The 287281-nt window shown below is 48.9% G+C and overlaps 2 protein-coding genes, 1 long non-coding RNA gene and 6 pseudogenes across 11 annotated transcripts; 4 read left to right on the top strand and 5 right to left on the bottom strand.

Moving 5' to 3' along the window:
- Positions 1-2407: 2407 nt before the first annotated feature.
- LOC129026397 (olfactory receptor 7E24-like) lies at positions 2408-3274 on the bottom strand (annotated as a pseudogene).
- Positions 3275-12343: 9069 nt separating this feature from the next.
- LOC134738542 (olfactory receptor 7E24-like) lies at positions 12344-16201 on the bottom strand (annotated as a pseudogene).
- Positions 16202-33864: 17663 nt separating this feature from the next.
- LOC134738561 (putative uncharacterized protein FLJ45355) lies at positions 33865-34338 on the top strand (annotated as a pseudogene).
- A 10140-nt stretch (positions 34339-44478) lies between these two features.
- On the bottom strand, positions 44479-75224 carry LOC129026294 (olfactory receptor 7E24-like; annotated as a pseudogene).
- A 21406-nt stretch (positions 75225-96630) lies between these two features.
- Positions 96631-103423, top strand: LOC129026288 (chitobiosyldiphosphodolichol beta-mannosyltransferase-like). The gene is made up of 8 exons (XM_063655128.1): positions 96631-96647; positions 96775-96874; positions 97083-97119; positions 97738-97797; positions 98974-99084; positions 100597-100711; positions 101713-101788; positions 102782-103423. Exons 1-8 carry the CDS (start codon positions 96631-96633, stop codon positions 102911-102913), a joined length of 648 nt encoding a protein of 215 aa, XP_063511198.1. The 3' UTR covers positions 102914-103423.
- On the bottom strand, positions 102331-115650 carry LOC129026290 (protein-lysine N-methyltransferase EEF2KMT-like). 8 transcript variants are annotated; one of them, XM_054473674.2, is made up of 8 exons: positions 115480-115637; positions 113362-113424; positions 111385-111465; positions 109694-109795; positions 108462-108595; positions 108114-108379; positions 107137-107286; positions 102331-103760 (listed from the first exon to the last, which is right to left on the bottom strand). In XM_054473674.2, the coding sequence occupies exons 1-8, from the start codon at positions 115573-115575 to the stop codon at positions 103660-103662; spliced, it is 993 nt and encodes a 330-aa protein (XP_054329649.1). In that variant the 5' UTR covers positions 115576-115637; the 3' UTR covers positions 102331-103659. The 8 variants fall into 8 exon arrangements, with proteins under 8 accessions (XP_054329649.1, XP_054329648.1, XP_063510884.1 ...); XM_054473673.2 differs by having other exon boundaries at positions 115441-115631; XM_063654814.1 differs by lacking the exon at positions 109694-109795 and having other exon boundaries at positions 115441-115650.
- Positions 115651-115783: 133 nt separating this feature from the next.
- Positions 115784-222063, top strand: LOC134738573 (uncharacterized). Of its 2 annotated transcripts, XR_010124381.1 has the most exons (4): positions 115784-115872; positions 126960-127098; positions 134346-134696; positions 136279-137409. It is a non-coding gene; the product is annotated as an uncharacterized LOC134738573 (long non-coding RNA). The 2 variants fall into 2 exon arrangements; XR_010124380.1 differs by lacking the exons at positions 134346-134696; positions 136279-137409 and adding an exon at positions 221612-222063.
- LOC129026295 (small ribosomal subunit protein eS24-like) lies at positions 216221-216738 on the top strand (annotated as a pseudogene).
- Positions 222064-256559: 34496 nt separating the features above from the next.
- LOC129026296 (olfactory receptor 7E24-like) lies at positions 256560-260417 on the bottom strand (annotated as a pseudogene).
- Between the last annotated feature and the right edge of the window lie 26864 nt (positions 260418-287281).

Below are 287281 nucleotides of genomic sequence, written 5' to 3' on the forward strand. Positions count from 1 at the left end.
GTACATTCTCTGATATTGTTCGTTATATCCTTGGGGGATGTTACTTCTAATATCACACGGCGTGTACTCCCTGTGTTCTATTTCCTAATATCCTAGGGCAATTTTACTCTTAATGACACAAGGGGTGTACACATTGTGATATTATTCATGATATTCTAGAAGGATGTTACTCCTAATGTCACAGGGGTGTACGCCCTTTGATAGTAGTCATAATTTCCCGGGGGTCTATACCCCTCATGTCACAGAAGATAACACCTTGTGGCATTATTCGTAATATTCTGGTGAGATGATTCTCCTAATATCACAGGAGGTGTACACCGTGTGACAGTATTCTTACTATTCTAGGGGGATGTCACTCTTAATGTCACAGGTGTGTTCCTTCTGTGATAGTATGGAAAATATGCTACCTGAATATTACTCCTAATGTCACAATGCGTGTACACCTTGTGATATTATTAGTAATATTCTGAGGGAATGTTACCCCTAAAGTTACAGGGGTGTACCTCGTGCAATATTGCTCCCAATATTGTAAGGGGATGTTACTCCTGATGTCACAGGGGGTGTATAGCCTCCGATATTATTTGTAATCTTATAGAGAGATACTACTTTAATGATGACAGTGGGTGTACACACATGGGGTACACCCACTGGGATATTCTTTGCAATATCTTAGGGAGATATAACTCCTAATGTCACAGTGGGTGTACCCCATGTGTGTACACCCTGTGATATTATTTGTAACATCCATGGTAAACATTACTTCTAGTATCCCACAGAGGGTACACCCTGTGATATTTTTCCTAATATCATAGGGAGATATTGCTTCTAATAACACAGTGGGTGTACACCATGTGTGTACACTCTGTGATGTGATAGCTTATGTCCTAGGGAGGTATTCCTTCTAATATCACAGTGAGTGTACACCCTGTGATATCATTCGTAATCTCCTAGAAAGATGTTGCTGCTAATATCACAGAGGGTGTGCCCCCAGTGACATCATTTGAAATATCCTAGGGAGGTGTTACTCCTAAAGTCACAGGGGGTGTACACCCTGTTATATTATTGTAATATTCTAGGGGGGTGTTACTTTTAAAGTCACAGGGGTGTACACCCTGTGATGTTATTCATAATATCCCTAGGAGGGGTTGTTACTTTTAATGTCACAGGGGTGTAAACCCTGTGATGTTATTCGTAATATCCTAGGAAGGGGTTACTCCTAATATCACATGGGTTATCCTAGGAAGAGGTGATAGCATTCGGAATATCTAAAAGGGATGTCACTTTTAATGTCACATGGGGTGTACACCCTTTGATAATATTCGTAAGATCCTAGGGACGTATGACTTCAAATATCACATTGGGTGTACACACATGGTGTACACGTTGTGTGTGAACACCTCCTGTGATATTATCCATAATATCCTAGGAAAATGGGACTCCTAATATCATGGTCAGTGTACACCCTGTGATATTATTTGTAATATCCTAAAGAGATGTTACCGCTAGGGTCACAATGCATGTACGCCCCCTGATATTATTCGTTATATCCTCGGGGGATGTTACTCCCAATGTCACACGGGGTGTACTCCCTGTGATATTATTCATACTATCTTAGGGGGATGTTACTTTTCATGTCATCGGGGGTGTATATCATGCGTATTCAACGCCTGTGATACTATTCCTAATATCCTAGGGGCATGTTCCTCCTAATATCACATGGGGTGAACACCATATGTGTACACCTGCTGTGATAGTATTCGTAATATCCTAGGGGAATATTACTCCTGATGGCACAGGAGATGTACACCATGGGTGTCAACCGCCTGTGTTATTATTCGTAATATCCTAGGGGGATGTTTCCTTGAATGGCACAAACTGTGTGCAAAAGGCCACAGAAGGTGTACACCTTGTGATGTTATCTGTAATACCCTAGAAGGATGTTACTCCTAATATGTCACATGGGTGCACACACTTTCATATTATTTGTAATCTCGTAGAGAGATATGATATCAAACATCACAGTGGATGTTCACACATAGTGTATACCCTGTGATATTATTTGTAATATCCTAGGGAGATGCAACTCCCGATATCACAGTGCGTGTAGCCTGTGTGTGTACACCCGTGATATGAGTCATAATATTCAGGGTAAATATGACTCCTCGTATCACACAGTGTGCACACCCTGTGCTATTTTTCATCATATTTCAGGGAGATACTGCTTCTAATATCACCACGGGTGTACCCCATGTGTGTGTACTCTGTGACAGTATTTTTTCTATCCTAGGGAGGTATTACTCGTAATGTGACAGTGGGTGTGCACCCTGTGATATCATTCTTATTTGACCTTGCTGTCTTTTTTAACCCACCCTACAAAAGGAATGGAACAGATAAGAAGATATTGAGATTAGACTGTGCTGCCGTGCGGCCGCCGCAGGACACCTTTCATATCCCTGTTTCTCAGGCTGTAGATGAAGGGGTTCAGCATGGGGGTGACCACCGTGTACATCACTGAGGCCACTGCACCCTTTCTCGGGGAGGATGACACATCTGAACCCAGCTACCCTCCAACGCCTGTTCCGTAAAATCAGCAAACAACTGACAGGTGAGACCCACAGGTGGAGAAGGTTGATACTTCCCACCTGATGACGAAACCCTCAGAATGGAGGAAACAATTTTACCGTAAGAGAAAAGGGCCCCCGAGATGGGAAGAAAACCAAATACGGCAGCAGGGAAATACATGTGGATGTTACTGGTGAAGGTGTCACAAAATGTAAGATGGGGGAGTTGAGAAGGTTCCCAGAAGAAATTAGGAATTTCCACATCCTTGAAGCAGGTCATGCGTAAGGCAATCAAGTTGTGCAGCTGGGAGTCTAAAAGACTGAGGAAAAAGAAAACAAAGACCACAAATCTAGGAAGCCACAGAAACACGGGTTCAAGATGGCTGAACAATATAGAGGGTGACAGAGGGCTACAAACCGCTCATAGGCCATCACACTCAGGAGCATGTCTCTCTTCCATGCCTCCAAAAATGGCCAGGAGACACATCTGAGTCAGGCAGCCTGCATAGGAGATGACTCTGCTGTGAGATTGGATGTCCACAATCATCTTGGGGACCGTGGTGGAGGTGAAACCGATGTCAGGCAAGGACAGGTTGGAGAGGAAGAAGTACATGGGGGTGTGGAGGTGGGAGTCAGGGCTGACGGCCAGGATGATGAGCCGGTTCCCCAGCACCATGACCAGGCACATGGACAGGAACAGCCCAGCGACGACCGGCTGCAGTTCTGGATCGTCTGAGAGTTCGAGGAGGAGGAATATAGAGACATCTGTTAGATTCTGTGGGTCTGTATCGTTTGGACATCTTTTGCCTAGAAAAGAGGGTTGAAAAATCGGAAACAAGTAAACCAACAGCCGGCATTGCGTCTGCATTTTGGATACAAGGAATTCAGAAGTAATGTTTGCAGATTTCAGAGCAATCCACACTCAGCAACATTTGGTAGTTCTGACAAACTCAATTGCCATATAATGCTTTCAACATCGATTGCTGTGTTATTCACGTCTTGCTGTACACACCTGCCTTAGAGACACTAGCTTCAAGAACATTCCAGGAACCAGATCATCGTATATAACAAATTCGTTATTGCTAGAAAATACAGCCTATGTTTTCCGAAGAAAGAGATGTAATAAAACCATTGTCTTCACTTTAAGGAAAAGGTTATCCTAATTAAAGGAAATTAGGAACTCAAATATTTTGTTTATTCTTCTAGATTGATATAAATTCCCTTGATGTAGACCATTCGTAAACACTGTATAACAGCTGAGACCATGCCATCTGGAAATGAAATGATAGTTGAGAGTTCATAAGCAGGAAATAGTTCCACAGGCCAGTTAGGTCCTAGTGATTTCATCATTGTGTTTTCTGACTTTTCTCCTTCAAGAGAGTAATTGCTTCCTCAAATCGGTGCGTCTTGTTTTAAAATTCATGGAAGCTCTAACTCCTGTCCTTAGCTTAGGTGGACTTAGAGTATTCATCAGAAAGTTTGGCTGGATGCGGTGGCTCACGCCTGTAATCCCAGCACTTTGGGAGGCCGAGGAGGGCGGATCACGGGGTCAGGAGATCAAGACCATCCTGGCCAACATGGTGAAACCCCGCCTCTGCTAAAAGTACAAAAACTTCTCCCGGTATGGCGGCACGCGCCTGTAGTCCCAGCTACTCGGGAGGCTGAGGCAGGAGAATGGCTTGAACCTGGGAGGCAGAGACTACAGTGAGCCGAGATCACACCCCTGCCCGCCAGCCTGGGCAACGAGAGCAAAACTCCGTCTCAAAAAACAAAAAACAAAAAGAAGTAAGTCAAAGTCACGCTGATGACAGCCAATTTTGGTGAAGCAAGGAAGTGTCAGTTCAATCATCAACATAGATGTTTGCTTTTGCTGCCTCCTATGTGCCAAGCAAGATATCGGCTCTGGGGAATCAGAAACCAAAGAGACTCACTTGTTCCTCTCACAGTACTCAGTACTTACTGAGAGAAGGACGAAACAAAATGTCCTGTCTGGAATGCAGGGAAACCAGAACTTCAGGTCAGGGGATATTTACGTTGAATTGTGTGGAGTTGAAGCTGAAAATCTTAAGGAATGTATCTAAAATCCACTTTGCCTTTACTTTATGCATCCGTCAGCTAGAGATCACGCAGCGGGCACCCACGATCGGCTTAATCATCGCTCACTTCCATTGGATCAACTGGAAATCAAGTCAGATGAGAGTGCTGAGTCTCAGAGGACGGACATCTCACCCCTTGCCACACAGAGAAGTAGAAAGGGCGGTATTCAAAATTCATGGCCAGACTCTAAGTCCCGGGTACTATACTTCCTGGTCTTCTAACTCCCAAAAATTGTGGGTTTTTTGGGTTTTGGTTTTGTTTTCGTTGTTTTGAGACAGAGTCTCATTCTGTTGCCCAGGCTGGAGTGCGGTGGAGTGATCTCGGCTCACTGCAACCTCTGCATCCCGGGTTCAAGCTATTCTCCTGTCTCAACCTGCCGAGTAGCTGAGATGACAGGCGCCCGCCACTACACCCGGCTAATTTTTTTCTATTTTGAATAGAGACGGGGTTTCACCATGTTGGCCAGGCTGGTCTTGAACCCCTGACCTTGTGATTCACCTGCCTCAGCCTCCCAAAGGGCTGGGATTACAGGCGTGAGCCACCGCACCCCGCTTCCAAAAGTTTTCAGCAGAGCTCAGAGTTCTTAACCACAGGCACATCGGAGGAGCATTTTTGAAACGCTTTCCAGCTTCCTCAATAGGAATGGAAGCCAAACTCCGAATTGATGACTCCTTTGAGGAAGTCGAGAGCTGTAAGGAAAGCCAGGAACAGGGGAAAGGGAGAGATGCATCCCGAATGATCCTGTGCCCATTCTTTCTGGAATCCTTGATGTGATCTCAGCTGCCCTTTCTATACTTGACACAGTGATTGTGGCACCCACTGGTCTAGCTGTGGTCTTACAAGGAGCCCCCAAAGGGAAGGGCACAGTGAGCAGGGGCACCCACCTGAGTGACAAGGATTTGAGAGGGCAGGTTGGTTGCAGGGAGAGGACTGGCCAAATGCCATGTGTCTGGACTTAGACTGCCCGGTTCAAATTGGACCTCGCCCTTTTTGACTTCATGATCTAGTACGAGTTCTATGAAAAGGCGTTGATCCTTTTCTAGTCTGTAAAATCATCATGAAATGTGCACTAATAAAGTGGAGACTACGCAGATGAGATGAAACAAACTGCATAGAGCATAGAGCTCAGAGCCTGGCCTTCAGGAAGCCCTCAATAACGGTTCATGATGCCATGGTGTCTGTCGTCATCCTCTTTGTCCTCATCATCACCTTCATAATCTTTTTGTCGTTCTTAGGGAATAGTTTAGAGGGACTGATTCCCTGCTATCATGGGTGAGATGTCTATGAAAAGGACAACCAGTGGGGGAGGAAAGCAAAATTTTGAATAAGATGTCTGAGACCCCCATCACAACCAAGAACAGAAACTCCACAGTCTGCTGAGCGCACAGTTTGCATATTGGTCTCCTCCCATCTGCCCACCGCACTCTCCTGTTTGTGCTGAGGAGGAGGAAGGAAACCAAGGCTCCGGACCGTCCCTCAGCACTCACTTGAAGGGGTTGCCTGCCCCTCCACACCTGTGGGTATTTCTAGTCGGGTGGGATGAGAGACTGAGGAAAGAAATAAGACACAGGGACAAAGTAGAGAGAAACAACAGTGAGCCCAGGGGAGCGGCGCTCAGCATACCAAGGATCTGCAGAGGCACCGGCCTCTGAGTTCCCTCAGTTTTTATTGATTATTAGTTTTATTATTTTAGCAAAAAAAAAATGTAGTAGGAGGGCAGGGTGATAAGAAGGAGAAGGTCAGCAACGAACAGGTGAGCAACAGAATCTATGTCATAAGGAAGTTCCAGGGAAGCTACCGTGACTGGAGATGCACGTAAGCCAGATTTATGTTTCTCTCCACCCAAACATCTCAGTGGAGTAAAGAATAACAAGGCAGCATTGCTGCAAACGTGTCTCGCCTCCCACCATAGGGCGGTTTTTCCCCCATCTCAGAATTGAACAAATGTACGATCGGGTTTTATACCGAGACATTCAGTTCCCAGGGGCAGGCAGGAGACAGTGGCCTTCCTCTCTCTCAACTGCAAGAGGCTTTCCTCTTTGACTAATCCACCTCAGCACAGACCCTTTACTGGTGTAGGGCTCGGGGACGGTCAGGTCTTTCTCATCCCACGAGGCCACATTTCAGACTATCACATGGGGAGAATCCTTGGACAACACGCCGCTTTCAAGGGCAGAGGTCCCTGCGGCTTTCCACAGTGTATTGTGCCCCTGGTTTATTGAGACTAGAGAATGGCGATGATTTCTACCAAGTATACTTCATGGAAACATCTTGTTAACAAGGCACGTCCTGCACAGCCCTAGATCCCTTAAACCTTGATTTCATACAACACATGTTTTTGTGAGCTTCAGGTTGGGTCAAAGTGGCTGGGGCAAAGCTACACATTAAAAACATCTCAGGAAAGCAATTGTTGAAAATACAGGTCTTTTTCAAAATGAAGTCTCTTATGTCTTTCCTTTCTACATAGACACAGGAACAGTCTGATCTCTCTTTCTTTTGCCTACACTCACTGAACTGCCCTTCCCCTCTGCTGGGCCATGACCGCGGAGAACAGGTCCAGTGTCCTCCCTGTGTGTAGCACGGTGGAGGCTCAGACTCCGTCCTCGAGGCTGGCAAGAAGACAGGGTGAGACATGAGCCTCCTGATACAGGTGACAGGTGTGGAACCCACAGGACTGGAACCTCACACTGCAGGGCTGGAGGCACAGACTATTTACTATTCTGTGGTCTGGGGAGCTCAAGGCACAGAGCTCCTCATTAGCCAGAGTCGCCCAAGTTCCCCAGCCTCTAAGGATTTCCTCACAATAATTCAAGAAGGATAGGAGAACAGTGAGTGTCCATAGACGCTTTGGGGCTCTTCCTCTCATCAGGAGAAAGCTGGTGTGTATTCTTCGCTTCTTTCTTTTCTTTTGAAAGATCCAACTGCTTTAATTTTCATCTTTAATTATGGGCAAATATACCACGTATAAATATTAAAAATTGTGAATATATATTAGTTCATATAGAATGGCCAGTATAAACATTTACAATTTCCACTCTTTTTCAGTTTACAGTTTAATGACATTAATGACGTTCACATTGTTCAGCAGCCATCACCGCCACCGTCTCCGGAACAGTTTTATCTTTCAAAATGGAAATTGCACCCATTTAGCAAGCTCTCCACTCCTCTCTCTCGCCCACCCCTGGGGGCCACCTTTCTAGTTTGCAACTCTATGAGTTTAACGACTCCAGACACTTGATAGAAAAGTGGAATCATACCGTGTTTAATTTTTTTGGGTTGGAGACAGAGACTTTCTCTGTCGTTCAGGCTGGAGTGCGGTGGTGTGACCTCGGCTCACTGCAACCTCCACATCGTGGGTTCAAGCGATTCTTGTGTCTCAGTCTCACGAGTAGCTGGGATTACAGGCGTCCGCCACCACGCCCAGCTAATTTTTGTATTTTTAATAGAGACGAGCTTTCACCATATTGACCAGGCTGGTCTCGAACTCCTGACCTTAAGTGATCCACCTGGCTCAGCCTCCCAAAGTGCTGGGGTCACAGGTGCGAGCCACTGAGCCTGGGCGTGTTTATCCTTTTGGGATTTATTTATTTCACTGACGATAATGTCTTCGAGGTTCATCCATGCTGCGGTCTGAGTCAGAAGTGCCTGTCCTTTTTTTTGTTTGTTTGTTTGACTTTGTTTTGTTTTGCGTTTCCATGCAGTCTCACTCTGTCGCCCAGGCTGGAGTGCTGCGGCACAATCTGGGCTCAGTGCAACCTCCGCCTCCCGGGTTCCAGCGATTCTTGTGCCTCAGCCTCCCGAGTAGCTGGGACTATAGGCACACGCCACCACGCTCGTCTCATTTTTTGCATTTTCACTAGAGACAGGGTTTCACCAAGATGGCCAGGCTTGTCTTGAATTCCTGACCTCAGGTGATCCGCCCACCTCGTTCTTCCAAGATGTTGCGATTACAGGCGTGAGCCGCCGCACCGGCCAAAAGTGCCTGCCTTTTTAAGGCTGGAGAGTCTTCCATTGTATGAAGGAACTGCAGTGCGCTTTTTCATTCATCTGTCCACGAACCCTTGGGTTGCTTCCACATTTTGGCTGTTGCGAATAATGCTGCTATGAGCGTGTGTGTACAAATCTGTCTTCCACTCCTGGCTTCTAGTTCTTTTTGGTAGGTACCCACAAATGCAACTGCGGGAACATCTGAGCATACTGTTTCTAATTTTTCCAGTGCACGCCATACTACTTTCCCCGTTCCTTCACGGTTTTACATTCCCTCCGATCGTATTGGAGCATTCCTATTTCCTTCTAGTCTCACCAATGCTTGTTTGTTGATCGTATCCATCCTAATGTGTGGTATCTCATTCTTTGTTTGATTTGCGCTTCCCTATGGTTAGTGATTTTGAACATCATTTTAGATGCTTATTGGCCATTGCTATATCTTCTTTAGGGACACGTCTACTCGAGTCTTCTGACCATTGTTGATGGAATGCTTTGGGTTTCTTGTTGTTTAGTTCTAGCTGTTCTTTATATATGATGGATATCAGCCTCTTTTGAGATATATGATTTGCAAATATTTTTCCTAATCCACGGGTTATCTTTTCACTCAGTTCACAGTGTTTTTCGCTGCACAAAAGTGTCTGTCATTTAGATGTAATCCAAGGAATCTAATTTTCTTTTGTTGCCTATGCTTTTGGTGTCATATCCCAGAGAGCATTGCCCAATCTGATGTCATGAAAGTGTGGCCAATGATTTCTTTTAGGCATATGATACTTTTAGCCCTTGGGGTTAGGTCTTTGATCCAGTTTGTGTTAATTTTTGCACCTGGTGTGACACGGGGTCCACCTTCATTCTTCTGCATGTGGAAATCAAGTTTCTCCGACACCATTTCTTGAAAAGGCTGCTTTTCCAGCAATGAGCTTTCTTAGCACTCATGTTAAAAATCATTTGAACCTATAGGTGAGAAGTTATTTCTGGGCTCAAAAACAAACGAACAACAACCGACAACAGATAAGGATACAGCATGGGCTGGGCGCGGTCGCTCACGCCTGTAATCCCAGCAGTTTGGGAGGCCGAGGCGGGCGGATCACCGGAGGTCAGGAGTTGAAGACCAGCCTGAGCGACAGCGAGAAACCCCCATCTCTACCAGAAATACAACATTAGCTGGGCAGCTGGCGCATGCCTGTAATCCCAGCTACTCGGGAGTTGGAGGCAGGAGAATCGCTTGAACGCAGGAGGCAGAGGTTGCGGTGAGCCAAGATTGCACCATGACACTCCAGCCTGGGCAACAAGAGCGAAATTCCATCTCAAAACAAAAAACAAAAAACAAAAAACCAGCATGATATCAAGAGCAGAAAGAGAAGAGCTTAAAAACCAGCATAATGAGAAAGTTAGGAAGCTTCTTACCAAAGCATCTGGAAATATGCAAGCAATTCTTGTGAACTAAAATGTTCATACTGTACTATCAAACACTAGAACTCACTCATTCCATCTTTCTGTATTTTGGGACCCAATTATCCACTTGTCTTCATTCCCCATCCCACCGCTTTTCTTCCTAGCATCTGCTAACCACCTTTATACTTTCCACCTTCCTGAGATTCCTTTTGTGTGTAGGTGTGTGTGGGATGGAGTCTCTTTCTGTTGCCCAGGTTGGAGTACACAGGCACAGTCCGGGCTCACTGCAACCTCCGCCTCCCGAGTTCAAGCGCTTCTTGGGCCTCAGCCCTCCGAGTAGCTGAGACTACAGACACCCATCACCACGCCTGGCAAATTGTTTCTGTTTTCTATAGAGACGGGGTTTCACCATGTTGGCCAGGCTGGTCTCAAATTCCTGGACTGAAGTGATCCGTGCGACTCGGCCTCCCACAGCGCTGGGATTACAGGCTTGAGCCACCACATCTGGCCAAGGTTTCCTTTTTTCTTCCTACATAGAAGTGAGGACACGAAATATTTGTCATCCTCTGCCTGGCTTATTTCATTTAATATACAGACCTGCAATCTCACCCATTTTGTCCGCAGCGGAGAGGATTTTCTTCCTTTTTAGGCGGAATAATACTTCATTGGGTGTGTATGCCACAGTTTCTTAATTGAAACAAATTTCTAAGAGCAAATATTTTTAAAATAGCAGGAATGTGAAACTTCAGGGATACTGTGCCCATTTTATTCTTTTCTATTTCCCATCTTATGTATACGCAAGTGTATAACAAAGCAGCAATCAATGTGTGTATACATCTATAACTTCAACAAATGTGAAATGTAAATGCTAAGCGGTGGCTGGGCGCAGTCGCTCATGCCTGTAATCCCAGCACTTTGGGAGGCGGAAGCGGGTGGATCACCTGTGGTGGGGAGTTCAAGACCAGCCTGACCAAAATGGAGAAACACTGTCTCTACTAACAATACAAAAAAAAAAAAAAAAAAAATTAGCCAGGCATGGTAGCGCATGCCTGTAATCCCAGCTACTTGGAAGGCTGAGGCAGGAGAATTGCTTGAATACGGGAGGCAGAGGTTGCAGTGAGCCAGACCGTGCCATTGAACTCCAGCCTGGGCAACAAGGGTGAAACTCTGACTCAAAAAAAAAAAAAAAAAAAAACGAAAAGAAAGAAATAGAAAATGCGAAAATGCGAAATGGTAAGAAAAAACAGCATAATAAACATTTGTGTGGTGTTGATGGACAATGCATTTGAAGATAATATTTGAAGAAATTATAATTAATTTCTGTTCTTACTCATTGGAGCTTGATGCCTCTAAAAACTTCGTCATTGGAACCACCTCTGGTGCTTTAAAAGAAAAAAAAACAAAAATCCGCGTACTCACACAGGTGCAAGGAAATCCGAATCTTAGGTGTTGAGACCCAGGCCTCATCATGTGTTAGCTCCCCAGGTGATTTGACTCAAAGCCAAGATTGAGGAACGGCGACATTTATCTCTACACATAACCTGCCTAAATAGATTCTCTAGAAGCAGTTTATGAAGAAATTCCACATAAACTGTGGAAGAGGATATGAATTTGATGTACAGTATGTCCTCACTTAACATCTTTGAAAGTCTCTTGGAAACTTCACCTCGAAGCAAAATTATGTATAGTGAAACCACTTATTTTTCATCAACAGTATAACTACACAACTTTGAATAACCAATGGTGTTGGAGGACCTCCTGTACATTGTTTCCATAAAGTCAGTTTTCAGGGAATTCCAAAATGAAGTGAGGACTTCGTGTATATAAAAAGATGGTGGTGATTCCACCTGGATGACCGGGTTATTGCTCAGAAACTAAAAGGGGCCGCCTAGGTATAGAGGATTCTGTCATGAGGTTTCTGCTAAACAAAGGATCCCAGAATACTCACCCATTCCAGTTAAAGGCATAACGAAGAAAGCAATATTCACAAAGGAAATGCGGAAAGGAATAAAAGCCATCAAGCCACAAAAATAATGTGACTAAGGGGCAGGATTTGCAGATGTAGAGATTGAATGTGGTTGCCCTTTCTCACCCACACAAGAAAAAGGATGGAACAGATCATGAGATTCGACTGTTCTGCTGCGCAGCCTCCGCAGGGCACTTTGTATGTCCCTGTTTCTCAGGCTGTAGATGAAAAGGTTCAGCATGGGGGTGAGCACAGCGTACATCACTGATGCCACCACACCATTCCTGGGGGGTGGTGACACAGCTGAAGTCAGGTACATGCCAATGCCTGTTCCGTCAAATCAGCAAACAACTGCTAGGTGAGAGCCGCAGGTGGAGAAGGCTTCCTACTTCCCATCTGACGATGAAATCCTTAGAATGGAGGGGACAATTTTATAGTAAGACAAAAGGATCCCTGAAACGACAAGAAAACCCAACATAGTACTACCGAAATCTATGAATATGCTATCGATGACGCTGTCAGAACAGGCAAGTTTGAGAAGTTGAGAGGGGTCACAGACAAAATGAGAGATTTCCACATTCTTGATGATGGTGAATTGTAACACAATCCAACTGGGCAGCTGGCAATCCAACAGGCTAAGGAAAAAGGACACCAAAACGAAGAAGACACAGAGGTGAGGATTCACGATGACTGGGTAGTGCAGAGGGCGACAGATGGCTACAAAGCAGTCATAGGCCATCACAGGCAGAAGCATGTCTTCTATACATGCAAAAAGGACCAAGAAAGACATCTGTGTCAGGCAGCCCGCATGAGAGATGACTCTGCTATGTGACTGCATGTCCACAATCATCTTGGGAACCGTGGCCGAGGTGAAACCCATGTCAGCCCAGCACAGGTTGGAGAGGAAGAAGTACATGGGGGTGTGGAGGGGGGAGTCAGAGCTGACAGCCAGGATGCTGAGCAGGTTCCTCAGCACCGTGACCAGATACGTGGACAGGGACAGGGAGAGCAAAGCGAGGACGGGCTGCAGTTCTGGATCCTCTGAGAGTCCCAGGAGGAGGAATTCTCAGACACCTGTGAGATTCCGTGGCTCTGTGTGTCTTGGACACCTTGAGAAGGAAAGAGGATTGGAAAAATAAAAGAGAAAAACCAGCCCTTAATGCTGGATGCAAGCAATTCACAAGGAACACTTTCACACTTGGGGACCATACACCGCCAGCAATGTTTCTCAGCTGTGACAATTCCAAAAATCTCAGAATTATTACGTGGTTTACTTTTTTGCTATACAAGTCTTTCTGTACATACCACTTTAGAGAAAATCCACTGAAGAATATTAGAAGACCAAAACGTCATATATAACAAATCCGTGATCTCAGTAAAATACGGCCTACTCTTTTCAGAAAAAATACAATGCAATGAAAATGTCCTTCTCTCTTTAAGAAAAAGATCTCATCTAATTGAAAGAAATTAAGAAGCCGTGAAATACACTCTATTTTATTCTGACACCGTGCTGCAAGTTCCTGTGATGTAGAATATGTAAAAGGACGACACAAGAGCTAGGACCCCATTATCTAAAACCGAAATCGAAGCTTATAGTTCTCAATCGGAGGACCTTTTCACGTGCCTGTTACTTTTCATAGTTATTATCATCCTTAGGTTTTCTGACATCATTTCTTCATAAAAGTACACGCACACTCAAATATGGGAGCTGTGTTTCCAAATGAATTGAATATATAACTCTTGGCTCAGCACCATGCCTCACACCTGTAATCCCAGCACTTTGGGCGGCCGAGGCTGATGGATCACCTGAGGTCAGGACTTCCAGAACAGCCTGGCCCACGTGGTGAAACCCCGTCTCCAGTGAAAATAAAAAAAAATTAGCCGGGTGTGGTGGCGCGTAAACCTAGCTACTCGGGAGGCTGAAGCAGGAGAATCCCTTCGAACCTGGAAGGCAGAGATTGGACACCCCGTGATAGGATTTTTGATATCCTAGGGAGATATTGCTCCTGACAGCAGAGTGGGCGTACACCCTGTGATATTATCTGTAATATCCTAGAAAGATATTGCTCCTAATATCAGGGTGGCTGTACACCGTGTGATATTAATTGTAATGTCCTACAGAGATATGACTCCTAATAATACAGTGGGTGTACAACCTGTGATATTATTCATAATATATTACAGAGATACGACTCCTGGTATCACAGTGAGTGTACACCATGTTTCTACACCCTGTGATCTTATTTGTAACAACTTAGAGGAATATTACAGCTAATATCAAAGTGGGGGTACACCCTGCGATGTTATTTGTTATCTACTAGGTAGATGTTACTCCTAATATCACAGTGAGTGTACATTATGTGTGTAGAGACTGTGAAATTATTCATAATACCCTAGGAAGATATTACTCCTAATATCACAGTGGGTGTACACCCTGTGATATTACTTGTAATCACCTAGGGAGATACGATTCCTAATATTACAGTGGGTGTACACTCTGTGATGTTATTTGTAATGTCCTAGGAAGAGATTACTCCTAATATCAAAGTGGATGTACACCATGTGTGTACACTCTGTGATCTAATTCGTAATATCACAGAGAGATATTTCTCCTATGATCACAGTGGGTGTACATTCTGATATGATTCGTAGTATCCTAGAGAGATATTGCTCCCAGTATCACAGTGGGGGTACACCCTGTGATATTATTCATAATATCCTAGAGAGATATTACCTCTAATATCAGAGTTTCTGTACACCCTGCGGTATTATTCATAATATCCTAGGGAGTTATTATCCCTAACATCACAGAGCATGTACACCATGGGTGGACACCCGGTGATGTTATTGGTAATATCCTAGGGGGATATTACCCTTAATGTCACAGTGGGTGTTCACCATGTGTGTATGCACTGAGATGTTACTCGTAATATCGTAGGGAGAAATTACACCTAAGGTTACAGTGGGTGTACACCATGTGTTTCTGTTGTGTGATGCTACTGGTAATATCTCAGAAAGTTATTAGTCCTAGTGCCACGGTGGGTGTATACCATGTGTGTCCACTCTGTGATGTTATTCGTATTATCCTAGGGAGGTAGTTCTCATAACATCGCCGTGGGTGTACATCAGGTATGTACTCCCTGTGGTCTTATTGACTATGTCCTGCGTTGATAGTACTCCTAATATCACCGTGCGTGCGCACCATGTGTGTACATTCTGTGATGGTGTTCGTAGTATCCTAGGGAGATATCACTCCCGATGTCATAGTGGGTGTACAGCCTTGTGATATTCTTGGTAGTATCCTTGGGATGTATTATTACTCGTGTTATCACAGTGGGTGTACACCCTGTGATAGTATTTGTAATATCCTAGGGAAATATCATTGTATACCCTGTGATATTGTTTGGGACATTTGAGGGAGCTATTTCTCTTAAAGTCAGAGTGGGTGTACACCCTGTAATATTCTTCCTAATATCACAGCGGGTGTACACCGTGAGTGATATTTTTTTCTAATATCCAGCGGGGGAGAGGATGATATTGCTTCCAGTATCACAGAAGGTGTACACCCCCCTGTGATATTGTTCCTAATATCCAGGGAAGGAGAGGATGACATTATTCGCAATATCACTGGGGGTGTACCACCTCCCGCCGGGATATTGTTCTTAATATCCGGAGGTGGGGAGAATGATGTTACTCCCAATATCACAGGGGTGTACACCACCCCTGTTTGTAAACACCCCCTGTTGTATTGTTCCAAATGGCCTGTGAAAGAGTAAATATGACTCCCATTATCGCGGGGGGTGTTGAGCCCTGATGATACTGTTTTCTAACATCCAGAGAAGGAGAGTATGCTATTACTCCCAAGATCGCAGGGGTTGTACACCCTTTTGTGTTTTTGTGCCCAATATCCAGGAAAATAGAGGATGATATTACTCCCAATATCGAAGTAATTGTACAGCTCCCCTGTGATATGCTTCCTCATATCCAGACAGGAAAAGAATGAGATTACTGCCAACAGCGTAGGGAACGTATACCCGCGCTGTGATATCTTTCTTTCCCAGTATCCAGGTGGGGAGACGATCATATTCCTTCCAATGTCGCAGGGTGTGTACACCCCCTCTGTGATCTCGTTGCTAACATCCAGGTTTGGGGAGGATGACATTACTCCCAATATCGCAGGGGGTGTACACACCCCTGTGAAAATCTTCCTCTATTCAGAGGGAGAGAGGATGATATTACTCCCAGTACCGCAGGGGGTTTACACAGCCCTGTGATACTCTTCCTAATATCCACAGGGAGAGAGGATGATAGTACTCCCAATATCGCAGGGGGTGTACACAACCCTGTGATATTGTTCCTAAGATCCAGAGCGAAAGAGGATGATACGACTCTCAATATCGCAGTTGGCGTACACCCCTCCTGTCCTATTGTTCTGAATACCCTGGGAGGGAGAGGATGAAGTTACGTTGAATATGGCAGGGAATGCACACCCTCCCCCTCTGATACCCTTCCTGATGTCCAGGGGAAGAGAGGAAAATTTTACCCCCAATATCGCAGAGGCAGTACACCCCACCTGTGATGTTGTTCCCAATATGCAAGGGGGGAGAGGATGATACTATTCTCAATATCGCAGGGCTGTTCACATCCCCAGTGACATTTTTCCTAATATCTAGGGGAGAGACAATTGTATGACAGCAAAGGTCGCAGGGTCTCTACGTCCCTTCCTGATATTGTTCCTAATATCCAGGGGGGAAGAGGATGGTATCAAATATGAAAGGGGGTGTACACCCCCCACCCCTACGATATTGTTCTTAATCATCGTGAGGGGAGACGATGATATCACTCCAAGTATCGCAGGGGTTGTTCGCCACCCCCTGTGATATCGTTTCTGATATCCACGGGGGGAGAAAATCATATTACTTCCAATATTGCAGGTGGCGTATACCCCACCTGAAATACGGCACCGAATATCCAAAGAGGGAGAGGATGGTATTAATACCAATATCGAAGTGTCTGTACACGCCCCTTGTGATATGGTTTTTAATATCCAGTGGGCGGGAGGATGATATTAGTGCCAACATGCCAGAGGGTGTACACTACCCCTGTGATATTGTCCCTAACTTCCAGAGGGGAGAGGATGATATCACTCCCAATATCTCAGAAGCTGTACATCCCCTGTGATATTGTTCATCATATCCAGGGAGGCGAAGGATGACATTCCATTGAATTTCACGACAGTACTACACGCACAGTGTGATATTGTTCCTAATATCCGAGAAGGGAGAGGATGATATTATTCCCAATCAAGTAGTGGGTGTACGTTACCCCTGTGTTATTGTCTCTAATATCCGGGGCCGCGGGAGTGGGGGAGAGGATAATATTCCCTCAAATTTAGCAGGTGGTTTGACGCCCCTTGTGGTGTTGTTTTAAATATCTCGCGGGGAAGACAAGAGTATTATTTTTGATAGTCCGATTCATCTGCTCCACCTTTCTGGGGCTCTGAGGCCGGGAGGCGCCATGCAGTTTCCGTGGGATCCCCAATACCTTTGCCGTCTTCTGTACCAAGGGAGCCTAAAACGCAGGCCCGTTTATCTGAGCCGATCCGTAAGGGCAGTCGAAATCTAGGTATCAGATCTCGAAGAAGCACACGGGTTACTTCACGAGCTTTCTCAGTTGGTGTTGGATAGGCCGCCACCCACCCAGAGTAGGTACGCACGCCCAAGAACTAGTAAATACTTGTTACCTCCACACTTTGGCATCTCTGTGAAGTCTACCTGGAGATCTTCAAAGGGGGCTGCTCCATAAGCTCGTATGCCGGGCGGAACGGCTGGACCTTGCCTCGCATCATGCTGTCGGCAGGTAACACACCGCTGCCTCACCGTTTTGGCAAGGGCTGACAAAGGCGAGATGTAGAAATACCGGCCTAACAACTCTTCCAGTGACTCCTGACCTCGATGGGTGGTTTCTTGCACAGCCAGTACAACTGCAACTCCTAGCAGCTGTGGCACAGCTACGCTCCCATCTGGTAACCGAATCCATCCTTCCTCCATCACTTGTCCTTCCCTCTACCTGGAGAATGTCCTTTTCTTTTTTAGAAGAAGTAGGTCCAAGATCAGGTACTTGAGGGAGCACTGATGCCCAGAAGGGGGCAGATGCTGCTTTTCGAGCCTCTGAGTCAGCGCGGGAATTCCCCAAACCCACCGAGGTGGAAGCTCGCTGGTGTCCTCTGCAATGCCTAACTGCCACCTTGTGGGGTTTCCATACTGCTTCTAATCATTGCAAGGTTTCTTGTTGATATTTTCTGTCTTTTCCCTCAGAGTTCAATAGGCCCTTTTCTTTCTATCACGCTCCATGCACTCGAAGGGTTAAAAAGACACCGAGAATCAGTGTAAATGTTTACAGTCTCACCCTCACTGAGTCCTAAGGCCCGAATTAAAGCAATGAGTTCAGCTTTCTGGGCTGAAGTGGCCTGGGGCAACGATCTGGCTTCAACAAGAGTGTCCAGGGTTACCACTGCATACCCTGCACCTCTGTCTCCTTGGGGGTTGAAGAAGCTGCTCCCATCCACGTATAGTTCCCAGTCTACTGATGCCCAAGTCCGGTCCCGGAGGTCAGGTCTGCCAGAGTCGACTGAGTCCAAGACTTCCACACAATCAGGCTCGACAGGGCTCTCTGATACCGGGAGCAAGGTGGCGGGTGTAGGGTGTTACAAACTTCAATGGTTATACGAGGATTTTCACAGAGCCAAGTTTGGTACTTGGTGAGTCTGGCATTCGGTAGCCGACGATGTCCTTTAGCGTTCATGAAAGTCACCACAGCATGGGGGCCCTTTATGTTCAGGTTTTGCCCAAGAGTCAGCTTATTTGCTTCTTGTTCTAGCAGGGCAGTTGCTGCCAAGGCCCTCAAACAGGGGGCCATCCTTTAGTAGACCCGTCTAGTTGTTTAGAGAGGTAGGCCGCCGGCCTTGGCCGGAGCCCAACCGTTTGGGTTCAAAGTCCAGCTGCCATCTTTTCTCTCTCTGATGCATAGAATGGAAAAGGCTTTGTCAGATCGAGTAGCCCCAGGGCTAGGGCTGCCAGAAGTTTTTCCTTTAACTCATGAAAGACTTGCTGTTGTTGGGATCTGCATTCCAAAGGTTCCCGGTCCCCGCCCCCTTTGGGACCTCATACAAAGGCTTGGCTAATACTGCAAAGTTTGGGATCCACAGTCTACAAAACCCCACAGCTCCTAAGAATTGTCTCACCTGCTTTCTGCTCTTGGGCTCCACTAGATTGCAAATGACCTGCTTTCTTTCTGATCCCGGGCTGCGTTCCGAGCCCTGTCAGATAGTAAATCCCAAGTCACGTACCTGCTGTCGGCAGATCTGAGCTTTCTTCTTGGACATCTTATACCCACAGTCCTCCAGGTGCCGGTGTAGGGCATCTGTTCCCTTGGCACACCCGACTGCCGTGGGGTGTCCCAGCAGAAGGTCATCAACCTACTGGAGCAACACACAGCCTAGGTCTCTGGTGGGAAACTTCTGGAGGTCTCGAGCCAACGCCTCCCCGAAGGTGGTGGGGGAGTTCTTGAACCCTTGGGGAAGCCCGGTCCAAGTGTACTGAGTAGTGACACCTGACTCCGGATCTTCCCACTGAAAGGCAAACAGCCTCTGCCTCTCAGGGGCTAATCTGATAGGAAAGAAAGCATCTTTCAGGTCCAAGCAGGTGAAGCAGCTGTCCTCAGCTGGCAGCAACCCCAACAATGTGGACGGGTTAGGTACTGTTGGATGTCAAGTCAGTGTAGCTTGATGAAGCAAGCGCAAATCCTGTACCGGCCGGTAGTCCTTGGTCCGTGGCTTGGGAACAGGCAGGAGGGGAGTGTTCCATGGAGACTGACAAGGAACAAGAATTGCAACAGTTCTTAGGTGCTTGAGACGGACCTGGATACCTTGAAGAGCTTCTCTGGAGACCGGGTCCTGTTTTTGCCTAACCCGCTGGGCCCCAGTCTTAACTGGCCAATCCCGGAGGGTTGTCTTCTGCCCGTACTCTTGGCCACCGCTTAGCCAGAGCTGGCCTTCTCTCTTGGCCCGGCTCAGTTCAGAAAAGTCTCCATTCCTCCTCTCGGGGGACCATAAGGGTCACAATGACTCCCGTTCCGGGTAACTTTAGCAGCAAAGAGCCGTGCTCTGTCAGAGAGATCGTGGCTCTCAGCTTGCTGAGCAAGTCCCTTCCCCAAAAGGTCAAGGGACAGTCAGGCATGTACCATAACTGATGAATGACTTTATGTCCTCCTACAGTACAAGTCCGAGGCAAGCCTACAGCTTGCTTTGCTGAAACCCCCGTGGCTCCGATGACGTCAATAGTCTTTTTGGATAAGGGGGCGACCGGGGCGGTTACTAGCGAATGTTCAGCACCGCTATCTCCAAGAAAGTCAATGTCTCCACCCCCGACTGTCATTCTGACCAGTGGCTCTTTGGGGACACTTGAGCCCGGTCTCCCTCAGTCCAAGAACCCTCCTGCCGGGTTGAGCAGGGCCCCTTCCTCCTTGTCCGGGGCCTCCTGCTCTGAGTCATCTTGTTTTCTTTTGAGTTGAGGGCATTTGTTCTTCCACCGTCCTATTTCTTTACCATCAGCACACTGGTTACGCTGCAAACTCTGACAGCCAAGCTGAGTTCCTTTCCCAGGGCCCCCCTTCCCTTGCCTCTTTGTGGGGGCCCCTGTGATTGCTGCAGCTAGCAAACAGGTCGGTGTTTCGCCGGGCCTGACCTCCATTGTCTTCGCCGTTTTCCTGACGGCTTACTGCATCCCTGATTACAAACACCTGGCTAGCTATTTCTAGTAATTGTGATGTGTTCATCCCTGCAAGTCCAGCGTGTTTCTGCAGTTTTCTTCTCATGTCTTCTGCGCTTTGACGGACTAAAGCCATGTGAATCATGCGCTGATTTTCAGGGCTATCGGGATGAAAGGGAGTATACATAGCATAGGCCTCACACAGTCTCTGGTAGAATTGTGCCGGACTTTCTTCTTTTCCCTGAATGACCTCAGAGACCTTGTTAACGTTTGTGGCCTTCTGAGCTCCCCTCATTAATCCTTCCAAGAGAGCTTCCCCGTCTCGGTTTAGCCTTTGCATATTCTCTCTTTCATGTGGGTCCAACTGGGGGTCGGTTCCTGGCAACTGGGTCCTTCCATACTCTTTGGGGTTTTGATAATCAGCAGGTGCATGCTCCTCTAGCCACTTAGTTGCTGCTTGGAGGACTCTCCGCCTTTCTTCGCTGTTAAAGAGGAACATGAGCAACTGGTGCCAATCAGCCCAGGTGTGGTTGTGGGTCTGGATAACAGTTTGGAGCAAATCAATTAGGGCTGGCGGCTTTTCGCTATAGGGCGGTGTATTGTTTTTCCAGTTGAGAAGGTCGACGGAGGTGAAGGGCTGGTATCCAAAAACACGCCTCCCCGCCACGTGACCATCCTCATCTATCCCAGTATACCGCTGCTCTCTCAGGGGCATTTGCACCCCCGTTTTGGGTCGTACACGAGCTGCCGAGGAAGGGGTGGAAGGGCGCAATGTGACTTACCGCAATTAATCATCTCAATTATTAATTGACACTAATAATTATCAATATTAATGATTGATAATATAATTTTTAAATCAATACCGATAACAAGGATAATGAATATTCAATAGTTATACTAACGATAACAATAAATGATTAATATTAATGGTTAATGACGCCTGATATTAATAGCTGATATTGATCTTATTCGTTAGAAAACAGTAATACTAGCTCCTAATAATTAATATTAATATTAATAATCTGAAAATTATTAGCCATTATTTTTTAATATTAATATCAATATCGGTTATTCATATTTATGTTAATAATCAATGAGGAATAATTCCTACTACTATTACGCCTAATACCTCAGTGGGTGTACACCCACCGCTGATATTGCTCCTAATGTCCAGGGAGGGAGAAAGCATGATGTTACGTTCAATATCGCACTAGGTGTACACCCAGACGGTGATATTGACCCGAATATAATCTCCAGGGGGTGGAGTATGACGTTACTCCCAATATAGCACTGGCTGTGCATCCACCTGGTGATTTTGCTCCTAATATTCACGGAAGAAGGGAATGCCATTACTCCCAGAATCGCAGGAAGTGTACACGCCCGTGTGAGATGGTCCGTAACAATACTCCAAGGCGGAGGAGGTGATATGACTACACATATGGCAGAAAGTGGACACCCCGCAGGGACATTGTTCCCATGATCCTGGAGGGAAGAGGATGATATTACTTTAAATGTCACAGAAGGTGGACACGCCCCCACTGATATTGTTTCCAATGGCAACGTGGGGGAGGAGGATATGACACGCGATATCTCAGGGAGTAGAAACACTCGTGTGATACCGTTCTTAACATTCAAGGAGGAAGAGGATGATATTACTCCCAATAGAGACGGATGCACACCCTCTGTACATCGTGGGAGTGCACACGTCTGTGAAACAGCTCATAATCTCTCGAGGGGGAGATGATATTACTGACAATATGGTAAACAGGCTGTGAGGCCACCGCGGATCCTAAGAGCCCAGGGGGGCAAGAGGGGCTGGCTCTCAGCCCCCGCCTCGCGGGGGGTGCCTCACCCCCCTGCGAGGGGGGTCCTAAAAGAGCCCAGGGGGGCAAGAGGGGCTGGCTCTCAGCCCCCGCCTCGCGGGGGGTGCCTCACCCCCCTGCGAGGGGGGTCCTAAAAGAGCCCAGGGGGGCAAGAGGGGCTGGCTCTCAGCCCCCGCCTCGCGGGGGGTGCCTCACCCCCCTGCGAGGGGGGTCCTAAAAGAGCCCAGGGGGGCAAGAGGGGCTGGCTCTCAGCCCCCGCCTCGCGGGGGGTGCCTCACCCCCCTGCGAGGGGGGTCCTAAAAGAGCCCAGGGGGGCAAGAGGGGCTGGCTCTCAGCCCCCGCCTCGCGGGGGGTGCCTCACCCCCCTGCGAGGGGGGTCCTAAAAGAGCCCAGGGGGGCAAGAGGGGCTGGCTCTCAGCCCCCGCCTCGCGGGGGGTGCCTCACCCCCCTGCGAGGGGGGTCCTAAAAGAGCCCAGGGGGGCAAGAGGGGCTGGCTCTCAGCCCCCGCCTCGCGGGGGGTGCCTCACCCCCCTGCGAGGGGGGTCCTAAAAGAGCCCAGGGGGGCAAGAGGGGCTGGCTCTCAGCCCCCGCCTCGCGGGGGGTGCCTCACCCCCCTGCGAGGGGGGTCCTAAAAGAGCCCAGGGGGGCAAGAGGGGCTGGCTCTCAGCCCCCGCCTCGCGGGGGGTGCCTCACCCCCCTGCGAGGGGGGTCCTAAAAGAGCCCAGGGGGGCAAGAGGGGCTGGCTCTCAGCCCCCGCCTCGCGGGGGGTGCCTCACCCCCCTGCGAGGGGGGTCCTAAAAGAGCCCAGGGGGGCAAGAGGGGCTGGCTCTCAGCCCCCGCCTCGCGGGGGGTGCCTCACCCCCCTGCGAGGGGGGTCCTAAAAGAGCCCAGGGGGGCAAGAGGGGCTGGCTCTCAGCCCCCGCCTCGCGGGGGGTGCCTCACCCCCCTGCGAGGGGGTCCTAAAAGAGCCCAGGGGGGCAAGAGGGGCTGGCTCTCAGCCCCCGCCTCGCGGGGGGTGCCTCACCCCCCTGCGAGGGGGGTCCTAAAAGAGCCCAGGGGGGCAAGAGGGGCTGGCTCTCAGCCCCCGCCTCGCGGGGGGTGCCTCACCCCCCTGCGAGGGGGGTCCTAAAAGAGCCCAGGGGGGCAAGAGGGGCTGGCTCTCAGCCCCCGCCTCGCGGGGGGTGCCTCACCCCCCTGCGAGGGGGGTCCTAAAAGAGCCCAGGGGGGCAAGAGGGGCTGGCTCTCAGCCCCCGCCTCGCGGGGGGTGCCTCACCCCCCTGCGAGGGGGGTCCTAAAAGAGCCCAGGGGGGCAAGAGGGGCTGGCTCTCAGCCCCCGCCTCGCGGGGGGTGCCTCACCCCCCTGCGAGGGGGGTCCTAAAAGAGCCCAGGGGGGCAAGAGGGGCTGGCTCTCAGCCCCCGCCTCGCGGGGGGTGCCTCACCCCCCTGCGAGGGGGGTCCTAAAAGAGCCCAGGGGGGCAAGAGGGGCTGGCTCTCAGCCCCCGCCTCGCGGGGGGTGCCTCACCCCCCTGCGAGGGGGGTCCTAAAAGAGCCCAGGGGGGCAAGAGGGGCTGGCTCTCAGCCCCCGCCTCGCGGGGGGTGCCTCACCCCCCTGCGAGGGGGGTCCTAAAAGAGCCCAGGGGGGCAAGAGGGGCTGGCTCTCAGCCCCCGCCTCGCGGGGGGTGCCTCACCCCCCTGCGAGGGGGGTCCTAAAAGAGCCCAGGGGGGCAAGAGGGGCTGGCTCTCAGCCCCCGCCTCGCGGGGGGTGCCTCACCCCCCTGCGAGGGGGGTCCTAAAAGAGCCCAGGGGGGCAAGAGGGGCTGGCTCTCAGCCCCCGCCTCGCGGGGGGTGCCTCACCCCCCTGCGAGGGGGGTCCTAAAAGAGCCCAGGGGGGCAAGAGGGGCTGGCTCTCAGCCCCCGCCTCGCGGGGGGTGCCTCACCCCCCTGCGAGGGGGGTCCTAAAAGAGCCCAGGGGGGCAAGAGGGGCTGGCTCTCAGCCCCCGCCTCGCGGGGGGTGCCTCACCCCCCTGCGAGGGGGGTCCTAAAAGAGCCCAGGGGGGCAAGAGGGGCTGGCTCTCAGCCCCCGCCTCGCGGGGGGTGCCTCACCCCCCTGCGAGGGGGGTCCTAAAAGAGCCCAGGGGGGCAAGAGGGGCTGGCTCTCAGCCCCCGCCTCGCGGGGGGTGCCTCACCCCCCTGCGAGGGGGGTCCTAAAAGAGCCCAGGGGGGCAAGAGGGGCTGGCTCTCAGCCCCCGCCTCGCGGGGGGTGCCTCACCCCCCTGCGAGGGGGGTCCTAAAAGAGCCCAGGGGGGCAAGAGGGGCTGGCTCTCAGCCCCCGCCTCGCGGGGGGTGCCTCACCCCCCTGCGAGGGGGGTCCTAAAAGAGCCCAGGGGGGCAAGAGGGGCTGGCTCTCAGCCCCCGCCTCGCGGGGGGTGCCTCACCCCCCTGCGAGGGGGGTCCTAAAAGAGCCCAGGGGGGCAAGAGGGGCTGGCTCTCAGCCCCCGCCTCGCGGGGGGTGCCTCACCCCCCTGCGAGGGGGGTCCTAAAAGAGCCCAGGGGGGCAAGAGGGGCTGGCTCTCAGCCCCCGCCTCGCGGGGGGTGCCTCACCCCCCTGCGAGGGGGGTCCTAAAAGAGCCCAGGGGGGCAAGAGGGGCTGGCTCTCAGCCCCCGCCTCGCGGGGGGTGCCTCACCCCCCTGCGAGGGGGGTCCTAAAAGAGCCCAGGGGGGCAAGAGGGGCTGGCTCTCAGCCCCCGCCTCGCGGGGGGTGCCTCACCCCCCTGCGAGGGGGGTCCTAAAAGAGCCCAGGGGGGCAAGAGGGGCTGGCTCTCAGCCCCCGCCTCGCGGGGGGTGCCTCACCCCCCTGCGAGGGGGGTCCTAAAAGAGCCCAGGGGGGCAAGAGGGGCTGGCTCTCAGCCCCCGCCTCGCGGGGGGTGCCTCACCCCCCTGCGAGGGGGGTCCTAAAAGAGCCCAGGGGGGCAAGAGGGGCTGGCTCTCAGCCCCCGCCTCGCGGGGGGTGCCTCACCCCCCTGCGAGGGGGGTCCTAAAAGAGCCCAGGGGGGCAAGAGGGGCTGGCTCTCAGCCCCCGCCTCGCGGGGGGTGCCTCACCCCCCTGCGAGGGGGGTCCTAAAAGAGCCCAGGGGGGCAAGAGGGGCTGGCTCTCAGCCCCCGCCTCGCGGGGGGTGCCTCACCCCCCTGCGAGGGGGGTCCTAAAAGAGCCCAGGGGGGCAAGAGGGGCTGGCTCTCAGCCCCCGCCTCGCGGGGGGTGCCTCACCCCCCTGCGAGGGGGGTCCTAAAAGAGCCCAGGGGGGCAAGAGGGGCTGGCTCTCAGCCCCCGCCTCGCGGGGGGTGCCTCACCCCCCTGCGAGGGGGGTCCTAAAAGAGCCCAGGGGGGCAAGAGGGGCTGGCTCTCAGCCCCCGCCTCGCGGGGGGTGCCTCACCCCCCTGCGAGGGGGGTCCTAAAAGAGCCCAGGGGGGCAAGAGGGGCTGGCTCTCAGCCCCCGCCTCGCGGGGGGTGCCTCACCCCCCTGCGAGGGGGGTCCTAAAAGAGCCCAGGGGGGCAAGAGGGGCTGGCTCTCAGCCCCCGCCTCGCGGGGGGTGCCTCACCCCCCTGCGAGGGGGGTCCTAAAAGAGCCCAGGGGGGCAAGAGGGGCTGGCTCTCAGCCCCCGCCTCGCGGGGGGTGCCTCACCCCCCTGCGAGGGGGGTCCTAAAAGAGCCCAGGGGGGCAAGAGGGGCTGGCTCTCAGCCCCCGCCTCGCGGGGGGTGCCTCACCCCCCTGCGAGGGGGGTCCTAAAAGAGCCCAGGGGGGCAAGAGGGGCTGGCTCTCAGCCCCCGCCTCGCGGGGGGTGCCTCACCCCCCTGCGAGGGGGGTCCTAAAAGAGCCCAGGGGGGCAAGAGGGGCTGGCTCTCAGCCCCCGCCTCGCGGGGGGTGCCTCACCCCCCTGCGAGGGGGGTCCTAAAAGAGCCCAGGGGGGCAAGAGGGGCTGGCTCTCAGCCCCCGCCTCGCGGGGGGTGCCTCACCCCCCTGCGAGGGGGGTCCTAAAAGAGCCCAGGGGGGCAAGAGGGGCTGGCTCTCAGCCCCCGCCTCGCGGGGGGTGCCTCACCCCCCTGCGAGGGGGGTCCTAAAAGAGCCCAGGGGGGCAAGAGGGGCTGGCTCTCAGCCCCCGCCTCGCGGGGGGTGCCTCACCCCCCTGCGAGGGGGGTCCTAAAAGAGCCCAGGGGGGCAAGAGGGGCTGGCTCTCAGCCCCCGCCTCGCGGGGGGTGCCTCACCCCCCTGCGAGGGGGGTCCTAAAAGAGCCCAGGGGGGCAAGAGGGGCTGGCTCTCAGCCCCCGCCTCGCGGGGGGTGCCTCACCCCCCTGCGAGGGGGGTCCTAAAAGAGCCCAGGGGGGCAAGAGGGGCTGGCTCTCAGCCCCCGCCTCGCGGGGGGTGCCTCACCCCCCTGCGAGGGGGGTCCTAAAAGAGCCCAGGGGGGCAAGAGGGGCTGGCTCTCAGCCCCCGCCTCGCGGGGGGTGCCTCACCCCCCTGCGAGGGGGGTCCTAAAAGAGCCCAGGGGGGCAAGAGGGGCTGGCTCTCAGCCCCCGCCTCGCGGGGGGTGCCTCACCCCCCTGCGAGGGGGGTCCTAAAAGAGCCCAGGGGGGCAAGAGGGGCTGGCTCTCAGCCCCCGCCTCGCGGGGGGTGCCTCACCCCCCTGCGAGGGGGGTCCTAAAAGAGCCCAGGGGGGCAAGAGGGGCTGGCTCTCAGCCCCCGCCTCGCGGGGGGTGCCTCACCCCCCTGCGAGGGGGGTCCTAAAAGAGCCCAGGGGGGCAAGAGGGGCTGGCTCTCAGCCCCCGCCTCGCGGGGGGTGCCTCACCCCCCTGCGAGGGGGGTCCTAAAAGAGCCCAGGGGGGCAAGAGGGGCTGGCTCTCAGCCCCCGCCTCGCGGGGGGTGCCTCACCCCCCTGCGAGGGGGGTCCTAAAAGAGCCCAGGGGGGCAAGAGGGGCTGGCTCTCAGCCCCCGCCTCGCGGGGGGTGCCTCACCCCCCTGCGAGGGGGGTCCTAAAAGAGCCCAGGGGGGCAAGAGGGGCTGGCTCTCAGCCCCCGCCTCGCGGGGGGTGCCTCACCCCCCTGCGAGGGGGGTCCTAAAAGAGCCCAGGGGGGCAAGAGGGGCTGGCTCTCAGCCCCCGCCTCGCGGGGGGTGCCTCACCCCCCTGCGAGGGGGGTCCTAAAAGAGCCCAGGGGGGCAAGAGGGGCTGGCTCTCAGCCCCCGCCTCGCGGGGGTGCCTCACCCCCCTGCGAGGGGGGTCCTAAAAGAGCCCAGGGGGGCAAGAGGGGCTGGCTCTCAGCCCCCGCCTCGCGGGGGGTGCCTCACCCCCCTGCGAGGGGGGTCCTAAAAGAGCCCAGGGGGGCAAGAGGGGCTGGCTCTCAGCCCCCGCCTCGCGGGGGGTGCCTCACCCCCCTGCGAGGGGGGTCCTAAAAGAGCCCAGGGGGGCAAGAGGGGCTGGCTCTCAGCCCCCGCCTCGCGGGGGGTGCCTCACCCCCCTGCGAGGGGGGTCCTAAAAGAGCCCAGGGGGGCAAGAGGGGCTGGCTCTCAGCCCCCGCCTCGCGGGGGGTGCCTCACCCCCCTGCGAGGGGGTCCTAAAAGAGCCCAGGGGGGCAAGAGGGGCTGGCTCTCAGCCCCCGCCTCGCGGGGGGTGCCTCACCCCCCTGCGAGGGGGGTCCTAAAAGAGCCCAGGGGGGCAAGAGGGGCTGGCTCTCAGCCCCCGCCTCGCGGGGGGTGCCTCACCCCCTGCGAGGGGGGTCCTAAAAGAGCCCAGGGGGGCAAGAGGGGCTGGCTCTCAGCCCCCGCCTCGCGGGGGGTGCCTCACCCCCCTGCGAGGGGGGTCCTAAAAGAGCCCAGGGGGGCAAGAGGGGCTGGCTCTCAGCCCCCGCCTCGCGGGGGGTGCCTCACCCCCCTGCGAGGGGGGTCCTAAAAGAGCCCAGGGGGGCAAGAGGGGCTGGCTCTCAGCCCCCGCCTCGCGGGGGGTGCCTCACCCCCCTGCGAGGGGGTCCTAAAAGAGCCCAGGGGGGCAAGAGGGGCTGGCTCTCAGCCCCCGCCTCGCGGGGGGTGCCTCACCCCCCTGCGAGGGGGGTCCTAAAAGAGCCCAGGGGGGCAAGAGGGGCTGGCTCTCAGCCCCCGCCTCGCGGGGGGTGCCTCACCCCCCTGCGAGGGGGGTCCTAAAAGAGCCCAGGGGGGCAAGAGGGGCTGGCTCTCAGCCCCCGCCTCGCGGGGGGTGCCTCACCCCCCTGCGAGGGGGGTCCTAAAAGAGCCCAGGGGGGCAAGAGGGGCTGGCTCTCAGCCCCCGCCTCGCGGGGGGTGCCTCACCCCCCTGCGAGGGGGGTCCTAAAAGAGCCCAGGGGGGCAAGAGGGGCTGGCTCTCAGCCCCCGCCTCGCGGGGGGTGCCTCACCCCCCTGCGAGGGGGGTCCTAAAAGAGCCCAGGGGGCAAGAGGGGCTGGCTCTCAGCCCCCGCCTCGCGGGGGGTGCCTCACCCCCCTGCGAGGGGGGTCCTAAAAGAGCCCAGGGGGGCAAGAGGGGCTGGCTCTCAGCCCCCGCCTCGCGGGGGGTGCCTCACCCCCCTGCGAGGGGGGTCCTAAAAGAGCCCAGGGGGGCAAGAGGGGCTGGCTCTCAGCCCCCGCCTCGCGGGGGGTGCCTCACCCCCCTGCGAGGGGGGTCCTAAAAGAGCCCAGGGGGGCAAGAGGGGCTGGCTCTCAGCCCCCGCCTCGCGGGGGGTGCCTCACCCCCCTGCGAGGGGGGTCCTAAAAGAGCCCAGGGGGGCAAGAGGGGCTGGCTCTCAGCCCCCGCCTCGCGGGGGTGCCTCACCCCCCTGCGAGGGGGGTCCTAAAAGAGCCCAGGGGGGCAAGAGGGGCTGGCTCTCAGCCCCCGCCTCGCGGGGGGTGCCTCACCCCCCTGCGAGGGGGGTCCTAAAAGAGCCCAGGGGGGCAAGAGGGGCTGGCTCTCAGCCCCCGCCTCGCGGGGGGTGCCTCACCCCCCTGCGAGGGGGGTCCTAAAAGAGCCCAGGGGGGCAAGAGGGGCTGGCTCTCAGCCCCCGCCTCGCGGGGGGTGCCTCACCCCCCTGCGAGGGGGGTCCTAAAAGAGCCCAGGGGGGCAAGAGGGGCTGGCTCTCAGCCCCCGCCTCGCGGGGGGTGCCTCACCCCCCTGCGAGGGGGGTCCTAAAAGAGCCCAGGGGGGCAAGAGGGGCTGGCTCTCAGCCCCCGCCTCGCGGGGGGTGCCTCACCCCCCTGCGAGGGGGGTCCTAAAAGAGCCCAGGGGGGCAAGAGGGGCTGGCTCTCAGCCCCCGCCTCGCGGGGGGTGCCTCACCCCCCTGCGAGGGGGGTCCTAAAAGAGCCCAGGGGGGCAAGAGGGGCTGGCTCTCAGCCCCCGCCTCGCGGGGGGTGCCTCACCCCCCTGCGAGGGGGGTCCTAAAAGAGCCCAGGGGGGCAAGAGGGGCTGGCTCTCAGCCCCCGCCTCGCGGGGGGTGCCTCACCCCCCTGCGAGGGGGGTCCTAAAAGAGCCCAGGGGGGCAAGAGGGGCTGGCTCTCAGCCCCCGCCTCGCGGGGGGTGCCTCACCCCCCTGCGAGGGGGGTCCTAAAAGAGCCCAGGGGGGCAAGAGGGGCTGGCTCTCAGCCCCCGCCTCGCGGGGGGTGCCTCACCCCCTGCGAGGGGGGTCCTAAAAGAGCCCAGGGGGGCAAGAGGGGCTGGCTCTCAGCCCCCGCCTCGCGGGGGGTGCCTCACCCCCCTGCGAGGGGGGTCCTAAAAGAGCCCAGGGGGGCAAGAGGGGCTGGCTCTCAGCCCCCGCCTCGCGGGGGGTGCCTCACCCCCCTGCGAGGGGGGTCCTAAAAGAGCCCAGGGGGGCAAGAGGGGCTGGCTCTCAGCCCCCGCCTCGCGGGGGGTGCCTCACCCCCCTGCGAGGGGGGTCCTAAAAGAGCCCAGGGGGGCAAGAGGGCTGGCTCTCAGCCCCCGCCTCGCGGGGGGTGCCTCACCCCCCTGCGAGGGGGGTCCTAAAAGAGCCCAGGGGGGCAAGAGGGGCTGGCTCTCAGCCCCCGCCTCGCGGGGGGTGCCTCACCCCCCTGCGAGGGGGGTCCTAAAAGAGCCCAGGGGGGCAAGAGGGGCTGGCTCTCAGCCCCCGCCTCGCGGGGGGTGCCTCACCCCCCTGCGAGGGGGGTCCTAAAAGAGCCCAGGGGGGCAAGAGGGGCTGGCTCTCAGCCCCCGCCTCGCGGGGGGTGCCTCACCCCCCTGCGAGGGGGGTCCTAAAAGAGCCCAGGGGGGCAAGAGGGGCTGGCTCTCAGCCCCCGCCTCGCGGGGGGTGCCTCACCCCCCTGCGAGGGGGGTCCTAAAAGAGCCCAGGGGGGCAAGAGGGGCTGGCTCTCAGCCCCCGCCTCGCGGGGGGTGCCTCACCCCCCTGCGAGGGGGGTCCTAAAAGAGCCCAGGGGGGCAAGAGGGGCTGGCTCTCAGCCCCCGCCTCGCGGGGGGTGCCTCACCCCCCTGCGAGGGGGGTCCTAAAAGAGCCCAGGGGGGCAAGAGGGGCTGGCTCTCAGCCCCCGCCTCGCGGGGGGTGCCTCACCCCCCTGCGAGGGGGGTCCTAAAAGAGCCCAGGGGGGCAAGAGGGGCTGGCTCTCAGCCCCCGCCTCGCGGGGGGTGCCTCACCCCCCTGCGAGGGGGGTCCTAAAAGAGCCCAGGGGGGCAAGAGGGGCTGGCTCTCAGCCCCCGCCTCGCGGGGGGTGCCTCACCCCCCTGCGAGGGGGGTCCTAAAAGAGCCCAGGGGGGCAAGAGGGGCTGGCTCTCAGCCCCCGCCTCGCGGGGGGTGCCTCACCCCCCTGCGAGGGGGGTCCTAAAAGAGCCCAGGGGGGCAAGAGGGGCTGGCTCTCAGCCCCCGCCTCGCGGGGGGTGCCTCACCCCCCTGCGAGGGGGGTCCTAAAAGAGCCCAGGGGGGCAAGAGGGGCTGGCTCTCAGCCCCCGCCTCGCGGGGGGTGCCTCACCCCCCTGCGAGGGGGGTCCTAAAAGAGCCCAGGGGGGCAAGAGGGGCTGGCTCTCAGCCCCCGCCTCGCGGGGGGTGCCTCACCCCCCTGCGAGGGGGGTCCTAAAAGAGCCCAGGGGGGCAAGAGGGGCTGGCTCTCAGCCCCCGCCTCGCGGGGGGTGCCTCACCCCCCTGCGAGGGGGGTCCTAAAAGAGCCCAGGGGGGCAAGAGGGGCTGGCTCTCAGCCCCCGCCTCGCGGGGGGTGCCTCACCCCCTGCGAGGGGGGTCCTAAAAGAGCCCAGGGGGGCAAGAGGGGCTGGCTCTCAGCCCCCGCCTCGCGGGGGGTGCCTCACCCCCCTGCGAGGGGGGTCCTAAAAGAGCCCAGGGGGGCAAGAGGGGCTGGCTCTCAGCCCCCGCCTCGCGGGGGGTGCCTCACCCCCCTGCGAGGGGGGTCCTAAAAGAGCCCAGGGGGGCAAGAGGGGCTGGCTCTCAGCCCCCGCCTCGCGGGGGGTGCCTCACCCCCCTGCGAGGGGGGTCCTAAAAGAGCCCAGGGGGGCAAGAGGGGCTGGCTCTCAGCCCCCGCCTCGCGGGGGGTGCCTCACCCCCCTGCGAGGGGGGTCCTAAAAGAGCCCAGGGGGGCAAGAGGGGCTGGCTCTCAGCCCCCGCCTCGCGGGGGGTGCCTCACCCCCCTGCGAGGGGGGTCCTAAAAGAGCCCAGGGGGGCAAGAGGGGCTGGCTCTCAGCCCCCGCCTCGCGGGGGGTGCCTCACCCCCCTGCGAGGGGGGTCCTAAAAGAGCCCAGGGGGGCAAGAGGGGCTGGCTCTCAGCCCCCGCCTCGCGGGGGGTGCCTCACCCCCCTGCGAGGGGGGTCCTAAAAGAGCCCAGGGGGGCAAGAGGGGCTGGCTCTCAGCCCCCGCCTCGCGGGGGGTGCCTCACCCCCCTGCGAGGGGGGTCCTAAAAGAGCCCAGGGGGGCAAGAGGGGCTGGCTCTCAGCCCCCGCCTCGCGGGGGGTGCCTCACCCCCCTGCGAGGGGGGTCCTAAAAGAGCCCAGGGGGGCAAGAGGGGCTGGCTCTCAGCCCCCGCCTCGCGGGGGGTGCCTCACCCCCCTGCGAGGGGGGTCCTAAAAGAGCCCAGGGGGGCAAGAGGGGCTGGCTCTCAGCCCCCGCCTCGCGGGGGGTGCCTCACCCCCCTGCGAGGGGGGTCCTAAAAGAGCCCAGGGGGGCAAGAGGGGCTGGCTCTCAGCCCCCGCCTCGCGGGGGGTGCCTCACCCCCCTGCGAGGGGGGTCCTAAAAGAGCCCAGGGGGGCAAGAGGGGCTGGCTCTCAGCCCCCGCCTCGCGGGGGGTGCCTCACCCCCCTGCGAGGGGGGTCCTAAAAGAGCCCAGGGGGGCAAGAGGGGCTGGCTCTCAGCCCCCGCCTCGCGGGGGGTGCCTCACCCCCCTGCGAGGGGGGTCCTAAAAGAGCCCAGGGGGGCAAGAGGGGCTGGCTCTCAGCCCCCGCCTCGCGGGGGGTGCCTCACCCCCCTGCGAGGGGGGTCCTAAAAGAGCCCAGGGGGGCAAGAGGGGCTGGCTCTCAGCCCCCGCCTCGCGGGGGGTGCCTCACCCCCCTGCGAGGGGGGTCCTAAAAGAGCCCAGGGGGGCAAGAGGGGCTGGCTCTCAGCCCCCGCCTCGCGGGGGGTGCCTCACCCCCCTGCGAGGGGGGTCCTAAAAGAGCCCAGGGGGGCAAGAGGGGCTGGCTCTCAGCCCCCGCCTCGCGGGGGGGTGCCTCACCCCCCTGCGAGGGGGGTCCTAAAAGAGCCCAGGGGGGCAAGAGGGGCTGGCTCTCAGCCCCCGCCTCGCGGGGGGTGCCTCACCCCCCTGCGAGGGGGGTCCTAAAAGAGCCCAGGGGGGCAAGAGGGGCTGGCTCTCAGCCCCCGCCTCGCGGGGGGTGCCTCACCCCCCTGCGAGGGGGGTCCTAAAAGAGCCCAGGGGGGCAAGAGGGGCTGGCTCTCAGCCCCCGCCTCGCGGGGGGTGCCTCACCCCCCTGCGAGGGGGGTCCTAAAAGAGCCCAGGGGGGCAAGAGGGGCTGGCTCTCAGCCCCCGCCTCGCGGGGGGTGCCTCACCCCCCTGCGAGGGGGGTCCTAAAAGAGCCCAGGGGGGCAAGAGGGGCTGGCTCTCAGCCCCCGCCTCGCGGGGGGTGCCTCACCCCCCTGCGAGGGGGGTCCTAAAAGAGCCCAGGGGGGCAAGAGGGGCTGGCTCTCAGCCCCCGCCTCGCGGGGGGTGCCTCACCCCCCTGCGAGGGGGGTCCTAAAAGAGCCCAGGGGGGCAAGAGGGGCTGGCTCTCAGCCCCCGCCTCGCGGGGGGTGCCTCACCCCCCTGCGAGGGGGGTCCTAAAAGAGCCCAGGGGGGCAAGAGGGGCTGGCTCTCAGCCCCCGCCTCGCGGGGGTGCCTCACCCCCCTGCGAGGGGGGTCCTAAAAGAGCCCAGGGGGGCAAGAGGGGCTGGCTCTCAGCCCCCGCCTCGCGGGGGGTGCCTCACCCCCCTGCGAGGGGGGTCCTAAAAGAGCCCAGGGGGGCAAGAGGGGCTGGCTCTCAGCCCCCGCCTCGCGGGGGGTGCCTCACCCCCCTGCGAGGGGGGTCCTAAAAGAGCCCAGGGGGGCAAGAGGGGCTGGCTCTCAGCCCCCGCCTCGCGGGGGGTGCCTCACCCCCCTGCGAGGGGGGTCCTAAAAGAGCCCAGGGGGGCAAGAGGGGCTGGCTCTCAGCCCCCGCCTCGCGGGGGGTGCCTCACCCCCCTGCGAGGGGGGTCCTAAAAGAGCCCAGGGGGGCAAGAGGGGCTGGCTCTCAGCCCCCGCCTCGCGGGGGGTGCCTCACCCCCTGCGAGGGGGGTCCTAAAAGAGCCCAGGGGGGCAAGAGGGGCTGGCTCTCAGCCCCCGCCTCGCGGGGGGTGCCTCACCCCCCTGCGAGGGGGGTCCTAAAAGAGCCCAGGGGGGCAAGAGGGGCTGGCTCTCAGCCCCCGCCTCGCGGGGGGTGCCTCACCCCCCTGCGGGGGTCCTAAAAGAGCCCAGGGGGGCAAGAGGGGCTGGCTCTCAGCCCCCGCCTCGCGGGGGGTGCCTCACCCCCTGCGAGGGGGGTCCTAAAAGAGCCCAGGGGGGCAAGAGGGGCTGGCTCTCAGCCCCCGCCTCGCGGGGGGTGCCTCACCCCCCTGCGAGGGGGGTCCTAAAAGAGCCCAGGGGGGCAAGAGGGGCTGGCTCTCAGCCCCCGCCTCGCGGGGGGTGCCTCACCCCCCTGCGAGGGGGTCCTAAAAGAGCCCAGGGGGGCAAGAGGGGCTGGCTCTCAGCCCCCGCCTCGCGGGGGGTGCCTCACCCCCTGCGAGGGGGTCCTAAAAGAGCCCAGGGGGGCAAGAGGGGCTGGCTCTCAGCCCCCGCCTCGCGGGGGGTGCCTCACCCCCCTGCGAGGGGGTCCTAAAAGAGCCCAGGGGGGCAAGAGGGGCTGGCTCTCAGCCCCCGCCTCGCGGGGGGTGCCTCACCCCCCTGCGAGGGGGTCCTAAAAGAGCCCAGGGGGCAAGAGGGGCTGGCTCTCAGCCCCCGCCTCGCGGGGGGTGCCTCACCCCCTGCGGGGGGTCCTAAAAGAGCCCAGGGGGCAAGAGGGGCTGGCTCTCAGCCCCCGCCTCGCGGGGGTGCCTCACCCCCCTGCGAGGGGGTCCTAAAAGAGCCCAGGGGGGCAAGAGGGGCTGGCTCTCAGCCCCCGCCTCGCGGGGGTGCCTCACCCCCCTGCGAGGGGGGTCCTAAAAGAGCCCAGGGGGGCAAGAGGGGCTGGCTCTCAGCCCCCGCCTCGCGGGGGGTGCCTCACCCCCCTGCGAGGGGGTCCTAAAAGAGCCCAGGGGGCAAGAGGGGCTGGCTCTCAGCCCCCGCCTCGCGGGGGGTGCCTCACCCCCTGCGAGGGGGGTCCTAAAAGAGCCCAGGGGGCAAGAGGGGCTGGCTCTCAGCCCCCGCCTCGCGGGGGTGCCTCACCCCCTGCGAGGGGGTCCTAAAAGAGCCCAGGGGGGCAAGAGGGGCTGGCTCTCAGCCCCGCCTCCGCGGGGGGTGCCTCACCCCCCTGCGAGGGGGTCCTAAAAGGCCCAGGGGGGCAAGAGGGGCTGGCTCTCAGCCCCCGCCTCGCGGGGGTGCCTCACCCCCCTGCGAGGGGGTCCTAAAAGAGCCCAGGGGGCAAGAGGGGCTGGCTCTCAGCCCCCGCCTCCGAGGGGGTGCCTCACCCCCCTGCGAGGGGGGTCCTAAAAGGCCCAGGGGGCAAGAGGGGCTGGCTCTCAGCCCCCGCCTCGCGGGGGTGCCTCACCCCCCTGCGAGGGGGGTCCTAAAAGAGAGCCAGGGGGCAAGAGGGGCTGGCTCTCAGCCCCCGCCTCGCGGGGGTGCCTCACCCCCTGCGAGGGGGGTCCTAAAAGAGCCCAGGGGGCAAGAGGGGCTGGCTTCAGCCCCCGCCTCGCGGGGGTGCCTCACCCCCCTGCGAGGGGGTCCTAAAAGAGCCCAGGGGGGCAAGAGGGGCTGGCTCTCAGCCCCCGCCTCGCGGGGGTGCCTCACCCCCTGCGAGGGGGTCCTAAAAGAGCCCAGGGGGGCAAGAGGGGCTGGCTCTCAGCCCCCGCCTCGCGGGGGGTGCCTCACCCCTGCGAGGGGGGTCCTAAAAGAGCAGGGGGCAAGAGGGGCTGGCTCTCAGCCCCCGCCTCGCGGGGGGTGCCTCACCCCCTGCGGGGGGTCCTAAAAGAGCCCAGGGGGCAAGAGGGGCTGGCTCTGGCCCCCGCCTCGCGGGGGTGCCTCACCCCCCTGCGAGGGGGGTCCTAAAAGAGCCCAGGGGGCAAGAGGGGCTGGCTCTCAGCCCCCGCCTCGCGGGGTGCCTCACCCCCTGCGAGGGGGGTCCTAAAAGAGCCCAGGGGGGCAAGAGGGGCTGGCTCTCAGCCCCCGCCTCGCGGGGGTGCCTCACCCCCTGCGAGGGGGTCCTAAAAGAGCCCAGGGGGCAAGAGGGGCTGGCTCTCAGCCCCCGCCTCGCGGGGGTGCCTCACCCCCTGCGAGGGGGGGGTCCTAAAGAGCCCAGGGGGGCAAGAGGGGCTGGCTCTCAGCCCCCGCCTCGCGGGGGTGCCTCACCCCCCTGCGAGGGGGTCCTAAAAGAGCCCAGGGGGGCAAGAGGGGCTGGCTCTCAGCCCCCGCCTCGCGGGGGGTGCCTCACCCCCCTGCGAGGGGGTCCTAAAAGAGCCCAGGGGGGCAAGAGGGGCTGGCTCTCAGCCCCCGCCTCGCGGGGGGTGCCTCACCCCCCTGCGAGGGGGTCCTAAAAGAGCCCAGGGGGGCAAGAGGGGCTGGCTCTCAGCCCCCGCCTCGCGGGGGTGCCTCACCCCCTGCGAGGGGGTCCTAAAAGAGCCCAGGGGGCAAGAGGGGCTGGCTCTCAGCCCCCGCCTCGCGGGGGGTGCCTCACCCCCCTGCGAGGGGGGGTCCTAAAAGAGCCCAGGGGGGCAAGAGGGGCTGGCTCTCAGCCCCCGCCTCGCGGGGGGTGCCTCACCCCCTGCGAGGGGGGTCCTAAAAGAGCCCAGGGGGCAAGAGGGGCTGGCTCTCAGCCCCCGCCTCGCGGGGGTGCCTCACCCCCCTGCGAGGGGGTCCTAAAAGAGCCCAGGGGGGCAAGAGGGGCTGGCTCTCAGCCCCCGCCTCGCGGGGGGTGCCTCACCCCCTGCGAGGGGGGTCCTAAAAGAGCCCAGGGGGCAAGAGGGGCTGGCTCTCAGCCCCCGCCTCGCGGGGTGCCTCACCCCCCTGCGAGGGGGTCCTAAAAGAGCCCAGGGGGCAAGAGGGGCTGGCTCTCAGCCCCCGCCTCGCGGGGGGTGCCTCACCCCCCTGCGAGGGGGTCTAAAAGAGCCCAGGGGGGCAAGAGGGGGCTGGCTCTCAGCCCCCGCCTCGCGGGGGTGCCTCACCCCCCTGCGAGGGGGTCCTAAAGAGCCCAGGGGGGCAAGAGGGGCTGGCTCTCAGCCCCCGCCTCGCGGGGGGTGCCTCACCCCCCTGCGAGGGGGGTCCTAAAAGAGCCCAGGGGGGCAAGAGGGGCTGGCTCTCAGCCCCCGCCTCGCGGGGGGTGCCTCACCCCCCTGCGAGGGGGGTCCTAAAAGAGCCCAGGGGGCAAGAGGGGCTGGCTCTCAGCCCCCGCCTCGCGGGGGGTGCCTCACCCCCTGCGAGGGGGGTCCTAAAAGAGCCCAGGGGGCAAGAGGGGCTGGCTCTCAGCCCCCGCCTCGCGGGGGTGCCTCACCCCTGCGAGGGGGGTCCTAAAAGAGCCCAGGGGGGCAAGAGGGGCTGGCTCTCAGCCCCCGCCTCGCGGGGGGTGCCTCACCCCCCTGCGAGGGGGTCCTAAAAGAGCCCAGGGGGCAAGAGGGGCTGGCTCTCAGCCCCCGCCTCGCGGGGGTGCCTCACCCCCCTGCGAGGGGGGTCCTAAAAGAGCCCAGGGGGGCAAGAGGGGCTGGCTCTCAGCCCCCGCCTCGCGGGGGTGCCTCACCCCCCTGCGAGGGGGGTCCTAAAAGAGCCCAGGGGGCAAGAGGGGCTGGCTCTCAGCCCCCGCCTCGCGGGGGTGCCTCACCCCCTGCGAGGGGGGTCCTAAAAGAGCCCGGGGGGCAAGAGGGGCTGGCTCTCAGCCCCGCCTCGCGGGGGGTGCCTCACCCCCTGCGAGGGGGTCCTAAAAGAGCCCAGGGGGGCAAGAGGGGCTGGCTCTCAGCCCCCGCGGGGGGTGCCTCACCCCCCTGCGAGGGGGTCCTAAAAGAGCCCAGGGGGGCAAGAGGGGCTGGCTCTCAGCCCCCGCCTCGCGGGGGGTGCCTCACCCCCCTGCGGGGGGGTCCTAAAGAGCCCAGGGGGGCAAGAGGGGCTGGCTCTCAGCCCCCCGCCTCGCGGGGGTGCCTCACCCCCCTGCGAGGGGGGTCCTAAAAGAGCCCAGGGGGGCAAGAGGGGCTGGCTCTCAGCCCCCGCCTCGCGGGGGGTGCCTCACCCCCCTGCGAGGGGGGGTCCTAAAAGAGCCCAGGGGGCAAGAGGGGCTGGCTCTCAGCCCCCGCCTCGCGGGGGTGCCTCACCCCCCTGCGAGGGGGGTCCTAAAGAGCCCAGGGGGGCAAGAGGGGCTGGCTCTCAGCCCCCGCCTCGCGGGGGGTGCCTCACCCCCCTGCGAGGGGGGTCCTAAAAGAGCCCAGGGGGGCAAGAGGGGCTGGCTCTCAGCCCCCGCCTCGCGGGGGGTGCCTCACCCCCCTGCGAGGGGGTCCTAAAAGAGCCCAGGGGGGGCAAGAGGGGCTGGCTCTCAGCCCCCGCCTCGCGGGGGTGCCTCACCCCCCTGCGAGGGGGGTCCTAAAAGAGCCCAGGGGGGCAAGAGGGGCTGGCTCTCAGCCCCCGCCTCGCGGGGGGTGCCTCACCCCCCTGCGAGGGGGGTCCTAAAAGAGCCCAGGGGGGCAAGAGGGGCTGGCTCTCAGCCCCCGCCTCGCGGGGGGTGCCTCACCCCCCTGCGAGGGGGGTCCTAAAAGAGCCCAGGGGGGCAAGAGGGGCTGGCTCTCAGCCCCCGCCTCGCGGGGGGTGCCTCACCCCCCTGCGAGGGGGGTCCTAAAAGAGCCCGGGGGGCAAGAGGGGCTGGCTCTCAGCCCCCGCCTCGCGGGGGGTGCCTCACCCCCCTGCGAGGGGGGTCCTAAAAGAGCCCAGGGGGGCAAGAGGGGCTGGCTCTCAGCCCCCGCCTCGCGGGGGGTGCCTCACCCCCCTGCGAGGGGGTCCTAAAAGAGCCCAGGGGGGCAAGAGGGGCTGGCTCTCAGCCCCCGCCTCGCGGGGGGTGCCTCACCCCCCTGCGAGGGGGTCCTAAAAGAGCCCAGGGGGCAAGAGGGGCTGGCTCTCAGCCCCGCCTCGCGGGGGTGCCTCACCCCCTGCGAGGGGGTCCTAAAAGAGCCCAGGGGGCAAGAGGGGCTGGCTCTCAGCCCCCGCCTCGCGGGGGGTGCCTCACCCCCTGCGAGGGGGGTCCTAAAAGAGCCCAGGGGGGCAAGAGGGGCTGGCTCTCAGCCCCCGCCTCGCGGGGGGTGCCTCACCCCCCTGCGAGGGGGGTCCTAAAAGAGCCCAGGGGGGCAAGAGGGGCTGGCTCTCAGCCCCCGCCTCGCGGGGGTGCCTCACCCCCCTGCGAGGGGGGTCCTAAAAGAGCCCAGGGGGGCAAGAGGGGCTGGCTCTCAGCCCCCGCCTCGCGGGGGGGGTGCCTCACCCCCCTGCGAGGGGGGTCCTAAAAGAGCCCAGGGGGGCAAGAGGGGCTGGCTCTCAGCCCCCGCCTCGCGGGGGGTGCCTCACCCCCCTGCGAGGGGGGTCCTAAAAGAGCCCAGGGGGCAAGAGGGGCTGGCTCTCAGCCCCCGCCTCGCGGGGGGTGCCTCACCCCCCTGCGAGGGGGGTCCTAAAGAGCCCAGGGGGGCAAGAGGGGCGCTCTCAGCCCCCGCCTCGCGCGGGGGTGCCTCACCCCCTGCGAGGGGGGTCCTAAAAGAGCCCAGGGGGGCAAGAGGGGCTGGCTCTCAGCCCCCGCCTCGCGGGGGGTGCCTCACCCCCCTGCGAGGGGGGTCCTAAAAGAGCCCAGGGGGGCAAGAGGGGCTGGCTCTCAGCCCCCGCCTCGCGGGGGTGCCTCACCCCCCTGCGAGGGGGTCCTAAAAGAGCCCAGGGGGGCAAGAGGGGCTGGCTCTCAGCCCCCGCCTCGCGGGGGTGCCTCACCCCCCTGCGAGGGGGGTCCTAAAAGAGCCCAGGGGGGCAAGAGGGGCTGGCTCTCAGCCCCCGCCTCGCGGGGGTGCCTCACCCCCCTGCGAGGGGGGTCCTAAAAGAGCCCAGGGGGGCAAGAGGGGCTGGCTCTCAGCCCCCGCCTCGCGGGGGTGCCTCACCCCCCTGCGAGGGGGGTCCTAAAAGAGCCCAGGGGGGCAAGAGGGGCTGGCTCTCAGCCCCCGCCTCGCGGGGGGTGCCTCACCCCCTGCGAGGGGGGTCCTAAAAGAGCCCAGGGGGGCAAGAGGGGCTGGCTCTCAGCCCCCGCCTCGCGGGGGTGCCTCACCCCCCTGCGAGGGGGTCCTAAAAGAGCCCAGGGGGCAAGAGGGGCTGGCTCTCAGCCCCCGCCTCGCGGGGGTGCCTCACCCCCCTGCGAGGGGGGTCCTAAAAGAGCCCAGGGGGGCAAGAGGGGCTGGCTCTCAGCCCCCGCCTCGCGGGGGGTGCCTCACCCCCCTGCGAGGGGGGTCCTAAAAGAGCCCAGGGGGGCAAGAGGGGCTGGCTCTCAGCCCCCGCCTCGCGGGGGGTGCCTCACCCCCCTGCGAGGGGGGTCCTAAAAGAGCCCAGGGGGGCAAGAGGGGCTGGCTCTCAGCCCCCGCCTCGCGGGGGTGCCTCACCCCCCTGCGAGGGGGGTCCTAAGAGCCCAGGGGGGCAAGAGGGGCTGGCTCTCATTCCCCCCCTCGCGGCGTGTGCCTGCTTCTCCCCCCTGCGATCTGGATCGTCATATGCAGCTGGGGAGTGAGGGGTGGTATTACTCCCCGCCTGCGTGGGTCCCCCGCCCCCCTGCCCTGTGGGTCGTCGTATCCAGGGTGGGAATAGCGGGTGACATTAGTCTTCTCTTCGAGGGGGTTCGTCCGTGCCCTTGCGATGTGGCTCGTAATAGCCCGTGGGGGAGTCTGTGGTGATATTACTCCCCGCATCGCTGGGGGCGCCCTCACCTCCCTGCGATGTGGCTCGCAATATCCAGGCGGGAAGACGGCATGATATTTCTCCCTTTCTCCTCGGGTGTTTTCTCTGCTGCCGCACTTTGTTAACACCCTGGGACATTATTTTCCATATTGTAGGAGGATGCCACTGCTTAAGTCCCAGGGGGTATACACCCTGTGATATTATTCGTGATATTGTAGCGAAATGTGAATCCTGATGTCACAAGTCTCTACACACTCTGATATTATTCGCAATACCATAGCGAGACGTTAATAATAATGTCACAATGTGTGTACAGCTGGTGCTATTATTCTTAATCTCCTAAGGGGACGTTGATTTTATTGTCACACGGGGTATTTTCCCTTTTCTATGATTCGGAATATCCTGGAGGGATGTCACTCCTTATGTCACAGGGTTTGTACACCTTGTCAAATTACTCGTATTACCCTTATAAGACGTCACTCCTCATATCACCGAGGGTGTGCACTGTGTGATATTATCGTCATATTCTAGGGAAATGTTACTTTCAATGTCACAGATGTTGCAAACCTTGTGAAATTATTCATTATAGTTTTGTTGGATGGGACTCCTATCCTCACACGGGGTGTACACACTGTGATATTACGTGTAATCTTCTCTAGAAATGTTACTCGTAAATCACAGGTCCTGTACACACTTTAATATTCTTCGTCATATTTTAGGACAACGTGACTACTATTGTCACAGGGCGTGTAGACCCTGTCATAAAATTCGTAATATCCCAGCGGGAGTTCACTCCTAATTTCACATTGCATGTACACCCTTTGATATTGTTCGTATTATCCTAAAGAGATGGTACTAGTCATGTCCCAGGGCATGTACATTCTCTGATATTGTTCGTTATATCCTTGGGGGATGTTACTTCTAATATCACACGGCGTGTACTCCCTGTGTTCTATTTCCTAATATCCTAGGGCAATTTTACTCTTAATGACACAGGGGGTGTACACATTGTGATATTATTCATGATATTCTAGAAGGATGTTACTCCTAATGTCACAGGGGTGTACGCCCTTTGATAGTAGTCATAATTTCCCGGGGGTCTATACCCCTCATGTCACAGAAGATAACACCTTGTGGCATTATTCGTAATATTCTGGTGAGATGATTCTCCTAATATCACAGGAGGTGTACACCGTGTGATAGTATTCTTACTATTCTAGGGGGATGTCACTCTTAATGTCACAGGTGTGTTCCTTCTGTGATAGTATGGAAAATATGCTACCTGAATATTACTCCTAATGTCACAATGCGTGTACACCTTGTGATATTATTAGTAATATTCTGAGGGAATGTTACCCCTAAAGTTACAGGGGTGTACCTCGTGCAATATTGCTCCCAATATTGTAAGGGGATGTTACTCCTGATGTCACAGGGGGTGTATAGCCTCCGATATTATTTGTAATCTTATAGAGAGATACTACTTTAATGATGACAGTGGGTGTACACACATGGGGTACACCCACTGGGATATTCTTTGCAATATCTTAGGGAGATATAACTCCTAATGTCACAGTGGGTGTACCCCATGTGTGTACACCCTGTGATATTATTTGTAACATCCATGGTAAACATTACTTCTAGTATCCCACAGAGGGTACACCCTGTGATATTTTTCCTAATATCATAGGGAGATATTGCTTCTAATAACACAGTGGGTGTACACCATGTGTGTACACTCTGTGATGTGATAGCTTATGTCCTAGGGAGGTATTCCTTCTAATATCACAGTGAGTGTACACCCTGTGATATCATTCGTAATCTCCTAGAAAGATGTTGCTGCTAATATCACAGAGGGTGTGCCCACAGTGACATCATTTGAAATATCCTAGGGAGGTGTTTCTCCTAAAGTCACAGGGGGTGTACACCCTGTTATATTATTGTAATATTCTAGGGGGGTGTTACTTTTAAAGTCACAGGGGTGTACACCCTGTGATGTTATTCATAACATCCCTAGGAGGGGTTGTTACTTTTAATGTCACAGGGGTGTAAACCCTGTGATGTTATTCGTAATATCCTAGGAAGGGGTTACTCCTAATATCACATGGGTTATCCTAGGAAGAGGTGATAGCATTCGGAATATCTAAAAGGGATGTCACTTTTAATGTCACATGGGGTGTACACCCTTTGATAACAGTCGTAAGATCCTAGGGACGTATGACTTCAAATATCACATTGGGTGTACACACATGGTGTACACGTTGTGTGTGAACACCTCCTGTGATATTATCCATAATATCCTAGGAAAATGGGACTCCTAATATCATGGTCAGTGTACACCCTGTGATATTATTTGTAATATCCTAAAGAGATGTTACCGCTAGGGTCACAATGCATGTACGCCCCCTGATATTATTCGTTATATCCTCGGGGGATGTTACTCCCAATGTCACACGGGGTGTACTCCCTGTGATATTATTCATACTATCTTAGGGGGATGTTACTTTTCATGTCATCGGGGGTGTATATCGTGCGTATTCAACGCCTGTGATACTATTCCTAATATCCTAGGGGCATGTTCCTCCTAATATCACATGGGGTGAACACCATATGTGTACACCTGCTGTGATAGTATTCGTAATATCCTAGGGGAATATTACTCCTGATGGCACAGGAGATGTACACCATGGGTGTCAACCGCCTGTGTTATTATTCGTAATATCCTAGGGGGATGTTTCCTTGAATGGCACAAAGTGTGTGCAAAAGGCCACAGAAGGTGTACACCTTGTGATGTTATCTGTAATACCCTAGAAGGATGTTACTCCTAATATGTCACATGGGTGCACACACTTTCATATTATTTGTAATCTCGTAGAGAGATATGATATCAAACATCACAGTGGATGTTCACACATAGTGTATACCCTGTGATATTATTTGTAATATCCTAGGGAGATGCAACTCCCGATATCACAGTGCGTGTAGCCTGTGTGTGTACACCCGTGATATGAGTCATAATATTCAGGGTAAATATGACTCCTCGTATCACACAGTGTGCACACCCTGTGCTATTTTTCATCATATTTCAGGGAGATACTGCTTCTAATATCACCACGGGTGTACCCCATGTGTGTGTACTCTGTGACAGTATTTTTTCTATCCTAGGGAGGTATTACTCGTAATGTGACAGTGGGTGTGCACCCTGTGATATCATTCTTATTTGACCTTGCTGTCTTTTTTAACCCACCCTACAAAAGGAATGGAACAGATAAGAAGATATTGAGATTAGACTGTGCTGCCGTGCGGCCGCCGCAGGACACCTTTCATATCCCTGTTTCTCAGGCTGTAGATGAAGGGGTTCAGCATGGGGGTGACCACCGTGTACATCACTGAGGCCACTGCACCCTTTCTCGGGGAGGATGACACATCTGAACCCAGCTACCCTCCAACGCCTGTTCCGTAAAATCAGCAAACAACTGACAGTTGAGACCCACAGGTGGAGAAGGTTGATAATTCCCACCTGATGATGAAACCCTCAGAATGGAGGAAACAATTTTACCGTAAGAGAAAAGGGCCCCCGAGATGGGAAGAAAACCAAATACGGCAGCAGGGAAATACATGTGGATGTTACTGGTGAAGGTGTCACAAAATGTAAGATGGGGGAGTTGAGAAGGTTCCCAGAAGAAATTAGGAATTTCCACATCCTTGAAGCAGGTCATGCGTAAGGCAATCAAGTTGTGCAGCTGGGAGTCTAAAAGACTGAGGAAAAAGAAAACAAAGACCACAAATCTAGGAAGCCACAGAAACACGGGTTCAAGATGGCTGAACGATATAGAGGGTGACAGAGGGCTACAAACCGCTCATAGGCCATGACACTCAGGAGCATGTCTCTCTTCCATGCCTCCAAAAATGGCCAGGAGACACATCTGAGTCAGGCAGCCTGCATAGGAGATGACTCTGCTGTGAGATTGGATGTCCACAATCATCTTGGGGACCGTGGTGGAGGTGAAACCGATGTCAGGCAAGGACAGGTTGGAGAGGAAGAAGTACATGGGGGTGTGGAGGTGGGAGTCAGGGCTGACGGCCAGGATGATGAGCCGGTTCCCCAGCACCATGACCAGGCACATGGACAGGAACAGCCCAGCGACGACCGGCTGCAGTTCTGGATCCTCTGAGAGTTCGAGGAGGAGGAATATAGAGACATCTGTTAGATTCTGTGGGTCTGTATCGTTTGGACATCTTTTGCCTAGAAAAGAGGGTTGAAAAATCGGAAACAAGTAAACCAACAGCCGGCATTGCGTCTGCATTTTGGATACAAGGAATTCAGAAGTAATGTTTGCAGATTTCAGAGCAATCCACACTCAGCAACATTTGGTAGTTCTGACAAACTCAATTGCCATATAATGCTTTCAACATCGATTGCTGTGTTATTCACGTCTTGCTGTACACACCTGCCTTAGAGACACTAGCTTCAAGAACATTCCAGGAACCAGATCATCGTATATAACAAATTCGTTATTGCTAGAAAATACAGCCTATGTTTTCCGAAGAAAGAGATGTAATAAAACCATTGTCTTCACTTTAAGGAAAAGGTTATCCTAATTAAAGGAAATTAGGAACTCAAATATTTTGTTTATTCTTCTAGATTGATATAAATTCCCTTGATGTAGACCGTTCGTAAACACTGTATAACAGCTGAGACCATGCCATCTGGAAATGAAATGATAGTTGAGAGTTCATAAGCAGGAAATAGTTCCACAGGCCAGTTAGGTCCTAGTGATTTCATCATTGTGTTTTCTGACTTTTCTCCTTCAAGAGAGTAATTGCTTCCTCAAATCGGTGGGTCTTGTTTTAAAATTCATGGAAGCTCTAACTCCTGTCCTTAGCTTAGGTGGACTTAGAGTATTCATCAGAAAGTTTGGCTGGATGCGGTGGCTCACGCCTGTAATCCCAGCACTTTGGGAGGCCGAGGAGGGCGGATCACGGGGTCAGGAGATCAAGACCATCCTGGCCAACATGGTGAAACCCCGCCGCTGCTAAAAGTACAAAAACTTCTCCCGGTATGGCGGCACGCGCCTGTAGTCCCAGCTACTCGGGAGGCTGAGGCAGGAGAATGGCTTGAACCTGGGAGGCAGAGACTACAGTGAGCCGAGATCACACCCCTGCCCGCCAGCCTGGGCAACGAGAGCAAAACTCCGTCTCAAAAAACAAAAAACAAAAAGAAGTAAGTCAAAGTCACGCTGATGACAGCCAATTTTGGTGAAGCAAGGAAGTGTCAGTTCAATCATCAACATAGATGTTTGCTTTTGCTGCCTCCTATGTGCCAAGCAAGATATCGGCTCTGGGGAATCAGAAACCAAAGAGACTCACTTGTTCCTCTCACAGTACTCAGTACTTACTGAGAGAAGGACGAAACAAAATGTCCTGTCTGGAATGCAGGGAGACCAGAACTTCAGGTCAGGGGATATTTACGTTGAATTGTGTGGAGTTGAAGCTGAAAATCTTAAGGCATGTATCTAAAATCCACTTTGCCTTTACTTTATGCATCCGTCAGCTAGAGATCACGCAGCGGGCACCCACGATCGGCTTAATCATCGCTCACTTCCATTGGATCAACTGGAAATCAAGTCAGATGAGAGTGCTGAGTCTCAGAGGACGGACATCTCACCCCTTGCCACACAGAGAAGTAGAAAGGGCGGTATTCAAAATTCATGGCCAGACTCTAAGTCCCGGGTACTATACTTCCTGGTCTTCTAACTCCCAAAAGTTGTGGGTTTTTTGGGTTTTGGTTTTGTTTTCGTTGTTTTGAGACAGAGTCTCATTCTGTTGCCCAGGCTGGGGTGCGGTGGAGGGATCTCGGCTCACTGCAACCTCTGCATCCCGGGTTCAAGCTATTCTCCTGTCTCAACCTGCCGAGTAGCTGAGATGACAGGCGCCCGCCACTACACCCGGCTAATTTTTTTCTATTTTGAATAGAGACGGGGTTTCACCATGTTGGCCAGGCTGGTCTTGAACTCCTGACCTTGTGATTCACCTGCCTCAGCCTCCCAAAGGTCTGGGATTACAGGCGTGAGCCACCGCACCCAGCTTCCAAAAGTTTTCAGCAGAGCTCAGAGTTCTTAACCACAGGCACATCGGAGGAGCATTTTTGAAACGCTTTCCAGCTTCCTCAATAGGAATGGAAGCCAAACTCCGAATTGATGACTCCTTTGAGGAAGTCGAGAGCTGTAAGGAAAGCCAGGAACAGGGGAAAGGGAGAGATGCGTCCCGAATGATCCTGTGCCCATTCTTTCTGGAATCCTTGATGTGATCTCAGCTGCCCTTTCTATACCTGACACAGTGATTGTGGCACCCACTGGTCTAGCTGTGGTCTTACAAGGAGCCCCCAAAGGGAAGGGCACAGTGAGCAGGGGCACCCACCTGAGTGACAAGGATTTGAGAGGGCAGGTTGGTTGCAGGGAGAGGACTGGCCAAATGCCATGTGTCTGGACTTAGACTGCCCGGTTCAGATTGGACTCCGCCCTTTTTGACTTCATGATCTAGTACGAGTTCTATGAAAATGCGTTGCTCCTTTTCTAGTCCGTAAAATCATCATGAAATGTGCACTAATAAAGTGGAGACTACGCAGATGAGATGAAACAAACTGCATAGAGCATAGAGCTCAGAGCCTGGCCTTCAGGAAGCCCTCAATAACGGTTCATGATGCCATGGTGTCTGTCGTCATCCTCTTTATCCTCATCATCACCTTCATAATCTTTTTGTTGTTCTTAGGGAATAGCTTAGAGGGACTGATTCCCTGCTATCATGGGTGAGATGTCTATGAAAAGGACAACCAGTGGGGGAGGAAAGCAAAATTTTGAATAAGATGTCTGAGACCCCCATCACAACCAAGAACAGAAACTCCACAGTCTGCTGAGCGGACAGTTTGCATATTGGTCTCCTCCCATCTGCCCACCGCACTCTCCTGTTTGTGCTGAGGAGGAGGAAGGAAACCAAGGCTCCGGACCGTCCCTCAGCACTCACTTGAAGGGGTGGCCTGCCCCTCCACACCTGTGGGTATTTCTAGTCGGGTGGGATGAGAGACTGAGGAAAGAAATAAGACACAGGGACAAAGTAGAGAGAAACAACAGTGAGCCCAGGGGAGCGGCGCTCAGCATACCAAGGATCTGCAGAGGCACCGGCCTCTGAGTTCCCTCAGTTTTTATTGATTATTAGTTTTATTATTTTAGCAAAAAAAAAATGTAGTAGGAGGGCAGGGTGATAAGAAGGAGAAGGTCAGCAACGAACATGTGAGCAACAGAATCTATGTCATAAGGAAGTTCCAGGGAAGCTACCGTGACTGGAGATGCACGTAAGCCAGATTTATGTTTCTCTCCACCCAAACATCTCAGTGGAGTAAAGAATAACAAGGCAGCATTGCTGCAAACGTGTCTCGCCTCCCACCATAGGGCGGTTTTTCCCCCTTCTCAGAATTGAACAAATGTACGATCGGGTTTTATACCGAGACATTCAGTTCCCAGGGGCAGGCAGGAGACAGTGGCCTTCCTCTCTCTCAACTGCAAGAGGCTTTCCTCTTTGACTAATCCACCTCAGCACAGACCCTTTATGGGTGTAGGGCTCGGGGACGGTCAGGTCTTTCTCATCCCACGAGGCCACATTTCAGACTATCACATGGGGAGAATCCTTGGACAACACGCCGCTTTCAAGGGCAGAGGTCCCTGCGGCTTTCCACAGTGTATTGTGCCCCTGGTTTATTGAGACTAGAGAATGGCGATGATTTCTACCAAGTATACTTCATGGAAACATCTTGTTAACAAGGCACGTCCTGCACAGCCCTAGATCCCTTAAACCTTGATTTCATACAACACATGTTTTTGTGAGCTTCAGGTTGGGTCAAAGTGGCTGGGGCAAAGCTACACATTAAAAACATCTCAGGAAAGCAATTGTTGAAAATACAGGTCTTTTTCAAAATGAAGTCTCTTATGTCTTTCCTTTCTACATAGACACAGGAACAGTCTGATCTCTCTTTCTTTTGCCTACACTCACTGAACTGCCGTTCCCCTCTGCTGGGCCATGACCGCGGAGAACAGGTCCAGTGTCCTCCCTGTGTGTAGCACGGTGGAGGCTCAGACTCCGTCCTCGAGGCTGGCAAGAAGACAGGGTGAGACATAAGCCTCCTGATACAGGTGACAGGTGTGGAACCCACAGGACTGGAACCTCACACTGCAGGGCTGGAGGCACAGACTATTTACTATTCTGTGGTCTGGGGAGCTCAAGGCACAGAGCTCCACATTAGCCAGAGTCGCCCAAGTTCCCCAGCCTCTAAGGATTTCCTCATAATAATTCAAGAAGGATAGGAGAACAGTGAGTGTCCATAGACGCTTTGGGGCTCTTCCTCTCATCAGGAGAAAGCTGGTGTGTATTCTTCGCTTCTTTCTTTTCTTTTGAAAGATCCAACTGCTTTAATTTTCATCTTTAATTATGGGCAAATATACCACGTATAAATATTAAAAATTGTGAATATATATTAGTTCATATAGAATGGCCAGTATGAACATTTACAATTTCCACTCTTTTTCAGTTTACAGTTTAATGACATTAAGTACGTTCACATTGTTCAGCAGCCATCACCGCCACCGTCTCCGGAACAGTTTTATCTTTCAAAATGGAAATTGCACCCATTTAGCAAGCTCTCCACTCCTCTCTCTCGCCCACCCCTGGGGGCCACCTTTCTAGTTTGCAACTCTATGAGTTTAACGACTCCAGACACTTGATAGATAAGTGGAATCATACCGTGTTTAATTTTTTTGGTTTGGAGACAGAGTCTTTCTCTGTCGTTCAGGCTGGAGTGCAGCGGTGTGATCTCGGCTCACTGCAACCTGTACATCGTGGGTTCGAGCGATTCTTGTGTCTCAGTCTCCCAAGTAGCTGGGATTACAGGCGTGCGCCACTACGCCCAGCTAATTTTTTTATTTTTAATAGAGATGAGCTTTCACTATATTGGCCAGGCTGGTCTCGAACTCCTGAGCTTAAGCGATCCACCTGCCTCAGCCTCCCAAATTGCTGGGGTAGAGGTTCGAGCCTCTGCTCCTGGGCGTGTTTATGTTTTTGGATTTATTTATTTCACTGATGATAATGTCCTCAGGGTTCATCCATGTTGCAGCCTGCGCCAGAAGTGCCTGTTTGTTTTTGGTTTTTTTTTTTTGGTTTGATTTTATTTTGTTTTGTTTTGCGTTTCCATGGAGTCTCACTCTGTCTCACAGGCTGGAGTGCAGTGGCACAATCTGGGCTCACTGCAAACTCCGCCTCCCGGGTTCGAGCGATTCTTGTGCCTCAGCCTCCTGAGCAGCTGAGATTACAGGTGCATGCCACCATACCTGCTAATTTTGTTGTTTTTAGTAGAGATGGGGTTTGCCATGTTGGCCAAGCTGGTCTTGAACTCCTGACCTCAGGTGATCCACCCGCCTCAACTTCCCAAAGTGGTAGGATTACAGGCGTGAGCCACTGTGCCCAGCCCAAGGACGTGTATATTTTCTATAGACTTTTGATGAGAATCCTTTGACAGCAAATATTTTGTGAATATATATATATACGAATATATATATATACGTGTATATATATATATAGAGAGAGAGAGAGAGCGTGTGAGAGAGAGAGAGAGAGAAAGAGAGAGAGTCTCCCTTTGTCACCGAGGCTGGAGTGCAGTGGCACAATCATAGCGTGCTGTGGCCTTGAATTTCTGGGCTCAAACAATCCTCTCACCTCAGCCTCCTGAGTATCTGGGACTACAGGCATGTACTACCATGTCCGGCTAACTTTTTATTATATTTTTTTGTAGAGATCAGGTCTGACTTTGTTGCCCGGGCTGGTCTTAAACTCCTGGCTGAAAGTCTTCCTACTGCCTTGGCCTCCCGAAGTGCTGGGATTACAGGTGTGAGCCATTGCATCTGGTGTGAAGCTGGGATTGCAGGTGTGAGACATGGCGTCTGGTGTGAATATCTCCTGGTAAGTACCTTGTACTTTCACTTTCATTAGGATGTCTTTCGACCTCGTGAAATTATCTGAAAAACAGGGATGAAGCACTGTTCTGCTGCATCTTCCCTGCAGGCACTTGGTCCCCATCCTCCTCTCTTGCCCCCCTTTTCTAGTGAATGGCCAGACAGGAACTATTGCAGGTTTTATGGGCCATATGGTCTCTGTTGTCAAAATAACAACTCTGCTTTTGTAGTGCAAAAGGAACCACAGACCATATGTAAACCATCTTTCCTGCATGGCCTCTATAACCTTTTAGAAATACACGTTGGGTCACATCACTGCCTGACTTAAAACGTATAGATGACCTCTTCCGTCTCCGAAGCTATTAGGTTGGCGTAAAAGTAATTGCTGTTTCCACCATTAAAAGTAATGGCGGAAATTGGCTGGGCATGTTGGCTCACACCTGTAATTCCAGAAGTTTGGGAGACCGAGGCGGGTGGATCACTTCAGGTCAGCAGTTTGAGATCAGCCTGGGCAACATGGTGAAACCCCATCTCTTCTGAAAATACAAAAATTAAAATTAGCTGGGGGTGGTGGCGTGCGCCTGTAGTCCCAGCTACTTGGGAGGATGAGATAGGAAAATGGCTTGAACCTGGGAGGTGGAGGTTGCAGTGATCCAAGATCACACCACTGCACTCCAACCTGGGTGACCGAGGCAGACTCTGACAAAAAAAAAAAAAAAGTAATGGCGTAAATCACAATTACTTTTGCACCAACCTAATAAAAGTCAAGTCCTGACCACAGCCTAGAAGGCTGGCTATGACTTGGCCCTTTTCACCCTCCCCAAGTTCAACTCCCGAGACCTTCCGTTTCTTCTCTGCTCCCCGCTCCGGCCTCCCATTCCTCACTCGTGTTGCATCAGATGCCTGCGCACCCTGGTGTTTCTGCATGTGCTCTTCTGTTAGCCTGGAAAATTCTTTCCTCCTTCTTTATCCAGCACTACTACATACGTCCCCCTGCCTTAGCCTAGCCAGGTCCCCTGTCATTTAGTCTCAGAGTATCTTGATTGTCTTCTTCACAGCCCAAGTTACAATCCTAACTCACTCGCTGAGTGGGTGCCATCCTTTCTCTCCACCTAGAATGCAAGCTCCCTGAGGGCAGGAGCTGGAACCGTCTTGTTCTTTGACAAATCCCCAGTGCCGTCTCTGGCACAGAGTGGGCATTATGAAAATATTTGCTGAGTGCATAAAGGGAGGGAATCGTGGATTTAAGCACTCGGCTTGGCGCCCTGGGGATGGGGCTCCATAAAATCAGTTCCCATTTTTTCTCTCTCCTCTTCTCCTGGGAGGTGGGTGTCTGAGTTCTCCTGCCAGGAGAGCCTCTCTCATAAGACTCCAGGTGCTTCTTGGCCTAGGCCTGCCTCCTGCTAAGTGAGCACTCTTTAGGGCAAGTCTGCATCAACTCTGCTGAGATGCAGCCACCAGAGATGGATAACATGGGCAATGCTTGGCAAGTCCCTGGGAACGAGGCTTCCTAGTCATCTGAATCAACTAGTTTGAAGTTGCAAACTCACCAGATGTTGGTCAGCTGGAATCTTAGTGATGAGCTGGTCCAACCCCTCTTGTTGTAGTCAAGTCACTTGTGCAAAGCCGCCACTTGGCTGGGACACCAAGCTCAGGCCAGGGCTCTCTCCGTGGTCCCAGGCTTTACACTAAGGGAATGTCAACTGTTCTCTAGAATCTCTTGGACTACTTTATACTTTTGGGTCTCCTTTTCCTATTCTGTATTCTGGAAAAACAAAGTTTTCCTTGTGATTGAACAGAATCTTCACACTGTGTTAATGCCGGCATTGTTCTAAATTTAGCCTTGGTTCATTCCCAGCTGGAGTGAATGACTTTAATTTGATCAGCTGTTGTCTGCCCTTGGGAGCCTCCGAAGGGGGTCCTATGGGCTTTAAGGCTCCTTTCCACTCTTAGATCCTGACTTGGGGCAAACACATACTCCAGCTCGTTCATGTCCAGATAAGACACCCAGAGGCCATGGAGAGGGTTCCCCCTGTCGGGGCCCTATTGCTGTTGAGAGGATCAAGGCAGCAGTCAGGGCCCGAGGGTTGTCCAGAAGAAAGCACAAAGCGTACCGAGCGCTGGTCTGACAGCACTTAGGGGTGTGACAGAAACCTTCTGTCATGGAACTGGAGATTGGAGACCGTGGGAACACATCTGAATCCACATCTCGGTGACAAGGCGGTGCTGATTTCCAGGGGTCCTCCCTGGTGGGGGAATCTCGTAGCTCTGACTCTGGAGCGTGTTGTTGTGTTTCTCTTTCCGTATGAGCTTGTCTGTGGCCCTGGAGTTCCTCCCTGATGAAACAATGATGCCTCCCAACACAGGACATCCCAGGCTGCAAGCCTGTCCCTTCTGCCCAGCTTCCTTACCCCTGTGCCCCAAAAGCCCACAGCAGGGCCTGCCAGAGGCTGATGACATATCTGTCACTGTCCCAAGGGGGCAGGGGCAGGGACGGAAACATTAGGCCACAAAAGGCATGCCTGCAGGCACATATGAGGTAAACACCCAAAGCCAGATGTCAATGAAACAGTAATTCGGTGGAATAGGAGAGGTCATATTCTCATGCAAGACTATCTAAATACGTAAGTCTCCTTGGGCACAATCTGCCAGGGGACAATGGTTCGTGCCGAGCTAGCTATTACACTGCCTTGCTAAGAACTTCCAACACACACTTACACACACAGATACACACGCACATATGAATGCACACACATGCATGCACACATGCACCCCCACACACATGCAAGCACACATACAGATACACGCACACACACAAACACACATACAGATATACATACAGGCACACACATGCACACACACATACACACACATGCACACACAGATACACACATGCACACAAACACACGAAGGCACACACACATGCACATAGACACATGCACACACATGCACACAAATACATGCACACACAGATACACATGCCCAGGGATACACATGCATGCACACACATGCAAACACACGCACATGCAGACACACATGAACACACACATGCACACACACATGCACACACACACATGCACACACACATACACACATGCACACAGGTACCCATGCATGCACATACAGACACACACATGCAAACATGCACACGCAGATATGCATGTACACACATGTACTCACACATGCACACACATACAGATGCAAAAAACACGTGAACGCACATGCACACATACACACACACAGTTGCACACACATGCACAGACACATGCACACAGATACAAACATGCACACACAGAGGCACACACATGCACACATCCACATGCACACACGCTCACACATATGCACACACATGTACATGCACACGTGCACACGCATACACATGCACACACGCGCACACACATGCACACGTGCACACGTGCACACACACGCACACACACGCACACACCACTCCTTTTCCATTTCTCTAATTTCCAATTTTTTTCTATGAGCTTCCTCAGACTCGTGATCTTGATTCTAGAATGAATTCCGGGAGTAGTCTGTATTATTGAAATGACAGTAAATTCAAACATGCCTGAGAAGCTTTTTGAATGTTGGGGAAACCATCTCACAGATTATTCATATGACCCCAGGAGACACTTCACCAGGGACCCTTGTTCATCTCCCTCTCCCTTCTGCCAACCTCTGTGCTTTAATATCAGGTGACAAACCTCTCGATTTTGGTTTCTCATCTCTTTGTCCCCGTGTACACTGGACTGCACTACGGTGTCAAAGCTACTTGCAGCCTGACCTGGGAAATGCACTTTTGGATTCACTCGATTTGCCACCTATTTGGGTGGCTTGGGCTGGAAACTGCGCTGCTCACACTCTTGGCTCCCAGCTGCTCCTGCTTTTGGGGTGCCTAGAGACCCCAACTCATCCCGTGGGTCACATCCCCACAGTGGGGCCGGGGATGCGACTGAGAGTTGTCTGGGCACCTCTCTCCAGCAGCATTGAGGATGGAGCTCAGCACTGTGTGACGCTGGCTGGTGGCCACTGCCTGTTTAGGTCCAAATGGCCCAGCCTGATGTCCACATGTACCTCCGTGGCACACTGGCCTGCAGACACCCGAGCGTGCGCTGCATGCTTCTCACCTCTAGAGTGGCCACCCAGACAGCGATACAGACACACCAAGAAAACCCACAGGCAAGCCCAGAGTCGCCCGTTCTACTAGGGCTTTGTGAGCCTCTGTGATTTGAGTCACGAACTTCTTGTGGTGATTTCATTTAGCTAACATCCAACACAGTGCATTTAGAGACTTTCTCTTGGACATGATATGGAGGCGTGGCAATGGTTTGCTGAGATAAATGTCCCAAAACACCCCTCAATAAAACCAAATAACAGCTCATCGACTCCTCACATTTAAACAAAAAAACCTGACATCTTATAAATAGCAAATATTGGTTGACAATAAGGCACAGGAAAAAACTCATAAGTCCAGATCAGCAGTCATCATTCAGTTGTTCCTTAACTACTGACTGCACCTGTACTGTACCAGCACCGCATCCTAGATGCAGGGACACCACATGAAATAAGATGACAAAGCACCTGCCCCTGTGGAGCTGAGCCACTGGCAGCAGAGACAGTCACTAAACGAATATCTCCATCCTGTGGTTTCTGGGAATGACAATCACATAAAAGGATAGAAAGGGATGGAGGAAAGCTAATTTAGACAACTCAGGATCAGAGTGGGGAGGTGGTTGCATCCCTCAAAATTCAGAGTAGCTGGAGTGCAAGCCTTATATTAGCTGAGCCTGAATCCTGGCCCTGCCGTTGTCCATGGTGTCCTCAGGCAAATGACTCAACTCCTCTGACCACTGGCTTCAAGTGCAGAACAGGGGACCAGAGTCCCATCTCTCAGGGTTGTTGCTATGGACTGAATTGTGTTCCCCCCAATTCACTCATTAGGAGCTAATTAAGGTTAAAGGAAGTCATAAGGGTGGAATCCTAATGTGATAGGATTGGTGGTTTTATAAAAAGAAGAGATGTCTCTGTCTCTGTCTCTTCCCCCTCTCTGTCATGTGAGGACAAGCAAGAAGGCTGCTGTCTGCAAGCCAGGAAGACAGCCCTTACCAGAAAGTCATCGGTGGATACTTTGATCCTGAACTTCTGACCTCCAGAACACTGAGAAAATCAATGTCTGTTATTTAGGCCATCCAGTCACGGGAACTTTGTTATGGCAGCTGGGCTGGCTGAGGCAGTTGTTGAGAGGAACCGACAAGGTAGTTGGGGTAAAGCACACAGCACGGCCACAGCTCACTGAGCACAATGTCGGTCTCATTCCCCTTCAATTGTTGTTCTCTGTCTGGAGGATTTTCATGACGGCTTTTCTCCAAGAAGCTCCCTGGGGTCTTTGTAAATATGGGGATATTTCTGCCAAGAAAAATCCTTACGGTTCTTAACATTGGCAATGATCAGGAACAGCAAGACATGAAAATGAGAAGGTGGCTAGAAAAGAGAGGACTCGCAGAAGAAACCAACAACCACACAACACACACACACAGGAGGAATCCTAATGCAGGAGGAGAATAGAACAGCAGCGGACCCCGAGACTGAACTCTGCATCTCACGTATTGAGATCATTCCCTGATATGGTTTGGCTGTGTCCCCACCCAAATCTCATCTTGAATTGTAGCTCCCCTAATCCGCATGTGTCATGGAGGGACGTGGTAGGAGGTAATTGAATCATTGGGTGGGTCTTTCCCATGCTGTTCTCATGATAGTGAATAAGTCTCACGAGATCTGATGGTTTTATAAAGGGGAGTTCCCCTGCACAAGCTCTCTTTCCTGCTACTAAGACGTGACTTTGCTCCTCATTCACCTTCCACCGAGACTGTGAGGCCTCCTTAACCATGTGGAGCTGTGAGTCCATTCAACCTCTTTCCTTTATAAATTACCCAGCCTCAGGTATGTCTTTATTAGCAGCATGAGAACAGACAAATACATTCCCTAAGCCTCTATTTTCCTGAGACAGGCTTACCCCGAATAGCCCCATCTTTGCAGGCCTTGAATAGTAATACTGTTATGTGTTATATTAACATGTATTTTACTGAAGGTCTCTGGTTTTGGTCTCTCTGAACATAGGCAGGCATTGCTGAAACTTGCAGATGACATTCCAAAATGCATTCTATCTTAAGATAAGCAGAGCGGGTGGTGAGGAAAAATTGTACATACCTTCCCCTCAGTGATGAGGTCCCCGCTGTGTGGCAGGCCTTGGTATAAGCCTTTTGGCTCTGCTAATTCATGAGGGCTGAGTCTGATTGATCCTCGTGGGGAAGACTAACAAGGGAAATCTTGGCAACCATGAGGAATAACTCCCATGACCCAGAAAGTGGTTCTGTCTCCTGGGGTATCATCTGTCTTGTTTACTAAGTGACCTTCTGGCTCATTTTTCTTCCAGCCAGTGTTGGAATTCAATAATCCCAGTTCCTTCCCAAATTTTAGAGCTGGGAAATGCATTCCTCGGGTTTCTACTTTTCAAAAGCGAACAATATCTGTGGAGCTCAACTCCTAAATAGTGTGACTTTGTCTGTTTATATGGTTCTCTTGCTGACTGCCTGGTTGCGACTGTGCCTGAACTCAGGCCTCTGTGTTTCTGAATCTGAGAAGCGGTGGTTGGCATGTCAAACTTGAAGTCATTGTCCTTTAGTTATCTGAGTGTTATAATTGCACAGCACATTTATTAACAAGATTTTAGTAAATCCATCAGCATTCTAGGAAACTTTGATTCATTGACCTAACTCTAATGTAAGCAAAGGTGGCCAGAGAGTTGCTAACAAGAATTCCATCTTTCCTCAGAACCTTCGATTCAATTGGGTCGAAGTTTATACCTGTTTCATGAAAAATGCAAAACCAATTAACCACAGCTGTTCATAGTATGCCTATTCTAAGAGACCTCTGCTGTTCCTACCCCAGGGACCGCCAGAATAATTAAACATCACAGAAATCAAACAAATGGGCCTCTGGCTAAATTATAGAAGATTAACCCAGGAAGAGCACTTATTAAATAGTAAGCAGTCCCCAAAAATATTAAAGTACAAAAAGGATTAGAGATTGTTTTAAGTGTTGGTTCCAACTTCAGGTGCTTGTCTTCCACTCCACTGCGGAAGGGAACAAATGGATTTTCCCATCCTAAAGACAGTGACATTCATCACGCCCCTTGGGGGCTTAATAACATCTCACTTTATTTTATTTTAATTATTTATTTATTTATTTTTGAGATGGAGTTTCACTCTTGTTGCCCAGGCTGGAGTGCAATGGTGCGATCTCGGCTCACTGCAACCTCTATCTCCTGGGTTCAAGCGATTCTCCTGCCTCAGCTTCCTGAGTAGCTGGGATTACAGGCACGTGCTACAATGACCAGCAAATTTTTGTATTTTTATTAGAGATGGGGCTTCACCACTTTGGCCAGGTTGGTCTCGAACTCCTGACCTCAGGTGATCTGCCTGCCTCGGCCTCCCAAAGTGCTGGGATAACAGGCATGAGCCACCGCCCCTGGCCAATAATATCTCATGTTAAGCATGGAGTTGCTGTCCGCTGTGTGGCCAGAGATAAAACAATCCTCCGTTACAGAGGGAGGTGGTATTGGGCTACTTTTTTTTGGAAACAACAGCAAAATGTGAGGCAAATCCGCTTTTAGATCCTGGTTACACTGCTGGATGGAGCTTAGCAAGCCTGTGACAGGGTAGCCTGGTGATGGATTGGGGGACTCCTAGCCATGTCAGACAGGACAGATGCCTTTGAGGAGAGATGGCACAGCTCTGGCTCTCAGGTCCCCACTGCAGTGGGACCAGGCTGTTTATGGATCGGGTGGGAACCCTGTTAGAAAAATAAGAGGAGGCTGGGTGTGGTGGCTTATGCCTGTAATCCCAGCACCTTTAGAGGATGAAGTGGGTGGATCGCTTGAGCCTGGGAGTTCAAGACCAGCCAGGGCAACTTGGCAAAGCCCTATCTTTAGAAAAATAATAATAATAGTTAATTACTAAGTTAATTTTTTTTTTTTAAAGAAAGAGAAGTGGAGCTAAGGAACACAGAGCCTGCCAGAAAGCCAAGGCGGCCAGCTAGAAGGACTCAGAAGAACATTACCATAGTTCTCTCTGAGCTTTTGGACTAGGGGTGCTTTCATATGTTTTCGTATCAAACATACTTTACTTTTATACTCAGGGGGGAAAGACCTAATACATACAATAAAGGTAACACAAGACAAAACTCTCACCAAAGCCTAACATCTTAGATGCTCTACTGGATCTCTGCAATTTCTATTAGGGACCCCATGGGTTTGAATTCCATTCTGGATTTGATAAGAAAATCCAAATGCTCAATCCCGTCAACCCCCCCAGCAAAACCCATCCACCTCATTTACAAAAGCCAAGTGAAAACTAAGGAGGGGCCGGGTGCAGTGGTTCACACCTGTAATCCCAGCACTTTGGGAGGCTGAGGTGAGGGCAACTCCTGAGATCAGGAGTTCGAGACCAGCCTGACTAACATGGTAAAACCCCGTCTCTTCTAAAAACACAAAAATTAGCAAGGTGTGGTGGTGGACACCTATAATCCCAGCTACTCGGGAGGCTGAGGCAGGAGAATCACTTGAACCTGGAAGCAGAAGTTGCATTGAGTGGAGATTGCACCACTGCACTCCAGCCTGGGTGAGAAAAAGCAAAACTCTAAAGAAAAAGAAGAAAGGAAGGAAGAAAGAAAGAAAGAAAGAGAGAGAGAAAGAAAGAGAGAGACAGAGAGGGAGGGAGGGAAAGAAAGAGACAGAAAGAGAAAAAGAAAAAAGAGAGAGAGAAAGAAAGAAGAGGAAGAAGGAGAAGAAGGAAGGAAGGAAGAAAAGAGGGAGAGAGAGAGAGAGGGAGGGAGGGAGGGAGGTAGGGAGGTAGGGAGAAAGGGAGGAAGGAAGGGACGAAGGAAACTCAGGAGGAAGGTGGAGTGTACAGAGGTACTGAGGCCCTCAGGTCCTAGCTGGCCCTGGGCAACAAGAGTGAAACTCGAAGCAAAGGAAAGGAAGGAAGGAAGAAAGAAAGGAAAGAAGGAAGGAAGGAAACTAAGGAGGAAGGTGGTGTGTACAGAGGTACAGAGGCCCTCAGGTCCTAGCCGGCACTGCCACCTACGTCGGTTCCAACGGGCTGAGCTTTGCAAAAGCTCATTGTGTAACCCAGGAAGCCCAAATTTATTTCTGAGCAGGTGTCTTTTCAAAGTGATTTTCCTTTTAGGAAGTGAGAGGAGAATGAAGGGGAGGTTTATCCTACTTCTGATGTTAAAAAAGTCAAAACAAAATAAAATGGTGTTCACTGCAACTATTGGCCAAAGCACTATCATCACCAGGACTGGTACTCAAACACACCTCCTGACAACCCCTTCCATTCTAATCAACGTGTGCCCAACTGTGGTCACCCAGGGGCTGTTTACCTTTACTTAAAGAGAAATTCTGGTAGTAAGCCATAAAAATTACCATATTCACCATCTTTCTGCTTCAAAGAAGGTTTAGATTAGCAATGGCTGGGTCAATCACTGTCAGTATGTTCTTGGGAACTAAAAGCCAAAAAGAAATATTTTAAATATGTGGTATATTTTTAAAATGTGGACTCTTAATGTATGTTTAAATGCAATGTAGATAAGATTTTAAAATCACTTTCCAAATCAGTGCAAGAGTCACTCACTCTCCCTGTTAGATACACATACATACACACAACCCAATGGTATCCACGTGATCATCAAATGCTCCAGAGAGGTGGTTTTGGGCCCATCTTGCAATATTTAAAAAATGGAGAATAAAAACAAGATATGATATATCCATCCAGCAGAATATACCTCAGTAATAAAAAGGAATGAAGGCTCGGCATGGTGGCTTACACCTGTAATCCCAGCACTTTTGGAGGTCGAGGAGGACAGATTACTTGAGGTCAGGAGTTTGGAGTTTGAGACCAACCTGGCCAAGATATTTGAAAGCCCATCTGTAGTAAAAATACAAAGTTAGCTGGGCTTGGTGGCACAAGGCTGTAATCCCAGCTACTTGGGAGGCTGAGGCAGGGAGAATTGCTTGAACCTGGGAGGCAGAGGTTGCAGTGAGCGAAGATCGCACCACTGCATTCCAGCCTGGGTGACAGCGTGAGATTTCAACTCCAAAAAAATAAAAAGTGAAGTACTGATATGATACATGCTACAACATGGATGAACCTCTGAAACATTACATTCAGTTAAAGAAGTCAGCCGTGCACACACACACAAAACCATCCATTGCATAATTCCATTTGTATGAAATATTCAGAAAAGGCAAATCTAGAGAGAAAGTAGATGTGTGGTTATCTGGGACCGGGGGGTTGGGAATGGGGCAGTGATGGCAAATGGGCACAAGGGAGCTTGGGGGATTGTGAAAATGTTTTAAAACTGGAGGGTAGTGATGGTTGCACAACTCTAAATTTACTAAAAATCATTGAATTTTATTCCCTTGTAATAGACTTTTAAGAAAAATAAACAATACCTCAATAGAGTGGTTAACTCTGGGCCAGGCACGGTGGCTCATGCCTGTAATCCTAGCAATTTGGGAGGCTGAGGCAGGTGGATCACTTGAGTCAGGAGTTCAAGACCAGCCTGGCCAACATGGTGAAACCCCATCTCTACTAAAAAATACAAAAATCAGCCAGACGTGCTCACTTGAACCCAGGAAGTGGAGGTTGCAGTGAGCTGAGAGTGTGCCACTGCACTCCAGCCTGGGTGACAGAGCAAGACTCCATCTCAAAAAAAATATATATATATGTATATATATATATAGCGGTTAACTCTGAAGATGAGCTTCCCTGGACTTAGTAAAGCAAAATGATTGACCAACTCAAAATCCACCACCAAACTCTCCCAGCACCTGCTCTTCTGCTTTCTACCCCAAGCTCTTTGCCTCTGTGTTTCCATCGTAAATCTGGAAAGAATTCGAAGACTCTGTGCTAAAGTGATTTGCTAAATATCATCAGAAATGACTACAGAAAGATGCAGAGAGGATGGCAGCGTGACCGACTCCTTTGAAGGTGGTTTAAGACTCTGCTGAACTGATGCTAAGAATAAGCCCTGGATGTCAGAATCCCCAGGCAAAGCAGCTGGCACATGACAGCACCCGCTGAAACAGAGGGCAGAGCAAGAATTCTGCAGGCCAAGCACACTGCCACAGGCTGGGAGAAGGGAGTGGAAACCGAATATCCCTGCTGCACAAAATTGCTTATTTTTCTTTGTTCCTCAGCTCAGCTGAGATCTTGGAGAAGTAGCAACAGGAAATGGAAAGAAAGCGAAAACAAACTGCAAATTCAATTGCACTGCTTTTTAAAAAAAAACGAGTGAGACATCTTCAGCAGCAAGAAAACCTTGTTTCCTTTCTCGGAGGGCTTAACTAAATTCTTCTGGGGATGTCCCAGGATCAACAACCACAGGGCATTCCTAGATTGTGAGTTTTCCATGTACAGGAGGCCCTGGTGCCTTCGTGCCCATCAGCAGCAAGGGAGACTTCCCAGGGAGGCCCCGTGAAGTTGCTGGAGGTGGCTGATGATTTCTAGGGCCTCAAGGGATTGTCCCTTGGCTGTCCTCAGGGCACACCACTGATCCTGGGACCATGGCAGCTTTGGAGACCTGAGCTGAGCTGCTGCAAAATGCTTTCTGCTTTAATTACCTCTCATTCATTTCTGGGCCCCGAGAAGGATGCAGTAGCCTGGGAAGTGTCAGCTCTCCCTGCCAGGAGTGGTACTTCTTTCTCATGTCTGCCTCTTGGCTTGTTCTCAAACTGTGGCTTCAGGAGGGCCTTGGCTCTTGGCAAATGCCAGAGGCTTTACAGTTTGAGGAGGAATCAGAATTTTGAAGAGGAGCTCAGAGATGAAGGGCATTCTCGGATGCACTTTGCAGAATAACCAGGCAGTGAAAAGGTTAAATTGGCTGTGTATGACACAGGCCACGGCAGGGAATGTGCCCCTCTACTATGTGAAATTGGCTCTGATATCCAGAGAATCTTTTAGGACCTTTAAAATCACCTTTGTCAACACAGTTGTCAGATTTTTGCATCTCCTTGTTTCAAATTGGTTCAGAATGAGGTCGGGGACTGGGGTGTGATTGATCACCGTCCTGCTCCACTTCAGATATGTTGGTGAAAACACTAGGGACCACTCTTCATGGAGCTCCTACTGTGTGCAGGACCCTGTTCTCAGCAGTTGAAACCAGGGAAATCTTCCTCCTTATCAACACCTTTCCTCTCCCACTCAGCAACCTCAGCGTCTCAGCCCCCAGCGTGCAGCTAGTGTGCACACCCCAGTGTTCACCCTACAGGATGGTTCTCTTTGGAAGACTTAAACCACCACCCCAAAGCTAAATTAGGCCCCCTCCACTGCTATAGTCTTCCCTTTTCTAAAATAGCATTTGTCACAATAGGGCATGATGATGTGTCTGGCTATTTGGTTAATGCTTGCCTTTCTCCCTCAACTGTTCATCCCATGAAAACAGGACCGTGTCTTTTTTTTTTTTTTTGAGACAGAGTTTCACCCTTCTCACCCAAGCTGAGTGCAGTGGTGAGATCTCAGCTCACTGCCAACTCCGTCTACCAGGTTCAAGTGATCATCCTTGTCACAGCCTCCCAAGTAGCTGGGATTACAGCAATGCGCCACCATGCCCAGATAATTTTGTATTTTCAGTAGAGGTGGGGTTTCACCATGTTGGTCAGGCTGGTCTTGAACTCCTGACCGCGTGATCCACCCACCTCGGCTTCCTAAAGTGACAGGATAATAGGCGTGAACCACTGTGCCCGGCCAGTTCTTGTTCTTTTACTTATTTATTTTTGGCTGATTACTCTTTACAAGCATTTATACACACACACACACACACACACACACACACACACACTCACACACATATGGGAGTTTATTAAGTATTAACTTACATGATCATAAGATTGTGATTGTGTTATTAAGTATTGACTTCCACAATCATATAGCCTATTAGTTCTGTCCCTCTAGACAACCCTGGGTAATATACACACAAAAGGACGTACCGAAAAGGGGGGAGCCGCTCTGCCTCAGAGGAGCAGATGTCCCTTTCCTGGGTACTCTTGCCATAGGTCGCAGAGTAGATGTTGAGGAACTTGGATTCATGGCAGTGCAGTTTCAGCTCCTGGTCTTCACACACGGTTTTTTTTTTTTTTAATTCATCTGAAGCAGAAACAAAAATTGAAGGCACCATCAGCTTCCCCCAGAAGGAATTGATGAGCTCTGTCCAAGTCCACTGCTCATTTCCCTGGGGCTGCACCCTGAGAAGGCGGCAGTGGGGATGGCCCTGTGAGCTCATGCTCTCTCTGACTCCAGAAAACAAAGCCCTCTGCAGGAAGCGGGTGGGAAGTAACCTGTTGACAAGTACAAAGACCCTGGGAATTATACTAAGGGGCAAATGGACGAGACGTACTGGCGTTAAGGAGGCAGACGCATGGAGTTAGGTCCCAGGAAGGGCCTGGCTAGAAAGGAAGTTTCTCTCGCTCACCACTTAAGGTCACACATTCCTTCACTGAAGGGAGCCTTTTCTCAAATGTTGGCTTGGGATCCACATAGGTAAAGACAGACCAGAAATTACTTGAAAGAAGCATTAAGCTTCTTTCTCTCTCTGGAGAGAGCCCAGTTAAACCTCACCTCCAGCCCCACAACTGGCATCCCCTTGTGTGTATGAATTATTTATACGTTAGTTTAGCTTAGTTTTGTTTTTGTTTATTTTTTGTTTTTTTTGAGATGGAGTTTCACTCTTGTTGCCCAGGCTGGAGTGCAATGGCACGATCTCGGCTCACCGCAACCTCCGCCTCCCATGTTCAAGCAATTCTCCTGCCTCAGCCTCCCAAGTAGCTGGGATTACAGGCATGTGCCAAAACACCCGGTTAATTTTTTTGCATTTTTAGTAGAGACGGGGTTTCACCATGTCAGCCAGGATGGTCTCGATCTCCTGACCTCGTGATCCACCTGCCTCAGCCTCCGAAAGTGCTGAGATTACAGGCGTGAGCCACCGTGCCCGGCATTAGTTTGGTTTTTTAGACACAGGGTTTCACTCTGTTACACAGGCTAGAGTGCAGTGGTGCAATCATAGCTCACTGCATCCTTGAACTCTTGGGCTCAAACCTAGTCTCAAGGGATCCTCTCACCTCAGCTGCTCAAGTACCTGGGAATATATGAATGCACACCATGCCCAGCTTACATTTATTTGTTTAAAAGACAAGAAAGAGGCCAGGCACAGTGGCTCATACCCGTAATCCCAGCATTTTGGGAGGGAGGCTGAGGCAGGAGGATTGCTTGAGCCTGGAAGTTGGAGACCAGTCTGGGAAATATAGCAAGGCCTCGTCTCTAATTAAAAAAAGAAAAAAGCAAGAAAGACGATATGATACCAAATCAAATCATTTCCTTTACTAGGAAAAGGACAAAAACAAGGCACGGTGTCAGTTAAGAATCCCTCTTTAGAGAAGCATGAAACGTCTGCCCCAAATCTGGTAAATCCAGGAACAACTGACTGTCAAGCTGATGGTGCATTCTAGGTTAGGATGATTTGGACCAGGTTGTACTTTGTTCCCAAAGAATTCAAGGAAAAGTTTGTTTGTTTGTTTAATCTGCTTATCATGGTAAAATCTTTCTTTGCAATGTCATACAGGGTTGGCATTTTGTGTGCACTGTTGAAGAAAACATAATTGTTTTTTTTTAAAGAATGTACTCCAAAACCACTTAATTAGTAAAAATGTTTAATAATGATTTCATTTTTTTTTTTTTTTTTTTTTGAGATGGAGTCTCACTCTGTAGCCCAGGCTGGAGTGCAGTGGCATGATCTCGGCTCACTGCAAGCTCCACCTCCCGTGTTCATGCCATTCTCCTGCCTCAGCCTCTGGAGTAGCTGGGACTACAGGCGCCCACCAACTCACCTGGCTAATTTTTTGTATTTTTAGTAGAGACAGGGTTTCACCGTGTTAGCCAGGATGGTCTCGATCTCCTGACCTCGTGATCCACCAGCCTTGGCCTCCCAAAGTGCTGGGATTACAGGCATGAGCCATCGCACCTGGACCTTTGAGTACATTTTCTAAGAAGTTGGTCATGAGTTCAGATGTGTGCCTCAAAGAGATACTTGTGGTTTCCTTTAAGGAACCCACCTTCCCTTTCTACAGGAGTATTTATGGGAGATATGGGCCTGGAGGTTGGAAACTATCCTGGTTGTACTTTGCTATACTGAAGTAAAGTTTAACCTACAAATAAATTCATATTGAAGTGTACAAAGGGGTCTCTACAATAGGTAGGAATTCTATTTAGTTTTGTTGGGTAACAAATCCTTTCAGAAGCAAATAATAGCTCACCTGCAAAACTGGTGATCTGTATAAGATGGGATTTTTCATGGATCAGTTTTGCTTGGATTGAACTATATAATCACAAATATATTTATACCCAGAGAGAGAGAAAGAGTGTCTGTTGAAACTGTATCATCTTAAGGTGTCTATAAAAGGCAATACCTGGAAGGTGGTGGGTGCCACACAGGTTAAGCTGTCTTCCCTCTGGGAGGCAGGCTTCTGGGAACTACACACTTGGTAATCTTGCCCATAAAATGCCGATTAAACACTTATCGTAGAATGCCGAGGGCACTGTAGATTCAAATAGTCCCCATCACAGGCAGAGGTGGTGTGGTTTTGCAGGAGTTTGGTTAGGTAACCTGGAAAATATTCAGTCGGGTTACAAGAGGCTCAGGCACCCACCACTCCTCCTTGGGTTTGGGGACAGGAGGATGTTGGTTCCCCTGGGGAAGGGCTGTTAACAACATGTGGGATGGGGCCTCCCTAGCAGCTCTGGTGCAGAGGTCACCAAACCAGGCCCAGAGGTGGGGCACAGGAGCCAATGTCAGCTTTCATGTTGATATGGAAGCGGGGCAGGGGAGTGCTGGGTAGAGAAGGGTGGGGTCCCTGGCGAGGGCTCTGCCCTCGGGCTTGTGCCCTTGGACCTTAGTGAGAACAGGCACTCCTGTTTTCATGTCCAAATGTTGCATTTTCCAAGACTACTCTAGCCTGCTATGACCCCCATTCTGTGCCCATAAAAAACTCAGACCCTAGTGGGCACAGACACAAGTGGCTGGACGTCGAGAGGAGCAGAGAAGCAGAAGAGCACACCGACAGACATCAGCAGATGTTGGCAGGCTTTTGAGAGCAGGGTGATGTGGAATTCAGTCAGGGGCGGTCGGAGGAGAGTCTGGCTGCTGGGCAGCCTGACTCTAGGGGAAGACCACCTTCCCACTCCACCCCCCTTCTGGCTCCCCATCCATCTGAGAGCCACCTCCTCCACTCAATACAATCTTGCGTTCATTCTCCAAGTCCACTTGCGATCTGATTTTTCAAGTACACTAGGGCAAGAACCCGGGATACAGAAAGCCCTCCTGTCTTTGTGATAAGGCAGAGAGCCTCATTGAGCTAATTAACACGAGCCACCTGCAGATGGCAAAACTGAAGAAGACCACTGTAACACCTGCCCACTGGGGCTTCGGGAGCTGTAAACACCCAATTCCACACGCTGCTGTGGGGTTGGAGCCCAGAAACGCTCCCAACGACCTGCTTGTCTGCACGCTCCCTCTAGGGGTTTGAGCAGCAGGGTACTGAGAATCGAGCCATGCCCCTGTCACATGCCCTGCAAGGGGGATAACGGAACTCCTCTTGTTTCAATGTCTGGGTCAGAAACCTCGGTCTGGGATGGCCCAGTGAATGGTTTGGAGGCCTCTTTCCCCTTCAGGAAGCACTAAGGTGTTGGCCAGGAGCCAAGAAGTCCTGAAGCACCTTTATGAACCAGGAAAAAAAAATCGGGGTGAGAGTCCCCTGGATGGGTGGATGCCCATCCTGAGGGAGGCTTTCATTTGCTCATCTCCCACTAGTGAGGCCATGCCTTATTGGGATGAGACGATGCAGTTTCATTTCAAGAAATCACTCTTGGCTCTGTCTTGGTGCTAGAGAGGAAAGACAGGCAGGGTGCCCTGTGCAGAGAGGTGATGGTGGGGCTCTGCTGTGGGTTGAATGGCGTCCCTTCAAATTCACATTTATCAGTGTGGGGAAAAGAAAGAGAAATCAGATTGTTACTGCATCTGTGTAGAAAGTAGACATAAGAGACTCCATTTTGTCCTGTACTAAGAAAAATTCTTCTGCCTTGAGATGCTGTTAATCTGTAACCCTACCCCCAACCCTGTGCTCCCTGAGACACCTGCTGTGTCAACTCAGGGTTAAATGGATAAAGGGCTGTGCAGGGTGTGCTTTGTTAAACAAATGCTTGAAGGCAGCATGCTTGTTAAGAGTCATCACCACTCCCTAATCTCAAGTACTCAGAGACGCAAAACACTGCGGAAGGCCACAGGGACCTCTGCCTGGGAAAGCCAGGTATTGTCCAAGGTTTCTCCCCATGGGATAGCCTGAGATATGGCCTCGTGGGCAGGTAAAGACCTGACCATCCCCCAGCCCGACAAGCGTAAAGGGTCTGTGCTGAGGAGGATTAGTGAAAGAGGAAAGCCTCTTTGCAGTTGAGATAAGAGGAAGGCATCTGTCTCCTGCTTGTCCCTGGGCAATGGAATGTCTCGGTGTCAAGCCCGATTGTATATTCCATCTACTGAGATAAGGGAAAACCACCTTGGGGCTGGAGGTGGGACATGCTGGCAGCAATACTGCTCTTTAATGGATTAAGATGTTTATGTGTATGCACATCAAAAGCACAGCACTTAATTCTTTACCTTGTTTAAGATGTAGAGACCTTTGTTCACGTGTTTTCTTACTGACCTTCTCTCTGCTATTACCCTATTGTCCTGCCAAATCCACCTCTCTGGGAAATGCCTGATAATGATCAATAAATACTAAGGGAACTCAGAGGCCGGTGCCAGCAGGGGTCCTCCATATGCTGAACGCCCGTCCCCTGGGCCCTATTTTCTTTCTCTATACTGTCTCTGTGTCTCTTTCTTTTCCAAGTCTCCCCTTCCACCTGACTAGAAACGCCCACAGGTGTGGAGGGGCAACCCAGCCCTTCAATCAGGAACCTCAGAATGTGACATTTGGAAATAGGGTGGTTGCAGATGTAACGAATTAACTTGGCGACCTACTGGAGTAAGGTGGGCCCTTCACACCATGTGACTGGTGTCCTTATAAGAAGAAAAGAAGAGACACAGAGGGAAGACAGCCGTGTGCAGCTGGAATGATGCATCTGAAGCCAAGGAATGCTGAGCGTTGCCGGCCACCACCCAAAACTGGAAAAGGCCAGGAAGGATTCTGCCCTAGAACCTTCAAAGGCAGCACAGCCCTGCCAACACTTGCATTCAGTCTCTGGCCTCCAGAACTGTGAGAGGATGAATTTCTGTTGTTTTCAGCCACCCAAGCTTAGGAAAGGGGTTGCAGCAGACTGGGAATAAGACAGGCAGCCCGTCAGCCTCCGTGGAATTCCCAGGCAGCTTGCAGGAGCCACAGTGGGCCCTGGGCTCTGAGAAGGTCTGAGGCCCAGCAGACACAGGGGCCTAAACTATTACTCGGCAAGGAGGAAGGAAGGTTCATCCAGAACGTAGATCCCCTTCCTCCTTCTCACACCTCACAAAGTCACAGCGAGGTGGCTGGGAGGAGAGCCAGGGACTTTTCACTGAGGTGTGTGGGAGACAGCTTGGCAGCCCTTGGCCTCTGAAGGGAGGAGGTGGCATGAAGGAGGGCAGCTTCGGAACTTCCCAGTTCCTGCTTGATGACCTGTGTGTAAAGTATTCCTGTTTAGGTTTCAAAATCTTCTCGGAAACATAATTCTCAGAAAATTCAGGCACCCAATCCAGCTCCCTGGCCTTCCCTGAAATCTGAAGTCAAAGGGGCTGAGCCAGCCTGCCCTGGGTGTCAGGCCTCTGAGCCCAAGCTAAGCCACCATATCCCCTGTGACCTGCACATACACATCCAGATGGCCGGTTCCTGCCTTAACTGATGACATTCCACCACAAAAGAAGTGAAAATGGCCTGTTCCTGCCTTAACTGATGACATTGTCTTGTGAAATTCCTTCTCCTTGTTCATCCTGGCTCGAAACCTCCCCCACTGAGTAACTGTGACCCCCACTGTGCCCACCAGAGAACAACCCCCCTTTGACTGTAATTTTCCTTTGCCTACCCAAATCCTATAAAACGGCCCCACCCCATCTCCCTTCACTGACTCTCTTTCAGACTCAGTCCGCCTGCACCCAGGTGAAATAAACAGCCATGTTGCTCACACAAAGCCTGTTTGGTGGTCTCTTCACATGGACGTGTATGAAATTTGGTGCTGTGACTTGGATCGGGGGACCTCCCTTGGGAGATCAATCCCATGTCCTCCTGTTCTTTGCTGCATGAAAAGATCCACCTACAACCTCAGGTCCTCAGACCCACCAGCCCAAGGAACATCTCACCAGTTTTAAATCGGGCAAGTGGCCTCTTCTTACTCTCTTCTGCAACCTCTCTGTCTGTCAACCACTTTCTCCTTTCCAGTCTTCAATCTCTCCCTTCTCTTAATTTCAGTTCCTTTCATTTTCTGGTAGAGACAAAGGAGACACGTTTTATCCATGGACCCAAAACTTTGGTGGTGGTCATGGACAGGGAAGGCAGCCTTCCCTTGGTGTTTAATCATTGCAGGGACGCCTCTCTCTCTCATTATTCACCCACGTTTCAAAGGTGTCAGACCACCCAGGGACGCCTGCCTTGGTCCTTCACCCTTAGTGACAAGTCCCGCTTTTCTGCGGGAGGGACAAGTACCCCAACCCCTTCTCTCCGTGTCTGTACCCCTTCTCTGCTTTTCTGTGGGAGGGGCAAGTACCCCAACCACTTCTCTCCATGTCTCTACCCCTTCTCTGCTTTTCTGGGGGAGGGGCAAGTATCCCTCAACCCCTTCTCCTTCACCCTTAGTGGCAAGTCCCGCTTTTCTGTGGGAGGCGCAAGTACCCCAACCCCTTCTCTCCATGTCTCTACCCCTTCTCTGCTTCTCTGTGGGAGGGGCAAGTACCCCTCAACCCCTTCTCCTTCACCCTTAGCGGCAAGTCCCACTTTTCTGGGAGAGGGGCAAGTACCCCAACCCCATCTCTCCATGTCTCTACCCCTTCTCCACCATTCTAGGGGGCAAGAAACCCCCAACCCCTTCTCCTTCACCCTTAGTGGCAAGTCCCACTTTTCTGAGGAAGGGACTAGCACCCCAACCTCATATCCCTGCACCCCAATCCCTTATTTCCACACCACGACCCCTTTTCTCTGTGCCCCCATCCCTTATTTCCATGCCCAGACCTTGTATCTCTGCATCCCAACCCCTTTCCCACTTTTCTGGAGGGTAAGAACCCCTGAACCCCTTCCCTCCCTGTCTCTTTTCTCTGGGCTTGCTTCCTTCACTATGGGCAACCTTCCACCCTCCATTCCTCCTTCTTCTCCCTTAGCCTATATTTTTAAGAACTTAAAACCTCTTCAATTCTCACCTGACCTAAAATCTCAGCATCTTATTTTCTTCTGCAATGCTGCTTGACCCCAATACAAACTCAACAGTAGTTCCAAATAGCCAGAAAATGGCACTTTCAATTTTTCCATCCTGCAAGATCTAAACAATTCTTGTCGTAAAATAGGCAAACGGTCTGAGGTGCCTGACTTCCAGGCATTCTTTTACACATTGGTCCCTTCCTAGTCTCTGTGCCCAAAGCAACTCATCCCAAATCTTCCTCCTTTCCCTCCCGCCTGTCCCCTCAGTCCCAAACCCAAGCATCACTGAGTCTTTCCAATCTTCCTTTTCTACAGACCAATCTGACCTCTCCCTTCCTCCCCAGGCTGCTCCTCGCCAGGCCCAGCTAGGTCCCAATTCTTCCTCAGCCTCTGCTCCTCCACCCTGTAATCCTTTTATCACCTCCCCTCCTCACACCCGGTCCGGCTTACAGTTTCATTCCATGACTAGCCCTCCCCAACCTGCTCAGAAATTTACTCTTAAAAAGGTGCCTGGAACTAAACATATAGTCAATGTTAATTCTTTTTCTTTATCCCAAATCAGATAGCATTTAGCCTCTTTTTCATCAAATATAAAAATCCAGCCCAGTTCATGGCTTGTTTGGCAGCAACCCTGAGACACTTTGCAGCCCTAGACCCTAAAAAGTCAAAAGGCTGTCTTATTCTCAGTATACATTTTATTTCCCAATCTGCTCCCTACATTAAATAAAACTCCAAAAATTAAACTCTGGCCCTCAAACCCCACCACAGGGTTTAATTAACCTCACCTTCAAGGTGTACAATAATAGAAAAAGGTTGTAATTCCTTGCCTCCACCGTGAGACAAACTCCAGCCACATCTCCAGCAAACAAGAACTTCCAAACGCCTGAACCAGAGCAGCCAGGCGTTCCTCCAGAACCTCCTCCCCCAGGAGCTTGCTACAAGTGCCAGAAATCTGGCCACCAGGCCAGGGAATGTCTGCAGCCTAGGATTCCTCCTAAGCCACGTCCCATCTGTGCGTGACCCCACTGGAAATCGGACTGTTCAACTCACCTGGCAGCCACTCCCAGAGCCCCTGGAACTCTGGCCCAAACCTCTCTGACTGACTCCTTCTCAGCTTAGCAGCTGAAGCCTGATGTTGCCTGATTATCTCAGAAGCCCCGTAGAACATCATGGACGCCGAGCTTTAGGTAAATCTCACAGTGGAGGGTAAGTCCGTCCCCTTCTTAATCAATACGGAGGCTACCCACTCCACATTACCTTCTTTTCAAGCGCCTGTTTCCCTTGCCTCCATAACTGTTGTAGGTATTGACAGCCAGGCTTCTAAACCTCTTAAAACTCCCCAGCTCTGATGCCAAATTAGGCAATACTCTTTTAAGCACTCCTTTTTAGTTATCCCCACCTGCCCAGTTCCCTTATTAGGCCAAGACACTTTAACGAAATTATCTGCTTCCCTGACTATTCCTGGGCTACAGCCACACCTCATTGCCACCTTTTCTGCCAGTTCAAAGCCTCCTTCACATCCTCCTCTTGTATCTCCCCACCTTAACCCACAAGTATAGGATACCTCTACACCCTCCTTGGCGACCAATCATGCACCCCTTACCATCTCATTAAAACCTAATCACCCTTACCCCACTCAACCCCAATATCCCACCAAACAGCATGCTTTAAAAAGATTAAAGCCTGTTATCACTCGCCTGCTACAGCATGGCCTTTTAAAGCCTATAAACTCTCCTTACAATTCCCCCATTTTACCTGTCCTAAAACCAGACAAGACTTACAAGTTAGTTCAGGATCTGCGCCTTATCAATCAAATTGTTTTGCCTATCCACCCCATGGTGGCAAACACATATACTCTCCTATCCTCAGTACCTCCCTCCACAACCCATTATTCTGTTCTGGATCACAAACATGCTTTCTTTACTATTCCTTTGCACCCGTCATCCCAGCCTCTCTTCGCTTTCACTTGGACTGACCCTGACACCCATCAGGCTCAGCAAATTACCTGGGCTGTACTGCCACAAGCCTTCACAGACAGCTCCCATTACTTCAGTCAAGCCCAAATTTCATCCTCATCTGTTTCCTATCTCAGCATAATTCTCATAAAAACACACGTGCTCTCCCTGCTGATCATGTCTGATTAATCTCCCAAACCTCAATCCCTTACAAAACAACAACTCCTTTCCTTCCTAGGCATGGTTAGTGCGGTCAGAATTCTTACACAAGAGCCAGGACTGCACCCTGTAGCCTTTCTGTCCAAAGAACTTGACCTTACTGTTTTAGCCTAGCCATCATGTCTCCATGCAGCGGCTGCTGCCGCCCTAATACTTTTAGAGGCCCTCAAAATCACAAACTATGCTCAACTCACTCTCTGCATTTCTCATAACTTCCAAAATCTATTTTCTTCCTCACACCTGATGCATATACTGTCTGCTCCCCGGGTCCTTCAGCTGTATTCACTCTTTGTTAAGTCCCACAGTCACCATTGTTCCGGGCCCGGACTTCAGTCCGGCCTCCCACATTATTCCTGATGCCACACCTGACTCCCATGACTGTATCTCTCTGATCCACCTGACATTCTCCCCATTTCCCCATATTTCCTTCTTTCCTTTTCCTCACCCGGATCACGCTTGATTTATTGATGGCAGTTCCACCAGGCCTAATCGCCACACACCAGCAAAGGCAGGCTATGCTATATTACAAGCCACTAGCCCGCCTCTTAGAACCTCTCATTTCCTTTCCATCGTGGAAATCTATCCTCAAGGAATTAACTTCTCAGTGTTCCATCTGCTATTCTGCTACTTTTCAGGGATTATTCAGGCCCCCTCCCTTCCTTACACATCAAGCTCGAGGATTTGCCCCCACCCAGGACTGGCAAATTAGCTTTACTCAGCATGCCCCGAGTCAGATAACTAAAATACCTCTTAGTCTAGGTAGACACTTTCACTGGATAGGTACAGGCCTTTCCTACAGGGTCTGAGAAGGCCTCCACAGTCATTTCTTCCCTTCTGTCAGACATAATTCCTCAGTTTAGCCTTTCCAGCGCTATACAGTCTGATAACAGACCAGCCTTTATTAGTGAAATCAGCCAAGCAGTTTTTCAGGCTCTTAGTATTCAGTGAAAACTTTATATCCCTTACAGTCTTCCATCTTCAGGAAAAGTAGAATGGACTGAAGGTCTTTTAAAAACACACCTCACCAAGCTCAGCCACTAACTTAAAAAGGACTGGACAATACTTTTACCACTTTCCCTTCTCAGAAGTCAGACCTGTCCTCAGAATGCTGCAAAATACAGCCCATTGGAGCTCCTGTATAGACGCTCCTTTTTATTAGGCCCCAGTCTCATTCCAGACACCAGGCCAACATAGACTGTGCCCCCAAAAAAACTTGTCATCCCTACTATCGTCTATCTAGTCATACTCCTATTCACCGTTCCCAACTACTCATACATGCCCTGCTCTTGTTTGCACTGTCGGTTTACAATGTTTCTCCAAGCCATCATAGCTGATATCTCCTGGTGCTATTCCCAAGCTGCCACTCTAAACTCTTGAAGTAAATAAATAATCTTTGCTGATAGGACTATGCTGAATTTCCTTAGGCACTCTAATTAGATGTCCTAAGTCCTCCCAATTCTTAGACCTTTAATACCTGTTTTTCTCCTCTCTGTTTAGTTTTTTAGTTCATATAAAACTGTGTCCAGGCCATCACCAATAATTCTAAATAACAAATGTTCCTTCTAACAACCCCACAATATCACCCCTTACCGCAAAATCTTCCTTCAGCTTAATCTCTCCCACTCTAAGTTCCCACGCCGCCCCAATCCCGCTCGAAGCAGCGCTGAGAAACATCGCCCATTATCTCTCCATACCATCCCCCAAAATTTTTGCTGTCCCAACACTTTACCACTATTTCATTTTATTTTTCTTATTAATATAAGAAGACAGGAATGTCGGGCCTCTGAGCCCAAGCTAAGCCATCATATCCCCTGTGACGTGCACGTACACATCCAGATGGCCAGTTCCTGCCTTAACTGATGACATTGTCTTGTGAAATTCCTTCTCCTGGCTCATCCTGGCTCAAAACCTCCCCCACTGAGCACCCTGTGACTCCCACTCTGCCAGCCAAAGAACAACCCCCCTTTGTAATTTACCTTTACCTACCCAAATCCTATAAAACGGCCCCACCCCATCTCCCTTCGCTGACTCTCTTTTCAGACTCAGCCCGCCTGCACTCAGGTGAAATAAACAGCCATGTTGCTCACACAAAGCCTGTTTGGTGGTCTCTTCACACGGACTCACATGAAACTGGGGTCCTTACGCCCACCAGCCCAGAGTGCTCACTAGAGGAAGGCTACAGAGACTTCCTGGCTCGCTCATCCAGACGTTAGCTGTCTTGCTGAAACTCCTTTTTTCACCCTTGAAAACCACTGGAAGAATGGCCAAGAACCCAGCTGTCCTGAATAAGTTCACTTAGAGAAACAAAATCTAATATGAGTGGCAAAATGGACATTGGCATGAGGAGTGTGTGTCAGAATCCTGCCCCTTGGAACTATATCATCGCTTGTACAGTGTACCCCCCAGGCACCAAGAGACCAGGCCGAGACCCTTCAGTGGCCCTGGGCCTCTGGTCAGTGTCTTCCCGACTGGCACACAGGCAGGCCCTCATAAAACAATGAATACTGAAAGTTCCAGCCTTCTTGGTGGGTTCTCAGCACCCCGTCGTGAGCCACACCCTGCCCAAGGGAAATCAGGATCACCCTGATGCTACCCCTAGGCCAGTGCCCCTGCTGAAGTGCCCCAGGCTGGCACCCCTATACTTAGATCTCTTCAGCCTCCTCATGAAAACCTTCTTGTCCATCACCCCAGCATTCCCCAGACTGTGCTAAATGAGCAGCTGACCACACATCAAATCAATTTCCAGAGTTTGCCTTTGGTTTAATATTCACAGCTCGTCCAAAAGATCTTGTCACTATAGTTAGATGGAAAAAATAACAAGGCTCCGGAGAAGCAGAGCCACCAGATGGAAGATACCTGGGTCCCAGGTTCATGAGGAGAGGAGCTGCCTGCTCCACAGACTGTCACATGAGTGGGAATGAAGCTTTTGCTGCGTTTAGACCATTACCTTTCTTCACTCTGTCACATAGTCTATCCCCGCTAAACAGAACTTGACCTCCACCAGACCGTTTACATCAAGACCTGTATGTGCAGTGCAGTGGCCTGAGCCTCCAATCCATGCCCCACCTATCCAACCGGCCTTGCCATATTCTTACTCTGAGAGTGGTATTCTGGGGACAGAAGCTCAGTGCATACAATTGACTAATGCCAGATCCTTCAGGCGCTTTGCACTTTGAAGTCTATCCGTCCTAGCACATTCCAAGTACAAAGAAGACGCTTCAGCAGTAGAACCTGCCCTGCACTCAGTTCAATTCCTTCTTCAAAAACCTAGGCCCGGCCAGGTGTGGCGGCTCACATCTGTAATCCCAGCACTTTGGGAGGCTGAAGCGGATGGATCACATGAGCTCAGGAGTTCGAGACCAGCCTGGCCAACATGGTGAAATTCCATCTCTACTAAAAATGCAAAAAATTAGCCGGGTGTGGTGGCACGCCCCTGTAATTCCAGCTACGCTGGAGGCTGAGGTGGGGGAACTGCTTGAACCCTGGAGGTGGAGGCTGCAGTGAGCTGAGATTGTGCCACTGCACTCCAGCCGGGGAAACAGAGCAAAACCCCATCTCAAACAACAACAACAACAACAAAAACAAAGAAACCTAGGCCCACATCCAGACGATGGAATGTTATTTAGCACTAAAATGAAATGAGCTATCAAACCACAAAAAGACATGGAGAAACCTTAAATGCATATTCCTAAGTGAACGAAGCCCATCCTAAAAGGCTGCGCACAGTATGATTCCAACTACATGACATTCTGGATAAAGCAAAACTATGGAGACAGCGAAAATATCCACGGTTGCCAGAGGTCAGGAGAAAGGAGGAAAGAATTGGTGAAAGACAGAGGATTTTTAGGGCAGTGAAACTACTCTGTGTGATACTACAACGGTGGATCCATGTCATTGTCCGTATGTCCAAACCCATGCAATGTACAACACCAAGAGTGAGCCCTCATGTAAACTTTGGACTCTCGGTGACAGTGATGTGTCAATGTAGGTTTATTGATTATAACAAATATCCCACTCAGGTTTGATATTGCTAGTGGGGGAAGCTGCGTGTGTGTGTGTGTGGCAGATGGGGGTAGAGGTTGATGAAAACTCTGCACTTTCTGCTCCATTTTTCTTTCTTTCTTTTCTTTTCTGTTTCTTTCCTTTTCCTTCCCTTCCTTCTTTCCTTACTTCCTTCCTTCCCTCCCTCCCTCCTTTCTTTCTCTCTCTCTCTCTCCTTTCTTTTTTTCTTTCTTTGTCACCCAGGCTGGAATACAGTGGTAAGATCTCTGCCCACTGCAACCTCCACCTCCCATGTTCAAGCAATTCTCCTGCCTCAGCCCCCTAAGTAGCTAGGATTACAGGCATGCACCACCAGGCCCGGCTAATTTTTTGTATTTTCAGTAGAGACAGGGTTTCATCATGTTGGTCAGGCTGGTTTCAAACTCCTGACCTCGTGATCTGCCCACCTCGGCCTCTCAAAGTGCTGGGATTACAGGTGTGAGCCACAGTGCCTGGCCTCTGCTCCATTTTTCTATGAACCTAGAACTTCTCTAACACATTAAGTCTATTTAAAAGGAAAAAAATAATCCGTATCCCCAGGATAGCATTACCTTTGGGAGGAGAGGAGCTAGCATTAGGGAGGGGAGAATGAGACGCTCAGGTGAGCTAGCCATGCCCTGTTCCTTGATCTGCATGGCGTGCATGTGCTTTACTTTGTGAAAGCTCACCCAGTTATCCACTTTGGATATATAAACAAAATTGTTTAAGAAAACTTCACCTGCAGTTATCTGACCTGCACTTTTAAACAATAAAGAAAGCCTAGGCACCATGGAGCCTTGGGTAACACACGGAGCAAGGGGGTGCAGAATGCCTTCCGTAGCCAGCCTCAGTCCCACGAGGATGGGCTGCTGGGTGGCAGCAGGACAGGCTCATGAGGACCAGCCATTGCCCAAATGCTCTGGTCCTCCAGGCTGCCTGCCCATGCCGCAAGCTGTTTGGTCTACAGTGCCAAAAGCTCAGAAAGAAGGAGAGTTAGACAACCCCATGGTTTCAGCAACACGGAGGCCGTGAAGAACCATTTTGAAACCATATGGAATCGGGGTTGGGGACAGAAGCTTGTTTGGAAAAGGTTGAAAAGTGAGGGGAGGGGCCAGGCACGGTGGCTCATGCTTGTAATCCCAGCATTTTGGGAGGCTGAGGCAGGTGGATCACTTGAGATCGAGAGTTCAAGACCAGCCTGACTCACATGGAAAAACCCCATCTCTGCTAAAAATACAAAATTAGCCAGGTGTGGTAGCAGGCGCTTGTAATCCCAGTTACTTGGGAAGCTGAGGCAGGTGTATCACTTGAATCTGGGAGGCAGAGGTTGCAGTGAGCCGAGATCGCACCATTGCACTCCAGCCTGGGCAACAAGAGCAAGACTCCATCTCAGAAAAAAAAAAAAAAAAAGGGAGAAAGAAACATAATAAAATGGAAATGGTTTATACTGGATCATTCTACCTGAGGAATGCAGGGAGGAGATATTCCCAAGCAGGGAGCCTCTTTTCTCCTACGACTGACTCTAGAACAGTGAGGAGCTGCTGGATTCTATCAACAGTTTGATAGTGCCCTATATAACCAACTCTCAACTCACTCACCCCCAGCTGTTTGGTCTGTGAATGACAATTTCGCGGTGAACAAACAACATCCTGTTTGGAGGACTGCTACTCTGGCTAAAGACGGTAGAAATCAGTCAGCTCAGTGAGCTGAATTGCATGCTGTTTTCCTAGCTGCTGATTTTTACCAGAATGATGCCAATAACTGATTTTCAAAGAATCATGGTGTCTAAGTGTTCCTCAGGAGTGTGATATTGTGAAATAGATATTTCATCAGTTGAACAGTGGTAGAAGCCCCCTGTTTGGGTTTTTACTGACTCCTGGGCAGTGACCAGTGTCTTGGCTGTATACTCAGGCAAGAGGGTAATAGCCACCTGGCTTATTAACGGGATGTCCATATGGGGCACAGCCCTGTGGAGAGGTGAAAGATGCCTTGAAGTAGAACAGGTTCACACCCATCAGGAAAACTCCCTTCCAGGCTCAGGAGGTGGTTGGAGTCACCAAGTGGATTTTTTTTGTGTGCTCCTGTGAGGCGGGCCCCTGGGTCCATAAAATGAGTGAACAACGTGGTTCTGCAGCAGTGCAGAGATGGGCTGAATCTAGCCATGCCCCTCGGGCTCAAAATGCCAATAAGAACTGTTCTGTCGCTGGGTGCGGTGGCTCAAGCCTGTAGTTCCAGCATTTTGGGTGGCCAAGGCGGATGGATCACCTGAGGTTGGGAGTTCAAGACCAGCCTGACCAACATGGAGAAACCCCATCTCTACTAAAAATACAAAATTTCCAGGGCGTGGTGGTGCATGACTATAATCCCAGCTGAGGCAGGAGAATTGCTTGTACCCAGGAGGCGGAGGTTGCCGTGAGCCGAGATGACGCCACTGGACTCCGACCTGGGCAGCAAGAGTGGAACAACATCTCAAAAAAAAAAAAAAGAACTGTTCTGTCTGCCAGCAAGAGAAACAGCGACTGCGCATGGCTGCGAGGCACATTCCCTGCTGGGAAAGCTCTTAACATAACTGGCAAGTGAGATGGATGCTGGCAGCCCTGGGGGGCTGCATCTAGGTCTTGACAGGAATAGACACTGTCTCTGGACTGGGCTTTGTTTGTGTGGTAGAAGATGCAAACACTCAGAGTGCCCTTAAAAAAAAAGAAAAAAGGCCAGGCACGGTGGCTCATGCCTGTAATCCCAGCACTTTGGGAGGCTGAGGCGGACAGATCACCTGAGGTCAGGAGTTCAAGACCAGCCTGGTAAACATGGTGACACCCCATCACTACAAAAATACAGAAAAATTAGCCAATCCCAGCTACTTGGGAGGCTGAGGCGGTAGAATCACCTGAACCCTGGAGGCGGAGTTTGCAGTGAGCCAAGATCCTGTCATTGCACTCCAGCCTGGGAGACAGAGGGAGACTCTGTCTCAAAAAAAAAAAAACAAAAAAAAAAAAAAAGGAAAAGAACAGAAAGAAAAGGGGAAAAATAAAAAACAGAACAAGAGATACTGCATGAATCTTGATGGCCAACGTCATTGCTTCAGAAAAAGGAGCACTCTGTACAGCCCATAATGTCCAACAATGGGCAGAGAGGCATCCTCTTCAGAGTCATAATTTGGCACAGAAATGGAACAGGCAATTCAAATCCTGGTTGTCTAAAACGGCGGAGGTGAGAGCAGAAGGGCTGGTGATAGAGTTTGGATCTGTATCTCCATGCAATTGTGTGTTGTATTGTAATCCCCAGTGTTGGAGCTGGGGCGTGGTGGGAGGCAATTGGATCATGGGGGCAGGTTTCCAATGGATGGTTTAGCAGCATTCTCTTTGGTATTGTATTCACGATAGTGAGTGAGTTCTCATGACATCTGGTCGTTTAAAAGTGTGTGGGGCCAGGCGTGGTGGCTCAGGCCTGTAATCTCAGCACTTTGAAACGCTGAGGTGGGTGGATCAACTGAGGTCAGGAGTTCAAGACCAGCCTGGCCTACATGGCAAAACCCCGTCTCTAATAAAAATACAAAAAGTAGCCAGCATGGTTGTGGGCACCTGTAATCCCAGCTACTTGGGAGGCTGAGGCAGGAAAATCACTTGAGCTCAGGAGGCAGAGGTTGCAGTGAGCCAAGATCACACCATTGCACTCCAGCTTGGAAGACAAAGGAAGACTCTGTCTCAAAAAAAAAAAAAAAAAGTGCACAGCGCGTCCACTGGTCATTCTCTCTGGCTCCTGCTCCTGCCATGTCAGAGAACTGCTCCTCCTTCATCTTCTGCCATGATTGGAAGCTTCCTGAGGCCTCACCAGAAGCAGAAGCTGCTATGCTTCCCGTACAGTCTGCAGAAGAGTGAGCCAATTCAACCTCTTTCCTTATAAATTACGCAATCCCATTGCTTCTCAGGCTTTTGGCTAAGATCAAGCATAAATTACCCAGTCTCAGAGATTTCTTTATAGCAATGCAAGAATGAACTAATACAGCTGGCTTGCAGGCTTTGTGAGTGTGCACTCATACTTAGCATGAGTGGTCTAAAGGAGTGGCCTTCCAGATTTTTCTCCATTTTTTTGGTTGATCTGGGGAAGGGGGGGTGGGGAGGATGCTGACATGACCATGCAATATTTTTTGTTTTTTTCCCAAGATGGAGTCTTGCTTTGTCACCCAGGCTGCAGTGCAGTGGCACAATCTCAGCTCACTGCAACCTCTGCCTCCTGGGTTCAAGCCATTCTGTCTCAGCCTCCCGAGTAGCTGGGATTATAGGCGCATGCCACCAGGCCCAGCTAATGTTTGTATTTTTAGTAGAGATAGGGTTTCACCATGTTGGCCAGGTTGGTCTCAAACTCCAGATCTCATGATCCACCCGCCTCAGCCTCCCAAAGTGCTGGGATTACAGGTGTGAACCACCGCATCCAGCCCAATGAACTGTTCTTGAATGAATGACACAGTGAAGAAGACTACCAGAACTAGAGCACATCAAAGGTGAATAAGTGAGTAGTAGCTTCTGGTTAATCCTCATCAGCAACCAACATAACCCAGGGCTTATAGATTTCTCTACGTAATATGCTACACACACGTCTACGGAAAGAGAGAGAGACAGAAGCACATCCGTCAACCAATTTTCAAAAGTTACTCTAAATGTGCTGTGTTGATCTTGTATTAAAATCTTTAGATTACACTACTATTTTATTTCAAACAGGACTGGTAGAAACTTCTTCATGCCTTTTCAACCAAAGGCCTCCAATCCTACAAAAATGATCACCTTGTTCTTTGACCAAGTACCAACCTTAGAAAGTTATGCAGCGAACTCCATCTGACTTAGATTAGTTGGAAAGTAACTGGATCAATCCCCCTTTACCCCAAGCATCTAAACGGAACAATTTTCTTTTCTTCGGGATGCAGCATAATCCTCAAACTGCAGAGCCACTTGGCGATGAAGCCAGGATCGCAGTGCATTTGATAACTTAATGCAACTTTTTACTAGCACTTAAAACTCAGATATGAAATCTGTACTTGATCTTTTCTGCTTGGAATTGGCCAGATTAGTTGTTCTGCCCCGGCATACAACAAAATGCTCTCAGAAACACTCAGGGTCGCTAACCAATCAGAAGGACCAACAGAGCTCGACACACGGACAGGAGGGAGAAGGGCACCGCCTTCCACCCCACCTGTTTAGACAGCCTTTCAACTCTGCCCACTTTGAGGATGTGTAGGATGATCCAGGTAAGCATGATACCTACCTTAACTTCAAGGTAGAAATTAAGGCTTGAGGGCACTTATTTGGTGCCTTATTCAGTTAATCGGAAGATTATATGGTAATTTCACTGCTCATAATAATTAAAGCTTTTTTTCACTTTAGGGATGATAATGACATTTGGAGAGTAGCACAATAAACCTCAAACATCTGTTTTGAAGATGATTGGATTTAGGAGCAGGACAGGTTTGCTGTACACTTGACAGGGCATGCTTTGTTCCCCAAAGCAGCAAAAAAGCCAGAGCCTGGAAATTTCTAAAACTTGAAGCAGATGTAAGCGGCAAAGCCAAAAAGCTGTGCCTAGAGAACAGGTCGGGTGACCGGCTGTACCTATTCCGGCCTCCCCATTGGCTCGGTGGAGGATTTCAGACAGGTCTCTCAGTTTCCCCTTCTTTGGTTTCACCTTGGAATGAGGGGAAGTCACAGCATTTCTTCCTTTGTATTTCACAGAAACAGAGGAAGCTGGATTGGCAGTCAGCAAATGTAAAGAAATACGGGCGCCCACATGGTGATTATGCTGGCCTGGCCTCAAGCTTCATATTCATCCTTAATTGATTCCCTGGCACACTCGCCAGTGACCTGGCTCCGCTTCACCGAATGGCCCCAAGGGCCCTCACTTTCTTAATTCTCCTGTGGACCCTTCATTCACTCCCCCTCATCCTTCCTTTGCTGACGGTGGTTGCTTCGGACTGCCCCAATCTTTTATTTCTTTTCTTTTTTTTTTTGAGATGTAGTCTTGCTCCGTTGCCCAGGCTGGAGTGCTGTGGCTAGATCTCAGCTCACTGCAACCTCCACCTCCCCAGTTCAAGCGATTCTCCTGCCTTGGCCTCCCAAATAGCTGGTATTACAGGCATGCGCCACCACGCCTGGCTAAATTTTTTTGCATTTTTAGTAGAGATGGAGTTTCAGCATTTTGGCCAGGCTTGTCCCTAACTCCCAACCTCAAATGATCCACTTGCCTTGGCCTCCCAAAGTGCTGGGATTACAGGCACGAGCTTCCGAGCCTGGCCTCAATCTTATGCTTACTGTTCTTAATCTGTTGCCTCATTTTATTGCCACAGCTCAGGTGACAGCTGAGGGATTACATTCGTCTGTCTCTGAGCCTCTAAGACTTCCATTTTCTTCACCACCCTCCAGGAATCCCTTTTTCTAGCTCTTGGTTGCTGGCTATCTCCTGGAGGGTGAAGTTGAAAATCTGACCTCCAGTTCATTGGTGCATCTACAATCAATCCTCGTTACCTGCAGATTCTGTAGCTGCAAATTCTCCTACTTGATAATGTTTCTTTATAGCCCCAATCAATCCCAGCGGGGCTTTCCTGGATGTGCGCCGCGTGCTGAAGAGGTTGAATGGCTGATATGCACCGTCTCAGCAGAGCTCCATCGAGGAACCTCTGCCTTTTGGTTTCCGCTCTTATACCATAAATAAATGCCCTTTCCTTGGTCGTTTTGCGGTTTTTTTGAGACAGAGTCTCACTCTGTCACCCAGCTGGAGTGCGGTGGCATGATTGCAACCTCTGCCTCTCAGGTTCAAGTGATTCTCCTGCCTCAGCCTCCCGTGTAGCTGGGACTACAGGCATGTGCCACCTCACACAGCTAATTTTTGTCTTTTAGTAGAGATGGGGTTTCGCCATATTGGCCAGGCTGGTCTCAAACCGCTGACCTCAGGTGATCCACCTGTCCTGGCCTCCCAAAATGCTGGTACTACAGGTGTGAGCCACCACGTCCAGCCAGGGTTCTCCTAAATGTAATGGAAAGAGGAGAATTGGAATGGCAGAGAGAGAGAGAACTAGGACCCGCATGAATGAATCAAGTTGAGCTGGAGAGAAACTGTATTCATAGGAAAGTTAAGGCTCTTAGTTTGGAGGCTAAGCAGCGTGGGGTTGAGCAAAGCCATGGGAAGGAAAGCAGGGCTTCAAAAAACTGCTGCTCCGTCTTGATAGAAGCAGGGAGGAAACAGGAAAGACCGGGGGCCGTGCGGTGTTATTTGTAGCACTTGAATAGCTTGGCTCTTAGAGTCCCAAGGCCTCCAGCTAGTGATCCACAGATGCCATTAGAGGGCAAAAGCACTGCTGCTCCCTCATTTGCCACCAAGACCCGGTACGGCCCTGGCCTTAAGGACAAGTTAGTCAATTGCTTATTGTACGTCACGAGATGAACGCTGGGAGAGAGGAAACGCAGAGTGTGTAGGGAGAGGGCAAAAACGGCTACATCTGACCCACCCCAGAGATGAGGAAGGCTTCCAAGTGGGAGGTGATGCCAGGAGGTAACCAGGTGGAAATCTCCCTCAAGTAGCAGGGACAGGTGTGCAAAGGCTCAGAGGGAGCTTCTCCAGGATCAGCAGAGCTCGATTGTAGGGCGTGAGGCTGTCACAGAGGCTGGAGAACTAAGCAGTGCCTTGCTAAGAAGGCTGCATTTTAACCTGAAGGGACATGGGAGCTACTTCAGGCTGGTAGGCAGGGGGGTGATGCTGGTTGGATTGCAATGCAGAGAAACCCTTGGTTGGCCTGCGTCTGATGGACTGGAGAGACCCTTGAAGAAATCAGGGTACAGGCAGTCCTCCGGAGGAGAAATGAGGAAGATGCCAACTGAGACCACAGCAGTGGGGAAGAGTGTGAGAGGGATGGAAATTGAGACAAATTCATGGGTGTTTGGCCTGTGCAGTCACACAGGGCCCCATGCTGAGAGGGACCCCGAGCTTGGCTTAATGCTCTGCTGTTACTGTCTTAAAATTCCTGCTCATTTTATGTTTGAATCTGTTTTGTTTTGTTTTGTTTTGAGAAAGAGTCTCACTCTGTCACCCAGGCTGAAATGCAGTGGTGCCATCTCGGCTCACTGCGACCTCCACCTCCCAGGCTCAAGTGATTCTCCTGTCTCAGCCTCCCAAGTAGCTGGGACTACAGCCACCCACCACCACGCCCAGCTAATTTTTGTATTTTTAGTAGAGAGTGGGTTTTGCCATATTGGCCAGGCTGGTCTTGAACTCCTGACCTCAAGTGATCTGCCCACCTCAGCCTCCCAAAGTGCTGGGATTACAGGTGTAAGCCACTGCACCCAGTCTGAATCTATGTTTTATCAGTGAAATCCAACGGGGTAATAGAACATGTGCATGGGCAGACGAGACACCAACAAGAGTTACCCCCGTCCCTTGCCACCACACTCCCCACGGCGTGTCTGCCGTGCCCTGAGCATAGAATCTTGGGGGGTCCGCAGTGTATGGGAGCCCAGCAAGGCTCCAAGTGAGAATAAGGGCAACCTACTATGTCCACAACGGAGTCTGCGAGAGACGCTGATAGCACCAAGAGGTCGCGGTTTCTCTTATTATAGAATCAGAATTGAAAACCAAGTCAATGGCATTCTAAGAAACAGGAACAAACAAGGAACCCTCTCCCAGCCTTTTCTACTCATCTGATTCCCTGTGGTAGCCAACCACTTCCACTGGAAATGATGACATAGGAGAGGCAAAGATAGCAGGGTCATAGTTATTTTTCCTTTCAATTCTTCCTTACACATCAGTAAGCCAAAGGTAGAGAGTGGTGGTAGATTGTATAGGTGTGAAAAAGTGAAATAAAAACAGCTGAATGGCAGGTGTGGTGGCTCATGTCTGTAATCCCAGCATTTTGGGAGGCTGAGGCGGGTGGATCACAAGGTCAGGAGTTTGAGACCAGCCTGGCCAACATAGCGAAACCTCATCTCTATTAAAAATACAAAAATTAGGCGGGTATGGTGGCGGGTTCCTGTAATCCCAGCTGCTCAGGAGGCTGAAGGCAGGAGAATGGCGTGAACCTGGGAGGCAGAGGTTGCAGTGAGCTGAGATCTCAACACTGCACTCTAGCCTGGGCAAGAGAGCAAGACTCTGTCTCAGGGAAAACAAACAAACAAACAAACAAACAGAAACAGCTGAATTAGTTGCCTGCAATGTCTCACTGTTTCTGTGAGGCAAAAAAAACCCCACATGCAAAGTAGAAATTATGTCATTTCTGTAATTCCACATTTGAGTCCAATGTTCCTGTTGAAATCTGGCATTGCACAATGTAAAGAGGAACAGTATAATCCATGCTAGTTATTTAAAATGTTAATTTTTTTTACTTAGAAGGACATTAAATAACAATTGAAAGCATCATGATAAATTGAGACGCAGAGACCACACAAGAAAGAAAATGCTTTCTATGTTAATACTTCAGCAGTGCTTTTCCTTGGATTTTTGAATAAGGGGGCCCATGTTTTCATCTTGCACTGGACCTTGCAAATTCTGCAGCTGGTCCTGACTGCCAAGAGAGGGATTTAGCCATAAAATCAGCAGGGGTTTGTCGTGGGGATGTGGGGTACATGAACAGAGAGGGTTTAGGCATGGCTGCAGGGTTTTAAGCTGGTGGTACTGTTGGCTGGGAAATCTAGGCAATCCAGCACTGAAGGACAGGCTTTGTGAATCTGTTGTGGATGGGCTGAGCCTGCAGTGGCCATGGGGCATCCTGTCTGGGAGGAGGGCGAGCAGCAATTCATCAGCACAGGTGGTGACTGAGGCTCAGGAGGGGCTACTGAGGCAGGAACTGTGGGCAGGGATGCTGGGGAATGCAGACATTTAGGAGATGGGACAACAGCTGGGTATGGTGGCTCACACCTGTAATCCCAGCTACTCAGGAGGCTGAGACAGGAGGATAGCTCGAGGCCAGGAGTTCAAGATCAGCCTGTACAACATAGCGAGACCCCATTTCCCCCCCACCAAAAAAATTCATAAAAAGTAAAAATACAAAAAAGAGATGGGACAATAAAGAAGGCCTCATAAAGGAGATGGAGAGGAAGGGGACAGGAGAAAAGGGGAGAGGGAAGGTGACAGCCAGAAGCAGGCATGAGAGGTTCCCTAGAGTGGGGTTTTATTATCTCAAGTGACCATGAACAAATTACTGAACTCCTGTGTGCTGCAGATATCATGGATAAAACGAAGATAAAATGAAGACAATAACAAGAGCATTTATGGGCGGGGTGGTTGTGGTGAAGATGAAATGAAGAGTTTATATGGGAAGGGCTCAGAATTCTGCTGTATTAAATGCCTCGGGCTGCTGTAACAAGGTGCCACAAGCTGGGTGGCTTAGAACTACAGAAATGCATCGTCTCACGCCTGCAGGCCAGAAGGCTGAGATGAAGGCGTTCTCAGGGCCATGCTCCCTCTGAAGATACTAGGGAAGGATCTCCCTCCCAGCTTCCGCCAGCTCCTTAGCTTGTGGAAGCAGAAGTCCAGTCTTCACGTGGCCTTCTCCCTGTGTGCATGTGGGTCCAAAATTTCCCCTTTCCATATCTATATCTATATCTATATCTATATCTATATCTATATCTATATCTATATCTATATCTTTATCTATATCTATAACTATATCTATATCTACACACACATACACATATATGTAGTGTGTGTATATATATAGATATATATAATTTTATTTATTTATTTATTTATTTATTTATTTATTTATTTATTTTGAGACAGAATCCTGTTCTGTCACCTGGGCTGGAGTGCAGTGGTGCAATCTTGGCTCACTGCCACTTCTGCCTCCTGGGTTCAAGCAATTATCCTCCCTCAGCCTCCCGAGTAGCTGGGATTACAGGTGCCCACCACTATGCACAGATAATTTTTTTGGATTTTTATTGGAGACAGGTTTCAGCATGTTGGCCAGGCTGGTCTTGAACTCCGGACCTCAAGTTATCCACCTGCCTCGGCCTCCCAAACTGCTAAGATTACAGGCGTGAGCCACCGCGCCTGGCCTATTTATTATTTTTTAAAGATGGGGGTCTTGCTGTGTTGGCCAGGTTGGTCTTGAACTTTGGCCTCAAGTGATCCTCCCGCCTCAGCCTCCAAAAGTGCTAGGATTACAGGCATGAGCCACTGTGCCTGGCCTATTTTATTTATTATCTTTTTAATAGAGATGGGAATCTCCCTATGTTGGCCAGGGTGGTCTTGAACCTTGATCTCAAGTGATCCTCTTGCCTCAGCCTCCCAAAGTGCTAGGATTACAGCCATGAGCCACTGCACCTGGCCAATTTCCCCTTTCCATAAGGACATCCATTATACTGGATAAAGCCCACTCTATCAACCTCATTTGATCTTGACTACCTTTGTAATGACTGTCTCCAAATATGTCACATTTTGAGGTACTGGGGGTCAGGACTCCAAGAAGTCTTTTGTGGGAGAGGGGATGCAATTCAACCCACAACAGTGCCCTGCTCTGTTAAATGTTCACCTTTGTGAAAATGATGACCTCCACGAGTTGTTTTCTTCAAAGGTATGAGGAAGAGAACAGTGAGGGACAACGTGAGGGTGGGGAACCTAAATTTGTTGTGGCCACAATCTCCGCAACAACCCGACGTTTCTCCCGCAGCACTCAGCAGCCCAGGTGAAGGTAAATACAAGAAGGAGAGGGAACAAAGATGAGGGAGTGACACGCGCCAAAGACAACCATAGGCAAAAATACTAATGGCAGCAAGGCAGATGGGGAACACTGTTCATTGCTCTACCTGCCTCACTTTTGTTCAGGGGCCACCAGGAGGCCTGAGGTAACAGGTGGACAGAAATCACCAAGATCCCCTCTTGGCCCCAACCAACATACGCACAGGAGGCAAACCAACTTTGATCATTTATTAAAACAAATAAGAGGTTAATCTCTGGGTAAAAAGGCCTTGTTTGCCAGCAGCTCAGGGGATGCCTTCAAGCTGACAGGCGCTAGTGTGCTTTGAAGTAGGAAGCATCACATGGGTTCTGGAGATAAGCAATAGATAAACAACGGGAGTTACCAGAAGTGTCAAGTCAGGCATCACCTTAACAGAAATTATTCCTGGAGCTAATGTGGAAGTCATTAATCCCAAGAGAAAAGACAGAGGTGGGCATGGTGGCTCATGCCTGTCATCTCAACAGTTTAGGAGGCCGAGGCGGGAGGATCCCTTGAAGCCAAGGGTTCAAGATCAGCCTGGGCAACAAAGTGATACCTCGTCTCTACAAAAACTAAACTAAATAAAATAAATTAGCCAGGTGCAGTGGTGCACACCTGTAGTCCCAGTTACTCAGGAGGCTAAGGCAGGAGGATTGCTTGAGCCCAGGAGGTCAAGGCTGCAGTGACCTATGATCATATCACTGCACTCCAGCCTGGGCAACAGAGCAAGCCCCTGTCTCTAAAAATAAGAGAAGACAGATGAAGCAAAGTGGGCCAAAACTAAAAAAAGGGATTTGTTCCGTTTTAGATGAAGGATTGCAAAACAAAATTTTCAAGAGCAGCAATGAAAGACCTGTCTACCACAGTGTAGCCCTCAGCTAAACCACAAGTGGGCAGACTCTGACTCTCCCACGCCCCTCTCGCTCACCCCAAACCCCTTCTAGATAGAATGTTCTCCTTCCTCTTCATCCTAATGCCAGGAGCAACTTTGGTGGTACGTTCCCCACAACTGTCCCGTTTGCCAAAGCTCCAGGTTCTAGAGCCTTCCTTCCTTTCTTCTCTTCTGCTTTAAGGCGTGCTTACCCTGAGTTCAAGACCCTTATAGCCTTGTTAGATAAATGGCTACCTAAGATGATCGGTTAATCAGAGCGAGTATGGCTGATGATGGCTTCTGCAATATAATGCAATGAACCTGCGCCCACCTTCACTGAACGATCAACATTCACTTTGGTGTAATGGGGTAAACCATGAGCATATCCTTCCTGATGTGATGACAGAGAACATGACACCATTGCTGTGATACTCCCACCCCAAATGCATAAGAGTATCACCGCCAAGAAACATCAGCCAAATCCAAAGTAAGGAACATCTATCAGATAACCGCCTCGTGTTCTTCAAGAATGCCAATACCATGAAAGATAAAGTGAGGAGCTGTTCCAGGCTAAAAGGGACCTACAGAGACACAACAACTGAAAATAATGCATGATCTGTGCTTATCTTTTGCTCCAATATACATCACTGGATTAACAGGCGAAATCTGAATGAGGTCCATACATTAGAAAACCGTATTGTAGCAGGGTTAGTTTCCTGATTTTGATCATTGCCTTGGTTATATAAGAGAAAGTCCTTGTTATTAAGGAATACACAGGAATATTTAGGGGTAAAGGATAACTTATCTGCCACTTAGAAAATAATAAATTAAATGGGGTAAAATGGTAGCACTGGGGAATCTCAGCGAAGGGTATAAAAGATGTCTTTGTACTATTCTTGCAACGCTTCTGTGTCTGCAAAAATAATAATAAATATTATATATTTAATAACTAAATGAATGAAAAAGTGTGCAATGTTTCTGCAGTCGTCAACCTTGGCGATGCAATAGGATCATCCCAGAAGCTCTGCATGAATATCAGTGCCCAGGCCCCAACCCAGAGATTCATAGTCAGTTAGCTGGGGGTGAAACTCCACACATCGGCATGTGTGAAACAAACCCCAAGGTCATTCTAGTGTGAATCCAGAATAATAAGCCGCCAGCTTAGCCTTTAGTGTCATTGGGTGACAGGAAAGTTCTAGGCTGGGGACCTTCTGAGCCCCCCATGTCTGCTTGTTTTGAGATCTGATCTTGGGGGCAGCATGGTGACTCAAAACAAGAGCACAGTTGTGGGTCCAGTCTTGGTCTTTCCAATAATAAGATGGGAGATTTTGGGTCAGCTCCCTTGCCTGTGCCAAGCCTGGGTTTTCTCAGCTGTGGAATGAGGTTAACCAGGAAGTGCCTCAGAGGCCAATGTGCATTCAAGGAAGAAGATGCCCAGCTCAGTAACTGATATGGTGTGGCTGTGTCCCCACCCAAATCTCTAATTGTAGTTCCCATAATCACCACATGTTGTGGGAGGGACCTAGTGGGAGGTAACTGAATCATGGAGTGGGTCTTTCCATTCCAATGTCATTATTCATGACATTGAATAAGTCTCACAAGATCTAATTTTTTTTTTTCTTTTTTTGAGACCGAGTCGCACTCTATTGCCCAGGCTGGAGTGCAGTGGCATGATCTCAGCTCACTGCAACCTCCACCTCCTGGATTTAAGCAATTTTCGTGCCTCAGCCTCCTGAGAATCTAGGACAACAGGCATGAGCCATCACGCCTGGCTAATTTTTGTATTTTTATTAGAGATGGGGTTTCAACATGTTGGCCAAGGTGGTCTCAAACTCCTGATCTCAGGTGATCCACCCACCTTGGCTTCCCAAAGTGCTGTGATTAGAGGTGTGAGTCACTGTGCCCTGCGTGATCCAATGGTTTTATAAAGGGGAGCTCCCCTGCACAAGTCTCTTGCCTGCTGCCATGTAAGATGTGACTTTGCTCCTCCTCCACCTTGTACCATAATCATGAGGCCTCCCCAGTCATGTGGATGTGTGAGTCCATTAAACCTCTTTTTCTTTATCAATTACCCAGTCTCAGGTATGTCTTTATTAGCAGAGTGAGAATGGACTAATAGAGTAACCCTTACATCCCTGGACCCCAAAATGGAGTTGCCACAAGATGGCAGTCTGAAATCCTTGTGATGTCCAGCTGGCAGAAAGGAATTTGGATGAGTAGGGCTGGCCAACTTCTGGTATTGCTGGTGGGTCCTGTCATTGTGTGGGTGACTCCTTGCACCCCGGCCCTTCATAGGACTAAATTCTGGGAGGGTTCTTGGGAAAGGGGCCAGAGAAGGCAAGAGGACACCAATCTTCTTCCAGGCAGTAGGAAGGCAAGCTGGAGAGGCCAAGCTCCCAAGTAAACTGAGGCACCTCCACTGGCCCCTTTGTGAGTCACGCTTGACCTGGGTTTTATGGCAAGAATGTGCCCTCACCAAACGGTGCGAAATAAGGCCCCAGGCTCCACATCTGATCCCAGGTGCCCCCCTCTGCCCTGCCCTAGACTCACCTAAAGCTGTACTGCCCAGAGTCATGGCCTCAGGCCACACGTGGCTACTGGGCACTTGAGATGTGGCCGTCTCAACTGAGATATGCTGTTAGTGTAAAATATACACTAGTGTAAAATATACACTAGAACATAAAATATCTCATTAAGAATTTTTCAGTATTCATTAATGTTGAAATAATAATATTTTGAATATATTGGTTAAATAAAGTTTACGAGGAGAATTCATTTCACCCCTTTTACTTTTTCTAATGTGGTGACTAAATTATTTAATATTACACATGTGGATTACATTATATTTCTATTGGACAGCTCTGTTCTGAAGTGTGCACATTGTCCTTTTGTGGCTTATTTCCCTGATAATTTTATTAAAATTAAATTGAGGGGCCAGGTGCAGTGACTCACACCTCTAATCTCAGCATTTTGGGAGGCTGAGGCAGATGTATCACCTGAGGTCAGGAGTTCGAGACCAGCCTGGCCAACATGGTGAAACCCTGTCTCTACTTAAAGATACAAAAATTATGTGCCACATTTTCTTAATCCAGTCTATCATTGTTGGACATTTGGGTTGGTTCCAAGTCTTTGCTATTGTGAATAATGCGGCAATAAACATACGTGTGCATGTGTCTTTATAGCAGCATGATTTATAGTCCTTTGGATATATACCCAGTAATGGGATGGCTGGGTCGAATGGAATTTCTAGTTCTAGATCCCTGAGGAATCGCCACACTGACTTCCACAAGGGTTGAACTAGTTTACAGTCCCACCAACAGTGTAAAAGTGTTCCTATTTCTCCACATCCTCTCCAGCACCTGTTGTTTCCTGACTTTTTAATGATTGCCATTCTAACTGGTGTGAGATGGTATCTCATTGTGGTTTTGATTTGCATTTCTCTGATGGCCAGTGATGGTGAGCATTTTTTCATGTGTTTTTTGGCTGCATAAATAAGAAAATGTGGCACATATACACCATGGAATACTATGCAGCCATAAAAAATGATGAGTTCATGTCCTTTGTAGGGACATGGATGAAATTGGAAATCATCATTCTCAGTAAACTATCGCAAGAACAAAAAACCAAACACCGCATATTCTCACTCATAGGTGGGAATTGAACAATGAGAACACATGGACACAGGAAGGGGAACATCACACTTCGGGGACTGTTGTGGGGTGGGGGGAGGAGGGAGGGATAGCATTGGGAGATATACCTAATGCTAGATGACGAGTTGGTGGGTGCAGCGCACCAGCATGGCACATGTATACATATGTAACTTACCTGCACATTGCGCACATGTACCATAAAACCTAAAGTAAAATAATAATAATAATAATAATAATAAAAGAAAAAAAAAAGATACAAAAATTAGCTGGGCGCAGGGGTGCGTGACTATAATCCCAGTTATGCGGGAGGCTGAAGTAGGAGAATTACTTGAATCCTGGAGGCAGAAGTAGCAGTGAGCCGAGATCACGCCACTGCACTCCAGCCTGGAGGACAAGAGCGAAAATCCATCTCTAAATAAATAAATAAATACATAAATACATAAATAAATAAATAGAAAAATTAAATTGAGGGCCGGGCACGGTGGCTCATGACTGTAATCCCAGCACTTTGGGAGGCCGAGGCAGAAGGATGACATGAGGTCAGGAGTTCGAGACCAGCCTGGCCAACATGGTGAAATCCCATCTCTACTAACAATACAAAAATTAGCTGGACTTTGTGGTGGGTGCCTGAAATCCCAGCTACTCCGGAGGCTGAGGCAGGAGAATCACTTGAACCCGGGAGGCGAGGTTGCGGTGAGCTGAGATTGCACCAAGGTGCTCCAGCCTGGGCGACAGAGTGAGACCCTGTCTCAAAAAATAAATAAAGAAATAAAAATAAATTGAGGAAGGATTGAGCATGCAAAATAGAATCAGCCTTTGACCCTGAATACCCTGCAGTGAGAATTCCCCTGTGGTTCTCAGGCTTCTGTAATTCCAGCAAATACACTCTTCCTTCAGGTTCACTAAAATGCAGATATCGTGAGATAATGCTCATTTCTCACAGCTTGCTTGAATAATAATAATGATCATGATAGTAATTTACAACTTAATAGTCAACACTGCCTTTTTAACCCAGTCTGTGAGACTGAATCGTAAACGTGACATTCTTTGAAGTAAAGCTCTCAATTAATGTACCAGACTGCATAAACTCTAATAACTTACCTTTCCACGGAAAGAGAATATGTGGGTATTCTCTTTGAAGACAAATGGCAGAGAGTAGACTCCCATCAAAGACCCTCTGGCAGTAATGAGTTGCATTCCAGAAGGTTCCAGAAGGTTCTGTGGAAGGCTGTAGTTTGGGATGGGTTCTCAGGTGTCTAACTGCTTTCTAAGTATGAAGACTCCTGGTTCGTGCTTTAGCTACACCCACAGGAGCAACAGACTAAGACATTCCTCCACACAATAACAGACCCAGGCAGTGCAGAGCCATGTGGGTCTTATCTGTTCTGTTGTCCACAGTCTGGTTTTATCTTAGACCCAGCCTTGTGCAATCCATGTTGTGTATTGGCACTCTAATTAAGTTTCCTATTTGTAAAAAGCCCCTTTCATTCGGTGATTCCTCAGGGCTTTAGGGGAACTTTCTGGAAACCAGGAAGAAGGAAATAAAGGTTGTTTTGCTGAGGATGGGTGACGTTGGGCACGGGACCCAAATGAGTGGTTTGAGCAGAAAGTAGCCTCCACGCTGGACTAATGCTTGGCAACATTATGGGAAAATTTGGGGAAGCCGGGAGAGGAGGGGGCAGAGTTTCTTTCCCAGCCAGCCAAGGGATCCCGGCAGTTTTGGTCCTAGGATGTCTCTCTGTGCATTCCCAAGTGATTGCAAGGCTTCTTCTTGTCATCGTGTCTGAGACTTGGATTCCCCAAGCGTCCTTCTTTTCCTGGAGCCTCTGAGTCCTCTATTCCTGAGGCCTTTCTTCAGCCCTCCCAATAGCCCCGCCATGATTTCATTGCAGGGCTGTGACCATCTATGACAAGCCGGCATCTTTCTTTAAAGAGGCACCTCTGGACCTGCAGCACCGGCTCTTCATGAAGCTGGGCAGCACGCACTCTCCGTTCAGGGCCCGGTAGGCCTCCCATCCTCAGCTGCCTTCTCTCCTGCTCCCCACTGCCCTGGCCTGTGCCCTTCTCACTGCAGACCTGGGAACCCACTCATCCAGGGGTTGGCAAACTAAGGCTACAGGCCAGTCTCCTGCTTTTGTAAATCAAGCTTCTTTGGGACACAACACACTCATTGCCTTCTGAGTTGTCTCCAGCCGCCTTTGAGCTACAATAGCAGAATCGCATTTTGCAACAGAGAACCTGTGGCCCACAAAGCCTGAAGTATTTACTCTCCAGCCAGTGGGTTCCCAGGCCTGTGGCAGGATCTGTGGACCTGTGTGTCCCCTGGGGTGTCTCATGGGGCTAAGGAGGGGACCTTTGTGCAGGTCCACACACCCTGAGGTGTGCACCTGGGTAAGCTGGGGTGGTGTGGGAGGGCATCCCTGCACCCTCATCTTGAGTCTAGGGGATAAGACAGTAAGTCCCGTGGAGAAAAGGAATGAGTCAGTCTTGTTTGCTGTTGTAACCTTAGCACCCAGCAACAATATTAGAGAAAGCAAGCCCAGGCCTCGGATGGCAGGGGTGGCCTGGTGCTGCTGATGTGGCCGGGCACCCCAACCGTTGGGAGCCTGCAGGCCTCGCCACGGCAGGAGATGCCCGTTCTGGGTCATGGGCCTGCTCTGTGGCCTCTCACAGGCTTTTTTTCTGCTCTTTCAGCTCAGAACCTGAGGACCCAGCCACGGAGCGATCAGCCTTCACGGAGCGGGATGCTGGGAGCGGGCTGGTGACATGTCTCCGTGAGCGGCCAGCCCTGCTGGTCAGCAGCACGAGCTGGACAGGTCTGCACGACCCCTGGAGTACTTGGGGTTGGTGTGACGGCACCTGGCCAACCTGTGTTCTCCTCACCCCCGCCAGTCCTGCATACCCCCACCCCGCCACGGTCTCAATGAGAAGGGGAGGGCGTGTGAGCTGGAAGAGGGGTGTCCAGAAACAGGCCCCTGACATTCAATTCTCTTCTCATACAGGACGAAGACTTCTCCATCCTGCTGGCAGCTTTAGAAAGTAGGTGTGCGGCTGTGGTGAGGAGCTCTGCGCTTGTCGGGGGCCACTGAGCTGTGAGCTGCTTGTCTGGCCTGCAGCATGTTCCTGTCCCAGGACACCGGGTGTGGTGGAGGTGGGCCGCCTTGAATCCCCAGTTGGGGAGTGACCAGGCCCTGACGCTGAAATGCCCCCTTCAGGAGAGTATCTCACAGAGGCTGGTGGCCTGCCCGCCAGAGCAGTGCTCTTTCTCCACCTGACCAGGTGACTCTGGCTATTGTCTATTTAAAAAATTTTTTCTGAATGGGCATGGTGGCTCACAGCTGTAAACGTAGAACTCTGGAAGGCTGAGGCAGGCAGATCACCAGAGGTCAGGGGTTCGAGACCAACCTGGCCAACATGGCGAAACCTGTCTTTACCAAAAATACAAAAATTAGCTAGGTATGGTTGTGGGTGCCTGTAATCCCAGCTACTTGGGAAGCTGATGCATGAGAATTACTTGAACCCGGGAGGCAGAGTTTGCAGTGAGATGAGATGGTGCCATTGCATTCCAGCCTGGGTGTCAGAGTGAGAGTCTGTCAGAAAAAAAAAAAAAATTCTATCAGAAATTCCGTGTAGAATTGTTTCTTTTTTTAAACACAGAATTTGAGCAACTGACTCTTGATGGACACAACCTTCCTTCTCTCGTCTGTGTGATAACAGGTACCGCCTGGGACCCTCGGTGTCTGTTTGGTTAGGGGATGGTGGAGGGGGAGAGTCACGCAGCCTTTACCCTGTGCTTCACATGATCTTGTCTCCTTAATCCTCACTGCAGCTCTCTGCCATAGGGTCTTATACTGCTTGATGTGGGGGGAACCTGAGGCTCAGATGGTTTCACAGCAGTGCAGGGAGCCCAGATTTGAATCTGTAGATACCAAGCTTTCTACTTTTTCAGTAGTTTCTAAGCATCTTTTTTGTTGTTGTTGTTACGTCATTGGTGTCTTTTTTTTTTTTTTTTGAGACAAAGTCTCTGTCGCCCAGGGTGGGGTGCAGTGGTGCGATCTCTGCTCACTGCAACCTCCACCTCTCACATTCAAGCAATTCTCGTGCCTCAGCCTCCCAAGTAGCTGGGACTACAGGTGCCCACCACACGCAGCTAATTTTTGTATTTTTAGAAGAAACAGGGTTTCATCATGTTGGCTAGGCTGGTATTGAACTCCTGACCTCAGGTGATCCACCCGCCTTGGCCTCTGAATATGCTCGAATTATAGGCATGAACCACTGTGCCCAGCTATGTCATTGGTGCCTTAACCGAGCGCCTCTTTCAATTTTTCAAACGGAAGAGCCCCTGTCCCACAGTTACTGCTGCTGAGCCCTTTCAAGGTGACTCAGTGAGGAGGGAGAAAAGCGGAAGCGGTGTGGGAAGAGGCGGGGTCTGGGCCAGCTGCTGGTCCTGCTCTCCTCCCTCCTTTGGCCTCTAGGCTCCCGGGAGTGGTTTGGAACCGGCACCATGTGCTCTGTGGGCTGTGCCAGGACAGGGGGAGTCCCCGTGTCCCATGTGCACAATATAGACCAAAGGCTGGGTCCACCCAGTGGGCGGTCAGGTGCCAGGCCAGTGCTTACCCCGCCATATTTGCAGCCCGAGACCAGCTGGCTGCAGGTGCAGAGCTGTGCGTCAGGGGTCAGGGGTCAGGGGTCAGGGGTCAGGGTGCACACACTCCTGCAGGTCTCGGGGCTCCTGGGTTGCTTCTGGAAGGGCCCGGATGGGTCCTGACTGGAGCTGCCGAGGGGTGGATCTTCTGGGAAAGGAATCCCTCCTAGGGGGCTGTGTCTTGGGCCTGGGGCCACGTGGCAGGGACAGAGAAGGGTCCATGGCAGTGTCTGCTCTTCTCTGTGAAGGCAAAGGGCCTCTGAGGGAGTATTACAGCCACCTCATCCACCAGAAGCATTTCCAGCACATCCAGGTCTGCACCCCCTGGCTGGAGGCCGAGGACTACCCCCTGCTTCTAGGTGAGAGGCCAGCAGGAGGCTCAGGGAGGAGGCGGGGCCTTAAGCAGGGGGAACAGGGGTGGGCGGGATGTACTTTTTCTGAAAAGGTGGCTCTGGAGGCCACTTGGGGATGGGACCTGGGCTCCGGCTGAACTCCCGGGAGGAGGCTACTTCCTGGTGTGCCAGCCCCTCCCTGCCAGGTGGCCCCAGAGGCCGTTTACCAAGGGGTTTGAGGAGGCCACGTCCTTTCAGCCTGCCACGCCCTCCATTCAGTCCTCTTCCTTCCTGCAGGAGGGCTGGGCCTGGGGTTGGGGCCACTGTTGCCCAGGTGTGGGAGGGCAGTGGCTTTGGGAGGTACAGGGACGGCGTGTCAAACAGCGTCGCCTCTCCCAGTGAGATGGTTCTCCCTTGCCTCCGTCTCTTTCCCCGTTGATTTCTCCAAGTGGGGAGTCGTTGCTTGCTCCTGATGCGTCTCTAGAGCCGCATCTTCCAGCTTCGAATGAGCAGAACAGTTGGAGGCGGAGGGCCTTTTCCTGGTGGGACTCTCCAGCTAGTCTTTGTTTTACACAGTCTGGCTCCATTGCCTGGGCTGGAGTGCACGATCTCAGTTCATGCAACCTCCACCTCCTAGGTTCAAGCGATTCTCCCACCTCAGCCTCTCGAGTAGATTACAGAATTACAGGAGCCCACAACAACACCTGGCTTATTTTTGCATTTTTAGCAGAGACAGGGTTTCACCATGTTGGCCAGGCTGGTCTTGATCTCCTGACCTCAAGTGATCCTCCCGCCTTGGCCTCCCTAAGTGCTGGGATTCTAGGCATGACCCATCACGCCTGGCCCCAGCTAGTCTTTAGAAATGTTAAGCTATGTGGCTTTATTTTCACACTGACAGCTGGTTTGTGGTGGGTGTGCTGTAGTTTATTATTATTATTACTATTTTGAGACGGAGTTTCACTCTTGTAGCCCAGGCTGGAGTGCAATGGCACGATCTTGGCTGACGTAACCTCTACCTTCCCGGGTTCAAGCGATTCTCCTGCCTCAGCCTCCCGAGTAGCTGGGATTACAGGCACCTGCCACGACGCTTGGCTAATTTTGTATTTTTTTAGTGAGGATGGGGTTTCACCATGTTGGCCAGGCTGGTCTTGAACTCCTGACCTCAGGTGATCTGCCCGCCTTGGCCTCCCAAAATGCTGGGATTACAGGCGGGAGGTGAACCTGGGAGATGGAGGTTGCAGTGAGCCAAGATTGTGCCACTGCACTCCAGCCTGGGTGACAGAGTGAGACTCTGTCTCAAAACAAAACAACAACAAGAAAACCAAATTGTGGTTACGTAGAAAAAGTGTCAATTTACATTTTCAGATGTCCCAGCCAGGCCATGTGGCTGCTTGGCCAGCTTAAGCCACTTGTGCTTGGGGCTGTCGGGGGCCTTATCCGATTTTCACTCCCCTCGGGGGATGTTGCCTCACTGTGCTGGGAGGATTTGTGTTCCCAGGGCAGAGACCAGCGCTCTGACCCACCCCTCTTGCCTAGCAGGGTCGGCGGACCTGGGTGTCTGTCTGCACCCGTCTTCCAGTGGCCTGGACCTGCCCATGAAGGTGGTGGACATGTTCGGGTGCCGTTTGCCTGTGTGTGCCGTGAACTTCAAGTGGTAGGAGCAGAACCCGAATCTTTCTGGGGATAGTTTCCCAGATCCACCGCTGAGGGGGAAGCAGTGCAGAGCGAGCTGCCCACAGTGAGGCCCTGCCCCTCGGTCAGTCCAGCACACACTGGAGGCCAGGAGGAGCCCTGCGGTTACTGTGGCTGGGCTGAGCCTCACTGAAGTAGTTGCTTCCATTTAGGGCTCATGTTATATTTAGGTTGGTACAAAAGTAATCACGGCTTTTGCCATTAAAAATGACAATTACTTTTGCACCAACCTAATATGAAAGAAAAGCATCTTAAGTACTAGAACTCCACTCGGGGCTTTTTCTCCTGGAGTAGAATTGGCGGGAGTTGCCTGCAGGCTTACATGGTTTTCTTTGTTTTTTCTCTCCCGCCATGTCCCTTTTGGCCAAGCTCACATGGTGGGTTTGAATCAGTTAAATGAGTGCCACGCTGTGGCTCACTCCACCCAGCATAGACGGGTGTTTGGAAGGGCGGCGTTAGAGGAGATTCTAGAAGCAGTAGCCCCAGCACAAGCTGAGCCCTTGGCCCCTGCTCAGGAGCCGGCCCCTGGATGGGATTCAGGGATGTGAGCCCCTCGTGTGAGCTGAGCTCAGGGAATGTCGGGATCAAACCTGGTGCCCTAGAAAAGTCATCTTTTATGTGCTGAGCCCGTCCCCAGGGGGTTGCCTTTACTTGTTCCATGGCCATGGAACTAAGGAAAACATTCAAAAATAATTCTTCAGTCCTTGAAGAGCATCCAGCAGAAAAGGTACAAACCCTCCTTAAGGCTCCCTCCTCAAATCGGTTTGGCCATTTTGATGTGCACCCCCCCAGGCCTTTATACCCTTCAGATGCCAAATCTAAGAACCAGTTCCCGGAAACCACATCCCCTGTTCCAACCCCCAGCCTGGCTTGAGCGTGGGGTGGGAGGGAGCCCAGGGGGGCACCCCAGGGGTCTGGTGTCTTCTCCAGGCAGCTCTCAAGCTCCCTTGGTTCTCTCTGCAGTTTACATGAGCTGGTGAAACATGAAGAAAATGGCCTGGTCTTTGAGGACTCAGAGGAACTGGCAGCTCAGCTGCAGGTAGCCACGTCTGCCACCATGCCAGGGTGGGGAGGGTTCTGAAGACTGGCACCGAGCCACGCTCCCTGATCCATGATTCCCACAGCCAGGGTGGAACCATGTGGGGTCTGGCAGAAAAGTTAGGGAGGGAGCAGAACTCACAGAGGCCGGCCCCCTCTGCTGTCCTGTTTCGATACAGTAGTCTCAGGAAAGTTAGGACACACCCCCACCTGCCCTCTGGATTTATGGAGCTGACACTCCACAAATGATGCTGGAGCCGGGTGGGCCGGGCTGCAGTTTAGGAAGTGATCAGGATCAGGTAGGTGGGTGGGCAAAGGGAGCTTCTGGGACCAGCCTTGAAAGATGGGTGGAATTCTGCAAAGGTTACTTGTTTCTTATTGCAAAAAGTAATACATCATTTTTGCCAACAGAATGATTGGCAGGATTTCCAGTAAAGGTCCAGGTCGGAAGTCATTTAGACTGGGTCCCTCAGTCTCTGTCAGAACCATGGTACTCTGTTGTGGTGTGAAAGTAGCCACAGATCATCTGTAGATTAAGGGGTGTGGCTTTGTTCCAATAAAACTTTATTTACAAACACAGGCTGTGGGCTGGATTTGGCCTGCAGGCTGTAGTTTGTGATCCTTGATTCAGACAGTTTAGCAAGGCTGAAAAGAACACCGACACCCCCTTGTTACCCGCAGATGGGTGGGACTGTGTTTGCCAGAGGCCAAGAGGAGGGTGCTCACAGGGGGAACGTACACCATGTAGAGGCCGGGAGGTGCTCCACAGCACCAAGTGTGGGAAAGTGGGACATGCGGGGAAGTTTCCAGAAAGCTTGATGTCAAGTTGGAGGTGGAGCGCTGTTGGGGTGTGAAGGGTCTCGAGTCCAAGTGAGGGAGTTAGGGACTTCGGAGGGGTTGTTGTTGGGTCGGCGACCTGGGGTCAGCCAGGTGGTGACCTGGGATGGGGTGGGGACAGGCAATGAGGTAAGCTCTGCTCTTTATTTTTTTGCAGATGCTTTTCTCAAACTTTCCTGATCCTGCGGGCAAGCTAAACCAGTTCCGGAAGAACCTGCGGGAGTCACAGGAGCTCCGATGGGATGAGAGCTGGGTGCAGACTGTGCTCCCTTTGGTTATGGACACATAACTCCTGGGCCAGAGGCTAAAACCCCAGGACCCCTGCTGTCCTCCCCGCAGCTTCTTCTCAGAGTCTCAGGGCAAATCCTTTCGAGCAGCGCCTCCCAGTGACCAGAAGCTGAAATGACGGCAGTGCTGCCGCCTCGTGAACGAATTGGTTCTGTGACCCGGGAAGCTGTGGTTGGCCCTGATTTCTTCTCTGGAGTCTGGGAAATGCTTCCTGTCTTCTTCTGTTCTTCACGCCCCTGCCCCTGCTGGCGTATTACTGTTCTGTGACTTCCCTGTGACCTGCAGTACTCCTCATCCTGCGTTTGGTCTCCAGGTGTCACCTTTCTGCCGTCTTCCTAACACTTTCATTCTTGTCTTCAAAAAAGCACCTGCTGCACCGTAAGCCCAGGGATGTGGCAGCTGCAGCGGGTTTGGCTTTGTGAGGAACCGAGTGTGTCCACGTTGGGGGAACGTCATACTTGATACACACGTTTTTATTTGCACAAAGAAAATGCTATTTTTGGAGCCAGAATTTTCATGTCTGATTTATGGTGATTTTCTTAAGATCCAGAACTGCTGGCAGAAAGGGGGCACTACATGCTCAGATAGCCAATGTCTTATTAGAGGGGAGTTTGTGGTTCCTGATTTGGAATTTAACACTCTCCAAACATTCCAGTCCAATGAAAGTTTTCTCCGCTTTCCCATATAAAAATTCTTCCCACGAGAGTGACTTGATTCTCACAATCACGTTGGAGTCGTGTGCGAGTCCTACAGTGTGAGGTTCAGCATTGCCATCTCCAAGTGCTCTTCGTAGGGAAACAGTTTCTGGTCATGACGAGGTTCCACTTCCCATCTGATCCTGGCCCGGCCTGGAAACAGAGCACATGTGTTTGAGGATGGCGGTGTTTGGGGACAGGACATGAGCGTATTGTATGGGACTGCTAGGACAGGCCTGGCGGGGTTGGGGGGTGTCCAAGTCAGTTTACTTGGTTCACAGGTTCCCAGGCCCACCCAGGTGCCTAGAATTGGCCTCCAGGATGGGACCAGAAATCTGATTTTGCATAGAAATGGCTAGCAGCAGGCACCCTGCCGCTGTCCACTCTCTGCCAGCGTCTGCCTAAGCACTTGGCACAGCGGGACAGAAGCAGAGATCTGAACCCACATCTACCTGGCTGCTCAGTCAACCCCCTCTTCACAAAGCTTAGAAAGTGGCCGGGCACAGTGGCTCACGCCTGTAATCCCAACACGTTGGGAGGCCAAGGTGGGCGGATCACTTGAGGTCAGGAGTTCGAGACCAGCCTGGCCAACATGGTGAAACCCCATCTCTACAAAAATACAAAAATTAGCCAGGCATGATGGCGGGTGCCTGTAATCCCAGCTACTTGGGAGGCTGAGGCGGGAGAATTGCTTGAACCCAGGAGGCGGAAGTTGCAGTGAGCCGAGATTGTGCCACTGCACTCCAGCCTGAGTGACAGAGTGAGACTCCGTCTAAAAAAAAAAAAAAAACCATACACACACACACACACACACACACACATACACACACACAGCTTAGAAGGGGCTGGTGTTCTCATAAGCACAGATGTCTGAAGAGCCATTAGCCAGAATGAACTTTTTTTGTTTCTTGAGACAAGATCTTGTTCTGTCACCCAGGCTGGAGTGCAGTGGCACAGTCATTGCTCACCACAGCCTCGACTCCTGGGCTCTAGCAATCCTCCCACTTGCTGAGTAGCTGGGATGACGGGTGCGTGCCCCCATGCCAGTAATTGTTTTATTTTGTAGAGATGGGGTCCTGAACGCATGGCCTCAAGTGATTCTCCTGCCTCAGCCTCTTTTATTTTTTTTAGATGGAGTTTTACTCTGTTCCCCAGGCTGGAGTGCAGTGGCGCAATCTCAGCTCACTGCAACACCTCCCAGGTTCAAGTGATTCTCCTGCCTCAGCCTCCCGAGTAGCTGGGATTATAGGCGTGCACGACCATGCCTGGCTAATTTTTGTGTTTTTAGTAGAGATGGGGTTTCACCGTGTTGGCCAGGCTGGTCCTGAACTCTTGACCTCAGGTGATCTGCTCACCTCAGCCTCCCAAAGCCTCAGCCTCTTACAGTGTTAGGATTACAGGCGTGAGACACTGTGACCCGGGATGATTTTCAATCACAGTTTTTTGTTAGGAGTGGAAAATGCGTATTTATAAAAATGAAGCAGTGCAGACATGAACGTGTAGAAGTCTCTATAATCCTGCCATCCAAGGATGGCACCTGTTAACGTGTATATGAGGGATGTCCAATCTTTTGGCCTCCCTGCGCCACATTGGAAGAAGAATCGCCTTGGGCCACACATAAAATACACTAACGCTAGCAATAGCTGATGAGCTAAAAGAAAAGGAATCACAAAAAAACCTCATATTGTTTTAAGAAAGTTTGCAGATTTGTGTTGGGCCGCAGGTTGGACAAGCCTGCTATATATATATATTCTAGGTTTTCCCCATAGGTATGCTCATGAGAAAATGATTATTGTGATAATTGTTTTTGAGATGAAGTCTTGCTATGTTGCTCAAGGTGGCCACAAACTCCTGGGCTTAAGCCAAGCTCCCGCCTCAGCCTCCTGAGTAGTTGGGAATATAGGTACTCATTACCATGTGTGGGTGATTATTATTAGTTTTTAAACAAAAATGGGGCTGGGCGCAGTGGCTCACACCTGTAATCCTAACACTTTGGGAGGCTGAGGCGGCAGATCACTTGAGGTCAGGAGTTCAAGACCAGCCTGGCCGACATGGCGAAACCTCAACTCTACAAAAAACACAACACTTAGCCAGGCGTGGTAGCATGTGCCTGTGTCCCAGCTACTCGGGAGGCCGAGATGGGAGGATAGCTTGAACCTGGGAGGTGGGAAGTTGCAGTGGGCTGAGATGACACCACTGCACTCCAGCCTGGGCGATACAAAGCCAGACTGTCTCAAAAAAAAAAAACAACAACAACAACAAAAAAGGTGGGTGGGGGCTTATACTATGTGTGCTGCTTGGCACTGTTTTTTTCACTTAAAAGATATTGCAGGGTTTTTTTCACGTATCTGAAGAAAGATTTTTTTTTTTTTTTTTTTTTGCCTTTTTGAGACAGGGTCTTGCTCTGTTGCCCAGGCTGGAGTGCAGTGGTGAGGTCAGGGCTCACTGCAGCCTCCACCTCCTGGGCTCAAGCCATCCTCCCACCTCAGCCTCCCAAGTAGCTGGGACTACAGGCGTGTGCAACCACACCTGGCTAGTTTCTGTATGTTTTGTGGAGATGGGGTCCCACTATGTGGCCTAGGTTGGTCTTGAACACCTGGGGTCAAGTAGTCCTCCTGCCTTAGCCTCCTAAAGAGCTGGGATGACAGGCCTGAGCCCCGCGCCCGGCCAGCCTCCCGTGCGAGGTTGTGTGGCACTCTGTCATGGAAGCCAGTATGCCTTCATGTGCTGGCTTGTTTGCTGGCTCTGTAGTTAACGGGCTGCCCCACGTGGACAGGCATTGGACCCGTGTCTCTGTGTGCAGGCAGAGGCTGCTGCAGGTGTTATCTGTGCACACGGCTGCCAGGAGGGGCTGTGCTCAGGGGGAGCTGGGCAAAGGCTGGTGGCATTGGGGCGCTTGGGTGTAGTGTGGAGGCGCGAGAGCCAGGTGGCCAGGCTGCAGTCTGCGGGAGCTCGGGGGTTGCTTGGCTTCCGTGTGCGCTAGTGTCTTTGTCAGTGAGATCGGACAATGACAACACACCCTCACAGGTGCTGGGGGCTGACAACTGTCAGGTCTGAGGACAGTGGCTGGCCCACTACAGGGCCAGTTCCCCTTCTCTACAGTCACCCTGCTCGTCTTCCACCGAGTGGGTGCTCAGGACAGTGGTGTGGTGGATCCGCCTGTACAGCCTGTGCTCCAGCGTCCTGCAGGCCACAGCTGTGTCCAGCCCTGACCCCGACTGCCCCTCCTGCCACCTCCATTTTATAGATGAGGAAACCGAGGCCCAAGAGCTTAGGGAACCCTGCTCTGAAGCACACAGTAGGGCTGCTGGGCTCAGACCCTCCCTCCCTGTGCTGAGCTGCCCTCCTCCTGCCGCAAGCCCTCCACGCCCCGAGCCCACCCTGCTCACCGGCCTCTGCCCGAGTTCCCTGCATGGTGTGGGAGTGTGGGGCATCCTAGCTTTTCCCGGCGCCCAGTTCTTTCACTTCCACTGGAGTCCTGCAGGGACAGCTCGGGGACCATGCAGGCCCGGGTGGGCGGGGGGCTCACCTAGCTCGGTGGTGAACAGCTGACATGTCTCTGGGTTGCGCACAGTGAAGGCCACGTAGACCTCAGGAGCCCGCTGATGCTCCCGGTAGGCAGCCAGCCTCCGCAGGACCCCGACCAGCGACACAATGGCTTCTGGGCAATACAGCACGTCTACGGTGAAAGCTTCAGGTTACTGAAAGGGACCAGCGGACAGTTCCAGGTCATGCTGACCTCAGCAGCAGGGCGAGGCCAGAGAGGCAGCGCTCATATGAGACTATTAGATGCCATTTGACCATTTGGGCCATTACATGGAAAGGCAATTACTTGGGTGAAAAAGGAGAACCCTTAGTAGAGGAAGCTGCAAAAGACCGAAGTAAAAGAAAAAAATCTCCAGACTCACTGGTGTTCCTTAAAAAACCAGCTCTGGTTCTCGGCCTATCTAGAGGGCTTTGAATGACACAAAGCCTGACCCTGCCATGAACTTCGTGTTTCAGGCGTCTGCTGATTTGTCTGCTGGCTTGCAGGGGTGGGCCTGTGTCCCTGGCCACCGCTGGACCTGTGGTTTCCAGGTCTAGGACCCAGGACCACAGGCAGAGCTCTGTCCCACCAGAGAGGGGACTGAGTGTGCTGGCAGGGGTGAGGGGTTTTTGGTGGCCCAGCCAAATACCACCTTCTCTCAAGGGCCCTGTCCTCGTCCCAGAAGTGGATGTTTTCCTCCTGTGGTCTCTGAAGGACACAGGGCATGGCTCTGGGACACAGCCATGTGGTGACGCCTGTAATGGGAGCATGCCTGTCTCTAACAAGAGGGCTGTGGCTTGAAGGTCACCTTAAGAGGCACCCCTGTCCTTTGATGTCACCCTGGAGGCCCAGAGTAACTCTTCTGGAAGCCCCATCACGTCCATGCCCGACAGCGTCCATTGTTCCCTTTTCCCAGAGAAAAGAGCTGGATAGAGCTGCAAGGACACCGCCTGCACAGGGTGCCCGGGGCTGGGCATTACCTGCTGCAATGACAACATCTGGCTGGAAGGCAGAGAGCTGATGGACCGTCGCGACGTCCCAGTCCAGCTGGGCCACTGTCACCCTGGGGCTGTCTAAGTTGGCAGTGATTTCTGCCTCTAATGAGAGGCCATTGAGAAGGACATTCCCTCGGAGCTGCTCGAGGACCCGACTGTGACAGTCGCTGAAGATGTATGCCCGGGGGCGGCACATCTTGCAGATGGCCAGGCCTGTGAGGCCGGCGCCACTGCCAAGCTCTAGGACAGTCCTGGCGGGAGGAAAGAGGACCGTGTCTGCGACTGCACCAGGGTAAGCCTGCCTCGGTGCCCTGCCCTGCACCCCGAAGTCACCTGTGAGTGAAGGCTGCCGGGTTCTCGATGGCCCATTCTGCAAGGTAGAGGGCGGCGTCCCATGTGACCAGGCCTGTGGTGCCGTGGGAGATGATGGCTGTGCTCTCAGAGAGTGTGACCGAGTCTCCCGAGGGCTGCACCAAGAGAGGGCGAGAGAGTCAGTCCAGCGATCAGAAGACAAGTGGCTTAGAAGACAAGTAGCCATCCACCACATGGCTGAATAAACCATGACAGGACGAATCACCACTCAGCAATGAGAAGCAGCTAACTGTTGACATGCCAACAACTTGCACGGGCCTCAAGGGTGTCACGCGGCCTGAAAGACACTGATCTCAGGCCACACAGGATTCTATTCATTGAACATTCCCGAGACAATGGAATTCTGGTGATGGGGCACAGGTCAGTGGTGGCCAGGGGCCGGGTGTGGCTATGAAGGGGTGGCTGTCTTGTGATGATTCAGTATGCTATGTTTTTCCTTTGTAGTTTTCTGTATCTATGTTTTATCTTTTTTTTTTTTTTGAGCTCTGTTCCCCAGGCTGGAGTCAGTGGCATGTTCTTGGCTCACTGCAACCTCTGCCTCCTGGATTCAAGCAATTCTCCTGCCTCACCTGCCCAAGTAGCTGCGACTATAGGCATGTGCCACCACGTCTGGCTAATTTTTGTACTTTTTTTTGAGACAGAGTTTCGCTCTCGTTGCCCAGGCTGGAGTGCAATGGCGTGATCTCAGCTCACTACAACCCCCACCTCCCGGGTTCAAGAGATTCTCCTGCCTCAGCCTCCCGAGTAGCTGGGATTACAGGTGCCCACTACCACACCCGGCTAATTTTTGTATTTTTAGTAGAGACAGGGTTTCACCATATTGGCCAGGCTGGTCTCGAACTCCTGACCTCGGATCCACCCGTCTCAGCCTCCCAAAGTGCTGGGATTACAGGCATGAGCCACCGTGCCCGGCCCTGTCAAGTATTCTTTGAGGACTGGGTACCAGGTCCTTGTCAAGCAGGCAGTGTGTGTCACCTATTGGACAAATGCCCAACAACCCCACGAGACATGCTGTTGTTGTTGAAGTGCTTGATTTAGAGACAGGGAAACTGAGGCTAAAGAAGGTTAACGGACCTCATGTCTAAGACTGCAGAATGGGTGAGTCAGGATTTGAACCCATACCCATGTTTTCACTTTGTCTGTGCAGGAAGGGTGTCTGGGCTGTGAGGGGGAGGAGGGTGCCCTTCTCATACCAGTAAATAGCTCCGGTGGCCCTGGGTGGACTCCTTGGCCGTCAGGGTCTCCGCCAGCGCCTCATATAGCTCGTCCAAAGGCTCCGTGTGGACAGCCTCGTGCTGGGGGCAGACAGAGTGAGAGCTTGTTTGCTTTCGTTCTAATCTGTAAAAATGGCCAGATGATTTTCACCAAGTTCGGAGGGGAGATCTGGGATGGAACGGGGTAATGCCGGCCAGCTGCCATATAAAATATTCACTTCGTTGGGCATGGTGGTGTGTGCCGAATAGTCCCAGCTACTCTAGAGGCTGACATGGGAGGACTGCTTGAGCCCAGGAGTTTGAGGACAGCCTGGGCAACAGAGACCTTGTCTCTAAAAAAAATAATTCACTTGGTAGAGAAACCTGGATGGGAGGGCCTTCAACAAGAGGTGTTGAGAGGGTAGGGTTAGGTGTAGTCTAGGGCAGGAGATAAGGATTCCGTGAGAGCTGCCACGTGACCATGATAGAGAGCTCTGTGTTTGGATCAAACACAGAGAGGAGGAAAACAAAAGGTGCTTTAAGTGAGCCCAGGCAGAACTGTGAGGGCGGCCCATGCTGCAGGCTGTGGCTGTCAGCAGGCTGCTTCTCCACGGCTGGCCCCGTCCCAGGATTCACAAGGCAGCAGCAGGGTACACTGGGTGACTGCTGCCCTCTCCTGGTGGCACAGAGCAGACCTGCTGGTGACCACAGATGCACGCTTTTGGGGAGGACTAGGGAGAAAGCAGGTACTGGAGAAGCAGGGGATTGTTTATTTGCTAAAAGTGTGGCCCTTTCACTCAGCAGGTCTGCTACTGCCTACTAAGGAACAGCCTGTCGACATGCCCATGTCAAACCCTGCATGTTCGGCCCATCTTTAAAATCCATCCTAGGCCAGGTGCGGTGGCTCATGCCTGTAATCCCAGCACTTTGGGAGGCCGAGGCAGGCGGATCACCTGAGGTCAGGAGGTCGAGACAAGCCTGGCCAACATGGTGAAACCCTGTCTCTGTTAAAAATACAAAAATTAGCCAGGCATGGTGGCGTGTGCCTGCAGTCCCAGCTCCTTAGGAGGCTAGGCACGAGAGCTGCTTGAACCCAGGAGGCAGAGGTTTCAGGGAGCCGAGATTGTGCCACGGTAATCCAGCCTGGGCAACACAGTGAGACTCTGTCTCAAAAAAATAAATAAATAAGTAAAAAATAAAATCCATCCTGTATCAGTCATGAAAGAGCTCATTCTAGCAGCAACAATGCAGAGAATTCACCAGAGGAACTAGTTCCAAAGGTATGGCAAGAGCTAAACCTTCCAACAGGGGCCCGTGGGGCAACCCAGAGATGGACAAGAGCTGGAAACTCCAAACCCTTCAGCGGGCAGGACAGAGGGTGTGGGTGAGGGTTCCAGGGCTGTGGGCTGGGCCAGCCTGGTAGGAATGAGAATCCAGATGCTAGGAGCTGGGGCCCCAGAGAAGCAGCTGCTGTGGAAACCCCAGGAGGCAGAGTGAGGAAGAGACGCTGGCCTCCCCTTCTTCCCGCCCTGCACTGTCTCCCATGGGTCACACGCAGCTGCAGCCAGTTGCCTTGGGAGGCCCCTGCCATGCTGGGGTTTGCAAAGCAGGCCCAGGGCCTGGGAAGGAGGGCTCCAGCACGCAGGTGGCTATGCTGTCCGGCTACTGGGCGGACACTGCCCATAACTGACCTTTTTGATGAGTTCTGAGAGAAAGCACCGGGCATACTTGACTGACGGTGGGTGCTTCACACACACAGGATGCTTCACAGTCTACAGCAAAGGACAGAACGTTGGTTCCTGGAGAGCTATGAGGCTATGAGCTACAAGCCAACACAGCAGAGGGCAAACTCCAGGCTACCCGATCCCTCAGCAAAGATGTAGATGGACACAGCCTTCTGGCCCCACGCATCTGAAGTTTGTCTTAAGATATAAGCCGTTTCCTAAAAATGCTTCACTGCAGCGGCGCAGGCTATGGCAGCATCTCTAACGCCCATTCTGAGCAGGAACACAGGGCATGTGGGCCCAAACCACCTCCCTCCCAGGGGAGCCAGTGTGAACCGGGGTTTGCAGTAAGGACAGTCACTAACTGTCTGGCTCTATGGAAGAGGCGGGAAGGCCCACTCGGCAACTGCTCTCTTGGAGCATGTGTCCCTGGGGACAGGATGGAGGGGAGGGGACGCTCAGGGTGACACTTCAGCTAAAGCCGAAAGAAGCCAAGTGCAGGACGAGCAAGTTCCAGGCAGTGGGAACAGCCGGTGCAAGCTCTGAGGTGGCCACAGCCTGGCACTTGAAAAGGAGGGCAGAGGGACTGGTGCAGCAGGAGTGGGGACGGTGGGAAAACAGGAGCCTGGAGGGAGAGGGAGGAGACGGTCCGCAGCGCCTGCTGGCTGGGAGGGATGCAGATTCTGCCCCAGGGCAGCAAAGTACCCCACGCAATACACAGGCCCTTCAGGCAGGTGCTGGTTTTTCATTTTTTCTGACACAGTCTCGCTCTGTTGCCCAGGCTAGAGTGCAGCGGCCCGATCTTGGCTCACAGCAGCTTCCGCCTCCCGGGTTCAAGTGATTCTCCTGCCTCAGCCTCCTGAGTAGCTGGGACTATAGGCATGCACCACCACACCCAGCTAATTTTTGTATTTTTAGTAGATATGGGTTTTTGCCATGTTGGCTAGGGTGGTCTCGAACTCCTGACCTTAGGTGATCCGTCCACCTCAGCTTCCCAAAGTCCTGGGATTACAGGTGTGAGCCGGTGCACCCAGCCTTGTGCTGGGTTTGAAAGCAGCTCTCCCTACATTTCATGCTTCACCACCTACGAGAGTGAGGCTCAGGGTGAAACTCAGAGCAGGGTGGGAGATAACTTCAGGTATCTCCACGCTCGAAGCCCTGACCTACTGTATTGCCCCGCAAGTCTTCCCTGCTGTGGAAAAGATGTGGCTGCATCTTTTCCACGTGGATAATCTTGGTTCACCTCTAGCACAGGAATCCTTCACCGGGGCTCCTCGGATGGGCTGGGTGGGTTGGGGTGGAGGATGTCTGCCTCCCCTGAGTTGGTATGGAAAATGTATTCTTCTGGTGCACTTCTTTCTGGGAGGGAGTCTATTGCTTTGTCTTTTCAGAAGGGCTCGTGGCCCTTCGAAGGTGAAGACCCAGGATGCAGGGTGATCTGCACTTGGCCCTCAAGGCCAAGGTCAGGCTGTGGCTGGGCCGGGTGGTGACCCTGCCTCTCACCTACATGCAGATGCACTTGAGTCCAAACCCCACCCTGGGCAAAGCAAGGGCCCATTTAGGTCTAGAAGAGACAGGAGTGGGCAGGACAGGCCTCATGAATGCAAAAAAGAAAGTCTCTGAGCATCTACCAAATGCTAGAAGCTGTTTTGCACCTGTCATCTCTGTTTTTGCTGTGGATGGTTTAAAAAACATTCCCTAGATTCCCCCCTCTCATGCAGATTTTTGTATATTCTGATGTCTTTGTCTAAGTCTTAGATAGAAAATGAAAGCGCTGGAGCTGTCAGAGATGCTGACACCCACCTGCAGTGCTGACTCCATGGTTTTGTTCTTTGAACAGGGGTGTTTTTAAAGGGTACAAGCACACCTGTGGTTCTTCTCTCAGGTCTTCCGGAGAGATTCAGGAGGCAGGGTCATGAGTCCCAGGGACTCTGGGATTCTTACCTTCTGCAAAATATCCTGCAGCAGCTCAGAATCTGATGAGTCTCTTAACTTTGCTTCTAAGCTCTGTGTGGAGGGAAAGAGAGAAATCTCAAGGGCGCATTCACAGGAACATGAAACACTCAATAGAATGTGTGGGCAAAGACCTATGTGATCCCTCCCTGGGGACGTGGAGTCAGTTGGCAGTGGAAGCCACAGCAGCTGAAAGCCTGACCTTCAGATGTCGCAGGGTGCACCTGGATGAGTGACAGGAAGAAGGCTAGAAGACTGACTCTTGGCCGCATTAGTCCTGGCTACTTAGCGGCCACCCGGGTCATGGGCCAGCTCCCTGGTTGCGCTGGTCAGCCAGGAATTGCCAGGGCAGCCATGGCACCAAGGTTTGATGGGCTTGCCATCTGAGTTTAAGTGGAAATACAGAATGTGCCCGTACCAGCCTGGGTTACATTGTCCTCTTACAGGGGCCTCAAGCCCAGCAGCAAGCTTTGGCTCCCGAGTTAGGCAGACTGTCTCGGCTGGTATGTGACACAGGGCAAGGCACTTCATTGCTTCAGAGCTCCTTCCATGCCGTAAAAGGCCTACAAGACCTGGTCCTAATCCCTCTCTCTGGCCTGATCTCCCTCACCCCTGGCCCACCCTGCTCACTCCACTCCAGCCACACTGGCTGCCTTGCTGTTGTTCCTCAACCACAGCTGGCTTGTTTCCACCACAGGGCCTTTGCATATCCTGTTCCCCAAGCCCTTCCCACGGCTGGCTGCTTCACCACTCTGGCCCCAGTTCAAATGCCACCTCTTTGGGGAAGGCTTCCCTGATTCCCTGACTTTGGTGACTCTTCTCCCCAGTTGCTCCATTCACCATTTCCCTGTTTTCTTGGCTTTAAAGCCACTCTCATCTGGTCTTTTCTTGTTCATTCATTTATTTGTTTATTCTCTGGCTCTCCCATGCAAGCAGAGCCTCATCTGTCTTGGGTACTGCTTGCCTGGCTCACGGAAGGCATTTATGAAACATTTTGAGACTGAATGAAAACAGTAGCTAACAGCGACATGCATTTACCATGAGCCAGGCACTGATCCACAGGCTTTTGTATCAACCCTGACAACAACCCTAAGAGGTAGGTATCATTATATCCTCCATTTTATTAATAAGAAAACAACAGCAGAGAGAGATGCAGTCACTTGCCCAAGGTCACACAGGGCCAGGGGTTGGGCCAGAATTCGAAGCAGGCAGGCTGTCTCCTGGGTCTGAACTCTCAACTACTGCACCCTAATCAAACAATCCCTCTGGTGAAATGTGAGTGATAATAATAGTACCCACCTCATGGGTGCTGAGGGTGAGCCCAAGTTAGCATTCAGCGTGGGCATGTGAACAATTATAGTCAATATTGAATGGAGACCTATGATGCTTTTATGAAGGTTTCTATTTTGGGTTAAAAATGCACAAATTTCTCCTGACCAGAAATGATCTCTGAGTGCTAAATATTTTATGTCAATGGAATAACGCAAATGATTAAGCAACACCCCATAAAATGGGGCAGACCCAGGGAGGAATATATATCCAAACTGACTCATCCCAGTGAGCTCACCGCACATGAATTACAAATGGGGGCCGCGTGCATTAAGCTCCTCTGCTGGCAGAAGGTCCCCAGGGAGAGGAGAGGCCACCCCCTTCTCTGTCTCTTCCATCACAGGTGTGAGAGCCTCAGCGCATGAGCCCATTCTATGCAGTGCTCGATATACAGATGAGAACACTGAGGCATGAGGGACAGCCTGTGACCTGGTCACCGCGCTCAGGAGGACGTGGTTACCCGTGGTCCTGAGGGCGCTGACATTTTAGAATGGGCGAGGGCAGCTGTGTCCCAGTGACCAGAACGATTACTGCCTTTAAAACGTCGTGAAAATGATAGTGAACTATACCCCACACCGAGCGCGCGTCTGCCCCCCAAGGCGGTGGAGACGTCCCCAGCTTCCGCCGCCAGCCCGCGGGGAAGGAGGGGTGCGAGCGACTCTGGCCAAGCCCCGGGGATGGGGACCCAGACACGCGGCCCTGACTGGAGGGAGCGCCAGGGGCTTCAGCAGGGATACCCACCCCGTCTGCCCCTGGACTCCAGCACGCCCCGCCGCCCACCTGCCAGGGGAAGGAGCGCAGTGCGCGCGCCGCCAGGAAGCGGCGCTCGAAACTCTGCAGCAAGAGTTCGGTCCCCGGGTTCTCCTCGGGCGCCATGATGTGGGCGGGGCCGCATCGTTGCCGGGAGACTGGGCGGAAGCTGGGCCTGGACAGAAGAGTGGTTGGGCACGGGGCAGTGCGAGGGGCAGAGAGGCGGAGCCCGGGTAAGGCCGGGAGGAGCGTCGTGGGGGCGGAGCCTGGGGCGGGGCCAGGATGAACGTCTTGTGGGCAAGGCCTGGGGAAGGGCCAGGATAAGCGTCGTTGGGGCAGGTCCTGGGGAGACTCCAGGTTGGCGGGTCCTGGGGCGGGGCCAGGATAAGGCGATCCTGGGAGCGGGGCTTCGGAAGCGTCCAGGTTGGTGGCGACCTGGAGACGGGGCCTTGCGCGTGGGTAGGATGAGCATCCTGGAGGCGGGCATTAGGGCGGGGCTAAACGATGATTGGGTTCAGGAGGCGGGACTCGGGGCAGAGCCCAGTAGACAGGTCTTAGGGTGAGGCTAAGGCGAGACCAAGAGAAGGGCTCAGGAGGCGGGGCCGGGGTGGGGCGTTGACTGTGTCGTAGCACATGGCCAGGCGCTGCTCGGATTCTGGGAGGCGGGGTTTAGGGACGGGCCGACGTGGGGAGGGGCCTATTGTCCGGGAGGCGGGACCGAGTCCGGGCTGCGGGCTGCGCTCAGGAGGCGGGCCCTGGGGCGTGGCCAGGCGCTGCTCGGGCCCTGAGAGGCGGAGCTTAGGGAGGGGCCGGTGTGGGGAGGGACCCAGGGCCTGGGAGGCGGATCGGCGCTGGACTCAGGGGCCGAGAAGGAGCTGGGCTTGGGGCGGGGCCGAGACGGAGCGAGGAGTCCCGGGTGTTGGAAGAGGAGCTTGAGGAGGGGGTCGGAGTGTGGCTCAAGTTCGGGGGGCGTTACCTGGGGAGGGTTTGAGGGAGCCCCAGGAGCGGGGCCACGGTCGGCCGAGGCGGGGCCAGGGGCGGGCCCCAGGATCCGGAGCTTCGGGCGGGTGGAGTCTGGGTTTGCGGCCCGGGAGGCGGGGCCGGTTAGGGCGAGGGTCTCTGGGATCGTCGGGTCAGTCCTTGGGCCACCATAGGCGCTCTCGCAGTTCCTGCACCTTCAGGAAAGTCTTTTTGGCAGGGGCCTTACAGGTGCGCGCTTCGGTCCGGGAGGCCTTATCCTAGCCTCCTCTCCATCAGCGCCACCCCTCTGGGGCCCAACAGGAGGGAGCGTTCCCCCTGTTCCCCAGGCTTTGGACTGTTACCCAACAAGCCATTCGTTCACTAAATATTTATTAAGCACCCACGATGTGCCTGGCAAGGGAGATGTAACAATGAGAAAAACTAGGTGTGGTCCCGGCCCTCCAAGGGCTCGGAGGCTCGTGGGAGAAGTGGACATTGAAGTAATTATCACACAAATAAGTATAAAAGTACGATATCTTCCAGGAAGGCGGGCACACAGAGCTAGCGGGGCTTCCAGAAGTTTTGATCTTGCAGGGACAGGAAGGAGGAGTTAGCTCCTGCAGGGTGGGATGGGGGTGGTGGTGATACAGACGTGGGGACAGAATGGAAAACAACAACAAAAAATAATTATTTTAGTTCAAAGTTATTGTGTCTTGAGTTGAAAGGCAAGGCAGTTACCAACACAGTTCCAATTTCAGTACTGCTCCTGAAATACTGAACTGTGTTCAAAGTCTAAAACGTTTACCTCAGCAAATCCCTCATAAAACTCCATTTGGAGGAGTCCCGAGAGCTAATTTGTTAAGTATACTTGCAGAAGGTAGATGAGGAGACAGATTAAATCTTATTACCTCTTTCAGATGAGAGGCACTTGAGCCCCGCTCAGCTATGAGAATAAGAGAGGGGAATTAATTCTAATTGAATACACTTGTTCCCTCATAGCTGTTGTTCCCCACCAGAACCAAATGAGTGCAAGATCTGACAAAGAAAAAAAAAAGGTTCATTTTTTATTCCCCCAAACACTTTCATTTAAATCAAGAGGGTGGGATGTGGTTCTTGCTGTGTTTTGAGACAGAATCAACGGTTTCTGGGTCTGAGATGTTGCATACACCCTCTCAGTCCCTGTATCCTGAGATGGAGTCGCCTGAGAATCCACAGCAAGTCCTAACCAGGGATGGGTCTGGGTGATTAAGGAAGGTTGGCTTCAGAACTGGGCCAGGGGCTTTGCTTTTGCTGTTTTGTTCAGCTCTCTGCCTGCAGGAGACAAGAAAAACCAGTGGGAACAGGTTAGTTATACTCATAAATCCGGGGCTTATTTTATTAACTCACATAATACCTATTAATTGTCTTTCTTCCAAGCAGCAAAAGGGCATATACGGTCAATGCCATAGTAAGTAACACTGTATTATGTTATACTAAAATATTAATAAATCTAGGTTGGTTCAGTCTTTCCTGAGTCCATAGATTGGAAGCAGATTGAGGAAGGACCCTAGCGGACCACAGAGCTGAGCTATGCACACAGAAGAAGTCTTTTATTCTTTTTCTTTTTTTTGGAGACAGAGTTTCGCTCTCTTGTTGCCCAGGCTGGAGTGCAATGGCGCGATCTCAGCTCACTGCAACTTCCACCTCCCAGGTTCAAGCGATTCTCCTGCCTCAGCCTCCCGAGTAGCTGGGATTACAGGCGTGAGCCACTATGCCGGGCCATTTTTGTATTTTTCGTAGGGAGACGGTTTGAACACGTTGGCCAGGCTGGTCTCCAATTCCTGACCTCAGGTGATCTACCCGCCTCTGCCTCCCAAAGTGCTGGGATTACAGGCGTGAGCCACCGCGCCTGGCCAGAAGAAATCTTTATCTTGGTGCGCGGGCTCTGGTGAGGGACAAATGCCATCTCTCTTGGATCTGCATCTGGAAGGATCAAGGCACTGAAGGGATTTTTTTGTTTCAGACAGTCTCCCTCCGTTGCCAGGCTGGAGTGCAGTGGCACGATCTCTGCTCACTGCAACCTCTGCCTCCCAGGCTCAAGCGATTCTCCTGCCTCAGCCTCCCGAGTAGCTGGGACTACAGGCACGCGTCACCATGCCCAGCTAATTTTTGTATTTTTGCTAGAGACAGGGTTTCACCATGTTGGCCAAGATTGTCTCAATCTGTTGACATCATGATCCACCTGCCTTGGCCTCCCAAAGGGCTGGGATTACAGGCGTGGGCCACCATGCCCAGCCTCACTGAAGGGATTTTTTTAATGTCACGTGGCTCTCACAGGTGCGGTGTGTTCGGGTGCAAGTTAAGATTAGGACTGATGCTTAAAACCAAACGTAAAATTCCAGGTGGTGTTGCTATGGGGAGCAGCATTAGGACAATCTGAGTGGTTTCAGTTGCAAGAGTGTGTGTGTGTACGTACAAGAATTCACATCAAGATTCACCTTCTGGCTTTGAGGGTCTCTTTAATAACAGCAATAGCAACCTAAGGCAGTTTAACAGTATGGAATGGTTGCCTTTTAGAAGTTAAGCTATGGGCATGGAAGTTCAATCAGTACATTGAAGTTTTTCCTTTATCTCTCCTATGGGTAATGGTTTGTGCAGAAAAGGACCAATTGATTTCTTTCGAAAACGTTGCTTCAGGGTGTAGAGACCTTTATAGGTCATGTTTCAACTTACAGAAAATTTTATAGTTCAAATATAAATTACGTTCAATGTGGACTTTGTAATAGGATTTAAGGTTAAGTAAAGTTTCCACTTTCCTTAGGCTGTTTGCAGTGCCCAGCAGGCCCCATGATATCGAGATGGAAGTTATGTTAAACGAGGAGCTTGGTCAGGGATGGGCAGAATAAGGAATATGGGCAGCTCAGGCTAATGATACAATGATTGAGATGTAGAAAGAGGGCCAGGCACGGGATAATGCCTGTAATCCCAGTGCTTTGGGAGGCCAAGGCAAGAGGATTGCTTGATGTCAGGAGACCAGCCTGGTCAACAGAGTGAGACCTAACCTGTACAAAAAAATAATAATAATAATTAGTTGTGCATGGTGGTGTGGACCTGTGTCTCAGCCACTTGGAAGGCTGAGGTCAGGGGATCCCTTGAGCCCAGGAGTTTGAGGCTGCAGTGAGCTATAATCACAGAACTGTACTCCAGCCTGGGTGACAGGGTGAGGCCCTGACTCAAAAAAAATTGAGTCAGGGAAAAAATTGGAAATCTTAATCCTCGGTACCCAGGAATGTGACCTTATTTGGAAATTGGGTGTTTGTAGATGTAATCAAGTAACGATGAGTCATACCGGATTGGGGGCTGCTGGTGAGGGGGCAGATGCAATGACTGGTGTCCTTATAAAAGAAGAGAATGAGGGCCGCGCATAGTGGCTCATGCCTGTAATCTCAGCACACTTTGGGAGGGTGAGGTGGGCGGATCACATGAGGTCAGGAGTTCGAGACCAGCCTGGCCAACATGGTGAAACTCCATCTCTACTAAAAATACAAAATTAGCACTGCGTGGTGGCTGGTTCCTGTAATCCCAGCTACTCAGGAGGCTGAGGTGGGAGAATCACCGGAACCTAGGAGGCGGAGGTTGCAGTGAGCCAAGATTGTGCCACTGCACTTCAGCCTGTGTGACAGGGTAACTCCATCTCAAAAAAATAAAATAAAAGAGGAGAAGGTCAGATGAGGACAGAGACACAGGGAGAAGGCAGCTATGTGATGAGGGAGGGGAGATTTGAGCGATGCATCTACAAGGAACACCAAGCATTGTCAGCGGCCACCAGAAGCCAGAAGAGGCAGGAAAGGTTCTCTCTTACATGTTTCAGAGGACGCAAAGCCCGGCTGACACCTTGATTTTGGACTTCTAGCATCCAGGCCTGTGAGAAAATACATTTCTGTTGTTTTCAGCCACATGTGAGGCCCTCGTTGTTGTTGTGGTTGTTTTTTTTTTGGAGATGGAGTTTCACTCTTGTGCCCCAGGACGGAATGCAATGGCGCGACCTCGGCTCTCTGCAGCCTCCTCCTCCCAGGTTCAAGCAATTCTCCTGCCTCAGTCCCCTGAGCAGCTGGGATTACAGGCATGCGCCACCTTGTCCAGCTAATTTTTGTATTTTTAGTAGAGGTGAGGTTTCAACATGTTGGCCGGTCTGGTCTCAAAATCCTGACCTCAAGTGATCGGCCTGCCTCAGCCTCCCAAAGTGGTGGGATTACAGGCATGAGCCACCGCGCCCAGCTTTGTGGTTATTTTTTAGACAAGATCCCACTGTGTCATCCAGGCTGGAGTGCAGTGGTACAATCTCAGCTCCTGCAGCCTCGACCTCCCTGGGCTCAGGTAATTTTCCCATCTCAGCCTCCAAGTAGCTGGGACTATGCGCTTGGCTAATTTTTGTATTTTCTGTAGAGATGGGGTCTTGCTATGTTGCCCAGGCTGGCCTCAAACTCCTTGGGCTCAAGCCATCTGCCTGCGTTGGCCTCCCAAAGTGCTAGGATTACAGGCATGAGCCACTATCCCTGGCCACCCTTGTTAAAAAATAAAGAATTTCAAGATGGTGATGGCAGATTATTAAACCACAGTGGGGACTCTTCCGTGTCCCTGTGGGACTGTCCAGGTTGCAAGCCCATGAAGCCAGCCCTGGCTGCTGGGTTCTTGGAGTGCTGGACCTCCCGTGGCATGTGGCAAGGAGTTGTCATGGGTTATCACGACATATGATGATCAACTACAGAAGACCCAAAGACCACTGAGGAGACTCAGTCCCTTTTCTGACGAATGGCTGTGTATGTCACACTAGCAAAAAGCAGAACTGCAAGAGCTCCTGTGACAATGCTGAGCCCGATCACTGCGCCTTGCAGAGCAGCTGCCCTCTGTACCTCCGCTCCTGTTAAGAAACCAGAGGGTTTTTAATTGCCTGATTATGAAGATGCTGTTCTGGCTGCTCTTGGTTCCCTGGGGAGTTTCCCATCTAGCCACTAGTGAGTATTAATTATGGAAATGAAATGTACATTTAACCCAAGAAAATGCTCACTCTAGAGACATCTCATAGGGCAAGTCATTGAAAGCCGATTTACTAAATGACCTCTCCGCCAAATGACCCATTTGCCTAATGACCACTTTGCCAAATGATCAATTTGCTGAAAGCCAATTCGCTGAAAATCTGTTTGTGGGATGTCCTGCTTATCAGTAACTGACAGTCAGATGCAGCTTAACCCAGGCTCCCAGTGGGACGTGGGGCAGGGGAGGGGCTACAAAATAGTTGTAGCAAAACTCCAAAACTTGAAGAAAAATCCTCCATAATTTTGTGAATTGGTCATTCGTTTAATTAGTTTTCTACAAAACAGACTGCTTCCTGTAGGTTCACAAGGAGATCATGGGCAGTGGCTTACAAGAAGAGAAAGGATGTATATCACCCCTGCCCTCCCCTTTTTTCATTTTTTTTTTAAGGCAGGAATCAGAGTGCCGTAGCACAATCATAGCTCATTGCAGCCTCAAACTCCTGGGCTCCAGCGATCCTCCCACCACAGCCTCCCCAGTAGCTGGGACTACAGGCATGTGACACTACACCCAGCTAATTTTTTGTAGAGACAGGTTCTCACTATGTTGCCCAGGCTGATCTCAAGCTCCTGGCCCCAAGTGATCCTCCTACCTCAGCCTCCCAAATTCCTGGGATTACAAGTATGAGCCACTGTGGCCAGCCCATTACTCCTTCTTGCATGTAATTGCTTTAAGCCCTCGTTAGATCACTGGACAGTATCCAAGTCTCTCCTGGCAAAAGGAAAGATAGCCAGTGTGTGTAAACAACCCACAAAAGAAGGCAACAGCAAATTCCGAGATGATTTTATTCTTCCTTTGTATCACCCAGATTGAAGGGGTTTGAAGCCTTGAGAATTTGCAGTCTCATTTCAGACTCTCCCCTGTCCTTTTTTCAGCATCGAGTGAACAGCAGGGTTTTGCTCCTCCCCTATGAAGAGCTTTCTGTGCTATTGAAGGAGGGCTGATTTCTGTATCTGGAAGGGGCATCTTGGGGGCAGACTGTACACAGTGATTTCCTGAGGACCGGAAGGATTACGGACTGACTTTCTCTATAAAGCGCCTTCCCTTTGCCCCCAAAAGGCACAATGTAAAATGTTACCAGCAGGTCGGGGGATTCCCTACCTCCCGTGCTATCTGTTTGGAGCTGTTGGCATCTTGTTCTTGGGGCTGCAAAGCTGCTGAGAAACAGGATTGTTCTGCTTGAATTCCCTCCTCCCCACCATGAGACCCCTTTTTGATTCTTTTCTATCTCAGGACAGAGCAGACTATGCTGACAGTTTTCTGGCAGCTGCTTTTTGTATCTCACCCGGCTGCTGGTTGTAATAGTTCACGAGCATTTCCTGGGTGACTGCCAGAAGCTGTTGTGGGTTTGGGAGTGACTCCCAGGAGCTTACACATGAATGGGTAGATGTGGGTGCTGTTAAAAGGCTCAGCCAGGCGATTCCTCTTGAAATCTAGCCCGAAAGCTCTGAATATGGTCTTCGTATCCATGAGGACACTATCAAAGCCATGGCCGCCTTTGTTGAAACACATTATAATTCTCTGAAAAATAATAACAATAAAAAAGCCATTTTAGATTCCAATCCCCTGAAAGAAAACTGTCCCTTAGTTAATGTCATGCTTGTTAGATCCATGAAGTCTTTGAGAATTTAAACTACAAGGACACTGCTCTCTGTGGTGGTGGAGAGAATACCAAGGATTTAAAGGTCTTTAAGGAAGAGAATGTAGAAAGCGTAGCCATTGGAAACAGCAAGATGATGATAATCGTAGTGACAGTAATAATAAGCTCAAATATATAGAGGTTACTATGTATCATGAATTGTTCTGAATGCTTTATAAATATATGTTATCTCCTTTACCCTCATGGCAGCCCAGTAAGGGCACCATTCCCCATTTTACAGCTGGGGAAACTGAGTTACATGGCTTGTCTGCACTGAGTCAACAGGAGCAAATGCTAGATCAGGTCACTGAACCCAAGCAATCTGATTCCAGAGCTAAATAGATGTATTTTTTATGGTATAAATACACATGCATACATTTTTAGGGGAAGAGTGGGGGTAGGATGGGATGAGGATTCTGGGTAATTGCTTGGTAAATGCCAAATACCTTTCTTGTTTGTCCGTCTTTTCAAATGACAAAGTAATGTCAATTGCAACACTTTTTTGGGTTTTTTTGAGGCGAGTTCTAGCTGGAGTACAGTGATGCAGTCATAGCCCACTGCAGCCTCAAATTCTTGGGCTCAAGCAATCCACCCACATCAGCTTCCCAAGTATTTGGGACTAGAGGCCCAAACTACTGTGCCCAGCTAATTATTTTAATTTTTGTAGAGATGGCAGGTGGCGGTGGGGGTGCGGTTTCACTATGTTGCCCAGGCGGGTCTCAAACCCTTGACCTCAAGTGAACCTCCTGCCTCAGCCCCACAAAGCTCTGGAATTATAGGCATGAGCCACTGTGGCTGGCTACAATACTATTTATTTATATTTTGGACCAACAGATATTCTAGCATATAAGAAAAGTGATGCTCTCTGTACATTGAAGAGTTGGTCTAATATTTGGCCTGGTGGATACAGAAATTTCCTGTCTGCTCTGCTCTGATTGAAGAAACCGGTCCGACTGTCTCTGAGGCTATGGAGCAGTCCATCAAGAATGAAAGCCCTCGGCCAGGCACGTTGGTTCACACCTGTAATACCAGCGCTTTGGGAAGCCGCGGCACGTGGATCACTTGAAGTCAGGAGTTCGACACCAGCATGGCCAACATGGTGAAACCCTGTCTCTACAAAAAATAGAAAAATTAGCTGGGCTTGGTGATGCATGCCTGTAATTCCAGCTACTCAGGAGGCTGAGGCAGGAGAATCACTTGAACCTGGGAGGTTCAGAGGTTGCAGTGGGGGGCTGAGATCACACCACTCCATTCCAGCCTGGACGACAGAGTGAGACTCTCTCAAAAAAAAAAAAAAAAAAAAAAAAAAAGAAAAGAATGAATGTCCTCATGATGGCCTCAAGCACATTGGTCCCTGAAGAGAGTCAAGGAAGGCCCACTTTACTATGCACTGCAAAGCAGGCAGGTGGACAGGAATCTGAGAAGTGGATTCAGTGAGAGGCATTGACCCAAAGGATTTTCTGCCTAATGGTCGGTTCAGCAGAAGATTAAACTGAGCACAGCATCCTGTTCCCTGAAACTATCTGGTTGGCCAGTGGGGAATGTTCTTGTCTCGTTAAATGTCCTCATGCTACTGTCAAGATATCCTGTTACAAAACGTCATAAACCAGGTTTAGAAATAGGCCAGGTGACTGTGGAATTTCTCCTTGGCAAGGCCTTAGCTATGGGCGTGCGATTGGTGTGCAGTAATCACAGTGTTCCGGGCCACTTGAGGGATAAAATATACCTTAGGTGATAAAGTGTTGTATTTTAATGTGAATATTTCCACCAACATTAAACAGTAACCCCATGAGTTTTCTTATACCTGTTACACTCTGGAGTTGCAACAAGCTAACATGAAGCAAGTTGTAAGCATAATTATCGCATTTGGCTCCTATTCACAGCAAGGGTTCTTCAAGCTGTACCTGGGGCAGTCTTCCCTCACATGAGGTTTATAGCATCATTTATTTAATTATTTATTTATGTTTTGAGACGGAGCTTCGCTCTGTTGCCCAGGCTGGAGTGCAAAGGTGCGATCTTGGCTCACTGCAACCTCCGCCCCGCCGGAGTTCAAGCGATTCTCCTGTCTCAGCCTCCCGAGTAGCTGGGATTATAGGCACCCGCTACCACGCCCGGCTAATTTTTGTATTTTTAGTAGAGACGGGGTTTCACCATGTTGACCGGGCGGGTGATCCACCCGCCTCAGCCTCCCAAAGTGTTGGGATTACGGGCGTGAGCCACGGCGCCCAGCTATAGCATCATTTAAACTTTGTTTCTGCTATGAATTGTTAGTTGGTAGTTAACAAAAAATAGACCACTTCATTTATGTCTGACAGTTAGCATTGGTTTTTGTGTTTTCTTTAGGCTTGTTTTTTAATTGTTTTTAAAATTGTGAAACAGGGTCTTGTTCTGTTGCTGAGGCCAGATTGCAGTGATACAATCTTGGCTCACTGCAGCCTCAACCTCCTGGGCTCAAGCAATCCTCCCACTTTAGCCTCTTGAGTAGCTGGGACTACAGACACGAGCCACCACCGCTGGCTAATTTTTAATTTTTAATTTTTAATTTTTTTTTTGAAATGGAGTTTTGCTCTGTCGCCCAGCAGGTTGGAGTGCAGTGGCATAATCTCGGCTCACTGCAAACTCCACCTCTTGGGTTCAAGCGATTCTCCTGCCTCAGCCTTGGCACTCACCACCATGCCTGGCAAATTTTTCAAAAATATTTTTAGTAGTGACAGGGTTTCACCATGTTGGCCAGGCTGGTCTTGAACTCCTGACCTCAAGTGATCCACCTACCTCGGCCTCCCAAAGTGCTGGGATTACAGGAGTGAGCCACCATGCCAAGCCTAATTTTTAAATTTTTTGTAGAGACCAGGTTTTGCCATGTTGTCGTGTACAATTTGTCCAGGCATGTTGGCTCACACTTGTAATCCCAGCATTTTGGGGGGCTGACGTGGGAGGATCGCTTGAACCCAAGAGTTTGAGATGAGCCCGAGCAACATGGCAAAACCCTGCCTCGACCAAAAATACAAAAAAATTAGCTGGCCATGGTGGTGTGTGTCTGTAGTCCTAGCTACTCAGGAGGCTGAAGTGGGAGGATAGTTTGAGCCCGGGAGGTGGAGGGCGCAGTGAGTTGAGACTGCACCACTGCACTCCAGCCTCGGCAACAGAGCCAGACCCTGTCTCTAAATAAATAAATAAAGTGTATAATTCAGTGGTTTTTAATATATTCACAGAGTTGTGCAGCCATCACCACCATCAATTTTAGAAATTTTAATTATCACAGAAGAAACCCTGTGTCCATTAGCAGTCACCCCTTATTTCCCCCTGACTATCCCCACCCCTGGCTCCTGGCAACCATTAATCTACTTTCTGTTTCTTTGGATTTTCATATTCTGGGCATATATATATATATATATATATAAATACATAAATATAAATAAATATATATAAATGTATATATATATAAATAAATAGAATCATCTAATATTTGGCTTCTTTCACTTAGTCTAATGGTTTCAAGGTGTATCCAGGTTGTAGGATGAATCAGCCCTTCATTCCATATTTTGGCTGATTAATGTTCCATCCCACTGGTAGACTGTACTTGTTTGCCCATTCATCTGTTGTTGATAGGCATTTGTGTTATTGCCACCTTTTGACAATTGTGAATAATTTTGCTATGAGCATCTGTGTGTGTCTTTGTATGAACAGGCTTGCATATTTTTTGATATGGGCAAATGAGAACTAGTGGCGGGGGGACTTTGTGGTGAATTTTTTACTGATTTTTGTGTACTCTGTATAATGATCAGCTACGCATCCTTGGGGACAGCACTTAACCTTACATTTCTTTCTTTTTTTTAAGATAGGGTCTCTCTCTCTGCCACCCAGGCCAGAGTGTAGTTGATGCAGGGCAGCGGAGCCCCGAAGTGGAGCATCGTGTGTCCGGAACTGGTGGGTTCTTGGTCTCACTGACTTCAAGAATGAAGCCGCAGACCCTTGTGGTGAGTGTCACAGTTCTTAAAGGCGGTGTGTCCAGAGTTTCTTCCTTCTGATACTCGGATGTATTCAGAGTTTCTTCCTTCTGGTGGGTTCGTGGTCTCGCTGGCTTCAGGAGTGAAGCTACAGACCTTCAAGGTGAGTGTTACAGCTCTTAAGGTGGTGCGTCTGGAGTTGTTTGTTTCTCCTGGTGGGTTCATAGTCTCGCTGGCTTTAGGAGTGAAGCTGCAGACCTTTGCGGTGAGTGTTACAACTCATAAAGGCAGTGTAGACCCAAAGAGTGAGCAGCAGCAAGATTTATTGCAAACAGCAAAAGAATAAAGCTTCCACAGTGTGGAAAGGCACCCCAGCGGGTTGCCACTGCTGCCTGGGCCAGCCTGCTTTTATTCTCTTATCTGGCCCCACAAACATTCTGCTAATTGGCCCATTTTACAGAGAGCCGATTGGTCTGTTTTACAGAGAGCTGATTGGTCCATTTTGACAGGGTGCTGATTGGTGCATTTACAATCCCTGAGGTAGACACAAAATTTCTCCAAGTCCCTACTAGATTAGCTAGATACAGAGTGTCCATTGGTGCATTCACAAACCCTGAGCTAGACACAGGGTGCTGATTGGTGCGTTTACAAACCTTGAGCTAGATACAGAGTGCTGATTGGTGTATTTACAATTGCTTAGCTAGACATAAATGTTCTTCAAGTCCCCACCAGACTCAGGAACCCAGCTGGCTTCACCAAGTGGATCCCACACAGGGGCGCAGGTGGAGCTGTCTGCCAGTCTGGTGCCCTGTACTGGCACTCCTCAGCCTTTGGGTGGTCGATGGGACTTGGCGCCTCTGGAGCAGGGGGTGGCACTCATCAGGGAGGCTCGGGCTGCGCAGGAGCCTTGCAGGTAGGGGGGAGGCTCAGGCATGGCGGGCTGCAGGTCCTGAACCCTGCCCTGCGGGGAGGCAGCTAAGGCCCCGTGAGAAATCGAGCACAGCAGCTGCTGGCCCAGGTGCTAAGCCCCTCACTGCCCGGGGCGGGGGGACCGGCTGGCCTCTCAGCGTGTGGGGCCCGCTGAGCCCATGCCCACCCAGAACTCATGCTGGCCCGCAAGCGCCACGCCCAGCCCCGGTTCCCGCCCACGCCTCTCCCTCTACACCTCCCTGGAAGTTGAGGGAACCAGCTCCAGCCTCAGCCTGCCCAGGAAGGGGCTCCCACAGTGCAGCGGCGGGCTGAAGGGCTCCTCATGTGCCGCCAAAGTGGGAGCCCAGGCAGAGAAGGCACCGAGAGTGAGCTCGAGGGCTGCCAGCATGCTGTCACCTCTCAATAGCACTTGAGGGTTCTTGCCTTTGCCCAGGAAAGAATTCAAGGGCAAGCCGGAGGTATAGAAGAAAACAGGTTTATTGAAGAGGCAGCGTTACAGCCCTGTGACTGCTCCTGTAGGGCAAGGCTACCCTGGAGGCAGAGAGTAGCGGCAGAGAGTTTGCAATCACATTTATACCCACTTTTAATTGCATGCAGATGAAAGGGCAATTTATGCAGGAATTTCTAGAAAATGGGTAGTAACTTTTGAGTCACTGGGTCATTGCCATGGAAAGGGGCAGTAACTCCCGGGTGTTGCCATGGCAATAGTAAACTCACATGGCACACTGGTGGGCATCTCTGATGGAAAGCTACTTCTGCCCCAGCCCTGTTTTAGCTAGTCCTCAATTTGGTCTGGTGTCCAAGCCCTGCCTGTGGAGTCAAGTCCTGCCTCCTGTCTCACAGTGGCGTGATCATGGCTCACTGCAGCCTCGACACCCCCGGGGCTCAAGCAATTCTCCCACCTCAGCCTCCTGAGTTGCTGGGACCACAGGCACGTGCCACTACGCCCAGCTACATGTTTTTTTTGCATTTTTTGTAGAGATGGTGTTTCACTGTGTTGCCTAGGGTGGTCTCAAACTCCTGGGCTCAAGCAATCTACCTACCTTAGCCTTCTAAAGTGTTGGGATTACAGGTGTGAGCCACTGCACCCATCCCAACCTTACATCTTTAATCTCAAGTCACTTCTCTCTAGGTTTTGATTTCTTCTTTAAAATGGTGGAACTAAAAGCATCTATTTTATAGGGTTGTTGGGAAAGCAAAAATGAAAGAACTGCTATTCAGTGTTTAGTGAAGCGCTATGCACAATTTTGAATAATGAAGGTGGTGTTTATTTTTTATTATTTGTTTATTTATTTTTTAGAGACGGGGTCTTGCTCTGTTGCTCAAGCTGGAGTGCAGCGGTACAATCATAGCTTACTGCAGCCTTGACCTCCTGGGCTCAAGAAATCCTGCCACCTCAGCCTCCTGAGTAGCTGGGACTACAGGCATGCATCGCCATGTCTGGCTATTTATTTATTTGTTTGTTTTTTGTAGAGATGGGGTCTCCCTATGTTGCCCAGGCTGGTCTTGAACTCCTGTCCTTAAGCAATCCTCCTGTCTTGGCCTTCCAAAGCACTGAGACTACAGGTGTGAACCACCACAGCCAGACTTATTTTTATTTTTAAATCAGCCTTGTCAAGTTGAATTGGTCATTATTTTTGTATAATGGTAATTTGGGGCAGCACTTGTTGGGCAGGGAGTGGGGAACACTTAGAACCCTGTGGGCTACAACTCGTAGTGTGTGCACTTATTTTATTTTATTTTGTTTTGTTATGTTTTATTATATTATATTTTTGAGACAGGGTCTCTGTTGCCCAGACTGGAGTGCAGTAGCATGATCTTGGCCCACTGCAACATCTGCCTCCCAGGTTCAAGTGATTCTCCTGCCTCAGCCTCCAGAGTAGCTGGAACTACAGATGCCCGCCACCACACCTGTCTAATTTTTGTATTTTTAGTAGAGATGAGGTTTCACCATGTTGGCCAGGATGGTCTGAAACTCCTGACCTCAGGTGATACACCTGCCTCAGCCTCCCAAAGTGCTGGGATTATAGGTGTGAGCCACCGTGCCCGGCTGTGCGCTTATGTTTGATTTTTGCAGAACCACCCTTCCCTAATGGTTGTCTCCCAGATCCAAGGTGACTTTATTCATTTTAGAATGAAATTACCCCATTGGTACTGTAACCAGAGTTGGCACACATCATGATTGGCAGAACCCGGTAGTGTTTAGTGAGATGGAAGTGTTCTGGAAACTCCTCCTTCTTGTAGACGTGGAGGTGAGTGTGCGCATTCTTCAGTGCTTGGTAAAGGGCTTCCTCTTGCCCCAATTTGGGCAAGGACATCCCAAAGCCACCGTAGCCCACAATATCAAACTTGACCAAGTCCCTGAACTTGATGTAGTTGGACAAGGGATCTTGTTGACATTGGGTCTCTTCTTCACGGTGGTCATCCCATGGTGTCATGTGATGATGACGCTGAGGTGCTCTGCAGGCTGTGCTTCTCAGTGGCTCCCACCAGATATTTGTCCTGTCGATTTGCTGAATCATCAACTTCCTGTTCACTGCCTCTGGCCCGAATCGATATCCCACGTTATCTGGCTGTCTGTAGTACAGAGTCACAAAGTCAAAGTCTTCCTTGGTGAGCCAGTTCATGACGGTATTGATGTTCTCCCTCCGCTCTGTGTCATTGCTGTTTGGGTGAGTGTAGGACTCCACCAGGGACCGCTGGACAGCGTCATCCTCATATTTAGCACCTCCCCTGGAATAGTGGAATGATGCCGCTTTGTTCCCCTGCAAGTACAAGAAGAAAATTCCATCAGGGCCATTTCTCATACCTTTCTCACAATCAGCAAAGCTCGAGTTGTCTGCATCTGTGCCCCAGTCCAAAGGCATAAAAAATATGTGGTCTTTGGAGTCAGACAGGGTGGAGTTAGGATTCTGGGCTTCCCCAGGATCTCATAGCATCTACAACACTGTTACAAGATGTGCTATTATTTTATGGGCTACTAAGCAGAAAAATGCTGCCAACAAGACCGTGACGTTCCAGTGATTGTAAGGTGTATTCCAACTTCAGAGATGGCAAAATGAAAAATAATTCCTTAGAATAGAGGGAGACGGTAATTTCTGAGTTGGTGGTGGTGAATCTGTGCATGTGTGTTTTTTATATATATACACATATATACACACACACACATATACACGTATATGTGTTTATATAGACATACCTATATACATATACATATATATGTGTATATATAGTGATGCATTGGTACAATCATAGCTCATTGCACCCTTGAACTCCTGGGCTTAAGCGATCCTGCCACCTCAGCCCCTTGAGTAGCTGGGGCCACAGGCATGTGCCACCATACCTATTTTTTTTTTTTTTGAGACACGGTCTCACTCTGTCACCTAGGCTGGAGTGCAGTGGCATGATCTCAGCTCGCTGCAACCTCTGACTCCTGGGTTCAAGCAATTCTCGTGCCTCAGCCTCCCAAGTAGCTGGGATTATAGACATGTGCCAATATGCCCAGCTAAGTTTTGTATTTTTAGTTGACATAGAGTTTTGTCGTGTTGGCCAGGCTGGTTTTGAACCCCTGGGCTGAAGTGATCCACTTGCCTTGGCCTCCCAAAGTGCTGAGATTACATGTGTGAGCCACCGCACCTAGCCCTAATTTTTTTTTAAAAAATATTTGTACAGACGAGGTCTGGATATGTTGCCCAGGCTGGTCCTGAACACCTGGGTTCAAGTAATTCTCCTGCCTCAGCCTCTCAAAATGCTGGGATTACAGCCATGAGCCACCACGCCTGGCTGGTGGTGAGTTTTAAAATCTCCCGGTGTCTCAGTGTTTTTACCTGTAGAATGCCATAAAGTAGATGGCATCTTTGTGAGGATTAAGCCGGCTAGCTTTTTTTTTGGTTTGTTTGTTTGTTGAGACAGAATTTCTCTCTTGTCATCCAGGATGGAGTGCAATGGCATGATCTTGGCTCACTGCAACCTCCGCCTCCTGGATTCACGTGATTCTCCTGCCTCAGCCTCCCAAGTAGCTGGGATTACAGAGTACGCTAGCTTTAATACAAAGTGTTGGGCATCACATTTTGGCACGGAGCAGGCACTCTTTTCTTTGCCCGCAGGTGGGACTAAGCCACCACAGGCCTTCCCTAATGTGTGCACTGGGTGATGAATGCTTGCCTGCTCAGCACCCACTTCCTGCTTGGCTGGATCACATTACTCTGACTCCCCCTGGAGCTTCAGTCCGCACCTGGTTCAAGATGTATTGACTCAACCCGAGGATCCAGAGGTGGGATGTGGCTCTGGCCTGGCCAGAGGACCGAGGCTGCTGTATGCCATGGCTACAGCAACTGGTTCAGCTTTGGGCTCATGTCCTAGTCAGAGCCAATGAGATGTAATCTTGGGATATCTGCTGGGCTGTTGGGAAGGGGACAGGCTGCCCTGCTCATCCCCATTCCTGATGCTGATGGATCTGAGAAAATCACTTGTACAAGTTGGGGGTGTTTGGAAGAAGGGGAGACTGATGTCTCCTTCTCTCTACAGACATCTGATCAGCTACAGGGCTTGACTAACCTACCCAGAGGCAGAATGATACAGTGGTTAAAAGTGTGCTCTGGGCCGAGATCTTGCCACTACACTCTAGCCTGGGTGACAGAGTGAGACTCCATCCAAAAAAAAAAAAAGTGTGCTCTGGGCTGGGCGTGGGGGCACTTTGGGAGGCTGAGGCAGGAGGATCGCTTGAAGTCAGGAGTTTGGGATCAGACCCTATCTCTAGAAAAATGCTTTTTAAAAATTAGCTGGGTTGGTGGTGAATGCCTTTAGTCCCAGCTACTCGGGAGGCTGAGGTGGGAAGATTGCTGGAGCCTGGGAGTTCAAGGCTGCAGTGAGCTATGATCAGGCCACTGCACTCCAGTTTGAGGGACAGAGAGAGACCCCATCTCTCTAAACAACAAAAAAGTGTGCTCTGGTGCCGCACTGCCTGGTTAGATCCTTTGTCCACCACTTAGATTCATGTTATATAAATGCTCTCCTCAGTTTCCTCGTCTGTAACTTGGGGATGATAATGCTGCCCCATGAAGTGGTTGTGGGGACTAAATGCATGTGGGCACATTGGTAAGTATTCAACAAGCTTGATTTTTTCCTGCAGAGGGAGAAAGAGCATGCAGTGAAGTGACATGCTCAGGTGCATTGGGGCAAGGATTATTTCCTCTGGCTTCTGCCTCCTGGGAGGTACTAAGGATGGATCTGAAATGTGTCTGCAGAGCCCAGAGTTGGGGAATGCAGAGGGAAATTGAGATCAGGGACCCCAGTCTGACAGAAATGGCTGTAGCATGGGGCATTGTGTTCCTTCCATCAGAGGCATGGGGTGTGTTGCAGACAGTCATGAAATGTGGTTGAATCTTGCAAGGGAGACATGTTCCTAGTGTTGCTGCTTGAGACAAAGACCTCTGTCAGTGGAACCTGGTGACCTTCACCCTTCTGTGTCAGGCTGCAGACAGCAAGAGATGGCAGCAGATTACACCCAACAGGAAAAGGGCCATTGCCATCCCACATGTTGCCATGGGAGGAGATGACATCTCTTCCCTCTCCACCTCCAGCAGTGTCAGCTGGGAAAGAGGTGGTTGGATGTGCACAAAAGAGTAGACCATAGACCATGTGCCTTCTCCTCCTGTCTGCTGGGGCTCCGAGAGTGTCTGCAGCCCTTGGCCAGCAACTGGCTGACACAGGAGAACAAAAGACCTTAGGCTGGGATAACATGGTGGTGCAGTTCATCCTCTGGAGCTCCCTGTGAGATCAGACTGGAGCCCATCTCCAGCTGAGACCACATCTCACTTAGCTCCTGCCCTGCCATATCCTGTTTTCGTTACTCGTATCTCTTGAGGGTTCTTCCTGAATGAATTACATGCACTCAATCCCTGCCTCAGGCTCTGCTTTTAGGGAACTTGACCTAAGACAGAAATCTTAGTACTAAATACTTTGCAAGGGCTCAGAAGCTCTGCTATCCACAGGCAGGTGGGATATTACCTTCCCTACTGCCTGGCAGTCATAGTCTATGATACGATTCAGCTTTGTGGAAGTGCTTCTCTAAAGAACTTCCCCCAATTTAAGATGATCTTAATTTGCTTTCTTGTTTACTGTCCATTTAGCTGCTCTAAAATGTGAGCTCCAAATCAGGGGCCATGTCTGGTTGGTTACCCATTTCCTGGGACCTAGAACTGGCCTAGCTCAGAGCAGGTGCTCACTATTGATGGAATGCATGTTGAAAGACTGCATGAATCTCATCTCCTTTTGTGGGTGAAAAACTCATCTTATTCTCACTCCTGATTAACTTTCTTTATTTTTTTTTTTTTCCCAAAACCCAGCCATGTTCTGTCACCCAGGCGGGAGTGCAATGGTGTGATCTCAGCTTGCTGCAACCTCTGCCTTCTGGATTAAAGCAATTCTGCTGCCTCAGCCTCCCAGGTAGCTGGGATTACTGGTGCACGCCACCATGCCTGGCTAATTTTTTGTATTTTTAATAGAGACAGGGTTTCACCATGTTGGCCAGGCTGGTCTTGAACTCCTGACCTCGTGATCTGCCTGCTTGGCCTCCCAAAGTCCTGGGATTACAGGCATGAGCCACCGTACCCAGCCACTCTTGGTTAACTTAATGGAAATATTTACAGAGATTCTTTCTCTTCTGGGTTCTAGCGTCTTATCTGTACCCTCTGCAGGTAATACATTTTCCTTCCTGATAATAGCATTTCTATGGTTGCTTTAACTTGCAAATCCTCTAATACTTATTTATTCCAGTTCTGATTGTAGTAGACATAATTCTCAATTTTTAGTGACAGCATTTTGTTTAACTTACATATAAATCGACTTTGCCTTGAAATGTGACATTGACTAGAAGGATGAAACTTCTAACATGCTGTAGAACACAGTTTGACTGGCTAATTTATTATTTAGAAGAAGCTAATATTGCCATTATGAGGGGCTTAGGTGACTCTGAAGAACCAGTTGTATTTCTGATGTTTGCAATGTTAAATCACAGATGTTGCCAATGTGAAATAGTTTCCGTAGGCTGTGTTCTCAATACAAACCTTTTCCAAAGACATCCCAAGCTGTAGTCTTAGGAAACTGTGGTTTTTCTTATTTGGCCTCATAGGAATTTGGGGAGCGATGTGGGATCTCCATAAAATGAGCTCCAGAAAGACACATGCGCACATGCACACACACACAGACTCTCACACATGTACCACACCACACTTGACTCTATTTATTTGGGACCCATGATTATCAGAAGTGCTATTTTCCACAAATGCTTCTGAGAAATAATCTTAACACTTAATTGGATGCAAAAGAGTGGGTATTTACTATTCTACCCTTTAATTAGCATAATCAGTGTTTCCAACAGCAAAAGCAATTGGAAAATCGCTAGTTTTATTAGGTTCATTATTCTCTCTTAGCGTAGTGTGGCATCAGCATGGCTATTATTCTTAAATTGCCTCTTTAAAACAAGGGCTGGTGCTTCTAACAGGCAATTCCTAACTCGGGTTTTGTAGAGTCCAAAACTCTTTAGAACCTATCATTCAAGGAAAGGCTCCACTTTGGTTTTGCATTTTGTCTGGTCTCTTTGGGTGACAGAATTTATGTGACAAGGTGCACATGTTTGCGGGAGGCTCATGGACAGCCCATCGCGCTTGTGCTTTGGTAGGAAGTATGTGCAGTTAAGGGGAAGGAGTTAGTTACTCATCTAGGGAACAACTGGGTAGAAAGAGATGGACTCCCTGTATTTGAAATTCAGAACTCAAGCTTGGCTCTAAGTGCTTCCTTGCTTTGCTGTGCTCCAGGGGAGTCAGGGAGCAGAAGGAAGCAAGTTGCCTGAGATTCTTCAAAGCCCCAGCCCTTTCGGAGGTTAGATTGTTATTCTCAGAGCCTTTATGATGCATAATAAAGTCCTAGCTTGGACCAATATTAGGATGAGTTGTCTTGCTATTAACATTCTTTTAGGTAGAAGTTGCTGGTCCCATCTTGCTCACAATCCTCCAAAGTTTGAAGGTTATTTCCCAGGAGACTTGGCTTGCACTGAGAACTGTCCTCCCACCCGCTCTCCAAATTTCCTCTTGGGGGTAGCCTAACAAGGTGCTGTCACAGTCCCTTGCCAGCCACAATGACTCCACCCAGACCATCCCTCTGCTGTTTCACTCTTTGATACATTCTGGAGCTCTGTGGGGAGGGGTGAGACCTGCCGTCTTGTTAGTACGGTTTGCCCAGGTCATACAGTCATGGCTGGCTGCCTTTCTCTGAGAACAGGTACTCCTGAACTTGGTGAAATACCTCAGCCATCAATCATGTTAAATTATCGGGGACACTCATTTAAAATCCGAGCCTGCTCCAGATGGACTCTCTCTTTCTGCCCTGACCGTGACAGAAGCCCTGCTGGAAGGTGGAGACGTTCGTGGGCTGTGAGCAAGGGATGGAAAGGCTGCCGGGAATCCCGTCTTTCCATCATCATCTGCCAAAGCACATCAGTTCCTCGGTATCTTGATGGGTTCTGGCAGCATTACTGTCATTGAAGGAAAACATTTTAGCCATATTAAAGGTTAATGCAGCAAACTCCACACAGTCTGCCTGGAAGGGACGCGGGACAAGGGTAGGCTTTCCCTGTGATGGACAGGAGGCAGGCGGCCCTCCCACAGCCCTGCCTGACAATGCAGATGTGTCCCCAAAAGGCACTGTGGGCCACCTGGAGAGCTGTGCCGAGGCAGGCTGACCCGGGCCGTGGGTTCACTCTGATTGCAGTGGTTTCCCACCAGCTCCTTGGAGAGCTGGCAGATGGCCCAGCCCCACAGCAGGAGCCTCGAATGGCAGAACGAGATACAACAATTTGATATCCACTTGCCAGACGAGCCGGGTGTCGTCAGTCGCCTGGCTCTGCGCCCAACCTCTTTTTGAATAAACACTTATGAATTCAGCCAAGAGGAAAAGTACTCTGATTATGAATTGAGCAGAAGGAAACAAAGTTCTGAAGATAAACACCAATGAGACAAAAAACCACGAATAAGAAAAATGATGGAAAAGGAGAACCTTCCCAGAAGCCTCCTGCCAGTGAACGGCCACCATAGCAAGAGCATGGAGGCCCTGGGTTTTGAACTGTGAGATAAGGAAGACGATGAAAACCTCCCTAGCACCCAGGCAAGCACAAGATTCCTGTGAAATCCGGTCTAAGTGTTTTGACCACAGAAGTAATATTATGTCATAGGTGAGAGCTGTGAGTTGCTGAACCCAAAGTGAGTTCAAATCCGAGCTCTGTCTCCTGCTACCTGTGTGACTTTGAGAAATTCCAGCACTGCTTTGTGCCTCAGTTTTCTCATCTGTTAAATGGGCATAATCACAGCTCCTGCCTCAGAGTTGCTGTAAATTAATACATGTAAAGCACTGAAATCAGTCTGGTATACAGTAAGTGTTATGAACGTTATTTTCTTGGAAGGACAGAACTTATTTTCTTGGTCTAAGCCTGAAAATCTAAAACATGTGAGAGAAGAGGAAAGAATCTAGAGTCACCATGAGGGGAAAAGTCAACTTGAAGCAGGAGAGGGTCATTGACAATTTGCTGTGATTCTGCAGCTGCCTTGTACACTATGGTAGCTCCTAGCCGCTTGTTGTTTAGATATTGTGATTTAGAAATGAATTAAGGCCGGGCGTGGTGTCTCACACCTGTAATCCCAGCATTTTGGGAGGCCAAATTGGGCAGATCACCTGAGGTCAGGAGTTCAAGATCAGCCTGGCCAACATGGTGAAATCCCATCTCTACAAAAATACAAAAGTTAGCCGGGCATGATGGCGGGTTGCTGTAATCCCAGGCACTCAGGAGGCTGAGGCAGGAGAATTGCTTGAACCCGGGAGATGGAGGTTGCAGTGAGATGAGATTGTGCCGCTGCACTCCAGCCTGCAGGATAGAGTGAGACTCTGTCTCAAAAAAAAAAAAAAAAAAAAAAAAATTAGTTAAATTAAGAGAAAATTGAAAATTCAGCTCTTCATTCTCACCAGCCACATTTCAAGGGCTCAACAGCCCATGTGGGTGGCGAGCAGTTGCCATGTTGGACAGTGCAGAGTACAGCAACCTGCCATGGCAGAATGTTTGATTGGACCATGACTGAACAGTCTATTGCAGTGGTCCCCAATTTTTTTAGCACCAAGGACCAGTTTCCATGGATTTGTGGGGGGAAGTTTTGGGATGATTCAAGTGCATTACATTTATTGTGTACTTTTATTTCTATTATTATTAACATTATAATATATAATGAAATCATTATACAACTCACCCTAATGTAGAATCAGTGGGAGCCCTGAGCTTGTTTTCCTGCAACTAGATAATCCCATCTCAGGGTGGTGGGAGACAGTGACAGATCATCAGGCATTAGATTCTCATAAGGACCACACAACCTAGATCCCTTCCACATGCAGTTCACAATAGGGTTGGTGCTCCTATGAGAATCTAATGCCACTGCTGATCTGACAGGAGACAGAGCTCAGCCGGGAGATCAGCTGTAAATACAGATGAAGCTTCACTTGCTAGCCTGCTGCTCACCTCCTTCTGTGCAGCCCAGTTCCTAACAGGCCACAGACCACTACTGGTCCATGGTTTGGGGGCTGGGGACGTCTGGTCTATTGGATAACACTGGATTGTAGTGTACTGATCACCCAAAGAAGCACTGAGATGATTTGGCCTCCATTAATAAGAATGATGGACTTTTTTTTTTTTTTGAGACAGAGTTTCACTCTTGTTGCCCAGGCTGGAATGCAGTGGCAGCATCTCGGCTCACTGCAACCTCTGCCTCCCAGGTTGAAGCGATTCTCATGCCTCAGCCTCCCAAGTAGCTGGGATTACAGGTTCCTGCCACCATGCCTGGCTAATTTTTGTATTTTTAGTAGAGTCGGGGTTTTGCCGTGTTGACCAGTCTGGTCTTGAATTCCTGACCTCAAGTTATCCACCTGCCTTAGTCTCCCGAAGTGCACCTTCCCTGCATTTTCTCAGTTAATCCTCCCAGTGACTCTTTGAAGCAGGGACTATGACAATCTTCATTTCACAGATGCAGCAACTCAGGCACAGAGAGCAAGTCATTGGCCATGGTCGCCCAGCTGAGGAAGGATGGAGCCGGCTGAGATCCTGTTCTGGGGATCTAACTCTGCAGCCTGCATTCTGGGCTGCTGTATTCTCCCATGTTGCTATCTGATGAGCACAGCATGGGCTCAGAGTACAGAGAGGAGGAACCAGGTAGTAAGGATAGGTCTGGGGCGAAGGCTGGTGCCTTGGGGAAGAAGAGAGAGGCCCCATTCTAAAGGGATGCCATTGGAAGCTCATAGTGATAAAGCAAAGCCAGGTTTTGGGGCTGGGAGTTAAACACACAGCTCTGGTTTCTGCCCTTTCACAGTGGTGATGAATGGGCACTGAGACCCTCTCGAGCTAAAGTCGTCATCATTGCTCTTCATCGTCTGAAGGTGCATGAAATGGTCAACTTTCTTCCAAAGGGCTTTTATGCGTAAGTCTGTGGTTAGTGTATAAACAGATATTTACTGAAGTCCTGCTGGGTGCAGACACTGTGGCCAGCCCTGAGGCTACAGTCAAGATGAAGCCAGTCTCTGTCCTCATGGAGACCTGTCTATTGATAAGAAAAGAGAAAGCTCCCTGAGCATCGACCCTGTGCCCACTGTTTTGATGCATCTCTCATTTAATCCTTCTATCAAATCTGTGAAATAAACACATCACCATCATCCCTATTTCACATTTAGGGAAACATATGCTTAGAGAGGGTAAGTAACTTGGTCAAGGTTGCACAGCTTCGAACTCCCATCCCACAGGTGCAGGAATGAGAGGCAGCAGCCAGGGAAGCCAGGGTCTCCGGCAGTCCTTGTCTCTGTGCAGTGATCCAGAGAGAGAGAGAACACGATTGTCTCAGCACTGGGTCTTCTTCTGAGCCTTGAAGGAGCAATTCCAGAGCGTCTCGATGTTAAACATCATGTTGTGAATGACCCCGTGAGCTCTGACCCAGTGACCTTGGGGATAAAGGAGGGGAGGTACGGAGAAGCTCTTCGAATGGATGTTGCCAGGGTGTCAGTGTTCTTTGAGGGCACAGACTATGTGTCAAAAAAGAAAGAATTCAGTGCCTTTTGTCATTGCTCAAGAGATTGAAGGCATAGGAAGAAAAGATGTTAAGTTATAAACATGTTTCAGGTTTGGTACCACTTGAACCCACTTATGTTTTGAAGAGGAAAGAGTCTTGCCTACAAAGTCAGCCCCTGGGTTTTCCTTCTGCTTATGGAATCCAGGCAATGGGCAAAGAGAAAAAGAAAACTAAGGAATCAGCCAGGTGCAGTGGCTCATGCTTGTAATCTTGGCACTTTGAGAGGCTGAGGCAGGTGGACTTCTTGAGTCCAGGAGTTCAAGACCAGCCTGGCCAACATAGTGAGACCCCGTTTCTACAAAAAATACAGTGAGCCAGGGTGGTCTTGGGAAATGCAACATTTGGGCAGGAAAACAAAAATGCCTGTCCTCACCTAGGTCCGTGGGCGCAGGCCCTTGGGTGGAGCCCTAGCCAGGGACCACACCCTCCTCTACCCAGTACTTCCCTTCCTCACTTCCATGTCATTTAAAGGGACCACATTCTTCCCTTCTGAGCACTTCCCTTCTGTATCAGAAAGTGCTGGGATTATAGGCATGAGCCACTGGTCCCAGCCAATTCCATTCTTTTAATGCAAACTAGAAAATAGGTGTTCAGAAAGGCCTCCCCTATCCACCTCAGGGAGTTGCTATGAAAATCAAATTAGATTATGTGCGACAGAAGTTTAGAAAAGATTCCAAAAGCACTGCACAATGGAATGTATTTTTAAACTCCACTGAGTGGACTTAAAACTATGATTTTTTTCTTTCTTTCTTTTTTTTGTTTGAGACAGTTTCACTCTTGTTGCCTAGGCTGGAGTGCAATGACACCATCTTGGCTCACTGCAACCTCCGCCTCCCAGGTTCAAGTGATTCTCTGCCTCAGCCTCCCGAGTAGCTGGGATTACAGGCGCCCGCCACCATGCCTGGCTAATTTCTTTCTTTCTTTTTTTTGTCTTTTTAGTAGAGATGGGGTTTCACAGTCAGTGTTGGCCAGGCTGGTCTCAAACTCCTGACCTCAGGTGATCTACCCACCTTGGCCTCCCAAAGTGCTGGGATTACAGGGGTGAGCCACCCTGCCCAGCCAAGACAGTGTTTATTAATGCCTGAGATGCATTCAGGAGCACATGACCTGGCTGTGACTGTTCTAACGAAGTTCCCCAAATGGATGGCTCAGGACAACACAAAGTCATTCTCTCCAGTTCCGGAAGCTTGATGTCTGAAATGGGCAGGGCTGTGCTCCCTCTGAAGGCTCTAGGGATGAATCCCTCCTTGCCTCTTCTGGCTTCTAGTGGTTGCTGGCAATCCTTGGCTTGTGGCCACATCATTCCATTCTCTTCCTTCATTCTCATGTAGCCTTCTCCCCTGTCTGTCTCTGTCTCTTCTTCTCTTCCCATGGGGATGCCATTATTACTCCATTTCAGGTCCACGCTATTCCATTATGACCTCTTTGTAATTAGATCTGCAGTGACCCTATTTTCTCTTCTTTTTTTTGAGATGGAGTCTTTCTCTGTTGCCCAGGCTGGAGTTCAGTGGCACAAACTCAGCTCACTGCAACTCTGCCTCCTGGGTTCAAGTGATTCTTCAGCCTCAGCCTCCAAAGTAGCTGGGATTACAGGTGCACAACACCATGCCTAATTTTTGTGTTTTTGTAGAGACAGGGTTTTGCCATGCTAGCCAGGTTGGTCTCGAACTCCTGACCTCAAGTGATCCTCCTGCCTCAGCCTCCCAAAGTGCTAAGATCACAGGCATGAGCCACCAAGCCCCACCCCTATTTTCTAATAAGGTCACATTCTGGGATTCCTGGTGAATGTGAATTTTTGGAGGACAGTATTCTGTCTAGCAAAAGGCAGGACACCCTCATTTTGTCCCTAACTCAGAAATAAGGAAGTTATCCTCGACCCCTCTGAGAGAGAGAGGCTTCCTGAGCTCCCAACAATCAATTATCCAAATATTAGTCACAGAAGAGCACTAAGGGTTGTGCACAGCACATGGTCAGCCCGTTTTCAGAGTCTGTCAAGTTTAAAGTGAACGCTAATCCTGAATGAGTTTTAAAATGTATTTGGCATTTCCTCGTCATTGTAAAATGTTCTCACATCGTGATGGCTGGGGCTTCCCTCTCAGGTGTAATCTGCGAAGTCAGACGTGACACAGCCTGGGTGAGGTGGGCCAAGCTGGGAACTGGGTTAGGAGGGAAGCTGGGGAATGACCTCCAAAGTCTCAGATTCCAAACTGGCTTTAGCCTGATTCACCCAGAGGGACCTCGTAAAAAATGCACATTCCAGGGCCCACCCCAGACCTAATGAATCAGAATTACCTGGGGAAGAGCCTGGGGAGCTCTGTTTTCAAAAGCAGCCCAGCAGAATCCTACCGTCAGAAAGGGCTAGGAAACCGAGCTCAGTCTAAGGTTGTAGTTCCCAAACTTGTCTGTGCTTCAAAAAATACCGATGCTGATGGCCAGGCGTGGTGGCTCATGCGTATAATCCCAGCACTTTGGGAGGCTCAGGTGGGAGGATCGCTTGAGCCCAGGAGTTTGAGACCAGCCTGGAGAACATAGGGAGATACTGTCTCCATAAAAAATTTAAAAATTAGCCAGGCGTGGTGATGCCTGCCTGTGATCCCAGCTACCCTGGAGGTTGAAGTGGGAGGGTTGGTTGAGCCCAGGTGTTGGGGGCTGTAGTGAGTTATGATCGTGCCACTGCACTCCAGCCTGGGTAACAGAGCGACGCTCTGTCCCAAAAACAAAACAAAAAAAAAACCGATGCTATGTCCCATTCCAGAGGTTGAGGTTTAATTGTTCTGGGGAAATGCCAAATACATTTGGCCTGGGTTTTGGAAGATTTAAAAATAACCCCAGGTGACCTTAAAGTGTAGATGAGTTTGGAAACCACACATCTAAGGCACATTTGAGTGGGGGAGCAGTGAGGTGGCGTGGGCTAGCTGGCCAGAACCCAGGGGTGGGGCAGTAGGAACCAGCATTGCAGAGGCCATTAAGGCTCGGAAGCATAGTGTCTGGGGCCTGTAACAATGCTTGGACATGAATGCTTTAGACCTAAGACAGTTGGCTCCTAAATATGAAAACTGCAAGGCGGAAATGAATGCATGTTTAATGCTTTGCAACATTGTCAAGTGGTCAGCTGCAACTCCGTTCCGAGGGCATGATGCCTGAGATATGCCTGTAATGGGGGTTGATTTTAATGAATTTAATATGGTGTGGAGTGGGGCCTTCAAGAGTAAAAATGTCAGTTCTAAGTTGGTTGTGGGGGTCTGGGCAAAGGCCTTAAAACCCCATGGTGAGCAGATGGCCAATCCTAAACAACCCAATTTGAAAACAGGGCCTTTTTTCCAAGAGGCTTTTTGAAAATAGCTCCTATTTTGAGGGGAGGAACCCTGGCGGGAGAGAGCCAGAGTCAAGCCCAGCTGAGAGGGGGTTGGCAGGCAGGGGCCTGCCTGGTCCTCACTGAAGCTTGCTACTCAGGGTGAGCTTCCTAAACCAATGCAGATTTGCTGGCCCACTGAGCATCCCAGATGAGAACCTGCATTTCAGCAAGGTCCTCAGTGCAGCAAAGTTTGAGATATACTGGGCTAGAACACCCAGGGGACACAAAGGTTCTCTGAAAACTAAGGAAAATCGGCAGGGTGTGGTGGCTCACACCTGTAATCCTTGTATTTTGCGATGCCAAGGTGGGCGGATCACTTGATGTCAGGAGCTCAAGACCAGCCTGGTCCAACATGGTGAAACACCATCTCTACAACAAATACAAAAATTAGCTGGGTGTGGCCGGGCACAGTGGCTCATGTCTGTAATCCCAGCACTTTGGGAGGCCAAGGCAGGCAGACCACGAGGTCAGGAGATCGAGACCATCCCGGCTAACACGGTGAAACCCCGTCCCTACTAAAAGTACAAAAAAATTAGTCGGGTGTGGTGGAAGTTGCCCGTAGTCCCAGCTACTCGGGAGGCTGAGACAGGAGAATGGCATGAACCTGGGAGGTGGAGGTTGCAGTGAGCCGAGATTGTACCACTGCACTCCAGCCTGGGCAACAGAGCCAGATTCTGTCTCAAAAAAAAAAAAAAAAATTATCTCTGTGAAGTGGCAGGTACCTGTAGTCCCAACTACTAGTGGGGCTGATGCAGTATAATCACTAGAACCTGGGACCTGGAAGTTGCAGTGAGCTGAGATCACACCACTTCACTCCAGTCTGGTGACAGAGTGAGACTCCATCTCAAAATAAATAAATAAATAAGTAAACAAAAAATAAAAATAAATACTGGGCTAGAAGACCCAGGAGACCTGAAGATTCTCTCAAAACGAAGGAAAATAACCTAGGTCACAAATATATTCTCTTTCTCCTGCTCCCCATTGCCCCCCTCGGCCAGCAATCTTTATAGACTCAAATAGAGTTGATATTCTACAATCAATTTTAGTCACTTTTATTTATATTTATTTATTTTAGAGATGGGGTCTCACTATGTTGCTCAGGTTGGTCTCAAACTCCGGGGCTCAAGTGATGCACCCACCTCGGTCTCCCAAAGTGCTGGGATTAGAGGCATCAGCCACTGCACCTGGCCGTTACTTTTATTTTTGATGTTCAAGTTATCCCTAACATGGCCAGTGGGAGCTCATGCCTGTGAGACCATAGATTCTTTTTATGCACCCAATACACTTTCATTTTTACCTTAAATTTTTATTATGGAAAATATTCCGTTTTCTCCACTTGTTTCTATTTGATAATGAACCCCTCTGTGCCTATCTCCAGCCTCAGCCGCCATCATCTCATTACCAAGCTGGGTTATTTTGAAGCAAATATCTTCTAATATTCAGCCAGTGTTCAAATTTGCCTAATCATTCCAAATGAGTGTTTAAAGTAGTTGTTTCCTTGGAAACAAGGTGAAAACAAGTACATTTTACATTTTTAGGTCAGTCTTGAAAGTTAGTGTAAAATCATATGTGGGGTAGGAGGTGGGACTAGCCTCTCAAGGTGGGGCCTGCAAACCAGACCCAATTGAGGACTAGCTAAGACAGATTCCACAATGAATAATACCAGGAGGTGGGAATATTAAGGTCCATTGCGAAGATTGGCTACCACAATTATTTGATCAACTAGTTATCAACCCTGACTGCAGCGGAGAGATTTGCTTTTGTTTTAGTTTTTGTTTTCAGAGACAGGGTCTTGCTATGTTGTCCAGGCTGGACTCAAACTCCTAGGCTCAAGTGATTCTTCTGCTTCAGCCTCCCGAGTAGCTGAGACTACAGGTGTGTGCCACTGTGCCCAGCAAGATTTCAAAAAATACGTATGCCCAGACACCACTCTAAACCAACTAAATCAGAATCAGATATAGTGAAGTCATTAATCATTTTGCTCCTGGGTCTTTATGACAGTTTTGCTCCTGGGAAACTGCTGGGAATGTGGTAGAGCGAGAGAAAGAGATGGGAAAATAAGATTTTAGGAAGTGTTGCTATGCATTTTGAAAATAATTTTTCTTTGGTGTTTGTCTTGAGGGACGGCGGTAAACATTTCAGTTGCCTTTAAGTATGCTTGGATGCTGGAATGATGGTTCTTTGAATGTAGCATCGAACTGGGATTGGGCCACATGGCAACCAGTGTGAGCCTTTATGCCACATTTATAAAACATGAATGTCATGAGCCCACTCTCAGGGACCTTACAATTTAAAGGGTTAGGTCAGATCCACAAATCTCTTCTATCTCACGGTAAAGGAAACCTGGCGTGTAGCAGGAGATGGCGTGATAACCATAACATATTTCATGATCAATATTTGTATTCTTCTTAGCAATATTAAACTTTTTGACCCCCTCCATTGTGTCATCAATTTGCTTAATACAGTTTCTGCCTCAGCGTTGGTTTTTAGGCCTGGCATAAGCTGTTTGAAACCCAGGCACCTACACCGCCCGTTGTCTTTGGCCTAGTTAACCCCTCCCCACCCTGCATGGTGGTTTGGAGAACATGCTTGTTCCTCATCCCACTGATCCCAAACCCAGTACACCCCACAGCTGCTGACCATGATTAAACCTAATGGACATTTAATGCCTTTCTTTTGATTCTCAGGGAGTGACATTCATTCAGTTAAATACTTGCAGAGTCGGCCAGGTGTGGTGGCTCACACCTGTAATCCCAGCACTTTGGGAGGCCGAGGTGGGTGGATCACGAGGTCAATAGTTTGAGACCAGCCTTGCCAACATGGTGAAACCCCGTCTCTGCTAAAAATACAAAAATTAACTGATGTGGCGGTGCGTTCCTGTAATGCCAGCTACTCAGGAGGCTGAGGCAGGGGATTTGCTTGAACCTGGGAGGCAGAGGTTCAGTGAGCCAAGATTATGCCATTGCACTCCAGCCTGGGCAGCAGAGTGAGACTCTGTCTCAAAAAACAAATAAAAAACACAAAAACTTGCAGAGTGAATTTAGGAAACCATGAAGTCCAGAGTTTGATCCTATCCCTTCCTTTTTCTCTTTCTCAAATATTTTGAGCCAGGTATTATCCTAGATTGTCTTGTGATGTTTACAATCTAGGAGAAGGCAGGAGAGAGAATTAAGAACAGAGAGCATGTTCTGAGATGTCTGCTGTATTTGCAGGTACCTTCCCTCAATTTCCCTACTCACTGGCCATGCTGGAAAGCAGGTCTTGGCGCCATATTTGTACCATGGTACTTCCCTCCCTATACTCTATTGGTTGACCAGAAGCCCAATTGTCATTCTCTCTCTCTCTCTCTCTCCCTCTCTCCCTCCTTTCCTCCCTCCCTCTCCAAGATATCCAGCAACTAACAGATCAGCTGGTGGTGGGCTCTGCTGGCTGCCATGATGGGCCACCAGCCAAAAGGGAAAATTGGTTGTGAGTGAGAGAAGCAGAGATAAGAAAGTGCACAGGGCTGATAAGAAAGACCAGGGGCTGCCAGGCGCAGTGGCTCACACCTGCAATCCCAGCACTTTGGGAGGCCAAGTTGGGTGGATCATGATGTCAGGAGATGGAGACCATCCTGGCTCACATGGTGAAACCCCATCTCTACTAAAAATACAAAAAATTAGCCAGGTGTGGTGGCGGGTGCCTGTAGTCTCAGCTAATCAGGAGGCTGAGGCAGGAGAATGGCATGATCCCCGGGAGGAGGAGCTTGCAGTGAGCTGAGATCACACCACTGCACTGCAGCCTGGTTGACAGCGAGACTGCGTCTCAAAAAAAAAAAAAAAAAAAAGAAAAGAAAAGAAAAAAAAAAGAAAGAGACCATGGGCTTCTGAGAGTCAGAAAGAGGAATTTTGGTTTCTGTAACTGCAGTTTCCATTCTCTCATGGCCTCTCATTTGTTTCCCATGTCCATGAGTTTGCCTGTTAGAGATAAGGTGTGCTCCTTTCCCTCCAGCTCATGCAAGTGGGTTTCTGTTTCTTACAATCATTGTTCCCAGTTACGGATGGTGACTGATGCTCTGCTAAATGCTAAAAAAAAGGCAGAGTGGAAGCACAGAAATGAGGGCTTCTCTGAGGAGGTGATGTTAACGGCCAGTTGGAAGGCAGGAGTAAATGTGCACCATGATTTCTTAGGATTAAAGCCAAGTATCTCACTGCTTGGGCACGTGTAGATAGAGGTGATTTAACAGTAAACTGTCCCAGTTGTATCCATTGTCAGTTACCTCACCACAGGGATTATGTAGCCCTGAGTTTGCTTAGTACTTATTTATTTTTGGTTGTTTTTTATCCAAACATCCTAAATGATACACGTTTGGAACAAGTGACAGCATCGTTCATTGATGTTGTGGACAACCCACTATTTTATTACTGAAGACTGGGAAATTTATAAAGAAAAAGAGGTTTAATGGGCTCACAGTTCCATGTGGCTGAAGAAGCCTCAAAATCATTGTGGAAGGCAAAAGACACGTCTTACATGGTGGCAGACAAGTGTGATGAGAGCTATTTTGATCATTGTTCACTGGCCATAGAATTTCCTTCTGTATTTTGAACTAAGACGAGAGCCAGGCACACAAGACGGTTACAAGTCTGTCTTTTGTTTTTGATGATGATGATGATGATGATGAAATGGCTGACATGTTCATGACTTGCTTTTTCTCATTGTCTCAGGCCTAGATTTTTGGCTGGACTCTTGGCTTGGGATAGATGAAAATCATTCCTTGTATCCCCTGATCTTAAAGTCAAGAGTGAACTAGCCTCCAGATGCAAGCCTTCATGGGGCTTCAGATACCATGAGGAATGGGCATCCCTGCAATATAGTTATGGCTGTCAAAAGTGTTATTGGAGCTGGGCAAGTGGGCGCTCTCCTGCCATTCTATCCTGCTTAGATTTCCCATTCAACACCAATCTTATTTCCTTTTTTTTTTTTTTTTTTTTTTGACAGAGTCTCGCTCTGTCTCCTAGGCTGGAGTGCAGTGGTGGGATCTTGGCTCACTACAGTCTCCACCTCCAGGGTTGAAATGATTCTTGTGCCTCAGCCTCCCAAGTAGCTGGGATTGCAGGTGCACACCATCAAACCTGGCTCATTTTTTTTGTGTGTGTATTTTTAGTAGAGACAGGTTTCGCCATGTAGGCCAGGCTGGTCTTGAGCTCCCGACCTCAAGTGATGCACCTACCTCGGCCTCCCAAAGTGCTGGGATTACAGGTGTGAGTCACCGCACCTTGCCCCGTTTCCTCTTATACCATAAGTCATTGCCTGCAGATGTGTTTTCTCCATTAGTTTGCAAAAGCTTCCTGAGAGTAGGTCTGTGCCTCATTTATTCTGGAATCTCCCTGGCACAAAGCACAGGGCTTTATCCTCAGTAGGCATTCTACAAATGTTTAATTTCATTCAACAGCTCCTCTTACCACTGCCCCCACCTTGTTTTCAGGTGTCTAAGTACAATCAGAACAAGTAGGTATCATAAGATTTAGTCCAGAGTCAATTTGGGAAGAAATTACTTTAGTGATATGAAAAGAAATCATGCTGCTTAGTCAGAATACTTCTGAGAGTATCCCCTGTCCAAGCATTTGCTGAATTTCTATCTACTAATTTTCAGGTGGAACAGCATGGCTGCAGAGAGTCCATTTAGACGAGATACACGTTCATGCCTTCATGTCTTTAACAATAATGTGTGGCCCTACTGTGTTTGTTCACTAACTCCTTCAAACCTATCATATTAGCTATATCTTTATTTTCCTTGTAATGTGGGAGGTCCAATGCTTCATTAAGTTCACACGCCTGAAACTAATGAAGAAAATAACTCGTTAACCAGCTAGTATAAAAGTAGCCACCAAAACAAGTCAATCACCTGCCTTAAATCAGCCCAGTACTCCCATCTTCAGTGGAGAAGCCCATTCTGAATCTCAGTCAAGACACTGATGGAAAAGCAGCTCTCTCTGGGGATCAAAACCACACTCGCCCCAAATCCTCCTCCCCAGAGTTCTACTCATTGCTCACCCACGGAACCCAGAACAAACCAGAAGTGCTTGAAATGAGGACGGGTAGCTCCGTGTACCAATCGGAATTCAAAACTGTATCAATTCCTGCTATAGACGTGAGGCTTCTCCCCAGGACCAGCATTCCACGAAGGCAGCCCTTTTCTAGATGGAGAAAACAGAACCTAAAGGCACCTGTTTCCCTAAACTGCTGTTGCTCATGTGTAAGTACAAATGAAAAATGCTGATGCTGCTTCTGTTGGCATTGCTTTTTAATTACGGCCATCAATAAATCATTTTATCCTTGAACAAGACTTGAGAATGGCCCAAAGGCAGAAGCACGATTCCTTAGGAATTAGGCCAACAGAGAATGGGCTATCACTCTTCCCAGCTCTTCTCTTACTCTGCTGTCAGAAACAGAAACGTTCTCTGTGAGTAGCTGGGAGCAGACGGCCGCACTTGGGTTCCATCTGGGGGTTCTGTTAACACAGTTTTACCCCAGCCTGCCTTCATGGCCACTGCCACACAAGCTGCATCTGTTCTTTCTTCTGCGCCTTTTTGTTACTTCATTGTTTTTCCTCTTTCTAGTGTAGTGAGCTGAATGGTGGCTTTGCACAAGATATGTCCAGATCCTTGTGCCTAGAATCTGTGGAGGTGGCATTATTTGGAAAAAGGGTCTTTGCAGATGTAATTAAGTTAAGGATCTTGAGATGAGATTATCCTGGAGTATTTTAGGTAGGCTGTACATCTAAAGACAAGTGTCCCTATAAGAGGACACTTTTGTCCGGGCACAGTGGCTCATGCTTGTAATCCCAGCACTTTGGGAGGCCGAGGCGGGTGGAGCACCTGAGGTCAGGAGTTCGAGACCAGCCTGACCAACATGGAGAAACCCCATCTGTACTAAAAATACAAAATTAGGTGGGCATGGTGGCGCGTGCCTGCAATCCCAGCTACTGGGGAGGCTGAGGCAGGAGAGTGTCTTGAACCCAGGAAGAGGAGGTGGCAGTGAGCTGAGATCATGCCATTGCACTCCAGCCTGGGCAACAAGAGTGAAACTCCATCTTAAAAAAAAAAAAAGGACACACTTTTTCATGCGCATCCGTGTGAAGAGACCACCAAACAGGCTTTGTGTGAGCAATAAAGCTTTTTATTTCACCTGGGTGCAGGCGGGCTGAGTCCAATAAGAGAGTCAGCGAAGGGAGATAGGGGTGGGGCTGTTTTATAGGATTTGGTTAGGTAAAGAAAAAAGGGGGTGCTCTCTGGCAGGCAGGAGTGGGAGTCACAAGGTGCTCAGTGGGGGAGCTTTTGAGCCAGGATGAGCCAGGAGAAAGAATTTCACAAGACAATGTCATCAGTTAAGGCAGGAACAGGCCATTTTCATTTATTTTATGGTAGAATGTCATCAGTTAAGGCAGGAACCGGTCATCTGGATGTGTACGTGCAGGTCACAGGGGATATGATGGCTTAGCTTGGGCTCAGAGGCCTGACGTTCCTGTCTTCTTATATTAATAAGAAAAATAAAATGAAATAGTGGTAAAGTGTTGGGACGGTGAAAATTTTTTTGGGGTGGTATGGAGAGACAATGGGCGATGTTTCTCAGGGCTGCTTCGAGCAGGATTAGGGGCGGCGTGGGAACCTAGAGTGGGAGAGATTAAGCTGAAGGAAGATTTTGTGGTAAGGGGTGATATTGTGGGGTTGTTAGAAGGAAGATTTGTTATTTAGAATTACTGGTGATGACTTGGCTACAGTTTTGTATGAATTGAAAAACTAAACGGAATAAGGGAAGGAGAAAAACAGGTATTAAAGGACTAAGAATTGGGAGGACCTAGGACATCTAATTAGAGAGTGCCTAAGGAGGTTCAGCATAGCCTTGCCAGCAAAGATTATTTATTTAAGAGTTAAGAGTGGCGGTTTGGGAATAGCACCAGGAGATATCAGCTGTGATGGCTTGGAGAAACAATGTAAACTGGCAGTGTAAATAAGAGCAGGGCATGTATGAGTAGTTGAGAACGGTGAATAGGAGTATGACTAGACAGAAGACAGTAGGGATGACAAGTTTTTTGGGGGCACAGTCCAAGTTGGTCTTTTGTCTGGAATGAGACTGGGGCCTAATAAAAAGGAGCGTCTATACAGGAGCTCAAATGGGCTGTACCTTGTAGCATTCCGAGGACAGGCCTGAATTCTGAGAAGGGAAAGTGGTAAAAGTATTGTCCAGTCCTTTTTAAGTTGGTGGCTGAGCTTGGTGAGGTGTGTTTTTAAAAGACCATTAGTCTGTTCTACCTTTCCTGAAGACTGAGGACTGTAAGGGATATAAAGGCTTCACTGAATACTAAGAGCCTGAAAAAATGCTTGGCTGATTTGACTAATAAAGGCCAGTCTGCTATTGGACTGTATAGAGGTGGGAAGGCCAAACTGAGGAATTGTGTCTGACAGAAGGGAAGAAATGACAATGGTGGCCTTCTTAGACCCTGTGGGAAAGGCCTTTATCTATCCAGTGAAAGTCTACCTAGAACAAGAAGTATTTTAGTTTCCTGACTCAGGGCACGTTGGGTAAAGCTAATTTGCCAGTCCTGGGTGGGTGAGCTTGACGTGTAGGGAAGGGAGGAGGCCTGAATAATCCCTGAAGAGTAGCAGAATAGCAGATGGAACACTGAGAAGTTATTTCCTTGAGGATAGGTTTCCACGATGGAAGGGAAATGAGAGGTTCTAAGAGGTGGGCTAGTGGCTTGTACTATAGCATAGCCTGCCTTTGCTGGTGTGTGGTGATTAGGCCTGGTGGAACTGCCATCAATAAACTAAGTGTGATCAGGGTGAGAAACAGGGAAGAAGGAAATGTGGGGAAATGGGGTGAACGTCAGGTGGATCAGAGAGATGCAGTCATGAGGGCCAGGTGTGGTATTAGGAATAATATGGGAGGCTGGATTGAAGTCTGGGCCAGGAACAATGGTAATTGTGGGAGACTCAACAAAGAGTGAGTACAGCCAAAGGAGCCGGGGAGCAGAGAGTATACGCAGCAGGTGTGAGGAAGAAAATAGATTTTGGAAATTATGAGAGCTGTAGAGGGTGAGTTGAGCATAGTTCGTGATTTTAAGGGCCTCTAAAAGTATTAGGGCAGCAGCAGCTGCTGCACGGAGACATAATGGCCAGCCTAAAACAGTAAGGTCAAGTTGTTTGGACAAAAAGGCTACAGGACGCGATCCTGGTCCTTGTGTAAGAATTTCGACTGCACAGCCCTGTACTTCATCTGTGTGTAATGAAAAGGGTTGGGATGAGTCAGGGAGACCTCGGGTGGGGGCAGTCTTTAAAGCTGTCTTCAAGGAACAGAAAGAGGAGTGGGGAAAGGATTTAGGATCTATGGGGTCAGCTAGGTTTCCTTTTGTGAGTTTATATAATGGTTTTGTTAGGATGGCAAAACCAGGTATCTAAAGGTGAAAGTATCCAACCATGCCCAGGAAGGAAAGGAGTTGTTGTTTTGTAGAAGGGGTTGGTGTTTGAGAGATTAGTCAGACACAATCGGCAGGGAGAGCACGTGTGATTTTATGAGAATTATGCTGAGATAAGTAACAGATAAGGAAGAAATGTGGGCTTGACTGAAGTAATGGGGTCTGTCTGTGAAGCTTTGCGGCAGTACAGCCCGGGTAATTTGCTGAGCCTGATGGGTGTCAGGGTCAGCCCAAGTGAAAGCAAAGAGAGGCTGGGATGAAGGGTGCAAAGGAATAGTAAAGAAAGCATGTTTGAGATCCAGAACAGAATAACGGGTTGTGGAGGGAGGTATTGAGGATAGGAGAGTATATGTGTTTGGCACCATGGGGTGCCATGTTTGCCTGTGTTACCATAGGCAAAACAATTTGGTTGATAAGGCGCAGATCCTGAACTAACTTGTAAGGCTTGTCTGGTTTTAGGACAGGTAAAATGGAATTGTAAGGAGAGTTTATAGGCTTTAAAAGGCCATGCTTTAGCAGGCGAGTGATAACAGGCTTTAATCCTTTCAAAGCATGCTGTGGGATGGGATATTGGCATTGAGCGGGGTAAGGGTGATTAGGTTTTAATGAGATGGTAAGGGGTGCATGATAGGTCGCCAAGGAGGGAGTAGAGGTATCTCCTACTTGTAGGTTAAGGTGGGTGGCAATGAGATGTAGCTGTAGTCCAGAAATAGTCAGGGAAGCAGATAATTCAGTTAAAGTGCCTCAGCCTAATAAGGGCACTGGGCAGGTGGGGATAACTAAAAAGGAGTGCTTAAAAGACTATGGTCTAAGTTGGCACCAGAGTTGGGGAGTTTTAAGAGGTTTAGAAGCCTAGCTGTCAATACCCACAACAGTTATGGAGGCAAGGGAAACAGGCCCTTGGAAAGAATGTAATGTGGAGTGGGTAGCCTCCGTATTGATTAAGAAGGGGACGGACTTACCCTCCACTGTGAGAGTTACCTAGAGCATCTGTGATGGTCCTGTAGGCTTCCGAGGCGATTGATCGGGCAGTCAGTCTTCAGCTGCTAAACCAAGAAGATCTGGGAAGGAGTCAGTCAGAGAGCCTTGGGCCAGAGTTCCAGGGGCTCTGGAAGTGGCTGTCAGGTGAGTTGAACCCTCCGATTTCTAGTGGATCCCCGCACAGATGGGACATGGCTTAGGAGGAATCCCGGGCTGTAGGCATTCTTGTCTTCGTGGCCAGATTTGTGGCACTTGTAGCAAGCTCCTGGAGGAGGTAGTTCTGGAGGAACACCTGGCCACTGTACTTTAGGTGTTTGGAAGTCCTTGTGTGCTGGAGATGTGGCTGGGGTTTGTCTCACAGTGGAGGCAAGGAATTGCAACTCAGAAATATGTTGTTACTTGGCTGCCTCTATTGTATTATTGTACACCTTGAAGGCGAGGTTAATTAAGTCTTGTTGTGGGGTTCGAGGGCCGGAATTTAATATTTGGAATTTTATTTAATGTCGGGAGCAGATTGGGTAATAAAATGTATATTGAGAAGAAGACGGCCTTTTGACTTTTCAGGGTCTAGGGCTGTAAAGCATCTCAGGTTGCTGCCAAATGAGCCATGAACTGGGCTGGATTTTTATATTTGATGAAGAAGAGCCTGAACGCTATCTGATTTGGGATAAAGAAAAAAGAGCATTAACCTTGACTATGCCTTTAGCTCCAGCCACCTTTTTAAGAGGAAATTGCTGGGCAGGTAGGGGAGGGCTAGTCATGAATGAAACTGTAAGCCAGACCTGGTGTGAGGAGGGGAGGTGGTAAAAGGATTATAGGGTGGAGGAGCAGAGGCTGAGGAAGAATTGGGACCCAGCTAGGCCTGGCGAGGAGGGGAGAGGTCAGATGGGTCTGTAGAAAAGGAAGATTAGAAAGACTCAGTGATGCTTGGGGTTGGGACTGGGGGGACAGGCGGGAGGGAAAGGAGGAAGATTTGGGACAAGTTGCATTGGGAACAGATAGTAGGGAGGGACTGATGTGTAAAAGAATGCCTGGACATCAGGCATCTCAGACCGTTTGCCCATTTTATGACAAGAATTATCCAGATCTTGTAGGATGGAAAAATTGAAAGTGCCATTTTCTGGCTATTTGGAACTACTGTTGAGTATGTATTGGGGTCAAGCAGCATTGTAAAAGAAAATAAGGCATTTAGGTTTTAGGTCAAGTGTGAGTTGAAGATGTTTTAGGTTTTTAAAAACACAGGCTAAGGGAGAAGAAAGGGGAATGGAGGGTGGAAGCTTGCCCATAGTGAAGGAGGCAAGCCTACAGAAAAGAGAGAGTAGAGACACAGAGAGAAGGGGTGGGGGGTTCTTGCCTTCCAGAAAAGCGGGAAAGGGGTCAGGGTGCAGGAGTAAAGGCTTGTGGTGCAGAGATAAGAGGTTGGGGCACCGAAATAAGGGGTTGGGATACAGAGATAAGAGGTCAGGTCACGGAAATAAGGGATCGGGTCACAGAGATGAGAGGTCGGGGCATGGAAATAAGGGATTGGGGCACAGAGATAAGAGGTCGGGGTGCAGAAATGAGGCAGCAGGGCACAGAGATAAGAGGGGGTTCCTGCCCCTCCCCCAGAAAAGTGGGACTTGCTGCTAAGTGTGAAGGAGAAGGGGTTGAGGGGTTCTTGCCCCTTCCCCCAGAAAAGCGGGACTTGCTGCTAAGGGTGAAGGACCAAGGCAGGTGTCCCTGCATGGTCTGACACCTCCGAAACCTGGTTGGATAGTCAGAGAGGAGTCCCTGCAATGATTAAACACCAAGAGAAGGCTGCCTTCCATAGTCCGTGACAAGCACTGGAGTTTTGGGTCCATGGATAAAACATGTCTGCTTTGTCTCTACCAGAAAATGAAAGCAATTGAAATTAAGAGAAGGGAGAGATTGAAGTGTGGTGCCAAGATTGAAAGGATAGAGATGTTGAGGGATAGTGAGGGACGTTGGAGAAGAGAGTAAAAAGAAGCCACTTACCAGATTTGAAATTGGTGAGATGTTTCTTAGGCTGGTCAGTCTGAGGACCTGAGGTCATAGGTGGATCTTTCTCACAGAGCAAAGAGCAGGAGGACAGGGGATTGACCTCCCAAGGGAGGTCCCCCGGTCTGAGTCATGGCACCAAATTTCACATGCGCCCCTGTGAAGAGACCACCAAAAAGGCTTTGTGTGAGCAATAAAGCTGTTTATTTCACCTGGGTGCTGGTGGGCTGAGTCTGAAAACAGAGTCAGTGAAGGGAGATGGTGTGGGGCCATTTTATAGGATTTGGGTAGGTAAAGGAAAAAGGGGGGTTGTTCTCTGGCAGGCAGGAATGGGGGTCACAAGGTGCTCAGTAGGGGAGCTTTTGAGCCAGGATGATCCAGGAGAAGGAATTTCACAAGATAATGTCATCAGTTAAGGCAGGAACTGGCCATCTGGATGTGTACGTGCAGGTCACAGGGGATATAATGGCTTAGCATGGGCTCAGAGGCCTGACACTCTTCTTCAAGAGGTGGAGACCCAGACAGAAGAGGAGAAGAGGAGGAGGCAAGGTGATCACAGAGGCAGAGATTGGATCATGCAGCCACAAGTTGAGGAATTCTAGTAGCCTCTACAAGCTGGAAGAGGCAAGGAATGGATTCTCCCCTAGAACCTCTGAAGGAGCATGGTCCTGCTGACATGTGATTGATTTTGGACTTCTGGCCTCCACAGTTTTTTTTTTTTTTTTTTTTTTTTTTTTAAACAGAGCCTTGTTCTGTTGCCCAGTCTGGAGTGCAGTGGCACGAACTCAGTTCACTGCAACCTCCACCTCCCAGGCTGAAGCCATTCTCTTCCCTCAGCCTCCCAAGTAGCTGGGCTACAGGTGCCTGCCACCATGCATGGCTAATCTTTGTATTTTTAGTAGAGACGAGGTTTTGCCATATTGGCCAGGCTGGTCTCGAATTCCTGGCCTCAAGTGACCCACCCACCTCAGCCTCCCAAAGTGCTGAGATTATTTAGGTGTGAGCCACGGCACCCGGCCCAGACATTGTTTGAAGCCACCCATTTCATGGTACTTTGCTGCAGTAGTTGTGGAATATGAACGCACTTGTGCTGTTGGTTGGACTTTGCTGACCTTGTGTCTGTTATTCACTGGCAGTTCTACAGGGCCTGGAGCTGGTATGAAAAACCTCCCTTCTTTCCCAAATGGTCCCCAGCTTCCCAGTTCCCTGAAGGCCCTGCAGTCAGGAACAGTCAGGGCTTTGCACCCAGTTGTTGTGGGTGTTTGGCTGGCCCTTCCTCTTGTGTGATTCATGGACTTGCAGCATTGCATCACCTGTGAGCTTTTGGAATTGAAGACTCTCAGGGCTCAGCCGGGACGACCTGCTGGGCCAGAATCTGCACTTTAACAAGATTCCTGGGTGATTTGCGTACACCTTCAGATCTGAGAAGTTCTAGTAAGAGAGGCTTTAAGGTGGTAATTAGATCTTTTCTCCACCTGCAAGAATCTTAGTTTCTCCATGTTAAATCTATTAACTATGGCAATGGCATAGGGGTTATAAAACAAAATAAAATCCTTACATCAAGAATGCACCCTGGTGTGTTATGGATGTGGGTGAAATGAAATGTCTGGAATTTGCTTTAAAATATTCTAAAATAGCAAGAAGGAAAAGAAAAGTGGGAACTGGAATGAGATTGGCGAAATGTTGACAAGTTCTTGCAGTGGGATGATGGATGCATGGGGGTTCACGGTACAATTCTCTCCCTACTTTTTGTGCATATGGGAAATTTCCATAATGAAAAGTTAGAGGTCGGGCATGGTGGCTCATGCCTGTAATCTCAGCATTTTGGGAAGCTGAGGTGGGTAGATTGCTTGAACCTAGGAGTTCAAGACCATCCTGGACAACATGGCGAAACCCCATCTCTACTAAAAATGCAAAAATTAGCCAGGCATGGTGACAACATGCCTGTAGTCATGTTGAGGCACGAGGTTGAGACATGAGAATCACTTGAATCCAGGAAGTGGAGGTTGCAGTGAGCCAAGATCGCACCATTACACTCCAGCCTGGGTGACAGAGTGAGACTTGGTCTCAAAAAAATTTTTAATTTTCTTTCTTTTTTTTTTTGAAATGGAGTCTTACTCTTTTGCCCAGGCTGGAATGCAGTGGCATGATCTTGGCTCACTGTAAACTCCACCTTCTGAGTTCACTCTATTCTTCTGCCTCAGCCTCCACAGTAGCTGGGACTATAGGCAACCACCACCATGTCCGGCTAATTGTTTGTATTTTTAGTAGAGATGGGGTTTCACCGTGTTAGCCAGGATGGTCTCGATCTCCTGACCCCGTGATCTGCCCACCTTGGCCTCCCAAAGTGCTGGAATTACAGGCATGAGCCATCGTGCCCGGCCTTAATTTTGTTTAATTTTTTTCTTTTTTGAGACAGGATCTCACTCTGTAGCCCAGGCTGGAGTGCAGTGGCATGATCCCGGCTCACTGCAGCCTCTCTCTCCTGGGCTTAAGCGATCCTCCCACCTCAGCCTCCCAAGTAGCTGAGACCACAGGCATGTATCACCACACCTGGATAATTTTTTCCCTTTTTCTAGAGGCAAGGTCTTGCTGTGTTGCCCAGGCTGGTCTTGAACTCCTGAGCTCAAGCAGTCTTCCTGTCTCAGCCTGGGAGTAATCCCAAAGTGCTGGGATTACAGGTGTGAGTCACTCTACCCAGTCTCAACAGTTTTATGTGATTCCACTTTTTCTCCCCTCTTGGAAATGAGTAGTCATTGAGGGAATGTCTTTTTTGTCTCAATCTCTGGTTTCTTAGCCCCAAACACAGGTGCACTGAGCATTGTTGATCTCCAGGCCTTTTTCAGCAGCGTCGTCTCTGGAGAGCAGGATGGGAGCTGATGGCTTCTCAGCATCTTTTAACTCAGTTTAAACATGACTATCAACAACATCTAGTCAGAATCTGTTGCTCTCGGCAGCTGGGACTTCATTTCCTTTCTGTTTCTCTACCTCTCTAACCTCTTTAAGACTGTCTTTGTCATGGGTACAGCATCACCTGTGTGGTCCTTAGGCTCTCTTACTTACATGTGATCTGCATATTATGTCTTTACTTGAGAGCTTCTCAACCAGGGGGTGATTTTGCCCCCCAGAGAACATGTGCCCATGTCTGGAGACAGTTTTGGTTGTTGCAGCTGGAGGAGGTGGTGCTACTGTCATCTAATGGGTAAAGGCCAGGGATGCTGCTAAACATCTTACAATGCCCCGGACAACTCCCACTAAGACAAAATAATGATGCAGCCCCAAATGTCAATAGTGCTGAAAGTGAGAGACCCTGATTCCATCTTAGAGATCATCCAAGCACACTTGGCCAAATTGTTTTTGCTACTGTCCCATGACGAAAAGGCAGACTCATGACTGATGGCAACATCGATGGGAATTTTGTTTACCTCCTTTGTGGACTTTGGGATACGATGACTTACCATTTGTGCAAGTTGCGCATTGCACACCTCCAGGGGGCGCCACCTACATATTTATGAAAATGCCACCCCAGGAATTGCACAGTATATAGTCTACATAGCTATAAGCAGCTGCTCGGGTTTTGGGGTTGCCCTGGCGTGCTCTGGAACCGGGAGGAACTTTATTTCTGGCCATTAGAGGCCCTGAGCATGACACTGAGTATCCTTTCAAGAAAGCAGAAATGTTGAACAGACAGGATCTCATTTTTATAACTCTTGACCATCATCTAGTTATGGAGCATCCACTTTTCAGCCCTGGGCCATATCCATTTTATGGATGTAAAATCATCAAATTATAATATCATGGCTTACACTTTTGATAGCTTCTGCCCGGAACACGGCGGTAAGAGCTTCTCATTTTCAATTGATTCATTGGGGGAGAAAATATACACGGCTGCCCTAAGACTTTCTATTACACACCATTTTCTTGACAGGATTTCTTTAGTTTCTATAGCATAATTTATTCTAAGTGGTCCTCAATCACTTTGCAATAAAAACTGAGATTGTGAAAATGTTCATTGTCATTACCAGTGACGGAGCAGTAAGTACAGAGTTCTGGAGAGGGAGGGAATCGAGAGATTTAAACTAGCAGAATGAGCCGCTCACCCTCAGAATTGCCTTTAGTCTTGGTGAGAACTGAGGGGAATTTCAACAGGGTTCAGGGGACTGCGGGGATGGGGCTGGGAAGTGGCTGTTTGCACATGTGGTCAGCAAATCAAGCTGGGGGTCCATGTACTGTGGGCGGCCCCACGGATGGAGTTGGGATTGACCTGGACTGAGTACTGGGTCATCAGACTGCAAACCCCCATTCTCAAGACATCGAGGCCCAGGCTGGTGCAGGAGATACATTGCAGTGTGTCAGCCTTTCTTCCATCGCTCCTCTCCAATGACAGTCCCCGATTTTCCACCGACGAGTCACTAGTCCCCCACGGCATGTGTGCGACTGGCCACTCCCCACCCTGATCTGGGGCTGGGGCATGTGGTCCCAGCCTGGATGTCAGTATCCTTCCACCACCCTGGCCACAGTGATTGGGTCTGAGAAGCAGATTAGCCAAAGGAGAGACAATCTTGGGAATTTCATGTTCATGTTTAGAAAGTAAAATGGAAAGCAAGGGGAGGGTGAGGGGCCATTCTGATGATATAATTTGAGGACCTGGATGTAGCCACACCTGTAGCTGTCAACTCTGTGCCATAGTAGTGCTTTTTTTTTCTTCCTTCAAATTTAAATACTTTCTAGAGGCAAGGTCTTGCTATGTTGCTTAGGCTGGTTTTGAAAAGTCCCTTTTGGGGGGATGCTTTCACTGCTTCATTTCCTTTCTATGACAGCTCAGGGAATCAGAAGACAAGGGAGATGACTTTTTTTTTTTTTTTTTGAGACAGGGCTTGCTCTATTGCCCAGGCTGGAGTGCATTGGTACAATCACAGCTCGCCACAGCCTTGATCTTCTGGACTCAAGCGACCCTCCTGCTTCAGCCTCCTGAGTAGCTGGGAGTGTAGGCGGGTACCACCATGCCCAGCTAGTTAAATTTTTTTTTTTTTTTTTTTTTTTTAGAAATGAGATCTCTCTATGTCACCCAGGCTGGCCTCAAACTCCTGGGCTCAAGTGATTGCCCTGCTTTAGCTTCCCAAACTTACAGGTGTGAACCCCCACACCAGTCAACGCTGTGGTCTTGTGTACCTGGTGTCCCCCTAGGCCCTGAGCAATGATCCTCCTGCTTCAACCTCCCAAAGTGCTGGGATAACAGATGTGAAGCACCATGTGTCGCCCACATGGTATTCTTATGGGTTAAATTGAGTCCTCCTCAAAAGATGTTGAAATCCTAAATTCTAGTAGCTCAGAATGTGACCTTATTTAGAAATAGAGTTATTGCAGGCCAGGTATGGTGGCTCATGCCTGTAATCCCAGCTCTTTGGGAGGCCGAGGTGGGTCGATCACCTGAGGTCAGGAGTTAGAGACCAGCCTGACCAACATGGAGAAACCCCATCGCTACTAAAAATACAAAATTATCTGGGTGTGGTGGCGCATACCTGTAATCCCAGCTACTCGGGAGGCTGAGGCAGGAGAATCTCTTGAACCCAGGAGGCAGAGGTTGCGTTGAGCTGAGATCGCGCCATTGCACTCCAGCCTGGGCAACAAGAGTGAAACTCCATCTCAAAAAAAAAGAAAGAAAGAAATAGGGTTATTGCAGATGCTATTGATTAGGATGAAGTCATCCTGGAGCAGGGAGGGCCCTAAGTCAATGACTGGTGTCCTTATAAAAGAGGAGAGGACATGCTGAATCACAGGGAAGAAGGCCATGGATCGGACGGAAGATTGGATTGATGCGTCTGCAAACCAAGGAACACTGAAGACTGCCAGGAGACCACAGGAAGCTAGGACGAGTCAAGGCAGGACTCCCCGACAAGTGCAGGAGGAAGTGTGGCCCTGCTGGAACCTCCATTTCAGATTGCTGGCCACCAGAGCCACAAGACAATCAATTTCTCTTGTTTCAAGTCACCCAGCTTGTGGTACTTGGTTGTGGCAGCACTAGGGAATGAATATAATTACTTTCTTTTTTTGAGACGGAGTCTCACTCTGTCGCCCAGGCTGGACTGCAGTGGTACGATCTCGGCTCACTGCAAGCTCTGCCTCCCGGGTTCATGCCATTCTCCTGCCTCAGCCTCCCCAGTAGCTGGGACTACAGGCACCTGCCACCAACCCCAGCTAATTTTTTGTATTTTTAATAGAGACGGGGTTTCACTGTGTTAGCCAGGATGGTCTCCATCTCCTGACCTCGTGATCCACCTGTTTCAGCCTCCCAAAGTGCTGGGATTACAGGCGTGAGCCACTGCACCCGGCCAAATATAAGTACTTTTAAATTAACTCTCCTCTGCATCTTCTTCTAAATCATCATTTTTGCCTAAGCAACAGCTAGTGTCTAATACGCATGTGATGACTCACTTCAAAGTGGGGGAAGCCAGTCTCCATGTGCGCCGAAAGCTCCTGCTGCCTTGGCCCTGGGCTCAGAGACTGGACCATCATTCTGGGGGCTTGCTGAAGATCTGAGCCAGGGCACCATTCCCTGTTGCCTTTAAACAAAGGCTGGTGCTCGCCCAGGCATGTGAGCTCCACAGAGGATCTATTTGGAAGGCAGAATTCTGAGATGACCCCTTAGGTTCTTGCCCTGGATAAATGCCAGGTGTAATCTCCTCTCCCCTGGAGTGTAGGCAGGACCCGTGGCTTGCTTGTAATATATACCTATGGAAAAGTTGAAGGGATTTTGCAGATGTAAATAAGCCCCTAATCCATTCACTTTGAGTTAATCAAAAGGGAGATTATTTAGGGTGGGCCTGACATCTTCAGGTGAGATCTTCAATGAGGGTCTGGAGGAGAGAGACTCCTCCCTCCTGGTTTTTGGTTTTTGTTTGTTTGTTTTTGAGATGGAGTCTCACTCTGATGCCCAGGCTGGAGTGTAGTGGCACGATCTCGGCTTACTGCAACCTCTGCCTCCCGGGTTCAAGTGATTCTCCTGCCTCAGCCTCCCAAGTAGCTGGGATTACAGGCATGCGCCATCATGCCTGGCTAAGTTTTATATTTTTAGTAGAGACGGGGTTTCACCATATTGGCCAGACTGGTCTCGAACTCCCGACCTCAGGTGATCCACCTGCCTCAGCCTCCGAAAGTGCTGGGATTACAGGCGGGAGCCAACACACCCGGCTGGTTTTGAAGAAGCCAGCTACATGAGTTCCACAGTTGCATGGAAATAAATTCTGCCAACAACCATGTGAGGTTGGGAGAAGACCCCAAGCCTCATATGAGACACTAATTCCAGCCGACACCTTGATCACAACCGTGTAAGAACCTGAGCAGAAGATCCAGCTAAAGCTGCACCCCCAGACTCCTGACCCACAGGAAAGGAGAGGTAATAGATGCGTGTTTCAAGCTGCTAAATTTGTGTTGATTTGTTATGCAGCTTAGAAAATGAATACATCATTCCATTTTTAAAAAATCATAAGCTAATCACACCATTCGATTTTTTTTTTTTTTTTTTTTTTTTTTGAGACAGAGTCTCACTCTGTCGCCCAGGCTGGAGTGCAATGCCACAATCTCAGCTGTCTGTAACCTCTGCCTCCTGGGTTGAAGTGATTCCCTTGCCTCAGCCCCCCAAGTAGCTGGGACTACAGGCATGCATCACCACACGGAGGTAATTTTTGTATTTTTAGTAGAGATGCAGTTTAACCATGTTGGCCAGGCTGGTCTCGATCTCCTGACCTCAAATGACCTGCCTGCCTCAGCCTTCCAAATTGCTGGGGTTACTGACATGAGCCACCGCACATGGCCCAACACACCATTCAATTTTAAGGAACTTCCAGGTGCTGTGGTCAAGCCCCTCTTGTGTGGCATGGTGCTGGGGAGAGATGAGTTGGAAGATGACTGGATGGGGGCATGGAGCTAGGTGGAAAGAGGAAAAGTGTCTTGAAGGAAGTAAGTCCCTTCAGATAAGGGAGCGAGAAGCTTGATCAATATCCAGACTTGCACAGTCCTTCAGTCCTGGGGATACTGGAGGAGAGACAGGTCTTGCCTTGTATTTGAGAGTTACCATCCCAGACAGAGGCCCTACTTCCACCTTCTTGCAGGTGGGGCTGGGGAGCAAATACTTAGAGGAGAAATGAACACCCTTTGTAAGCATGTGAAAAGTTTCTGGAGTGGAGAGATGATGAAGCAGGATATTTGGAGTCAACAGCCAATGTTTTTATTTTATTTTTTATTTTTTATTATACTTTAAGTTTTAGGGTACACGTGCACAACGTGCAGGTTTGTTACATATGTATACATGTGTCATGTTGGTGTGCTGCACCCATTAACTCATCATTTAACATTAGGTATATCTCCTAATGCTATCCCTCCCCCCTCCCCCCACCCCACAACAGGCCCCCGTGTGTGATGTTCCCCTTCCTGTGTCCATGTGTTCTCTTTGTTTAATTCCCAGCTATGAGTTAGCACATGCGGTGTTTGTTTTTTTGTCCTTGTGATAGTTGGCTGAGAATGATGGTTTCCAGCCTCATCCATGTCCCTACAAAGGACATGAAGTCATCATTTTTTTATGGCTGCCTAGTATTCTCTGGTGTATATGTGCCACATTTTCTTGATCCAGTCTATCATTGTTGGACATTTGGGTTGGTTCCAAGTCTTTGCTATTGTGAATAGTGCTGCAATAAACATACGTGTGCATGTGTCTTTATAGCAGCATGATTTGTAATCCTTTGGGTATATACCCAGTAATGGGATGGCTGGGTCAAATGGTGTTTCTAGTTCTAGATCCCTGAGGAATTGCCACAGTGACTTCCACAATGGTTGAACTAGTTTACAGTCCCAACAACAGTGTAAAAGTGTTCCTATTTCTCCACATCCTCTCCAGCACCTGTTGTTTCCTGACTTGTTAATGATCGTCTTTCTAACTGGTGTGAGATGGTATCTCACTGTGATTTTGATTTGCATTTCTCTGATGGCCAGTGATGATGAGCATTTTTTCATGTGTCTTTTGGCTGCATAAATGTCTTCTTTTGAGAAGTGTCTGTTCATATCCTTCGCCCACTTGTTGATAGGTTTGTTTGTTTTTTTCTTGTAAATTTGTTTGTGTTCATTGTAGATTCTGGATATTAGCCCTTTGTCAGATGAGTATATTGGAAAAATTTTCTCCAATTCTGTAGGTTACCTCTTCAATCTGATGGTAGTTTCTTTTGCTGTGCAGAAGCTCTTGAGTTTAATTAGATCCCATTTGTCAATTTTGGCTTCTGTTGCCATTGCTTTTGGTGTTTTAGACATGAAGTCCTTGCCCATGCCGATGTCCTGAATGGTATTGCCTTGGTTCTCTTCTAGGGTTTTTATGGTTTCAGGTCTAACATGTAAGTCTTTAATCCATCTTGAATTAATTTTTGTATAAGGTGTAAGGAAGGGATCCAGTTTCAGCTTTCTACATATGGCTAGCCAGTTTTCCCAGCACCATTTATTAAATAGGGAATCCTTTCCCCGTTGCTTGTTTTTCTCAGGTTTGTCAAAGATCAGATAGTTGTAGATATGTGGCATTATTTCTGAGGGCTCTATTCTGTTCCATTGGTCTATATCTCTGTTTTGGTACCAGTACCATGCTATTTTGGTTACTGTAGCCTTGTAGTATAGTTTGAAGTCAGGTAGTGTGATGCCTCCAGCTTTGTTCTTTTGGCTTAGGATTGACTTCACAATGTGGGCTCTTTTTTGGTTGCCTATGAACTTTAAAGTAGTTTTTTCCAATTCTGTGAAGAAAGTCATTGGTAACTTGATGGGGATGGCATTGAATCTATAAATTACCTTGTGCCGTATGGCCATTTTCACGATATTGATTCTTCCTACCAATGAGCATGGAATGTTCTTCCGTTTGTTTGTATCCTCTTATTTCATTGAGCAGTGGTTTACAGTTCTCCTTGAAGAGGTCCTTCACGTCCCTTGTAAGTTGGATTCCTAGGTATTTTATTCTCTTTGAAGCAATTGTGAATGGGAGTTCACTCATGATTTGGCTCTCTGTTTGTCTGTTATTGGTGTATTAGAATGCTTGTGATTTTTGCACATTGATTTTGTATCCCGAGACTTTGCTGAACTTGCCTATCAGCTTAAGGAGATTTTGGGCTGAGATGATGGGGTTTTCTAGATATACAATCATGTCATCTGCAAACAGGGACAATTTGACTTCCTCCTTTCCTAATTGAATGCCATTTATTTCCTTCTCCTGCCTGAGTGCCCTCGCCAGAACTTCCAACACTATGTTGAATAGGAGTGGTGAGAGAGGGCATCCCTGTCTTTTGCCAGTTTTGAAAGGGAATGCTTCCAGTTTTTGCCCATTCAGCATGATATTGGCTGTGTGTTTGTCATAGTTAGCTCTTATTATTTTGAGATACGTCCCATCAATACCTAATTTATTGAGAGTTTTTAGCATGAAGCATTGTTGAATTTTGTCACAGGCCTTTTCTGGATTTAATGAGATAATCATATGGTTTTTGTCAGTGGTTCTGTTTATATGCTGGATTATGTTTATTGATTTGTGTATGTTGAACCAGCCTTGCATCCCAGGGATGAAGCCTACTTGATCATGGTGGATAAGCTTTTTGATGTGCTGCTGTATTCAGTTTGCCAGTATTTTATTGAGGATTTTTGCATCAATTTTCATCAGGGATATTGGTCTAAAATTCTCCTTTTTTGTTTTGTCTCTGCCAGGCTTTGGTATCAGGATGATGCTGGCCTCATAAAATGAGTTAGGGAGGATTCCCTCTTTTTCTATTGTTTGGAATAGTTTCAGAAGGAATGATACGAGCTCCTCCTTGTACCTCTGGTAGAATTCGGCTGTGAATCCATCTGGCCTGGACTTTTTTTGGCTGGTAAGCTATTAATTATTGCCTTAATTTCAGAGCCTGTTATTGGTTTATTCAGAGATTCAACTTCTTCCTGGTTTAGTCTTGGGAAGGTGTATGTGTCAAGGAATTTATCCATTTCTTCTAGATTTTCGAGTTCATTTGAATAGAGGTGTTTGTAGTACTCTCTGATGGTAGTTTGTATTTCTGTGGGATTGGTGGTGATATCCCCTTTGTCATTTTTTATTGTGTCTGTTTGATTCTTGTCTCTTTTCTTCTTTATTAGTCTTGCTAGCGGTCTATCAATTTTGTTGATCTTTTCAAAAAACCATCTCCTGGATTCATTGATTTTTTGAAGGGTTTTTTGTGTCTCTATTTCCTTCAGTTCTGCTCAGATCTTAGTTATTTCTTGCCTTCTGCCAGCTTTTGAATGTGTTTGCTCTTTGCTTCTCTAGTTCTTTTAATTGTGATGTTAGGGTGTCAATTTTAGATCTTTCCTGCTTTCTCTTGTGGGCATTTAGTGCTATAAATTTCCCTCTACACACTGCTTTGAATGTGTCCCAGAGATTCTGGTATGTTGTGTCTTTGTTCTCATTGGTTTCAAAGAACTTTATTTCTGCCTTCATTTCGTTATGTACCCAGTAGTCATTCAGGAGCAGGTTGTTCAGTTTCCATGTAGTTGTGTGGTTTTGAGTGAGTTTCTGAATCCTGAGTTCTAGTTTGATTGCGCTGTGGTCTGAGAGACAGTTTGTTATAATTTCCGTTGTTTTATATTTGCTGAGGAGTGCTTCACTTCCAAATATGTGGTCAATTTTGGAATAAGTGTGGTGTGGTGCTGAGAAGAATGTATATTCTGTTGATTGGGGGTGGAGAGTTCTGTAGATGTCTATTAGGTCTGCTTGGTGAAGAATTGAGTTCAATCCCTGGATATCCTTGTTAACTTTCTGTCTCGTTGATCTGTCTAATTTTGACAGTAGGGTGTTAAAATCTCCCATTATTATTGTGTGGGAGTCTAAGTCTCTTTGTAGGTCTCTAAGGACTTGCTTTATGATTCTGGGTGCTCCCGTATTGGGTGCGTATATATTTAGGATAGTTAGCTCTTCTTGTTGAATTGATCCCTTTACCATTATGTAATGGCCTTCTTTGTCTCTTTTGTTCCTTATTGGTTTAAAGTCTGTTTTATCAGAGACTAGGACTGCAACACCTGCCTTTTTTTGTTTTCCATTTGCTTGGTAGATCTTCCTCCATCCCTTTATTTGGAGCCTATGTGTGTCTCTGCACATGAGATGGGTTTCCTGAATAGAGGACATTGATGGGTCTTGACTCTTTATCCAGTTTGCCAGTCTGTGTCTTTTAATCAGAGAATTTAGCCCATTGACATTTAAGGTTAATATTGTTATGTGTGAATTTGATCCTGTCCTTATGATGTTAGCTGGTTGTTTTGCTCGTTAGTTGATGCAGTTTCTTCCAAGCCTCGATGGTCTTTACAATTTGTCATGTTTTTGCAGTGGCTGGTACCAGTTGTTCCTTTCCATGTTTAGTGCTTCCTTCAGGAGCTCTTGTAGGGCAGGCCTGGTGGTGACAAAATCTCTCGGCATTTGCTTGTCTGTTAAGTATTTTATTTCTCCTTCCATTATGAAGCTTAGTTAGGCTGGATATGAGATTCTGGGTTGAAAATTCTTTTCTTTAAGAATGTTGAATATCGGTCGCCACTCTCTTCTGGCTTGTAGAGTTTCTGCTGAGAGATCAGCTGTTAGTCTGATGGGCTTCCCTTTGTTGGTAACCCGACCTTTCTCTCTGGCTGCCCTTAACATTTTTTCCTTCATTTTAACTGACAATTATGTGTCTTGGAGTTGCTCTTCTGGAGGAGTATCTTTGTGGTGTTCTCTGTATTTCCTGAATCTGAATGTTGGCCTGCCTTGCTCGATTGGGGAAGTTCTCCTGCATAATATCCTGCAGTGTTTTCTAACTTGGTTCCATTCTCCCCGTCACCTTCGGGTACATCAATCAGACGTAGATTTGGTCTTTTCACATAGTCCCATATTTCTTGGGTCTTTGTTCTTTTTATTCTTTTTTCTCTAAACTTCTCTTCTCGCTTCATTTCATTCATTTCATCTTCCATCACTGATACCCTTTCTTCCAGTTGTTCAAATCGGCTACTGAGGCTTGTGCATTCATCACATAGTTCTTGTGTCTTGGTTTTCAGCTCTATCAGGTCCTTTAAGGACTTCTCTGCATTGGTTATTCTAGTTAGCCATTCGTCTAATTTTTTTCAGGTTTTTAACTTCTTTGCCATGGGTTTGATCTTCCTCCTTTAGCTCGGAATAGTTTGATGGTCTGAAGCCTTCTTCTCTCAACTCGTCAAAGTCATTCGCTGTCCAGCTTTGCTCCATTGCTGGTGAGGAGCTGCATTCCTTTGGAGGAAGAGAGGCACTCTGATTTTTAGAGCTTCCAGTTTTTCTGCTCCATTTTTTCCCCATCTTTGCGGTTTTATCTACCTTTGGTCTTTGATGATGGTGATGTACAGACGGGGTTTTGGTGTTGATGTGCTTTCTGTTTGTTAGTTTTCCTTCTAACAGTCAGGACCCTCAGCTGCAGGTCTGTTGGAGTTTGCTAGAGGTCCACCACTCCAGACCCTGTTTGCCTGGGTATCAGCAGCAGAGGCTGCAGAACAGCGGATATTGGTGAGCGGCAAATGTTGCTGCCTGATCGTTCCTTTGGAAGTTTGGTCTCAGAGGAGTACCTGGCCATGTGAGGTGTCAGTCTGCCCCTACTGGGGGGTGCCTCCCCGTTAGGCTACTGGGGGTCAGGGACCCACTTGAGGAGGCAGTCTGTCCGTTCTTAGATCTCCAGCTGTGTGCTGGGAGAACCACTAATCTCTTCAAAGCTGTCAGACAGGGACATTTAAGTCTGCAGAGGATTCTGCTGTCTTTTGTTTGGCAATGCCCTGCCCCCAGAGGTGGAGTGTACAGAGGCAGGCAGGCCTCCTTGAGCTGCGATGGGCTCCACCCAGTTCGAGCTTCCCAGCTGCTATGTTTACCTACTGAAGACTAGGCAATGGTGGGCGCCCCTCCCGCAGCCTTGCTGCCACCTTGCAGTTTGATCTCAGACTGCTGTGCTAGCAACGAGTGAGGCTCTGTGGGCGTAGGACCCTCTGAGCCAGGCAAGGGATATAATCTCCTGTTGTGTCGTTTGCTAAGACCATTGGAAAAGTGCAGTATTAGGGTGGGAGTGACCTGATTTTCCAGGTGCCGTCTGTCACCCCTTTCTTTGACTAAGAAAGGGAATTCTCTGACCCCTTGCACTTCCCAGGTGAGGCAATGACTTGCCCTGCTTGGGCTCATGCTTGGTGCACTGCACCCACTGTCCTTCACCCACTTTCTGACACTCCCCAGTGAGATGAACCCAGTACCTCAGTTGGAAATGCAGAAATCACCCGTCTTCTGCGTCGCTCATGCTGGGAGCTGTAGACTGGAGCTTTTCCTATTTGGCAATCTTGGCTTCACCCCTGCTATTATGATTCTTACACAGAGTCCTTTGCTTTCCAGCAGCCTCCTCTCCCTCCTTTTTAGGTCAGAACCCGTCTATTTTAGTGGCCACTGGGATTCTGAAATGACCAGGTCTTTGTCTCAGAGACCTCACACATGCTGTTCCCTCTGCCTGGAACACTTTTCCTTGCTCTGGTCCCCTGAGATATCTTTCAGCTCAGCTGCCCCATGCTCAGAGAGCCCCTTTCTCCCTCCCTAGTTTGAAGCCAGTTTACCCCTGTAGTCTGTGCCTGGAAAACTCATTGTCCTCCTTGGTGCCTCCCGAGTTGTCATGGGATGTATGTGCCTGTTAGGGTGTCTGGTGTTTGCCTCCCCGACTGGACTGCATGCTCCTGGTGAGCTGGAGGGACTAGAATAGCACAGGCCAAGGCCCTGGGGCTGGAGAGAGCAGGGAAGAAGGCATAGGCAAAAGGCCTTTGTGATCTAGAGGGAAGTGAAGGAGAGGGAGAGAGATGAGAGAGGCTGGCAGAAGATGGGCCAGGGGCCAGGCTGCGTGGGATCTTCTGGGCCAGAGAAAGACATTTGAATTCTCATGTAAGAGAACCAGGACACCATTAGAGGGTATGAGTCACCTCATCTAACTGAGCTCTGTAAATGTTAATGTTTTATTATTTTTATACAATTCTTTAAAAGTGATTTTAATTATTTACCTTTTTATTTTTATTACTTTTATTTTTTTTTTGGAGACAAAATCTTGCTCTGTTGCCCAAACTGGAGTGCAATGGCACTTGATCTCAGCTCACTTCAACTTCCACCTCCTGGGTTCAAGTGATTCTCCTGTATCAGACTCCCGAGTAGTTGGGGTTACAGGCGCCTGCCACCACGCCTGGCTTATTTTTGTATTTTTAGGAGAGACGACGTTTCACCATGTTGGCGAGGCTGGTCTTGAACTTCTGACCTCAGGTGATCCACCCATCTCAGCCTTCCAAAGTGCTGGGATTGCAGGGGTGAGCCACCATGCCTGGCCTTATTTACTTTTTTAAAAATGATCAGGCCAGGCTCGGTAGCTCATGTCTCTAATCTCAGCACTTTGGGAGGCTGAGGCGAGTTGATCACTTGAGGCCAGGGTTCAAAACCAGCCTAGGAAACATAGTGAGACACCCCCTGCCCCAATCTCTAAAAAAAATGAGAAAATTAGGCACGGTGTCTTGTCTGTATCCCCAGCTACTGGGGAGGCTGAGGTAGGCAGGAGTGCTTGAGACCAGGAATTTGAGGCTCCACTGAGCTGCGACTATGTCATTGAGCTACAGCCTGGGCAACAGAGTGAGACCCCAGAGCCGCCTCAGCCTCCGTAGAGCTGACCAAGCTTTTGCTTCTTATTCTGGGGAATGACGGGTGCTGGGGCTTTGATGGGCATCGGGTGAAATGGGCAGAGTGGCGCTTACCCAGGATGGCAGTGAAGTGGGACGGGGAGGTCATCGTGAGAAAGGGTGGCATGAGGTACTTGGCCTTGACGCCCTCCCCGGCCAGACGGTCCAGGTTGGGGAGGTGCACATCCTGATCCTAGTCCCAGCGGAAGCCCTGGAAGGAGATCAGCAGCAGTTGTGAGTGCTCTTCCTCCCTGGGACAGGGTGGCCACCCAGCAGGACAGGCGGCAGCAGCAGCAGCAGCTGGAGGGCCCCGAACCCTGTCATCCCACCAGCACCTGTCATGCATTCCTCACAGTGTTCATGGGCTTCTCCCTCTTTAGTCGATTGTTGAACAAAGTCCACATTAATAATTCAGCCCAGCTCTGTTGTGGGACAAACAACCCGGAGTGTAGCAAGGTGCTGCATGTTTGCAGGACAGGATGAAAGCATTCTGGAGATGGATGGGGGACATGGCTGTACAACGTGGTGGATGCACTTAACACCACTGAAGTTTTCCTTTGAAAATGGCTAAAATAATAGATTTTGTATGTATTTTACCACAATAAAAAAAATCAAACTGGCCGGGCGTGGTGGCTTACACCTGTAATCCCAGCACTTTGGAAGGCCGAGGCGGGTAGATCATTTGAGGTCAGGAGCTGAAGACCAGCCTGGCCAACACGGAGAAACCCCATCTCTACTAAAAATGCAAAAATTAGCCTGGCGTGGGTGGTACATGTCTGTAATCCAGCTACTCGGGAGGTTGAGGCAGGAGAATTGCTTGAACCCGGGAGGCAGAGGTTGTAGTGAGCCGAGGTCGCACCACTGCACTCCAGCCTGGACAACAGAACCAGACTCTTTCCACCACCCCTCAAAAAAAAAGTTACTAAGCTAAAGAGAAAAGTCAAGCTGGGAACTGCTTAGGGCAAACCTGCCTCCCATTCTATTCAAAGTCACCCCTTTGCTCACTGAGATAAATGTGTATCTAATTGCCTCATTTGGAGAGGCTAATCAGGAACTCAGAAGAATGCAACCATTTGTCTCTTAACTACCTATGACCTGGAAGCACCCTCTCCGCTTCCAGTTGTCTCACCTTCACCTGGCGTTTTCCCACCTTTCCAGACTGGACCAATGTACATCTTTCACATATTGATTGATGTCTCATGTCTCTCTAAAATGTATCAAACCAAGCTGTGTCCCTACCACCTTAGGCACATGTTGTCAGGACCTCCTGAGGCTGTATCACAGGCGTGCGTCCTCAACCTTGGCAAAATAAACTTTCTGAATTAATTGAGACCTCAGATTTTTGGGGTGCATATAGTCTTAGGCCTTGAGAGCCCTCTCGTAGTTTCCATATTTTTGTCCTCTTTGATGCTGGCACCAAGCAAGCCTTGGCTATCCTGCTTAAAGGGCCATTTGGAGAGGGGCTCTGGAGGGCGAGGGGCCACATGGAGGAAAACAAGGTTCCCCGGCTGACAGCCAGCACCAACTGCCAGGCACATGCGTGAGGCTGTCCTGGATGTTCCACCCAGCTGGCCGTCCAGCTGCAGGTAACCACACAAATGAGGCCAGGTTAAACCAGCCAGGAAGTCCCCATGCAACTCACAGGGTCATGAGCAATAATGACTTGTGGTGGTTTAAAGTTTCTAATTTTAGGTGCAATAGGTAACTGAAATAGCCCACAAGGGTGTGAGCCTGTGGAGGGTGCATTTCCCACCTGCTGAAGCTTCTCAATTCCAAGGATCCAATCTGGATAAGACTCTTGTTCTCAGTGTCCTTGATGGAAAGGGCGATGAACTTTTTGCAGATTGGACCATCTCAGGGGAATCCCAAAGATCGGAAACTATTTTCTTTCTTAGAAACTTCCACACAGCATTGAGCCTTAGGAATTTCTCAGAAGGATCTGGAATGAAAAAAATCTTTTGAAAAGGTATTTGTACAGCTTCACTTCAGCAACATTCATGGTGGGTGTTAGACTAAGTGCTGGTGTTAAGCCAAACCATGTTTTTCAAAGACTCATCTGGCCTCAAGGTTGGCAGGATCAGAGTGGCCTCTCAGGATCTATCACATCCTCAGAAGAGTTGGTTCAACTGGCATGTACCCAGATCTCTTTGAGCTAATATGATACTCCCTTGAGTCAGAGGCTGCCACATCACATCTCCTTTAAGTCCCCCTAAGTACGACCCCAGAAGCGTTGACAAAATGTGCTATTACTGAAGATTTCAGGAGGACATAAATGAAGAGATTGAACTGCAAGCTACCAAAACTTCTGTCTTTGCTAAAGACCCTCATCCAGGCTGGGCGCGGTGGCTCACGCCTGTAATCCCAGCACTTTGGGAGGACAAGGCGGGCAGATCACCTGAGGTCGCGAGTTCAAGACCATTCTGATCAACATGGAGAAACCCCGTCTCTACTAAAAATACAAAATTAGTGGGGCGTGGTGGCACATGCCTGTAATCCCAGCTACTAGGGAGGCTGAGGCAGGAGAATCGCTTGAACCTGGGAGGCATAGGTTGCGGTGAGCTGAGATCATGCCATTGCACTCCAGCCTGGGCAACAAGAGCAAAACTCCATCTCAAAAACAAACAAAAAACCCTTATCCAATGGTCATGCCACTCTACCTGGCCATGTAATTTCTCCTCCTGGCTTTCTGTAGCAACAGCCTTCTGAGGAACCTCACTCTGCCGTTCGAAACCCTTTCAACTTGTACCCTTCATCTGCAAAGTATTTAGCTCAACATGTATGCCTCTGGGGAAACTCATCCACATGCCATTTAAAGATATTTCCAGCAACATCATCTTCACTACCCCAGGACAGCGTTTTAGAGTAGATTACACGCCTGGCGGAAGTGTTGTACTTGAGCAAGTTAGAGAAAACGCTACACTTTGAGACAAATTAAGAGTCTGTTTATTTAGTCGGTGGCTAAGAAACGGCTAACGTAGAAGGGGCTAGATTTTCTTTTATACTTTGGTTTAGAAAGGGGAGGGGGATCTAGTTAAAACAATTTTACAGAAGTAAAGTAGGCAAAAAAGTTAAAAGGATAAATTGTTACAGGGAAGTAAACAGTTCTAGGTCTAGAGGCTTTAAGACTATTACAAGGTGATGGACGCGGGGCTTTGGGCGTTATCAATCGGATGAATTCCTGGGAACTGTGGATATTGCTCGCCACAGTATCTTATCAGTTAATTGCATTCTTGGATGTGCTGGGAGTCAGCTTGCACAAGTTAAGTCCTTGAGGAAGGGGCTGCCAGTGAAAGAGCCAAGATGGAGTCTGTCTGGCTCTGTTAGCTAAGGGAGAGTCAATTCAGGTGGAAACAAGGCTAGGTGATTAAAAGAAAGGGAGAGTCTAAGGACAGGGTTAGTAAAAACAAGGTTGGGCATTACATTCCTCAGTTGTGTTTTTGAGCAATGAAATCGTTGATTCTTCAGTTATAAAAACGGGGTTATATTGAGTCTTAAGATACATAAGTTTGACAGAAGCTAAGCGTTGTTTTACAAAATTAGGAACCTAATTTAATATACAAGGCCCCAAAATTAGACTTATTAGTAGGATGGGGAGGGGATCCAGCTAACTTAGTAATTAGTTAGCTGTGGGTTCTAGTTGAACATGCTTTGATACTAGGGGATGTTATTTTCTTGTTCTTATTGGCGCTTATCTAGATTTTCTTGCACTTTTTGGAGTGTATCTTTTATGACTAAGAATGGTGGAGGAAGAGTTAAATCAACTTTGTCAGGGTGTTTCTGGAACATAGGGTTACTTAGATCAGTTAAAGGCCTGATTGGCTTGGGTGGGCTTTACGAGACTAGGGTTTTTTTGGATGATGAACATAGTCTTAACATTAAATCCTGGGATATAAAATCTTAATCTTCATGGCATGCCATGATACTATTGAGTTGAATTAAGGTCATGGACGGTTATAGTAAGAGGATTACAATTTTTTCTAGTACATAATTTAGGATGAGAAGCATGACTTATGGAAAGAGTTGAAGATCTGGTTGATCTTTTAGAGTAGGTGGCTAAAGTTACACATGTCTAATCAGGGCAGAAAAACTGAAAAGTATCTTGACAGCTAGCGTCAGGGTGATTTCTTGGACAGAGGTAAAAGTCAATATTTTGGAGTCTTTTTTCTGCACTTTTGGAGCTTCTACACTTAGTTTGGCTCTTTTAGTGTCTGAATCTTGCTGCAAAGTTGATACTTCCTGCACCTGCGACTGGCAGATTGTGTTGCTTTTCGTGGGTGCGGGCTGGATTTGGGAACAGTACACATAAATCAACTGCAAAGGAGACTTCCTTGGAGGTACTGGCCTTCTAGGTGGTGTTTGCAAATACACGTCCTGTTGTGAAAGAGGTGAGGAGAAAGGAGTAGGAAGGCACAGAGGATGTAACGGACAAAAACAAATCAGTGAGGTAGATAAAAAGAATCTAATGGCTTCACCTGTCTCAGACGCAGTTTTAAGGGGCCTGACTTAGGCCTGGGGACTTATGTTTTTAGCTGGGCTCTGTTGGCCTTTTTGATGTGGGAGTGATGAATCTAAGCAGGAATACCATCTACATTCAGAGCCGTTGGCGTCGTGAGCATGACGGTGTGAGGTCTTTTCTAAGCAGGAGTGAGTCTTTTTGGAACTTTTTAACAAACACTAGGTCTCCTGGCTGGAATGAATGGCAGGACTTTGTTCAGGAATTGGATTGGGATGGGCTCCTTGAACAAGTGGCAGGATGATCTCTTGTACCTGTTGGAGAGACTATAGGTACTGTAATAAATTAGTTTGTGATATTTCTGCTAATTTGGCATCTCTTAGCTTAGGCAAGATAGGTGGCGCCTTCTTATACATGATTTCAAAAAGTGAGAACTAAGCCTGGTAAGGGGTGCACCTTACTTTAAGTAGAGCTAAAGGAAGGAGACTTACTTAATTTACACTGGTTTTTAAGATTAATTTTTTAAGGGTGTTTTTTACGGTGTGGTTCATGCGTTCTACTTGCCTGGAGCTCTGGGGTTGATAGGCACAATGGAGCTTCTATTGAATGTTTAACGCCTTACTGACTGACTGAGCTACAGGTGAGGTGAAGGCTGTTCTATTATCAGACTTTATGGCAGCAGGCAGCCCATATTGAGGGATGATTTCATTGAATAAAAACTACTGTGTTGGTGGTTTGGTTTTTGGTAGCAAATGCCTTAGTCTATCTGGAGAAGGTGTCTACTAGTACTAGAAGGTATTTGTACTTAGCGTGGTGTGGTTTTACTTCTGTAAAGTCAATTTCTTACTTTTTTCTTGGCGAGTTTTTTCAGAGACAGCGGCCTGGATGGGTTTAGGACTTTGTTTGGCATTTACCTGGGCGCAGGCTGTGCACTTGAGAGCTGCTTAATGTGTTAGGCTTTGAAGATGGGGGATCTTAAAATGGCTCCAGAGGAGCTGAGGTAGCTTTGCTCTTCCTAAATGGGTGGTAGACTGAAGGTGACTGATTAAAGTTTCTTTAAGAGTTCAGGGTTTGAAGATTCTAGAGTCAGGAAGAATCTACTAACTTTTCTGATTTTTATTAGCTCTGAGATCTGAAGCCAGTTTTTTTTGTTGTTGTTGAGTATATTGGATTGTCAGGCAGATCTGGCTGTGGAAAGGAGACTGTGGGCAGCAAGTTTAGAGGCGTGACTGAAAGTCGTGCTGTGACCTGAGCTGCTGAATCAGCTTTCTGGTTACTATGGGCAATGGCCGTGTTTTCTTTTTGGTGTCCTTTACAGTGGATCACAGCTACCTGCTGAGGTGAGTAGCCTGCTTTCCTGGTAGATGGCTTTATGTACATGCACAGTAGCAAAGGTGTACTTGCTGTCAGTGTAAATGTTAATACATTTATTCTTAGTTTATCGGAGAGCCTGAGTGAGGGCGATCAATTCAGACTTTTGTACTGAGGTGTTCGCTGGTAAAGCTTGAGCTTACAACACATCTGTCTCTGTGGTAACAGCTGCACTGGCTTTTCATTCTTCCTGCTTGAGGAAGCTGCTACTGTCTGTGAACACGGTGGCATCTGCCTTTTCTAGGGGCAGATCTTGAAGATCAGATCGGCCAGTTTCGATAGTTTCTAACAGTTCTTGACGGTCATGAACAGGAATAGTGGAGTCTGAGTCAAGAAGTAGTGTAGCTGGATTAAAACACTTTGTGGGAGAGAAAGTCAAACGAGGCTGATCTAACAGTAAACTCTGATACTGCAAGATGGGAGCATTTGACATCTATTTGCCAGAAGCACTTCGTAGTAAGGTCTTTACGGCATGAGGAGCTGTAAGGGTTAAATTTTGGCTTAGAGTTAACTTATCATCTTCTTGGACTAGGCTTGCTGTAGCCGCTACGGCTCACAGACAACTTGGCCATCTAGAGGCCACAGGATCTAGCCTCTTAGATAAATAGGCCACTGCGTGTCTTTAGGGTCTTAGAGTCTGAGTAAGCACCTCTTTAGCAACTCCTTGGCTTTTATGGAGCTATTAGGGAGGGCTAAAGCAGGGGCTTCAGTTAATGCTAAATTAACGGGCTATTTCATTCTGCACTTCTTAGATAGCCGCCACTAAGATTTTTGTTTGTCTTTTGAATGCTTTATCAGCGGGCTTTTCAGCTGCCTGTGCCTTGCTTTTTGTTTTTTAAACTTTTGACTGTCAAAAGCTTTTTGGGCTATTTCTAAAAGCTGACTGATATTTATTCTAGCAAATTTTTCTAGTTTTTGGAGTTTCTTTTTAATATCCGGGGCTGCCTGAGCCACAAATGCTAAATTAAGAGCACGGCTATTTTCAGAAGCTGCCGAGTCAACAGGGGTGTGAATCCGATAAGCCTCCTGGAGGCGCTCTAAAAACGTTCTTGGTGAATTATCAGGCGCTCTAAAAACGTTCTTGGTGACTTATCGGGCGCTCTAAAAACGTTCTTGGTGACTTATCGGGCCTTTGGACAACTTCGGTCATCTTAGACAAGTTTATGGGTTTCTGAGCGGCTCTTTTAATACTTGCGAGGAGACACCAGTGAAAATCGTCTAAAGCTCTCTTTCTACTTGAGGAATTTGGGTACCAGTTAGGCCGGGTAGAGGGAAAGACCTCCTCAAGGAGGTCTCTAGATTCTTCTTCTGGTCTATTGGCTGATGTGAGGAAGTATTTTTTGGCTTCTTTTCGGATACGTTCTTTCTTTTCAGAGGTGAAAAGGGTTAAAAGGAGCTGTTGGCAATCATCTTAGGTGGGCGGGTGAGTCCGGAGTACGGACTCTATCAGAGAGGTCAAAGCCTGGGGCTTTTCAGAGAAGGGAGGATTATGGGTTTTCGAATTATATAAGTCAGAAGTAGAAAAAAGGACATAAACTAAGAAGGGGGCTGAGCGCTCGTCACCTGGAGGGACTTGTGCCTCTGTCAGTGGTGGTAGAGGGGCTAGTTCTTCCTGCCAAGGTCGCGACTGAGAGGCAATGGGTGGCGAGCCTACAGGGGACGTCGTCGAGGAGACACGGGATAACTTTAAGGGAGCAGGCTGGTTGTAAGGCGGCGGGACTGGGTGAGGGAGACTCTCCTCCTCTTCAGAGGGAGGCAGTAAGGGGGAGCCGAACCGGCTGAGGGTCGAGGCGGAAACGCGGTCTGGCTTAGGAGGACCTTGCAGGTGGAATTATGAATGGCGCATGAGTGGAGCCATGGAGGGGGGATCCTCACTAAATTCAGCTATTGATCAATGTAGGGAAACTGATCAGGGTGGCGAGGAGTTTTAGTAACAACCTGCCACACAGCTTGAACAACTGTGAGGTTCAATGACCCTTCAGGGTGCCACTTGACTTTAAACTTTGGCCATTTTATTTCGCAGAGGGTCTGGAGCTTGCCTTTTTAAAGGCAGACTTTATAATCCTCTCAGAAACTGAGAGAAAAATTCTGCAGCATACATTGGAGAGGGCTTTAACTTTTACAAGGCTGGGAGGAAGTGTTTCTTTCTTTTTTTTTTTTTTGAAGGCAATTTAATAAAATTTGAGCATCGATATTAAACTTAGCATGGACAGAGAAACTTATTTCGTGGGGGACTGGAGCATTGAAAGAACAGAATCAATGTGACTAGAAAGAGCAGAAAAACTACAACAGCTACTACTACTTGCTACATTACTATAGCTTTAAGATTGAGGGAGGAGGATTAGAGCCAGCCTGAGATCTTCTGGGTCAGTTTGATCTAAGCATTCTTCTTCTTCTAGATCTGTACTTTAAATATTTTTGGTGTCTTTATGACTTAAAGGCAAATAGCTTAAATTTAGCTTTTTCTTTTAAGGGTTTAAGGAGTGAGAGCAGAGCCAAGTCCTGGAGACACTGAACTTGCTGTCGCACCAGAAAATGAGATGGGTGGGGTAGGGGGCAGGGATACGGCAGAAAAGGACTACTCAGATGATTTTTAAGATGGAAGAGTAGCCACAGAGGAACACAGTAAGAATCTAAACGAAGTAAAGCAGTACGGGCATACGTTTCTTTACACGGTGTTCTAATTAAGGGCACAGGAAAAGTTACAGAATGACAAAAAAGGTGAGCAAGGAAATCTGCAGGTTGGCTGTTTTGAACTTACTACTGGTTTAGTTTAGAGGAGGTCTAATCACTTGGACGTGGGGTATGACAATCTAACTACTTACAACTTTCATGGTGCTAGAAATCTTAATGAGGCAAATGTTTTTCTCACTTGTTCTTGTAACAACACTTGACTTGCTTCTGGCAGAAAATACAGGACTGTGGTGGCCAGCCTAAATGACTGATGAGAAATTTAACCTCCTGTGACAAAAAATCAGCACTAAGTAGTTTGAAGAAGTTTTTACTTAGACGTCTCGGGCAATATCTACGACTTGACATGCAAAACTTTGACAACTACTAACAAGAACAATAGACACTGAACAGAACAATAAACATAAACAAACAATTGACTTTAGGGCATGTAAACAGTTATGACAGTTTCTTCCTTTTTTTTTTTTTTTTAAGACAAGGGGAGGGGGTCCTGTGATGGGATCAGTCAGATGCCTGCCTGGCCGCTCCCCCTGAGGGGACTTCGGCTCCTCTTAGCATTGGCAGGCCGGTATAACCTTCCGTCTCAGATCGAGCTATGCCTGATGCTGCCTTAAGCCTTATGAGGTCACCACGGAACCGCAGGTGAGGGCCCACTTGAACCCTGTAGCTTTCGCCATGGAGCTTCAAACTGGAGGACAAGCGCAAGCCCTTGTCCTCCTTTATTCATTCATTATTCACACAGAGTTTATAACAGTTTTTTTTTTCTTTCTTGGAGATTCTTCAAGAAACTTGAACAAGAGAAAGATGAGAGATGAGAGATAGAAAAAGAGAGAGAGAGAGAAACCGGTCTGCCAGAAACCAGGACTCAGTCCTCCAGCATCCTGGGATGTGGACTGAGTCAAGGGAGGGCCCCTGTCAGGGCCACTTCCTTCCTAGACAGAGACACAGAGGTGCTTGACAGAAAACCAGGGCTCTACCTTCTAGCATCCTAGAGAAACAGACAGAGTCAAAAGAGGGACGCCCTCGTCAGGGCCGCTTCTCTCTTACTAGATCTGAAGTCAAATCTGACCTACCTGACCTCGGGGTCAGAAGCTGAGGATTCAGAGGTGGAATTTTTATGGGCACCCACATGGTAGTCGATCCGCTGTCCTCTGGAAGACGGTCAACTTTCGGGGACCTGAAAATTTTTTTTCAGGTGGCACCCCCCAGAAGCTGGCCATCCTTCCGGGGGAGCCCGGAGTGAGCCTGGATCTCACCTGGTGGCGTTTCTCGCTGCGGTCTCCAAATGTTGTGCTTGAGCGAGTTAGAGAAAATGCCTCACTTTGAGACAAATTGAGGTCTGTTTACTTAGCCAGCAGCCAAGATACGGCTAACGCTTAAAGTTCTCTCGGCCCCGAAGAACGGGCTAGATTTTCTTTTATACTTTAGTTTAGAAAGGGGAAAGGGGTCTAGTTAAAACAATTTTACAGAAGTAAAGTAAGCAAAAAGTTAAAAGGATAAATTGTTACAGGAAAGTAAACTGTTCTAGGTCTAAGGGCTTTAAGACTATTACAAAGTGATAGACGCGGGCTTTAGACATTATCAATCGGACGAATTCCTAGGAACTGCGGATATTGCTCGCCACAGTATCTTATCAGTTAATTGCATTCTTAGATGTGCTAAGAGTCAGCTTGCACAAGTTAAGTCCTTGAGGAAGGGGCTGCCAGTGAAAAAGCCAAGATAAAGTCTGTCTAGCTCTCTTAGCTAAAAGAAAGACAATTCAGGTAGAAACAAGGCTAAGTGATTCAAAGAAAAGGAAAGTCTAAGAACAAAGTTAATAAAAACAAGGTTAGGCATTACAGATGGTGTCATCTTTATATTCAGCACAGTGTTTCTCCTGAAACTTCAATGGAATGCTCCTACTTTGATAACTTGGGCCGTGCCAAATAAATTGAATTTCTCTTTCTTAACAACAGACATTTGAATACAGCCCCGTGTCCCTCTCTGCTCCTTCCTGCCTTCTTCCTCTCCTCTTCCTTCCCTTCCTTTTCAAGAGCAGGGTTTGCAAACATTTTCTCGAAGGCATCAGATAGTAAATATTTTAGAATTCGTGGGCCATACAGTCTTTTGTAGTAGTTACTCAACTCTGCCACCCATAGCATGAAAGCAGCTGATATAGGTTGAATATGTGTCCCCGCCCAAATCTCATGTTGCAATGTAATCCCCAGTGTTAGAGGTGGGGCTGGTGGCAAGAGATTGGATCATGGGGGTGGATTTCTCATGAATGATTTTGCATCATCCCTTTGGTCCTGTCCTTGCAATAGTGAGTGAGTTCTTGCAAGATCTGGTTGTTTACGAGTGTGTAGCACCTCCCTCCTCACTCTCTTGCCCCCGCTTCCCCTTCTGCCATGATTGTAAGTTTCCTGAGGCCTCCACAGCTCACCAGATGTCAGCATCATGCTCCCTGTACAGCCTGCAAAACTGTGAGCCAATTCAACCTCTTTTCTTTATACATTACCCAGCCTCAGGTATTTCTTTATAGCATGAGAGAAGAGCCTAATCCAGCAGCCAGAGACAGTATGTAGCAAATGGGCATGGCTGTGTTTCAATAAAACTTTATTGACAAAAACATGTGCAGGCAGGTCAGATTTGGCCCACGGGCCATAGTGTTCCAACACCTGCTCTGGAATATTCTCTTCAGCCTGGATGGACATCTGTACATTTTTTTTTTTTTTTGAGACAAAGTCTCACTGTCTCTCAGGCTGGATTGCAGTGGTGCAATCTTTGCATGCTGCAACCTCTGCCTCCTGGGTTCAAGCAATTCTCCTGCCTCAGCCTCCCAAGAAGCTGGGATTGCAGGCACCTGCCACCACAGCTGGTAATTTTTGTATTTTTAAATAGAAATAGGGTTTTACCATGTTGGCCAGGCTGGTCTCAAATTCCTGACATCAGGTGATCCACCCAACTCAGCCTCACAAAACGCTGAGATTACAGGTGCCCACCACCACACCTGGCTAATTTTTGTATTTTTAGTAGAGATGTGATTTCACTGTGTTGCCCAGGCTGGTCTCGAACTCCTGATCTCAAGTGATCCACCTGCCTCGGCCTCCCAAAGTGCTGGGATTACAGGTGTGAGCCACTGCAGCTGCCCTCTAGATTTTTTTTTTTTTTGACCATTGCTTATTTGCTTTGAGTTTCATTTTCTCCCCCATTGTGGTAGCCATTTTCTGAATGCCTGTTAGTTTGCCCGTCTCCCTCCTCTGCAGTCCCTAGAGTCAGATGAACTCCTCTGCAGGTGAAATGGTGTAACACTCTCTAGTGCTGAATTTTGAGCAGGAGAAAGAGAGCAAGAGTGACCAGCACTCTTGGAAATTCTGGCCTCCTGGGAATTTGGTGTCTCCTCTGCAAAGGTTGCAAACCTGTTAACCCACAGGCCAGAGAGAGACAGAGAAGCCAGAAGCATGATCTGTTAAGCTTGAGTTTAATATTTGATGCACAGAGATCACTGAGTTTTTTGATAAGAATTAGAGGGGAAGACACAGCCACAGAGAACAATTTCTATCCCCAGGTGAGGATTCAGGAGATAATTCTGCAAACAGAACTTCCTGAGAACTGAGATGGGGGAAATCGCTGGTATTAGAAGGGTGAAAAGGTCACTAATTAATGCTACGACTATGCTCTGAGAGGCAAAAGAAAATGAGACTGCCAGGCATGAATAATGAGAAATCTTTGATGGAATTAGCCGTGCAGAACAGATACTAAATGCATCCTCATTCTTCTCACAGTCAAAAGTTTTTGCTTAAGCTGGATGGGAAAAAGAGAATCCCATTTCACTAAGTATAAAAGAGGGGATTTTAGAGAAGGTCTCAGAAGAAAGAGATGTGGGGGTTTAGTGGAACTCACCAGAGGCTGAACCCTCTCCAGCATAACACAGGGATTGGGAGGAGGGGGTTGGCATTAGGCCAGGTGCATGGCCCAGTGCTGCTCTCTCTGGACTTTCTGCTCTCTCTGGACTTGTTTGCTAGCTGAACTCATCCATTTGCATAATTTTCGGTGCCATTTCTCAGCTGATGAGTCCTGAACTTTTGTCTTGAGGCTAGACTTCTCCTTCAAACAGCAGTCTTATACACTCAACTTCTTTCTTCTTTTTTCCACTTGTCAACTCATGAACACCTCAGCCTTGTTACATCCAAAGCCAAACTCATGGCTTGGAGTGGTAGGTGATGGCTGTAATCCCAGTGCTATGGGAGGCCGAGGTGGGAGGATTACTTGAGGCCAGGATTTTGAAGCCAGCCTGGAAAACACAGTGAGACTCCCTATCTACAAAAGAAAAAAAAAAAATTAGCTAGGCATGGTGATGTGCATCTGTAGGATCTGTAAGCCTGCTACTTGGGAGGCTGAGGTAGGAGGATCGCTTGAGCCCAGGAGTTTGAGGCTGCAAAGGGCTATGATTGCACCAATGCACCCCAGCCTGGGTGACAGAGCAAGAGACCCTGTCTTAAAAGAAGCCCAAAGCCAAACTCTCTTTTTCCTCCTCCTTCTCCATGGGCTCTGTCCATGCCATCTCTGTTCTGTAAATGGCACCACCCCCTGCTGAGCTGCTCAAGGTGGTCATAACTCATGTGTTGTGCTAACTCTGCTTTTGCCCTCTTCTCCAGTCAGCAAGTCCTGTGATTATAAACTTTATCCAACTTGTCCACTCTCTCTATCTTCACTGTCATTATCTTTGCCTAGGACAGTGCTATCCCAGCTGGGCTACAGCAGCAGCCTCCTAACTAGTCTTAGCTGGCCCTCTGCACCTGCTCTCCATGCTCAGCAATCCATTTCCCATCTGGCACCTTCAGTGATCTTAAGGTGTCCATTGAGTTTCATCCCTGCCTTTCCTGCCCATGGCACATAGAATAAAATCGAGACCCCGAGTCTTCTGCCTGTTCCTGCCACGTCTCCAGCCCTCTCCCATCTCCTCCCTTTGGCCTACTCTATTTCAGCCACTCTGGCCTCCTTCTGTCTTCTTGGACTTTCAAACCTTTTTCCACAACAGGGCATTTGCACTTGCTGCTTCAGCCTGGAATGATTTTCCTCTGCACCTCCCCAAATTAGACAATCCTTTAGGCCTCAGCTAAAATGGTGCCCAAATTAGACAATCCTTTAGGCCTCAGCTAAAATGATGCTTCCACAGAGAGCTCTTTCCTGACCCCTTTATAAAGTGGACTTCCCTGCTCTTCTCCACCTTAACCTCTTATTACTTCTTGTTGTGGGAAGTCAGGGACCCCAAATGGAGGGACTGGCCTGAGCCGCAGCAGACGAACATAAATTGTGAAGATTTCATGGACATTTATCAGTTCCCAAATAATACTTTTATAATTTCTTATGCCTGTCTTTAATCTCTTAATCCTGTCATATTCAGAAGCTGAGGATGTACATCACCTCAGGACCACTGTGATAATTGTGTTAAGTGTACAAATTGATTGTAAAACATGTGTGTTTCAACAATATGAAATCAGTGCACCTTGAAAAAGAAGAGAATAACAGTGATTTTTAGGGAACAAGGGAAGACAACCATAAGGTCTGACTGTCTGCAGGGTCAGACAAAAAGAGCCATATGTTTCTTCTTGCAGAGAGCCTGTAAATGGACGTGCAAGTAGGAGAGATACCACTAAATTCTTTTCCTACCAAGGAATATTAATATCCTGGGAAAGGAATGCATTCCTGGGAGGAGGTCTATAAGTGGCCGCTCTGGGAATGTCTGTCTTATGCAGTTGAGATAAGGACTGAGATACGCCCTAGTCTCCTGAAGTACCCAAAGGCTTACTAGGCTGGAGAAAAACTCTGCCCTGGTAAATTTGTGGTCAGACTGGTTCTCTGCTCTCAAACCTGGTTTTCTGTTGTTTAAGATGTTCATCAAGACAATATGTGCGCCAATGAACATAGACCCTTATCAGTGGTTCTACTTTTGCCCTTTGCTTTGTGATCTTTGCTGGACCCTTATCAGTAGTTCTGCTTTTGCCCTTTGTCGTGTTCACTCAGAAGCATGTGATCTTTGTTAGACCCTTAGTAGTAGTTCTGCTTTTTGCCCTTTGAAACATGTGATCTTTGTACCTACTCCCTGTTCTTACACCCCCTCCCCTTTTGAAACCCTTAATAAAAACTTGCTGGTCTGAGACTCAGGGGGCATCACGGTCCTACTGATATGTAATATCACCCTCAGCTGCCCAGCTGTAAAATTCCTCTCTTTGTAGTGTCTCTCTTTATTTCTCAGCTGGCTGACCCTTATGGAAAATGGAAAGAACCTACATTGAAATACTGGGGACAGGGTCCACCAATAATTCTTTCATGGATTTACTTCTTTTTTGTTTGTCTCCCTCCATATCCTAGAAACTCCTGGAGGGCAGAGCCATGCCTGCCATCTTCATCACTGCATTACCACCACCCAACACAGTGCCTGGCACAAAAGAGTTGCTCAATAAATAAATCAGGATGAATGGATAAATACACGGATAGGCACTTTGAACTACAGATGAGCTTAAATACTTTGTGTTTTTCTTAGTCAAACATGTGTAATGAAGCATGTGATAAATGACCAACCTGTGTCTTTCCTGATGTTCTTTGCAATCACTAAATGAAGTCAATTGTGCCTGTTTTGACAGTTCTGTTTTCAACCTAATGATCTGCTGCTTTTAACTTCTGGCTGTTGGCTTTGTTTGGGTTTGTTAGCCTGACAAAGTGGCAGATATTGGTATTTGCTCTTTTGTTTAAATGTCACGAACTTTAAAAATGCCTTTGCTTTTGGTAAGAAACCCTAGTTAGGACAGTCTAGTGGTCAGGATGATTTGGGTTCTGGTGCAGTAACAACAATCCCCAAATCTCAGTGGCTCCATACAGTTAGGTATTTGTTTGTTTGTTTTTGAGACAGGGTCTCACTCTGTCACCCAGAGTAGAGTGCAGTGGCACAATCTCAGCTCACTGCAACCTCTGCCTCTCAGACTCAAGCGATTCTCCTGCCTTCTGAGTAGCTGGGATTACAAGCCTGTGCCACTACTGTCTGGCTAATTTTTGTACTTTGTAGAGACAGGATTTCACCATGTGAGCCAGGCTGGTCTTGAACTCCTGACCTCAAATGATCCACCCACCTTGGCCTCCCAAAGTGCTGGGATGACAGGCATGAGCCACTGTGCCTGGCCACAGTGAGGCTTATTCTTGGTCACGTTGCATGTCTGGGCTGTTAGGGCATTGTGGGGTGGTCTGTTCATTGTGTTCACTCAGGGATCCAGGCTGACAAAAGCCCCATCTCTGCATGTATCCTTGATCACCACTTCAGGGGAAAGGGAACATGGTGGATCACAGAGCCTCTTAACACTTCCACCTGGAGGTGACTCAAGTTGCTCCTGCTCATGATTCATTGGACAAAACGGATCACAGAGTCATGGGCAACTTCTCTGTGCCTGGAAGGGGAACCAAAATATGAATAGCTACATTGATTTTCCCTAGCTATTACATAGAAGGCCTCATTTAAACACAGTTACTTATTTGTGTTTTGAAGCTAATTGTAGTCCATCAACCTTCCCAGAAGATATGTGCACTTCCAAGATATTATTAAGCACAATTTTTTTTTTTGAGACAGAGTCTCACTGTCTTGCCCAGGCTGGAGTGCAGTGGCATGATCATGGATCACTGCAACATATGCCTCCTGGGTTCAAGTGATTTTCATGCCTCAGCCTCCCAAAATGCTGGGATTACAGAGCCACCACTGTGCCTGGCTAAGTTTTGTATTTTTAGTAGAGACAGGGTTTCACCATGTTGGCCTGGCTGGTCTGGAACTCCTGACCTCAGGTAATCCACCTGCCTCGGTCTCCCAAAGTGCTGAGATGACAGGCGTGAGCCACTGTGCCTGGCCTTGAGTATGATTTTTGATTCGGATTGTCAGAGTTAGGGTTTTAGTCTGAGGACAATGTGATGTGAAGGTGAAAAGCAGAGCTTGGCTGTGAGTTTGCTGGGATTCCTGTGCTGCTTCTACAGCTCTGGCTGTGTGACCGTCACCTTTGGCAATTCCCTTTACCTTTCTATGTGTCGGTTTCCTCATCAATAAAATGGAAAAAATAATCATAATCATAATATCTCTTGGTGTTGGCATAGCCCAGTGGTTGACACATAAGTACTCAAAGATGGTTTTTTTTTTTTTGAGACGGAGTCTTGCTCAGTTGCCAGGCTGGAGTGCAGTGGTGCAATCTTGGCTCACTGCAACCTCTGCCTCCTGTGTTCAAGTGATTCTCCTGCCTCAGCCTCCCGAGTAGCTGGGATTACAGACGACTGCCACCACTGCCAGGTAATTTTTGTATTTTTAGGAGAGATGGGGTTTCACCATATTGGCTGGGATGCTCTCGAACTCTTGATCTCATGATCCACCCACCACAGCCTCCCAAAATGTTGGGATTACAGGCATGAACCACTGTGCCCGGCTCAAAAATACTATTATTAATTTTGGGGGGTAGTTACTATATTTTGTGAAAATCAGAGTTCAGTACCTTGTAACACTGGGTTGGGATCTATCCCTGAAGGAACAGGCTTCTAAAGAGGAAGGCGTGGAGAGAGGGGCAAAATTTTTGTGGATGTTGTAATGACTTTAGGTATATTGACCTGGGGCTGAGTTCTAGCTGGGGCCACCAGGTAGCAAGGTGGACTTTGCTGAATTCTGTCACTTTCCTGGGCCTCAGACTCAATTGTTACAAATGAGGTTAAAGCATCCCTCTTTCAGGGCTAAGATAGAGATGATTAAGTAAGAGGAAATGAAAGCAACTTCTATCAATGGTCAAAAGTATTCATTTAACTTCATTTTTTTTTTTTTTTTTTGAGACAGAGTCTCTTTCTGTTGCCCAGGTTGGAGTGCAGTGGCACGGTCCCAAGTCACTGCAACTTCCACCTCCTGGGTTCAAATGATTCTCCTGCCTCAGCCTCCTGAGTAGCTGGGACTACAGATGAATGCCACCATGCCTGGCTAATTTTTGTATTTTTAGTAGCGACACGGTTTTACCATGTTGTCCAGGATGGTCTCGATCTCTTGACCTTGTGATCCACGCTCCTTAGCCTCTCAAAGTCTTGGGATTACAGGCATGAGCCACCACATCTGGCCAATTTAACTTCTATATTACTTTCCTGTTGGTGGATTTACCAGTGCAAACTGAGCAGCTTAAAACACCACCCAGTTATCTGTTTTCATGAGCCAAGGGCCTGGGCAGGGTTTAACTGGGTCTTCTATTCAGGGTCACAATACTGCAACCAGAGTGTCAGCTGGAGCTGGGGTCTCATTGGATGCTCACTGTCCTCTTCCAAGCTTATTCAGTTTGTGGACTGGATTCAATTTCTTGCAATTGCTGAACGAAGGACCTCAGCTCCTAGAGCTGCCACCTCCAAAGACAGCTCCCAGCATGACCATTTGTTTCTCCTTGGAGGCTAAGGGTTGACTCTCTGAAACTTCACCTTGAAAAGGCTCACCTGATTAGGTCTGTCCCACCTAAGATCATCCTGCTTTGGATGAACTCAAAGTCAGGTGAGCAAATGTGCTTAACAAAGCAAGTGTGACCATAATCACATTTGCAAAATTCCTTCCCCTTGGCCAAATCACAAGCTCTGCACACACTCAAGAAGAGATGATACAAGGAGCAGATATAAGGGAGTGGGTCTCTTGGGGGCTGTCCTAGAATTCTGCCCATTACAACTTCCTTTCTCGAGGAACAGCAGGCCTGGGGAGAGATTATCAGGGATGAGCGCAGCCCACAGGAGGTGAGTGCATGGTGCTGGGGTAGGATGCAGAAGGCTGAGAAGCAAGTATGAAAAGCCTTCTCTGGGCCAGGTGCAGTGGCTCATACCTGTAATCCCAGCACTTTGGGAGGCCGAGGTGGGTGGATCAGGAGGTCAAGAGATCAAGACTATCCTGGCCATCCAACATAGTGAAACCCGGTCTCTACTGAAAATACAAAAATTAGCTGGGCATGATGGCACATGTCTCTAACAACCCAGCTCCCCAAGTGAGCAATTCCTGTCACTTTTAAGGGCTCACAACTCTAAGGGGGTCCATGTGAGAGGGTCGTGATTGTGAGAGGGTCGTGATCGATTGACCAAGCAGGGGGTACGTGACTTGGGGCTGCATTCAGCAAACCCCATCTCTACTAAAAATACCAAAATTCAGCAAAGTCTCAGGATAAAAAATCAGTGTGCAAAAATCACAACCACTCTTATACACCAATAACAGACAAACAGAGAGCCAAATCATGAGTGAACTCCCATTCACAATTGCTTCAAAGAATAAAATACCTAAGAATCCAACTTACAAGGGACGTGAAGGACCTCTTCAAGGAGAACTACAAACCACTGCTCAACGAAATAAAAGAGGATACAAACAAAAGGAAGAACATTCCATGCTTATGGGTAGGAAGAATCAATATCGTGAAAATGACCATACTGCCCAAGGTAATTTGTAGATTCAATGCCACACCCATCAAGTTACCAATGACTTTCTTCACAGAATTGGAAAAAACTACTTTAACGTCCATATGGAACCGAAAAAGAGCCCGCATTACCAAGTCAATTCTAAGCCAAAAGAACAAAGCTGGAGGCATGATGCTAGCTGACTTCAAACTATACTGCAAGGCTACAGTAACCAAAACAGCATTGTACTGGTAGAAAAACAGAGATATAGACCCATGGAACAGAACAGAGCCCTCAGAAATAATGCCACACATCTACAACTATCTGATCTTTGACAAACCTGACAAAAACAAGAAATGGGGAAAGGATTCCCTATTTAATAAATGGTGCTGGGAAAACTGGCTTAGCCTTATGGAGAAAGCTGAAACTGGATCCCTTCCTTACACCTTATACAAAAATTAATTCAAAATGGATTAAAGACTTAAATATTAGACCTAAAACCATAAAAACTAGAAGAAAACCTAGGCAATACCATTCAGGACATAGGCATGGGCAAGGACTTCATGTCTAAAACACCAAAAGCAATGGCAACAAAAGCCAAAATTGAGAAATGGGATCTAATTAAACTCAAGAGCTTCTGCACAGCAAAAGAAACTACCATCAGAGTGAACAGGCAACCTACAGAATGGGAGAAAACTTTTGCAATCTACTCATCTGACAAAGGGACCTATGACTTTCTTATAACCAAGAGAATATGGCAGAGGTGAAGGGGATGTAGTGATTATGTTAGATAGGATGTTAAGTTGTCTTGCTAGGAGGCTGTCTGTCTTGCTGGCTTTGAAGATGCGAGCTGCCATGTCATGAGTGGCCTATGTGGCAAGAAGCTGAGGGCAGCAAGAAACTGGGGCCCTGAGTCCCGCAGCCTGCAAGGAACTGAATGCTGCCAACAAACAGATGAACCGGGAAGCAGATCAATCACCAGTCAAGCCTCCAGATGAGAACCGAGCCCTGGCTGACACTATGGCTACAGCCTTGCACTGAACCCAGCTGAGTCACGCCTGGATTCCTGACCCACAGAAACCGTGTAGTGATAACTGTGTGCTGTCTCAAGTCACAAAGTTTGAGGTAATATTGTTGTACAGCAATAGATAACTAATATAAAAACTTTCTTAAATCGTGTACATTACTGAGGGAAATGTAGAACTTGGATTTGAGCTCTGATTTCAGAGTTGTGTTCTCAGTCTTCCCAGGGAGACCTGTCCTGGGAGACAGTTATGCCGGGGTGTGATGCTGTGATGACTGTTCTCTTCCTACCCAGAAGCTTTCAATAGGCATGTCAAGCATGTGACCCCAGCTACATATACCAAATGTATTTCTCACAAATGCCAGGACATCGTGAGGTTTCTTGTTTTACTGAGAGCTCCATAGAGGAAGGACCATCTCTGTCTTTTTTTTTTTTTTAAGAGTCTCACTCTGTCACCAAGGCTGGAGTGCAATTGTGCGATCTCAGCTCATTGCAGTCTCTGCCTCCTGGGCTCAAGGGATTCTCCAGCCTCAGCCTCCTGAGTAGCTGGGATCAAAGGCATGCATCGCCACACCCAGCTAATTTCGTATTTTTGGTAGAGACGGGGTTTTGTTATGTTGGCCAGGCAGATCTTGAACTCCTGGTCTCAAGTGATTCGCCTACTTCGGCCTCTCAAAGTGCTGGGATTACAGGCAAGAGCCACTGCTCCTGGCCTGTCTTTTTTATGGTGTGTCCACGTGCAACAACCCAGTGGTCAGCACACAAAGGGGTCCAAATGTGAAAGGAAAGGGCAAACACAGGGGAAACATAGGGGTGTTCAGAAATAGTTCCCCGGTCACTGCCTGTTTCAATATGTACAGTCCTGGGCCCCACCCACAAGATTCTGACTTGGCAGGTCAGAGTTGGAGATGGGGAACTACCTGGTTAAGAGGGATCCCAGTGCATCTTGAGGCAGCTGGTTGTTACACTGCATTGTAAAAATTACACCCCAAAGATGTGAAGGGAAACAGAAAGGCATAGGCAGGCTAGAAATGAACACAAGTAAAACATGAACAAGTTCATTCCAGAAGGAGATTCTCAACCACAGCTGCATGTCAGAATCAGCTGGAGAGATTTTAAAACCAGTACCCAGGCTCTGCAGAAACAGTATTTTTTGTTTGTGTGTGTGTGTGTGGTTTTTTTTTTTTTTTTTTTTTGAGACGGAATCTTGTTCTGTCACCCAGGCTGGAGTGCAGTGGTGCGATCTCAGCTCACTGCAACTCTGCCTCTCAGGTTCAACCCATTTTCCTAACTCAGCCTCCTGAGTAGCTGGGATTACAGGCGTGCACCACCACGCCTGGCTAATTTTTGTATTTTTCATAGAGATAGGGTTTCACCATGTTGTCCAGGCAGGTCTCGAATTCCCAGCCTCAGGTGATCCACCCGCCTTGGTCTCCCAAAATGCTGGGATTACAGGCATGAGCCATTGCTCCTAGCAGTATTTTTTTAATGAGGCAAAATTCACATAACATACAAGTCCCTGTATGAAACCATAGACTTCAGTATCATTAAATACATTCACAATGTTTAACAATCATGATCTCTGTCTAGTTCTAAAACATTTTCATTAACACCCCCGCCCCCCCAAAAAATAACCCTGTATCCTCAAGCACTCTCCATCCCCTCCCCTTTCCCCCAGCTCCTGGCAACCACTTACCTGCTTTCTGCCTCTAAAGATTTGCCTATTCTGGACCTTTCACATAAATGGAATCATGTAATATATATAATAACTAAAAGGTAGCAACAACCAAGATGGCCATTTGGTTGATGAATGAATAAACGAAATGTGCTGTATCCATACAATGGAAGTACTGGTGCCTACTACATGTGGATGGACCTTGGAAACATCATGCTGAGTGAGAGGGAGACTTGGTATTGTCTCATCTCCCCAGGAGATTCCAAGGTGCAGCCAAGGTTGAGACCCACTGACAAGCAATGGATACGGTTGGGTGCAGATGAAATAAGGCAGCCAGGGGCAGGAGGGCTGTCTCATTGAAGATGACTATTTGTGGATGCCTAGCAGGGGTGGGGATGAGGTGTAATAACAGCAACCCCAATCTCAACACAGCGTGACCTATGTTATCTTCAGCCAGCTGATACGCTTCATGGGGTTTGGACACATGACACCTCTGCCTCCCAGGTTCAAGTGATAACTCCTGCCTCAGCCTCCCAAGTAGCTGGGGTGACAGGCATGTACCACCACGCCTGGCTAATTTTTGTATTTTTAGAAGAAACGAGGTCTCGTCATGTTGCCCAGGTTGGTCTCGAACTTCTGGCCTCAAATGATTCACCCACCTCAGCCTCCCAAAGTACTGGGATTACAGGCATGAGCCACAGTGCCCAGCCTCCAAATTGTACTTAAAGTTTGACCTTCCACCTCCAGAAAATCCAAACCTTTGCCCAACTCACAGTGGGACACCCCGGAATTAATTGGAGAGAAATGTGCTTTTAAAAACAACTCCGGGCCAGGCGCAGTGGCTCACGCCTATAATGCTAGCACTTTGGGAGGCCGAGACGGACAGATCACGGGGTGAGGAGATCAAGACCATCCTGGCTAACACGGTGAAACCCCGTCTCTACTAAAAATACAAAAAATTAGCCGGGCGTGGTGGCACATGTCTGTAAGTCCAGCTACTCGGAAGGCTGAGGCAGGAGAATCGGTTGAACCAGGGAGTCAGGGGTTGCAGTGAGCCGAGATCGCGCCACTGCACTCCAGCCTGGTGACAGAGAGAGATTCTGTCTCAGAATAAATAAATAAATAAAACCCTCCGATATGAACACCAAACTAGAATCACTCCATTGACTTCCCTCTTTCAATCTGGGGGAGTGATGGTGATGGTGCATGAGTGTCTATTTGCATTGAGTCTTAATGGAAAATAAGGTTGTGTCACTCAAAGGAAAAGCAAATCACAGCCCAGACTGGAGCTGTGGATTAATAACATGGCTGAGTGTTGGTACAGGCTTTCCACAGCAATATTAAAACTGAAAAAATCAGCAGTGAAGCTCCCAGCCACATTTCTGCCAAATGATTTGGGGGAAAACAACAGAGGCACTCCTCAACTTTTCCTTCGCTGACAAAGTGGGTTTGGCTGGAAATGCCAAATGTGCTTGTTGCTGAGATCTTTCCAATGAAAGCAAGCTGGGAGTCAACCTCCTGCAACCGCAGGCCAGAAATGGGTTTAGACCAAACTATTAAAGTAACACTGGTGCACATCTAAACAGATTTAACTCCCTCACAGCAATCCAGATTAATTTAATATGCTTTCTTAATGGAATTCTGCATTTCTCATTAAAGCAAATGAACGTCCATCCCTCTGTGATAAATTAGGGCAAAGAAAATTCATATGTTTAGGGCATAGGGAAGGAGGAGTTGTTGGCTGTTAAAAAGAAAAAAAAGTACTACAAATGGCCTTTGAAAGTTTGGACATCTTCATCATAAACACAAACATTCCTCTTCACAAAGGGACCTCAAGTAACCTTAAGCTGGAGGGCCCACTTGAGTATTTTTCTTCTCATTCTTTCTTACCTTCCCTCCAGCCCACCCAACCCACATTCAGTGACCAAGTCACGTGGGTTTTACCTCCTAAATCTTTCTCAGATCCGTTCACTGCTCAGCCACTCTCCTGACACCACCATAAAGCAAGCCACCATCACCTCCAGCTGTTTGAGGGCAAATGCCTCCTGACTGGCCTCTGTCTTCCCCTGGCCCTGTGACAATCTGCACTCCTCACAGGGACCAAAGCAATCACTTCAGAAGGTGCATCCAAACTGATCAGTCACTTTCAATGGCTCTCACTGCTCTGTGGGTTAACAATGATAAAAGCTCAGCCGGGCGCGGGGGCTCACGCCTGTAATCCCAGCACTTTGGGAGGCCGAGGCGGGTGGACCACGACGTTAGGAGATCCAGACCATTCTCGCTAGCACGGTGAAACCCCGTCTCTACCAAAAATATAAAAAAATTAGCCAGGCGTGGTGGCGGGTGCCTGTAGTCCCTGCTACTCGGGAGGCTGAGGCAGGAGAACGGCGTGAACCCGGGAGGTGGAGGTTGCAGTGAGCCGAGATCGCGCCACTGTACTCCAGCCCGGGCGACAGAGTGAGACTCCATCTCAAAACACACAAACAAACAAACAAACAATAAACGATGATAAAAGCTCACCTTTACTGAGCACACACTATCTCAGTCCATCCCTACATCAGCCCTTGATTTCACCAGTGGGGAAGCTGGGACATAGAGTAGTTACGTGGGATGCCCAAGGTGGGACCACTCGTGTGAAGTTTCCACACCCTAATGTGAGACCCTCCATGACCTAGCCCCTCTCTTTCTCCAGCCTCATTTCCTGATTCTCTTGCTTGCCCTGCAGGCTTCAGCCACACAAACTTCTTGAAAGTCCCTTAAATCTGGCTGAGCACAGTGGCTCACGCCTGTAATCCCCGCACTTTGGGATGTTGTGGCGGGTTGATCACGTGAGATCAGGAGTTCGAGACCAGCCTGGTCAACATGGTGAAACCTCATCTCTACTAAATATCCAAAAATTAGCCAGGTGTGGTGGAGGGTGCCTGTAATCCCAGCTACTCGGGAGACTGAGGCAGGAAAATCGCTTGAAGTCAGGAGGCAGAGGTTGCAGTGAGCCAAGATCACACCACTCCACTCCAGCCTGGGCGTCAAGAGCGAAAGTCTGTCTCAAAAAAAAAAAGTCTCTTAAATCTGCTCTATGCCCATCAACCTCAGGGACTTCACTATGTTGTTCCTCACCCTGAAATGCTGTCCCTCCTTTCTCCACCTAGCGAACTCATCCCACCCCCTAGGCCTCTCCTGAAGTGTCATCTCTTCAAGGAAGATTTTACTTTTTAAATGTAACTATTAAAATATAATTCAGGTACCATATAATATGCCCATTTAAAGTGAAGAAATCCATAGTTTCAGTGCATTCACAGACCTTGGCAGCCACCATCATCAATTTTAATACATTTTCATCACCCCAAGAAGAAACCCTGTATCCATTAGCAGGTACCTGCCACTTCCTCTTCCCACTAAGCCCTGACAATCTACTTTTTTCAGATAGAGTCTCTATCACAGGCTGGAGTGCAGTGGCACAATCTCGGCTCACAGCAACCTCCGCCTCACGGGTTCAAGCAATTCTCCTGCCTCCTGAGTAGCTGGGATTACAGGCATGTGCCACCACGCCCATCTAATTTTGTATTTTTAGTAGAGACAGGGTTTCTGTCTTCATAGATTTGCGTGTTCTGGACATTTCATATAAATGAAATCTTATAATATGTGACGTTTTGTGACTGGTTTCTTCCACTTAGCTTAATATTCTCATGATTCACCCATGTTGTAGCACGTGTTAGTACTTCATTCCTTTTGATGACTGAATAATATTCCATTGCATGGTCAAACCATGTTCTGTTTCTCCACTCATCAGTAGACAAGCACTTGTGTTGTTTTCACTTTGGCGCTATTATGAATAATGCTGCTATGAGCATTTGTGTGCAAGTTTCTGCACGGACATATATTTTCATTTCTTTCATAAACTGGAGTGGAAGTGCTGGGTCATAGAACTTGCATTTAAACTTTTGAAGAAGTGCCAGACTGTGTAAGAAAGAAAGCCTTTCCTCGCCCTGTGAGACTGAGCTCCCTCTCTCCATTTATACGTTCTCTTTATGCCCTTTGCTACTCTTTCAGAGCAATTCACGCTGACCTGGGTCACCCTCAACTTAAGGCTCACAACTCCCTTAGACCCTCAGGGTCTACACTAAATGTGATGAAATATGATGCCAGACACATATTTTGCATTTTGTAGTAACCACATTTTAAAAGGTAAAACAAAAGAAGTGAAGGTAATTGGAATAATATCAGAGATTTAAACAAATCTATCCAAAATACCAGGTCTACATGTAGAAAATATTTTAACATTAACAAAATACTTTGTTGTCTTTTTATATTAACGCTTCACAATCTAATGTGTATTTGACACTTCTCACACATCTCAGTATGATGGTAGCACGCCATATGGGGGACCTTCCCATCATGCCAATGATAGGCCCTCCTCCTCCTGGGATGACGCCAGTGGGACCTGCTCCTGGAATGACGCCGCCAATGGGAGGCCACATGCCCATGATGTCTGGGTGCCCAATGAAGAGACCTCCTGCCCGTCTCATGATGGTGCCCAGTCAGCCCAGAATGACTCGACCAGACAGATAAAGATAGAGGGGAGGCCTCATTACATCAGTGTTGTTTTTTTGTTATTGTTATGTGTTTTTTGTTTTGTTTTGTTTTGTTTTTGAGACAGAGTCTTCCTCTGTTGCCCAGGCTGGAGGGCAGTGGCATGATCTCAGCTCACTGAAACCTCCACTTCCTGGGTTCAAGTGATTCCCCTGCCTCAGCCTCCTGAGTAGCTGAGACTACCGGCGTGCGCACCATGCCTGGCTAATTTTTTTTATTTTAGTAGAGACAGGGTTTCACCATGTTAGCCGGGATGGTCTCAATCTCCTGACCTCGTGACCTGCTTGCCTCAGCCTCCCAAAGTGCTGGGATTAGAGTCCTGAGCCACTGCACCCGGCCTGTATGAGTTTTATATTTACCTGCTCCCTTCACCAGGAGATCATGCTGCTGTGATGCTGGCTTTTCCTAGCAGCATAATGAAGACTTGCCCCCTTAACCTATCAAAGACAATAGTTTTGGAGGGGAGAAGTGGGACCAAATAAGATGCAGTTTTCATTTGTATTGGGAAATGTGAAAATAAAATAGTCAACTCTTTTAGTTAAAAACAAAAAAGAAAAGGAAACAAGATGTGGGGCTGCCATATGCATTACCGTGGATTACAAGGATCTTCTACTCTGGAGGCAAATATTATCTTTGCTGAAGCCAGACCAACCTGACACAAAGACCTTTTGTTTTTTTAATATGACTGTGTTTTATTTTACAATGTGTAATTCACTTTAGAAGGGCAAAGTACCTGTCTGGGGAAGACTATTTGATTTCCTGCATTTATTTAGAATGTTGGCTGATGTTATTATGAAGGGAAACAGCTGTAACAAGTGAGTGCCCCCCACATAGACACAGCTCATGAGTTCACAGGGCAAAGGAATTTAACAGCAGCCTCCTAATAGCTGGCCGCCTTTGTGGTATGGAAATAATTATCAGCATGTAAAAGACTATATATATATTCAACAATTCTGACCCCCTGCAAAATTCAAATCTACAACTGATTTGCTTCCTGGGCTCCTGAAAACAACTTAGTCAAAACTGTTCAGAAATGAAATCAGCCAATCGTTGCCCCTTGGGGACGCAGGACAAAGCAAGTCAGCCATGACCAATGTGGAGTCGGCCGTACACAATTACATGCAGACCTGCAGGACATCGAGTCCCTGCTATGGTCCCTCCCCAGTCAGGCCCCCATTGCCTGGGCTGCAGCCAGAAGCATTCAGGCACAAGTGCATTCAACAAATACTTATTTAATTGTATTGGTGGTTAGAGGGTTGCGGTTGATGAAGGTACATTAATGGATCCATGTCCTCCCTGGATCCAAGACTCTGCCATTTGTCTCTGCAGTTCCTCCCACTGAAGAATCGGAGTATATTTCTCCAGCCCCTAATGTTGGGTTTAGTCATGTGTCTAGCTTTGGTCACTGGAATTTTAATCTGCATGACCAAAAACTTAGAAAGTGTGCATTCATTTGTGCTCGCTCACTCTTGCTATCACCATGACAACAAGCCCAGGCCAGACTGCTGCTTCCATCAGAAGATAAGAGACAGCAACAGCAAAGTCAAGCTTCCCAGACATGCTCATGTCAGATTAACCAATCCTCAGCTGACCCATAGATCCATGAAAATAAACGATTGTTGTATTAAGCCACTGAGATTTGGAGTGATTTGTTATGCAACATTTTTTGACAACAACTAACTGATAAAAGGGTCACCGTCCTTTATCTCTGTAGAATTTAACCAATTTTTAATAGCTAGATGGAGATCTTCTAGTTGTCTTTATTTATAATGAATAAGACTGTAGGGCTAGTTTGGCCTGACACTACCAGTTACCTACCCAGAAATTCAGAAATACTTTCTTTTCCAACCCGCCCCAACCAACTTTTGTTTCTGTTTTTTGTTTGTTTTTGGGGTCTCCCTCTTTGCCTAGGCTAGAATACAAGCGGTACAGTCAGAGCTCACTGTAACCTCAAAATCCTGGGCTCAAGTGATCTTCCCCTTCAGCCTCCTATGTAGCTAAGACTACAGACATGTGCCAGCATGCCTGGCTAATTTTTTTATTCTTTGCAAGACAGGGTCTCACTGTATTGCCCAAGTTGGTTTCAAGCTCCTGACCTCAAGCAGTCCTCCTGCCTCATCCTCCCAAAGTGCTAGGATTATAGGCATGAGCCACCACACCCAGCCTCTTCTTCTTTTTAAATAGAAACCCTATTTTATTCTGACAGTGGGTTGCTTTCTTTTTTTTTTTTTTAAGAAAATGTTGGCCCAGCCCCAGGGAATAAATTGTGACTGGTCTAAACAGGGTTGGCAAACTATAGACCACGGGCTAAATTTGGCCCTCTGACTGTATAAATTAAGTTTTATTGGAATAAAACCAGGTCCATTGATTTATGCATTGTCTACATATGCTTTTAGGCTACAATGGCACCACTGCGTCACTGCAACAGAGGTTATCTAGACCAAAAGCCTAAAATATTACCGTTTGCCTCTTTATGGAAAAAGTTTGCCATTCCCCAGTCTAAGGTTTAGATTCTGAGCTTATCATTTTAGCCTACCCCCCCTTACGAGTGACTGGCTCAAAACAAGTCTGTGATTCCATTCTGACTGTTCTACTGAGGGAATTCCCCCTTCTTCTCATGCAGAGCTGATGAGGGTAAGTTGTGTTAATAGGACATATGCTCAGGTTTTCTGAAAAATACCTTTTTCTAGAAATACATAGGAATATGCTGGTGCCTGAATGTACCATCTGGGGGCCTGCAGATTGACTCATCCTGCCTCCAGAGCTAGTGCTCACACTTACTATTGAGAGGCCTGAGGAAATGCCTGCCTACCCACCACCAGAACCTGCACACATCACCTAGAGAACTAGAGATCAGACTGCCACACACACCACCCAGGAGCCCAGTGGTGCACCTGCACACCTGGCCCAGTGCTGCCACTGCCAGCAACCAAAGAAGCCACCTGGAGGCCCAGGGATTGGCCCATACAGACAGGCTATCTTCAGTGCCCACATACACTGCCCATGGTCCCTAGTATTGACACACCTGTTCCACCACCACTACCACTGATGCTGAAAGACAAGACTTTCTGGCATCCCCATCCTCAGCAAAGCCTCACTACAGCCTCCAATAACAACTGCAGTCTGGCCAGGCATTGTGGCTCACGCCTGTAATCCCAGCACTTTGAGAGGCCGAGGCAGGTAGATCATGAGGTTAGGAGTTCAAGACCAGCCTGGCCAACATGGTGAAACCCCGTCTCTACTAAAAATACAAAAATTAGCTGGGCATGGTTGCACGTGCCTATAGTCCCAGCTACCCAGGAGGCTGAGGCAGGAGAATTGCTTGAACCCAGGAGGCAGAGGTTGCAGTGAGCTGAGATTGTGTCACTGCACTCCAGCCTGTTGACAGAGCTAGACTCCATCTCAACAACCACACACACACACACAAAAAAACAAAAAAACCCCACTGCAGTCTAAGCCACTGAATGACTCAAAGACACCACTCATGTTAATTACAGCTGAAGGAATCATATGCAGAATATACCACTGTACCCACCCAGAATCAAAGCTAAAGTGTGATATCCAATGAATATTGTAGACACAGCTATAAGAAAAGGTCTTTCCCATATAAAAGCCAATCCATAAAATTGGAAGAAATGACTGTTATGTCAGAGGCACAGATAGTCACATAAGGATGGAAGAAATATGAAAAAGGAAACATGACATCTCCAAAGAAACACAATAATTCTCCAGCAACAGATTCCAATGAAAAGAAAATCTATGAAATGCCTGAAAAAAATTCAGAATAATGTTATTAAAGAAACTCAGGGAGATACAAGAGAACACAGATAATGAATACAAAAAAATCAGGAAATCAATTCATGATCTGAGTGAGAAATTCAACAGAGAGGGACAGCATAACAAAGAACCGAACACAAATACTGGAAGAGAAGAAATCATTGAAAGAAATACAGAAGATAATTGACAGCTTTAACAATAGACTAGATCAAGCAAAACAAAGAATTTCTGAACCTGAAGACTAGTCTTTTAAAATAATCCAGTCAGACAAAAAGAAAGAAAAAAGAATGAAACAAGGCTACATGACATATGGGACACATAGGTGACCAAAAACTGAAATTCTGGGAGTTCTGGATGGAAGTGAGATGGGTAAAGGCATAGAAAACCTATTTAATGAAATAATAACTGAAAACTTCCTGAAAGCTTCCTAATACAGGAAGCTCAAGGATTACCAAATTGATACAACTCAAAAAGGTCTTCTCCAAGGCACATTATGGTAAAATTGTCAAAAGACAAAGAGAAAATGCTAAAAATAGCAAGAGAAAAGCATCAAATCACTTATAAGAGAATCTCCATCAGACTAACAGGGGATTTCTCAGCAGAAACCTTACAGGCTAGGAGAAAAGGGGATGTATACTACAAGTTAAAAAAAAAAAAAGCCAAAAATACTATACCCAGCAAAGCTATCCTTCACACATGAAGGAGCCTGGCACAGTGGCTCACATCTGCAATTCCAGAGACTCAGAAGGCTGAGGCAGGAGGTTCATTTGAGCCCAGGAGTTCAAGGCTGCAGTGAGCTATGATCATGCCACTGTACTCCAGCCTGGGTGAGAGAGTGAGACTCCATTGCTAAAAAAAAATAATAATAATAATAAAAGAGAAAAAAGTATTTCCCAGATAAGCAAAAGACTGTTTGTTTGTGTCTTGTTTGTTGTGGTCCTACAAGAAATGCTTAAGGGTGTCCTACGTTGGGAAGCAAAAGAACAATATGTACCATCATGAAAATACATGAAAGTATAAAACTCACTGGTAGCGCAGACACACAAAGAAGAAAGGATTCAAACATCACCTCTAAAGAAAACCACCAAACTGCAACCATAAATAATGAGAGAAAAAAGGAACAATGGTGTATTAGTCTGTTTTCACACTGCTGATAAAGACATACCTGACTGAGACTGGGCAATTTACAAAAGAAAGAGGTTTAATGGACTTACACTTCCACATAACTGAGGAAGCCTCACAATCACGTCGGAAGGCAAGAAAAAGCAAGTCATGTCACACATGGATGGCAGCAGGCAAAGAGAGAACTTCTGCAGAGAAACTACCCTTTTTAAAACCATCAGACCTTGTGAGACATATTCACTATCATGAGAACAGCATGGGAAAGACCTGCCCCCATGACTCAATTACTTCCCACCAAGTCCCTCCCACAATATGTGGGAATTCAAGATGAGATTTGGGTGGGGACACAACCAAACCATAGCATTCTGCCCCTGTCCCTTCCCAAATCTCATATCCTCACATTTCAAAACCAATCATGCCTTCCCAACAGTCCCCCAAAGTCTTCACTAAGTTCAGCATTAACTCAAAAATCCACAGTCCAAAGTCTCATGTGAGACAAGGCAAATCCCTTCTGTCTATGAGGATGTAAAATCAAAAACAAGTTAGTTACTTCCTAGATACAATGGGGGTATAGGCATTAGGTAAACACAGTCATTCCAAATGGCAGAAAATTGCCAAAACAAAGGGGCTACAGGCCCCATGCAAGCCCAAAATCCAGTGGGGCAGTCAAATCTCAAAGCTCCAAAATGATCTCTTTTGACTCCATGTCTCACATGCAGGTCATGCTGATGTAACAGGTGGGCTCCCATGGCCTTGGGAGAAAAAAGGCCACAGCTCCACTCCTGTGGCTTTGTAGGGTACAAACCCCCTCCTGGCTCCTTTTATGGGCTGGCATTGAGTCTCTGCAGCTTTTCCAGGCACACAGTGCAAGCTGTCAGTGAATCCACTATTCTGGGGTCTGGAGGATGGTGGCCCTCTTCTCACAGCTCCACTAGGTGGCGCTGCAGTAGGGACTCTATGTGGGGGCTCTGACCCCACATTTTCCTTCCGCCCTCCCCTAGTAGAGGTTCTCCATGAGTGCTCTACCCCTGCAGCAATCTCCTGCCTGGACATCTAGGCATTTCCATACATCTTCTGAAATCTAGGCAGCAGTTCCCAAATCTCATTTTTGACTTCTGTGCACCTATAGGCTCAACACTATGTGGAAGCTGCTAAGGCTTGGGGCTTGCACCCCCTGAAGCCACAGCCCACATTGCACCTTGGCTCCTTTTAGCTGCAGCTGGAGTGGCTAGGACTCAGGGACCCTCGGCTGCTCACAGCAGAGGGGCCCTGGGTCCAGCCCACAAAACCATCTTTTCTTCCTAGGCCTCTGGGCCTTTGATGGGAGGGGCTGCCATGAAGACCTGTGACATGCCCTGGAGACATTTTCGCCATTGTCTTGGGGATTCACATCTGACTCCTCGTTACTTAAACTTCTGCAGCCAGATCGAATTTTTCTTGAGAAAATGGGATTTTCTTTTCTATTGCATTGTCAGGCTGTGAATTTTCCAAACTTTCATGCTCTTCTTCCCTTATAAAACTGATGGCCTTTAACAGCACCCAAGTCATCTCTTGAATGCTTTGCTGCTTAGAAATTTCTTCTGCCAGATACCCTAAATCATCTCTCTCAAGTTCAAAATTCCACAAATCTCTACAGCAGGGGCAAAAGGCCACCAGTCTCTTTACTAAAACATAACAGGAGTCACCATTGTGCCAGTTCCCAACAAGTTCCTCATTTCCATCTGAGACAACCTAAGCCTAGACTTTATTGTCCATATAACCATCAGCATTTTGGGCAAGTCTCTAGGAAATCTCTTCCAAATTTTCCCACATTTTCCTGTCTCCTTCTGAGCCCTCCAAACTGTTCCAACCTCTGCCTGTTTCCCAGTTCCAAAGTCACTTCCACATATTCAGGTATCTTTTAGCAACACCCCACTTCTGGTACTAATTTACTGTATTGGTCTATTTTCACACAGCTGATAAAGACACATTCAAGACTGGGAAATATAAAAAAGAAAGGTTTAATGGACTTACAGTTCTACATTGCTGGGGAGGCTTCAAAATCGTTGCAGAAGTCAAGGAGAGGCAAGTCACATCTTACAGGGATGGCAGCAGGCAAAGAGAGAGCTAGAGCAGGGAAACTCCTCCTTCTAAAACCATCAGATCTCCTGAGACTTACTCACTATCAAAAGAATAGCATGGGAAATACCTGCCTCCATGATTCAACTACTTCCCACTGGGTCCCTCCCACAACACATGGGAATTCAAGATGAGATCTGAGTGGGGACACAGCCAAACCATATCAAAAGGATATACAAAATAACCAGAAAACAATGAACAAAATGACAGGAATAAGTCCTCACCTATCAATAATAACTTCGAATATGGGTTAAATTACCTACCTAAAAGATAGAGACAGGGTTAATGGATAAAAAATGACCCAACAACGTCTACAAGAAACTCACTTCACTTGTAAAGACACACACAGACTGAAAGTGAAAGGATTGAAAAAGATATACCACACAAACAGAAATCAAAAGTAATCAGGAGTAGCTAAACTTACATCAGATAAAACAGACTTTAAGCAAAAAACTGTAAAAAGGACAAAGAAGGTCATTATATGGTAATAAAGGGATCAATTCACAACAAAGTATAACAATTCTAAATATGCATGCAACCAACATAAGAGCATCCAGACACACATAGCAAATATTATTAAATCTACAGGGAGAGATAGAGTCCAATACAATGATAGTTGAGAACTTCAATATCCTACTCTCAGCATTGGACAGTTCATCTAGACATAAAATCAACAAAGAAACATTAGATTTAAGCTGCACTTTAGACCAAATGGACCCAACAGATATTTTCAGAATATTTCATCCAGCAGCAGCAGAATATGCAATCATCTCATCAACACATGGAACATTCTTCAGGATAGACCATATGTTAGGACACAGAACAAGGCTCAACAAAATTTTAAAAATTAAAATCATATCAAGTATCTTCTCAGACCATAATGGAATAAAACTTGAAATCAATAAGAAGAAGAAATTTGGAAACTGTACAAATACATGGACATTAAACATGCTATTGAATGATCATTGGGTCAATGAAGAAGTTAAGATGGACATCAAAAACGTTTTTTAAACAGAAAATGGAAACACATCTTGCAAAACCTACGGGATACAGCAAAAGCAGTACTAGGAAGAAAGTTTATAGCAATAAATGCCTACACCAAAAAAGTAGAAAGATTTCAAATTAACAACCTAATGATGCACCTCAAGGAACTCAAAAAGCAAGAACAAACCAAACACAAAATTGGTAGAAAGAAAAAATAATAAATAACATAGCAGAACCAAATGCAACAGAGATAAAAAAGAAATGCAAAGAATCAACAAGATAAAAGTTGGTTTTTTGAAAAGTTAAACAAAATTGATAAACCACTAGTGAGGCTAACCAAAAAAAAAAAAAAAAAAAAAAAAAAGGAGATCCAAATAAATACAATCAGAAATGAAAAAGGAGACATTACAACTGTTACCAAAGAAACAAAAAGGATCATTAGAGGCTACTATGAAGAACCATATGCTAACAAATTGGAAAACCTAGAGGAAAGGGATAAATTCCCAGACATACACAGCCTACCAAGATTGAACTAGGAAGAAACAGAAAACCTGAACTGACCCAAAACGAATAGCAGGTTTGAATCAGTAACAAAAAGTCTCCCAAAAGAGAAAAGCCCTAGACTAGGCTTTTATGCTGGTTTCTACCCAATTTATAAAGAAAAACAAACACCAATTCTTCTCAAACTATTCCCAAAAATTGAAGAGGAGGGAATTCTTCCTAACTCACTGTATAAGGCCAGCATTACCCTGATATCCGATCAAGACAAGGTCACAACAAAAAGAGAAAACTACAGGTCAATATTCCTAATGAACATAGATGGAAAAATTCTCAGCATAATTCTACCAAGCCAAATCTAATGATGAATGAAAAAGATAATATACCATGATTAAGTGGGATTTATCCCAGCAATGCAAAGATGGCTCAACATACACAAATCAATACATGTGATACATCACATCAACAAGATGAAAGGCAAAAACTATCTGATCATCTCAGCAGATGCAGAAAAATCACTCAGTAAAACTTACCATTCCTTCGTGATGAAAACTCTCAACAAATTAGGCATAGAAGGAACACTTAAACATAAGAAAAGGCATATATAACAGATCTACAGCTAACATCCTACTCACTGGGAAAAATTGAAAAGACTTTCCTCTAAGAACTGGAACAAGACAAGGATGCCCACTTTCCCCACTCTTATTCAACACAGTATGGGACATCCAAGCCAGAGTAATCAGACAAGATAAAGAAATAAAAGGCATCCAAGATGGACAAGAGGAAGTCAAATTGTCTCACTTTGCAGATGACATAATCTTATACTTGTAAACAGAAAAACCTAAAGACTCCACCAAAAAACTCTTAAAATGGATAAATTAGGCTGGGCGTGGTAGCTCATGCCTGTAATCCCAGCACTTTGGGATGCCAAGGTGGGTGGATCACTTGAGGTTGGTAGTTTGAGACCAGCCAGGCCAACAAGGTGAAACCCTGTCTCTACTAAAAATACAATTAGCCAGGCATGGTGGTAGGTGCCTATAACCCCAGCTACTTGGGAGGCTGAAGCAGGTGAATCGCTTGAACCCGAGAGGTGGAGGATGCAGTGAGCCAAGATTGCACCACTGCACTCCAGCCTGGGCAACAGCGTGAGACTCTATCTCAAAAAATAGAAAATAAAAAATAAAAAAAAATTTAAAAAACGGGTGTATAATTCAGTAAAGCTTCAGGACACAAAACCAACAGACAAAACTCAGTAATGTTTCTATATACCAGTAACAAACCAGCTAAAATAGAAATCAAGGAAGAAATTCTATTTACAATAGCTACAAAAATAAAATACCTAGGAATAAACTTAACCAAGGATGGGGGAAAAAAACCCCAAAAAACCTCTACAATGAAAACCACAAAACACTGATAAAATAAATTAAGAAGGACACAAACAAATGGAAAGGCATCTCATGTTGGTGGGTTGGAATAACTAATACTGTTAAAATGACAATACTACCCGAAGCAATCTAGAGATTCAATATAATCCCTATCAATTATATTCTTCACAGAAACAGGAAAAAAAACCCCTGAAATTCACATGGAACCACAGAAGACCCCAAATAGCCAAAGCAATACTGAGAAAAAGAACAAAGCTAGAAGCCTCACACTACCTGATTTAAAAATACACTGCAAAGAGACCGGGTGCAGTGGCTCAAGCCTATAATTGCAGCACTTTGGGAGGCCGATGTGGGCAGATCACAAGGTGAGGAGTTCGAGACCAGCCTGGCCAACATGGTGAAGCCCTGTCTCTACTAAAAAAATACAAAAATTAGCCAGGCCTGGTGGCAGGTGCCTATAATCCCAGCTACTTGGGAGGCTGAGGCAGGAGAGTAACTTGAACCTGGGAGGCAGAGGTTGCAGTGAGCCAATGTTGTGCCACTGCACTCCAGCCTGGGTGACAGAGCAAGACTTCATCTCAAAAAAAAAAAAATACAGAAAATAACAAGTGTTGGTGAGGATGCAGAGAAACTAGAACCTTCATACACTGCTGGTGGGAATTAAAATGGTGTAGCCACTGTGAGAAACAGTTTGACAACTTCCCAAACAATTCTACATCGACTTGCCAAATGACCCAGCAATTGTACTCCTAGGTATAGGCCCAACTTGGGCTCTTTTAATCTATGGAAAATGAACTATGGGTACTTGGCAAGAACAAAGAGGGACAGAGGCAGAAATGCTGCCATGAGGGCACATTGATTGGTCTCTAGTACACATGGCTCCCACTGCAAATGGCCTCTAAGTGACTTCATCAGTTGCTCATTAAAAAATCACCCTCTGCTCCAATCGTGGCAGAAGAAATGTGGATTGGACCTGGTGAGCCACGGTAAGATTGACTGCTAAGCTTTATGAATGATGAGGGGAGGTGCACATGTAATCTTGACTATACTAGATTTTTTATTTTATCCACTGTCTTGAAAACCTAACTCTTGACTAACAACTGACTTTCCTGTACTTGTTGTTGACTCTAAGTAAATTTCCAATTCCGACTCTAAGTAAATTTTCAATTCCACATAGTCCAAAGATGATGTGCTGAAAAATCTCTCAAAAGAAAAATGCTAAGAATATAGGGGCATAGTTATACGGCAAATTTTGTAGAATTAACACAAATTGCACTTGTTGGTATAAAGCACAAAACATTTTCATGGGTAAAGAAAAAAGTGTTCTTCATTCTAGTAGAGGCTGCAGGATGAAGCCGATCAAGGTGCTTGCCCAGCCAGACCTTGGGCTCTTACCAAATTTGTGTTAGAGTCAACTCTGATGGAGTCTGTATCTCAGTCATCGTTTTTTTTTGACATGGAATCTCGGTCTGTCTCCCAGGCTGGAATGCAGCAGTGTGATGTCAGCTCACTGCAACATCTGCCTCCTGGGTTCAAGCGATTCTCCTGCCTCAGCTTCCCAAGTAGCTGGGACTACATGTGCGTGCCACCATGCCCGGCTAATTTTTGTATTTTAGTACAGACGTTTCATCATGTTGGCCAGGCTGTGCTCAAACTCCTGACCTCAAGTGATCCGCCTGTCTTGGCCTCCCAAAGTGCTGGGATTACAGGAATGAGTCACCTTGTCCAACCTCAGTCATCTTTTTATCCTCCACACCTGGCAAGTTCTAGACGCACTGTGGTTCCATACAAGTTTGTTGAATAAATAGGGGACAGATAGAAAGTGGGAACTCTGTAAGTAGAGAAGATTCCAGAAATTGTGCATATTTCCCAGAGACTGTGGCCAAATCCCTCAGTCCTGCCAGAGTTTCTCTATCTGAACTCAAACCTTACGTGTGGGCCCAGGCGCAGTGGCTCACACCTGCAATCCCAACACTTTAGGAGGCTGAGGTGGGGAGATCACTTGAGGCCAGGAGTTTGAGACCAGCCTGGCCAACATGGTAAAACCGTGTCTCTACTAAAAATACAAAAATTAGCCAGGCATGGTGATATGCACCTGTAGACCCAGCTACTCGGGGGGCTGAGGCACATGCATTGCTTGAACCCAGGAGGCGGAGGTTGCAGTGAGTCAAGAGTATGCCACTGTACTCTAGCCTGGGCAATAAAGCAAGACTGTCTCAAAAGAAAAAAAAAAAACCCCGTATGTGTGGACCCTGTTACAGAATTAATGTTTATATGGACAATATGTACATGGGTGTATGTTAAGAGCATGAGTCATCCACAAGATTTTAGCAAAGTCCATTTAGAAAGCTGAATGCTTTGGGCTTCCACTTGCCTTGCTGCCTCTGTCCTCAGAAGGAGGCTTCATCCTTCCATGTAACCAGCAAATCCTTTATGCAGAGATGTACACAACACACTCTTCTCCTTGGCTATGATGCCTTGAAGGGCTACTCTTGGTGGCCCCTGGTGCTCATTTCAGAGTAGTTCAAATTAAGGTGATCAGCTTTCATGCCAATCACTCTACAAATCACTCCTATTATGACCAATTATTCTAAATGATTTATTGAACAATTACTTAAAGAAATGTGCACAAAGAAGAGGTCAGCACAGTACTTTTCTTACAAACTGAACATACTGGCCAGGCACAGTGGCTCATGCCTGTCATCCCTGCACTTTGGGAGGCCGAGGTGAGCAGATTGCTTGAGCCCTGGAGCTCGAGACCAGCCTGGGCAACATAGCGAGACCCCCCTCTCTACAAAAAAATAAATAAATACAAAAATTAGGCAACAGTGGTGGCACATGCCTGTAGTTCCAGCTACTTGGGAGGGCTGAGGTGGGAGGACTGCTTGAGCCCAGGAGGCAGAGGCTGCAGTGAGCCATGACGGTGCCACTGTGCTCCAGCCTGGGTCACAGAGCAAGATCCTGCCTCAAAAAAAAACAAAACAAAACAAAACAAAAAAACAGAACATCTCCATATTACCGACACCCAATTCAAGAAACAAAATATTACAGCCCCTTCCAGGATATTCCTGGGGTCTCTTCCATCTCTACTAATCCCTGACTACAAACAGCCTCCACCTATTTCACTGACATTGTACTTTATGAAAGCAGCAGTTCTCAGATGGGGCTATTTTCCCCCCTGGGGACATTAGGCAATATCTGGAGACACTGGGGGTTGTCTGTACCTGGGGGGAGTTGTGTTACTGCATCCAGTGAGTCCAGGGATCCAGGGATGCCGCTCAACATCCTAAAATGCACAGGGAACCCCCACACACACAACAGAGAAATTGCTGAGCCGAAATGTCAGCAGCGTCACAGCTGAAACCCTGACACACAGAATCACACAGTATCTGCTCTTTCGTGCTCAGGATCTCTTTCATTCTAATCATCTCATAGGAAACAGAAATGTCATTTGGAGGCAGGTAGAGTCCAAAAAGAAGATACAGAGTGTTTTTTTTTTAATCAGCCTGGTGCCTTTAGAGCTAGGATTTGGTTTTCATTCTTTCTGTCTCATTTTCAAGTGATTTTTCTTCAAATGGCATCAGCTGGGCTCAAGACCTGGCGATCCCCACAAAACTGAGATTCACATGGGAATTTTGTACACACCCACACAGGTATACACTGCCATTTACATGCAGAAATCCACCCACAGATACACACATCCGGAGACCAAGATAGAAAGCAAACTCCACCATAAAAGCACAGTCCCCTGAACAGGAGAAATGCACCACTCACTCCAGGGAGGTATCTATTTGTTTAATTCAGCCTCTGATAGTCAGGCTGTTGCCAAGCCCAGCTCTGAAAGTCTTCCCCTCTAGGAAAGACAGATGGATTTTTTCTTTACTCAAGAATATAGACCTATAAAAACAAACACTTCTGCATCTCAAAGCAGGCTCTACCTCCTGAGCTACACATATTGATCAGCATTTTAGTGTCAATTTTCTTTTATTTGAACTGGAGAAAAATATAACCTAATTATGTTCTTACTGACAGTTTCAAATCTGTCACACTAAATCCAATTCTCTGGGTTCTCATGATTAAAGTGTTTAATTTGGGGGACAAAAAAGCAAAAGCATTGGTCGTGTTTTAATGTAATTAGTACCGAATATATCTAAGGGGTTCAAGTATCACTGTAGCAAGAAGCTCATTCTGCAGTAAAAGGGGGATTCTGCCACTAGGATTGAGTTAGGGTGGTTCATTGCTGCACCGTTTTATCAATGTCTCTTTAAGAGTCCATGGAATGTGGAATGGGAAAGACTGAAATAGTCCAAGTCTTGGCTAAGCTTCTATTAAGGGGTGTTAGGAGCTGATAAAATAACCTGGTCTTTACAGACATCCCACATTGTAGTTCTCTAAGCTACAGAATCTCAGATTTTTCTATTTTATAAACCAGTAAAAATATTTTTTTTAATTTGAGAACCAACATAAAGTTGCTATTTTTTTTTCTTTTTGGTAAGAAGGAACTTTTTTAAACTACCAGTTTCACACACACACACACACAGAAATTCCACCATGATTGGTCAGAATAGGTGAGGTTTTGCTGCAATAACAAACAACTCCTAAATCTTGGTAACTTCAAACATCAGAAGTTGTTTTTCTCACTCATGCTACATCTGCAGGGAGGTGTGGGGTCTCTGTTTTCCATCAAACTTGCCCTAAGACTAAGGCTAATGGGGGTTGCATTACCTCGAGTATCACCAAGCAGGGAACAGAGGGAGAAGAATGCTAGAGAGCCCTGTACTAAGAATTAAATGCTCCAGGCTAGAAGTCTCACACTGCACCTCTGCCCCAGCCTACTGGCCAGTACTAGCCACATCCCCTCCCCCACCACAGGGCAATGCATGAAGACAGGAGAATTGGATACATTACAAATTTCTACCCCATGGCATTTCATAAAGGAGAAAAAATGCAAATACAAAAATGTTTTAATAGAATAGTATACATTTTTAGAATAAAGAACAATCCTCCAAAAAGGACAGCTGGTGGTCTTTCACCAATGGGCACATTTCTGTGACATTGTCTCTGTTTTTCTATTTTATCCTTGACCCGTGAACATTTTATACAGACGGTCCAAAGAACACAATTTGGGGACCACTGCTCTAATCAGGTGATGAAAACGGCCCCAAGAACAGAGCACATTCTCCTTAGCAGGGCCAGGGTGACCACGTTCTCACCATTAATGCACAGACATCCACCTGCAGCATCCTCACATCCCAACATCAAACGGTGGCTCTCTATAGCTTGATTCTAATGCCCCTTGATCTTCATCATCACTGTAAAGCTCTCTGGCCCCAAGATCTAACATCGCCACTCTAGCTACATCCTGCAACTGTTCCCCTCTCCTGCCTCCTCATCCCTCTAAACTTGTCTTCACAACCTCATGTTTCCTTCTTGCTTTACCTTCCTGCTCAGCCTGGACCTTACAGTCACCTTCTTCTTGTAATGTTCTCCTAAACTCGTTCTTCCCTGCCTTCTGCCACACCCACCTGGAAAATTTCCATACCCCATTGATGACTTGCCTTGCAACTGCCCAATGGCTGCTGAATGATACTGGAAAGAATCACAACATGGATCTGGTAGTTCCACTAAATAATCTCACCATCCAACTCTAGGGTAGACTTCACTTCTGTTCAGCAATATTTTTAAGCATCACAAATAAATTCCAAACAATATTTGCTAGAACAATTGACTTTAAACCTCTTCCGTATCTCAAAGCCCCCCAAACCCATCCCTAGGGGTTTCAGAGCCCACTCAGAGTTGAGTTCTCTCAACTCACTTCCATCTCACCCCTAGATCACTGTATCTTGACCCTCTTCTTCTGCCTTTCCCATCTCATAAGGAGAAGCATCCTTCTCCTTTCCCAAGCTACTTTCTCCACTTGCGCCTCATTTGAGACGTCCCTTTATCACCCGTTCCCTTGGAACTCCCATGACTCACCACCTTCACTCATTTCACTCATATTTTGCACCATGTATGTGCCAGGCGTTTAACATATAATCATGCTTAAGTCTCCACATGCTAACAAGAAAAACCTTGATTATCCCTGCTATGCCCTCAAGTCATTACCCTCCCCGCTCCCTTCCTGTGTTCCCAAACTTTGTTGATCTTCATCAATCCCTGTGATGCAGATGGCTCCGAAGTTTGCATCCTATTAGGTTGGTGCAAAAGTAATTGTGGATTTTGTCATTAAAAGTAATGGCAAATATAGCAATTATTTTTGTACCAGCCTAGTATCTTTTCTCCTTCTACCAGACTTTGTCCCTGAGCCATCTCATCACTCATAACTACCTCCTCCATGCAGTTGATTCCCAGATCTGTATTATTCTACCGAAAGTCCATTCCCCAGCTTTCTCAGCTAGAATAACAAAAGCCGAATTAGAATTCATGCTACCAGTTTACCACCACCACCATCACCACCACCATCGCGCTGCCATTGTTAGCAAAACCATCTCTTGAGTGGAGCTCAAAGATTTGTAATCTCCCACTCCCCAGAAAGATAACTTCAGACTCAGCCTAGAAGTAAAGATCATCCAGATATGGCCTCAACTACCCTCCAACCCATGTCCCCAGTGCATCCCTTTGATGCCCCCTTCAGTGGAGTTAAAATGGTGTGAGTCTTTTTCTTTTCACATACTCCTGGTGTTCTTCCACAAATACAATTTTCACCTCTTGAGTATTTTCAAGGATTCTCCATGCTACACACAGTGAAATCCAAACTCCCCATCAGGACCCCAGTCTTCCCAAACCCTCTTTGCACTTTTCTGCCTCCATGCTTTTCCTTGGGCCGTCCTCTTCTCTAATATAACCTTGTATATTACTGTAGGTTCTCCAGAGAAAGAGCAGAGAGATAGAGGTAGAGCTATACACATAGAGAGAGACAGATTGGTTTGTTGTAAAGGATGGCTCACATGGTTATGGAGGCTAAGGAGCCCTGGAGTCTGCAGCCAGCAAGCTGGAGACCCAGGACAGCCAATGATACAGTTCCAACTCGAGTCCACATCTAAAGTCAGGAGAAGATTGACGTCCCAGCTCAAATATAATCAGGTAAAAAGAGCAAATTCTCTGTGACTCTACCTTTTTGTTTTGTTCAGGCCTTCAGTGGATTGGATGAGGCTCACCCACATTGGGGAGGACAATCTGCTTTATTCAGTCTACCAATTAAGTGTTATCCTCATCGAGAATACCTCAGAGACACACCCAGAATAATGTGTAGTCAAATATCTGGGCACCCCACAACCCAGTCAAATTGATACATAACATTAACCATCATGTCTTGCTTCTACTCTCTCCCCATTACTGCATGTCCAAATCCTTCCCTTATTACAAGACTTAGTTCAAATGTTGCCTCTTAACTAAGCCTTCCCTGCTAACCCCAAATATTAATAGAATTGGTCTCTCCCTTCTCTGATGTCTCAAAACATGTTGTGTGTTTCTCTTTTACTGTATTTATTACAAACTCCCTTATAAATCAAGATAGTGACTCCCAGACAAATTACCAAAAGAGTATAAAAGAAGTCTTCTTTGAGTGTGAAATATCTCATGGAATATAGCATATGACCTCTTCACGAAGAAACTACTGGGAGAGAAGAAGACAAGCTGGAAGAGGCCAGGGAAAGGGGGTTAGTACAAAGCACAATAAGGCTGGGCTCATACAGTGGTTCACACCTGTAATCCCAGCACTTTGGGAGGCCGAGGCCAGCGGATCACGAAGTCAGGAGATCGAGACCATCCTGGCTAACACGGTGAAACCCTGTCTCTACTAAAAATACAAAAAAGTTAGCCAAGCATGGAGGTGGGCACCTGTAGTCCCAGCTACTCAGGAGGCTGAGGCAGGAGAATGGCGTGAACCCGGGAGGCAGTGCTTGCAGTGAGCCGAGATCACACCACTGCACTGAAGCCTGGGTGACAGAGCAAGACTCCATCTCAAAAAAAAAAAAAAAAAAAAGAAAAACAATGAAATGTCAGTGGATGGGTGCCTATAATTTCTAAGGGAAATAGAGTATAATCCAAGAATTTTATAGCCAGCTAAATTATTGCCCAATCAAAATAGGCAAAAGACACTATCACATGTTCAAGAACTTACAGAATACAGTATTTCTGAGCTCTTTTTTTAAAAAAAAGCCTTCATAATAAAATTTAGTCAGCCAAGAAATTAAAAAATAAGCAACTTGTGAATTGAATGACCATGACAAAAGGCTAGTGATGAGAGCTGAATCCATTTAAAAATAGGACTATGATTGCAGAACAGAAAGAAATGGTTGTCAACCTTAACAACATAAAACAACCTAAAAATAACTAATTTCCAGGGGTAAAGGGAGAGACTGTAGGAAGTAGAAGTGGTAATGCCCTTTATTAAGTCACTTAATCAGGTCTAAAATTGAAACTTGGTTTTAAATATATAACTTCTTGTTTATTTTCCTCCCTAACTACCTGAGGATCAACCACCATGATGAACGACACAGGAACTACCTGGACCAGGAAGTTCATGACCAATAAACCGCTCCAGAGGAAACAAATGATCACCAAAGTCCTTCACCCCGGGAAGGCAACAACATGTAGAAGACCACAATGGATGTCATCTTCATATTAATAGTTGGACTCAGAACCCACTTTGGTGGTGGTTAAACAATGGGCTTTGGCATGCTATCGGGTTCTTTGAATTATGCAAAGAAAAATGAACTGAAACATAGACTTGCAAGACACGGCTGGCATGAGAAGAAGACGACCTCAAGAAAACAGCAAAAGGAATGCAAGGGCAGAATGAAGTCAAGAGGCTGCAAGGCCAATGTCAGTGCTGGCAAAAAGGAAAAGGAGTAAAGATTTTGCAATGACTTTATTTGCAGTGACTGTACGAATTTTTCATGAGATGGTCAACCAACTGTAAAGACTTCTACATATATATAAAACATCTTAAAGTTTTTCATCATCTTTGATTTCTTAGATGTTCTAGAAACTGATTTTTGGTAAGAAAAAAACTACATTTATTTGAGTTGACCAGTTCCTTCAGTTTCACTTCCACTTCTTTTTCTTCTGATAAATTTAAACAGCATTCAATTTGCTACTTCTTGTTTTTAAAATCTCATTTTGTGTGATCGCTGTTCACTTAATATTAAGGAGGTTTATTTCTTGAGGTCATGAGATTTGACGTGACTTCTCTCCCTTTTTGTACTTTTCAGTATCCATTAATTTTTTTGAGACAATGTCACCAATGTCCTTCATATTAATATTTGGACTCAGAACCCATTTTGGTGGTGGTTAAACAATCATCACCCTCATTGGAGTGCAGTGGTACGATCTCAGCTCACCAAACCTCCGCCTCCCAGGCTTAAGCGATTCTCCTGCCTCAGCCTCCCCAGTAGCTGGGATTACAGGCACGCACCACTACCGCCTGGCTAATTTTTGTATTTTTAGTAGAGATGGGGTTTCACCTTGTTGGCCAGGCTGGTCTTGAACTCCTGACCTCAAATGATCCACCTGCCTTGGCCTCCCAAAGTGCTAGGATTACAGGCACGAGCCACCGTGCCCAGCCTTTTCTGTATTAAATTTTTAAAAACACAACATTTAAAATAAATCATTCTTTTTGAATCTGCTTTGTATTATAGGTATCCAAATACTCACCTATTCTCTCTTATGTAATGACAGACTTGTTGAAATGTCATTTCATTTTGTGGCTCCAGCCCCAGGGATTCTGACTCTGATTCTAAAGGGTCTGCAAGCAGAATGAGCAAGCCGCCTGGATGATTTTCTTACAGGTGTTTTAAGGGCAGGAGTTGGAGACACCCTGATGCAAAAGAAAGAACCCTCAAGGAAGTCGGCCGTACATGTATTTTCCTTCCTAGCACTGGAAATGACAGAAAGATTATCCAATCAGTACCACTCATAGCACCTGATTATATGTGTATGAGGAATTCAGAAATGGTTTGATCAAGGCTGAAGACCTAAAAAGAGGCTCTTCTCGGACGCCAAGTCCCCGTCTCATGCGTGGTTGAGTTAGCAGAAACTGAGGATGATGCTTCTTCCTCCAGCATTGGTATCCCTTGGATTTTGTTCAGTAGATGAAGTACCTCCATCCCCCAACATCCCCAAGCTCAATCCCAGTTTCCTCACATACACTTTTTTTTTTTTTTTTTTGAGATGGAGTCTCGCTCTGTCACCCAGGCTGGAGTGCAGTGCAGTGGTGCAACCTCAGCTCACTGCAACATACACCTCCCAGGTTCAAGTGATTCCCCTGCCTCAGCCTCCCAAGTAGCTGGGATTATAGGCATGCACCATCATGCCTGGCTAATTTTTGTATTTTTAGTACAGACAGGGTTTCACCACGTTGGCCAGGCTGGTCTCAAACTCCTGGCCTCAAGTGATCTGACCACCTCAGCCTTCCAAATGCTAAGATTACAGGTGTGAGCCACCGTGCCCAGCCTCCTCACTTACACTTTTACAGAAGATCTGATCACACCCACTCCGCAGAAGTCAGAATGGCCTCCACGTGGTGTTAAACGGGAGTGAAAACTTGAGTTCAATCAACTGAGGGTGACACAGAAACATGTCCCCCAAAATGCTTTTGGCAGCTCTGCTGATCCATAACCTGGCTCCATTTCAGGGCAACACCTCCACTTAAGCTGCACTGGCTTCCACTAGAGTAAATCGCATTAACTCATGGTAAACATAACTGAAGGGCAAAAAGATTCCTTTTAAAATGATTTTTGTCTCTCACTTACCAACACACGCTGGCCTCCCTAGAGCCTGACTCCATTCGGCACCTGTTCCACTGAGCACCCACTGAAAGCTCAGCTCATGAGCTGAGAGGACCCAGACATCAAAGAGTTTACAATCCAAGGAAAGAACACACCTGAATACAAGTGATGACAATACAAGACAGAGTCAAAGAGGCCAACTTGAAGTTTCGGCAGATTAGCACCAAAGACTAATTCCCAACCCAGCTCCCAGAGCCAGAGCCAGAGCCAGAGCCAGGCTAGCTGCATGAGCTCAGCTGGGAGCTTTTGCAAACATAGGTCCTAGCTGAGCCCCTAATCATCAGACTGGGAGTCACTGGGAGTGAGTTCCAGGAATTGGTTAATAAGCACCCACACACATGATTCTGATGTTTTTAAGGGTTGTAGAAACATGGAACTATGGAAAACACTAAAAAAAAAGGCACTAAATAAACCTATAAATATTCACTACCATCCCAGGCATCATGAGGACGCTCCACGTGCCCTATTTACAATACTTAGAATAACCTGCAAGGGAAGCATTCATTCATGACGATGGGCTTTATTGGGATCAGAACCAGCCCTGGGAATGCTTGAACCTGCGCTTAAAGTCACCCCTCCTCCCCACAGGAGGGGGCTCACATTAAGGAGCAGGGGCCAGATGGGAATTGGGGTGTCGTTTTATTATGAGACCGCAGTGACAGACTTTTTTTTTTCCCAGAGTCTCATTCTTGCCACCCAGGCTGGTGTGCAGTGGTGCAATCTCAGCTCATTGCAACTTCCACTTCCCTGGTTCAAGTGATTCTCCAGCCTCAGCCTCCCGAGTAGCAGGGACTATAGGCGCCTGCCACCACACCTGGCTAATTTTTGTATTTTTAAAAGAGACAGGGTTTCACCATGTTGGTCAGGATGGTCTTGAGCTCTTGACCTCACGATCCGCCTACCTTGGCCTCCCAAAGTGCTGGGATTACAAGTGGGAGCCACCACGCCTAGCCTGAGACTTTCAAGTAAAGCCACAATGGACCACAGAGCTTAGACATCAGAGCTAATATGGAATCTCTGTCATTAAGTCTTGAGATCTTATTATCTTTACTCAAAGAAAAAATAATCACAATTGACCTTGTGAGGACAAGACATCTGAATGTAAACTTGATCTTAGAGGATATTAAGGAATTACTGGTAATTTGATTGGGTATGACAATGACCATATAAAAAATGCCATCACGTTTTTAGAGGGAAAGTAAATTACGTAGGGGAGAATATCATGATGCAATGACATAACTACTGTAAACTATTTTTCAAATACTTCAGAAAAACAAATGGAGTAAATATTGCAAATGTTAATAGTTTTTAAACCTATGTGATGGGTATATGATAGCTCATTAAACCGGTCTATTTTTATGTGTATTAAAAATTTTTCATAATAATAATAAAAAGAAAACCTTGGCCAGGCACAGCATCTCATGCCTGTAATCCCAGCACTTTGGAAGGCCGAGGTGGATGGAGGACTGCTTGAGCCCAGGAGTTTGAGGCCGGCCTAGGCAACATGGTGAAACCTCATCTCCACAAAAAATAGACAAATTAGTCAGGCATGGTGGTGTGCACCTGCAGTCCCAGCTACTCAGGAGGCTGAGGTGGGAGGATCACCTGAGCCCAGAAGGTCAAGGCTGCAGTGAGCCAAGGTCATGCCACTGCACTCCAGCACTCCAGGGTGACAGACCCTGTCTCAAACAAACAAACAAGCAAACAAAAACCCTCTTGATCCCATTTCCCCAAAAAATGATTTTTTTGAGATCTTACCATCTCCTGCCACGGTGCAGAGTACAGGAAATCAAGACAAAGTACAGCACACAAGGGATAAGGAGGGAGGGAAGCGTGGGGGAGGCTGACACTGTGGACTCTCCCAGCTCAGTCGACCCATGCACCTGCTTCATGGAAGAAAGGAAAGAAGATGAGTCATGCCTTTAACACAAAGTGACCTTCCTCACTAGTAAATGTGCCTCCAGAAGTGTCCAAGAACTCAGTGCCAGAGCCAGGCTGGCTGCATGAGAATCACCAGGGAACTTTTGCAAACATAGGCCCCTACTGGGTCCAAATGTATTTATCTCTTGAAGAGGAGGAGAGAGACAGAACAAGGAAAAGGATGGGAAGAAACCAGCCTTGTGCACAGAAGGATGCTGGGATTCCTCCTGCACGTTTAGTGCAATGCATCCAATTTCACAAGGTCACAGAAGCTCAGAGAGGTAAACCTGCCCAAGTTCTCATAATTTGTAACTGGCAAAACGTGCCCAAATCTCTGTCTCTAGAGATATTTCCACCTGCTTCAACTCTGGACCTGTCTTAGTTGTAAAGATGACAGATTCCACTCATCACTCACTTTTGTTTGCAGGTATTGCCTAAGGTCCCTTGTGAATATTTAGGTCAGGGCTGTTTTTTTGAGATTTCTGTTTGTTTGTTTGTTTCTTGTTTTTTTTACAAAGCAATCTTGTGGAAAGAACCCAAAGTGGCTCCCCCATTTAAGACCCTGTAAACAGGGAGACCAGAGTCTAGAGTCCTAGTCTGGTTTCCACATCTTCCTTAGATTTCCCTGTGTGTAAAATCCAACAACAATCTTTGACAAATTGCCTCCCCTAGAGGACAGATGGAGGAAGTGTTAACTTTGTTTTTTTTTTTTTTTTTCTTTTTTCCGACAGAGCCTCGATCTGTCACCCAGGCTGGAGTGCAGGGGTGCCATCTCGGCTCACTGCAACCTCTGCCTCCTCAGCTCAAATGATTCTTGTGCCTCAGCCTCCCGAGTAGCTGGGACTACAGGCAGATGCCACCACACCTAGCTAATTTTTGTATTTTTAGTAGAGATTGGGTTTCACATATTGGCCAGGCTGGTATCGAACCCCTGGCCTCAAGTGATCCACCCCCTTCAGCCTCTCAAAGTGCTAGGACTACAGGCATGAGCCACCATGCCCAGCCACTTTGCTATTTGATTTTAATAGACAGCTTCGAGGTCCAGTGTGAGTTCACAGATTAGGGAAAATCACAGGCAAAGAAGAATACTTTGCATTCAAATAGTAGAATGTTTTCATTTTCAAAGAGCTCTCACCTGCCATCTAATCTTGTCTTCCTAGGAGTCCTGGGGGAAAAGCAGATGTGGTTTCCAATCCCACTTTCCAGAAGAGGAGACTGAGGCAGAGGCTTTGCAGATACACAGAGGACATGTGAGGACAGGTGAAGGTCATGATCATTGTCAGTCCCCTCCCTCAACTTGACATTCCCAGATCTGGTGGACTTCCAGCCAGAGGAGACAGAAGGACTGGATCACTCAACTCTGCCATGGGTGCCGGGACCCAATTTTTCCCTGGCAACTCAGTCACATCCTGTCTGGGATCTCCAACTACTACCCTCCCACAAGTCTCAGCTAAAACAGCAATTCAATGCGGAACTTTTTTCTGAGGCTCCAGGATTGGGCCAGGCCCTCTCCATGGCTCTCTGCACTTCCCCTACTGCAGAACTTAGCACCCGTATGTCACTACTTGTTCAAACATGTGTCTTTTGTATGCTCTCCACGTTATCTGCAGCATCTGCCAAAAATAATAACGAACGGTAAAACCTAATCTCGATTGAGTGTCGATGATGCACTTTTAATGTGACATCTTATTTAATCCTCACTATGTCTGCAAGAGTAGATGCTATTAATAGCCAATTTTCAGATAAGAAAATCAAAGCACAGTTTCTATAACTTACCCAAGCAGCTAGCTAGGAGGCAGCTCAGTTTGAGCCCAGGGAATCAGATTCCAGACACCATGTTCTCAATTACTAAAGCAGATACCTCCCCAGAATCTAGTAGGTGGTTAGTGAGTCTTTGTGGAATAAATGAACAGAAGGACAAGCAGATGGATGGATACACAGGTGGATGGGTGGATAGATGGGTGGATGGAAAGATGGGTGGGTGGGAAGTTGGATGAATGAATGGATGGTTGAGTAGGTGAAGGGATGGCTGAGTGGGTGGAGAAATGGATGAGTGGGTCAATGGGTGGAGGGATAGATAAATGGATGGACGGGTGGGTGGAAAGATGGGTGAATGAGTGAATGGGTGGATAGATTCATGGGTGAGTGTATGGATAGATGGGTTGGTGGGTGGGTAGGTGGATGATAGCTGGGTGCATAAGAGAGTGGGTTGGATGGATAGATGGGTGGGTGGGTGGATAGATGGGTAGGTGGATGGATGGATGTATGCATGTCTGGATGGATGGATGGATGGATGGACAGAAGGGTGGACGGATGGACAGACAGATGAACAGATGGACTTGAGCATTTATTCGGGGTCCTCCAAAGAATTGAGTGATTTCCCTATGGTGTGTCCTCACCTGCAGGTGGGTGGGCAAGGGGGCTTACCTCTGTAATACTCATGATTATGGGTAGTGCTCTGCCTTAGTCGCCACTCTCAGAACACTTTATTGACTAGGAAAGTCAAAACTGGCATTGATAACTAATGCAAGTTACAGCTATAACTAACAGAAGGTGTTGAGTGATGACAGCTGGGCAACCAACAATCAGTAACTTGGCTGTGTTATGTTACTGCCATGCTGGGCAGGCAGAGCCAGGGTTTCCTTAATCCCTCCATCACATTAAGAATGCTTCTCAAGATTTCCCCAACCATGGGGACAGGGATCTTATCAAATACTTGCAGTTCACCCCAAAAGTCTCACCCTCTTCCTTCCACCTGCAGATGACCTTCGGCTCAAAGACATTTCCAGTCCTCCAGGTCAGCCCTTCTTCCAGCCTTTGAATTAACCCTGATGACCGCCTGCCCATTGGGTATCTTCACCTTTCATCACACGGCCTTTTCCAAGACTATCCTTCAATCCAGCCCTCACTAAACGCTGGAACTGTTGTTGACAAAATCCAGAGGGGATGCAGGTGGGAAGCAGGCTGTAGTAATGGGGAAAATTTCTAAGCAATCTCGAACACAGAAAAGAAACTGAACAGGTAAGAGAGAGGCAGTCAAGACAAGAAGTGTTAATTTTACATAACTGAACCTGAAGATCAGGGCGGCATGGCAGACCACAAGATAAATATGATATAGACTCCTTTTTAAAAAAAGTATAAACATCCACCCTTTCCTACTGACAGCTGTGCTTCACATATTGCTAAGGTCTTTACTAAAGGCGAGTCAGAAAAACTGGGTATTTTATGCAATACAGTAAGAAGGCCCATAAGCAAGTCTGTTCCTGACACCACCTTCTAGGATAACCCCTGGGATTCTGGTTACACCTGTCCTAAAGTTGTCTCTCACTCCTGCCGTTGGAGGACTACCATGAGAGAAGAACCATAGTGAAGTGGTTAAGAGTGTGCACCCAGGGAGCAGCCAGATGGCTTCAAACCATCACTATCTAATACCGAGCAAGTTACATAATGTTCCTGAGCCTCAACTTTCTCATCTGCAAAGTGGGTATGACGTCATCCATTAATCAAATTCTAGGTGAGCATATACTAAACACCAGAGACACAAATGACAATCAGGAACAGGCATGGCCCTGGCCCTCATGGTGACTACCGTCTTGAAGGGGAAGGATGACACGCACAGAAATAGGAAGCCATAGCTGAGCTAGTGTCTACCACAGAGAGGCATGTGGTGTCATGAGAGCAGATAACGGGGTTGCTGTGACTGAATCAGTGTGGCCAGGCATCCCTGAGGATGTAGTGACTCCACTGTCAGATGAGACTGTGACCAGGTGAAGAGGCAGAGAGAGGGAAAATCTTTCCAGGCAGAAAGAGCAGGATGTGCAAAGGCCCTGTGGCAGGAAAAGAGCAAAAGAAGTGCAAGAGCCTGAAAGAGGCCCGAGAGAGCAAGTGAATATGTGGATAATCACAGCACCCACATCATACAGGACTTGCAAGAAATTGAGACCCTGTCTGTAACAGATTCAGCAATGACTAAATAGAAACTATCTCCTAAAAGCACAGGATGAGGCTCCTTGGTGGTATTTCCCATGTGAGGCCGCCAGGGACTTAGAGGCCAAGTTCAACCTGCCTGTAGACAACCTCCAAGCCAGCTGGACACACATACAACCTCAGGCTCAGGATACCCCTGACAGAGTCCTGGATGCTTGAAGTCATGATAAGTATCCAGAATGACATAGAATTCTAGCCAGGCATGGTGGCTCACACCTGTAATCCCAGCACTTTTGGAGGACGAGGTGGATCATCTGAGGTCAGGAGTTGGAGACCAGCCTGGCCAACATGGTGAAACTCCCTCTCTACTAAAAATATAAAAAAATTCGCCAGGTGTGGTTGTGGGTGCCTGTAGTCCCAGCTACTCAGGAGGCTGAGGCAGGAGAATCGCTTGAACCTGGGAGGCAGAGACTGCAGTGAACCGAGATTGCACCATTGGACTCCAGCCCGGGCAACAGAAGTGAAACTCCGTCTCAAAAAGGAAGAAAGAAAAAAAAAAAGAATGACACAGAATTTGCTAAAGAGCGAGAAAGGGCTTTCTTCCAAAGCTGGGCCTGGTTTCTACAGAGAGTCTTTCAGATGAAAATTAAGCAGGTCTTTGCAAGCACCTCAGAGGAGAACCCCTCACCCTGATGAATCAGGCACACGGGCAGACCCGAGACAATTGGCTGTGTGCATGTGAACAAGCTTATGGTGGAAATGCAGTGCTTTATTTGTTTGGGGTGGTTTAATCACCAGGAGGGAGAAGCTTCTAAAGCAGCATTCACAGGTGGCTGTTGCCTGAGTTTTCTGGAAGGCGGAGGCAGTGAGGATGAGGGTTTCCATTTCATCTGCAGGCCCCTTGCAGAAGGAGCTAGGGAAAGCTTTGCAGCCATCTGCACACTGTTTGCCATCTTGTCTGGCTGGGCAGCTGTGCTGCAGATGGGGGCGGATGGAATAGCTCTTGCCACCCTATTTGGAGAGAGATGGCAGGGAATTCAGCCCCCGTGGAGAAGACAGGAGCAGGCAGGTGCTGGACAGCACTGCCTAGGCCCCTGGAGGTGAAGTGTCCAACCCGACAGCCTCTAGGTGCCACTAAAGCAGCCCAAGAGGATCTTCTCTGTCCATCTCCATCCTGGCACCTATAGACACTTGGCGAGGTCCTTCACATGGGAACTCACAAATGCACACTGATAACCCCCACACGGAACTCTCGTATGTAACTAGTGAAAAGACAGGATGCCAGTTAAACTTGAATTTCAGATAAACAACAAATCATTTTTTAGGGTAAGCAAGTCCCACATATTGCATGGGATATATTTGCACCAAAAAAAGAAAAAAAAAAGGTTAATGAGAAATTCAGGTTTAATTGGACATCCTGTATTTTACCTGGCAAGCCTAACCCTGCGTAAACACAACCTCGAGCTTGAAACTCACAGAGAAGCCACGGCCGTGCTCACACACGTGCACAAACCCATATGCCTTACAGAGGGAAGGGCTGTGATAACGGTCCCCACCCTTGCACACTTCCCTGTCCTCTGTCTGGGCTCAGAGTAAACAGGGGGTCACCTGGCATCCACGTTTCAGCTGGGCTTGGAGGTGTCCTAATCAAGCAGGATGCTGACCTGCACTTTCCCAGCTCAGCCAGGGCTGCAGCCAGGCCTAGCTTCCAGTCTCGGGCCTAGAACACACAGCACAGCCCCAAACCTTGGAAGAAGGCTTCATCTCAAGGGCCACTGGTTCAGGACCTATTAGAAGCCCCACTTCTTTCCTCTGTTTCTGCTGCCATTGCCCCAGTCTCTGACCCTGCCACTCAATCACTCTATAAACACAGCAGGTACTAGGGGTGGCTCTGGGCTCGGCACTCAAGACAATGCCTCTGGTAAAGCCACAGTCTAGCAATGACAGTCAACCACGTATCAGCAACAGCCCTGCCCCACAGGTGCTGAGTGCGCACAAGGCCGGCGCTGTGAACGTGTTCTCAACAGTGACCTCACTGAACCGTCATGGCAGCTCTAGGATGCAGACAGTAGCATCACATTATGCCCATTTTACTTACGAGAAAACTGAGGCCTGAAGAAGGCAAACACAGGCCTCGGGATTTGCAGTAACATTGCCAGGAATGTTTGAGAAAGCAAACTTCTCAGAGTGAGGCAGTCTGCCAGAGCTCAGAAGCCAGAGCTCCTGTTAGCAGGGGCTGGGGGGACTGCGGGGTGGGGGCAGACAAGCGGGTAGGGGCTGGACCCCCCCAGGACACCAGGGTGCAGACTGGTTTGAGTAAAAGAAAGAGAGGCGGTCGTGCCATCATCTGCAGAAGATGATGTCTACAGGGGACAGCACCATGTGAGCCCTTGAGGAGCCGGATGACTGGATGGAATTTTGCACAGGATGCCAATTAAGCACAGATCCCTCTCTGACCTAGACAGCCCACCTCCAGGAACATCTCACAGAAATGCAGGCACAGAGCACCAAGTGATGTCTGTGAGGAAATTCATCAGAACACCGTCTGAGATTGGGAAAAGGCAGAAACCATCCAAAGACGAATCGGTGCAGGGCTGGTTAAACGAAGCCTGGTGCATCCACACGTCAGAATAACTGCTGGGAGAAGAAGGTGGCACCCTGGTTCCAACGTGAGACAATGTCAAAGACATGCTGCCTGAAAAGCAGGCTTCTCCAAAGAATATATATAGCATCATTCCATTTTTACTTTTTAAAAAAGATTACAATAAACACTTCTGTGCAAATACATGTGCTTGTGTTCACACAGGAAAAAGGTGCGGACCGGAAAAGAAAACCAAACTCTGCGTGTTCTCACTCATAAGTGGGAGTTGAACAATGAGAACGCATGGACACAGGGAGGGGAACATCACAAACTGGGGCCCGTCGAGGGTGGGGGACAAAAGGAGGCAGAGTGTTAGGACAAATACCTAATGCATGCGGGGCTTAAAACCTAGATGATGGGTGAATAGGTGCAGTAAAGCACCATGGCACATGTACACCTATGTAACAAACCTGCACACTCAGCACAGGCATCTCAGAACATAGAATAAAAAAGAAAAAGAAATCAAAGAAAAAGGTGTGGAGAGGTATACCCCAATCCTTCCCAGTGTTAACTCTGAGAAGCAAGATCAAGAAAAGCAAATCAAAAGGAAGTTTTGTTTTTTGATTTCTATATAATTTTTTTTTGTTTTTTTTGTTTTTGGAGACATAGTCTCGCTCTATTGCCCAGGCTGGAGTCCAGGGACACAATCTCGGCTCACTGCAACCTCCTCCAAACTGCAACCTCCTCCTCACTGCAACCTCCTCCTCAAAGCAACTTCCTCCTCACCACAACCTCCTCCTCACTGCAACCTGCTTCTTCTGGGTTCAAGTGATTCTCTTGCCTCAGCCTCACAAATATCTGGGATTACAGGTGCGCACCACCAAGCCCAGCTAACTTTTGTATTTTTTGTAGAGACAGGGTTTCACTACTTTGGCCAAGCTGGTCTCGAACTCCTGGCCTGCCCGCCTTGGCCTCCCAAAGAGCTGGGATTGCAGGTGTGAGCCACCACGCCTGGCCTGCATTGCTTGAATTCTCAGACCACATGGACCCTCTCATCTGGCCCAATTGCAAGAGTCCAAGGCAGGAAAGGCAGAAAGCAGGGGCTTACCCCTCCATCGGGACAACGTAGAACAGAGTCAAAAAAGAAAAACATGAATGGATCAGTCAAGAGGGCCATGAATGTGCCCTCCCAGGCACCTACACCTTGCAACTTAAGCCAACAGGCTTTCAAGCTACAGAGTCTTCCTCCCCAGAGACTAGCAAGGACACAAGCCCTGGCCAGGCCCCTCCAGGAGAATGGTCTGAGGGACAAGGTGGGGTGCACAGTCAGGGGTGGCAGAAGGAAAGGGAGACAGAAAGCCAAGGAAACCAGGGCACTCCATGCTTCCTGAAGGCCACCAGAACAGGGTGCTAGACATAGCCCCTGTGTACCTGTTTCTACAACAGCCTGAACACAAGGAAAAGGAAAACAAGGAAAATACACAAAGCCCAGCCTCACCTGGAGCAGGTTAAATAAAGGTGTGTGACATTGTCTTCATGTCCTTTGGAATTGGAAATCCAAGCTTCCTCTTCTGTGCCTTTAAGGTCCTGGCTGCTGCCCCACAGCTCCTTTCTCCTCCTCCCTCTTCCTCTTGTTCTGACTCTTTTTTTTTTTTTTTTTTTTTTTGAGGTGGAATCTTGCTCTGTTGCTCAGGCTGGAGTGCAGTGGCACAATCTCAGCTCACTGCAACCTCCACCTTCTGGATTCAAGCAATTCCTGTGGATCAGCTGCCCGAGTAGCTGGGATTATAGGTGTCACCACGTCTGGCTAATTATTGTATTTTTAGTAGAGACAGGTTTTCACCATGTTGGCCAGGCTGGTCTCAAAGTCCTGGCCTCAGGTGATCCGCCCACCTCGGCCTCCCAAAGTGCTGGCATTACAGGTGTTAGCCACCATGCCCGGCCCTCTTGTCCTAACTCTGCCATCTCTTTGCAGTCTCCGCCGAGCAGCTTTTCCTGGGCCTGCCCTGCCCCCCTCCAGAGCTGCACTCTCAAACCACCCCCCAATGCCCCCTGGCCCTGGCTCCTGCCCCGGGGCTCTGATCCTCAGATGGTGAGGTCTAGAGGGTCACAGTGAGCCAGACTCCCTAGAGAAGCTAAGGCAGAAGCCCTGTGCTAGGCTGTGGGTAACCTGCCCCCTTCCAGCTGGGGCCGAATAGAAGGGGAAAGGCTGCCCCCAGAATACAGGGCTCTCAGAGGCCCTGGAGATCTGTGCTGGCAGTCAGGAGGACTGTCACCTCAGCGCAGTTGCCTGCAAGGAGGGCTGTGCAGGAAGCTGCATGTTGCTCAGAGAATAAAAAAAGGAAATTAAATACACCATCTGGTTATTAGCAAGAGCTTTTGAGGCAGACACTTAAATATGCATGCCTAGATGTTATAAAACTTGGGGGAAATGTTAATTCCAATAACGCCAGTTCTTGTGCTCACAGAAACCATTCTTTTATCTCCCTTCCTAGTAATTTGGGGGCTCCATCCCTCAGAGTGGCAGCACCAAGACAGCTGGCCTCACTGGGTTTTGTAAGCTGTGCAAGGTGAGATCCCAAGCCCTTGCCTGGAGATCCATCTGAGGAAAATGTTAGAACAGGGCAACAAGTTGCCATTTCCTCCCCCCTTTCTCTTCCCCATACAAAAATCAGAAAGCACACTAGCCCAGTGCCCAGCCACAGTTGTGAGGAAACCCTACTCAAAATCCCGGGTTGTGCCCCTGATACCAAAGACCTGCAAAATTGGGACTCACCTGTTGCAACCCTAGCCCAGACTTGTGCACATTTCAAGGGTGGCTGGACTCATGGCCCCCTGGGACGTCAGGGTGGTACAAAGTCCTGTTAACCTAAGACTGTCAGGGTACAAGGACCAGCATTTTTTTTCCTTTTTCTTGAGGGCCAGATGGTAAATAGTGCAGCTTTGCAAGCCATAGGTCTTTGTCCCAACTATTTAACTCTCCATAGTGGCAGGAAAGCAGCCACAGACAATATGCACTGAAATGGGTGTGGCTGTGTTCCAATAAAACTTTATTTGTATGAACAGGCAAGGGGCTGGTTCTGGCCTGGGGGCTACAGCCTGCCTCCTCTGCTACAGGTGATCTCCAAGGGCCCATCCATCTCGTAGACCAGCAGCTGGCACACAGGAGCTGCTCAGATACTTGAAGGAGGAATGGAGAAGGCAAACAGCCCCCAGTTTGCAGAAGTGAGGGTCTCCCAGCGGCACCATCCTTTGCCATCTCATGCCGAGGGACAAAGCCAGAGCAGGGCTCTCCACCAAGGCTGGGTTCTCCTCCAAGGAAATGTGGTAAGAGGACAGAAAGCATCGTGGAAGGATGGGGGCTTTGGAGTCCCATAAACCACAGTTTGCAAGACCAGGAGCATCCTGCACTTCCTTGCACACATCCTGGGTGGATGCTGGAGCATCTAGTCTTAAAGTGAATCTTTTCCCACTCCTCCCCCAGCTGGCCTCCATTACACTTCCAGCAACAATGTGGTGTATGTACACAATGGAATACTATTCGGCCTTCAAAAAGAAGGAAATCCTGCCATTTGAGACGACATGGAAGAGCCTGGAGGATATTACGTTAAGTGAAATAAGCCAGGCACAGAACGACAAATACCACCTGATCTCACCTATATGTGGAATCTAAAAAAGTTGAACTCGGCCAGGCATGGTGGCTCATGCCTGTAATCCCAGCACTTTGGGAGGCTGAGGCCAGCAGATTGCTTGAGCCCAGGAGTTCGAGACCAGCCTGCATAACACAGCAAGACCTCATCTCTACAAAAAATACAAAAATTAGTGGAGCGTGGTGGTGCATGCCTGTACTCCCAGATTCTGAGGAGGCCGAGGTGGGAGGATTGATTGAGCTTGGGAGGTCAAGGCTGCAGTGAGCCAAGATCACACTCCTGCACTACAGCCTGGGCAACAGAATGCAATTGTCTCAAAAAAAAGAAAGAAAAAGTGAAGAAAAAAGTTGAGTTCACAGAAGCAGAGTAGAATGATGGCTGCCAGGGTGGGGACATGGGCAGATGCCAAAGGACACAGAATGTCATTTTTAGAGAGGAAGAATAAGTTCAGGAGATCCATGGGACAACATGGCACCTATAGTTAATAACAACATATCATACACTTGGAAATCACTAACAGAGTAGATTTTTTAAGTGTTCTCACCACAAAAAAATAAGTCTGGGAGGTGATATGTTATTTAGCTTGATTTAGCCATTTCGTAATGTATACATACTTCAATCACATCATGTTGTATACCCTCTTGTACATAATTTTTGTCAATTCAATAAATTCAACAACTCCAAAAAACAAGACATTTTCTTTACAAAAATAATTATTAAAAATAAAATTCAGAATTCTATTTTATTTATTTATTTATTTTTGAAAGAGAGTCTCGCCCTGTCACCCAGGCTGGCTGAAGTGCAGTGGTGCGATCTCGGCTGACTGCAACCTCTGTCTCCCAAGTTCAAATGATTCTCCTGCCTCAGCCTCCCAAGTAGCTGGGATTACAGGTGTATACCATGACACCTGGCTAATTTCTCTATTTTTAGTAGAGACAGTTTCGCCGTGTTGGCCAGGCTGGTCTCGAACTCCTGACCTTAGTTGATCCACCAGCCTCGGCCTCCCAAAGTGCTGGGATTACAGATGTCAGCCACTGCACCTGGACAGAATATAAAAGATTGTTTAATTCAACTAAAACATTAAAACAGATTATTTCTATAAGTGGTAATTTTTCTAACATGTTTTGGTCAAAATAGTCTCCTTACCCATCCACAATTAAATGGTTAATTGACATTTGATTGGATTTTGATAAAGTTTTCAAATCATGATTGACTTTTCCAATGTACAGTAAAATGTGTTTGAAAATATTTCATAAAAATTAATATTTAAAAATGGTCAGGCATGGTGGCTCATGCCTGTAATCCCAGCACTTTGGCAGGCCAAGGTGGGCCGATCACTTGAGGTCAGGAGTTTGAGACCAGCCTGGCCAAACCTCATCTCTACTAAAAATACAAAAGTTAGTCGGGCATGGTGGCACGCACCTGCATTCCCAGCTACTTGGGAGGCTGAGGCAGGAGAATCCCTTGAACCTGGGAGGTGGGTTCCCCAGGCTTAGAGCAAAACCCCCATCTTGTCTGTCTCCACTCTCATCCCAGGCAATCGCGGTCATTTCCACAGCCTCAACCACTGTCTACCCGGGATGCCTCCCAAGCCCGAGGCTCCAGCCCAAACCTGCCTTCCTAGCCCCAGACCCATCTGTCCTGGCACACATTGCCCCCTGGCTCCCAAGCAACCTCAGCCAATGAGTCCAGCGTCAACTTCCTGTCCTTGCCTGACACTGTCAGCCCTGAGATCAGACTTGACCATTCACCTCCGGTACCTGATAGGTCCTTCAGTCCTTTGGCACATATCCCGCGAACATTCCCCAAACCAGGCACCGGACTCCACACATCAACACCGTCATGTGAGTCACCAGCATCCCTGACAGGGACCCCTGTCCCAGCCTCCAACTCATCTCCTTCCTGTCCCTTTGAGTTCTGTGTCACATACCAGAGGCCACAAGAAGAAAAATGACCACCTTAATGAAATTAAAAGAATTGAGAAGACATTTCCCTATGGTCCAAAGTCTTTCCAACTGAGAAACACATAACAAGATCCAGCCTGCCGGCCCTGCGGTTAAATGTTCCTGAAATAATTAAAGCCCAGGGCAACACAGCCCCCACTCCACAAGTACTCCCAGCACAGCAAGACTTGCTTCTCCGCAGGGGTTTGAAATGTTCAGTGTGTACCCTGCCCCTCTCTGTCGTAGCTAACAGGAATGTGCTCCGTGTCTTCTTCCTGCTCAAAGGACCGTCCACCAACCTGCTCAGGCAGCACTTTCAGCCGGGGGGATGCGAGAACTTCCCACCATTTCCCACTTACGCACTGCATTCCTCAGGAGCCTGCCTCACAAATTACAAGAGCGCCACGGCAGACACACCACGTTCCAGCGGGTGGACAGGTCTTCATGTCAGCTTGAAATATCGTCGCCAGGGAAATATCTATATCTCCGGAGAGAGAGCTTCAGCCTGTGTAGTCCAGCTGTGCTCAAACGGAAATCCAGAAACCCAGATGTTGATCCAAACACCCTGACTCAGACAGCCAGCTCTGCAGGTCCCCAGCATGGGAATGAACTGGGTGGGCCACTTGCCCTGCCTGCCCACATCCCTGCCTCCAGGAATCATGGACCCTGAGAACCAGGGGGATGTGGTGGGGAACAGGCAAGTCTTGTGCAGAAAGCCAAGTTGCCACCCAAATCCACTCTGCAGTCCAGGTGGGTGATATTCTGGTCTGCACCGCAGCAGTGCATGAGGGGATGGAGGATGGAGTCTAGACAAGCCAAATGTAAAAAGATATTGCCCAAGTATTTTGTGCTTTGTCTGTGTTACAATGCTATGCCCAGGCCAGCGTGGTGGCTCACACCTGTGATCTCAGCACTTTGGGAGGCCGAGGCAGGCAGATCACCTTAGGTCAGGCGTTTGAGACCAACCTGGCCAACATGGTGAAACCCCATCTCTACTAAAAATACAAAAATTAGCTGGGTGTGCTGCTGGGCACCTGTAATCCCACCTACTCAGGGGGCTGAGGCAGGAGAATCACTTGAGCCCAGGAGGTGGAGGTTGTAGTGAGCGGAGGTCATGCCACTGCACTCCAGACTGGGCAACAGAGTAAGATTCCATCTTTAAAAAAAATAAAAATAAATAAATGTTATGCGCAGCATTTTCCATGTACTGTCTTATTAGCTCAGTAAATCCCATATAACCTTCCTATGAAAGTGTATCTCATTTATCTCCATTTTATAGATGAGAAAACTGAGGCCCCTGGAGTAGTAGTAATTTTCCAAGACCGCATTGCTCATAAAGGGTACAGCAGGGACCCAAGCTCCACACTCTCACCCTCAAACATTTCCACAAGCGTAGACCAATGGCTCTCAACTGGGGTGGTTTTGCTCACGTACCACTCCCTTGCTCCATGGCATTTGAAACCACCTGGAGACATCTGGGGTAGCCAGAGCTGGGAGGGTAGAAGGCACCTAGAGGATGGAGAGCAGAGATGCTGCTAACCCTCCTACAATACCCAGGACGGCCCCGCCACCACCACCACTAATGGTCTCACCCCAAGTGTTGTCACTGTGCCAAAGCTGAGAAATCCAGGTTTCTCCTCAGCAAGAAGGGAAAATACCTGCAAGGTGGATGCATCTCTACAGGAGGCCCAGGCTGACAATAACCTTCCTCATCTGGTTTCAACCCTGGATGCTTTTACCTGGTGCATCCATCAGGGATTTCAGGGACTCCGATGAGTTATTACCCTTGAATGCTCGGTTCCGACTGACAACCCAGAAATCTCTGCCAAGGTGCCTGGTCTTGGGGAAGACTCAGCAAATGGTTGAGGTAGATAACCAGATACCTAGGAGAGACATTTCTCTCCCTCCAGGAGGAGCTGGGGGTCAGACACACCCTGGGATCATTCACAAGCAGTCAATAAAGGCTTGGGGAGGGCCAGGTTTTCTAGGCCTTCTCAATGGGGTGGGTGTTTGTGGATACACAAGAAGCCTGTGAAACGTCTGATATTGGCAGGAAATCAATGCCTCCCACCCCCCACCCTCCACCCCCCCATCTCTCCACCATAAACACATGCCCTGCAACAGGACTTGGCACTTAGGGGCTCTTGGGGGACCGATTTATGTGCTAAAACATCCTCTAGCCACCAGCGAATAAAGCAACCCGTTGCCACCCAACCACAAGAGCACAGCCTGGGAGCCAGTCCAAGGGACAACCAGTCCCACTAAAACCTCAGCCATCCAGAGCACCAGGCCTGGTGATGAGAAAGAACATTTTATCCTTAAAAGCATCTGAACGCCCAGGCTGCTTCTTGCAGAGAAAAGTCCAAAATAATCTGCCATTAAAGAACGAGGATGGTTTTGACATTTTTGCCAAGCTAATGGTCTACACAGACAAAATCTCATAAAAGGGCACTCTGTTCTTCTTGATCCACTCAGACATGGCCTGAGAGTGAAGAAATGGGCTCTCCTCCTCAAAGAAATTACTGCTGATGCTCACACCAGCCTGACACAGCTTCATGGGTTCTTCAAAGAGAGTATTCCCATAGAAACTAAAAAGGAAGAGGAATGTGTCTGGCGGGCATTGTGGGCAGCAGTGGGCTTTGGGCCAAATTTTAAGTTTGAAAATCAAGATTCCCTCTTTTCGAGGGGCCGCCGGACTGAGCAGATAGAGGCACCGTGAAAAGAGGGTACCATGTTCAGATGCGGGAAACAAGGATGGTTTGTGTTCAGTTCCTCCATCATCCTTCACATCATGGGATTCCCATTTCCCTCTGTGGACCAGAAAATTCAGTGGGGTTTCTGCCTTTTAAATATTTCTTTATCAATATAACATCCTTCTAGCCTCCAGAAAGCATTTTAACATGGACATTCTGGCTTAAGATTCTTGTGGGTCTGTCTGTCTCTCTCTCTGTCTTTTCCTTGAAACAGGGTCTCATTTTGTCACCCAGGCTGGAGTGCAGTGGCATGACCACAGCTCACTGCAGCCCGACCTTCCAGGCTCTAGCAATCCTCCCACATCAGCCTTCCAAGTAGTTAGGACTATAGGCACACATCACCATACCTGGCTTTTTTTTTTTTTTTTCTTTTTTTTTTTTTGGTAGATATGAGGCTTCACCACGTTGCCCAGGCTGGTCTTAAACTCCTGAGCTCAAGCGATCCTCCCCTTTAGGCCTCTCAAAGTGCTGGGATTATTGGCTTGAGCCACCACGCCTGGCCAAGAACCTTGTCTCTTGTGATGCGCCCCAGAACAAAACATCACTGCAAAAACACACCAAGGCATAAGTTTCAGTCCTAAGTCCCATTTATTCACCATACACTATGTGCCAGGTACAACGCTAAGAGCTTCTATGGACGAGCTTCCCTTAATCTCAGCAGTAACAGCCCCAGGCAATGTGGCCTGTTGACAGATCCATTTGCCACTGAAGACAGTAAGGCTCACGGAGGGTAAGTGGCGTGTGCCATGTCAGCCATCTAAGGAGTGGCAGAACCAGGATGCAAACCCCAGCTGCCTGGCTCCAGATTCACGTTCCCAAGGTCCCACTACACTTGGTCACTCCGCTGCATTCTGGTATCCTGGTCTTTGGCAGAGTCCACGTAAAAGAGGGAGGTAGAGGGAGTGAGTGGGACTTCACGCAATAAAGTTTCCCGGCGTTACACTGCCACTGTAATTGTGTCCCCAGCCAGGACCTCTCCCTTCTCATCCTTTCTGAGATCGGCCCTGGAAAACCTTCCAGAGAACTGTCCTCCTTCTCCCGGGATCTCAGAGAAAATTCACCTGAGTTCAGTGTCCAGGTGACCCAAGCTCTGAATGCGGTAACGTGCACGGGGAGATGAGGATGTCACCGTGAGCAAGCCTCCCAGACAGCATCCGCGAGCAACCCCAAGACTGGACAAGTAGGGCTCTGATGCCGGCCACAGCGAGGAGGGCTGCCCGTGCTGCCTAAATGGGTTCAGAATGAAGGTCACCCTCTCTCCATGTGGGGCTCATTAACCACGAATCAAATTATTAAGACAAGCTCAGCTGAGCAAATGGTCAAACATAAAAACATGTGGAAGGAACAAAGAGGTCAACCCCATTATCCATCAAAAACCATCAAGGTGGCGGCCCTCACTGAGGGGTACAGCTCTCCAGCGGGCCCTCATCTGCCCTCCAAACCCATGTGCCTCCCTAGAGGAAGGCCAGCAAAGCCACACAGGAAGAGCTGGTGTAGGAAAGCAGAAAGTGAACCCCACAAGGCCAGGCTGGCCACGGAGACAAATCCCACACACACAGTCCGGGTGACTCAGGGGCCCACGTGTGCAGGACACCCGGAGCTCACAGGGACAGCGCCCCAGGGGATGCAAGGAACTTTGCCTCTCTGTCCCTCTCTGTAGGGGTGGAAAGAGGAGAGCGATTTCTGGGATGGAAGCCATCTGCCTCCTCTGAACTGTCGCTGCCCAACCAGAAAGGGAAGAAAAACAGGCAGATGCGGGGCAAGTGAGGAGCTGGGTGAGCGCCGCCAGCCCGCAGCCCAGCAGAGCAGGGCTTGGCCAAGCCTGGCACCAGGGACTTCCCCACTACCCCCACCACAAGCCCCACGCCGGGTGGGACCGACAGAGTCCCAGAGAGATGCCCCAGACACGATGCCCAGCGCAACCTCCGCCCCTTCCCCTGCTGGGGGCCCCCAGGACGCGGGGCTCCCCTCCCCTTTTGGCCAGCCGCAGAGTCCAGCGGGTCTCCCGCCCAGGGACGTCGTGGGAGAATCAGGAAGTCGAAGCCACACAGCGGAGTAGGGGCAGCTGGCGTCTGGGAGGCCGTCACGAGCTGTCACTCCGCGCCCGCCGAAGTTGCCGCTCAGTTACCAACTTCAACCCGGGGCCGGCCACGGAGCCTCCCGCCGCCCCTACCCCGCGCCCCCGGCACCCCCGGACCCCCGCGCCCGCGTCACTTACTCCTCTGCCGTCGCCACCTGTCTGGGTGCCGGTCTCCTCCCTGCCCGGCCGCGGGGCGTCCTCCCCGTCCTCGCAGTCCTCGGGCTGTGCGCTTCCCCCCTCCAGCCCCAGGCGCAGCCGCTTCTCCTCGGGAGGGACGTCGTCCTCCTCCCTCCTGGGCCGGCCATCCCTGCCTCGGGGCTTGCCAGTGGCTTCGGAGCTGCCGGAAGGGCTGGCCATGGCTCCGGGGGCTCTGCCTGCACTTGGGGAAGAGGAAGGACCCGGCGCGAGCGGCCTCTCGGCGGAGCTGGAGCGTCTGAGCGCGGGCTCGGTGGGTCCGCGCGGCGCGGAGCTGAGCTTCGTGGCCGGCGCGGGCTCCTCCGCGGGCCGCTCCTGGCTCTCTGCCGCCCTCTGCTGGCCGCTCGTGCGCACCGCGGACACGGCGGGCCGGGGCCTGCGCCGCGCTCACCTGCCCCCGTCCAGGCGGTCGCTGTCCCTTGCCCGTGGCCAGGCCCGCTCTGGCCAGGCCCTGCACCTCCTCCCCGCCCCAGCCAGGTTGCACCCCGATGGTCTCCCTGCCCAAGGAGGAGAGAAGAGAAGGGACGTCCCGAGAGGGTGGACATCGGCCACAGCCACCTTGTCTTTGCTCTTACCCTGTGTCTTGCATGATTTGGAGGTGGTGGGAAAACCGACGCTGCTCAAAACTCGTGGAGAATTCCGCCTGCAGGATGGCATGAATGCACCTTCGCATTGCCTACCAACAGATCTTTTTTGAGCATCACTGTGGACCAGGTGTGGTGATGGGGGAGGGGATATTGCGGTGAACATGACAGGCATTGCCTTCACCCAGTGGGGCTCAGCGCTGGGTGACAAGGCATTGAGAATGGACATTGTCAACTGGGCAAAAGGAGGCCAGGGAGAAGTGCTGGGTGCATGAGAATTGAAAAAGACAGGAGGCTCAGCAGGTTTTGGAGCTGGGAGAGGGACAGCAGCAGCGGCTGTTCCAAAGGAAGCAACAGCTGAGAGAGGTCTCAGAGAGTTGTTCTCAGCCCAGTGGAGCGTGTTCAGGCAGAGGGAACAGCGTGTGCAAAAGCCCAGAGGCTGGGAAAGAAGCAGAAAGAGGACTGTGGGGCTGGAGCGTGCTGGGCAAAGGGAGAGAGGTGTGGTGGGCTGACAGATTGCCTGGGACCCAGCCGTGCAGGGACAGAGGAGATAGGGGATCCTTGCAGGCCCCCAGTCGGGGTTCAGGCACAGAGACAATGCAAGTGGGCAAAGGGAGGAGACGTGGAGAAATATTTTGGAGGCATGCCCTGATGAATGAGCCCAGGATGCACCCTTAGTGTCAGTGTGGAGCTCCTTCCTTGGCTGTGTGATGAGCTGAACCCGGGGGTATTTTCTGGATATCGAGGTGCTACACCCAGAGTCCAGGACAGGCTAAGTGAGCACCAGCAGCTCCCGGCCTACCTCAAAAGCAGGAGAGACAGGGGAGACTGGGGAGGCCGGGGAGACAGGGGAAGGCAGGAGAAGCCAGGGAAGCAGAGGAGGCCAGGGAGGCATTGGAGGCAGGAGAGGCTGGGGAGGCTGTGTCCTTTCCATGATTCTGCCCAGGATCCTAGGCCCCTGTAGTCCCTGAGCTTCCCCACCCCAAGCGCTGGAAACATGTTGCACAATGGTCTCCCCACTAAGCTCCTGGTGGCGGCCCCTACCCTGCTGTGCTCCCTATTTCAACCCTAACAGCTCTCACAGTGGGCAGCACATAGTAGGTGCTCAGGAAAAACTGGTGGGAGAGCACATGGGTGTGCTCAGCACCTTCCTCTCTCTTCCAACTGTCCCGTGTCACGAAATAATTCTGCTAACGACACATGGGCTTTGAGACCCTCTTCTATTACTTTCCATATGCTAATCCATCTATACCTCACAGCAGCCCTGAAGGTGGGTGCGATTAGGATGCCCATTTTACAGAGGAGGAGACTGAGGTATAAAGAGGGTAAGTGACATAGGCACACTACAGGGGCCAGGGCCAAGTGACCGCAGCACTCAATCCCCAAAGGCAAGGTGGACGCAGTTACCACAAAGGACAGCAGAGTTAAAGCTGCAACCAGAATAGCCTGACTCACAGAGACCTATGGTGCCAGCTGATCATGGCATTCCTAGAAGTGAAATAGATAGGAAGCCTGCCACATTTTTACTTGATCTGTGTTTGTAGAAGAGTTCTAGGTCAGGTGAGCGGAAGTCTAATCTGAATCATAAAAGCAGAGTCACAGTCCCCAGTGAATTCCCAGACATAAGCCAGTTCACAGACCCACAGGACCTTGTCCGAATGGGAAGCCAGGTCGCCTCCAGAAAGGACTCTGCTCCACTGCCAAAAATTTATACTGTCAATCTTTCTCTCAGCCTGCCCCCAAAGGAATACACAGCCTTTTACCAGGATGACTGAACAGCGGAAAAGGAACTAATGAGACCTGTGCAGGATCACTGGACACAGGCTCTGAACTGGCACTAGGGCGAGACTAGGGTCTACCCGTCAGAATAGGCATTTTGGAGGTCAGGGGAACGTTGGTGCAAGTTCATGTCATGCTACATCCATTGGGTCCCCAAATCCATCCTCTGCTTATATACAAAGTGGCAATGCTGAGATTCCAATTCAGGGCATCCAACGTAGAGGCTGTGCTCTTCCTCATGAAACATTCTGACACTAGTAACCAATTTAAAAATGCAAACACCTCCTGGGGCTAGCCAGAGTCCTCCAAACAGTCATGTAAATTGGTTCTGTCAAGGATTTCCTCCTACCCCCTCCCCCCTGAGAGCCAGTTGTAAGGAGAGACTAGGGAAGGGCATTGGGTAACTTTGTTGCTAAAAGCTCTTCTGGATAAAGACGTTTGGGAAAAGCAGCAAATAGAGTTCAGCAGAAGAGGTAAGAAAGCAAGTTTATGTTTGACCAGGCACGGTGGCTCACGCCTGTAATCCTAGCACTTTGGGAGGCTGAGGCCGGCAGATCACGAGGTCAAGAGATCAGACCATCCTGGCCAACATGGTGAAGCCCCGTCTCTATTAAAAATTAGCAGGTCATGATGGCACACGCCTGTAGTCCCAGCTACTCGGGAGCCTGAGGCAGGAGAATCACTTGAACCCAGGAGGCAGAGGTTGCAGTGGGCGACAGAACAAGACTCCGTCTCATAAAACAAAACAAAACAAACAAAAAAAGTAAGCTTATTTTTAAGTCTGAACAAATATAGTGGTTTAGGGGTTCTGCAAACACGGCCCCAATCAGGCTACAAGATGTTGTGGCAGCAACTTTTACACCCAGTCACTCCTGGCTGGCTGAGCCACTTTTCAAAATACCCTTGTAAGCTGTACAGAGCAGCTGGCTCCACTGGTAGCTGGCAGGGCCATAACTCACACTGTCACTACTCCCTTCAAACTCCTTCAATAAACACTTTTTTTTTTCTTTTTGAGACGGAGTCTTGCTCTGTCATCCAGGCTGGAGTGCAGTGGCGCAATCTCAGCTCACTGCAAGCTCCGCCTCCTGGGTTCATGCCGTTCTCCTGCCTCAGCCTCCCAAGTAGCTGGGACTACAGGCGCCCTCCACCATACCCGGCTGATTTTTTGTATTTTTAGTAGAGACGGGGTTTCACCGTGTTAGCCAGGATGGTCTCAATCTCCTGACCTTGGGATCTCCCCCCCTCGGCCTCCCAAAGTGCTGGGATTACAGGTGTGAGCCACCGCGCCTGGCCTGGTAAGCACTCTTAATCAATGCAACAGGAACAAACATTTGCTGCAGAGCGGCAACGTGCAGGGAGGAACATGGTTCCACTCAGTCTCAGAAAGCAAAACCTCTTGGCTCTTTGCATCTATGCGAGAACTCGCAGGAAAAGCCCTCTCTGTGGCTGCCAGCCTCACACACTCCCCCCAAGGGGTGAGTTTCTCTTTCCATGTTAATCTATGCTCTGATGTGCCATCTGTCAACCACCACACCATTCTCAGTTGACATTTCAAAGCATCTTTGCTCTGTGAATGGTCACCAGCCCTGCCCTGCAAGCCCCCAGGTGACATTGAACTTAGAGAGAAAACAGGTTTCGGGGTGGATTTCAGTTCAGCATCTTGGAGTGTCTGTGTGGACATGAAATCTGTCTCCCCAGCTGTGGACTGCATCCTTGTTTGTCATCTGGTTTGGTTGATTGGGTCTTGGAAACTCGTGGGTCCCTTTGCAATTTGTGAAGAAGCTGCATGGCCCTTCCAACGAAAGCAAGCAATAGGAACAGAAGCCCAAGACTTCAGATCAAGGTGCAACTTAAAGCAGCCTCAGTGTAAAAGCAAACAGGAGTCAGAGGGATTTCTAAGGCAGAATCTAGTCCCCAGGGCAGCTATAAGGCAAAGAGAAAGAGAGAGAGAGACAGAGACAGAGACAGAGACAGAAAGACAGAGAGAGATGGGAGGAGACACGAGGCACCCAGGCCTCTGCATCAAAATCCCTACAAGAGGGGATTCCTAAAAATGCAGGAGGCTGAGGTGGGTGCACACAGAAGTTCAAGACTAGCCTGGGCAACATAGCAAGACGCTGTCTTTACAAAAAATACAAAAATCAGCCGGGTGTGGTGGTGTATGCCTGTGGTCCCAGCTACCCAGGAGGCTGAGGTGGGAGGATGGCTTGAGCCCAGGAGGTAGAGGCTGCAGCGAGCCGAGATAGCACCACTGCACTCCAGCCTGGGCGACAGAGTGAGACTTCATCTCAAAAAAATTTAAAAACATTTTTAAAAAGGATCACCCTGGCTACCTGAATGGATGGTAAGAAGGTAAGAGCAGAAGCAAGGAGACCAGCAGGGAGATTCTGCAGTGGGAATCCACAGTGGCTCAGACCAGGCTGCCGCTGAAGACCGGCTGGATTATGTATATATTTTGATGATGAAGCAGCTCACTGACTCTTGAAGAGTGGGCTCTAGGAGACTGTATTTTTAACAAGCTCTCAGAGGATTCCAATGCAGGCTGAAGTTGAAGAACTCCTAATTTAGGGGAAGCTTCTGTTTCATCCTTCGGGAAGTACCTACTGACTTTTCTCCAAGTCACCTCAAAAGAGGTGCTAGACAAGATGTGCTCCAGTGTCTGAACATGTGTGCACAGCTCTAGAGCAGACCTCAGGACACTGAGTCAAAGGTTAGGAGTACAACAGTGAACAACCACCATCCTCTTTTCAATGAGCTTTGCATTTAATGAGAGAAATAGAAAGCAAAAAAAAAAAAAATCATTTTCAACTCAGAATGGTAAGAGTTATGGTGACAGTATGCCTGGGGCAATGGGGGCACATAGAAGGGGCAGCCAATCAGCCAGTTGCAGTTGTTCATGCCTGTAATCCCAGCACTTTGGGAGGCCAAGGTGGGTGAATCACTTGAGGCCAGGAGTTCAAAAACAGCCTGGCCAACATGGTGAAATCCTGTCTTTACTAAAAATACAAAAAAATTAGCTGGGTGTGGTGGCAGGCACCTGTAATTTCAGATACTCAGAAGGCTGAGGGGGGAGAATTGCTTGAACCCGGGAGGCAGAGATTGCAGTGAGCCAAGATCGTGCCACTGCACTCCAGCCTGGATGGCCAGAGTGAGACTCCATCAAAAAAAAAAAAAAAGCCAGGAGGTGGGTGGGCATCCAATCTATATCAGGTGGTCAGAAATACTTCTCCATCACAGGACTCCTAAGTTGAAGACTAGAAAATGGTAGGACTTAGCCAGGTCGATAGGAGAGGTATGGAAGATCATTCCCAGCAGAGGGAAGAGCATGTGCAAAAATTGAGAAGTGAGAGGGTGCGGAGCTGAGAGATGTTCATATAATTGTAAAAAGTGACTAATGTAGAGGTAAGTTGGAGCCAAATCATAACGGCTGTTTGTCATGTTTGTCCTGTAGACAAAGCGAGACAGTAGATGTTTGTAGGCAGGGGAGTAATGATCCACTTTGTGCTATAAAAAGGGCAGTCTGGCTGGAGGAGAGTGGGAGCTGAGTAGACCAGGTAGGAGGCTGAAATACACCAAGTGAGACAAGATGGTTGGCTGGACCAAGGCTGTGGCAGTGAAGATGGAGAGGAGAGGGTAGACTAACTTAACTGAGAAAGAGGGAGGAATGCAGGATGAGGCCCAGGTGTTTTGGAAGCTTGGTGGATGGTGGTGAGCCCAGGCAGAAGAGGAAATCAGGAGAGGAAAGGTAAGATGAGGTCAATGCAAGACACACAGCCAAGTGGAGATAACAACTGGGCAGTCGGATTCATCAGCCTGGAGTTACACAGAGAGCTCTGGAATGGAAATAAAGAGGAAAGGACTGTGCGAACAGGTGAATCCTCCCTGAATAATGTGTAGAGAAAGGAGAATAGAACACAGGGGACAGAAAAAGGGAAGAGATTTGTTATTAAAACCAACCATCCATGGGACATCTTCCAATAAAACACTTGTTAGAGGTTTCCTCCGTGTGAGTTATTCAGGACCAGAGCTAAAGACCATATTCACAATAAAATAACTGCTGGGAAGGTCTTAATGAAAACACTTAATGCTGCTTTTAAAACAACAACAACAAAAAGGCTTTAGCTACTGCACAGACCCTGGAGAAATTTTTCAGCGAGAGTCTATCAAACACGAATCTGATCTGACTCAAGGAGGTGCCATATCAAGTATAAAAATCCAATTTCAATGTCCATAAGAGCCTTTCTGCCAGGTACAAGAACCTAATCCAGTTGAAGTGATTTTCTACTGATTAATAGGCTGGGAATACACAGGTTGTTGGTTTTTGAGATTTCCTTTCCTGTGCCTTCATGCCAGCTGTGAAAGAGTCAAAAGTCTCCCAGCTGTCAAAATAAAAATGACACTTGGTCACAGAGGAAACAGATTATAGGTCAATCACCTTGATGACTTTTTAACTATGAGGAGCCATTAATGTTACCAAATAAGCAAATCTGTTTGCATAACCAGATTTTTATAGGTTACTGGGAATAAAGGTTTTCCTAAGTGGGTGATTTGTGCAACGATGGCCTTAGGGTCTCTGATGGAACAGCTCTGATGAGGAAATGTTCCTTTAATTATGTGGAAGGCCAATTACCATGTTATAGCCACATTGTTTTGCAGATTGCATATAATTTCACCATTTCCATAGCTTCAGCACTATAATTCTGGAGAAAATTCAGGCACCAAGAAGACACTTGAGGCACATTATGCTGGAGATAAAGATGTTCTAGTGAATTCAATTTAAGCTACAACATTAAAGTTATTTTGTTGAATAAAACATAATGCAATAATGAGCTTGTGTATGTCAACTCTATAGTGGAGGTAATAATAGCTAGAGAGAGCATGTCCCTTCTCCTCTTTTTCATGCTCATTAGAGTAATAGGTAATGCTATAGAGAGAACCTTTCTCTAATATGTGCTTCATCTCAGGCTAAGCGTGTTTTGTGCAACTGCGCTTCATGAAAGAAAAAAAAAAAGGTAAAGGAACTAATTTGGGAGCCATTCACAAAAGCGCTACCACTTGATGTTATTTTATACTCTGAGATTTCTTATTCCCAGTGCCTACCAGGAATGGACTTTCTGGAGAAGCTCAGATTAATCACTCCTTATGAGAGGTGACAGCCTGCTGGCAGCCCTCACAGCCCTCGCTCGCTCTCGCCGCCTCCTCTGCCTGGGCTCCCACTTTGGCGGCACTTGAGGAACTCTTCAGCCCGCGGCTGCACCGTGGGAGCCCCTTTCTGGGCTGGCCAATGTTGGAGCTGGCTCCCCCAGCTTGCGGGGAGGTGTGGAGGGAGAGGCGCGAGCCGGAACCGGGGCTGCGCGCGGCGCTTGCCAGCCGGCTGGAGTTCCAGTTGGGCGTGGGCTTGGCGGCCCCGCACTAGGAGCTGCGGGCCGGCCCTGTCGGCCCCGGGGAGAGAGGGGCTTAGCACCTGGGCCAGCAGCTGCTGTGGTCGACTTCTCGCCGGGCCTTAGCTGCCTCCCCGCGGGGCAGGGCTCGGGAACTGCAGCCCGCCATTCCTGAGCCTCTCCGCTCCGCGGGCTCCTGTGCGGCCAGAGCCTCCCGGACAAGCGCCGCCCCCTGCTCCAAGGCTCCCAGTCCCATCGACCACCCAAGGGCTGAGGAGTGCGGGCGCACGGCGCGGGACTGGCAGGCAGCTCCACCTGCTGCCCCTGTGAGGGATCCACTGGGTGAAGCCAGCGGGGCTCCTGAGTCTAGTGGGGACTTGTAGAACCTTTATGTCTAGCTGAGGGATTGTAAATACAGCAGTTGGCACTCTGTATCTAGCTCAAGGTTTGTAAACACACCAATCAGCACCCTGTGTCTAGCTCAGGGTTTGTGAATGCACCAATCGACATTCGTATCTAGCTACTCTGGTGGGGACTTGGAGATCCTTTATGTCTAGCTAAGGGATTGTAAATACACCAGTTGGAACTCTGTATCTAGCTCAAGGTTTGTGAATACACCAATCAGCACCCTGTGTCTAGCTCAGGGTTTGTGAATGCACCAATCGACACTCTGTATCTGGCTACTCTGATGGGGACTTGGAGAACCTTTGTGTGGACACTCTGTATCTAGCTAATCTAGTGGGAACGTGGAGAACCTTTGTGTCTAGCTCAGGGATTGTAAACGCACCAGTCAGCGCCCTGTCAAAACAGACCACTCGGCTCTCTGTAAAATGGACCAATCAGCAGAATGTGGGTGGGGCCAGGTAAGAGAATAAAAGCAGGCTGCCCGAGCCAGCAGTGGCAACCCGTTGGGGTCCCCTTCCACACTGTGGAAACTTTGTTCTTTCCCTCGTTGCAATAAATCTTGCTGCTGCTCACTCTTTGGGTCCACACTGCCTTTATGAGCTGTAACACTCACGGGGAAGGTCTGCAGCTTCACTCCTGAAGCCAGCGAGACCACGTACCCACCGGGAGGAATGAACAACTCCAGACGTGCCACCTTAAGAGCTGTAACACTCACCGCGAAGGTCCTTAGCTTCACTCCTGAGCCAGCGAGACCACAAACCCCACCAGAAGGAAGAAACTTCAAACACATTCGAACATCAGAAGGAACAAACTCCAGACACGCCACCTTTAAGAACTGTAACACTCACCATGAGGGTCTGTGGCTTCGTTCTTGAAGTCAGCGAGACCAAGAACCCGCCAATTCTGGACACACTTATATACTTGGCACTGGGAGGTCTGTATGGAGCAAGTGAAGAAATCAGCAGAGTGAAGATAGAGGGAGAATAACATGATGGGGGAAAGGCAAAGTTACTGCCATGTTGGTTTCAATTCTGCCACTCATGAATGAGACCTATGACCTCCTCTCTCTAGGACTCTGTTGTTCTTATCTGTAGAGTGGAGGAATAGCAGGGCCTTTTAAAGTATTAACATTTCCTGACCTATCTGTAAAACACTTTCGTTCAAACTGATGGGAATCTTGACTACTTTGCTAAGAGGACATAATAATCATCAAGCTGAATGCACCAAACAACATTGCCTGAAACTATCTAAGCAAAAACTGAGAAAGTTACACAGGACAGACAAACCTCCTATAAGAGTAAGAACTCTTTAGCACATGCATAGTGTGCCAAAGACAATGCTGTGTTCACACCGTTCTGCTTCCTGGACAGGCAGAAAGACTACATTTCCCAGCCTCCCTTGCAGTTAGTTTGGAACTATGTGACTGCATTTCCACAAATAGAAATGTAAGAAATCACTTCTGGGCCAAGGTTATCAAAGGCAAGTGTGAGCTATGTTCCCTCTCTTCCTATCCATATAGCAACAAGAGAAAAACTCTGAGATAGCAGAATGAAAAGATGGAAACCTCCAGAATCTCTGAATCACTGTTGGACAAGGGCCCCCAAGGAGAATCCCCTGCCCTGCACCAGACTATGCTATGGGTGCCAACACACTAAGAGTTCAGGGTTTATTTGTCTCAGCAGCATTGTCTGGTGTTACACTGACTAATATCCTAAGGTTTGAGAGATCTAGCATATTGTTAATTGAAGCTAGATTTCAATTACACTGAGAACCTTATCTATTTAAAAATAAAAACTCTCCTGAAAAAACAAATAATCCATATTCCTTTTAACCACATGTGGCACATTTGCCAAAAAACAAACAAACAAACAAACAAACAAAAAAAATCCAAAAGAACTGGCCACATATTAGGCCATAAATAAGTTTCAGAAAAATCCACTATACTATTGACATTACCCAGACCACGTTTTCCTGACCATAATGCAATAAAATTAGAAGTCAACAGCAAGAAGATAGCTAACCATAAGCATACATGTGGAAAATTAAAAATATCCTTTCATGAGTTAAAGGAAAAATCACAATAGAAATTACTAAATATTCTCAACAGAACGAAAACAAAACTTTATATATATATATATGTATATATATATTTTTGTGAGTCTTCCAACTTTGTTCTTCTTTTATAAGGTTATTTGGGAAATTCTGGGTCTCCTGAAATTCCTCATACAGTTTTATGCTGTTTGTCAATTTCTGTGGCTGGGATGAACTGGTGGTAGTTGTCATAGACCGGGGTCTGCGTGTCGCTGTCTAGAGCCAGGATCTGCCGCACCATGTCCATCTCACTGTCCATCAGCTGGGCCAGAGGGCACTCTCTATGCAGCTTGTCTAGGTAAACTTCCGGGTCCAAGTGCGCCCCGTTCAGATCAGTGGGGTCCAGGGGGTCGGAACTGGCGGGGAGTCCCACCGCCTCCCCTTCCGAGAGGCCGTAATAAAGCTTTAGCATCCTGTGGGCCTTCCGCCGACGCTCCGTGAACCTCCCCCTCGGGCCCTTCTGGGGAGTCCCCAGGTCCACACCCCGGGCTAGGCCCAGCGGCAGCTGCCACAGCCATAGCTCCAACTGCAGCCCACGGGCCTAACTTTTTATATTTTTAAGGTGGATACATGGAGCTACTTGGCTTCTGCTTTCATCACATCATTGAGGAAAGAGGTGGTTGCTTATGGTACCCCTGTTTCTACTGCAACCTGTAATGGATGAGAACCTCCCTGTTGCTGAGAGCAAAACAATGAACTAAGTTGTGCTGTAACACAGCCCTGTGTTGGGGGATTGGCAGTGATCATGCAAAGGCTTGCAAATTTGCACAGTGACAGAGACAATTGTTTGGGCAGCTGTTCACTATATGAAAAGGCACCTGACCAAAAGTCAGTTACTGAGCTATCTCAATACTTTCATTTTATTTAAACTTTTGGCAGCAGGGTGCAATTAAAGGAGAGAAAGGAAGCAAAGTGGTAAGCGTAAGATAAGGTACACACATGTGTAACAGAAAATGACAAGACAGGATGACTATTTGTCTCTTGGTTAGATCCTTGGGCTCTATGTCTCCTTCCGCAGAGAACCTCGTTTTCCTTTGTCCAGATTTGTTAGGGTGGATAATCCAGGCGCCTGCTCCCTCATGATGCAAGCCAAAGACATCCCTGGAGCCGCCTCCCGCTGCATCCTTTCCTGCACTGCGCACATGGACACAACTCAGCCGATTAGGTTTCCTCTCAGAACTTTAGTCTTGAGCAAAGGGATTAAAGGGTGAAGTGACTGAAGGTATGCCCTTCCAAAGTGGTACGTGAGCTAATGGTTAAAGTTTGCCAAGCCCATTCAAGCACTTTTTTTTGTAATTTTTATTTATTTATTTTTTTGGCACAGAGTCTTGCTCTGTCGCCCAGGCTGGAGTGCAGTGGAGTGGTCTCGGCTCACTGCAACCTCTGTCTCCCGGCTTCAAAGGAGTCTCCTGCCTCAGCCTCCGCAGTAGCTGGGATTACAGGCATAAGACACCATGCCTGGCTATTTTTTCTTTTTTTTTGTATTTTTAGTAGAGACAGAGTTTCACCATGTTGGCCAGGCTGGTCTCGAAATCCTGAACTTGTGATTCGCCTGCCTCAGCCTCCCAAAGGGCTGGGATTACAGGTGTGAGCCACCGCGTCCAGCTTCCAAAAGTTTTCAGAAGAGCTCAGAGGTTTTAACCACAGGCACGTCGGAGGAGCATTTTTGAAACACTTTCATGCTTCCTCAATAGGAATGGAAGCCAAACCCCGAATTGATGACTCCTTTGAGGAAGTCGAGAGCTGTAAGGAAAGCCAGGAACAGGGGGAAAGGAGAGATGCGTCGCGAATGATCCTGTGCCAATTCTTTCTGGAATCCTTGATGTGATCTCAGCTGCCCTTTCTATACTTGACACAGTGATTGTGGCACCCACTGGTCTAGCTGTGGTCTAAAAGGAACCCCCAAAGAGAAGGGCACAGTGAGCAGGGGCATCGGCCTGAGTGACAAGGATTTGAGAGGGCAGGTTGGATGGAGGGAGAGGACTGGCCAAATGCCATGTGTCTGGACTTAGACTGCCCGGTTCAAATTGGACTTCACCCTTTTTGACTTCGTGATCTGGTACAAGCTATATGAAAATGCGTTGCTCCTTTTCTAGTCTGTAAAATCACCATGAAATATGCACTAATAACGTGGAGACTACACAGATGAAATGAAAGAAGCTGCATAGAGCAGAGAGCTCAGAGCATGGCCTTTAGGAAGCCTCAGTAAGGGTTCATGATGCCATGGTGTCTGTCGTCATCCTCTTTATCTTCATCATCACCTTCATAAACTCTTTGTCGTTCCTAGGGAATAGTTTAGAGGGACTGATTCCCTGCTATCATGGGTGAGATGTCTATGAAAAGGACAACCAATGGGGGAGGAAAGCAAAATTTTGAATAAGATTTCTGAGACCCCCATCACAACCAAGAACAGAAACTCCACAGTCTGCTGAGTGGACAGTTTGCACATTGGTCTCCTCACATCTGCCCACCGCACTCTCCCGTTTGTCCTGAGGAGGAGGAAGGAAAACAAGGCTCCCGATAATCCCAGCACTCGCTTGAAGGAGTCGCCTTCCCCTCCACACCTGTGGGTATTTCTAGTCAGATGGGTTGAGAGACTGAGAAAAGAAATAAGACACAGAGACAAAGTATAGAGAAACAACAGTGGGCCCAGGAGACCGGTGCTCAGCATACCAAGGACCCGCACCGGCACTAGCCTGTGAGTTCCCTCAGTTTTTATTGATTATTATTTTTATTATTTTAGCAAAAAGGAATGTAGTAGGAGGGCAGAGTGATAAGAAGGAGAAGGTCAGCAACGAACATGTGAGCAATAGAATCTATGTCATAAGGAAGTTCCAGGGAAGCTACTGTGACTGGAGATGCACGTAAGCCAGATTTATGTTTCTCTCCACCCAAACATCTCAGTGGAGTAAAGAATAACAAGGCAGCATTGCTGCAAACATGTCTCGCCTCCCACCATAAGGCGGATTTTCCCACATCTCAGAATTGAACAAGTGTACAATCAGGCTTTATACCGAGACATTCAGTTCCCAGGGGTAGGCAGGAGACAGTGGCCTTCCTCTCTCTCAACGGCAAGAGGCTTTCCTCTTTGACTAATCCACCTCAGCACAGACCCTTTACGGGTGTAGGGCTCGGGGACGGTCAGGTCTTTCTCATCCCACGAGGCCACATTTCAGACTATCACATGGGGAGAAACCTTGGACAATATGCCGCTTTCAAAGGCAGAGGTCCCTGCGGCTTTCCACAGTGTATTGTGCCCCTGGTTTATTGAGAGTAGAGAATGGCGATGACTTTTACCAAGTATACTCCTTGTAAATATTTTGTTAACAAGGCACGTCCTGCACAGCCCTAGATCCCTTAAACCTTGATTTCATACAACACATGTTTTTGTGAGCTTCAGGTTGGGTCAAAGTGGCTGGGGCAAAGCTACACATTAACAACATCTCAGCAAAGCAATTGTTGAAAGTACGGGTCTTTTTCAAAATGGAGTCTCTTATGTCTTTCCTTTCTACATAGACACAGTAACAGTCTGATCTCTCTTTCTTTTGCCTACACTCACTGAACTGCCCTTCCCCTCTGCTGGGCCATGACCACGGAGGACAGGTCCACTGTACTCCCTGCATGGTGCCCGATGGAGGCTCAGACTCCGTCCTCGAGGCTGGCAAGAAGACAGGGTGAGACATGAGCCTCCTGATACAGGTGACAGGTGTGGAACCCACAGGACTGGAACCTCACACTGCAGGGCTGGAGGCACAGACTATTTACTATTCTGTGGTCTGGGGAGTTCAAGGCACAGAGCTCCTCATTAGCCAGAGTCGCCCAAGTTCCCCAGCCTCTGAGGATTTCCTCATAATAATTCAAGAAGGAGAGGAGAAAAGTGAGTGTCCATAGAGGCTTTGGGGCTCTTCCTCTCATCAGGAGAAAGCTGGTGTGTATTCTTCACTTCTTTCTTTTCTTTGTAAAGATCCAACAGCTATAATTTTCATCTTTTATTATGGGAAAATATACCACATATAAGTATTGAAAATTATAAATATATATTAGATTATATAGAATGGCCGTATAAACATTTACAATTTCCATTCTTTTTCAGTTTACAGTTTAATGACATTAAGTACTTTCACATTGTTTAGCAACCGTCACTGCCATCGTCTCCGGAACAGTTTTATCTTTCAAAATGGAAATTGCACCCATTCACCAAACTCTCCACTCCTCTCTGTCGCCCACCCATGGGGGCCACCTTTCTAGTTTGCAACTCTATGAGTTTAACTACTCTACACATTTGATAGATAAGTGGAATCATACCGTGTTTAATTTGTTTGGTTTGGAGACAGAGTCTTTCTCTGTCGTCCAGGCTGGAGTGCAGTGGTGTGATCTCGGCTCGCTGCAACCTCCACATCGTGGGTTCAAGCGATTCTTGTGTTTCAGTCTCCCGAGTAGCTAGGATTACAGGCGTACGCCACCACGCCCAGCTAATTTTTGTATTTTTAATAAAGACGAGACTTCACCATATGGGCCAGGCTGGTCTCGAAATCCTGACCTTAAGTCATCCACCTGGCTCAGCCTCCCAAAGGGCTGGGGTTACAGGTGCAAGCCACTGAGCCTGGGCGTGTTTAACCTTTTGGGATTTATTTATTTCACTGATCATAATGTCTTCAAGGTTCATCCATGTTGCGGTCTGCGTCAGAAGTGCCTGTCCTTTTTTTTGTTTGTTTGTTTGACTTTGTTTTGTTTTGCATTTCCATGCAGTCTCACTCTGTCGCCCAGGCTGGAGAGCAGCGGCACAATCTGGGCTCAGTGCAACCTCCGCCTCCCAGGTTCCAGCGATTCTTGAGCCTCAGCCTCCCGAGTAGCTGGGACTATAGGCACACGCCACCACGCTCGTCTAATTTTTTCATTTTCACTAGAGACAGGGTTTCACCAAGATGGCCAGGCTTGTCTTGAATTCCTGACCTCAGGTGATCCGCCCACCTCGTTCTTCCAAGATGCTGCGATTACAGGCGTGAGCTGCCGGACCGGCTAAAAGTGCCTGCCTTTTTAAGGCTGGATAGTCTTCCATTATATGAAGGAACTGCAGTGTGCTTTCTCATTCATCTGTACACGAACCCTTGGGTTGCTTCCACATTTTGGCTGTTGCGAACAATGCTGCTATGAATATGTGTGTACAAATCTGTTTTCCACTCCTGGCTTCTAATTCTTTTTGGTAGGTACCCACAAATGCAACTGCGGGAACATCTGATCATACTGTTTCTAATTTTACCAGTGCACGCCATACTATTTTCTCCGTTCCTTCACGGTTTTACATTGCCTCTGATCGTATTCGAGCATTCCTATTTCCTTCTAGTCTGACCAATGCTTGTTTGTTTATCATATCCATCCTAATGTGTGGTATCTCATTCTTTGTTTGACTTGCGCTTCCCTATGATTAGTGATTTTGAACATCATTTTAGATGCTTATTGGCCATTGCTATATCTTCTTTAGGGACACGTCTACTCGAGTCTTCTGACCATTGTTGATGGAATGCTTTGGGTTTCTTGTTGTTTAGTTCTAGCTGTTCTTTATATGTGATCTATATCAGCCTCTTTTCAGATATATGATTTGCAAATATTTTTCCGAATTCACGGGTTATCTTTTCACTCAGTTCACAGTGTTTTTCGCTGCACAAAAGTGTCTGTCATTTAGATGTAATCCAAGGAATCTAATTTTCTTTTGTTGCCTATGCTTTTGGTGTCATATCCCAGAGAGCATTGCCCAATCTGATGTCATGAAAGTGTGGCCAATGTTTTCTTTTAGGCGTATGATACTTTTAGCCCTTGGGGTTAGGTCTTTGATCCAGTTTGTGTTAATTTTTGCACCTGGTGTGACATGGGGTCCACCTTCATTCTTCTGCATGTGGAAATCAAGTTTCTCCGACACCATTTCTTGAAAAGGCTGCTTTTCCACCGATGAGTTTTCTTAGCACTCATGTTAAAAATCATTTGAACATATAGGTGAGAAGTTATTTCTGGGCTCATAAACAAACAAACAACAACCGACAACAGATAAGGATACAGCATGGGCCGGGCGCGGTCGCTCACGCCTGTAATCCCAGCACTTTGGGAGGCCGAGGCGGGCGGATCACCGGAGGTCAGGAGTTGAAGGCCAGCCTGACCGACAGGGAGAAACCCCCGTGTCTACTAGAAATACAACATTAGCTGGGCGTGCTGGCTCATGCCTGTAATCCCAGCCTCTTGGGAGGTGGAGGCAGGAGAATCGCTTGAACCCAGGAGGCAGAGGTTGCGGTGAGCCAAGATTGCACCATGATACTCCAGCCTGGGCCACAAGAGCGAAATTCCATCTCAAATCAAAAAACGAAAAACAAAAAACCAGCATGATTTCAAGTGTAGAAAGGGAAGAGCTTAAAAACCAGCATAATGAGAAAGGAAGCTTCTTACCAAAGCATCTGAAAATATGCAAGCAATTCTCGTGAATTAAAATGTTCATACCGTACTAACAAACACTAGAACTCACTTATTCTATCTTCCTGTATTTTGGGACCCAGTTGTCCACTTGTCTTCATTCCCCATCCCACCCCTTTTCTTCCTAGCGTCTGCTAACCCCCTTTATACTCTCCACCTTCCTGAGATTCCTTTTGTGTGTAGGTGTGTGTGGGATGGAGTCTCTTTCTGTTGCCCACGTTGGAGTACACAGGCACAGTCCAGGCTCCCTGCAACCTCCACCTCTCGAGTTCAAGCGCTTCCTGGGCCTCAGCTCTCCGAGTAGCTGAGACTACAGGCACCCATCACCACGCCCGGCTAATTGTTTGTGTTTTCCGTAGAGACGGGGTTTCACCATGTTGGCTAGGCGGGTCTCGAACTCCTGGACTCATGTGATCCGTGCGACTCGGCCTCCCACAGTGCTGGGATTACAGGCCTGAGCCACCACACCTGGCCAAGGTTTCCTTTTTTCTTCCTACATAGAAGTGAGGACACGAAATATTTGTCATTCTGTGCCTGGCTTAATTCATTTAATATACAGACCTGCAATCTCACACATTTCGTCCGCAGCGGAGAGGATTTTCTTCCCTTGTAGGCTGAATAATACTTCATTGGGTGTGTATACCACAGTTTCTTAATTGAAATAAATTTCAAGAGAGCAAGTATTTTTAAAATGTCTTGGAATGTGAAACTTCAGGGATACTGTGCCCATTTTATTCTTTTCTATTTCACATCTTATGTATATGCAAGTGTATAACAAAGCAGCAATCAATGTGTGTATAAATCTATAACTTCAACAAATGTGAAATGTAAATTCTAAGTGGTGGCAGGGCGGGGTCGCTCATGCCTGTAATCCCAGCACTTTTGGAGGCGGAAGCGGGTGGATCACCTGAGGTCGGGAGTTCAAGACAAGCCTGGACAAAATGGAGAAACACTGTCTCTACTAACAATACAAAAAAAAAAAAAAATTAGCCAGGCATGGTAGCGCATGCCTGTAATCCCTGCTACTTGGAAGGCTGAGGCAGGAGAATTGCTTGAATACGGGAGGCAGAGGTTGCAGTGAGCCAGACCGTGCCATTGAACTCCAGCCTGGGCAACAAGGGTGAAACTCTGACTCAAAAAAAAAAAAAAAAAAAAAAAAAAACGAAAAGAAAGAAATAGAAAATGCGAAAATGCGAAAATGCGAAATGGTAAGAAAAAACAGCATAATAAACATTTGTGTGGTGTTGATGGACAATGCATTTGAAGATAATATTTGAAGAAATTATAATTAATTTCTGTTTTACTCATTGGAGCTTGATGCCTCTAAAAACTTCGTCATTGGAACCACCTCTGGTGCTTTAAAAGAAAAAAAATCAAAAATCCGCGTACTCACACAGGTGCAAGGAAATCCGAATCTCAGGTGTTGAGAGCCAGGCCTCATCATGTGTTAGCTCCCCAGGTGATTTGACTCAAAGCCAAGATTGAGGAACGGCGACATTTGTCTCTACACATAACCTGCCTAAATAGATTCTCTAGAAGCAGTTTATGAAGAAATTCCACATAAACTGTGGAAGAGGATATGAATTTGATGTACAGTATGTCCTCACTTAACATCTTTGAAAGTCTCTTGGAAACTTCACCTCGAAGCAAAATTATGTATAGTGAAACCACTTATTTTTCATCAACAGTATAACTACACAACTTTGAATAACCAATGGTGTTGGAGGACCTCCTGTACATGGTTTCCATAAAGTCAGTTTTCAGGGAATTCCAAAATGAAGTGAGGACTTCGTGTATATAAAAAGATGGTGGTGATTCCACCTGGATGACCGGGTTATTGCTCAGAAACTAAAAGGGGCCGCCTAGGTATAGAGGATTCTGTCATGAGGTTTCTGCTAAACAAAGGATCCCAGAATACTCACCCATTCCAGTTAAAGGCATAACGAAGAAAGCAATATTCACAAAGGAAATGCGGAAAGGAATAAAAGCCATCAAGCCACAAAAATAATGTGACTAAGGGGCAGGATTTGCAGATGTAGAGATTGAATGTGGTTGCCCTTTCTCACCCACACAAGAAAAAGGATGGAACAGATCATGAGATTCGACTGTTCTGCTGCGCAGCCTCCGCAGGGCACTTTGTATGTCCCTGTTTCTCAGGCTGTAGATGAAAAGGTTCAGCATGGGGGTGAGCACAGCGTACATCACTGATGCCACCACACCATTCCTGGGGGGTGGTGACACAGCTGAAGTCAGGTACATGCCAATGCCTGTTCCGTCAAATCAGCAAACAACTGCTAGGTGAGAGCCGCAGGTGGAGAAGGCTTCCTACTTCCCATCTGACGATGAAATCCTTAGAATGGAGGGGACAATTTTATAGTAAGACAAAAGGATCCCTGAAACGACAAGAAAACCCAACATAGTACTACCGAAATCTATGAATATGCTATCGATGACGCTGTCAGAACAGGCAAGTTTGAGAAGTTGAGAGGGGTCACAGACAAAATGAGAGATTTCCACATTCTTGATGATGGTGAATTGTAACACAATCCAACTGGGCAGCTGGCAATCCAACAGGCTAAGGAAAAAGGACACCAAAACGAAGAAGACACAGAGGTGAGGATTCACGATGACTGGGTAGTGCAGAGGGCGACAGATGGCTACAAAGCAGTCATAGGCCATCACAGGCAGAAGCATGTCTTCTATACATGCAAAAAGGACCAAGAAAGACATCTGTGTCAGGCAGCCCGCATGAGAGATGACTCTGCTATGTGACTGCATGTCCACAATCATCTTGGGAACCGTGGCCGAGGTGAAACCCATGTCAGCCCAGCACAGGTTGGAGAGGAAGAAGTACATGGGGGTGTGGAGGGGGGAGTCAGAGCTGACAGCCAGGATGCTGAGCAGGTTCCTCAGCACCGTGACCAGATACGTGGACAGGGACAGGGAGAGCAAAGCGAGGACGGGCTGCAGTTCTGGATCCTCTGAGAGTCCCAGGAGGAGGAATTCTCAGACACCTGTGAGATTCCGTGGCTCTGTGTGTCTTGGACACCTTGAGAAGGAAAGAGGATTGGAAAAATAAAAGAGAAAAACCAGCCCTTAATGCTGGATGCAAGCAATTCACAAGGAACGCTTTCACACTTGGGGACCATACACTGCCAGCAATGTTTCTCAGCTGTGACAATTCCAAAAATCTCAGAATTATTACGTGGTTTACTTTTTTGCTATACAAGTCTTTCTGTACATACCACTTTAGAGAAAATCCACTGAAGAATATTAGAAGACCAAAACGTCATATATAACAAATCCGTGATCTCAGTAAAATACGGCCTACTCTTTTCAGAAAAAATACAATGCAATGAAAATGTCCTTCTCTCTTTAAGAAAAAGATCTCATCTAATTGAAAGAAATTAAGAAGCCGTAAAATACACTCTATTTTATTCTGACACCGTGCTGCAAGTTCCTGTGATGTAGAATATGTAAAAGGACGACACAAGAGCTAGGACCCCATTATCTAAAACCGAAATCGAAGCTTATAGTTCTCAATCGGAGGACCTTTTCACGTGCCTGTTACTTTTCATAGTTATTATCATCCTTAGGTTTTCTGACATCATTTCTTCATAAAAGTACACGCACACTCAAATATGGGAGCTGTGTTTCCAAATGAATTGAATATATAACTCTTGGCTCAGCACCATGCCTCACACCTGTAATCCCAGCACTTTGGGCGGCCGAGGCTGATGGATCACCTGAGGTCAGGACTTCCAGAACAGCCTGGCCCACGTGGTGAAACCCTGTCTCCAGTGAAAATAAAAAAAAATTAGCCGGGTGTGGTGGCGCGTAAACCTAGCTACTCGGGAGGCTGAAGCAGGAGAATCCCTTCGAACCTGGAAGGCAGAGATTGGACACCCCGTGATAGGATTTTTGATATCCTAGGGAGATATTGCTCCTGACAGCAGAGTGGGCGTACACCCTGTGATATTATCTGTAATATCCTAGAAAGATATTGCTCCTAATATCAGGGTGGCTGTACACCGTGTGATATTAATTGTAATGTCCTACAGAGATATGACTCCTAATAATACAGTGGGTGTACAACCTGTGATATTATTCATCATATATTACAGAGATACGACTCCTGGTATCACAGTGAGTGTACACCATGTTTCTACACCCTGTGATCTTATTTGTAACAACTTAGAGGAATATTACAGCTAATATCAAAGTGGGGGTACACCCTGCGATGTTATTTGTTATCTACTAGGTAGATGTTACTCCTAATATCACAGTGAGTGTACATTATGTGTGGAGAGACTGTGAAATTTTTCATAATACCCTAGGAAGATATTACTCCTAATATCACAGTGGGTGTACACCCTGTGATATTACTTGTAATCACCTAGGGAGATACGATTCCTAATATTACAGTGGGTGTACACTCTGTGATGTTATTTGTAATGTCCTAGGAAGAGATTACTCCTAATATCAAAGTGGATGTACACCATGTGTGTACACTCTGTGATCTAATTCGTAATATCACAGAGAGATATTTCTCCTATGATCACAGTGGGTGTACATTCTGATATGATTCGTAGTATCCTAGAGAGATATTGCTCCCAGTATCACAGTGGGGGTACACCCTGTGATATTATTCATAATATCCTAGAGAGATATTACCTCTAATATCAGAGTTTCTGTACACCCTGCGGTATTATTCATAATATCCTAGGGAGTTATTATCCCTAACATCACAGAGCATGTACACCATGGGTGGACACCCGGTGATGTTATTGGTAATATCCTAGGGGGATATTACCCTTAATGTCACAGTGGGTGTTCACCATGTGTGTATGCACTGAGATGTTACTCGTAATATCGTAGGGAGAAATTACACCTAAGGTTACAGTGGGTGTACACCATGTGTTTCTGTTGTGTGATGCTACTGGTAATATCTCAGAAAGTTATTAGTCCTAGTGCCACGGTGGGTGTATACCATGTGTGTCCACTCTGTGATGTTATTCGTATTATCCTAGGGAGGTAGTTCTCATAACATCGCCGTGGGTGTACATCAGGTATGTACTCCCTGTGGTCTTATTGACTATGTCCTGCGTTGATAGTACTCCTAATATCACCGTGCGTGCGCACCATGTGTGTACATTCTCTGATGGTGTTCGTAGTATCCTAGGGAGATATCACTCCCGATGTCATAGTGGGTGTACAGCCTTGTGATATTCTTGGTAGTATCCTTGGGATGTATTATTACTCGTGTTATCACAGTGGGTGTACACCCTGTGATAGTATTTGTAATATCCTAGGGAAATATCATTGTATACCCTGTGATATTGTTTGGGACATTTGAGGGAGCTATTTCTCTTAAAGTCAGAGTGGGTGTACACCCTGTAATATTCTTCCTAATATCACAGTGGGTGTACACCGTGAGTGATATTTTTTTCTAATATCCAGCGGGGGAGAGGATGATATTGCTTCCAGTATCACAGAAGGTGTACACCCCCCTGTGATATTGTTCCTAATATCCAGGGAAGGAGAGGATGACATTATTCGCAATATCACTGGGGGTGTACCACCTCCCGCCGGGATATTGTTCTTAATATCCGGAGGTGGGGAGAATGATGTTACTCCCAATATCACAGGGGTGTACACCACCCCTGTTTGTAAACACCCCCTGTTGTATTGTTCCAAATGGCCTGTGAAAGAGTAAATATGACTCCCATTATCGCGGGGGGTGTTGAGCCCTGATGATACTGTTTTCTAACATCCAGGGAAGGAGAGTATGCTATTACTCCCAAGATCGCAGGGGTTGTACACCCTTTTGTGTTTTTGTGCCCAATATCCAGGAAAATAGAGGATGATATTACTCCCAATATCGAAGTAATTGTACAGCACCCCTGTGATATGCTTCCTCATATCCAGACAGGAAAAGAATGAGATTACTGCCAACAGCGTAGGGAACGTATACCCGCGCTGTGATATCTTTCTTTCCCAGTATCCAGGTGGGGAGACGATCATATTCCTTCCAATGTCGCAGGGTGTGTACACCCCCTCTGTGATCTCGTTGCTAACATCCAGGTTTGGGGAGGATGACATTACTCCCAATATCGCAGGGGGTGTACACACCCCTGTGAAAATCTTCCTCTATTCAGAGGGAGAGAGGATGATATTACTCCCAGTACCGCAGGGGGTTTACACAGCCCTGTGATACTCTTCCTAATATCCACAGGGAGAGAGGATGATAGTACTCCCAATATCGCAGGGGGTGTACACAACCCTGTGATATTGTTCCTAAGATCCAGAGCGAAAGAGGATGATACGACTCTCAATATCGCAGTTGGCGTACACCCCTCCTGTCCTATTGTTCTGAATACCCTGGGAGGGAGAGGATGAAGTTACGTTGAATATGGCAGGGAATGCACACCCTCCCCCTCTGATACCCTTCCTGATGTCCAGGGGAAGAGAGGAAAATTTTACCCCCAATATCGCAGAGGCAGTACACCCCACCTGTGATGTTGTTCCCAATATGCAAGGGGGGAGAGGATGATACTATTCTCAATATCGCAGGGCTGTTCACATCCCCAGTGACATTTTTCCTAATATCTAGGGGAGAGACAATTGTATGACAGCAAAGGTCGCAGGGTCTCTACGTCCCTTCCTGATATTGTTCCTAATATCCATGGGGGAAGAGGATGGTATCAAATATGAAAGGGGGTGTACACCCCCACCCCTACGATATTGTTCTTAATCATCGTGAGGGGAGACGATGATATCACTCCAAGTATCGCAGGGGTTGTTCGCCACCCCCTGTGATATCGTTTCTGATATCCACGGGGGGAGAAAATCATATTACTTCCAATATTGCAGGTGGCGTATACCCCACCTGAAATACGGCACCGAATATCCAGAGAGGGAGAGGAGGGTATTAATACCAATATCGAAGTGTCTGTACACGCCCCTTGTGATATGGTTTTTAATATCCAGTGGGCGGGAGGATGATATTAGTGCCAACATGCCAGAGGGTGTACACTACCCCTGTGATATTGTCCCTAACTTCCAGAGGGGAGAGGATGATATCACTCCCAATATCTCAGAAGCTGTACATCCCCTGTGATATTGTTCATCATATCCAGGGAGGCGAAGGATGACATTCCATTGAATTTCACGACAGTACTACACGCACAGTGTGATATTGTTCCTAATATCCGAGAAGGGAGAGGATGATATTATTCCCAATCAAGTAGTGGGTGTACGTTACGCCTGTGTTATTGTCTCTAATATCCGGGGCCGCGGGAGTGGGGGAGAGGATAATATTCCCTCAAATTTAGCAGGTGGTTTGACGCCCCTTGTGGTGTTGTTTTAAATATCTCGCGGGGAAGACAATAGTATTATTTTTGATAGTCCGATTCATCTGCTCCACCTTTCTGGGACTCTGAGGCCGGGAGGCGCCATGCAGTTTCCGTGGGATCCCCAATACCTTTGCCGTCTTCTGTACCAAGGGAGCCTAAAACGCAGGCCCGTTTATCTGAGCCGATCCGTAAGGGCAGTCGAAATCTAGGTATCAGATCTCGAAGAAGCACACGGGTTACTTCACGAGCTTTCTCAGTTGGTGTTGGATAGGCCGCCACCCACCCAGAGTAGGTACGCACGCCCAAGAACTAGTAAATACTTGTTACCTCCACACTTTGGCATCTCTGTGAAGTCTACCTGGAGATCTTCAAAGGGGGCTGCTCCATAAGCTCGTATGCCGGGCGGAACGGCTGGACCTTGCCTCGCATCATGCTGTCGGCAGGTAACACACCGCTGCCTCACCGTTTTGGCAAGGGCTGACAAAGGCGAGATGTAGAAATACCGGCCTAACAACTCTTCCAGTGACTCCTGACCTCGATGGGTGGTTTCTTGCACAGCCAGTACAACTGCAACTCCTAGCAGCTGTGGCACAGCTACGCTCCCATCTGGTAACCGAATCCATCCTTCCTCCATCACTTGTCCTTCCCTCTACCTGGAGAATGTCCTTTTCTTTTTTAGAAGAAGTAGGTCCAAGATCAGGTACTTGAGGGAGCACTGATGCCCAGAAGGGGGCAGATGCTGCTTTTCGAGCCTCTGAGTCAGCGCGGGAATTCCCCAAACCCACCGAGGTGGAAGCTCGCTGGTGTCCTCTGCAATGCCTAACTGCCACCTTGTGGGGTTTCCATACTGCTTCTAATCATTGCAAGGTTTCTTGTTGATATTTTCTGTCTTTTCCCTCAGAGTTCAATAGGCCCTTTTCTTTCTATCACGCTCCATGCACTCGAAGGGTTAAAAAGACACCGAGAATCAGTGTAAATGTTTACAGTCTCACCCTCACTGAGTCCTAAGGCCCGAATTAAAGCAATGAGTTCAGCTTTCTGGGCTGAAGTGGCCTGGGGCAACCATCTGGCTTCAACAAGAGTGTCCAGGGTTACCACTGCATACCCTGCACCTCTCTCTCCTTGGGGGTTGAAGAAGCTGCTCCCATCCACGTATAGTTCCCAGTCTACTGATGCCCAAGTCCGGTCCCGGAGGTCAGGTCTGCCAGAGTCGACTGAGTCCAAGACTTCCACACAATCAGGCTCGACAGGGCTCTCTGATACCGGGAGCAAGGTGGCGGGTGTAGGGTGTTACAAACTTCAATGGTTATACGAGGATTTTCACAGAGCCAAGTTTGGTACTTGGTGAGTCTGGCATTCGGTAGCCGACGATGTCCTTTAGCGTTCATGAAAGTCACCACAGCATGGGGGCCCTTTATGTTCAGGTTTTGCCCAAGAGTCAGCTTATTTGCTTCTTGTTCTAGCAGGGCAGTTGCTGCCAAGGCCCTCAAACAGGGGGCCATCCTTTAGTAGACCCGTCTAGTTGTTTAGAGAGGTAGGCCGCCGGCCTTGGCCGGAGCCCAACCGTTTGGGTTCAAAGTCCAGCTGCCATCTTTTCTCTCTCTGATGCATAGAATGGAAAAGGCTTTGTCAGATCGAGTAGCCCCAGGGCTAGGGCTGCCAGAAGTTTTTCCTTTAACTCATGAAAGACTTGCTGTTGTTGGGATCTGCATTCCAAAGGTTCCCGGTCCCCGCCCCCTTTGGGACCTCATACAAAGGCTTGGCTAATACTGCAAAGTTTGGGATCCACAGTCTACAAAACCCCACAGCTCCTAAGAATTGTCTCACCTGCTTTCTGCTCTTGGGCTCCACTAGATTGCAAATGACCTGCTTTCTTTCTGATCCCGGGCTGCGTTCCGAGCCCTGTCAGATAGTAAATCCCAAGTCACGTACCTGCTGTCGGCAGATCTGAGCTTTCTTCTTGGACATCTTATACCCACAGTCCTCCAGGTGCCGGTGTAGGGCATCTGTTCCCTTGGCACACCCGACTGCCGTGGGGTGTCCCAGCAGAAGGTCATCAACCTACTGGAGCAACACACAGCCTAGGTCTCTGGTGGGAAACTTCTGGAGGTCTCGAGCCAACGCCTCCCCGAAGGTGGTGGGGGAGTTCTTGAACCCTTGGGGAAGCCCGGTCCAAGTGTACTGAGTAGTGACACCTGACTCCGGATCTTCCCACTGAAAGGCAAACAGCCTCTGCCTCTCAGGGGCTAATCTGATAGGAAAGAAAGCATCTTTCAGGTCCAAGCAGGTGAAGCAGCTGTCCTCAGCTGGCAGCAACCCCAACAATGTGGACGGGTTAGGTACTGTTGGATGTCAAGTCAGTGTAGCTTGATGAAGCAAGCGCAAATCCTGTACCGGCCGGTAGTCCTTGGTCCGTGGCTTGGGAACAGGCAGGAGGGGAGTGTTCCATGGAGACTGACAAGGAACAAGAATTGCAACAGTTCTTAGGTGCTTGAGACGGACCTGGATACCTTGAAGAGCTTCTCTGGAGACCGGGTCCTGTTTTTGCCTAACCCGCTGGGCCCCAGTCTTAACTGGCCAATCCCGGAGGGTTGTCTTCTGCCCGTACTCTTGGCCACCGCTTAGCCAGAGCTGGCCTTCTCTCTTGGCCCGGCTCAGTTCAGAAAAGTCTCCATTCCTCCTCTCGGGGGACCATAAGGGTCACAATGACTCCCGTTCCGGGTAACTTTAGCAGCAAAGAGCCGTGCTCTGTCAGAGAGATCGTGGCTCTCAGCTTGCTGAGCAAGTCCCTTCCCCAAAAGGTCAAGGGACAGTCAGGCATGTACCATAACTGATGAATGACTTTATGTCCTCCTACAGTACAAGTCCGAGGCAAGCCTACAGCTTGCTTTGCTGAAACCCCCGTGGCTCCGATGACGTCAATAGTCTTTTTGGATAAGGGGGCGACCGGGGCGGTTACTAGCGAATGTTCAGCACCGCTATCTCCAAGAAAGTCAGTGTCTCCACCCCCGACTGTCATTCTGACCAGTGGCTCTTTGGGGACACTTGAGCCCGGTCTCCCTCAGTCCAAGAACCCTCCTGCCGGGTTGAGCAGGGCCCCTTCCTCCTTGTCCGGGGCCTCCTGCTCTGAGTCATCTTGTTTTCTTTTGAGTTGAGGGCATTTGTTCTTCCACCGTCCTATTTCTTTACCATCAGCACACTGGTTACGCTGCAAACTCTGACAGCCAAGCTGAGTTCCTTTCCCAGGGCCCCCCTTCCCTTGCCTCTTTGTGGGGGCCCCTGTGATTGCTGCAGCTAGCAAACAGGTCGGTGTTTCGCCGGGCCTGACCTCCATTGTCTTCGCCGTTTTCCTGACGGCTTACTGCATCCCTGATTACAAACACCTGGCTAGCTATTTCTAGTAATTGTGATGTGTTCATCCCTGCAAGTCCAGCGTGTTTCTGCAGTTTTCTTCTCATGTCTTCTGCGCTTTGACGGACTAAAGCCATGTGAATCATGCGCTGATTTTCAGGGCTATCGGGATGAAAGGGAGTATACATAGCATAGGCCTCACACAGTCTCTGGTAGAATTGTGCCGGACTTTCTTCTTTTCCCTGAATGACCTCAGAGACCTTGTTAACGTTTGTGGCCTTCTGAGCTCCCCTCATTAATCCTTCCAAGAGAGCTTCCCCGTCTCGGTTTAGCCTTTGCATATTCTCTCTTTCATGTGGGTCCAACTGGGGGTCGGTTCCTGGCAACTGGGTCCTTCCATACTCTTTGGGGTTTTGATAATCAGCAGGTGCATGCTCCTCTAGCCACTTAGTTGCTGCTTGGAGGACTCTCCGCCTTTCTTCGCTGTTAAAGAGGAACATGAGCAACTGGTGCCAATCAGCCCAGGTGTGGTTGTGGGTCTGGATAACAGTTTGGAGCAAATCAATTAGGGCTGGCGGCTTTTCGCTATAGGGCGGTGTATTGTTTTTCCAGTTGAGAAGGTCGACGGAGGTGAAGGGCTGGTATCCAAAAACACGCCTCCCCGCCACGTGACCATCCTCATCTATCCCAGTATACCGCTGCTCTCTCAGGGGCATTTGCACCCCCGTTTTGGGTCGTACACGAGCTGCCGAGGAAGGGGTGGAAGGGCGCAATGTGACTTACCGCAATTAATCATCTCAATTATTAATTGACACTAATAATTATCAATATTAATGATTGATAATATAATTTTTAAATCAATACCGATAACAAGGATAATGAATATTCAATAGTTATACTAACGATAACAATAAATGATTAATATTAATGGTTAATGACGCCTGATATTAATAGCTGATATTGATCTTATTCGTTAGAAAACAGTAATACTAGCTCCTAATAATTAATATTAATATTAATAATCTGAAAATTATTAGCCATTATTTTTTAATATTAATATCAATATCGGTTATTCATATTTATGTTAATAATCAATGAGGAATAATTCCTACTACTATTACGCCTAATACCTCAGTGGGTGTACACCCACGGCTGATATTGCTCCTAATGTCCAGGGAGGGAGAAAGCATGATGTTACGTTCAATATCGCACTAGGTGTACACCCAGACGGTGATATTGACCCGAATATAATCTCCAGGGGGTGGAGTATGACGTTACTCCCAATATAGCACTGGCTGTGCATCCACTAGGTGATTTTGCTCCTAATATTCACGGAAGAAGGGAATGCCATTACTCCCAGAATCGCAGGAAGTGTACACGCCCGTGTGAGATGGTCCGTAACAATACTCCAAGGCGGAGGAGGTGATATGACTACACATATGGCAGAAAGTGGACACCCCGCAGGGACATTGTTCCCATGATCCTGGAGGGAAGAGGATGATATTACTTTAAATGTCACAGAAGGTGGACACGCCCCCACTGATATTGCTTCCAATGGCAACGTGGGGGAGGAGGATATGACACGCGATATCTCAGGGAGTAGAAACACCCGTGTGATACCGTTCTTAACATTCAAGGAGGAAGAGGATGATATTACTCCCAATAGAGACGGATGCACACCCTCTGTACATCGTGGGAGTGCACACGTCTGTGAAACAGTTCATAATCTCTCGAGGGGGAGATGATATTACTGACAATATGGTAAACAGGCTGTGAGGCCACCGCGGATCCTAAGAGCCCAGGGGGGCAAGAGGGGCTGGCTCTCAGCCCCCGCCTCGCGGGGGGGTGCCTCACCCCCCTGCGAGGGGGGTCCTAAGAGCCCAGGGGGGCAAGAGGGGCTGGCTCTCAGCCCCCGCCTCGCGGGGGGGTGCCTCACCCCCCTGCGAGGGGGGTCCTAAGAGCCCAGGGGGGCAAGAGGGGCTGGCTCTCAGCCCCCGCCTCGCGGGGGGGTGCCTCACCCCCCTGCGAGGGGGGTCCTAAGAGCCCAGGGGGGCAAGAGGGGCTGGCTCTCAGCCCCCGCCTCGCGGGGGGGTGCCTCACCCCCCTGCGAGGGGGGTCCTAAGAGCCCAGGGGGGCAAGAGGGGCTGGCTCTCAGCCCCCGCCTCGCGGGGGGGTGCCTCACCCCCCTGCGAGGGGGGTCCTAAGAGCCCAGGGGGGCAAGAGGGGCTGGCTCTCAGCCCCCGCCTCGCGGGGGGGTGCCTCACCCCCCTGCGAGGGGGGTCCTAAGAGCCCAGGGGGGCAAGAGGGGCTGGCTCTCAGCCCCCGCCTCGCGGGGGGGTGCCTCACCCCCCTGCGAGGGGGGTCCTAAGAGCCCAGGGGGGCAAGAGGGGCTGGCTCTCAGCCCCCGCCTCGCGGGGGGGTGCCTCACCCCCCTGCGAGGGGGGTCCTAAGAGCCCAGGGGGGCAAGAGGGGCTGGCTCTCAGCCCCCGCCTCGCGGGGGGGTGCCTCACCCCCCTGCGAGGGGGGTCCTAAGAGCCCAGGGGGGCAAGAGGGGCTGGCTCTCAGCCCCCGCCTCGCGGGGGGGTGCCTCACCCCCCTGCGAGGGGGGTCCTAAGAGCCCAGGGGGGCAAGAGGGGCTGGCTCTCAGCCCCCGCCTCGCGGGGGGGTGCCTCACCCCCCTGCGAGGGGGGTCCTAAGAGCCCAGGGGGGCAAGAGGGGCTGGCTCTCAGCCCCCGCCTCGCGGGGGGTGCCTCACCCCCCTGCGAGGGGGGTCCTAAGAGCCCAGGGGGGCAAGAGGGGCTGGCTCTCATTCCCCCCCTCGCGGCGTGTGCCTGCTTCTCCCCCCTGCGATCTGGATCGTCATATGCAGCTGGGGAGTGAGGGGTGGTATTACTCCCCGCCTGCGTGGGTCCCCCGCCCCCCTGCCCTGTGGGTCGTCGTATCCAGGGTGGGAATAGCGGGTGACATTACTCTTCTCTTCGAGGGGGTTCGTCCGTGCCCTTGCGATGTGGCTCGTAATAGCCCGTGGGGGAGTCTGTGGTGATATTACTCCCCGCATCGCTGGGGGCGCCCTCACCTCCCTGCGATGTGGCTCGCAATATCCAGGCGGGAAGACGGCATGATATTTCTCCCTTTCTCCTCGGGTGTTTTCTCTGCTGCCGCACTTTGTTAACACCCTGGGACATTATTTTCCATATTGTAGGAGGATGCCACTCCTTAAGTCCCAGGGGGTATACACCCTGTGATATTATTCGTGATATTGTAGCGAAATGTGAATCCTGATGTCACAAGTCTCTACACACTCTGATATTATTCGCAATACCATAGCGAGACGTTAATAATAATGTCACAATGTGTGTACAGCTGGTGCTATTATTCTTAATCTCCTAAGGGGACGTTGATTTTATTGTCACACGGGGTATTTTCCCTTTTCTATGATTCGGAATATCCTGGAGGGATGTCACTCCTTATGTCACAGGGTTTGTACACCTTGTCAAATTACTCGTATTACCCTTATAAGACGTCACTCCTCATATCACCGAGGGTGTACACTGTGTGATATTATCGTCATATTCTAGGGAAATGTTACTTTCAATGTCACAGATGTTGCAAACCTTGTGAAATTATTCATTATAGTTTTGTTGGATGGGACTCCTATCCTCACACGGGGTGTACACACAGTGATATTACGTGTAATCTTCTCTAGAAATGTTACTCGTAAATCACAGGTCCTGTACACACTTTAATATTCTTCGTCATATTTTAGGACAACGTGACTACTATTGTCACAGGGCGTGTAGACCCTGTCATAAAATTCGTAATATCCCAGCGGGAGTTCACTCCTAATTTCACATTGCATGTACACCCTTTGATATTGTTCGTATTATCCTAAAGAGATGTTACTAGTCATGTCCCAGGGCATGTACATTCTCTGATATTGTTCGTTATATCCTTGGGGGATGTTACTTCTAATATCACACGGCGTGTACTCCCTGTGTTCTATTTCCTAATATCCTAGGGCAATTTTACTCTTAATGACACAAGGGGTGTACACATTGTGATATTATTCATGATATTCTAGAAGGATGTTACTCCTAATGTCACAGGGGTGTACGCCCTTTGATAGTAGTCATAATTTCCCGGGGGTCTATACCCCTCATGTCACAGAAGATAACACCTTGTGGCATTATTCGTAATATTCTGGTGAGATGATTCTCCTAATATCACAGGAGGTGTACACCGTGTGACAGTATTCTTACTATTCTAGGGGGATGTCACTCTTAATGTCACAGGTGTGTTCCTTCTGTGATAGTATGGAAAATATGCTACCTGAATATTACTCCTAATTTCACAATGCGTGTACACCTTGTGATATTATTAGTAATATTCTGAGGGAATGATACCCCTAAAGTTACAGGGGTGTACCTCGTGCAATATTGCTCCCAATATTGTAAGGAGATGTTACTCCTGATGTCACAGGGGGTGTATAGCCTCCGATATTATTTGTAATCTTATAGAGAGATACTACTTTAATGATGACAGTGGGTGTACACACATGGGGTACACCCACTGGGATATTCTTTGCAATATCTTAGGGAGATATAACTCCTAATGTCACAGTGGGTGTACCCCATGTGTGTACACCCTGTGATATTATTTGTAACATCCATGGTAAACATTACTTCTAGTATCCCACAGAGGGTACACCCTGTGATATTTTTCCTAATATCATAGGGAGATATTGCTTCTAATAACACAGTGGGTGTACACCATGTGTGTACACTCTGTGATGTGATAGCTTATGTCCTAGGGAGGTATTCCTTCTAATATCACAGTGAGTGTACACCCTGTGATATCATTCGTAATCTCCTAGAAAGATGTTGCTGCTAATATCACAGAGGGTGTGCCCCCAGTGACATCATTTGAAATATCCTAGGGAGGTGTTTCTCCTAAAGTCACAGGGGGTGTACACCCTGTTATATTATTGTAATATTCTAGGGGGGTGTTACTTTTAAAGTCACAGGGGTGTAGACCCTGTGATGTTTTTCATAATATCCCTAGGAGGGGTTGTTACTTTTAATGTCACAGGGGTGTAAACCCTGTGATGTTATTCGTAATATCCTAGGAAGGGGTTACTCCTAATATCACATGGGTTATCCTAGGAAGAGGTGATAGCATTCGGAATATCTAAAAGGGATGTCACTTTTAATGTCACATGGGGTGTACACCCTTTGATAATATTCGTAAGATCCTAGGGACGTATGACTTCAAATATCACATTGGGTGTACACACATGGTGTACACGTTGTGTGTGAACACCTCCTGTGATATTGTCCATAATATCCTAGGAAAATGGGACTCCTAATATCATGGTCAGTGTACACCCTGTGATATTATTTGTAATATCCTAAAGAGATATTACCGCTAGGGTCACAATGCATGTACGCCCCCTGATATTATTCGTTATATCCTCGGGGGATGTTACTCCCAATGTCACACGGGGTGTACTCCCTGCGATATTATTCATAATATCTTAGGGGGATGTTACTTTTCATGTCATCGGGGGTGTATATCATGCGTATACAACGCCTGTGATACTATTCCTAATATCCTAGGGGCATGTTCCTCCTAATATCACATGGGGTGAACACCATATGTGTACACCTGCTGTGATAGTATTCGTAATATCCTAGGGGAATATTACTCCTGATGGCACAGGAGATGTACACCATGGGTGTCAACCGCCTGTGTTATTATTCGTAATATCCTAGGGGGATGTTTCCTTGAATGGCACAAATTGTGTGCAAAAGGTCACAGAAGGTGTACACCTTGTGATGTTATCTGTAATACCCTAGAAGGATGTTACTCCTAATATGTCACATGGGTGCACACACTTTCATATTATTTGTAATCTCATAGAGAGATATGATATCAAACATCACAGTGGATGTTCACACATAGTGTATACCCTGTGATATTATTTGTAATATCCTAGGGAGATACAACTCCCGATATCACAGTGCGTGTAGCCTGTGTGTGTACACCCGTGATATGAGTCATAATATTCAGGGTAAATATGACTCCTCGTATCACACAGTGTGCACACCCTGTGCTATTTTTCATCATATTTCAAGGAGATACTGCTTCTAATATCACCACGGGTGTACCCCATGTGTGTGTACTCTGTGACAGTATTTTTTCTATCCTAGGGAGGTATTACTCGTAATGTGACAGTGGGTGTGCACCCTGTGATATCATTCTTATTTGACCTTGCTGTCTTTTTTAACCCACCCTACAAAAGGAATGGAACAGATAAGAAGATATTGAGATTAGACTGTGCTGCCGTGCGGCCGCCGCAGGACACCTTTCATATCCCTGTTTCTCAGGCTGTAGATGAAGGGGTTCAGCATGGGGGTGACCACCGTGTACATCACTGAGGCCACTGCACCCTTTCTCGGGGAGGATGACACATCTGAACCCAGCTACCCTCCAACGCCTGTTCCGTAAAATCAGCAAACAACTGACAGGTGAGACCCACAGGTGGAGAAGGTTGATACTTCCCACCGGATGATGAAACCCTCAGAATGGAGGAAACAATTTTACAGTAAGAGAAAAGGGCCCCCGAGATGGGAAGAAAACCAAATACGGCAGCAGGGAAATACATGTGGATGTTACTGGTGAAGGTGTCACAAAATGTAAGATGGGGGAGTTGAGAAGGTTCCCAGTAGAAATTAGGAATTTCCACATCCTTGAAGCAGGTCATGCGTAAGGCAATCAAGTTGTGCAGCTGGGAGTCTAAAAGACTGAGGAAAAAGAAAAGAAAGACCACAAATCTAGGAAGCCACAGAAACACGGGTTCAAAATGGCTGAACAATATAGAGGGTGACAGAGGGCTACAAACCGCTCATAGGCCATCACACTCAGGAGCATGTCTCTCTTCCATGCCTCCAAAAATGGCCAGGAGACACATCTGAGTCAGGCAGCCTGCATAGGAGATGACTCTGCTGTGAGATTGGATGTCCACAATCATCTTGGGGACCGTGGTGGAGGTGAAACCGATGTCAGGCAAGGACAGGTTGGGGAGGAAGAAGTACATGGGGGTGTGGAGGTGGGAGTCAGGGCTGACGGCCAGGATGATGAGCCGGTTCCCCAGCACCATGACCAGGCACACGGACAGGAACAGCCCAGCGACGACCGGCTGCAGTTCTGGATCCTCTGAGAGTTCGAGGAGGAGGAATATAGAGACATCTGTTAGATTCTGTGGGTCTGTATCGTTTGGACATCTTTTGCCTAGAAAAGAGGGTTGAAAAATCGGAAACAAGTAAACCAACAGCCGGCATTGCGTCTGCATTTTGGATACAAGGAATTCAGAAGTAATGTTTGCAGATTTCAGAGCAATCCACACTCAGCAACATTTGGTAGTTCTGACAAACTCAATTGCCATATAATGCTTTCAACATCGATTGCTGTGTTATTCACGTCTTGCTGTACACACCTGCCTTAGAGACACTAGCTTCAAGAACATTCCAGGAACCAGATCATCATATATAACAAATTCGTTATTGCTAGAAAATACAGCCTATGTTTTCCGAAGAAAGAGATGTAATAAAACCATTGTCTTCACTTTAAGGAAAAGGTTATCCTAATTAGAGGAAATTAGGGACTCAAATATTTTGTTTATTCTTCTAGATTGATATAAATTCCCTTGATGTAGACCATTCGTAAACACTGTATAACAGCTGAGACCATGCCATCTGGAAATGAAATGATAGTTGAGAGTTCATAAGCAGGAAATAGTTCCACAGGCCAGTTAGGTCCTAGTGATTTCATCATTGTGTTTTCTGACTTTTCTCCTTCAAGAGAGTAATTGCTTCCTCAAATCGGTGGGTCTTGTTTTAAAATTCATGGAAGCTCTAACTCCTGTCCTTAGCTTAGGTGGACTTAGAGTATTCATCAGAAAGTTTGGCTGGATGCGGTGGCTCACGCCTGTAATCCCAGCACTTTGGGAGGCCGAGGAGGGCGGATCACGGGGTCAGGAGATCAAGACCATCCTGGCCAACATGGTGAAACCCCGCCTCTGCTAAAAGTACAAAAACTTCTCCCGGTATGGCGGCACGCGCCTGTAGTCCCAGCTACTCGGGAGGCTGAGGCAGGAGAATGGCTTGAACCTGGGAGGCAGAGACTACAGTGAGCCGAGATCACACCCCTGCACGCCAGCCTGGGCAACGAGAGCAAAACTCCGTCTCAAAAAACAAAAAACAAAAAGAAGTAAGTCAAAGTCACGCTGATGACAGCCAATTTTGGTGAAGCAAGGAAGTGTCAGTTCAATCATCAACATAGATGTTTGCTTTTGCTGCCTCCTATGTGCCAAGCAAGATATCGGCTCTGGGGAATCAGAAACCAAAGAGACTCACTTGTTCCTCTCACAGTACTCAGTACTTACTGAGAGAAGGACGAAACAAAATGTCCTGTCTGGAATGCAGGGAGACCAGAACTTCAGGTCAGGGGATATTTACGTTGAATTGTGTGGAGTTGAAGCTGAAAATCTTAAGGAATGTATCTAAAATCCACTTTGCCTTTACTTTATGCATCCGTCAGCTAGAGATCACGCAGCGGGCACCCACGATCGGCTTAATCATCGCTCACTTCCATTGGATCAACTGGAAATCAAGTCAGATGAGAGTGCTGAGTCTCAGAGGACGGACATCTCACCCCTTGCCACACAGAGAAGTAGAAAGGGCGGTATTCAAAATTCATGGCCAGACTCTAAGTCCCGGGTACTATACTTTCTGGTCTTCTAACTCCCAAAAATTGTGGGTTTTTTGGGTTTTGGTTTTGTTTTGGTTGTTTTGAGACAGAGTCTCATTCTGTTGCCCAGGCTGGAGTGCGGTGGAGGGATCTCGGCTCACTGCAACCTCTGCATCCCGGGTTCAAGCTATTCTCCTGTCTCAACCTGCCGAGTAGCTGAGATGACAGGCGCCCGCCACTACACCCGGCTAATTTTTTTCTATTTTGAATAGAGACGGGGTTTCACCATGTTGGCCAGGCTGGTCTTGAACTCCTGACCTTGTGATTCACCTGCCTCAGCCTCCCAAAGGGTTGGGATTACAGGCGTGAGCCACCGCACCCAGCTTCCAAAAGTTTTCAGCAGAGCTCAGAGTTCTTAACCACAGGCACATCGGAGGAGCATTTTTGAAACGCTTTCCAGCTTCCTCAATAGGAATGGAAGCCAAACTCCGAATTGATGACTCCTTTGAGGAAGTCGAGAGCTGTAAGGAAAGCCAGGAACAGGGGAAAGGGAGAGATGCGTCCCGAATGATCCTGTGCCCATTCTTTCTGGAATCCTTGATGTGATCTCAGCTGCCCTTTCTATACTTGACACAGTGATTGTGGCACCCACTGGTCTAGCTGTGGTCTTACAAGGAGCCCCCAAAGGGAATGGCACAGTGAGCAGGGGCACCCACCTGAGTGACAAGGATTTGAGAGGGCAGGTTGGTTGCAGGGAGAGGACTGGCCAAATGCCATGTGTCTGGACTTAGACTGCCCGGTTCAAATTGGACTTCACCCTTTTTGACTTCATGATCTAGTACGAGTTCTATGAAAAGGCGTTGATCCTTTTCTAGTCCGTAAAATCATCATGAAATGTGCACTAATAAAGTGGAGACTACGCAGATGAGATGAAACAAACTGCATAGAGCATACAGCTCAGAGCCTGGCCTTCAGGAAGCCCTCAATAACGGTTCATGATGCCATGGTGTCTGTCGTCATCCTCTTTATCCTCATCATCACCTTCATAATCTTTTTGTTGTTCTTAGGGAATAGCTTAGAGGGACTGATTCCCTGCTATCATGGGTGAGATGTCTATGAAAAGGACAACCAGTGGGGGAGGAAAGCAAAATTTTTAATAAGATGTCTGAGACCCCCAGCACAACCAAGAACAGAAACTCCACAGTCTGCTGAGTGGACAGTTTGCATATTGGTCTCCTCCCATCTGCCCACCGCACTCTTCTGTTTGTGCTGAGGAGGAGGAAGGAAACAAAGGCTCCGGACCGTCCCTCAGCACTCACATGAAGGGGTGGCCTGCCCCTCCACACCTGTGGGTATTTCTAGTCGGGTGGGATGAGAGACTGGGGAAAGAAATAAGACACAGGGACAAAGTAGAGAGAAACAACAGTGAGCCCAGGGGAGCGGCGCTCAGCATACCAAGGATCTGCAGAGGCACCGGCCTCTGAGTTCCCTCAGTTTTTATTATTAGTTTTATTATTTTAGCAAAAAAAAAAATGTAGTAGGAGGGCAGGGTGATAAGAAGGAGAAGGTCAGCAACGAACATGTGAGCAATAGAATCTATGTCATAAGGAAGTTCCAGGGAAGCTACTGTGACTGGAGATGCACGTAAGCCAGATTTATGTTTCTCTCCACCCAAACATCTCAGTGGAGTAAAGAATAACAAGGCAGCATTGCTGCATACATGTCTCGTCTCCCACCATAGGGCGGTTTTTCCCCCATCTCAGAATTGAACAAATGTACAATCGGGTTTTATACCGAGACATTCAGTTCCCAGGGGCAGGCAGGAGACAGTGGCCTTCCTCTCTCTCAACTGCAAGAGGCTTTCCTCTTTGACTAATCCACCTCAGCACAGACCCTTTACGGGTGTAGGGCTCGGGGACGGTCAGGTCTTTCTCATCCCACAAGGCCACATTTCAGACTATCACATGGGGAGAATCCTTGGACAACACGCCGCTTTCAAGGGCAGGGCTCCCTGCGGCCTTCCACAGTGTATTGTGCCCCTGGTTTATTGAGACTAGAGAATGGCGATGATTTCTACCAAGTATACTTCATGGAAACATCTTGTTAACAAGGCACGTCCTGCACAGCCCTAGATCCCTTAAACCTTGATTTCATACAACACATGTTTTTGTGAGCTTCAGGTTGGGTCAAAGTGGCTGGGGCAAAGCTACACATTAAAAACATCTCAGGAAAGCAATTGTTGAAAATACAGGTCTTTTTCAAAATGAAGTCTCTTATGTCTTTCCTTTCTACATAGACACAGGAACAGTCTGATCTCTCTTTCTTTTGCCTACACTCACTGAACTGCCCTTCCCCTCTGCTGGGCCATGACCGCGGAGAACAGGTCCAGTGTCCTCCCTGTGTGTAGCACGGTGGAGGCTCAGACTCCGTCCTCGAGGCTGGCAAGAAGACAGGGTGAGACACGAGCCTCCTGATACAGGTGACAGGTGTGGAACCCACAGGACTGGAACCTCACACTGCAGGGCTGGAGGCACAGACTATTTACTATTCTGTGGTCTGGGGAGCTCAAGGCACAGAGCTCCACATTAGCCAGAGTCGCCCAAGTTCCCCAGCCTCTAAGGATTTCCTCATAATAATTCAAGAAGGATAGGAGAACAGTGAGTGTCCATAGACGCTTTGGGGCTCTTCCTCTCATCAGGAGAAAGCTGGTGTGTATTCTTCGCTTCTTTCTTTTCTTTTGAAAGATCCAACTGCTTTAATTTTCATCTTTAATTATGGGCAAATATACCACGTATAAATATTAAAAATTGTGAATATATATTAGTTCATATAGAATGGCCAGTATAAACATTTACAATTTCCACTCTTTTTCAGTTTACAGTTTAATGACATTAAGTACGTTCACATTGTTCAGCAGCCATCACCGCCACCGTCTCCGGAACAGTTTTATCTTTCAAAATGGAAATTGCACCCATTTAGCAAGCTCTCCACTCCTCTCTCTCGCCCACCCCTGGGGGCCACCTTTCTAGTTTGCAACTCTATGAGTTTAACTACTCTAGACACTTGATAGATAAGTGGAATCATACCGTGTTTAATTTTTTTGGGTTGGAGACAGAGTCTTTCTCTGTCGTTCAGGCTGGAGTGCGGTGGTGTGATCTCGGCTCACTGCAACCTGTACATCGTGGGTTCGAGCGATTCTTGTGTCTCAGTCTCCCGAGTAGCTGGGATTACAGGCGTGCGCCACTACGCCCAGCTAATTTTTGTATTTTTAATAGAGATGAGCTTTCACTATATTGGCCAGGCTGGTCTCGAACTCCTGAGCTTAAGCGATCCACCTGCCTCAGCCTCCCAAATTGCTGGGGTAGAGGTGCGAGCCTCTGCTCCTGGGCGTGTTTATGTTTTTGGATTTATTTATTTCACTGATGATAATGTCCTCAGGGTTCATCCATGTTGCAGCCTGCGCCAGAAGTGCCTGTTTGTTTTTGGTTTTTTTTTTTTTGGTTTGGTTTTGTTTTGTTTTGCGTTTCCATGGAGTCTCACTCTGTCTCACAGGCTGGAGTGCAGTGGCACAATCTGGGCTCACTGCAAACTCCGCCTCCCGGGTTCGAGCGATTCTTGTGCCTCAGCCTCCTGAGCAGCTGAGATTACAGGTGCATGCCCCCATACCTGCTAATTTTGGTGTTTTTAGTAGAGATGGGGTTTGCCATGTTGGCCAAGCTGGTCTTGAACTCCTGACCTCAGGTGATCCACCCGCCTCAACTTCCCAAAGTGGTAGGATTACAGGCGTGAGCCACTGTGCCCAGCCCAAGGACGTGTATATTTTCTATAGACTTTTGATGATAATCCTTTGACAGCAAATATTTTGTGAATATATATATATACGTATATATATATATACGTGTATATATATATACGTATATATATATATACGTGTATATATATACACGTATATATATATAGAGAGAGAGAGAGAGAGAGAGAGAGAGCGTGTGAGAGAGAGAGAGAAAGAGAGAGAGTCTCCCTTTGTCACCCAGGCTGGAGTGCAGTGGCACAATCATAGCGTGCTGTGGCCTTGAATTTCTGGGCTCAAACAATCCTCTCACCTCAGCCTCCTGAGTATCTGGGACTACAGGCATGTACTACCATGTCCGGCTAACTTTTTATTATATTTTTTTGTAGAGATGAGGTCTGACTTTGTTGCCCGGGCTGGTCTTAAACTCCTGTCTGAAAGTCTTCCTACTGCCTTGGCCTCCCGAAGTGCTGGGATTACAGGTGTGAGCCATTGCATCTGGTGTGAAGCTGGGATTGCAGGTGTGAGACATGGCGTCTGGTGTGAATATCTCCTGGTAAGTACCTTGTACTTTCACTTTCATTAGGATGTCTTTCGACCTCGTGAAATTATCTGAAAAACAGGGATGAAGCACTGTTCTGCTGCATCTTCCCTGCAGGCACTTGGTCCCCATCCTCCTCTCTTGCCCCCCTTTTCTAGTGAATGGCCAGACAGGAACTATTGCAGGTTTTATGGGCCATATGGTCTCTGTTGTCAAAATAACAACTCTGCTTTTGTAGTGCAAAAGGAACCACAGACCATATGTAAACCATCTTTCCTGCATGGCCTCTATAACCTTTTAGAAATACACGTTGGGTCACATCACTGCCTGACTTAAAACGTATAGATGACCTCTTCCGTCTCCGAAGCTATTAGGTTGGCATAAAAGTAATTGCTGTTTCCACCATTAAAAGTAATGGCGGAAATTGGCTGGGCATGTTGGCTCACACCTGTAATTCCAGAAGTTTGGGAGACCGAGGCGGGTGGATCACTTCAGGTCAGCAGTTTGAGATCAGCCTGGGCAACATGGTGAAACCCCATCTCTTCTGAAAATACAAAAATTAAAATTAGCTGGGGGTGGTGGCGTGCGCCTGTAGTCCCAGCTACTTGGGAGGATGAGATAGGAAAATGGCTTGAACCTGGGAGGTGGAGGTTGCAGTGATCCAAGATCACACCACTGCACTCCAACCTGGGTGACCGAGGCAGACTCTGACAAAAAAAAAAAAAAAGTAATGGCGTAAATCACAATTACTTTTGCACCAACCTAATAAAAGTCAAGTCCTGACCACAGCCTAGAAGGCTGGCTATGACTTGGCCCTTTTCACCCTCCCCAAGTTCAACTCCCGAGACCTTCCGTTTCTTCTCTGCTCCCCGCTCCGGCCTCCCATTCCTCACTCGTGTTGCATCAGATGCCTGCGCACCCTGGTGTTTCTGCATGTGCTCTTCTGTTAGCCTGGAAAATTCTTTCCTCCTTCTTTATCCAGCACTACTACATACGTCCCCCTGCCTTAGCCTAGCCAGGTCCCCTGTCATTTAGTCTCAGAGTATCTTGATTGTCTTCTTCACAGCCCAAGTTACAATCCTAACTCACTCGCTGAGTGGGTGCCATCCTTTCTCTCCACCTAGAATGCAAGCTCCCTGAGGGCAGGAGCTGGAACCGTCTTGTTCTTTGACAAATCCCCAGTGCCGTCTCTGGCACAGAGTGGGCATTATGAAAATATTTGCTGAGTGCATAAAGGGAGGGAATCGTGGATTTAAGCACTCGGCTTGGCGCCCTGGGGATGGGGCTCCATAAAATCAGTTCCCATTTTTTCTCTCTCCTCTTCTCCTGGGAGGTGGGTGTCTGAGTTCTCCTGCCAGGAGAGCTTCTCTCTCATAAGACTCCAGGTGCTTCTTGGCCTAGGCCTGCCTCCTGCTAAGTGAGCACTCTTTAGGGCAAGTCTGCATCAATTCTGCTGAGATGCAGCCACCAGAGATGGATAACATGGGTAATGCTTGGCAAGTCCCTGGGAACGAGGCTTCCTAGTCATCTGAATCAACTAGTTTGAAGTTGCAAACTCACCAGATGTTGGTCAGCTGGAATCTTAGTGATGAGCTGGTCCAACCCCTCTTGTTGTAGTCAAGTCACTTGTGCAAAGCCGCCACTTGGCTGGGACACCAAGCTCAGGCCAGGGCTCTCTCCGTGGTCCCAGGCTTTACACTAAGGGAATGTCAACTGTTCTCTAGAATCTCTTGGACTACTTTATACTTTTGGGTCTCCTTTTCCTATTCTGTATTCTGGAAAAACAAAGTTTTCCTTGTGATTGAACAGAATCTTCACACTGTGTTAATGCCGGCATTGTTCTAAATTTAGCCTTGGTTCATTCCCAGCTGGAGTGAATGACTTTAATTTGATCAGCTGTTGTCTGCCCTTGGGAGCCTCCGAAGGGGGTCCTATGGGCTTTAAGGCTCCTTTCCACTCTTAGATCCTGACTTGGGGCAAACACACACTGCAGCTCGTTCATGTCCAGATAAGACACCCAGAGGCCATGGAGAGGGTTCCCCCTGTCGGGGCCCTATTGCTGTTGAGAGGATCAAGGCAGCAGTCAGGGCCCGAGGGTTGTCCAGAAGAAAGCACAAAGCGTACCAAGCGCTGGTCTGACAGCACTTAGGGGTGTGACAGAAACCTTCTGTCATGGAACTGGAGATTGGAGACCGTGGGAACACATCTGAATCCACATCTCGGTGACAAGGCGGTGCTGATTTCCAGGGGTCCTCCCTGGTGGGGGAATCTCGTAGCTCTGACTCTGGAGCGTGTTGTTGTGTTTCTCTTTCCGTATGAGCTTGTCTGTGGCCCTGGAGTTCCTCCCTGATGAAACAATGATGCCTCCCAACACAGGACATCCCAGGCTGAAAGCCTGTCCCTTCTGCCCAGCTTCCTTACCCCTGTGCCCCAAAAGCCCACAGCAGGGCCTGCCAGAGGCTGATGACATATCTGTCACTGTCCCAAGGGGGCAGGGGCAGGGACGGAAACATTAGGACACAAAAGGCATGCCTGCAGGCACATATGAGGTAAACACCAAAAGCCAGATGTCAATGAAACAGTAATTCGGTGGAATAGGAGAGGTCATATTCTCATGCAAGACTATCTAAATACGTAAGTCTCCTTGGGCACAATCTGCCAGGGGACAATGGTTCGTGCCGAGCTAGCTATTACACTGCCTTGCTAAGAACTTCCAACACACACTTACACACACAGATACACACGCACATATGCATGCACACACATGCATGCACACATGCACCCCCACACACATGCAAGCACACATACAGATACACGCACACGCACAAACACACATACAGATATACATACAGGCACACACATGCACACACACAGATACACATACATGCACACACAGATACACACATGCACACAAACACACGAAGGCACACACATGCACATAGACACATTCACACAAATACATGCACACACAGATACACATGCACAGGGATACACATGCATGCACACACATGCAAACACACGCACATGCAGACACACATGAACACACACATGCACACACACACATGCACACACACATACACACATGCACACAGGTACCCATGCATGCACACACACACATGCACACACACATACACACATGCACACAGGTACCCATGCATGCACATACAGACACACACATGCAAACATGCACACGCAGATATGCATGTACACACATGTACTCACACATGCACACACATACAGATGCAAAAAACACGTGAACACACATGCACACATACACACACACAGTTGCACACACATGCACAGACACATGCACACAGATACAAACATGCACACACAGAGGCACACACATGCACACATCCACATGCACACACGCTCACACATATGCACACACATGTACATGCACACGTGCACACGCATACACATGCACACACGCGCACACACATGCACACGTGCACACGTGCACACACACGCACACACACGCACACACCACTCCTTTTCCATTTCTCTAATTTCCAATTTTTTTCTATGAGCTTCCTCAGACTCGTGATCTTGATTCTAGAATGAATTCCGGGAGTAGTCTGTATTATTGAAATGACAGTAAATTCAAACATGCCTGAGAAGCTTTTTGAATGTTGGGGAAACCATCTCACAGATTATTCATATGACCCCAGGAGACACTTCACCAGGGACCCTTGTTCATCTCCCTCTCCCTTCTGCCAACCTCTGTGCTTTAATATCAGGTGACAAACCTCTCGATTTTGGTTTCTCATCTCTTTGTCCCCGTGTACACTGGACTGCACTACTGTGTCAAAGCTACTTGCAGCCTGACCTGGGAAATGCACTTTTGGATTCACTCGATTTGCCACCTATTTGGGTGGCTTGGGCTGGAAACTGCGCTGCTCACACTCTTGGCTCCCAGCTGCTCCTGCTTTTGGGGTGCCTAGTGGGCCACAGTGGGCCCGGGGATGCGACTGAGAGTTGTCTGGGCACCTCTCTCCAGCAGCATTGAGGATGGAGCTCAGCACTGTGTGACGCTGGCTGGTGGCCACTGCCTGTTTAGGTCCAAATGGCCCAGCCTGATGTCCACATGTACCTCCGTGGCACACTGGCCTGCAGACACCCGAGCATGCGCTGCATGCTTCTCACCTCTAGAGTGGCCACCCAGACAGCGATACAGACACACCAAGAAAACCCACAGGCAAGCCCAGAGTCGCCCGTTCTACTAGGGCTTTGTGAGCCTCTGTGATTTGAGTCACGAACTTCTTGTGGTGATTTCATTTAGCTAACATCCAACACAGTGCATTTAGAGACTTTCTCTTGGACATGATATGGAGGCGTGGCAATGGTTTGCTGAGATAAATGTCCCAAAACACCCCTCAATAAAACCAAATAACAGCTCATCGACTCCTCACATTTAAACAAAAAAACCTGACATCTTATAAATAGCAAATATTGGTTGACAATAAGGCACAGGAAAAAACTCATAAGTCCAGATCAGCAGTCATCATTCAGTTGTTCCTTAACTACTGACTGCACCTGTACTGTACCAGCACCGCATCCTAGATGCAGGGACACCACATGAAATAAGATGACAAAGCACCTGCCCCTGTGGAGCTGAGCCACTGGCAGGAGAGACAGTCACTAAACGAATATCTCCATCCTGTGGTTTCTGGGAATGACAATCACATAAAAGGATAGAAAGGGATGGAGGAAAGCTAATTTAGACAACTCAGGATCAGAGTGGGGAGGTGGTTGCATCCCTCAAAATTCAGAGTAGCTGGAGTGCAAGCCTTATATTAGCTGAGCCTGAATCCTGGCCCTGCCGTTGTCCATGGTGTCCTCAGGCAAATGACTCAACTCCTCTGACCACTGGCTTCAAGTGCAGAACAGGGGACCAGAGTCCCATCTCTCAGGGTTGTTGCTATGGACTGAATTGTGTTCCCCCCAATTCACTCATTAGGAGCTAATTAAGGTTAAAGGAAGTCATAAGGGTGGAATCCTAATGTGATAGGATTGGTGGTTTTATAAAAAGAAGAGATGTCTCTGTCTCTGTCTCTTCCCCCTCTCTGTCATGTGAGGACAAGCAAGAAGGCTGCTGTCTGCAAGCCAGGAAGACAGCCCTTACCAGAAAGTCATCGGTGGATACTTTGATCCTGAACTTCTGACCTCCAGAACACTGAGAAAATCAATGTCTGTTATTTAGGCCATCCAGTCACGGGAACTTTGTTATGGCAGCTGGGCTGGCTGAGGCAGTTGTTGAGAGGAACCGACAAGGTAGTTGGGGTAAAGCACACAGCACGGCCACAGCTCACTGAGCACAATGTCGGTCTCATTCCCCTTCAATTGTTGTTCTCTGTCTGGAGGATTTTCATGACGGCTTTTCTCCAAGAAGCTCCCTGGGGTCTTTGTAAATATGGGGATATTTCTGCCAAGAAAAATCCTTACGGTTCTTAACATTGGCAATGATCAGGAACAGCAAGACATGAAAATGAGAAGGTGGCTAGAAAAGAGAGGACTCGCAGAAGAAACCAACAACCACACAACACACACACACAGGAGGAATCCTAATGCAGGAGGAGAATAGAACAGCAGCGGACCCCGAGACTGAACTCTGCATCTCACGTATTGAGATCATTCCCTGATATGGTTTGGCTGTGTCCCCACCCAAATCTCATCTTGAATTGTAGCTCCCCTAATCCGCATGTGTCATGGAGGGACGTGGTAGGAGGTAATTGAATCATTGGGTGGGTCTTTCCCATGCTGTTCTCATGATAGTGAATAAGTCTCACGAGATCTGATGGTTTTATAAAGGGGAGTTCCCCTGCACAAGCTCTCTTTCCTGCTACTAAGACGTGACTTTGCTCCTCATTCACCTTCCACCGAGACTGTGAGGCCTCCTTAACCATGTGGAGCTGTGAGTCCATTCAACCTCTTTCCTTTATAAATTACCCAGCCTCAGGTATGTCTTTATTAGCAGCATGAGAACAGACAAATACATTCCCTAAGCCTCTATTTTCCTGAGACAGGCTTACCCCGAATAGCCCCATCTTTGCAGGCCTTGAATAGTAATACTGTTATGTGTTATATTAACATGTATTTTACTGAAGGTCTCTGGTTTTGGTCTCTCTGAACATAGGCAGGCATTGCTGAAACTTGCAGATGACATTCCAAAATGCATTCTATCTTAAGATAAGCAGAGCGGGTGGTGAGGAAAAATTGTACATACCTTCCCCTCAGTGATGAGGTCCCCGCTGTGTGGCAGGCCTTGGTATAAGCCTTTTGGCTCTGCTAATTCATGAGGGCTGAGTCTGATTGATCCTCGTGGGGAAGACTAACAAGGGAAATCTTGGCAACCATGAGGAATAACTCCCATGACCCAGAAAGTGGTTCTGTCTCCTGGGGTATCATCTGTCTTGTTTACTAAGTGACCTTCTGGCTCATTTTTCTTCCAGCCAGTGTTGGAATTCAATAATCCCAGTTCCTTCCCAAATTTTAGAGCTGGGAAATGCATTCCTCGGGTTTCTACTTTTCAAAAGCGAACAATATCTGTGGAGCTCAACTCCTAAATAGTGTGACTTTGTCTGTTTATATGGTTCTCTTGCTGACTGCCTGGTTGCGACTGTGCCTGAACTCAGGCCTCTGTGTTTCTGAATCTGAGAAGCGGTGGTTGGCATGTCAAACTTGAAGTCATTGTCCTTTAGTTATCTGAGTGTTATAATTGCACAGCACATTTATTAACAAGATTTTAGTAAATCCATCAGCATTCTAGGAAACTTTGATTCATTGACCTAACTCTAATGTAAGCAAAGGTGGCCAGAGAGTTGCTAACAAGAATTCCATCTTTCCTCAGAACCTTCGATTCAATTGGGTCGAAGTTTATACCTGTTTCATGAAAAATGCAAAACCAATTAACCACAGCTGTTCATAGTATGCCTATTCTAAGAGACCTCTGCTGTTCCTACCCCAGGGACCGCCAGAATAATTAAACATCACAGAAATCAAACAAATGGGCCTCTGGCTAAATTATAGAAGATTAACCCAGGAAGAGCACTTATTAAATAGTAAGCAGTCCCCAAAAATATTAAAGTACAAAAAGGATTAGAGATTGTTTTAAGTGTTGGTTCCAACTTCAGGTGCTTGTCTTCCACTCCACTGCGGAAGGGAACAAATGGATTTTCCCATCCTAAAGACAGTGACATTCATCACGCCCCTTGGGGGCTTAATAACATCTCACTTTATTTTATTTTAATTATTTATTTATTTATTTTTGAGATGGAGTTTCACTCTTGTTGCCCAGGCTGGAGTGCAATGGTGCGATCTCGGCTCACTGCAACCTCTATCTCCTGGGTTCAAGCGATTCTCCTGCCTCAGCTTCCTGAGTAGCTGGGATTGCAGGCACGTGCTACAATGACCAGCAAATTTTTGTATTTTTATTAGAGATGGGGCTTCACCACTTTGGCCAGGTTGGTCTCGAACTCCTGACCTCAGGTGATCTGCCTGCCTCGGCCTCCCAAAGTGCTGGGATAACAGGCATGAGCCACCGCCCCTGGCCAATAATATCTCATGTTAAGCATGGAGTTGCTGTCCGCTGTGTGGCCAGAGATAAAACAATCCTCCGTTACAGAGGGAGGTGGTATTGGGCTACTTTTTTTTGGAAACAACAGCAAAATGTGAGGCAAATCCGCTTTTAGATCCTGGTTACACTGCTGGATGGAGCTTAGCAAGCCTGTGACAGGGTAGCCTGGTGATGGATTGGGGGACTCCTAGCCATGTCAGACAGGACAGATGCCTTTGAGGAGAGATGGCACAGCTCTGGCTCTCAGGTCCCCACTGCAGTGGGACCAGGCTGTTTATGGATCGGGTGGGAACCCTGTTAGAAAAATAAGAGGAGGCTGGGTGTGGTGGCTTATGCCTGTAATCCCAGCACCTTTAGAGGATGAAGTGGGTGGATCGCTTGAGCCTGGGAGTTCAAGACCAGCCAGGGCAACTTGGCAAAGCCCTATCTTTAGAAAAATAATAATAATAGTTAATTACTAAGTTAATTTTTTTTTTTTAAAGAAAGAGAAGTGGAGCTAAGGAACACAGAGCCTGCCAGAAAGCCAAGGCGGCCAGCTAGAAGGACTCAGAAGAACATTACCATAGTTCTCTCTGAGCTTTTGGACTAGGGGTGCTTTCATATGTTTTCGTATCAAACATACTTTACTTTTATACTCAGGGGGGAAAGACCTAATACATACAATAAAGGTAACACAAGACAAAACTCTCACCAAAGCCTAACATCTTAGATGCTCTACTGGATCTCTGCAATTTCTATTAGGGACCCCATGGGTTTGAATTCCATTCTGGATTTGATAAGAAAATCCAAATGCTCAATCCCGTCAACCCCCCCAGCAAAACCCATCCACCTCATTTACAAAAGCCAAGTGAAAACTAAGGAGGGGCCGGGTGCAGTGGTTCACACCTGTAATCCCAGCACTTTGGGAGGCTGAGGTGAGGGCAACTCCTGAGATCAGGAGTTCGAGACCAGCCTGACTAACATGGTAAAACCCCGTCTCTTCTAAAAACACAAAAATTAGCAAGGTGTGGTGGTGGACACCTATAATCCCAGCTACTCGGGAGGCTGAGGCAGGAGAATCACTTGAACCTGGAAGCAGAAGTTGCATTGAGTGGAGATTGCACCACTGCACTCCAGCCTGGGTGAGAAAAAGCAAAACTCTAAAGAAAAAGAAGAAAGGAAGGAAGAAAGAAAGAAAGAAAGAGAGAGAGAAAGAAAGAGAGAGACAGAGAGGGAGGGAGGGAAAGAAAGAGACAGAAAGAGAAAAAGAAAAAAGAGAGAAAGAAAGAAGAGGAAGAAGGAGAAGAAGGAAGGAAGGAAGAAAAGAGGGAGAGAGAGAGAGAGAGAGGGAGGGAGGGAGGGAGGTAGGGAGGTAGGGAGAAAGGGAGGAAGGAAGGGACGAAGGAAACTCAGGACGAAGGTGGAGTGTACAGAGGTACTGAGGCCCTCAGGTCCTAGCTGGCCCTGGGCAACAAGAGTGAAACTCGAAGCAAAGGAAAGGAAGGAAGGAAGAAAGAAAGGAAAGAAGGAAGGAAGGAAACTAAGGAGGAAGGTGGTGTGTACAGAGGTACAGAGGCCCTCAGGTCCTAGCCGGCACTGCCACCTACGTCGGTTCCAACGGGCTGAGCTTTGCAAAAGCTCATTGTGTAACCCAGGAAGCCC

This window comes from Pongo pygmaeus, chromosome 18, assembly GCF_028885625.2.
Source record: "Pongo pygmaeus isolate AG05252 chromosome 18, NHGRI_mPonPyg2-v2.0_pri, whole genome shotgun sequence".
Classification (NCBI taxonomy): Eukaryota; Metazoa; Chordata; class Mammalia; order Primates; family Hominidae; genus Pongo; species Pongo pygmaeus.

What these genes read in the sequence shown, in the direction of transcription:
- LOC129026288 (XM_063655128.1), top strand. An exon ending in CCTGCTGGCAGCTTTAGAAA is followed by an intron (nt 97,120 to 97,737) that starts GTAGGTGTGCGG and finishes TTTTAAACACAG; the next exon opens with AATTTGAGCAACTGACTCTT. An exon ending in AACTGGCAGCTCAGCTGCAG is followed by an intron (nt 101,789 to 102,781) that starts GTAGCCACGTCT and finishes ATTTTTTTGCAG; the next exon opens with ATGCTTTTCTCAAACTTTCC.
- LOC129026290 (XM_054473673.2), bottom strand. Translation starts at nt 115,575, where the DNA reads ATGGCGCCCGAGGAGAACCCGGGGACCGAACTCTTGCTGCAGAGTTTC. An exon ending in TCTCAGAACTCATCAAAAAG is followed by an intron (nt 109,796 to 111,384) that starts GTCAGTTATGGG and finishes GTCTGCCCCCAG; the next exon opens with CACGAGGCTGTCCACACGGA. An exon ending in AGATGTTGTCATTGCAGCAG is followed by an intron (nt 107,287 to 108,113) that starts GTAATGCCCAGC and finishes CTTTCACCGTAG; the next exon opens with ACGTGCTGTATTGCCCAGAA.